Source organism: Carassius gibelio, chromosome A10 (genome assembly GCF_023724105.1).
Source record: "Carassius gibelio isolate Cgi1373 ecotype wild population from Czech Republic chromosome A10, carGib1.2-hapl.c, whole genome shotgun sequence".
Taxonomy (NCBI): Eukaryota; Metazoa; Chordata; class Actinopteri; order Cypriniformes; family Cyprinidae; genus Carassius; species Carassius gibelio.
The window spans coordinates 13,563,835-13,829,434 of record NC_068380.1 but is presented as its reverse complement, the minus strand read 5'-3'; the positions used below and the strand labels follow the sequence as shown (position 1 = coordinate 13,829,434).

The 265,600-nt window shown below is 38.4% G+C and overlaps 17 protein-coding genes, 1 long non-coding RNA gene and 4 other non-coding genes across 32 annotated transcripts; 12 read left to right on the top strand and 10 right to left on the bottom strand.

Annotated features, from left to right (window-relative positions):
* Window positions 1-15,258: 15,258 nt before the first annotated feature.
* Window positions 15,259-33,055, bottom strand: LOC128021256 (E3 ubiquitin-protein ligase listerin). The gene is made up of 30 exons (XM_052608325.1): window positions 32,944-33,055; window positions 32,318-32,524; window positions 31,756-31,854; window positions 31,227-31,457; window positions 31,057-31,109; window positions 30,722-30,902; window positions 30,378-30,551; window positions 29,822-30,012; window positions 29,270-29,417; window positions 28,460-29,194; window positions 28,008-28,049; window positions 27,697-27,886; window positions 26,734-26,973; window positions 26,438-26,591; window positions 26,156-26,303; window positions 25,783-25,990; window positions 25,187-25,346; window positions 24,723-24,827; window positions 24,471-24,613; window positions 24,226-24,361; window positions 22,285-22,429; window positions 21,816-22,029; window positions 20,453-20,690; window positions 19,270-19,350; window positions 18,778-18,964; window positions 18,359-18,530; window positions 17,562-17,782; window positions 17,278-17,472; window positions 16,760-16,927; window positions 15,259-16,271 (listed from the first exon to the last, which is right to left on the bottom strand). Exons 1-30 carry the CDS (start codon window positions 32,983-32,985, stop codon window positions 16,209-16,211), a joined length of 5,271 nt encoding a protein of 1,756 aa, XP_052464285.1. The 5' UTR covers window positions 32,986-33,055; the 3' UTR covers window positions 15,259-16,208.
* A 277-nt stretch (window positions 33,056-33,332) lies between these two features.
* LOC128021257 (notchless protein homolog 1) lies at window positions 33,333-39,934 on the top strand. Its single transcript, XM_052608326.1, has 12 exons — window positions 33,333-33,467; window positions 34,593-34,810; window positions 34,924-35,003; window positions 35,090-35,166; window positions 35,265-35,362; window positions 35,803-35,995; window positions 36,109-36,244; window positions 36,451-36,497; window positions 36,573-36,775; window positions 37,883-38,042; window positions 39,294-39,364; window positions 39,455-39,934. Exons 1-12 carry the CDS (start codon window positions 33,333-33,335, stop codon window positions 39,465-39,467), a joined length of 1,431 nt encoding a protein of 476 aa, XP_052464286.1. The 3' UTR covers window positions 39,468-39,934.
* A 154-nt stretch (window positions 39,935-40,088) lies between these two features.
* On the bottom strand, window positions 40,089-45,060 carry LOC128021258 (tricarboxylate transport protein A, mitochondrial). Its single transcript, XM_052608327.1, has 9 exons — window positions 44,697-45,060; window positions 44,122-44,229; window positions 42,831-42,930; window positions 42,612-42,750; window positions 42,404-42,488; window positions 42,158-42,262; window positions 41,952-42,067; window positions 41,757-41,830; window positions 40,089-40,959 (listed from the first exon to the last, which is right to left on the bottom strand). Exons 1-9 carry the CDS (start codon window positions 44,929-44,931, stop codon window positions 40,845-40,847), a joined length of 1,077 nt encoding a protein of 358 aa, XP_052464287.1. The 5' UTR covers window positions 44,932-45,060; the 3' UTR covers window positions 40,089-40,844.
* Window positions 45,061-55,555: 10,495 nt separating this feature from the next.
* On the bottom strand, window positions 55,556-66,975 carry LOC128021255 (trichohyalin-like). 3 transcript variants are annotated; one of them, XM_052608324.1, is made up of 3 exons: window positions 66,816-66,958; window positions 61,621-61,665; window positions 55,556-58,643 (listed from the first exon to the last, which is right to left on the bottom strand). In XM_052608324.1, exon 3 carries the CDS (start codon window positions 58,608-58,610, stop codon window positions 56,847-56,849), a length of 1,764 nt encoding a protein of 587 aa, XP_052464284.1. In that variant the 5' UTR covers window positions 58,611-58,643; window positions 61,621-61,665; window positions 66,816-66,958; the 3' UTR covers window positions 55,556-56,846. The 3 variants fall into 3 exon arrangements, with proteins under 3 accessions (XP_052464284.1, XP_052464282.1, XP_052464283.1); XM_052608322.1 differs by lacking the exon at window positions 61,621-61,665 and having other exon boundaries at window positions 66,816-66,975; XM_052608323.1 differs by lacking the exons at window positions 61,621-61,665; window positions 66,816-66,958 and adding an exon at window positions 59,682-59,846.
* A 28,918-nt stretch (window positions 66,976-95,893) lies between these two features.
* LOC128021254 (uncharacterized) lies at window positions 95,894-109,141 on the top strand. The gene is made up of 8 exons (XM_052608321.1): window positions 95,894-95,990; window positions 101,192-101,415; window positions 103,447-103,585; window positions 106,160-106,299; window positions 106,592-106,644; window positions 106,793-106,917; window positions 108,257-108,574; window positions 108,667-109,141. The coding sequence occupies exons 2-8, from the start codon at window positions 101,201-101,203 to the stop codon at window positions 109,018-109,020; spliced, it is 1,344 nt and encodes a 447-aa protein (XP_052464281.1). The 5' UTR covers window positions 95,894-95,990; window positions 101,192-101,200; the 3' UTR covers window positions 109,021-109,141.
* Window positions 109,142-112,476: 3,335 nt separating this feature from the next.
* LOC128021252 (schwannomin-interacting protein 1-like) lies at window positions 112,477-116,461 on the top strand. Of its 4 annotated transcripts, XM_052608317.1 has the most exons (8): window positions 112,484-113,053; window positions 114,130-114,343; window positions 114,435-114,568; window positions 114,654-114,741; window positions 114,813-114,926; window positions 115,135-115,161; window positions 115,581-115,698; window positions 115,856-116,461. In XM_052608317.1, the coding sequence occupies exons 2-8, from the start codon at window positions 114,146-114,148 to the stop codon at window positions 115,954-115,956; spliced, it is 780 nt and encodes a 259-aa protein (XP_052464277.1). In that variant the 5' UTR covers window positions 112,484-113,053; window positions 114,130-114,145; the 3' UTR covers window positions 115,957-116,461. The 4 variants fall into 4 exon arrangements, with proteins under 4 accessions (XP_052464280.1, XP_052464277.1, XP_052464278.1 ...); XM_052608318.1 differs by lacking the exon at window positions 115,135-115,161 and having other exon boundaries at window positions 112,493-113,053; XM_052608319.1 differs by lacking the exon at window positions 112,484-113,053 and having other exon boundaries at window positions 114,210-114,343; window positions 114,418-114,568.
* A 3,503-nt stretch (window positions 116,462-119,964) lies between these two features.
* Window positions 119,965-125,875, top strand: LOC128021247 (P2R1A-PPP2R2A-interacting phosphatase regulator 1-like). Its single transcript, XM_052608313.1, has 9 exons — window positions 119,965-120,897; window positions 121,054-121,138; window positions 121,223-121,279; window positions 121,568-121,614; window positions 121,719-121,776; window positions 121,872-121,939; window positions 122,092-122,147; window positions 123,122-123,206; window positions 123,304-125,875. Exons 1-9 carry the CDS (start codon window positions 120,812-120,814, stop codon window positions 123,419-123,421), a joined length of 660 nt encoding a protein of 219 aa, XP_052464273.1. The 5' UTR covers window positions 119,965-120,811; the 3' UTR covers window positions 123,422-125,875.
* Window positions 125,739-129,337, bottom strand: LOC128021248 (chromatin complexes subunit BAP18). The gene is made up of 6 exons (XM_052608314.1): window positions 129,090-129,337; window positions 128,908-129,002; window positions 128,695-128,796; window positions 127,537-127,766; window positions 127,330-127,431; window positions 125,739-126,528 (listed from the first exon to the last, which is right to left on the bottom strand). Exons 1-6 carry the CDS (start codon window positions 129,108-129,110, stop codon window positions 126,464-126,466), a joined length of 615 nt encoding a protein of 204 aa, XP_052464274.1. The 5' UTR covers window positions 129,111-129,337; the 3' UTR covers window positions 125,739-126,463.
* A 61-nt stretch (window positions 129,338-129,398) lies between these two features.
* Window positions 129,399-131,689, top strand: LOC128021250 (ribonuclease kappa-B). Its single transcript, XM_052608316.1, has 3 exons — window positions 129,399-129,624; window positions 130,047-130,129; window positions 131,034-131,689. The coding sequence occupies exons 1-3, from the start codon at window positions 129,547-129,549 to the stop codon at window positions 131,176-131,178; spliced, it is 306 nt and encodes a 101-aa protein (XP_052464276.1). The 5' UTR covers window positions 129,399-129,546; the 3' UTR covers window positions 131,179-131,689.
* On the bottom strand, window positions 131,674-133,398 carry LOC128021249 (mediator of RNA polymerase II transcription subunit 11). Its single transcript, XM_052608315.1, has 4 exons — window positions 133,334-133,398; window positions 133,084-133,168; window positions 132,353-132,483; window positions 131,674-132,072 (listed from the first exon to the last, which is right to left on the bottom strand). Exons 2-4 carry the CDS (start codon window positions 133,151-133,153, stop codon window positions 131,929-131,931), a joined length of 345 nt encoding a protein of 114 aa, XP_052464275.1. The 5' UTR covers window positions 133,154-133,168; window positions 133,334-133,398; the 3' UTR covers window positions 131,674-131,928.
* Window positions 133,399-133,652: 254 nt separating this feature from the next.
* On the top strand, window positions 133,653-135,800 carry LOC128021251 (uncharacterized). The gene is made up of 4 exons (XR_008185498.1): window positions 133,653-133,786; window positions 133,916-133,995; window positions 135,275-135,489; window positions 135,576-135,800. It is a non-coding gene; the product is annotated as an uncharacterized LOC128021251 (long non-coding RNA).
* Window positions 135,801-135,837: 37 nt separating this feature from the next.
* LOC128021245 (arrestin red cell-like) lies at window positions 135,838-143,340 on the bottom strand. Of its 2 annotated transcripts, XM_052608310.1 has the most exons (16): window positions 143,178-143,340; window positions 142,601-142,631; window positions 142,470-142,530; window positions 142,324-142,368; window positions 141,591-141,787; window positions 140,371-140,430; window positions 140,161-140,228; window positions 139,920-140,055; window positions 139,280-139,364; window positions 139,090-139,162; window positions 138,781-138,918; window positions 138,435-138,518; window positions 138,016-138,039; window positions 136,813-136,889; window positions 136,655-136,709; window positions 135,838-136,558 (listed from the first exon to the last, which is right to left on the bottom strand). In XM_052608310.1, exons 1-16 carry the CDS (start codon window positions 143,198-143,200, stop codon window positions 136,471-136,473), a joined length of 1,245 nt encoding a protein of 414 aa, XP_052464270.1. In that variant the 5' UTR covers window positions 143,201-143,340; the 3' UTR covers window positions 135,838-136,470. The 2 variants fall into 2 exon arrangements, with proteins under 2 accessions (XP_052464270.1, XP_052464271.1); XM_052608311.1 differs by lacking the exon at window positions 138,016-138,039 and having other exon boundaries at window positions 143,178-143,337.
* Window positions 143,341-149,087: 5,747 nt separating this feature from the next.
* LOC128021246 (uncharacterized) lies at window positions 149,088-152,239 on the top strand. The gene is made up of 5 exons (XM_052608312.1): window positions 149,088-149,152; window positions 149,571-149,625; window positions 149,713-149,754; window positions 149,907-150,061; window positions 151,308-152,239. Exons 1-5 carry the CDS (start codon window positions 149,141-149,143, stop codon window positions 151,932-151,934), a joined length of 891 nt encoding a protein of 296 aa, XP_052464272.1. The 5' UTR covers window positions 149,088-149,140; the 3' UTR covers window positions 151,935-152,239.
* A 137-nt stretch (window positions 152,240-152,376) lies between these two features.
* On the top strand, window positions 152,377-152,458 carry trnal-uag (transfer RNA leucine (anticodon UAG)). The gene has a single exon. It is a non-coding gene; the product is annotated as a tRNA-Leu (tRNA).
* Window positions 152,459-152,700: 242 nt separating this feature from the next.
* Window positions 152,701-152,774, bottom strand: trnat-agu (transfer RNA threonine (anticodon AGU)). The gene has a single exon. It is a non-coding gene; the product is annotated as a tRNA-Thr (tRNA).
* Window positions 152,775-153,116: 342 nt separating this feature from the next.
* LOC128021859 (U8 small nucleolar RNA) lies at window positions 153,117-153,249 on the bottom strand. Its single transcript, XR_008185783.1, has one exon. It is a non-coding gene; the product is annotated as a U8 small nucleolar RNA (small nucleolar RNA).
* A 749-nt stretch (window positions 153,250-153,998) lies between these two features.
* trnal-aag (transfer RNA leucine (anticodon AAG)) lies at window positions 153,999-154,080 on the top strand. Its single transcript has one exon. It is a non-coding gene; the product is annotated as a tRNA-Leu (tRNA).
* Window positions 154,081-155,231: 1,151 nt separating this feature from the next.
* Window positions 155,232-163,777, top strand: LOC128021243 (vesicle-associated membrane protein 2-like). The gene is made up of 5 exons (XM_052608308.1): window positions 155,232-155,789; window positions 158,352-158,460; window positions 158,571-158,729; window positions 159,015-159,066; window positions 159,938-163,777. Coding segments are annotated over exons 1-5 (339 nt in total). The 5' UTR covers window positions 155,232-155,787; the 3' UTR covers window positions 159,955-163,777.
* Window positions 163,778-166,194: 2,417 nt separating this feature from the next.
* On the top strand, window positions 166,195-178,008 carry LOC128021242 (period circadian protein homolog 1). The gene is made up of 21 exons (XM_052608307.1): window positions 166,195-166,310; window positions 166,477-166,802; window positions 168,093-168,562; window positions 169,633-169,856; window positions 169,942-170,063; window positions 170,155-170,356; window positions 170,573-170,764; window positions 171,292-171,370; window positions 171,461-171,567; window positions 171,653-171,806; window positions 172,062-172,305; window positions 172,414-172,522; window positions 172,630-172,771; window positions 172,963-173,081; window positions 173,276-173,452; window positions 173,559-173,876; window positions 173,966-174,912; window positions 174,992-175,169; window positions 175,368-175,551; window positions 175,903-176,053; window positions 176,190-178,008. Exons 3-21 carry the CDS (start codon window positions 168,258-168,260, stop codon window positions 176,391-176,393), a joined length of 4,158 nt encoding a protein of 1,385 aa, XP_052464267.1. The 5' UTR covers window positions 166,195-166,310; window positions 166,477-166,802; window positions 168,093-168,257; the 3' UTR covers window positions 176,394-178,008.
* Window positions 178,009-181,120: 3,112 nt separating this feature from the next.
* LOC128021241 (procollagen C-endopeptidase enhancer 2) lies at window positions 181,121-188,063 on the top strand. Its single transcript, XM_052608306.1, has 9 exons — window positions 181,121-181,288; window positions 184,075-184,183; window positions 184,273-184,531; window positions 184,728-184,852; window positions 185,448-185,584; window positions 185,708-186,048; window positions 186,142-186,222; window positions 187,357-187,527; window positions 187,645-188,063. The coding sequence occupies exons 1-9, from the start codon at window positions 181,176-181,178 to the stop codon at window positions 187,773-187,775; spliced, it is 1,467 nt and encodes a 488-aa protein (XP_052464266.1). The 5' UTR covers window positions 181,121-181,175; the 3' UTR covers window positions 187,776-188,063.
* A 1,384-nt stretch (window positions 188,064-189,447) lies between these two features.
* On the bottom strand, window positions 189,448-197,977 carry LOC128021240 (transmembrane protein 88). Of its 2 annotated transcripts, none has more exons than XM_052608305.1 (5): window positions 197,653-197,977; window positions 195,450-195,859; window positions 192,104-194,524; window positions 190,326-190,430; window positions 189,448-190,207 (listed from the first exon to the last, which is right to left on the bottom strand). In XM_052608305.1, the coding sequence occupies exons 2-3, from the start codon at window positions 195,828-195,830 to the stop codon at window positions 194,243-194,245; spliced, it is 663 nt and encodes a 220-aa protein (XP_052464265.1). In that variant the 5' UTR covers window positions 195,831-195,859; window positions 197,653-197,977; the 3' UTR covers window positions 189,448-190,207; window positions 190,326-190,430; window positions 192,104-194,242. The 2 variants fall into 2 exon arrangements, with proteins under 2 accessions (XP_052464265.1, XP_052464264.1); XM_052608304.1 differs by having other exon boundaries at window positions 192,115-194,524.
* Window positions 197,978-199,292: 1,315 nt separating this feature from the next.
* Window positions 199,293-221,727, bottom strand: LOC128021239 (lysine-specific demethylase 6B). Of its 4 annotated transcripts, none has more exons than XM_052608301.1 (21): window positions 221,559-221,727; window positions 211,316-211,398; window positions 211,088-211,211; window positions 210,910-210,990; window positions 210,326-210,521; window positions 210,010-210,222; window positions 209,688-209,816; window positions 208,675-209,004; window positions 205,923-208,390; window positions 205,609-205,735; window positions 205,300-205,405; window positions 204,779-204,984; window positions 204,355-204,461; window positions 204,159-204,227; window positions 203,895-204,043; window positions 202,987-203,101; window positions 202,707-202,894; window positions 202,464-202,605; window positions 202,251-202,377; window positions 201,967-202,137; window positions 199,293-201,042 (listed from the first exon to the last, which is right to left on the bottom strand). In XM_052608301.1, the coding sequence occupies exons 3-21, from the start codon at window positions 211,204-211,206 to the stop codon at window positions 201,019-201,021; spliced, it is 5,067 nt and encodes a 1,688-aa protein (XP_052464261.1). In that variant the 5' UTR covers window positions 211,207-211,211; window positions 211,316-211,398; window positions 221,559-221,727; the 3' UTR covers window positions 199,293-201,018. The 4 variants fall into 4 exon arrangements, with proteins under 4 accessions (XP_052464261.1, XP_052464262.1, XP_052464263.1 ...); XM_052608302.1 differs by lacking the exon at window positions 221,559-221,727 and adding an exon at window positions 217,078-217,229; XM_052608303.1 differs by lacking the exon at window positions 221,559-221,727 and adding an exon at window positions 217,082-217,229.
* Window positions 221,728-265,600: the final 43,873 nt, after the last annotated feature.

Genomic DNA, 265,600 nt, shown 5'->3' with positions numbered 1-265,600 from the left:
TGAGAAGGCAACTGAAATTACACAAGCACACGGTGTGATCGATCCTCCTCTTGATTTTCCATTTCTTACTCATGGTGTCAACAAGATGAAGAACTTCCATTCCCTCATCTCTATATTTAAACTCTTCTCTAGTTCTCCCTAATTCATCATGCACTTGCTGCTTCCTCATTGGGAACTAATGGCTTTGTGTAAAGAGCATGTTAGCTCATTTCAGACCACCATGTGTGTTAGTTCAGCCTGGTATAAATTAATGTTATAAATTAACATGTTTTTTGTTGCTAGAGTAGCACATGGTATTAACCCTTCAATAAATCATTATTTATACAAACACTTCAATATTTAGACAAAAATCCAGAAGTTGGACACTTAAATGATAATTAAAATGTATAAAAGTAACTGCATCATCTAATTAATATCAAAACAAATATATATATATATGAGAAAAAGAAAGTCAAACATTTTAAGATTCTTGGGTCACTGAAATTGTGAATACTGTTTCCAGGTTAACAACATCATATTCTGCATGAATCAAGTCATTTGAAAGGGGAAAGACCCTTTTCCCTCTTGCATGTAATTACATTACTTGTAGCACTAAATGAGGGCTTTCTGAATTCTCAGTGCAATGCATGGTAGGTTGGGACTGCAATTTTAGAAGAAATAATTGACAAATTTGACATAACAGATCTTTTTGCACAAACCATTAGGGAGTGTCTCCTTTTTTGCAGGTCAGCACAAGCTCGTGGGAAGGTACTGCCATCTATAGTCTGAAAGGCTCTTTTCAATCATTTTCTTTTATTCAGTAATACATGGATTGATCACATCTTGTAAATTATTTAGAGAAAGACTGGTGAAGGTATGATATTCATGCTTTAAAAAGATGCAATATAGATGCACACTTTAAATCTAAAAGACAGAATATTCAATAGAAACCATAATTTTGCCCCACATCTATACAGTAGATTCCATAGAAGAGATATAGTGTTGCACTAGTGAGTCGATTCTAAAAAGAACCATAAAGTTGCATCATATTTATAAAGCAGAATCTAAAGAGAATGTCATAAAGATGTTGTATCACACCTTTATAGTAGATGTTAAAAAGAAACCTTAATGTTACAATGCATCCAACCAGTAGATTCTATAGAGAATACATAATGTTACACCACATCTACGCAGTAGACTCTATAGAGAAACCATAATATTACACCACATCTACGCAGAAGATTTTATAGAGAAACCATAATATTACACCACATCTACGCAGTAGATTCTATAGAGAAACCATAATATTACACCACATCTACGCAGTAGATTCTATAGAGAAACCATAATATTATACCACATCTACGCAGTAGATTCTATAGAGAAACCATAATGTTACACCACATCTACGCAGTAGATTCTATAGAGAAACCATAATGTTACACCACATCTACGCAGTAGACTCTATGGAGAAACCATAATGTTACACCACATCTACGCAGTAGACTCTATAGAGAAACCATAATGTTACACCACATCTACGCAGTAGATTCTATAGAGAAACCATAATGTTACACCACATCTACGCAGTAGATTCTATAGAGAAACCATAATGTTACACCAGATCTACGCAGTAGACTCTATAGAGAAACCATAATGTTACACCAGATCTACGCAGTAGACTCTATAGAGAAATCATAATGTTACACCAGATCTACGCAGTAGACTCTATAGAGAAACCATAATGTTACACCACATCTACGCAGTAGACTCTATAGAGAAACCATAATGTTACACCACATCTACTCAGTAGACTCTATAGAGAAACCATAATGTCACACCACATCTACGCAGTAGACTCTATGGAGAAACCATAATGTTACACCACATCTACGCAGTAGATTCTATGGAGAATCCATAATGTCACACCACATCTACGCAGTAGACTCTATGGAGAAACCATAATGTCACACCACATCTACGCAGTAGACTCTATGGAGAAACCATAATGTCACACCACATCTACGCAGTAGACTCTATGGAGAAACCATAATGTCACACCACATCTACGCAGTAGATTCTATAGAGAAACCATAATGTCACACCAGATCTACGCAGTAGACTCTATAGAGAAACCATAATGTTACACCACATCTACGCAGTAGATTCTATAGAGAAACCATAATGTTACACCAGATCTACGCAGTAGACTCTATAGAGAAACCATAATGTTACACCAGATCTACTCAGTAGACTCTATAGAGAAACCATAATGTTACACCACATCTACGCAGTAGACTCTATAGAGAAACCATAATGTTACACCACATCTACTCAGTAGACTCTATAGAGAAACCATAATGTTACACCACATCTACTCAGTAGACTCTATAGAGAAACCATAATGTCACACCACATCTACGCAGTAGATTGTATAGAGAAGCCATAATGTCACACCAGATCTACGCAGTAGACTCTATAGAGAAACCATAATGTTACACCACATCTACGCAGTAGACTCTATAGAGAAACCATAATGTTACACCACATCTACACAGTAGACTCTACAGAAAAACCATAATGTTACACCACATCTTTGCAGTAGATTCTACAGAGAAACCATAATGTTACATACGGAGCCCCGCACATGACATACAAGAAAAAATAAATAAATTGTGCACATGATTTACTAATTCGTTCCCCTCGAAGTACTAAAACGTCTCACAATTGCTATTGTGTACCCTCGATTTGCTAAATCAATTAGGAAATTGTGCACACAATTTATAAATCGAGGGAACAAAATAGTAAATCGAGGAAACAATATTAATCGTGTGCACATTTTATAACATTGAGGGAACGAATTACTAAGTCAAGCACACAATTTAGCCTAATATTTTTTCCTGCATGTCATGTGTGGGGCTCCATAGTTACACCACATCCATGCAGTAGTTTCTATAGAGAAACCATAATGTTGCATCACATTCTAAATCTAGGCCAGTCTTTTGTAGGTTTTGTCATATTTCCCACATTCTCAAATGTCTGCAACAGTTATCAGTTTTAGAATGATTGGCACACAATTGAGATCTGCACTGTTCTAAATTCTCTATGTCCACCTGCCTAATTTCAGAGGTAGGGGTATCTATCACACTCTGATAGCATCTACATCCAGCAGGCATTTATTCTGTCACTACCACTCTGCAAGCTAATGAATCAGGGGTGGACCAAACTCTACAAAGAGATCCTATCAGGGCCTGCCACACTGAACACAAGAAAAATGTATGCAGCCTTTTATTGTGAGACACCCCATCGGGGTGATGGATGGCCCAAATTTAGCCTCAGCAAACTTCACTGAGCTTCTGTTGGTACTGGCTGATTAATGACTGTGTGATCTATTCAACAAAGGGAGGAAGGTGGAGGAAGAGGAGGAGAGATGAGAATGAAGGAAATGTCTCAGATATTAAGTTTTATTGACTGAACCGCACTGCTCCACAAAAGGTCTGGAATGCAAACGAGTTGGCTGCTTAGTTAAAATAATTCACCATTGACATCTATTGTGTTGCGTGAAGTATGAAGCCTGTCCAGGAAAACGGGCAATGATTCTCCAAATGATGCATTTGGAGCAGGAGCAGAGATTTAAAGATCTCCCGTGGAAGTGGTCATCTGGAAACTTAAAAAAAAAACGCTTGGTTGCCCACATCAATCCAAAGAGGCCTATAATACCTGAAGAAAGTCATCCATTAGCATTCCCATTCATCTCAATGGCAGTCATTTGGCTGGCATTTGCAGCCCTGCAGGAATCTTTGTTCATGGGGACTAAGTGCTAAAATAAAATATGATTTATATGTTTGGGACCACATAAAGGGTTAGTTATGGAATCTACCAGCAAAGGGTGACCAGCCAAACAAAAAATCAATCATGTCGTCACGCTAACATGCACTGACCAACAAATGTCTTTTTTTTTTTCACGGTCTACTTACTATACAGATCCATATCAAGAGGGATTTTCAAAGGGCACTGAAGTCATGCGAAGGTAATGTTTCGGTAATAGCCTCCCAATGGCCTTTGTAAATATTTATAGAATATGTCCTTTTAAGATCATGTATGGACCTAGGCCCAGATAATCTGTAAACAGCTCTTGTTTAACCTCAGTAATTTGGTTTCAAATGGAAATCCCAAGAGGCTGAAGCAAAACTAGTCAACCTGAGATCTGGTGCACAAATCTCTTCATGGACCAGTCAATTCTGTTTCATTACATCTGATCCAATCAAAATCTAGATTATTTTCCCTAAAGTACCCCATGAAATATCAGATGATGGATTTTTTTTTTTCTTTTTTTAAAGAGTCAGAGGAGCTTATTCAAACTTCAAAGTTCATAATTGAAAAGCACTGAATCTTTTACAGTTTGATTGTCATGCTGATGCTCTCCATCGTGCCAAGTTTGAAATCATCATCTTTCAACATTACATTCCCATCACCCCCATGTCTCTGATTTATTGCCACGGATTTATTAATTTCAAGTGCCACCGAACTTCCTGAATGCTGATGGACATTCTTGATGCAATGTTTTGATCTGCCCAGAGCTCAAAGACAAAATTGGGCTCTTGGAAGTCTAGCAAAGATTGAAAAAATGAATGCCACCAATCTTCTCATCTGTTAATAATATTTAATAATAGCATTAAAAAGGACTGGACTGGAGATGGAGATGTCTTTTTATTCTGCTCATCTTCTTGTAAACAAATCGCAATATTATAAGTTCAAATGATGATTGTTTAGAATGTGATGCTGCAAAATAAATTAAGAAATAAGTATATCTGTATAGAATCATGTGAACCTGCTCTTACAGCATACAGCTCTTCACTTACACCCTGCTTGTGCATGCAGTGAGAATGAATATAGAAATAAATCATAAAAATACCACTTTTGTCATTTTTTGGCTTCCAAGCAAAGCACATATTTTAAAAGCTTCCTTATAAAGCATGGAGAGGCAGATATGAAAAATAGCCTACAAATGGGTAAAAATCTGATGGAAGCAGCATTAGACTTTTTCTTTTTTTACAAAATCATCACTTTAAAAGCTTAAGAAGGAGTCAAATAAGTTCAAAATCAGAAGAAAGTATAAAAATCAACTCTCGCAGTTAAGCTGTCAAGTAAGTTCTAGCACTGCTCTCTGAACATGCACCACTCAGCTTTCACAAAGTCTGTTCTCAACCCTGTCCCCATTTTGAGCCGGATGGGCGAACAGATTTGACTTAACCACCGAGGCCGTCACCGCCGTGACAAGTACAATAACCAGGTCTTCCGCCGACTGTCGACAATTTTCTCGAACAATTAATGCACTCTCTGTGATTCATGTTCTCTTTTCCGGGTTACTGAGCAGGTTGTTGCTACTGAAGCCTCTCCCTCCAGGTGTGCTCAAACCTGCCAAGGAGCATGTCAGGGAAAGGAAGCCCATGGGAGACCATTAAGCTGCAGCCTTTCTCCCCACCGAGTGTAACAGCAGGTGGGGGTAAAAATAGTCCACCATCTGTTAAAGAAAGAGAGTCTGAATATCTTTTCAGAGACTCAGCAGGGACTCAATTAAAATGTGCATTTTCCACAGTGGCTAAGGGGAGAAGAGTGGCCACCCTGGTTCATGCAGGCGCAAGTATGGCTAAAGGCCCCCCAGGCGGAGCGGGGTCCACATTTACAGAACCACAGAGAACTAGGCCGTTTGCTCCTTCTAGCCATTGTATTTCTGTTTGACTTCCCAGTCCTTCAGACCTTGAAAAAAGAGAAGGCTTTTGTTAAATGGTTAAGTGAAAATGTTTTAAGGTTCATGACACCTGCAGTTTATACTCATCTGCATTCAAACTTTGTTCCAACTGCCTCAGGAAATCAAATTCCATAACTGCTTGGAGTATCTGCAAAATGGCATTTGGGCGGCCTAGTTTGCCATGGATTCATCATAATATGGTTAATCACATCTGCATATGTTGGGAGAATAACACTCAGTGGGAATTGTAGCAGGTGCGGACTGCTGGTCTGCACATGTGCATTCACCGTCGCTCCACAAGGGTCTAACCATTACCCACTCCAAATACTGAGCCAAATTAGTATGACTGTTCTGGGTACAGGCACAAGAACCACCTGGCATATGGAACAATCAAAGTAGTTAAGATCTTTAGTCAAGAGACCACCTGCCAGCAAACCATTTCCAAACTCAATTCTTCTTCAACTTTGTTGTCAAATAATCAAACTTCATTGACCTGAAACAAGAGCTGGAGCAGAAGTTCAAAATCACAGTCATCACAGCCATCACTGTCATGAATGAAGACCACTGATGGTTCATGTTGATGTTAAATGATGGTAAAGTGATCCTTCTTGTGAGCTCTGGAAATGAAACTGGCCTCAAACTGAGATAAATTATATAAATAAATATATAATATTTGATATTATATATATATATATATATATATATATATATATATATATATATATATATATATATATATATATATATCAAATATTATATATTTATTGTATATTATTATAAAATATATCAATTATAATAAATAATATTTAATAAAACTAAATCAAATAATTTTAAAATAATAAGCAGTTTTGTGAGAATTAAGCATTTTTTTCTTCCGAGTTAACTAAATTTATTATTATTATTGTTATTATTATTACTAATATTATAATAATTGTAGTAATTATTAATTATTATTAATTATTAATAATAATGTCAGTGAATCAACCTGTCTACATTAGGTTACACCAACAAAAGTACATGTTATATGTCAGATGAGAAAGATTTAAGTTATGACACTGTCAGATTCCTTTCCACATATTTCTTTGTCAAAAGTTCCATAAATTAAATCAAATCAAATTAAATTAACGCATTTAGCAGATGCTTTTCAGGCAATCAATTTTTACCTATCATGTGTTTCTGGAGAATCAAACCCCCAACCCAGCGCTTGATAACGCAATGCTCTACCAATTGAGCTACAGGAACACTAAGAAACTGAAGTTGTTAAGACCAATCTGAATTGGTACCAGAATTGTTCAACTCCTTGCACTTCTCATCTTTATCAATAACACTTTCCGGCTCATTCTAAATTCTGTAATCTATGGTGCACAGAGACCTTTTATTTCTGTGTAACACAGCAGGACATGATGGCTTACACTTCAGTGCTGTGTTTATGCACTTGTGAAGCTGAGAGCCTCTGACTATTCCTGAGCCACTGTTAAAGCAGAATACATAAACACAGCGGCGGCGGCTGCTATCTGTGTCCGGCAGCTGAATATGTGTCCTTACTTAATCCTGCTTTCTGGAAAAAGTCTCCGTAAATCACCTGTCAACGGTAGCATTATAGGGCTTCACAGAACAGGAACTCAAACGGTGCAGGATAGCTCAGGAAAACGGTTGGACTTTTATTAAAAACATCTTTCACTCAAATATAAATGAGATCACCACTGGGGCAGGACAAAAATACTGTTTTGCTACAAAAATAAATAACTGCCTTTGTGAAATGTGCCGAAAATAAAAGATCAAAAAGTTGTTCACCTGACACAACTATCAAATTAAACATTGCTTTCATTTGTTAGTTAATTGTTAGCCAACCAGCTTAGCATATTAGCTCTGTTTAAGACAAACCTTTGATTAGTTTGGACAATATATCACAATAATGTGCTATATTTTTAATAAGGTGTTGAGGAAGGAGGATATAATTGCATACAAATAGAGATTCATTCATCACACGGGAAATATAAGGTCAGGTTGAACACACTGCATTGTGGGATTCAGTAATTATGAATGCTGCATCTGTACCTAATTCCCTAGTATAGTAGGCAAAAACAGTATGCAAAAATAAAAATAAAAATAGTATGTTCAGTCAGGGCCTACACTCCAGAACTGGATTTGTGAATGACAGAGACACGACACAACTGAATGTTATTGTCTGGATTACATACATACTACACACATCCATGTGCAATTTTGAACACAGCCAGACTACTGCTGAAAGAGTATGAGCAGTATTTTATGGAACGCAGCTACCTTCTCTTTTAGTGTCATAGCAGCAGAAATAAACTGGCTGGGATTGGTCTGGCCACCAATGAAAGAACCAATCAACACATCACTTCACAGTGTGTTGTTCATTGTTTCAGTTCCCCTTCTGGCTTTAGCAATTAAGTGTCAGATGTGGAGTTAGCACATTATGTTTTGCTCAATAACTCCAAACAATTCTGAAAGGCGACAGCAATACCTGTTCAACCCTGTGCTCAGGCTTCCATAACAACAGATTGCTCCGATGATACTTTTTCACTCCACTGAGCAAATTATTTACTGCGTTCACACCATATGGGCTGCAGATTTAAGGCCCAGTCCCTGAGGTTTATAGACTTTAGATGCCTGACAGCACAGCCACGTGAGAACCATGTCTGCCATTACCATCAAACAACTAAAGATTGAACAATGAACTTACTGCAGTCAAATGGTTCAAGACCTTGGCCATGGGAGAAGTGAAATATTAGCTGGAAAGCCATGAATTCGCCCTGCAAGACTGGAAGTGACTAGAGCGGATTTGCTGATGTTGACTGTAAATCAATGCAAAAGAGCAACTCCCTTTTCAATAATGGTCACCAATAAACAGGCTGACTGACACTTTCTCATTCGGTTGAGTCCTGTGCCTGTCTGGCTCCTATCAATCTCGAAGTAACCACTTCGTCCTCCATCTGATCCTTTTCTCTGAAAACAGCCGGGTTTGCTAAACTGGGGGCCATTACAGATAGTAACATCAGACTGGCTATAAAAGTGAGGCTTTTATGGACCGGCTTCTCTTTCATGAAGTGACTTGTGACTACGCCAACTTCACAAATTTTTGTGTCACTCTGGCTTTCGTGGTGAAAGCAATAGCCAGCTACCTGGGGATTTAATTACTGTTTTTCAATTAGTGAGTGATTCCAACCACCTGCAGGTGTGTCCATGCTGCCATGTCATAACGGCTTTCCGTTAAAACTGATTAGGACCTGGAGAGAGGGACGGGCAAGGAAACAGTTGAGACATCATGTTCAGGTGTGTGTAATTTATTTGTTCTCTCTAATTACTATATTTCATCTTTAAAAAGTTCCTTTCTAAAATAACCTACCGCTTATATACATTCAGAAAGTCTTCTTGTTTTGTGGACATTCACACAGAGAACAGTCACTGGTCAGGTGGCTGGAATTACACAGAAAACTGGCCCAACACAATATTTGACCACTAATTTTTTATTTTAAGCAGTGTATTCTCAACATTTGAACACATACATTTTAATTTTCACTCAGTAGGTTAACCATGTATTACTATGTATTTGGAAGGCTTTTGTCTTTCAAACACATTCAAATGCACAAATTCATGTTATTTTTCATTTACATGAAATGCAGTCATTACCAAACATGTTTTGTCAAGCCAGATCTCTTTCACTTAACATATATTTATCTGAAGCCTGTGTGTGTGTGTGTGTGTGTGTGTGTGTGTGTGTGTGTGTAGATATAGATAGATAGAAAAACGTATATATACATTGATTTTTTTTTTTTTCATTTTATATTATTGCTTAATTTATTATAAAATTTAAATCCATCAACGTATGTGTGTGTTTTTTAGATAAATATAATTTTTGTATGATTCAGAATTTATTATTATTATTATTTATAATAATCATATTATTATGCAGCTTACAACAATATCAACACTAATCTACCCAGATCCCGAATCAGCTTTAAAAAAATTTATTGTTAAGTGATGAAAAGATGCATAAAGACTTTAAGAGAGAAAAAGTGTTGGATATCTTACAGCTTGAAGGTTGTTTCTGAGCCAGTCATGTATCAGAAGAATGAGTTGGCCTGTGACAGAGCTCAGAGCACCTTGGATTTCAACCCAGCGATGGGCGTCCAGATTTCCTGGGCTGCTCGTACACTAAGCATTCCAACAGGAAGATGAGAAATGTTGTTTGCTTCAGGCCACAGTATATCACTCCCCAGCCTTGCCACTTGTTGACAGCTGTGACCTTGTTCAAATATACAAGTGAGACATCCACTTTCAAGTCGTAAAAATTGCAATGCCTTATTACATTTTTCCCCACTAGTTCCAACCTTGAAGATATATATATATATATATATATATATATATATATATATATATATATATATATATATATATATAGAAAAATGAAACCAAGCTCAAGTTATCATCATAGAAGAGGACTTTTTTGTTATTGTTTTTCTTCCTCTTTTAATGATTACAATAGAATTATAAAGGATTCACCTGAAGTTCAAAGATCTTCGTCACAAGTTCACACTTGAGTCTGGCACTTCAATTTTCAAATTGTTCTGTGTGAAATTTAATTAGTGTTAAACAAGGAAGTTGCATGTGCCACTTCAGAGCCTTGACATTAGAATTAGGTTCCAAATAATTCATTTTTTTTCCACAGTGTGTATTTCCCATAGAATAACCATTTTAGGATCCCCAAAGAACCTTTCAGTGAACAGATCCTAAAAAGAAAAAGAATAATGTCGTTTAAAAAAATGTAATGATCTAAAAATATTATTCAAATATAAAGAACCTTTTATGCAGTGGAAAAGTTCAATGGATGTTAAAGGTTCTTCATGGAACCAAAAGATCCCAATAAGAAACCTTTATTTTGTGTGTAAACTAAGATCTTCTCTGCTTAATGCATCCACACCAAAACACAGCATCTACCATTATATCATATTTCTTGGTGCTTAACACCAACCAAAAAAAATAAATAAATAAAAATTACCAATCCAAAATGACAGCTCATTCTATTTTTAAGAAAGCAATTACCATCTTCAATTACCAATGCACCATTAAATGAACTCTTGAGGAGCATTTTAGATTATAAATCAAAGGTAATTGGCAATTAGGATTTGCTTAATGTTACAGAACAAAAAACAAAGTTATTTAGATTACCCTAATAATTCTCATTTCAGAATAAAAAAAAGCATGCATTTCACCCCAGCAGTTTCACTGACTTTGACTAGCATCTCATAAGTATTTCAGCCGTATTGACAGCAAACAGCCTTTCTGCCACCGAGCATGTCATAAACAGGGCCTTATAAAAATAGTTTTCAGCATTACTGTCATGTAAGACACTCTCTCCCTTCAGCTCCCCGTGAGGCGGCCGCCTCGGGCTCCTGCTCCTCGCTGAGCCTCTCTGATCTCAAGACCTAGAGGCTATGACCGCATTAGCATACTACCATAAACAGACTACGCTTCCCGTAAACAACAGCCTCGCTCGGCGCAAACAACGGATGATGTGGGCAGAGGTCATCTTCACCCACTGAACAGCGAGCTGCGAGAGATTAAGCTCGTAATGAATAGGGTTTCGATTTAGGGGACTGCGGACGGTTCTCTAGTCTGGAGTTGGTTCTCGGTTTACAAATCCGCTAGGGTAAGCAGCGGCACATTTGCCTTGGATGCATTGTTACAGCCATATCCTCTCCCGCCCGTGGCTGTTCCTTTACCTGGCGGGCCTTGTAGCAGAGGACTGGCATTAATGGCCCCTCTCTTAAAAGGCTCTTAGCTGAGTCGCAGTCCTACGCTTCTCCCTGGGCTCTCCATTTGTTCTACCTCTGCAACCCAGTCATGGCAAATAAACAACCTGAAGCATGGAGAATGGCAGCTCCGCTCTCCTCTCCTCTCCTCTCTAATTTAGATATCCCAGCTTCACCGCTGAGGGAGATTAAAGAGTGTGGCACATGGGAGTCGGCCTACAGCCACAGAGAGAAGCTATCTGGGTACACATCACAGCCTCTCCACCCTGCTTTCTCCCACCCTCCAACCAGAAGAAAGGAGACAAGGGATGAGTTTGGTAGAATGCATGCAAGATTTTTAGACAACTCTAATAAAGCAATAAGACATGGTGTGCATTATCACAGTCAAGGGGGTTTGGAAGACACGATGGATATTCAGCAGCTCAACATAAAACTCAACATGACTCATTCGGAAAATCTGCATTTACCTACAATTTGGCAAAACTCCAATAACATGCCTATACACATTCAACTCACTGCAGTTGAGCACTAGGTCACACTAAAACACCAACTTTAAGTCCTTTTCCCACAAAATATGACTAAAGGGGCAGATTATTGATTAATAATGAATTGACTTCAAAACAGGTATCATAGCCCCATTTGTGAAGTCTGTATAACATAACCAGCTCCATTTAAATGGCTTTCTGATGTAGTAAACCTGCTCCATAGCTCACCCGGTACATCCCTGCACTCGGGTATGGGTCCTGTGAAACAAGCGTCACTAAATAACCTCAGAGACTTGTACAAGGAAAGCTAAATTTCCAAGGGATTTGGTGCCTCCATCAATTTCTTCATCCGGCAATTAAAATTGATCTTCTGATCATTTAAACATGTAGCACACCCTAGTAAGTTGGAAGATCTAGAGGTAGGAGAAGCCACATGGCAAGGTTTAAAAATGTATATTTTGAACAAAAAGTGATTTAAATACATGCCGGAATTACTGCAATTACAAGACTTTGACTTGTAAAAAGCATTCATGTCCTTGTAGAACTCATAATTACACCTTGGGGCTCCAAATTATACCACCGGACCACTGCAACATCACACTGAAACATTCAAATGACAGCTGCTTCATCAGGTTATTTTATTTAAGCAGTTTTTTTTTATTTTTGTTTAATAATTCCTACAATTGACTACTGTTAATGTATTAATAATGAAAGACACGTAGATCTGCTAAAACTACAATTTTTGTTACGCAATAAAAATCAAGTAAGAGCAACTAAAAGTGAATTTTAGTTGAATTTTAATTTAGTGAATTTTAATTCAAGACAAACTGACTGTTTTCCAACTGATTAATTCCTGTCCAGACAAATAGCCAAACTCCTAAATTAAACTGGATAAATCCTAATTTTTCTTCTGCCAGTGGGTAGAAAAAGAAAAGAAAAAAGAAACTGTGAGAGCAGAGAAGTGGCCTCCTCGTCAAACAAGGAAATTATTGCCAAGTGTAGAACTAAACACATACACAAAAAAATAAAAAAATTAAAAGGCAGAAATTAAAGGCAGAACAGCAGAGCTGGCCTCCACTAGGGGTCAGCCAAACCACTGGCCATGCAAATTGGCTACTTTAATAGTAATAATGAAAGTGGAAAGAAGGCGGAGGCGAGCTGGCCTGGTTTCATTGTGTTGGCAGAGCAGCAGTGACATGCTGCTATTTAGAGAGCTGAAAAGAAGCCTACAGCACTGAACTGAGGCATGACAACTCAGGAAGTACCAGCAGTCCTCAAATGGGTCAGGATGGACTGAATATTAACTAGGCCCTGCACGCAGCAGCATTATGCTGAAAACTGAACACGCAGCTCTGGCCCTGCCTACGCTTTCTGTAACACACACACATTCTGAAATGGCAGGAAGAACACATTGCATTAAGATGAAAAAAAATTCCTGTAAGACAGAGAGAATGTTCAGAGACTTTGCAGTTTTAAAAAAGTGAGTTTGTTGACGTAATATTGCTACATAACATTAACTTAGGTGTCTATTTATCTATCCATCTTCATTCGTTCCATTGTTCTGTCATTCTATTCATCCACCCATCTACCTAACCATCCATCCGACTATCTATGAGTGCCTATTTTAAACAGAGAATACAGAAGAATAAAATTTTCTGATGATTTGGTTTGATACTTTTTAAGAGCAATAAACCTCCCTTGACACGGAGCGAATTGAATAAAACATCTCTGGAAAAGGTTTTTTTAAAAAAAAGCATCAAATCCCATGTCAAACATGCACCGACACCATCCAATGCTGCCACCAAGTGGTTCACATTAATCTGTAGCTTGTGGAAATGTCAGCCATGCGATCAACGCTTGAAGCTTATGAACACTGATGGGCCAGTTTTTAAGGTATCGAGATTCCCTGCATTGGCTCAGACCACGCCAGTACATTCATTTGTCATGTTTAATTACCTAATGACTTCCAAACAAGCGTGTAATGAAAACAAAGCCTCCATTACAACAATAAAAGACTCAAAGCCAGTGAGACAGACCTGAGAACCACTGCTATTTTGGTGCCAGCAGCCGCCGTCTAATTGGTACTGCTTCCAAGAACTAGCAGCTACAGAGTTAGCGTTTTACAAGAACACTGAAATTGCTATTGGCATCCTGGGCATAATAAATCTGATAAAAGGCTTTTGCTAGAGAAATTCGGGGGAGGTTGTTATGACAGTGCTCATTATATGTGTGAACTCTGCAAAACTTTTCCTTCAAATTCTAGAATGTTGACCTTTTCATTCCCTCTTTTTTTCCTGCTGACTTCTCTCTGACACATCATTAACTATTAAGGTAGTCCTATTAGCACAAGAAAGAGACGAAAGCGTATGTGTTTCCTCACGGAATATCTCCTGAGCTTTCCGACAATACAGTCTCATTGTAGTCTTTACCGCTATTGATTTTTCTCATAGATAAGACGGCTAAATATCCTCAAGAGTTCTAAATGCTTCCTCTGCATTCAACAGAAGATGATCTTTTCTTCCTGGTTTTGGGGATCTTCTACTCCATGCTCTCTCAGGAGATAAGCCTCGGTCACACCGTATAGGGCAACAGATATAAGCAACACTACAGAAATATCTTCTAAATCACTGTTACAATGTAATAACTGCGTAATTACATTAATATATGTATATTACAATGTAATAACTGCATAATTACATAATAAATGTATATTACAATGTAATAAATGTGTAATTACATTGTAACACGCGTGTCAAGTCTGTTTGTCAAAATACACTAGTAAAACCATTTGAAAATAATGTGTTCAACCACTTGGTCACACTGGTTGTGTAGAGGAAACCCACAGCCATATGGGACCGAAGATCAAAGGCATTTCCTATCTCACTACTTACAAAAGCTTCAATAACATGAACGAGTTTAAAATTTAAACATGGCTAGAGGAGAGACATGGTTTTGTTCACATTTGTTTCAGGTAGTGTTCTGCATCATGCAATACATGTGGCTCTTCAATGGGAACGTCTATTAAATATTAATAGCCGAGCAACTGACTGAATTAGATGTGCTTTCATCACCAAGCTTTTTTTGCCTCTGAAATTATTCTTCAATGATTGTCTTCCACGCGTAAATGCAAACGGCAGCTTACCTTGCAGCTTCAACAGATAAGATACAGTGACTCTGAGGAACAGACACAAATGCACAGATAGTGTGACACACTGTGATTGACGGAAGCTGATTACGTAAAATGACATATGATAAACAGTGAGGCTGAAAGTATGATCTGTATTTCAGGACCACAAATTGTGTCATGTTACACAATCCATGACAACCAAAGATCAAGGCAAACAGAAATCTCTGCAGCATACAGTATTCGGTGTCATTATACAAAATATCATCAAGCGGAGATAAAAAGCCAAAACTCTGTAGATTATTTTCTATACAGGTCATCCATATGGTCCCACGTTTATCAGAACATCAATAGAAGCTATGAACACTTTGATTTCACCAGAAGATCTACCTACGAATTTCAAATTTATGTAACCTTACATATGATGAACCATCTTGCCACATTGGACATTTTTTTTTTTAAAGAAACACAAAAAAAAAAAAAAAAATCATATCTTGTGATTATTTACCCATGTCATCCTAAACCTATTTGCAGCTACATTTGATTAAAACAAGAAGAGTACAACATCCTATGTTTTATGCCATTCACTAAGCTACAATATGACTTCTATTTACAGCATCTTGTACTATACTTAGTTTTTTATTTATACTCTCTTCTTATTGGGGGCTAGACAGATGTGTTGAGAAAAAGAAAAAAAAAAGTGTCTGTGTTCTCTGTTCCACACAAAAATAACATGAAAAAAGTTTGGAATGACATGAGTGCAAATAAGGACAAAATGTTGATTTTTGGTGAACTATTCCTTTAAGGCCATGAAATCTCCCGCTTGTTAAGCCTTCATTGTCCTGTCAAGCCGTCTTCAATCCAATCCGGGTACTTTGTTCTGTGGGATTCCGACTGTTTGTTCTTTCTATTGTTTGTGACGGGTGTTGTTGGATGCATTTTCAGAGTCAGAATCTAAAAAGCCATGGTAATTTGCAGCACTGCAAAAATCGAATGTACAAACAAACGAACAGAACATTTCTTTCTGAGTCAGCTGTTTGCCGAGGATGTCATTCACCTATTATTTGTGTCCATGGAGGTAGGGCTTAGAAGAAAGTCTCCCGGCACAGAGGACATGTGGATTTGTTGCTAGATGTGAACCATTTATACTGTGGAATGAAAGGAAATGGAAACAACCGGTCAGTGAGGGACCAGAAGCATTCGAGATCATTCACGGTTGCACATTTTGCTGATTCTGAAAAATCTGCAGAATTGAGGTAATAAATGGTGACAGATTGAGGACTTCACTGCGGATGAGAAATTATTCAGTTTCAAGTGCACTGGTGACCTTTTACAGAATTTGAAACCTATGATTTGAAAGGGATTCAGTCATAGTGCCAATAAGAACATTAAAACTCAACACAAAATCAAAATTGAGCTCATTTACTTTCTGAAAATCATTGAATATCTTGTTTCACACAAACACGTCAGATTACAGAATTCAAATGGGTGCCATGTAAACTTTAAACTGCAGATATTTTAGTTCTCTAAATTCATAAAATACCAAATGCTCATAACTACACTTACTATGTTTTAAAAGCGTTCATCTAAAAATAACCATGATGGAAGAGTAAAAGATGCTGTATGTGGCACTCACCAGACAGGCGGAGTGGAACTTCTTTTTGCAGGTACGGCAGGCTTTCTTTGGCAGCGAGTAATTGGATCCGTGAATGACAGAGAAGCAGATCATACAGTCCTCCACCCCCTCAAAACGCTTGTCAACATTGTTCTTCCACAGCGACAGACCTTCCAGAATACTGCCATTCTACCAAACACAAACACATCATCTAAATTAGTCGGGGCATTTTCAGTTATTCAAAATAAATCACTCCGGGCATTTAACTGTTACTTTAATAAACCAGTTCAACTGGGCTAAACCCAAACTAAACATGCAACATTAACAGCAGCCCCCAAAAGTATTCAAATCTAAAAAGAAAAGGGGGGGAGGGGGATGTACAAATACTACTGCATTAGATAAAGAGCCAACCTTTTAAAGCAACAATGGCCCAAAAAATATTTCCTTTTTTTTTTTTTGACAAGCTAGTTGTATTAAGCTAAATGTTACTGCATATATCTTAAAAGGTTTAAACGGAGAACATTTTGTACTCCCTGTACCTGGTGTGTGAGGTACGTGTTGAGCTGAAGCATCCAATTGCGCCACTGCTGAACGGCCACACCCACTCTCCGCCCACTCTCCACTAAGATAGAGCCGAGCGGATAATTCTGAGGCAGCTGAATCACCAGCTCTATGAAGATATCGTCGACAGAGTAAGTCGCGATCACCTCCCGCGTGGCAGACCGTGCTTTCACCTGAGAATGCCAATCACATCAGATCACAATGCCTAATTTAACTTAAGCACCCATTATTTTCATACACTTAAATTTCCACCACAGCTCACCATCATGTTCTCAAAGGTCTGGGTGCTGGACTGCACAGAAGCAATCTCCTGCGCAGACAGAACGCTGCTGACGTACTTGCTGGTGAATTTATCCACCGTGCTGAAGACCCGTTTCTCTTGGCTGTTCCACCACAGACGCACCATTGCAGGCAAGTCTTTCAGCGCACCATAGTATACGGAGCAGGCCAGATGGGGAACCTCAAACTGCAGGCCTTCAGTTTCTAGAAAACACACACACTTATTGAGATAACCTCAGATCCGGGAGATATACATTAATGTTAGAAATAATTGGTGGTCAACTGATGGGCTGCAGGTTTATTCTGATCAGGTCACAGTTAGCAGACTGTGTTGGTACCGATGACTAAATCTAACGATTAAAACTCTGTAATTTCCATAAAGTTTCAGTAATTAAAATGAAGCTGAAATATAATGTAAATATAGATGAAAAACACGCTTAAAAAAAACAAAACAATTAGGAATGTTGCCTTGACTACTAATTGAAACGAGTTGAAGTTAAACAGACTAAAATTTAAATAAAATAAAAGCTTTTTTAAATAATATAAATAACCAAAACATAACAAAATTGCTAAAAATGTAAAATGAAAACAAAATAAAATAAAACTGAATGAAAAATGAAACTAAATAAAAAGTATTACTTTTTTTCATTACTAATAATATCCCATATTTAATGCTTGGTTTTATCAACATTTTTATATACAATAAATCATTTTGGTAGTGTGTTGAATCCTGTGGTTAAACCAGCTGAGAATTACGGTTATAAATGATCTATAACATACTCCGGGGTGAGAGAGACAAACTCTCAGTGAAGAAGGTTTTGGGTTCTTTGCTGGAGGGTTCTGCTGGCTGCCCAGGCACTGATGGGATCTCTGGCATCAGACGGAACAGGTGAAGGAGGAGTTTATGAAGAGAGCGAGTCTTCTTCAAATGCAGAGAGTACTGAGCTCGGAGCTGACAAACAAAAACAGACATTTTCACTACGTGAAAGATTCTGCAGCCTTTTTTCACTTTCACTCAAAATCATAAAGAGCTGGGGAGATGAAAGCTGTGACATTATCTCTCAATTCTTCGGTCACAATGAGACGGACACATCTGACAGATCAGTTAACCTCTAGAACGTCTCTGTTAAAAGTTTATTAAAAAGGATGAGACCATGACTGACATCTTTCCAGAGCCATATGACTTACTAAAGACTTACATGAGATGAAGAAGCCTTGAAGAAGGTGAGGAGGAGTTTCCAGGCCAGAAGATATCCCAGAATGCAGCAGTGCTCCATACTGAGGGGCTGCACTACTGCAAACTCGCCGACTTGCACACCACCTAGAATACTCTCCAAGAGCTCTTCTGTGGCAGACAGGATGCTCATTAACGCTGCTGGAGGAGACCTAGAGGAAGTGCACACAGTAAGTTGCCAGGATACCATTTAACTTGTGGGTGGCCAAAAAATAAAATAATAATAGCATAATTAAAAATAAAGCAAATATTAAACATTTTTAAATAATAAAATATCTTAAATAATAAACAAATAAGGGTTAAAAATGCAATTCAATAATAAAAAAAAACATTTATATAATGTTACTGCATTTCTTTAATTATTTTACCCTGTAGTAATTTTAAAATCTACAGGATCTATTCTGCATTACATATCCAAAGCCTTTTAAGAGCCGGTGTGTGTCTTTGTGTGTCTTACAAGCATGGTTCTTCTCCATCTTCGTCATCAGATTTAGCGCTGGCACTCTCGCTGTCGCTCTCTGGCAACAAAGGCATCACCCTGTAAGACACGAACACATCACTCACATTTCTCCTGAGACGATTCAACGCCAGCACTGAGCCTCATTCAAAGCCTTGTAATGGACATAGCATTACAGCAACAGCACAGAGGAGATCTCAGCTAACCCCGTGGAATATAAAACCGTTTCTCTCCCAGAGGCTTGTGCTCTCAATGAAGCATATTTAATTAAACCCAAAGCGGAACGCATTGTGGATTAAACTTCTTCCGTACAATATGACCTTAAGGCGATGCAAAAAGTTGCCGTCCCTTGGAGTATTTATTTCAATTACATATACAATTATGTTCTAGACAGATACTTTCCTACCAAAGCAACTTACAGGAAAGTCCATTATAGCGTTTCTGCAGACGCTGCAGAACAGGTAGATAACCTTAAGGTGGTATTCTAAACTTTGCATTTTACTTTTCCCCACAAGTCCAATTATTATGTTAAACAATTTTTCTTGCACCAAAAACAGTTGTAATTTGGTTTAACATGACCATTTTCTGCCCTTTCAGTTTTTAGTACAGGTTGTTTTTGCTACTGTTCCTTTAAAACTTTGTTTATACGCTAATGTGCCTATGGTTGCTGATCATGGGAAAGGGCATTTAAAATATATCTACATTTTGCTGGAATTCGAGAAAAAAAAGATTACCCCCAAAAATCTAAATTTGCTGAAAATGTATTAACCCTTAGGCCATCCAAGATGTATAAAAATGTATTTCTTCATCGCAACAAACTTGGAAAAATGTACAATTACATCACTTGCTTGCCATTAGTCCAGTAGACTTAATGGGTGCCATTAGAAAGAAAGTCCAAACAGCTAATAAAAGCATCACAATAATCCATAAGTAATCCACACGACTCCAGTCCATGAATGCCTTGTGAAGTGAAAAGCTGCAAGTTTTAAGGGAAAAAATCTTCATAAAGCTGTTTTTAACTTCAAATAATTGCATCCATTGGCGAGCAAGTGGTGTAATGCTAAAAATTAATTAAAACAAATAAAATTTTCAAATTGTTTTGGGTAACCATTCCTTGATCAAAAGTAAGTTTTCCATGATATGACACAGTTAAATGAGTTAAAGGTGGTAACAGAGTCTGTACTTGTGAAGGATGTGGTAGACTGCGAGCTGTAACGGCCGGGCTTTGAAGAGCAGGAGGGGTGAGAGGGTATTCAACAGGGTTTGGAGGGGCTCTGGCAGACTGCTCCTCTGGTCAGCTACAAACCGAGGAGGGAGTTTATTCTGTGTGAGCAGCTCCACGGGGATGTAGGTAAGAGCCTCCCCCACTGCCCTCAACACCGCCAGGGGGAACAAAGGATCATCTGGCTCTGTAAAGTCCGCTGAGACAAAAGTTTGACATTTTACCCACCAGACATCATGTTTCCATTAAATATCAAAATTATAAATGATACAAGTATAAAAATGAATTCTAGGTTAATACTAGAGATGAGTCACCATGCCATTTGGGCAAACAGATGATTACGAAGTTTAAATAGTTTTTTTGCTTGTTTTGTTTAGTGGCTGAGCTTTAATTTATACTATACATTTTTTTTTTTTTTGCAATTTATGCAATTGTAGAAACTATAAATACAATACAATTTATGGTCAAAACAGTAGAACATTTCCAATAGTCGCCACATGACATTATGTATAATTATATAGTTAATCTTATATACATAATTTTTGTTATCATTAAGGTATTTTGTTATTTAGCTAACATTTGCTGCATTTAGTACTGTTGCCGTTTTGTTTTTGTTTATGGCCTTTTTCACCATCTATATTTGAGTACCGCCCATGTTTTATTGGACAGCCTGTCTTTCTATTTTACCGCCAGTATTATTATGGTGGTTATCAGCATGTTTTAAGGTAAAGGGGAGATTTCAGTAGTTCAGGTGGAGTGGTATGTAAATATCATATGATTTAATAAAAAAATACTGTTAAAAGTTATAAAAATATATAGGCACCAATATGCCATCCTGTAATACTTGAAACATTGTAACAGTAATTTTCTAATATGAATTTCTCTCTTTTTTTTTTTTTTAGTTCAAACCTTCTTATATAAGTTGTGTTTTTAAATGCATCCCATTTAAAGCACTAGCACAACAGCCAAACACTTTTTTTAAGATGGCATATTTTGAAACATTTACATATACACTATTGTTCAAAGGTTTATGGTTGGTAAGATTTTTTTTTAAATGTCAAGATTTAGACTAAAATATTAAGTAGCAATGACTGTTTTTAACATTGATAAGAAATCAGCATATTACAGTGATTTCTGAAGTATGAAATTCAGCTTTACTATCGCATTAATAAATTACATTTTAAGACTTCTTTCAAAAACATGAAACTACTTACTGACCCCCAACTTTACAGTAGTGTCGATATAATTTTTTAATTTACTTATTTTATTTTTTTAATCATTCAACCACAAACTAAACATGAAGGTTCTTGTTAAGTCGACTCACCAGGGATTTTAATAAGCATTGGGAGCAGAAGGTTGTGAATTCCCTCCAAAAAGAACTCCTTCCACTCAGATTTCAACTCTGGAGGAAGCTGTTCCTCCACACCAGCAGGGGGCGATGTGAAAAACTCACTCAGCCTCACAATCAGCTCACAGTTTGCACACACAAACAGCTGTACCCAAGGATTCCAGAACATGCTGGTGTTCTCACGGGCAGTCTGTGAAAACAACGCAATTACATGTTGCGCTGATTAAAAATGACATATGCATGAATGTCGCCTATATGCAACACGGTTCTAGTAAGTGTGATTATTTATAAGATCAGCCATATGTGTAAAGCATTTCAGATCTGATTTACATCTGGTATTAAAATAAAATCTTTTCAAAATGCAGATTTTATTGTGCAGGGGAAGTGTCTCTGTGAGCCTGTCTACTGCATACAAACAGTGTGAATAAAGAGGGAGAAATCTCACCTCAAGCCATGCCAGCATGGAGCAGAGCAGGAGATCCCAATGAGTGTTTCCCAAGACTGTAGGAGAATTATCCACCACCCAGGACAGGAAACGCATTATTTCTACAGCCAATAAGAGCCATGAAGCTGAAACTTTTCCAAGGTCACTGAAAAAGGACAGATTGCTTGTTATGATAACTATAATAGGGAGTCATGATAACCGCAATATCGCAATACCGCGCTATTGACGAGCCAACCGCAGAGGAATGCAAGAACAGCAGCAACAGAGCGATTTACATTTTCTTCTTTGTAAGGTTACACCCTTCTCGTTTTACACTTTGTGCATGTGTACTGAATATTAAATTAAAGTTGGTAATGATAACACAATGTACACCATACTGATTTGTACAAAAATAATTTCGACAGTGTTGTTCATTACATGTCTCTTTGAATGAATCAATGTTTTTGAACATGCAGTTGAATGAACTGTTTAAAGACTCACTCAAAGACAGTCAGTCCCTTGCCATGTGGTGTAAAAATTGAATTTCATTGACTGACAGCCAATCTAGAAGATGGCTAGAACTCCAGCTCTTTATGCATTGTGTTGCCACTCCTTCTTGAGCATCAGTAAATGTTTTATTGTAATAGTTATATACGAGTCCCTCAACAGTCCTCAGCTTTAAAAGATGATCTCAAAATCATACAGTCACTGTTGGAAAGGGTTCAGATATGCAGAAGATGATGAAAAAACCAAAGAATGTGGAGGATTTTTCAGAAGAACAGCAGGCAGTTAAACTGCTCAGAATAAACAAGGGACTCATGAACAACTATCACAAAACATAAAAACAATCATGAATGATCCAAGAAATGACACACAGTATTAAGATTTAAGGGTATGTAAAATTTTGTCTTGTGGAGTAGATATAAACATAAGTTATGTGAAATAGTTTATTCAAGACAGTACTCAATAAAAAAAAACAACAACATGCAATTTTCATGATCCCTCTTTTTGTTAAAATTATGAACATTTTGGATATTCTGCAAGGGGTATGTAAACTTAAGAGGATATATATACACACAGTGCACATATATCCTCTTATTTTCACTGTTGTCTTTAACAGTTCTGTCTAATACGAATAGAAGTATGTCTAATAATCCGATAGAATGGTTAAACAAAGGAATTAATGTATACAGAAAGGATTATAATGATTGCTTTTATATTAGGCCTATTAGTAATAGAAAGGCAAACATTATTATACTTTCTCGTTTGCCGCCAGCATTAAACAAATATGCATTTGAATAAGTTAAATAAGTCTTTGAATGACTAATGAACATTTAATTTCACAAACCTTGCAACTTAGTCGAATCCAGCTGTGAGATCCTCTGAAGTGTGTATGTGTATCCAGCATGATCACGTGTGTGACGGTCGGTCCGTGTGAAATGAATGCTTTAAACTTTAAACTCGTGATTTCAAATTAAACTGCGCTTTATGCATTTGCCCGCCGTCATATTCATGTCATTTTCACTGTGTACTGTATGTAAAATGAAGGCTACCCTGGCTTTATTTGAAAAATATTATTCCCAGTGCACAAAAACTTCCAAAAATACTGAGTGCCCTGCTGGTTGCAGCCTTTACTTTCTTTTTAAGTATATTTTATTAAATATTTATTTATTTGGGGAAAATACTCTCATCTAAATTATAAGCATGGTTAATTTACATATATATATATATTTTTTATCCATTGTCAAATGATTTCCAATTTCTTAAATATTAATAATAATAAAAAAAATCATATGGACTTTATCCAAGATATCGGCATTGGCTGTCAAAAAACTGACTTGTGGTCAACCACTATATTGCAACACCCACTTTAGCATCTTGGCCACAGCTCTGACAGTGAACACTACTGCCATTGCCGTCTTCCTCATTACAGAGGTGCACACGGCTGAGGCAATGTCTCACCTGTTGAAGAGGAACCATTCTTCCCTACTGTTCCTCCATTCAGCAATCGTGGCTACGACAGCCAACAAAATCTCATCCTCCACAGCCGTGTCGGCCTGAAGACAGCAGAGCAGCACAGCCAGACAGCCCCACACACCTACACACACACAACATTACTTTTTCACATCACTGAAGTGAGTGAGATCGATGTTGCTCAGCCTACACGACTCATCATGTGCGGTGTGTGTATATGGTTTGAATCTCACCATCAGTGCAGTCCTGCTCTCGGTCCTGCCAGTTAAGGAGCTCTGCGACACACAAGGCGATGAGGGATTCTCTCTCTTCACTGGCTAGAAATGGACATAGCACTTGCACTGTGCTTACACTGTGTTCTGAGAGAGGAAAGAAACTGACACACACAAGAGCCGCAGAATTAGAAGTTTCCTCCAGGTCATGAGGAGGGTCACATCCACATCAGCATGTGCTGTTTAACACATTAAGTATTGGGGATGTCTCACCTTTCTACATTGTCATATAAGGCCTTAATGTGGCTTGGTTCGGTTTTGCTGTTCTGCATGTATTTTGCCAGAGCTAGTGACCAGAGGGAGCCCTCTTCTTGTGACCTGTGATTTAAAAGGATAAAAGGGTCTATAAATGATGCTTATGAAAAACAAAATAAAATACATATATTCTATACATGGGCTAGACCAGTTGTTCTCAACTCTTTCCTGCAGAGTTTAGCTCAAACCCAAATCAAACACACCTGAACAAGCTAATCGATGTCTTCAGAGTGACTCGGGCTAAAGGCAGGTGAGGTTTACTAGAAAGTTACTGGTAGGAGAGTTTGATCAAGGCTGCAGCTAAACTCTGCAGGAAAGTAGATCTTAGTGGTCGGAGTCGAGATCCCCAGCTGAGCTAGATCCTTAATAATGAAAAAGCATATTTTGGAGGAAAAAAAAAAAACACACATGAATGAGCTAACCTTATGAAAAGTGTGTCTAAGAGAGTGGTTTTGATCAGGCTGCTGTTGTGGATTCTCTGCTCTAAACTCCAGGACTGCAGCAGTTTGTGATATTCACACACCATGAGTGGTGACAGCTCCATTTCTTCACACCACTGAAGTCCATAGAAAATCTCTGAAACTACATTAAAAACAATATTGGTGACACTTTATTATAACTCTATAAAGCCTATTCTAACAAATTTGATACACATTTGATAAGGCCTCTAAATCAAACGATCTTCAACAACTCTTTGATTGAGAGTTTACACTTTTATTAGCAAATAAAAGCCATCTTACTATCATTTTAACAATGACAATACGTTTAAATAAGACACCGACTGAATTAATTATTTACATTACAAGCTATCAGAACTGACCCGACTTTTTGGCATCTGCACCAAATTGAATGTTTTGCTCAGTTTGAGTCTATGAATACAATTCAGGCGTTTTCCCTCCTTAAATGTTTTAGCTGAAACACTCAATTATCGTTTTAGAGCTTGTAATACATGAGCAACAATGATTATTATTTTAAAAGATCACTGCTACCATAATCTATATGAATGAACGAGTCTCACCTATGTGTTTGAGATCAGGAATTTCAGAGAAGTCTGCCTCCACCTGCTGGTCATCAGGTGAAGCTGCAGTGAAGATGATTCTGCCCAGTAATGCACTCACACACAGGTGTGCCGGCAGCCGGTTCGTTTCCCTGATCCTCCAGACGTCCATGCTGGGGTATTCACCAGTGACTCTGAGACGACCACACAGTAGAGGGTGTTTCACCCACTGCCGACATGCACAAAGAGAATTCATTAGAATGGAATATTTTGTTCATACGAGTACATTCTAAATACAATTTTATGAAAATATTGAAGATATTGAACTTCCTCTCAAAATCTGCTGCCGGCTTGTTTGGCCTGTGTGAATGTCATTTTTTGACCGGCTGAGTACCTGAGGCAGCAGGGCTCGTCTAATGCGACTCCATTCCTCTTCAGTAGGATTAAGACAGCAGATAAACTGAGACAGGAGACAGCTGCTCTTCTGGGCCGAGGCGATGGTCTGAGCCAGACTTTCCACAGCCTGCACCAGGAGCTGCAGACTGACATTAACAGAGGAGATTGAGACAGGTTCTTAAACAATTCTTTCAGCCATCCAAACTTAAAAAAATAAAAATAAACAGCATTTGGAGAAAGCACATTTATCTAAAGGCCATAAGATGAGTCCTTATAAGACCTTTTGACTGTCAGCGGTGTGGTGAGCAGCTGACTTTTAACCCAGAGTGCAATGTTGTGGAGGAGGGTGCCCTCCGTGACCCCTGCGCCCAGGTTAGTGATCAATGATTGAATGCCAACAGTGTAGGCGTGCTGCAGGTTCAGCAGAAGAGCATCTGCCGAGAAACATAAGACATGCATTTAAAAGCAATACACATAATTGAGAAGAAATTGTTTGTTGCTGTGTAACAGTTGAGAAATAGAGAACGACATTCTACATAGACAAATGTTTGAACTTCTGGATTGTTTGGAGTCTACCTGAGAGGTGAGTGATGGTTTGGTCCTGTGCACAAAGCTGGAAAACAGTCATAAGCAACTCCTCAGCAGACGCCAGCAGCAGGCAGCTCGTAACCGAAGAAAAGAAGGTGGCAGCCACGTCAGAGATGAAAGTGACTAGCGGCTCCATGTTCCCAGCGTCTGACATGCCCTTTGCTTCTGACAGGGTGGCGTGAAGCTTGTCAATGATCTGCTCGACATGCACCTTACCAATGAGAGGCCCTGTAGAGAGAAGAAAGGGTGAAACAGCATTATTTTCTTTGAAGAGAACCACTCTTTTGCAACTTAATATACTACCATTCAAAATGTTGGGGTCAGTAAGATTTTTTATTTATTTATTTTGTTGGAAGAAATTCATAGTTTTTCAGCAAGAATGCTTTTTATATACATCTAGATTTATATTTCAAATGGACGCTGTTCTTTTGTACTTTCTATTCATACTGAAAAAATATTAATACAAGTATTTTCAACATTGATAATAAAAAGAAATGTTTACACAGCGTCAAAACAGCCAATTATAATGATTTCTGAAGGATCACATGACATTGACGACTGGAGTAATGGCTGCTGAAAATTCAGCTTTTCATCACAGGGATAAGTGACATTTTTAAATAAATTAAAATAGAAAACAGCTATTTTAAATTGTATAATATATATTGTAGTATAATATAATTGTAAATATTTCACAATATTACTGTATTGTTGATCAAATAAATGCAACCTTGGTGAAAGACTTCCAAAAAATGCCAGTACTCAACTGTCACTCATATTTATTTTTGTGAACACATTTTCTACCAAGGACTTCAATGACTCTGGTATTTTAATTCTTCGTATCTGTGATCCAGGGACTTGTATAAAGAAAGTAAACAAGGTCAGTTTTGTCTTAACTGCTATATGTGAGAGATCAGGTTGTAGTTTCTGAGTAGCGATGAGATGCAGACTTACCATTATTGTGCTGCTGTGACAGAGCGAGGCTGATGAGAGGCCAGCCGTGTGCATGATGGGATGATGAAGAAGGGGATCCACGCAGACCCATCACACACAGCTCTCCTGCCAGACCCACCAACCTCTCCCCTAACACAGGACCCCTTAGCCAGCCAATAAACACCTCCAAACGGACAGGATCTGCACAGGCCTGGTGTCATGAAAGTGACCAGAGAAAATTTAGTTCATTTATATTTCTTCAATGCAAAACACTTTAAAATGTAAGGCTAAATATAACTTAACTGAAAAGATCGCTTAATAAAAACAGGTACCTTTTCAATAAGTTGAAGAATCACACTCCAATTCAAATCCCTCTGTTTTAAAGAGACAAATAACTGATTATTGATTTCACATGTTCGTAAATAAGAAACAAAATGTCTGTTGATTCAGGGTTAGTAAGTTTGTTTTTGAAAGAAATCCATCATGCTCACCAAGATCAAAAATACTACGAAAACAGTAATGTGAAATATTATTACAATTTAAAATAACTGTTTTCTAATATATTATATAAGGCTTTATTATAAGGCTTTTGTGAAAATATAATAATTATTCTTTGTAATAAATACAATGCTTTACTGAAGACCAGTGTCTGTTATTATACTGGTGTTGTAACTTTATCATGCTTAATGATACCCCTTGTGCGTGGTAAATTCACTGAAATACAGCATCTTATGGTTTATTGTTTTAATATATCCCAGTCCCCTCGAACCATCGAGTCTCTTACACTGATGTGGTTGAGGATCAATGTCTTGTCATCACTGGAGCAGCAGCACTGCAGGGAACTGAAAACCATGTCCACCAGGAAGTCTGTATCCTTCCGGTTGTCTTGTTTTAACCATACAGTCACTCTTTGCAGGAGAAAGTGGACAGCTGCATTCTCAGCGAGCGGCCGGAGCTCCGGCCCCATTTCAGGTTTCATTTCCTCCGGCTTCAGCAGCACTTGGAACACCTTAGGACTCGGGAACGCCCTGAGAAGCTGAGACAAGAAGCGCAGGTGCCTTTCCGACTCACAGTCGCTCACGTACACCATGTTGAGCTCCGCCAGCTGGCACACCAAATCCAGCAGGTGTCCATTTCTCAAGGGACAGTGCTGCTCCTCCACCGCTGGAGTTTGCTTGGGAGGTTCCTCTCCTTGGCCTCTTTCTTCTCTGTCAGTGAAGCAAATTTTCACCGTTTTTTTCTTCTTAGTTTGTTTACTGGCACTTTTCGGGTTATGCATAATCTGCAGGAGCAATGCAATGCCCTCTAGGGGAGTTTGCTCGGCTTCTACACAGTCCACATATGTTGTGCACAAGCGTCCCAGACCCTCCCAGAAGTCTGACAACAATCTTTGAAAGGTGGGAGCCTCTTTCCCAACTGCCCGCTTTTCCCAGGACAGAAGCATATCTGAGACCTGAGGGAACAGAGGACCTGTCTGCAGCGATGGGTTTCCCAGAGCCCTGTCGATCAATGGCAGGAGCTGTGAAGAGAGAGAGATCAATGCATGAGACATTAGCAGATTTCGAGAGAGACCTTTTCCTTGTGATCTACAGACCTGTTCTGAGATCAGCATGTTCTGGATGATTCTCTGCTCCTGCTCGTCTCCGATGTTCTGCAGGATGATAAACCGAAGGCACTCCATTGTGGCAAAAATTATGGCTGCACTCTCTGAGGGACTGGACTTAGTACGATCGCTCGCCAGCCTGGACCAAACATACCAGAATAAAGGAAAACATCAATTAAAAAGTGCAAAAATACACAACTAGTCAAAAGTTTGGAATAATTATGATTTTATTGTCATGCATATATATATATATATATATATATATACACATATATATATATATATATATATATATATATATACACATATATATATATATATATATATATATATATATATATATATATATATAATTAAGCTAAATGTTTTCTCTTATATATATATATATATATATATATATATATATATATATATATATATATATATATATACATACACATATACACAATTATTGATGGAAAAATATATTAAATTAGTAGAATATAACAAATGTAAAAATGAACATGACTATAGGATGAATGACTCTATGAAGATGACATTTACCCCTGTATGACAGATGTGAGGAATGTCCTAGAGAACTCAAGGTTGGGCTGTGTGACCTCTGCTGGCAGCTTGCTTATAAACGGGAGCAGGTTTGGATGCAGAGATGTTGCAAGACCTCGACCTCCTTCTTTAAGAAGCACCCATAGCTTTGGCATCACGCCTTTCCTGGCACTGACATGCGTCCAGCAGTTCTGCACAGAGTTTATGTGACCATTATGAATCACAGCGGACAACAGACAACATTAAGGTGCACTAACATTTCAATAAGATTAATCAAGATTCGTTTTGGAATGAATTCGGTTTATGCAAGAGCTAGAAAATATGATATTTTTGTTGTTTATTATGTAAAATAAAGATTTATATAATTATTCATTTAAATTACTATTTAGGTTTGGGGTTAGTAAGATTTGTTGATGAAAATTAAGCATAATTTCTCCATTCTTCAGTGTCACATGATCCTTCAGAAATCATTCTAATATGCTGATTTGCTCCAAACCATTAAACGGTAACATATTTGTCAGTATATCGGTGTAAAAAAAATAAAAATCAGTCTCACATCAACACAGGACAGAATATGGAGGACTGCCTCCCACAGAGGGGGCAAGACCACCGGGTCTGTGTCGTCGATTGACAGCAGCACAGAAGAACACACTCGGGCCGCTTCTGCCTGAATCAGCTGGGGTGTGTGCTCACACATGGTGACAATCAGCTCAAAAAACGCCCCTCGAATCTAGCAAATAAAAAAAGACAACTCTGAATCATATTAACACACATAATAATCAAGAAATCATCTAACAAATAGTACCATACAAAGAGATTTTAATGTGGATGTAAAGTATCATAAATAAAAACTTGCAGAGTTGCTAGTCATGGTCACGTTTGGTTAGGATCCCAGCTCACCTGTGGGGTCTTGTGTTTACTGTACTTCCAGAATTTGACCTGTGTGAAGAGTTGTGTCAGTCGCTCCTTTAGAAGCTCTCTGTCCTGCTCGGGTAAAATGCTCAGCAGTCTCTTCAGAGCTAGCAAAGAGCTGGTCAACAGACGGATGAACTTAGCCTCACGTTCCTCTTCTGGCACACTCCTGCACAAAAATGAACAAAATAAATCAAATGTAATATATTCTACACATAAACTACTACTATTATTATTAATAAGGAACACACTGCATTTTTCTTTAAATATAACAATGTCACCAAGCAAAACTTATGTCACTATCATTGTACATATACACTTACTGAGGGTCACTGAGAGTGTCAGCGGTTTCTTTCAGCAAATTGTCTTGGAGAACCTGAAAATCACAGAGAATATTTAGATATATTTAACTTCAGCTGAGCAATGACAACATGCATCAAAAATTCTGCAGTTTGTCATTTTTTCCGTCACTATGAGCATAAGATAAGCTTACATTCAGGATTTCATCTTTACAGAAGCTGATGGCCTCTGGTTGTTTATTCAGGGGAAATGCGGCCTGGAAGGCAGCGCTGGCAGCCGAGGCAGCAGGAGAGTATGTGTCACACTGAGAGATGAGCCAGTGACCCATGATGCTCTTCAGGTAGGGGGCCAGATTCCTCTTGACTTTTAAAATCAGCTGCTCAAAGGCCTGCTGGGTGGCCTCTCGCACACGGCGATCATGGTCCTGATGAAAACATTAAATAAACTTGTTCAGCAAACCTTCAACTAAATTAATCATTTAAATCTTCTTGCTGACTCTCTATATAAAGTGTGGTTCTCTGAGACCACTAGATAAATATTAGAAACATGCAAAACTAAGTTAACACAAAATCTTTCATTTAAAATTGTTTAACCATTATTACTATTTGAATAATGTTAAATTGAACATTTTTCATTTAAGCAAATATAAAAATTAAATACAATCATAAACATATAAATAAAATAATATACAAATAATGATAGGGTTGTGATTCTTCTCTTACCACTGATATTCGGCAGTAGATCCGAGGCCAGTATGGGAGGACACCTTTTACAACATCAGGCTGTCGCTCTTGACACATCACTCCAAACTCTTGTACTGCCTGAAATAAACATCAACCAGTATTTATGAGCCATTCAATTACAGAGTCATTCAAATGAAATGGTTTATAGAAATTTATCTGTTTTTTTTTTTTTTTTTTTTACATATGCAACAGGATAGCAATATATGGTTAATTTACTGAAATTACGGTTCTAATAAATTATTACATTTACAATATACCTTACATACAGTAGTTGCATTGCTATCTATGCAGGGTCAGAAAGCTCTCGGATTTCATCAAAAATATCTTCATTTGTGTTCAAAAGATGAATGAAGGTCTTACAGGTTTAGAACAACATGAGGGTGAGTAATTAATGAAAGAGTTTTCATTTTGGGGTGAGCTAACCCTTTAAGAAAATGCGTGTGGAGATCAAGAATGACCGTGATAGTGCTTAGTGATCCACATTTTTACATTTTACACATCATCCCTTTTGAAACATTTGCCCACTAGACAACAGTGATACCTTCAATTTTGTGACTGCATCTCTCTTGGACAGCTTCCGAAGAACCATGCGGAAGTCTGCATCAACCTGATTGTCTATCTCCTCTGCCCCCTGTACTGCAGGTACATATCCTGGATCACTGGAGGTGGAGACACCGAATCCAACAAACCCGGGTACAACGCCACTCTCCCTGGCCAACAGATCAGCAGCTCTTCCACTGCTAGACGGCTGAAAGGCAGAACACACAGGGCTGCCATTACATATTCATCACCATTTCATAGCTAGTTAATTACAGTCCTATGGCAGTTGGTCAGAGTGTCCCAGCCGCATCACAATCATCATATATGATTGCTCAACTCATGCACTTTCAGTCCGATTACACTACAAACACGTGACGTCGGGTGGTTTACATAACGATACACGATAAAAAGAACCGCTGTTTCATAAACACTTTACTTTCATACAATAGGTGACGGGAAGTACATAAATGTACATCATTTGTTGTACCGAGCTATCATGTGGTTTACATACGTTAGTTTATCAAACTGACCAGTTAGGGTCAACTACAATGGCTCCTTGCTATTATTTCACAGATTTGGCTTGTAGCTGGAAAATGTTACAAATCGAATAACTTTAATTCTTCTTACCCGAACATTTCCTTTCGTTCTCTGTTTATTTTTGCCACCCATTTTTATTTGTCGGCTGAGCGTCTGCTTCCTTTCCGACTTGAGTACAGTCACAGTAGGCGCGCGGTTATGATGTCACGCACACGCGATTTGCGTGCGTCTAAAATACTTTACGTCGCACGCGTGGAGTGTGCTGTGATCAATATCGACAGGTATCTCGGTTTTTTTACTATGTGGACATTCTCGCATTCTCTATACATATGGAATTCTTGTTTATTTCTTTAATTTATAAAATGATACTGATATTATTTATCTTACTGTTACTGATGTTTAATAAATAGCTTGTTCTATACTTTCGAGCCTCATGTGCTGATAGTATACTTCAGTGCGTTTCTCGTTTAAAGGGAAGGATGAGCGTGGACGTGGAGCGTGTGTTGATCCAGCTCCAGGATGAGACCGGAGAGGTGCTCGGATCCCCCTTCGATGTGCCGCTGGACATCAGTCCGGAGAAACTGCAGTTGGTCTGCAACGCACTGTTACAGAAGGTAGGACTTATGTGCTCCATCCAGCTGTCAGACAGCCTGCCCATGATGTGCTGGACTACAGTACCTTACCTTATCTATTCCGTTAAAACCCTTTTAATATATTTTTATGATAGATCTGAAACACTGTGTTAGAGATATGTACCGTTCAAAGGTTTGGGGTCGATTCGAAGTCTCTTTGTGCTCACCAAGACTTCGTTTAGTTGATAATTAATACAGTAAAACAGTGATATTGTGAAATGTTATTAACATTTTAGAAATACCTGTTTTCTATTTGAATATATTTTAAAAATGTAATTTATTCCTGTGATACAAGTCTGTATTTTCAGCATCATTACTCCATTCTTCAGAGTCACATGATCCTTCAGAAATCATTCTAATATGATGATTTGCTGCTCAAGAAACATTTCTTACTATTTTCAATGTTGGAAACAGTTCTGATACAATTTGTCAGGACTCTTACATTTCTACATTACATGTATTAACAATATTACATTTATCTGAATTCAGAATATTCTGTCTTTACTGTCAGTTTTGATCTGTAATACACCTGTTCTGAATAAAAGCATTACATTCTTTAAAACAAACCCCAAACCATAATGTATATTTAGTTTATTGCAATCTTTTAAGTATAAAATCACTTAAATATCCTCATGTGTTATAAAGTTTGTGTTCATTTAGAATATATATCTGGGTCATTGACATAACATGAAAGCAGTGATATACTATATCTAAAACTTTTTGTGTACTTGAGTAATACTTTTAATTGTTTTATTACATATTGTTCAAAACATTTAGTTTTAATATATTAATGGGTTACTCGGAATATAGTTTCTTAGAACTATTTGAGTGAAATGAAATTATGATCAGCACATAATATGCAATTTACTATTTTTTCCAATCTTCAACCTATAGTCTAGATGTTGAAAAAATCTGATGTCCTTGTTGATTGTCAATTACACATTACATCAGCAAGCCTTGTTCAATAACATGTATACTGTACAATAGCTATGCTTGAAAAATTAATACATTACTTTGGATAAGTAAAGGCTGGTTTTGAATGATGCCGGTTATGATTTACTGCAGGTTTTATTGCTTCATAACCCCAATCTTTTTGTCTTTCTACAGGAGGAGCCTGTGCCGTACCTGTTCTTTGTGAAAGATGCAGAGGTGGTGTCGTCCCTGGGCTCCTGTGTTCAGGACCTGGGCCTGGAGACTGAGCAGGTGCTGCCGGTTGTGTACCAGCCGCAGGCCGTGTTTCGTGTCCGGGCCGTGGCTCGATGCACCAGCTCTCTGGAGGGCCACACAGAGGCTGTCATCTCTGTGGCTTTTAGCCCTACAGGAAAGTAAGTGGATTAAACCGTAGCTTTACTTTATATTAACACATGTTAATGTCTACCATATCAGACTGTATGCATCCAAATAAAGCTTTTTTTTTATTTTTGGGGATGCTCCTCAGATATCTGGCCAGTGGATCTGGGGACACCACCGTGAGGTTCTGGGATCTGAGCACAGAAACACCACACCACACTGCTAGGGGTCAGTTTTTCACTCAATTTTATAAAATGCAGTGCATCTGTAAGTTAAACCAAGGATCTGACATTTTGTCCATCATGTTTTATAAGGACACACACATTGGGTTCTGTCCATCGCCTGGTCTCCAGATGGCAAGAAATTAGCATCAGGGTGCAAAAACAGTCAGGTGAGCAAATCACGTTTATTATAAATCACTGATATTGCAGTTTACAAAATGTTCTTTAGGTCTAATATAATGATTTACATCTGCTGTGATCTTTGCAGATCTTCTTGTGGGATCCAATCACAGGAAGTCAGATCGGAAAGACCTTGACGGGACATACGAAGTGGATCACCTGGCTGTGTTGGGAACCCCTCCACCTGTGAGTTTTAACAAATCAATTTGGCCTTGTAATCAAAGTATGTTTCATATCGCTTTATTTACATGTGTTAATTTAGTTATTTTAGCTCTACAGGAAATTCATGAGAATTTATTTGAAATAATTTAACTTGTATTTTACTGTAATAATTAAAATAATTAATAAAATTGTATTGTTTATTATTTAACAATTGTTTTATTTGGTAACAAACTAAAATCAATAAGCTCCCATTAGTAATTGTTAGCTAATGCATTAAACAAAACTAACTAACAACAAGCAGTTCTCTTAGTATAATATGTATTAATCTTTGGTAATGTTTGTTAAAAATTAATAAATGCTTTAGAATAATTTTTTAATTTGTTAGTTCATGTTTACGAATGTTGTAAAATGGAAAGTTATATTTCTTAAAAAGGTATAATGAAGCTATTTTCACCCCACCACAGGAACCCAGAGTGTCGATATTTGGCTAGCACCAGTAAAGACTGTTCGATTCGGATCTGGGATACGGTTTTGGGCCGCTGTGATAAGATCCTGACCGGCCACACACAGTCAGTGACGTGTGTAAAATGGGGAGGTGACGGTCTCCTGTACACTTCATCTCAGGACAGAACCATTAAAGTCTGGAGAGCCAAAGACGTAAGTTGTTTCCACTCATGATGGATCAAATATAACTTGAAACAATATTAACTTTTTGACTGATTGGCGTTTGACTGAATTGTGGTGTGAATGTGTTCTCGTCTGTGCCATAGGGGGTTCAGTGTCGTACATTGCAAGGTCACGCTCACTGGGTCAACACGCTGGCCCTCAGCACCGACTACGTTCTGCGCACAGGAGCATTTGAGCCGGCTACTGCAACCATAAACCCTCAGGATCTCTCTGGATCATGTATGTTTCAACTCCTGCACATGATTAATTAACACACACTACTGTTCAAGTGTTTGGGGTCGCAAAGGCTGCATTTATTTGATCAAAAATACAGTCATATTGTGAAATATTATTACAATTTAAAAATAATGGTTTTTTATTTATTTAATATATTTCAGAATGTATCTTATCTGTTTAATTTATCTTAATGTTTCTGTTTTCCGCAGTGGAAGAGATCAAGGAAAAGGCTTTGAAGCGCTACAACAGTGTCAGAGTGAGTGCGACCAGTCTATATACACTATACGAGAGAAGGGATTTATTATAAACCTGAGCATTTTGTGTTCTTAAGGGTGAAGGCCATGAGAGGCTGGTGTCAGGATCTGATGACTTCACAATGTTCTTATGGAACCCAGCAGAGGAGAAGAAGCCAGTGGCTCGATTGACGGGACACCAAGCACTGGTCAATGAGGTGCTGTTCTCACCGGACACACGGCTGATCGCCAGCGCTTCCTTCGATAAGTCTATAAAGATCTGGGACGGAAAGACGGGAAAGTAAGTAGGGTGGTCATAGATCCTTGATTGATTTGGCCGTGTGCGGATTAGCATACTGCCATATATCTGACATATGTGTGCAGTATTATATTTCAACATTATTAGTAGTATACAGCATGTAAAATGTGTGCACAGTATGCAGATATTCTATATGCAATGAATGCTCAGATTCATATCAATGTCCAGAGTGTTAGTATTTAGTATTAAGTATTATTATTTAGTTTCTTATTATTTTTCAATTAGATTTTTTACTTTTATTTAATTGTTTTAAGTTGAATTGTATGTGCTTTATTCATTTTTACTAATAATTCAATATACCTTAAATTAGTAACAATTTAATTATTATGTAATAATTATTTTAGTTTTAGAAATAATTTAGTTAGCATGGTAAAATAAGTTTCTCTTCTAAAATAAATGTCTTTGTTTTTATGTGTGGCCCTGGACCACAAAACCATTCTTAAGTCGCTGGGGTATGTTTTTAGCAAAAGCCAAAAAATCATTGTATGAGTCAAAATTATATATATATTTTTTTTTTATGCCAAAAATCTTTAAGATATTAAATAAAGATCATGTTCCGACTTCCATGAGGATATTTTGTGAATTTCTTACAATAAATATATTAAAGCCTAATTTTTTATTATTAATAAGCATTGCTAAGAGCTTCATTTAGACAACTTTAAAGGTGATTTCCCCAGTATTTAGATTTATTTGCACCCTCAGATTCTCCTCAGATAGTTCTATCCCAAACAAATATTGTTCTATCCTAACAAACCATACATCAATCGCAATCTTATTTATTCAGCTTTTAGATTATGTATAAATCTTAATTTCGAGAAATTGACACTTAAGACTGGTTTTGTGGTCCAGGGTCACATATCAGCTTTATATCAGATGTTGTTGAATTCAACAGTTATGAAAAAAAGAACTTCCAGTAGTGTACACTAGAGGGCAATATCACATTATCACTGGCATATTTACCTGCACATGGCAACAACCAAGAATGTTCCTTGAAATACAACATTAAACATGTCTATATGTTTTCTCTGACCTCATGAAAGTGATTTTAAAGGGCTGTAAGGTTAGGTTATTTCTTACTGTTTTTCACAGGTACTTGAGTTCACTTCGCGGTCACGTGGGCTCGGTGTACCAGGTGGCATGGTCCGCAGACAGCCGTCTGTTGGTCAGTGGCAGCAGTGACAGCACTCTGAAGGTGTGGGACATCAAGAAGGGCAAACTGACCGCAGATCTGCCTGGACACGCTGATGAGGTGACACACTGAATGGATTTAGTTCAGGGCTTGGAGTCTTACACGAGAGCCAGAACTTCAGAATGACTTGCATGAGTTATTTTATTAGCATTTATATATTATAATAATATTTTGAATTATTTTATATTTTTTTAGTTTTAGTAATTTTTAGCTTTTGCATTTTTATTTATATATATATATATATATATATATATTCTACATAGTGTAATTTTTTTAGTTTTAGGAATTGTAGTACTTAAATCTATTTACTATGTGTGTTCACGCTGTGTGTGCACTCGGATGGGTTAAATGCAGAGCACCAGATCCGAGTATGGGCTACCATTTCTTGATAAATGTCACGACTTTCACAAATCTGCAATTTATTTCTCATCCGCCTTATTTCAATTTAATTTAGAAGTTTTCGTTTTTATATAGCTTTAATTTATATTTTAGTTTTAGGAATTTTAGTACTTTAATTTTGTATATTTCATTTAGTTGCCTAGGCAACATTTCTAACTTTTTTTGTAATCCATTTAAAATTAATGTTATATTGGCTTTAATTTAAATATCAGTTTAGGTTTTAATATTTTTGTTTTGGCATTTAGCATTATGGCATTATGACATTTAGTATATATATATATATATATATATATATATATATATATATATATATATTTATTTATTTATTTATTTATATAGGTTTAATTTTAGTAGCTTATCTTAAAGGGTTAGTTCACCAAAATAAAAATAAAAAATGATGTCATTAATAACTCACCCTCATGTTGTTCCAAACCAGTAAGACCTCCATTTATCTTCGGAACACAGTTTAAGATATTTTAGATTTAGTCCGAGAGCTTTCTGTTCCTCCATTGAAACTGTGTGTACGGTTTACTGTCCATGTCCAGAAAGTAATAAAAACATCATCAAAGTAGTCCATGTGACATGAGAGGGTCAGTTAGAATTTTTTGAAGCATCGAAAATACATTTTGGTCCAAAAATAACACAAAATACGAGGATATTCAGCATTGTCTTCTCTTCCATGTCTGTTGTGAGCGCGTTCACAAAACTGCAGTGATGCTGCTGGCGTGTTATCTTTGTTATTGAGCGCACCAGAAAACACGTCAGCAGTCGCACTCATTGCGACTGTCCCATATATTTTAAAATCTGGAGATGACCTTTAACAGGCCGCTAAGCACTCCAAAATATATAATAACAGCATAAGTGTTTTTTTGCATGGACAAACACCTAAATTAGTTTGCTCTCATTGCTCAGGTTTTTGCAGTTGACTGGAGTCCTGACGGACAGAGAGTGGCCAGTGGTGGAAAAGACAAGTGTTTAAGAATGTAAGTGACCCTACATTATTTGTTTCCACACACAAACTCAATACCATCTGCTAGGAACACTTGACATGTCTTGTATTCTTTTCCCCTTAGATGGAGGAAGTAACCCGGAGAAACCTGTGACCTCTGGCTCTGCACACAACAGCCAATCAGGCGTCTCGATTCATCACCCCAACAGGAGGTGGACAGCAGTGTCGGAGCATTAAGCCTTAGCCTATTTGTCAAACAAAACCGCTTCGACAGCATCACAGTAGCTGACATATAATGCTCTCTGATGGTGTCAGGCCAGATAACAGGAAGATAAAACGCTGCCTTATTTTTTTTTTTTTTGCCTGACCCCCCAATCAAATGAGCAGTTGCCCTGTGGAAGTGCAGGTGAATTGACCCAGTCTAATCTGTGTAATCTTTCTCACACACATTCTTTGTCATTAACTTAATCCCTAATGCTGTGATATAGCAGCATTAACTGGGTCTGTTCCAGGGGCAAGAGATAACCAGTGTCGTCACAATGGACCGTACTACGTCAGCAGAGACGTTTTCTCATTTAACAGCAATAAAAGGATTTTTATTGGACCTGTGTTGTGAGTGTGTGGCTTTCTTATCTTGAATAACCAACTGTAAAGCATCAAAAGCAGTGTGTTGTTATCTCACAGCACATATATGACGTGAAGAGTCTTAAGATGGAATTCAAAGAGTTTGGATCGATTAATCAATATTGGCTACTCAGTAAGGTCAAACAAGGAAACTGAACCTGGTTGGTTTATTGAATCTGTGTGAAGTATTCAGAATTGGTTTTGAAGAAGCACTGCGTTATATAGCAGACACAAACATACAATTGGCGTAACTAGTACAGAATAATCAGCCTTTGTGGGAAATGCTTAATGACAAAAAGCGTTAAGTTAAATAGTGCAAATAAAAAAAGCTGCCATTTACATTATAAAAACACAAAACATCAAGCTTGAGTGCCCAGGTCTTGATGACGCCACTCACCATGCTAGTTTTATATTGAGTATCATGAACATCCGAGCCCCTACCAGTTCTGAGACTTACGACAAAATCAAGATACATTTGACTTCTTATAAAAGCACATTTTCGGTGTACCTCAGAGCTTTGCATGTAAACTATGACAAAAGAACTTGTGCATTACATACTTGGTTGTGCGTTTAGGTTTCATGCCACGTAAGTAGACTGTCTCAAGACAACCTCTTTAAATGCATGTTGGTGGGAAGACACTTGCACAATTTTACTGAAGTGAACGGTGCAAACTGATGAAATGCTTGCTCATTAATCAATATTTTTGTGCATCGATAAATACCGTAAGCTACAGGTTCCTTCACATGGCTCAAGCCCCTGGCTTCAACTATACAGACACAGATGGATGGTTAAAATCCTCCAGGCCAGTGGTCACGGTTCAAATCTGACGTGGCAAACTGTGTTTGGATAGTTCAGTCCATCTCAATTTTGTTTTTCCCCCGATCCATCCTCAGTCGGTTCTCCAGACATTGTTCAGTAGCTTTACAACCTCCTCGTAGAGAACAAAGACAATGGCCACGTCTAGACACACTCTGCCCAGTCGTGGGACCGTGCCTTTGTAGAACCTGTGATGCAAAGTGTAAAGGTGAGAACACGTTTAACATTGTTCAGCAAATTTTCACAGTCATTTTAGGAGTTCACATGATCAGGAAGTTCATGTGAGGGCGAAAGGTTTTGCATCAGGTTCAGTTATTCTCACTGTATTGACCACCAGAAGGCTACTTGGTTTGAAAGTGAAAGTGAAAGTGAAGTGACATTCAGCCAAGTATGGTGACCCATACTCAGAATTTGTGCTCTGCATTTAACCCATCCGAAATGCACACACACAGAGCAGTGAACACACACACACTGTGAGCACACACCCGGAGCAGTGGGCAGCCATTTATGCTGCGGCGCCCGGGGAGCAGTTGGGGGTTCGATGCCTTGCTCAAGGGCACCTAAGTCGTGGTATTGAAGGTGGAGAGAGAACTGTACATGCACTCCCCCCACCCACAATTCCGTCCAGCCCGAGACTAGAACCCACAACCCTTCGATTGGGAGTCCAACCCTCTAACCATTAGGCCACGACTTCCCAGTCGGGACTTCCCAGAAAGGGACTTCTGTGGGAGCTGTAATTCACCCAAAAATGAAAATTGTCATAATTTACTTCGTTTCAAGTTGAAGAAGATATTTTGGAAAATGTGGGAAACCAGACAGTTGTTGGTCCCCATTTTACTGTATGCAAGTCAGTGGAGACCAGAAACCCATTGGTTAGAAATTACAACATATTTGTTACGAATTGGGGGTGAGTGAATAATGGCAGAATTTATTTTTTGGGTGAACTAGGAATTCATGATTTTGAAGGGAAAAAAAAAAAACATACGCTTGAGGGCCTTCATTCTTCAAAATTTGGAATGCACAATCTAATGTGCTCTTGTAGCGATGAGCCTCCAAACCCTAAAATAAGATTATAAAATAAATCAGTGAATGGTATTCAAAAACATTTTCTTTTAAAAAGGATAAATATATTCATTTGAATTAAAGATTTAATCAATAATAAGCATCAGTCTCTGCTAACCTGCATTCGGGTCTTCACCACATCAAGTGGTGTGTTTCCAAATACGCTCGCCGCCCCGGCTGTTGCTCCGAACATCGCTGTAACCAGCGGATGCATGTCACGACTTGGGTCATCGCCTGATGGAGAAGCCGAGATGATCATTTTTGTTGAATGGCAATAGTGAAAAGTTACAGTGAATATTGTTAGGGCAGTGATCTCATCCTCACCTTTGTACCAGTTGCGCAACAAGTTCATAACATAAAAGCGTATAGCCTGGTTGCTGCCCTGCTTCAGAAGTGTAGCAGTCAGTCCTTGATACGTCCCTCGAACACCTATAAACATAGAAAGATTTGTTTTAGATTTTATAAAAACTACTATTTTATTTATCTATCTATATTTGTCTATGAGCGGTCTGACTCCTTCTACTTTACTGTCTCTATGCAAAATTAATTTAGATCTTATTCATTCGGTACCTTGATCTCTGATGATCTCCCTCACACCATGGAAGAACCCTCGGTAGCGTGGCCTCAGGGAGCACTGGTCATGAATGAACTTCACCTGAAAATAATACAGACATGAGATATTCGGAGTAAAATATGAATCAAAATGTGCATCACAGAGAACAAGTTAAGGTGGTATATTATAGTAATTTAGAACCAAAACAACTGGTACCAGTCCTACCTTGACTGTCTCCATTGGACAGACTATCAACACTGCCTCTGCAATTCCTGCTCCAAGCCCACACAGCAAACTTCCTTTATTGTCAAGCCGGCCCGTGGCATCCCTCATTGGGTTACTAAGAACCTCGAAGGTTCCAAAACTGCCATAATGTCAAAAAGACAAGCGTCAGCAAAAGAGACCATATGTAAGCTTTAACACACAAATACCAATGCTTCTTACCGTACTGCAGATTTCGGGATGGATCCATAAAGCAGTGAACTAAGCCCTCTGTATAGACCTCTCAACCCATGATCCTGCACCGTCAGCTTAACACAGTCGCCTGCACAAAATAATCCAGGTTATACTTTTTTTTTTTTTTTTTTTAAACATTCACACATTTCATTCATTCATATAGTTCACCCAAATATAAAAAAAATGCTGATACTCTAAGATGTAGATGAGATTTTTTCTTGGAACGGATTAGAGAATTAAAGCTGCAGTAGGTAACTTTTGTAAAAATATATTTTTTACATATTTGTTAAACCTGTCATTATGTCCTGACAGTAGAATATGAGAAAGATAATCTGTGAAAAAATCAAGCTCCTCTGGCTCCTCCCAGTGCTACTATTGCCATTTGCAGAAAATACATCGCTCCTGTTAAGAAACAACTAATCAGAGCTGCGGTCCGTAACTTTGTTTGTGTTCAAAATGTAGAAAAATGTATATAATAAGAGAGTACACCATGAATCCATTTTCCAAACCGTGTTTTTAGCTTGTCCTGAATCACTAGGGTGCACCTATAATAAGTGTTTATATTCTGACTATTTTAGATTGCTTCGGGGGTACTGTGGCAGAGTAACCCAGTACCTTTGTGATTCTTCATAGACATAAACAGAGAGAAGTAGTTCCGGCTACGATGTTCTTCCACAAGACGCAAGCAGTTCTGTTTATTAACCGCTAGAGCGTCAAAAGTTACCGACTGCAGCTTTAAGCAGCACATCACTTGCTCACCAATGGATGTTCTGCAGTGATTGGGTGCCGTCAGAATGAGAGTCCAAACAGCTGATAAAAAATTAACAATAATCCACACCACTCCTATCAATTTATGTCTTGTGAAGTCAAAAGCTGCGTATTTGTGAGAAACAAATCCATCAAGGCATTTTATTTTTAAACCATTGCTACTGGACAAAATATCAGTCCATAATCTATGACACTTCCTCCGGTGAAAGTCCCATTGTTTTCTCAAACAAAACCCACTTATACATTTTTTAAGAACTGTTTTCACTTGTAAACAGTGCTTGATCTGTGCATATATCTGATACAATTTTTTCACTGGTGTAAGTGGATAAGATACATAGAGGAATTTAAGTTAAAAGTTAAAAACATCTTAGTGATTGATTTGCTTTTTATACAATTCTGTTCCGACAAAGAAATAATCTCATCGTCATCCTGAACAGCCTGAGAGTGAGTACATTTTCAGAAAATGTTCATTTTTGCGTGAACTATTCCTTTAACAACAGCCGTCCTTCACCTATGCCTCGGTAGCGTGGAGGATTTGCTCTTTCGTCTAACTGTAGCTGGGTCTTCACGTACTCTGTTGGAAATGTGATGCAGATCTCAATGCCTCCTGCAATGCCACCTGGGTAAAAATAACATCATCAATAAATAAAGTGCGTATAAATTACATTCAGTGAGATCAGAGGCAATCTATGTGATTCATTTGAATTTACAGATTTTTAATTTCCTTTAAGGACAAGACAGTTTCATACAAGGCCATTTTGTTTTAGTTGTACTTTGTTGTTTAATACAGTTGTATGAACAATGCAACCAAACGTGTTTTTTGTTAAATTAACAATGGTGGGATATGATTAAGAATTAAATTGACATTTTTTTTAGTAAAACACACTATTTTTAGTGTCCAACCCTGTATAAATTGATATCAGCTAAGTCAACACCATAGACTGTATAGGTCAACACATGAGATTTCTGGAAGTTGCCATTTGGTTACATGACTGTTGTTGTGGGCTCGCGCATTATAGGGTATCACGTGATCCACCAAAACATTGGCGCTTGTCGGCTTCTAACACAGACACAATACGCACTTACCTGCAAGAATAGCCTTCCACGGATGAGTGATTTTTCTTCCTCCGATTGCAGCGGCCGCTAGATTCCTCTGGCCTGGGTACATGTTAAAAATTGGGGTAAAAGTGCGAGTCGGCGCGTCGGCGGAGGGAATCCGGGTCATCGCGGCAGGATGCTGTAGCGGCGTGCGACCTCGCCTCACTATCGCATCTTTGCACGGCCCTTCCGAGACAGAAAACGGTTTATACAGAGACGACATATTTAATGATATTTTATGAGTAAAGTCAAAATCTGCGATGTGTGACGACGCGCAAGTTGCGTCTGCCCAATAGGACAGAGACAACACAATCACAGGAAGACCACTGCGGAGGCGTGGCCGCGAGGAGCTCATGAATATTAATATTGAGGTCATGCACCGAGCTCAATCATTGGTCTGTTTTAAATATTTGAGTCATTATGACTCATCTTAGATTCTTATGTAATATTAATCAGGTACATTCGCCCAATTGTACCCCACGACCACACCCACATTCTAGGGTTCATGTTAAAAATACAAGAAATGTTTGATCAGAGAAGGTTTGAGTTTAATGTATCAAAGACATCCAGTGACCAGTGTAGATATGTTTGATAAACTGTTATCTAAGGTTCTTGGTTTTCTAAATCAAAATTAAAATCGTACAATATTGAATTCCTATAAATTCATTGTATAACATATTTTAAATGCGTTACTAATTTTAATAACAAAATGTTCGTCAAACTCGGCCATATGCAAAAGAAAATTGCATAATCATGTAAGCAAGCTTGAAAATCTACATTTTCTGAAAATAAGAGAACCTCTCTTCACTGACCATTTGGTAAATACATGAAATACATTTGTAACAGTTTCAGACCCTGTTTTATACCCTATTATATACATGTATAGATATATATTACATGACAAGTGGTATTTTGTGTGAATGTGTTTTTTGTATAGCAGCTGGGTTTAATCTTTGTGAATTGCTCACTCAAATGCAAGCTTTTTTCAGGTTTTGTTACACACACACAATACTTACTCACAGTTTAGTATATTCAATGAAGACGCTGTTAAATGACATGCAGAGCCTGGACCAGGGCTGGAGATAACAGCACTAGCATGACAATAACTGCACCGCACTCCAGTAAATCTTTCTACTAGTGTATTTTAGAACTTGAAAGAAACCTTAAATCAGCAAGAAAAAAGGGGAACTAACAATTGTACTTGTCCAGTCAATTTAAACATCCTAATTTAAAGGTGATTTTCTTCAAAATCCTGTTGTAAAAAGCACATAAATGCAAACCCACTGAACAATTTCAGTTATCTTCAAAGGTTTTTCTATCCACAATTCCATGTAATTTTCTGGATTTTGGAATCATTTTCATACTCCAAACAATAATCTAACCTAAAGACAGAGATGTCCCCAGACTCCCCATAATGCACATTTGAGTGAGACTCAAGGGCGCCATAAAGATCCTGTTTTAAGGGAGGTATGAAAGACAGAAATTTGGTATGAAAGATATTGAAATTTTCTTTCTTTCTTTTGACGCTTAATAAGAGATTAAAAGAAATTAGCTAATTAAATTGTCAGACTGCCCGAATCCTGCATCTTTTTTCTCTATCTTGCTTCCCCATTCCACAGCTGCTGTTACAGCTATTAAAATATTGCCATACATTTTTTTAATGGCAAAGTGGTTATATTTATTTTCCATTCTTTATTAAGTTAATTGAGAAATATGTTTGGAACATTTTATGTTTGTTAAAATCAAGTTTTTGTTTGTTTAAAGTAGTGACCAAGCAGCCAGCGTCAGCTAATGTGTTAATAAATTTTGAACAATTGAACTTTCTTAAATCATCACAAAATGCCTAAAATAATATCTGTAGATATAAAACACTTCAAGCATATTAATGCCAAAAATGTTGTACTTATTCAAGCATCTGTAAGGAAAGTGGGTGCTAAAGCAGGCTTTGCAGGACACTGAGACACAGGCACGTTCACATACATTTTATTTTGAATAACAGAAACAACTGAACACCGTCATTTTTGCTCATAAAGATATGAATAATGCATCATTTGGAATTGTAAACAGTCTATCTCTTATTTGTGTCTAATTTTATTCTGCCTGAAAGAATAAAAAGACAGAGCTGAAGGTGGAGCGATTCGACCAATCAGATGAAAGCAGCGATTCAGCTCCGCCCACAAGTGCGAATTAAATATTGAAGCCATAAACCGAAATGATCGAAACGTACACGGGCCAACTGTCTTGTCCATGTTCTCTCACTTGAATCTTCTGAGGTTTGAGTCTCTTGACCTTCTGCAAGCCCCAACTTGGTGGGAGAGGGTGGACACGTGATCGGCTCAAAATGCATTTTCAATGTGCACATTGAATTTTGCTACATTCATTGCGGGACATTGAATGAAAATGCAATCATAAGTGTCTTGACTGTGAGTGTTAATGCATTTAAGAAAAATAGCATTTAAATAATCATTTAGCCACAGTTTTTGCTTGAACGTGTTAGGCATACCTAATCATTTCTGTAATACATTTTCATTTTAATTTTGCAACTTATAAAGCGTTAAAATTATTATTCATTTTACATATTAAAACTGGTGTATGAATTGGTAAATGAAAATTATGTAATATAATTTTCATTTTCATTTTGCACCAAACGTTGCACAAATGTATTGGAAAATGTAAATGTAAATACAGAAATGCATTGTAATTTTACATATTGCATTGTCATTTTGCATATTATATCCCAAATTGAATATTGCTACCCATATGCTTCCATAGAAATAGGCTAGCCTAAATATTAAAGGCTCATTGTGGTTTAGAATTTAAGAAATGAATCTCTGGTCAGGTCAGCCCTCGTTTAAAGCCAGTCTTCATCTCTTCCGGTGGCGATGAAAGCACACTCGCAGCTGCTGCTGGCGTGGACACTACACACTGTGTAAGCTGGTCTTGACACTCGAGGTAGCATGGTTAGTCATGTTGTTTCCACCACATGGCAAATCTTTTTCATCACCATAATTGATAGATGTCTAAAATTAAAGAGAAAAAAAAGCCTAAAACAAGCCTAAAACAAGCACAATACCCGCCCGCGTCTGAGCTATGACGCCCGTCGGGCTCTGGCTGAAATGCAGGGCTCTAGATGTCAGAGACAGGGCTGTCTGAGTAACACCACACTGAATGGTGTTGTTACTTGTGTATCCTTGTGCCTGAATGCAGTAAAATCACTTAAATGGTCAAATTGGCAAGGTGTATGTCCATTTAAGCGCTTTAAAAAAAATCAAAAATTGTGATTTGGGGACCTCTAGCTTCCTAGGCTCATATGCCTGACATAATCTGCACACCCATAACAGCACCCCTGGGGAGACTTTACTGTTGCACCCTTGTAGAGGCTACTGGATCATTTGTGCTCAGTATTAGTCATTTGACAGTCTGATTGTTGAGAACTTTGTCATGCTGTTCAATCTTTTTTGGTTCATCTATATTGAACATCACGGTATCAAATGTGCATCTGTTTTAAGTTGAATATTCTATGCACCATTGCAATATTGGTATATGAATTTTTGTTATAATGTCATTAACACAAATAACAGATATAATCTGTTTGTTAACTTTTTACTGATACCAGACAAAGAGATACTTTTTGTATATATCATGTGTATTAATATAAATATATACATTTACATATATGGCAAATCAAAATGTTCATATTAATAAAATAATACACTGCAGGTCTGTTTCTATTGGTAAATGGAGCTGTGTCCCCGTTCTAAATTAGAAAACCAGTGAAAATCATTTTGGCATCCTGTCTTGCCCCATAAGCCAATGGTCTATGGACACTTCTGGCTTTAGGATGTTGCTAGACTCGACCATGTTGACAGTTTACTCCATGTGTGAACTTTCAGCTTGAGGCAACTTTGAGTCACCCAGACTTTGGCTGCCTCAGATAACACCTGAAATGTGAGGTTTGAGCTTGAGAAATCAACCTCTCAGCCTCTGCTCATTCCTCCATGCAATCAAACACAAGGGTTTAACACTGATATAACTAACCACAAGGCCATAGACATTTTAATTTAAACAATTTTAATGTATACATGTACTACACAGCTTTAACAATGACGTTTGTCATATTGCTAGCAAACTTTGGGCAATTCAATACATTTTTGACATTCCTGATTCATCCTTAGTAAGTGTTATTTGACAACATTGCACATAATGCATTAGCATCATTTCAAGCATATAATAGTATAATTAAAATGAGCACCGCAGTGAATAGTAAAGACAAGAAATCCATGACTCTTGAAAGGTTCAATTTCCTCATTGTGATAAATGAAAAAGCATGTAATGTAATGCTAAAATAAAGAATTGGATTTCACTTAGAAACACTGAAGCAGTTGAGTGCAGTTCTTGACCTCAGAGAATATAATACTGTATTATTAAAAGGCAATTCTATTATTTCTGACAGTCCAACTCCTAAATTGCTTACAATATGTTTCTGAACAAATATATTAAAACTTATAAACAGATAAAACAGGACTAAACTAAATTATCAACCGATTCATAGCTTATTTTAGGTAGCCATCAACAGACAGGTTTTATTAAGACGAATCGTTTCTCTGTCCATCAAATAACATACACTTTTCCTGCACAGAAAGACAGAAATAAAAACAGTGAAAGCAAAGCCAGAGAAATGTACCATTGTTAGGTAAATCAATTTATTTTAAATATCATACTGTTTTATGTTGTCTCTAATAATCAACATGCACATAAAAATCTTATTATTTATTTATTATTATCAATATAATATAATAATAATAATAATAATATCAATAATTACATTAATAATATAATACATTAATTTATTTTATTATAATATTTATGCTATTATTGTTCATTTATGATTATGAACGTGGTATGACTTTTTTCAGTACATGAAAAATGAACTTAAGAAAGGAATTATGATATAGTATTATATTTTATATCATTAAGGAATAATTATTATATTAAATGTATGTGTGTGTGTGTGTGTAAAATAAATACACAGGCATTACACAATGTATAACATACATATAGAGTATAAATATGATTTAAGTTTATTTATTTAATTTTTGGCAATACACAATGTAGTAGTATATACTAGTAGTATATACAACTTTTGGCATGTCTACTAACCTCATGCCAGTTTAGTGTATCACGTGGCAGCCCAAGATGGCAGTGAGGACAACAGCTGACAGATTCCACGGCCTCCTCCTCCTCCTCTCCCCTCTTCATCTCCCTCGGCCTATCACTGTCCCACAAGGGGAAAGACACAGAGCGAGAGGAGTGGGCTACTCCAAAATGAGGTCTGGGGTCTCGCTGGTAGTGCAAACGCTCACCACTGGGGGGCAGTGTTAGATCTTCACTTTCCGCCTGCAACTGAAACAAAACCTTTACTGAGCTCCTCCATCTAGGACACATGCGGAAATGACACGTTATATTTTTCAACGCTAACTCTGCTACATAATTTACAACCAGCTGAAATGGTTGCAACAAGATACTGAATGCATGCCACATCAATGAAATCCAACCCCAGAGTCTATCGAGAGTTATAAAGGCAGACAAACCAGATAATAAATCTATTAATGCATGCCCTTTATTTGATATAGACGCATATTAAAGACAAACATGAGTTTCTCACTGTACCTGAGATATGTTGTGGTCTTCGATGGGGAGAGATTTCAAGCAGTACCAGCAGAGTTCAAGGGCGACTCCTATAGCTATTGAAGAGCATGCTCATTATAAATTAATTACTTCACATACTCCACCTACAAGATCTGTGAGCACTATCAGTCTTATTTTCACTCTATATAGCCTAATGCCATTTCTACCATGTTTTATTTATTTATTTTTACCACAGAACAAACCGCCCCAAATATCCAAGAGCAGGCCTGTGTGCTGGCCATTTCCCATCATCCACCTGAGTACACAGCATCAGCATTTCAGCGCCGAACATTTGCACAAAGACAAACTGTTCAGCTTTTTTAGTGTACCTTTTCCATAGCATTTATCAGCTGGTTAACAGTGACAGGTTCAGACGTACTGTGTGTGTGTACTGGAGTCGCTGCCAAGGCCTGTGCGATGTTTGGGGTCTGGCCGGATTCAGATTCCTCCTGTGTAACACAACAGCTCCCTTCCTCGCATGAAACGGCCTGTGAAACAACCCATAATGAAATATAGTACAAGAGAATGAGTCACAGTTTTGTTATGGACGGTTTACACAGAGGACATTTATGCATTCACTAGCACTGCTTTTTAAGCGTTTTTTTAAATGCAAACAGGGCGTGCTGTGTCTTGTTGCTTTTTCGGATGTTTTTATGATTTTACATAAACTGATTGGTCCATTGAAAATAAAGAAAAAACTCTGACCTGTTCCTGTCGGTCCTGTGGAGAGTTTTGCCCCTTGTCACTTTGGTCAGTCGTACTCATTCTGTATTTTTAAAAGAAAGAGTGAGTAAAGAGTAAAAATAAATAAATAAAACATGTTTATAATGTTTTTGTAATAAAATCCCTGACACATGGCTGGACTTTTCCAGACAGTGCCTTGACAGTCAGTCTCAATTACTGCTGTTTACCCCTCAGCGGCGGGAGGTTATCAATTAATCCATCCGCCTACGAGTTACACTCAGAGGCTTGAGGTTTCCCAGCCAAGACCTTTTAACTCACCCTGACACTAGCAAAACATCAACAGTTAAGTGTTGTATTCATGGAGGGCTCACTTACCCCACTTGGGCCACTTGGCTGTTGTTAACCGTCCCTGCCATCTCACTGACCTCCTGTTCCCGTGACAGCAACCTCTTTTTGTTTATCTGCTCTCTCATTCTCTCTCTCTCTCTCTCTCTCTAACCCCTTCTTCTCACGAAACGGAAAACTGTGGCCATTCAATATTTGATGAATCTCAATGGCTCACAAGCAGATTTGCTGTAAAGAGTGACAGCAGTGGAGCTCAGGTGTCAGGCCTCGTCTGCCTCGGTCAGTCAGCAGTCTGGACTCCCCAGCTGAGGATAAACACCCCTGAGGGACATTTTACCCCATCTGCCACAATAGCACTTGATGTAAACAATCAAATGGATTACGCCCTCGAGACAAGAGGGCTGTTTGCACACACAGTGTAGACCTAATAAAGTAGAGTGAGTGTGAGTGCATGGGGAGCAATATCAGCGAGTGTGTGTTCACGTGTTGTCCCCGTGGGCTTTTAGTAAATAGACTCTCTTAAAACCCACTTTTAATGCTCTCATGTAATTTGTCTGCTGACAATATCCAACAGTATATGCACACATTATCAAATGACTTTGTTCTGCATTGTCATTGTCATCACAGCTTACATGCTTACACATATTTTAATAAAAATATTTAATAAACAGGCAACAATATTTTACAGTGTCCTTTTCACATATATACACGCACTTAGTAATAACAGTACATTTTGCATAATCACATCCATTAACCAAACGCTAATCTTAACCCTAACCCTGTTAAGTACACATGGTTAATTCATTTTACTCAGAACTTAAATATATAATTACAATGTACACCTTAAAATCAATTGTAACCACTAAAACATTGAAAACATATTTAAAATGTTTCCACCACAGAATTTTATTACACAATCCATTTTTGTTTAATAACATTCTGTGATTGAAATGATATTTTAAATGTTTAATTAAATGTTTAATTGGTCAGCCTGGGGGCTGTTATAAATGCGCTATACAAATAAAATTGAAATGATTTATAAAATGAATTATAACAATTTCTTAACCAAAACAGCTTAACCAAAAGCTATGTGACATAATGTTTCTTCTCTCATCATGTCTCATATTTCATATCTAGCTCTTAACAGACAATAAAAGAGAATTAGAGAGCCTTTAAAGAACTATACAGGGACTTAATGGGTTTTTTGTATGGCAGTGGTGCTATAAAGCACCTCAAACACCCCAAAAAATATATATATAGCTGTACCAAAAATATGATAAAGGCATGGCAAAAAAAGAGCCTACATCAAAAAGAATAGCATTGGAATCTATTTGAAATCCATTACCTTTAATAACATAAATAAATAAATAAAAATCGACCCCTGGGACAAAGAAGAGCCCACAGTTGCCAGAACATCCATGAATATGAGAGTGTTCAGTGCTAGAGAAGCCTGCAGGCAATGAGCTTGTTACTGTGAAGGTGGTCCGCCACTTTACCGAGCTGCTGGATAAGTACTTATAGAGAGTGAGTCACTCAGACCTCCACCTTTATTCTCTCGGTTTCATCTGACTCCATCAGCTCCTCAACCCTCTTCACCTCCTCCTTTTCTTTTATAAATGCGGCACCGACCCAACCGGCAGATGAATAAAATGTTAATGTTGTTTTTCCACTCGCCGTTAACCTTCTGCAGGTGTTTCTGCGGTGCTGATCGTGAGCAACACTTTTTTGGCTTGAGTGTCATAACACAGTTTCTATCCTTCCATTTACATCAATACACTTCAATAAAGATAGCAAGCCACATTAATCAGACTTCGTAACGTGATAGATGGCATTCCTTTTGTTTTGCTGTCAGAGCACACAAAGCTGTTTAATGGAAACATGACTGCTGGTGCATGCTGGGAGCCGAGAGCCTGACGCCTGCCTCCCCTGCCAGTGCTGTCAAAGATCATTCTCCCCCCGGCGGGTGAAATGGAACATTTTGAATGGATTCCGAAAGAAAATCATTTCACACAGTCTTTAAAATGAAACCTCTAGTACGTGACATATTAAAGCTGTATCCACCGCCATATATTACAACATGACAGTGCACGTATATTTGTTTGATGCCAAAAAAAAGGCATAAATGCACATCCTGTGAGACACAATGGCAGACTCTGGCAATCAGCTATTAACGGACACACTGACAGCTCTTACGGCGAGAGCAGAGGGTATAATTGAATGGTAATTACAAGGTAATTATCATCATGCATAAAGGTTGGGCATACAGAGAAGGATTGGGGGAAGAGGAATTTTTTATTTTATCTTTTCTTTTAACAACCTCTCCGAGATTTAAAGGATTCTGTTCAATTACGGCTAATCACTGAAATCCAGGAAGGACGTAAATGGGGGTTGTCTATCTACAAAGGCAGCAGAGAGCTTCAAGGCACTTTGAAGCACCTTAGAGAAAGTTTCATCCCAGAGTGTTTTTTCCCGTGCTGTGTTGGTCGGTCGGCTCGGCAGAATGCATCATTAGAGCATCTGTCTGAGTCACACAGTCATTATCAGCCACTTTTTTACCTCTGAAGTACTGGCTCCACTGCCATCAGGCTGTGTTTATGCCTAATTTTTGCATGTTCATGTATGTGTGTGAGCGATCACGTGCCTGAGCAACAGATGGAGCCGCAGCATACATTTAATGACTCATTTCGTGTGTGAAGGTTTTGAAGAGTCAGGCGTCCATTTACAGTAATTACCGCTGTAACTTAACAGACTCTTTGCATATTTCAGCAAAACTGCTTCAGGATGGAGGCTGAGGCAGAACGTAAGTGGCCATGACTCACCAGCCTCCGACAGCAGCGCCATGAGTCTCCGCCACACTTATGCTCATTCATGGCCCTCTGTGTTTTGACACAAAAGCTGAAAGAAAAGGAATGAGAGAAACACATCAGAGGCTTATAACCAACTGTCCCCCATCGCCGCTGCACTCTGGTCACTAATGGAACATTTTCAAGCGACCGTCTACCGCCGCAATGGTTAATTTGCAGCCAGATCGACCACTAAGGGCTGCTAGATGGGAAGCCGTAGATGTTTAGAGTGCATCAGGACGATAATGAACATCTATTTGGGGTTAAATCCCACTATTATCGGTCGCCAAGAGGTCTTAGTGGTGTTTAACCAAATGCTGTGTGGTTTGAATTAGACCGCAAGGCCTTCTGGTAATGGGTGTGTTTGAGTCTTGCCTAATGCAGGTGTTTTTAAGCATAATTGAGTTCTGCATTGTGTCCAAAGTCAGTGTGTGGGGGAGTGGGCTGGTGGTTGTGCCTGTGTGTATGAGAGAGAGAGAGAGAGAGAGAGAGAGAGAGGGTGTAAGTGCTTGAGGTTCTGCAGTGGTGCATGGCAGTAGATGACTCACCCGTCAATCATGTGACTCATTAATCACTGCAGCTTTCTCTCTCCCCACCCCTCTCTTTCATTTGGTCTCAGTGTGTCTCTATGTCTATTCCCTTCACATTACTCGCCTTTTATTATTCAAAGTTCTTTTTATTAGCGAATGACTTTAATCTTGTGGTGTCTTATTGAACAGCATCATTGAAAACATTTTTTGCTAGTTAAAGCCTGCATTCAGATGCTCTTACATCTTCTTTCATGTAATTATGTACATGTGTTGCTCTGATGCTTGTTAAACATGTTCAATTTTAATAATCACAACAAGTTCCAATGAATGTTTGTTGGGGAACAGGATGCCACGAGTCATGATTGCATTACTCGTGGCATCCTGTTCCGCAACAAACATTCATCCATAAAGGTTTTTAAGAAACATAGAGCTGCATATCTATGTGACTCATTAGAGATCTTCTCAGACACACATAGGTACGTGAGATTAAATTCACTCTGTAGTCTGTCAGTTTGTGTTTTCAGTGTTCTGCTGTAATATGGCATGACAAAATGCTTGTGGAAAATACAGAAAAAATTCAAAGATGTACTGGGCATGCTGGTTCAAACTGTGTGTTGTCAAAGGCAATTTCTGCTACAGGTGAGATAAGACACGTCATATATAGTCCTTGCAAGAACCCTCTGTCATACAGAAATTAATTAATTTCTGCTCAGGATATGATCGAAGAAGTTCCAATAAGAGATCTGTTAAAAAAAACTGACTTTAATAAAATAATTGCTTTTATTTTTCGTCATATAGCAAAACTAGTAATCAACATGCTGTTATTTACACATTGCACACACACTTGTTTATTTGACACTGTACAACTTACAATTGGGAAGTTGACAACAACATATTCCTTTCACAAGACAATTCACTGATGAAAACACTTGCTATAGTAATTAGAGTTGTTTTTCTTTGTTTTTTGTTTTTTTTTTATAAATGTTTTTTAAATAATCACAGTTTGATCAAGGAAATTTTCCCCAAATTTGTCTTTTTTTAATTTTTATTTTTTTGCTTTGTTTTTTTTTAAGATGCAAATACAGATAGACGTGCAAACTGTTCACCCTTAGAGTATTCCTCACAAACTTCAGACATTTTCAAACTTATTTTTAGGAACAAACTTTACTATACAGCATTTTGTTGGCTCTCAAGGACATCGGAGGTAACTCATCGCAACAGGGGCATTTTTCAAATTTGTTCAAAATTTTGGCAAGATGTTAAGTTTACTGTAAATCACATGTGTACAGGTATTCCACCAAGCAGATTGACAGGGCACCAACCTAGCAAAGATATTGACCATTTTTCATTTCTGTGAATAAAATGGAAGATTTAGTTTCAAGCATTGTTTACAGTGTGTGTGACAGATTTTTTTTTCTAAAGTGGTGCAAGACCTGCATGCACATGGATGAGCTAAAACAGTGATCAGTATTAAGGCAATAGGAACATTGATCAAAACAAACCAAACAGACCCTCAGGAAAAGCCTGTAATAATTTGACAGTTACTTGTTTGTGTAACTAGTGCCATAGCAATTATTACTGTGCCCTGCAGTGTCAAGAATGCAACCCCAAGCTTTGCTTTTCAATCAATCAAGTGTTTCCTAAAGAAAATAAATCTTTATATAAACAATGGTCTCTTACAATTGGCACCAAAATGTTTTCTTTGACCATTTTGTCTGCTTGTTTTTGTATTTGATTGTTATTTTTTTCCCATGTGCAAGAGAATCAAAAACACACCTAAATTAAACCTCACAAATTCATCTGTGTATTCTCTCACCAAATTAAAATGTAAACTGCGAGAGAAACCAAATGAGTACACGCAGAGAGGCTCTGGTATAGCATCACCATCTCTTCCGTTCCTGATTTGGAATGTATCAAAACACAAGAGTGGAGAAGAAACACCTAACTGTCTTTTCCCAACCCTGTCGCTCAAACTCCCTGTCAGCTTTTTCTCCTCACTCTTTCATCGCTTGTTTCATCGCTTTAGAATATCCTGAACTCCCTGCTGACTAAAATAACCTACGGTTGTAATAAATCTTCTCTATGAAGTTCTCCAGTTCTTCATCACCCTCCTGTGGAGACTCCGGCTCATCGTACACATAGTCTGGTGGGTAGATGTAAGAAGGTACTCTCCCGCTTGGAGGAGAACGTGGTTTGGGCATGGGGAGAGCCTGGTAAGTTCGGGGATGGGGGAGAATGTAATTAGATATGACAGTGTCCGGTTGCGGGTAGGGGCTCTGGGAGCGTTGCGGGGCTTGTGCCCATTTCCAGTCTCTGTTCTTAGGCCTGTCTCTGTTCCTACGGTTTGGAGGCTTCAGACCATACCCCATGGAGTCCCCAAAGTTGTAGTCAAATGAAAGAGCAGGATTTTTATAGAACCGTGGCTTGGGGGGTGGGAAGAAGACCGGGTAATAGGCTCGATATGGCTTCTGATAATAGGGGAATGAAGGATAGGCCAGAAACTGTTTCTGCGGCTTAAACCAGTAGTCCTGCTTGCGGGGCTTGCCTTTGTTTTTCTCCTTGTACCATTTCTTATTTGGATCGACTGTATAAGAGGATTTCTTAGGTGGCTTGGGATATTGATATGCCTGAGGCCTCGGCTTGGCTTTGAGAGGAACTAGAGGGCGAAAACGAGGAGTGTTGCTCGGGGGTAAATCCTTCCTCTTTTTCTTCTTCTCCTGAACATCGCTGATTATTTCGACCACATCGTCAGCAGGCAAGTGCAGCTTGCTGGAAATCTCTATCAATTTGTCGATTGTCTGGGGATCCATCTCATCATCGTCGTCGTTATCCTCCACCTCGTTTGAACGCTTGTCCTCAGCCACGTTGTTTAGAAGAGCTGCCTCCTTCATGTCTCTCATGTAGGATGATGCTTTCTGCTTCCTGCCCATGTACTCCAGAAGCATGTCAGAGGCGATGTCTGCCAATCTCTGCTCCTCGTCACGCGCCTCCTGTGCCTCTGCCTCCTGCCGCCTCACCTCCTCCTGCTCTTCCCGTGCCCGTGCCTCCTCCTCCTTGCGTGTCAGAATCTCCTCCTCCTCTTCCACAAAATCAAAATCATCCATGAAGTTTCTGTCAAGCTGGGATGGGTTTCTCGTTTGCTCCTCCTGCCACTTAAGCTTCTTGGTTGCCTGGGCAAGTTGCTGGTTATAGGCTTTATAGCCTTTTAGAGGTGGGAGGATCTCATTGTCTTGCAGTCCGAGGTCAATATTTTGGAAATAGCCCCTGGTTTTGCGTTGAATGGGGTTGGCAATGTTAGACTGATTCCGTCCATCCATTCCTCCAACCGGATTCACTTTGTCCTCCTTCACACTCTCACTTTCATCCTTTGGCTTTTCTTGTCCCCAGTTTTCCTCCCCTTGCTGTAATACCTCTGACAATTTCTCTTTGTTCTGCTCAAGGTCTCCCTGATTCATTGTTGCCTCTATCACAAGTTCTTCTTCAGATTCCCCCTGGGTCATCTTCTCTCTAACCGGGTGGTCAAGAGCCTCAAGCAAAACCGAGGCTAGAGAACTGGCAGAATCCATATCTGGGACATGTTCCTGTCCCGAGGGTTTCTGGAGCAGGCTGTCCACTTTCCTATGAGTCCAAGCAGGTCCTTCTGCTGCCCCCAGGTCCTCTTTTGCCAAGTTGAGAGCCTCATCGGTGCTGCTGCTGACTGGAGATCTCTCCTGAAGTGCAGGGGCAGCCAGGGCCAGCAGTGGGGTGAGGCTGAGGAGGACTAACAGGAGAGCTGAGGTGCTGGAGGGGTAGCAACAGCAGAACATGACCATGCAGAGAAGACAGGATGGGGAAGAGGGGAGCACCTTACAAAGACAAAAGAAAAAATGGTGATTGGTCTGTGTTTTTCATTTTTCTGAGCATTAACAAGACTATACATTTTATTGACGCTTATATTTTAACAGCTTTATCAACAGCAGTACGTGTGAGAGCTGAAATCTGTTTAACTAAATTAGTACGGTAGAATAATACAACGTGCGCTTGTTTTACAGCAGTACGCCATTAACACAATATATTATCCCTTTTAAAATCCAATTATTTGTTATGCTTTAATTAAAGTGAGCCCACACGAAAACATATAAGGGTAATACCGAGCGAATTCCCTAGTTGCCACTTCACCTATCACTTCTGGAGTCGGATTAGCAAAACGCCACAGCAAGGCGACATATGGTCAATGAAGCTATATTTAGTGTAAATCGTCTTTCTTGGCTCACAAGGGAATTGAAAGCATGCATAAAAGAAACCTTATAAGTTCGCATGTGCTTTCTCTCACTCTCTACAAAAATGCAAACTATCATGTAATATAATTATATAAAAGTAATATCCGTTGTCAGCGTTTATTTACATGCACATCTGTACATCTCCCCTTCTTTCGATTTTCAAACAATGAACTTCCTGCGAACTCTTTAGAGTCCTTCTTCAAAAAAAAAAAAAAAGGAAAAGGAAATCATCATTCTGAGGCAGACATTCCAAAAATAAAATATATTATAAATATAAATAAAAGCTATTTTTATAAATATTGGATTGATTTAGCAAAGATGAAACATAGAGAACACATATCAAGATTACCTTGTCGGGAAAATACCGATGCGGATTGTAAAAAAAGAAAAAGAAAAAAAAAAGAAGAAGAAGAAGTGGGGGAAAGACGTTTAGAAATTTATGAATGAAACGCTTGTTGATCGGTCGACCGGCATCTCCTTGAATGACTTGCACTGAGATTCAACATCATCTCAAGGTAAGTATCAGCGGAAAACGTATTAATTATTCCTTCGTAGCCTCTCTTTGTTTTTATATGGAACTATAAACTATTTATCGAATGCGTGTAGGAATGTCAGTGCACTTACCTGATTTCCCGAAACAAATTAGCTGGAACTCAAAACCGTGTGCTTCTCGGACGAGGTTTAGAAATAACCGCTATCCTTAAGTTCATTTAAAACTTGAGTTAAAGAAAGTTTGCTTCCCACAGGAATGATTTCAAATACAGTTCGATCTGTCTTGTTGAGAGATGATTGCGGAGCGTGATTTTTTTCAGTACCACGGACAGCGCAACTCCCATTTGTATAGACGCGTCTGGACACGTGATCCTCGTCATCCCGCCGCTGTTGACGTCAGACTCTCCATTGATAAGAATTTCGTGTCTCGTTTGAACTCAGAGGGTACGCTACGGTGCTCTGATGAATGAACAGAGATTGTATGAATGAAATAGTCTCTCCATTAAGAACGGAGCGCTGTTGTACACAGTGAAAGCACCACTGCTATATTAACTCACACAGAAATTAAATCTAATTGTGGCTGAGTTGATTTGCTTTTTTGAACATTAGCTATACATTCAGGTTTAAATATCCGTTTATTCGAAATACGTAGGATGTATTTATGGATTATACCATGCACCTAGCATAAACTGACACTGTCACTAGTAGACCCCTTTGGCCTGTTGATTGTTTTCGAGGTGGCCTTAATCAGAGCTGGATCGAGAGACCGAACGGCTGCACCCACCGTGACGCAGGCGGTTCAGCTTCACTGCTCTACTTCCGCTCAATTTCCCAAGCTCGTTCAATTTTCCGCTCTTTGTCTCCTGCCGCCCCTGACTTTTATCCATCTGTTTCTAACGTCATTCTCATGTAATGTTTTCAAATTAAAGTTTTTATTTATTTATTAATTATGTGCATGTACAGGTAGCTTCAGTTGATTCAATTGACCTACAAATGATCCAGAAATAGTCCAGACGTTTAATGACGAGTGTAACCATACTCTAGCATTCTCTTACTTGCAATTACGCTTTTCGAGATAAGAATTCAGTCTGATGTGGTTTAGAACCTTTTTATGAATACTGTAGGTTTTGGGAATAGGCCTAATTGGAAAACGCTGGCGTGGCATTAGAGCCAACAGCAATCCCGCCAATCACAGTTTATGATTCGTGTAATTGGATTAGTTGCAGTGCGGATATTGAAGTCCCACGAGCCACACTCGAAATGGCAGCATCAAAGCTGTCTCATTATAGAGTGGGAACCTTATTTCAATATTTTCAAAGGTTGCATCCAATAGACTCGTGCTCTTGAATTGGCATGAAACTTTAAGACCCGTCCTAACCCTATTATGGTGTATGTTTGCTTTTATTTGTTTTTATTGTTATTTCCAGGTGGCCTACTTAATCAGGTTGATGGAAATTGGTTCGAATTAGAACCTAAAGGGTTTTGCAGCCTGATGTCACTGCCAAACAGTTTTAAGAACCTTTGTAGCCCATGGGCACATGGTGCTTTATGAACCCATAAACCGATACGCTTATCTAAACAATCTAACGAAACATTGAAAGGTAAAAGAAAAACACATTTAAAACAAACAAGCAAATAAATAAAATCAATTCATTTCTAAAGAACCACCAGTTCAAGAACCATATACAGTCAGCTTCACTGCAAAACCATTAATTTTAAGGGTGGCAATTAAAAATGCTGCATTTTACGCTCCAGATAGTATAATTACAATACCTGATTGTATCAATATTTTCCAACAGATTCGATGCCAATAATTATTTTATGTTATTTAAGTTGGCGGGGTTAATTACCTTTTATTCTGAGGACTAGAGAAAATGCGGCATGCAACAAAGCATTCACAGGAAAGCGTGTATATCTGAGTGTGAATGCGTGTCCTTTTCTACCTTGGTGGCGAATAATTTAAGAGCTCCAAGGGCCAGATTCTGATACGGCTTGGCATTATCTACTGCCACTCAGCATTAGCACAGTTGCGACCCTTAACCAGCGCTCTCCATCCCCCGCGCTGACTCACCTCCTAACTGCCCATGTACTTCACGCAGGACCCAAAATGCCCACTCTAGAAGAGAATGAATACATTATATGTTAAAAACTGAGGTAAATCAACGAGAAAAGGGCAAAATAGCAGATAAAACGCTTTTAAAGTTTTTTCCTGGGTGTATGGGGTGATGAGAGTTATTGTTCACACCTACACAAGGAAAAGATTCGCCAAGTTTTTGAGGGCTCTGTAGACATATTGGCTGCAATTATGAAAATGTATGCTCAGATACACTCAAAAATGTCCACCGCCTAATGTAAGTGACATAACACACTGATGAATAAGAGAATTCCTACTCCCACCAGACTGAAAAAAGCATCGTCCTGGGATCGATTAATTCTCCCATTTCACATTTTACTCAGCTGCGGCTCGAGTTTAATGGTGTGTAGCCCAAGCCTCGCGCCCACACACGAGCACCGCATCTGTTTGAATGGCAAATTCTCGTAAGCGATCTGCTCTCCTGAGGCGACAGGCTCTGATTTGTCGAAAATGTCTGACTGAAAGGTGCCCCAGTACGGAATGAGCCCCGTGACACATTCAGTCACTTGAAGCTGACGATTTAAACCGACTTATGAGAGCTAATTTCCACGTAAATATTGACAAAGAAGCACCGTCCCCATCGCAGACAGTTAATCGCTCTTTGACCGTTGCCACTGGACTAACTTGAGGCTAGCAGTGATCCGTCTGTTTATGTATTATGCACGATGTCACAATTTCAATGATGTCGACCCAGGGGAGTGTTTGACCTCGGAATATCTCAGTATTTACAGTGTGCACAGTTCGTTAAACTGCGAATGAAGCGTAGTCTGTCCTCGCGCGCCCGTCGTCATTCATACAGCTGCTCTGCGCGCGTCATTCACCAAAAGTGCTTACTACCAGTATTGTCGCGTTTTAATTGATGACCTTTGTCAGCTAAAATATTTTTTGGGATAAATGCACAGATGATAACACCAACATGTTCCTTATGTTCTGTCGCAGAAAACGACAGTTTGCGCTGTATAGGCTAATATACAGCCGATTGGAATCAGTTGTGCTGTAAAAATACAGTTGTTGGAAAGATAATGATTATCGTAAAATAAATTTTGTTTCCAAATATATTTACGTTTAGCATCTCTTGTATGGAGTGAGTTTTGGTTCTTTATTACATGCGAGAAAATAAAAGATCTGAGAGAAAAAAAAAAGTTTGAGAGAAAAAGTTATCACACTGATAGCAAAAAAAAACATTTCATGAGAGAAAAAAGAATATTTGAGAGAAAAAGTTTTCATGCCAATAGCAAAAAATAATAATATTTGAGACTAAAAAAAAGTTTTGAGAGAAAATATTTTCTCATAGAACATAAAAAAATATGCATTTGAATTTTTTTAAATTATTTCTGAGAAAAAAAATCTCTCTCAAAATACTTTGAAAAAAAATCTCAAATATATATTTTTTGCTATCAGTGTGAAAATATTTTCTCTAAAAAAAAAGTGTTTCTCTCGAAACGCTTTTCTTTGCTCTTGATGCAATTTCTTGCTCTCGTGTCAGGATTTTGCTTTCACTGTGAGAATTGTGTCATGGGCGGGGCCACGTTCCTATTGGCCAGTCGGGTGAGCATCGTCTTGTCTTGGGAGTCGAACTGAATCATTACTCTATTGTTCGGTTCACCTGCATAGATGCCGCCTCTGCCTTATGGCTAGTTAAGTTGAGCAGTGAGCACGGACACTCAAATGTTTGGGTAAGATGATGACACACAGCTGGCTGAGCAAGTTCAGTATCACTGAAGATTAAACATTAAAAAATAGCACTCATATTCATGAATGAATGTGTATTATATTATTTGCTTGCTAATCGCTAGTAAAGCTAACCAGCCATCATGCTAGGTAAACTTGGAAACTCACCTGGTTTATACTGTTTAAATCAAATGCCAAATTAATGTTTTGATTTAGATAGTTTCACGCCTTATTTAGTGAGTAGTGAGCAGTGATTGATAAACCGTTTTAAAGTGTCCCACCTAGTTTTGTTTAAAATAGTCTTTGTATGGTTGTTGCACTACATGTTTAGCTACACTGCATGTATAGTTCACAAACTCAGCTACACGGGGGTTATTCTAAATATTTTTTACCATCTAGCTGAGGTCTAAAGCTGACAAGGTAAATTGCAAGTCTAGGACTAACTCTTACATTAGCAACCCACAAATATGTTTGTGCCTGTACTGTCATGGTAATTATTTTTTCTTTTAAATCTTTCAAACGGTATGTCAATCATTGTCTAACAGCTAGTTGTAGGGTTGCCACCTTCTATGCATACTAACGTTAGTTGAAAGTTGTACGGGAGGTTGTAAGAACAAGCAGTTACTCTTCAGGTTCTTTGAGGCTAGCAAGTGCAAAGGTAGAAACTAGTTCACTACTCACTAAATAAGGCGTGAAACTATCTAAATCAAAACATTAATTTGGCATTTGATTTAAACATAGTATAAACCAGGTGAGTTTGCAAGTTTACCTAGCATGATGGCTGGTTAGCTTTACTAGCGATTAGCAAGCAAATAATATAATATAATTCATTCATGAATATGAGTGCTATTTTTTAATGTTTAATCTTCAGTGATACTGAACTTGCTCAGCCAGCTGTGTGTCATCATCTTACCCAAACATTTGAGTGTCCGTGCTCACAACTTAACTAGCCATAAGGCAGAGGCGGCATCTATGCAGGTGAACCGAACAATAGTGTAATGATTCAGTTCGACTCCCAAGACAAGACGATGCTCACCCGACTGGCCAATAGGAACGTGGCCCCGCCCATGACACAATTCTCACAGTGAAAGCAAAATCCTGACACGAGAGCAAGAAATTGCATCAAGAGCAAAGAAAAGCGTTTCGAGAGAAACACTTTTTTTTTAGAGAAAATATTTTCACACTGATAGCAAAAAATATATATTTGAGATTTTTTTTCAAAGTATTTTGAGAGAGATTTTTTTTCTCAGAAATAATTAAAAAAATGTCAAATGTATAATTTTTTATGTTCTATGAGAAAATACTTTCTCTCAAACCTTTTTTTAGTCTCAAATAAAATTAATTTTTGCTATTGGCATGAAAACTTTTTCTCTCAAATATTCTTTTTTCTCTCATGAAATGTTTTTTTGCTATCAGTGTGATAACTTTTTCTCTCAAACTTTTTTTTTTCTCTCAGATCTTTTATTTTCTCGCATGTAATAAAGAACCAAAACTCACTCCATACTCTTGCGTTTTTGTTTAGAGAACCGACCAAAGCGCATTTTCGCCGAGTTATGCGATGAAACCTTTTGGTCAATGACATATTACGTCGGAGGTTGGCTTCGTATTTGGAGTTAATGAGCCGATTGATATCAGCCAGAGTCATCGGTTCCCTGCCATCAATCTCTCTTTCTTTCTCGGGGAGAAACGATGGATCAGCTCGCACATAACATTCTGACTTGGTGCGATGGTGAGATGTTCAGATAAAACACGCATTTAGCCTACATTTGTTCAGTAAATACGATTTTGAAAAAAAAAAAAAAAATAGTGATGTATCGAGATTTTTAGAGACAAAGGGGTCAAGACAACGCATTTAAATATTATACGTATTTTGTGCTTTCACCCCTTACAAATTGTTGTAAATACGTTAACCGGTCCTATTAATAATATGTTGTGGATATTTGTGCAGACTTGAATTTCGACAGAAATAAACATGCATATATTGTTATGATACGTTAAGTTTTAAGATTTCGGCATGATTTTTAATTCACAAAACAAATTCCGCCATATGCAGGCTAACAGATAATATAGAATCTAGTATCACAAAATGTAAGAAGATCAGCTTATAAAGGAATGCTAAAATAAATTGGAAATTAGTTTTAAACATAGGCTATATTAGTTACAATCTCAAATATGTTTTATAAGTAGTATTTATAAATAAGTGGCCAAGAAACAATCACATGGAGTCGGAATGACAGGCTATATACAAATCTTATGTTTTGACAAATTTACTCTAATGCAAAATACGTGTTAGGGCATAGCCTATATTTTGTCATACATTGGCCTAAAATCCAATTTATTCATTTATTCTTAGACAAATTATTATTTTATTTTTTAATGAAAGGTTACAATAAAATGTATTGCTAGCCTACATGTGGAAATATACAGATATCATTCTAATTTTTACATGCATTTTAATATGGGTATTTTCAAGACTTTATTAAAGACTTAATTATAATGTCAATAATGTATGATAAAGAGAGTTTAATATACTGCTTTGTCTGAGTGTGTATATATCTTGGAAATAATTCCAGGAGAGGGCGCTATCATTACGCGTTTCCAAACGTTGTGACTTATGGTTCCTCTCTGATGTTGTCCATTTCACATTTAAAATTGGCATCAAGGCAAACACTGGGGTGGGGTGGGGGGCTATTAATTTAATCGCTGACAGAGATTTTAAAAAGATATGGGCTATGCGTCTGAAAAGCCTTTTGAAGATTAAATTCGATGGAATGCACAAACGAGTAAGTATCAAAAAAGTTTTAGAAGATGAAACAAAAGAAGATAAACTGCAGAATAAAACGTAAATAACAAAAATGGTGGCCATTCAAGAGTTAACAGCCCGAAAAATTAAAACGAATTATAAAAAAATTGTCACCTTCGATTGTTATAGACTCGACAGTGTCATTTCAATCCATTTATGAACCTGCAGATCAGGGGATCGTCTTCATCATTTTTGTTTTCAGCCACATGACTGTCTGTCGGTGTTTACCGAGCTCGCGACGCGCGCAGGCGCACCTCTGCACAACACACATACACAGTTACGCGCCATAAACACGCGCGTCCGACAACACCAGCGCACAAGTGTCCTCCAAATCTCCTTGTATGAACGAAAACTGTTATCGGTTATCAGCACTACCCGACTGGATGGGAAGTAATTTGAAAGATGCTTTAAACTGGGTAAATTGCTGATATGACTCATCCAAGACACCCACAAGCCTCTGATCAATCGACAGGGAGGGAGGGGAACGAATGTGTGTGTGTGTGTGTGTGTGTGTGTGTGTGTGTGTGTGTGTGTGTGTGTAAAAGAGAGGGAGCCATGGAGGGAGAGGCAGAAAACGCAAAAAGATGAATGGAGGCACACCATCAGCGTAGATTTCCCTAGCCAAGAAAGAAAAAGAGAGAGAAACAAATGTTTATACCTGCTTGAAATGTAGAGTCACGTTTTCTCAAAATTCCCTGAGAGGAAAGAAGAGCTAGATAGACGCCAAAGACTACAAAATACCAGATAAGACGTGTGTTTCATATATTTTTGAAAGAGGAAAAATATACAGCGCCTAATATGTCTAACCTCTCAATCGAGGGAAGCCCCGCCTTCTGAATAAAAGAGCTAATCACTAATTGGTAAAGTACACAGCCATTGATAAATTATGAGACCGTTGTTGTCCAATAGGCTATGTCATTGGTGATTTCAAATATGCAATTTTATCTTAAGCTTGGTGAACAGTTTTAGAGAATTTGTTGTAGGAGCTGCACTTACATGTCGGAGAGGCCTTTCAATGACTGCCGCCAAATGAAATGACATGCCTTAAAGGGACTTTGACAGATGAACAACAAATGCATTTACGTTGTGGCAAAGTCAGTGCCACGTTCCATTTATACCATGACAACGTCGCGGTCTATGACGTGCTCGCGACTTTGTAGCAATGTAGAATTGTAAGGGCTGGAGCAATGTCCTGACCACATTTGTTCATTTCTTATGCCAGATAACAACCATTGCTCTTTATGCGTGTAGTTATATTTTGTGGTTAAAAACAGCTATGCAACTTGTTTATATTGTAAATCATCAATCTTTTTTTAATGCTAACAGTAAATTAATCAATTAAAATCAACACCTGCCAACAGGGGCGTTGGACTGGGGTAAAACCAGTACTGATTACCAGGGCCCCAAAGGAAGAGAGGGCCCTTGAAAAGTCTGGAATATATATTTTCAATGGGTGGCATTAGGACTGCCTATGCATAGGGCCCGGGATCCGGGATCTTGTGCAGCACCCCTGCCTGCCAACGTAAACTGAAGATTTTAAAAATATTTATTCAATATAGGGTTGTATAATTTAACTTTATTAAAACATTGTGTGCAAATAATAGTATTTGACACATTTGTAGAATAATTTAATAAGGTATTTTTACTCTAAATATATTAACTTAAAAGTAAATTGCTTCATAAGCTTACATTTGAGAATGTCAGAACTTAAAGACCGAAATCTGGACAGCTGAAAAAGATATCCATTACATTAGTGTTATAGCATTAAAAGATTTGTTCTGATTAATTCACTGATACATTAAGTGACAATTTCTGCTGATTACATCTTTATGCCAGTATGTTGTGGTAAATTAATAAATTTTATGTTTTTTTAATGAGTTATTGAATCATTGAATCAATTAAGGCCTTCAATTGGACCCTGCAGAAATTACACAATTGAACAAGTTTAATTTACTCATTATCTTTGACTCACTATTATTACATGCTTGAAATTGAAATTTGACAAAATGCATACCTTTTTATTTGAACACAGTCTTCAACATTCTGCTTTCAGTATTTTAGTTTGGATTAATATATGTATATCAACAATTACAAATATTAACTTGTACTTTTACTTTAAAACATTAGATAACTTTATGGACAACATTGTGGACACTAGAATTATATTTCCCACAAAGCATCCATAATATACCTCAACAATCCCACGAAGGGTCTAAAATGGCATGTTTAGTAGTCAAATCATATACTACGTTGTCCATATATAAGTCTTTCTCCATATATAAGAATCTCTGGCTTTCACCATCCATACTGGTAAACCCGGGCTATGATTAAAGTTGATTAAATGATTGATGGTTGTTCAGGTCTAAGCAATTTCACATATTGCTATAACTTGGGATTTCACATTTTCACTCTTCTAAACTCATTCTTTCCTCCCTTTCTCTCTTTCTGCAACTTGTGTGAATGTGGGAGTGCATGTGTTTTTGTGTTAGGTTTGTTTATATGTCTTATATTTGTCCAATATAACTTATTAATATTGAAAAGGGAAAGTATATTGTGTTTTGTGCTCACAAGTTAATGTCTTAAACTGCCGATCTTGTTACTGTGCTAATAATTAGTGTTTTCACCATATTTACATCCATTGTTTCAGTTGATCAGCCTTAAAACAGTGATTCTGTCCAAATTCCCTATAAAAATCATAATTCCCTTTGTCGTGAATTTACCTGTTTCCCTAACAAACCATATTTCATCATCTAACATTAACAGGACACATGAATGCCACCCTAGACACTTCAGTAGGTTTTGTTTTAATATTTACGTGTCTCGTTTAGCTGAGAGAAATGAAAAGCAATACTACTCGCTCGATGAAGAATGAGACAAGGCACAACGGTCAGTTGAAATTTATAAAATGTTGATATTCGACACTGAATGGTGGTTAAATGGCAGCATTTTGACAACGCAACAACAACCTTCAATACTCAACACAACACAACATAGAACAATCAGCCTTTTAGCAATGAAGGTACAACGTTGAAGGTTGGCTGTGTTGAGGCAACAATCTGTGTTTGTTGGGTGTTTCCCCTCAGTTCTCATCATCCTGACATCCTCAACACCCCAAATGTCTGATAATTCAGATGTCTGTAGGCCCTGTTGTGACATGTGGACATGACACACTGGTTTCACTAAACATGTCAAACATCTCTCTACTTACAGTCAACCTTGAAAATTAGTAATGTAGCACTTCGTATTTTACATTTGGTCACTGAATGTATTCTTACTGATCACTACTGATAGCTCCAAAACTATGAGTACCCTCTGTTAGGCTACATATCCATGCGTATATAATGCAGGAATTGTTTAAATCATTTACTTTGTCAAAAAAATTATGTGACCAATTTTATATACTGATACAACTGCTTCATAAAAATTATTTAATGCAACGTTATGACCAACCCGAAGCCTTGATGAAGACTTGTTGGTCGAAACTATTTTTTTTTTGGAGCAGTTATATCAGTGTTGTGGACATTATGTTTATGTTATGTTATGTTTTTTGCCTCAGTTTGTCTCTGTCATACACCTGAGCCCTGTTTGGGTTTGTGGGATGTGCGCCCCAATGGATCCTCAGCAGTGAATGGGTGCCATCAGAATGAGAGTCCAAACAGTTGATAAAAACCTCACAGTAATATCAACTCCCAGTTTATCAATTGATGTCTTGTAAAGTGAAAAACGGAACATTTGTAAGAAACAAATCCATCATTAAAGAGCCAGTAAGATTCTAAGCTTCCTATCACTGTTTATAAATCCTGTACAACATGTTTAAATCCATCCAAGGTTAAAAAACATTGTCATTTTGTCAAAATATAATTTTAAAATTACCTCAATTCCCCAAACGGTTAGCGCAAAGCTGTTCAAAAGATTCAGTTTCCTTAAACCCCACCTTTCGGTAGCATACTGTGTTCTGATTGGTCAACTAACATAGTCAGGTTTGATTGGTTGTTCCGCACACACCTTCATGGTAAACAATGCGTTAGCATCTTTTTGGGGTGAATTATGTCTTATACCTCTCATCGCGAAGCAAACAGTAAAATAAAAAACTTGAACAGTCTCGCTGCTTTTTCTTCTGTGTGGGTGTATTCAAGCTGCGCGCTTCAGTTTAAATCTGAATAGCGCGTTCAGCGCAGGGGCGTGGTCACATTAGATATAATGAAGGGAGACGTGAAAGATTGGACATCACATTGTTTTCATATGGATTACTTTATCAAAGAAAATATCTGTTTTCAGCAGCACTTGTTTTAGTTTTAAAGCAGACATGTCAAGCTTTCTATAGATATCTCTCTCATGTCTCTTAGTTGAGTATTCACTGAGTTACACTTCATTTTAATGACGTGTTTGTAAATGAAGATCAGCACAGACTTTTTCGGGGTTATCAGGGGAAAATGACTCATAATGCGTATCCGCGTTAATCGACTCCAGAGGGTTTTAACATATAACTATTAGTGCTAGCACGACATACTGATAAGACGCTTGGGAGAAAACAAACACATAACTTCATAATCATACTTCGCGTTGTGATTCGGAGATGCTTGTTGGTCTAAATAAAGTTGGTAATGAACCCTCTTTTATGGCCAAACGCTTCGAAAATCCCGCCTTGAACTCACCGAGATTAGAAAAGCAGTCATCAGTGAAATGCCATTGGTTCTTCTGATCTTCATTCTTTGGCAGTGAAAATAAAACAAACTTGCCTTTACAATTAAAAACACACTGTCTCCTCGACATGATGCTCTCACACCAACCAGAGCGTCTGTGTGGGGGATGGGGCAGGTCAGAGTTCTGTTTCTCTCAAGACGGTAGGCGGAGATTATTATGCAAAGTGTTCCTAGTGACGTACATAGAGATGGGCAAAAGATTTTAAATCTATAACGACTCGTTTCAGCGATTCAGAGTCGACTCCTTACTTTAGAAGCCAATAACTTTATAAACTGTGTACTTTTTGGTTTAATTACTTTGCACATTGTTTACACTGATGGACAGCTACATCATACACTGTAATACAGGTAATTTTTGATTTCCCATCTGTGTGGCTCTTTAAGGTCGCTTCTGGTTGCAATAACAGTCCATAATCGAATCTATCTCAAACTCTCCTCAGAGAATAAGTCCATCTCCTGTTGCCCTTTAACATCAGCTCCACTGTCAAGTTTAGAACTGGTTTTGCTTTTCAGAAAAAAGGACATTTTCATTGGAAAAAAACAACACTGCAAAAATAATATACAGGTACCTTTCTGCCAGGATATTGTCCCTTATTTTTAAGGATATTTCTGTTCACCCTTAAACACAGTGCAATAAAGTGCAAGAATCAAAATACAGGTAAAACACCTGTAAGAAATCAATACAGAAAATTTCCTCACATTAATGCAGTACATTGTGCTCTATTTTTTACTGCTTTTTTAGAGTGAATAGTAGACTCAAATTGTAGCTAGGAGGCAATGGTTTGAAGTTAAAAGTCACTTAATGACAGATTTATTTTTATTGTTTTATTTTTTTACAAATATGCAGCTTTTCTCTTCACAAAATGTTAATTGATGTACTGGAATAATGTGAATTATTGTGATTTTATTTCATTCATTTATTTATTTTAAGCAGCTGTTTGAACTTATTCTGATGGCACCCATTCACTGCAGATAATCCATTGGTGAGCAAGGAAAATGTTTGTTACTTTTAGACTTTGTGAAACAACATACGGAGATGACGTGATCAGATAATGAGGACAGCACCACATTAACATCACCATTATCTGTTTTTGTGTCATTTAACATTGGTATGGCATATGAACGTACGCTAGCGAGCCTCCGCACCAAACGCTGATTGCGTGTCTTGTCTACAGGCGAGGAGAACGATAACATCTGTGTAATTTCAACACGATGACGGGCCCCACTGGAGCCAGCGCAGGAGATGATCTGAGTTGAGCTAAGTACTATTAATCGTTTAATTACCACTGGCTGATTCAGTCCATCAAAGCCCTCTCCGCATCGCCTCATACAAATTCATCCATTATGAGGTCATTCATGCCCTCGTCAATCAAATCGCACCACCCCCAACCAGCCGTCATACCAGCTTGTGTTTTTACAGTGTGCAACGATAGGTGACATGAAAGGAACAGTATCTCTTGTCCTATTCAGTGCTGCACTCGGTGAACCAGACGGCCGTGTTGGTTAAGAGCAATATGTTTAATAATGAGGCCTATTATGACTGGAGATTAGCGCATAAGCCTCGGTACAATGACAGAAGATTCATTGAGGATATTTGGATGAAACAGATGGAGGCCAGCGTCTGTGAGGATGAAAGAATGTAGTTGTTGTCGCCTTTGTGTCTCATCTGTTGACTGAATATCACCCATCACTGTGCAAGAGCTGCATACCAAAACACAATATTCCATCTGCATTCAGTGTAGCAATATTGCCTCTCAGTTTATAATGGCTTTATTCTCCACACTCCAAAGGTATTATAATCTCTTTCATTTTATGTGAATAGGAAAGCATTCGCTCTTAGGATTTGTAAACATATGTCCAGAATAATGCTTTCTTTGCTTCACTTGCTTCTCCTCGAGTGTTGTTCAGTCTGCAGATCATTGACTTCTTAACTTTCTTTGTACTGTAGGTTCCCCGGATATGATTCATAACTGTATCCATCCCTCTCGTTTTCATTTACAGCAAAATAAATATGGCCGTTTAATTTTTTTTATATATATATGGTGCATTAAAAATGAACAATTAAAAAGTTTTGGGACAGAAAGTTTTTTTTTTATTATTATTATTAATAAATAATATCATACATATTCATTTTATTATATTCATTTATTTAGCAAGGATACTTTTAAAAAATGACTCTAAGGACATTTATGATGTTACAAAAGATTTCAAATAATTGTTGTTCTTTTAAACTTTCTAATCATCAAAGAATCACTGTTTCCACAAAAAAATTAAGCAGCACAACTGCTTAACATTTATGAGAAACATTTATTAAGAACAAAATCATAATATTACAATGATTTCTGAAGGATCATGTGACACTGAAGACTAAAGTAATCATGCTGAAAATTCAGCTTTGCATCACAGGAATAAATTACATTTTAAAATGTATTCAAATAGAAAACATTCTAAATTGTAATAATATTTCACAATACTGTGTTTTTTTATCATATTAATGTAGCCTTGATGAACATAAGAGACTTATTTCATACGTTTGAACGGTATTATGTACACACACACATACACGTTGACACATAATGCATTTGTATTCTCTTACAGTTCGAATATGATAATTTTTTTAAGCTGTATCTTGGTGGGTGGTTTTTAACAGTGTTTTCCAAGTACAGAAAGGTGTCAGGTGTCCACTGGCGTGCAACGACCTTGCTGTCCCAGATAATGTTTTGATAAGGACATACAGTACCTGCTCCACTACAGTCCCCCATCGCCCACTCATTCACCCACACTGCCTCTTCTCTGAACCGCTCTTAAGGGTAAGATTTCAAAACCACACAATATTTAAATTAACATTGTAGGCTATACCTCGCCAGCATGTCCTAATTAAATATTTTCTGCAAATAAATATATAAAATAGCTGCTATGTTTTAATAATGAATAACTATAATATTAAAAACTGTGTATACTTTTGTACCTTCACTAAACAATAAAACTGCTATGAAAAAAGCACTATTTACAGCTACATGGTTCTACCCTTATGAAACAAAAATATATTGCAGTATATTGGAAAATATCATGTAATATATTAGGCATATATTCTTATATATATTAATTTTTTCCAATATATTGCAATATATTGAAAGTGGCAATCATTTGTATATTTTGCAATATATTATATAATATATGTATCATTAATATATTATTAAATGTATTCAAATATATAATATATTAGAAAATAAAAAGGGAAAATAATATATTACAATATATGACAATTGGCCATTCAGTTTCCTTAGGAACTTGTCATTAGACAAATTTTGCGATCCTTCCTTGAGTTTGGAACGACATGAGGGTGAGTAATTAATGAATTAATAATTTAAATTTTGGGGTGAACTATCCCTTCAATGCACACAAACTGAAACATATGAAACAATGCAAAAACGAACTGATATGCATTACTGAGAGTAGAGACAATTTGAGAAGTCTAAAGTTTTTATTGTGACTCTTTAGCTAGTCATGGCACAGCTGCAATGGCTGAGCAAACTGAATGAGTCATAGCTGCAACCGCTTTAAGAAATTCGAAAAAGTTACATTTCCGATTTCTTTTCATTTACATGGATAGCCAGCTCCCCACTCAGCCATTATTCTATACAGCCACTTTCATTTTAATAAAAGAATAGATTCCATTTGATTGTGTTTCAGCAGAAGTCTTTGAGAGCGTTTAAATGGTGACATCAGTTTGTTGCTCCCCATGCGTATCCGTGTTTTAGATGAAGCTAATTGGATAACCACGGCAAGTTAGGTGCTAAATTGTTTCTTCTTTTCAGGCGATGAACAATTATTATTATTATTATTTTTTTTTTTTTTTTGGTCAAAGCCAACCAGAGCAGTGCTCACAATTACATGACTCACGGATGTGATCTGCATTCTTCCCACTTCTCCCCAAAAATCTTGAAGGACAGAATAGAAGCATATGGCATCAAGATCCTCAAAATATTGCAATTAAAGCAGTGTTTAAGCATTAAACATCATTTCTGATCGATTTATTTTCACTATGTGAAAATTTCTATTTATGCAACTGCAATTACTTGTAATTACTTTCCTATACTGCTCCTTGCTTGTTTTGGTTGCAACTGTCAACTTTGGAAAACACAGTGATTAAAAATGAGTCATATTCTGAGTCAGAAATTGCGTAGCTTTCATCGTAAATCAGGTGACTTGCCAGCATACATGAACACGTGTATATGGTTTCTTGTTGTGACGCATCTTTTACGTGTAACGTACAAGACAAACATTCACTTTCCTCCTTTTTCATTTTTGATACTTTCTGCCATCTGAACTTTTTCATCTAACGCATACATTTTTATTGATTTGATACAAATGGAAAAAAATATGGCAAAATATAATAGAGACTGCGAGAATGATAAAAGTGAATGAAAAGGACAGAAGATGAGAATAGTGATAAAGTAACAAGTTTGTGGGATAGAGACAAAAAGACAAATACAGATAGATTCAAATACTGGAGGGAAACGGTCAATAAGTGAAAAAAGATGAGCCAGAAAAATCAGGGGACAGTGGGGAAAGGAGACGAGGGATGGAGTGGCAGGGACTGAATGGAGGAGGGTAAGACTGGGGAAGAGGGGGGTATAGAAATAGAGGGAGGGCTGGTGATCCTCAGGGCTGGATGACTCACTTTGCTGCAGCCGTTTGTGCGTCACTGGCGCAGGGCTGGAGGAGGAGATAGTAGAGAGGTCTGCACATTTAATTACAACCTGCCAATTTATATACAGTGTACACACACATATTCTCTCTCTCTCGCTCTCTCTCTCCCGCTCTCTACCCTCGCTGTCCCCCCTATAATGCCAACATATGATAACATGAACGTTCAAAGACCCCCACATCTATACACATGACAGCATTTCAGGCCACAGAATCTCTACACTTAGACTGATGTGGACTTAAAACCACTCATCAATGCAAATGTAGAGTTCCGGCAGCTTGGCATCATGTCAAAGGCGATGCAGAGAGAGAGAGTGTTTGCAAGGATGTAAACCTTCACAATTCCAGGTGTCACATGATAAATTAAACGAAACGGATGGAAAAAGCCAGGCAAACAGATCCCAGCTCTAGCTTTAAAGGCAAATGTATCTTGCCAGATAGTACAAAACAACATCTGACAAAAGTCGTATTTCAAGTGGAATGAAACCTCAAAGATCATCATCATTGCATTAACAGATAACGTCTTTTAAAAATCATGATGGCTCCGGGGCTCTGAGGGAGTAGACTATTCTCTGAACATTTCCGACTCGCTGACATTGCCTTCAAGCAAGGCAAAGACACATATCAGAGATAGGGACTTCAGGTTACAAGCGTTGTCTTGACACACAATAGACTGGTATAAAAGCCATTACAGTTGTTTTTGTGCATTTCCCACTTGTCCTTAACAGAGTGTCTTTGGTGAAACAATGGAAGTGTATTTAATACAGCTTAGTTTGAGAGTCCCTCTGGGGTTTTTTTTTTTACTAACAAGAGAGCGTTGTTGAGAAAATGCTCATAAATTATAAATCGAAAACCTTTCGTTGGGTCCGTCCTCATCCGCCTTCCAAATACACAACACACTTGCTCTCACACACATTCGGTCTCTCCCTTTGGAACACACCTTAGCCTCCTAGAGCGGTAATTACCCCGTGAGTGCCCATGAGCCACACTAGCTAGACAATAGCCGCAATCAGCCGCCCTTTCTTGAGCGACGTACTCTGTTCCGGTTTTCTTGTTCAAGAAGAGAGCAATTTAAGCAAACAACAGCATTCCAAGGAAATCATAAAGACGGAAGAGACTGCACGCTGCTCCGATGATTGGCCAATGCGGCAGCATGCTCTCAAAGAACACAAGAGGAAAACATAACACACCACCATTTCATTTCTGCTCTAATGTGGCAGCTGCTGATTGGATTGAAGGGATCATCGTGTTTTAGTATAAATACCCCAATGGAGCGACCTCAGAAAGCGAGACATTGTTCAATCAGAAATGGGTGAGCCGAGTGTGAAGCCATTGGCCCCGTCACTCAAAACATGGTGAACAAATGTCAGGCAGATTTCGCGATGAATTGTTCACTATGATCTCAAAAGAGATCTGCGCTAGCAGGCGACATGCAATTTCAGAAAATACAGAATAGGAACCTACAGAATGAGTCAGGCTTTAGGTGACATCATAAACAGCTTGCCATTTCCACGCTTGAGCTGCACTTATTTTCAGTCAAATGGCTTTGAAACGCTTCAGCAATCACCCCTGGCTGTGAAATAAAGGCATTTTCTGTCCTTTTAAAATAAATTTCAATAGACCACCGAAAGGGCGAGTAGCACACAAGTATAATAAAGCTGATTACAGACCCCGTTGCAGCAGCTCTGGGACAGCTCTTACTCGTCTGACAGTTTTATTCCCATGTAGTGTGTGGTGTTTATGATGCATGTTTTTTATTTTTCACTACCACTTCCAAGCGGTTTCAGGCACCAGTGTTTTCATGAAACGAAATGGCACAGCAAGCTGTTGCAAGCCTGAGGTGTTTTAATACTGTCAGAGAGCAAATGAACAATAACAATCATGTAGACGTGATAAATGGAAAAGGGAGAATGAACAGACTGATAAAGCGAGAAGAAATCGCAATGGAGAAGACATGAGATGGATGGGGGAAGAGGACAGTGATGATTGATGCCAATGTGACGTTAAATGGGAAAAAAGGGCGGAGTGGGAAAATAAATAAAAAAAGACAACTGGGCGACACTCACAATAAATCTCAGATTTGAGCTGATGCTCCGCACTGCCGCGTGCCCACACTCGCTTCGCAACACACTTACACGCTCTACACACCCTGTGACATCATGATGACAGAGCGAGTGGTCATGTGTATTGTCCAGTGATTGGATGGTGGGTAATTCCAATGCTAAACACGCATGTGAAATTGTGTCTTTTCACATTTGTAAAGTGACCTATTGGGGGCGGGCTCTCATTTTACATTTAGAGAGAGTGAGAGAGAAACAGACAGACAAAACGGATACAGAAAAAGAGAGACGGGGACACAAAGAGACAAAGAAATATGCATGAAGCAGGTGAGTCACCATCAAACAACGGTCAAAAACAACAAAGTGGGAATTCATTTTTTTGATGATAAACATTCATTGTCATCCTTTCGGTTGTTGTTCAACAGTACTAAGACACTTTGAAGTGGAGGTTAACAGATCTAAAAAAAATTATCTTTCACGATTAGTTCATAAACAAACACACATTTGTATATATACACAAACACACACACACACACACACACAAATAAATAAATTTTCACACAGGCAGGCATTTTCTCTTTCATCTGAGCTTATTTGATATAAGGGATCAATAATATGGAGGTTAAACAGGTGCAGAGAATAAAAAGAGTTGAGAATGAGCAACTTAGCATCTTACTCCTGCACACACACAAACTGTTTATATATTTGGTCTATCATCCTAAGCTTTGAGGTATAGCTTCAGAACAAGGATTAAAGCACACAAAACCATTACTATTGCACAAACACACACAGGCCTCTGTGAGGAAAACACACACACACACACACACACACACACACAGTCCTTTCACACAGAGCACATAAAAGGGACAGATGTCAAAGGGGTGTGATGGGAGAAAATTGTCTACCAGAAAGACCACAATAAAGAGATAATTGTACACCGCAATCTAACCATCATGGGCCGAAAGATAATGTAAACTGACATAAAATCATGAAAAATAAGAGAAATTTCTGTTAGAGTTCAGATCAAACTATAAACTAAGACATACACACGTAAGAGGTTGGCTATTTGGCAAATCCCGGTATTCACAAAGGTTTTATTCTCTCCTCTCCCCCTCGGTGAATGGCTAATGTGTGGTGTGCATGGTGGCGTGACACAGCTGCAGTGTGCTGGTCTGTCATCTCTGCTGGTTATTGTGTCTGAGATTAGCCTCTCCCATTCTCTCTAAAACCCTAAGGGCACTAGAGCCGAGACGATGGCCGTTATCACAGCGCACACAGTCTTTATCTGGAAACCAGAGATGACGAGCGAGTGCTGTCACATGCGTGTTTGGCTGCTCAGGTGCCCATCTGTGACAAGCCCATGTAAGAAGCATGTGTGCTCATATGTGAAAAAGTGCTGTTTAGGATTTAAGTATGAGGCTTGTTTATTTGTATTAATTTGGATTATTAAACTTTTCATTTATAATATTATGTTTAAATAAATAAATATATTGAGATGTTTAGTGTATTTTTGTTTTTGTTGTAATTTTAATCACATTTTTATTTCAATCATAAATTTAAGTATAATAATAAGTATAATAATAATAATATTTTTAATAAGATATAACAATCATATATTAATTATATTACAGAATTATTTCAAGTATTTAATAGGGTCATGAGGCTCTTTTCATATTTTTAAATAAAGAATATTTTTTATTTTAATTATTATTATTAATGTTATTGTAGTGTTCATTTTTTTGTTTTAATATTGCAAATTATTAATAATAATAATAATAATAATAATAACAACAACAATAATAATAATAATACCATAAAAATTATTATTAAGTTCCATGGCCCTTATTAAATTGTTTTTTAAATTGTTTGTCCATTATAATTGATAAGATAAGTTTTTTTTTTAAGTATTAAAATGTACCATGAATTATTTTATAAATGAGTCCTATGACTTGGTTTTGGGAGTCTGTTACAATGAATTTTACTGTAATGTTCTGATAAAATCATCTGTGGTTTTATTAGTCGGAGTATAGGGTGTGCATAATCCTCCAGCAATTTCAAAAATAGCACAGGAAAGCAATAATCCTTCAGAACAAAGGTGCGTAAATTAGAATTGTCCCACTGAGCAGATGTTTATCATTAGACGGGCAATGTGACTCTGTCAAGGCAGGCCTATAATGAAACACTGTTTAAAGATGCTTAAAGGCAGCTGAAAGCAGGGCAGTCATGATAAACATCTTTAATTTACAGAACATCTAATTCCTAAATGTTTGACTCATACACTTAATTTGGCTGTGGATTCATTATTCACCATTTCCAAACCAATGGAGACCCCCCCCCCCCCCAGCCCCCATCTACAGCCCAACTTTCTCTCCTACTCCCCCTCTCTCTGTCTTCCCATTTCCCTCTCCATCACAGACAGCCCTTACTGAAAATTAGCCCAATTTAGCCCACCATTAATAGCCCCATGCCCGCCGCCCTAAAACTAATGGCACTGGGTCTTTTCCTTCATTTATGACCAGTAATTAAATCTCTGTTGTTTCAAGGCAGATTTGCACACTAAGAGCCCCAATTTTTTACAATTAATTCTGTCGTGCTCATACGACGTGGCTTTTAATTACTGTATAAAAAAAGCAAGCACCTGGGACTGCAGCCTCTTGAGTGAATCATGATTATGTGGAGATAGATTCGGAAATATTTGGCAATATACTTGCATCTTTTGAACTCATGTTGTTTTTTTTCTAGCTGTTAAATTAAAAATGCAAACAAACATCTTATATCCTAATATTAACGTTAGGATTATTTGTCAGAGTAGATGGTTTCGTTTGAAGTGATTTAGTGTTGCAGCAGCAGTCCCCATGGAGGAACTGGAGGTTAAATGCTTTTATGATACAATTATCCTCTTGAGACCCAGCAATTTATTTTTATGTCTACTATAGAGCACTTTTTATATATAATGTATCTGAGACTATTCTTGACAGTTTTACATCCAATATAATAATTAAAATCATAAAATAAACATTTCCATTACTTGAAATAAACTAAATTTAAAAATAAAACACTTTTTGCAAAGACAATGTTTCTCATTTTAATTTAGTATATCTAAAATTACTAAAACTAAAATAAAAATTTGAAAATTCCAAAGACATATATAAACATACAACACAATTACAAAAACTATAACTAGGCCTATATAATGACTAAAACCTTAATGATTAAAAATATAAAAAAAACTTAATATAATGTTGATGATACTAAAATAATTCTAAATTATAACAATATAATGTAATGACCAATGACTGTAAATAATCCCACTATTTACATAACAAATGGACACGGTGTAATAATTTGAGTGTAATATATTTTTCATTTCATTTAAACACTTTTTGTAAACCTACAAATGCAGAATTTTTTTTTTTGTTGTTGAGCCTCAGTGAGAGATATAATAGAGCTGGATTCAGATCAAATTAAGTCTCCAATTTCTGGATTACACCTGTTTGGGAATCTTGGCAGCTAACTACTAACTAAAAGTAACATCTGCTTATTTACATATTCAAAGAAAGCTAATTACGAAAGCAAGAGCTATCCTCAACCAAAATGCCAACAAGCAACGTGCGTTCACATGTCGTTTCCCCAGCAGCACTTTTAGACACTATTCTTAGAATTCAATAGAAGCTTAACTACCAGCTAATTGACTTAATTGCTTATCCTCGTACCTCAAAATTAGTATGATCTCAGACCAGAAGTCCTTTCTGTGCATTTGTGCGAGTACAAATCGAGTATGTCATTTTTAGTTACTGAGTCAGAGCGTCATAGTCATCAGCATATGAGACATGACAGGAATACCTGCAAATGTGTAGCGAGGCAAAAGTGTATCCATGAGTCAGACTCTAAGCACAAAGCATACAGCTGCTATGACAACAATTAGTTTGAACAACTTGTGTTGTATTAAATCACAGCAGAAATTGTTTTACCATGAAAATACATGTACTCTTTAAAAAAAAAATAAATAAAAAAAAATAGTTGATCTTTTATTCCAAGAAGATTTTTTTAAATCCATGAAAACTTTCCATTACACAAAAGGTTATTTTATAGTGGAAAAAGTTTCTTTTTATTTATTTATTTATTTTATTGATCATCACACTAAGATCAAAAATATATACCGTATTTTTCGGACTATAAGTCACACCTGAGTATAAGTCGCATCAGTCCAAAAATACGTCATGATGAGGAAAAAAACATATATAAGTCGCACTGGAGTATAAGTCGCATACATTTAGAACCAAGAACGAAGAGAAAACATTACCGTCTACAGCCGCGAGATGGCGCTCTATGTCTTCAGTGTAGACTACAGGAGCACTGAGCAGCATAGAGCGCCCTCTCGCGTCTGGAGACAGTAATGTTTTCTCTTAGTTCATTTCTCTTAGTTCATTTCTCTTGGTTCATGGTAAATTAATTTTGATTAAATAAGTCGCACCTGACTATAAGTCGCAGGACCAGCCAAACTATGAAAAAAAGTGCGACTTATAGTCCGTAAAATACGGTAGTTCAGTCATGAAACTCTAGATGGCGCAGGTAAGTAAGTAAAGTAAGTAAAATTTATTTATATAGCGCTTTCACAGATAAAAATCACAAAGTGCTTCACAATAAGGTGTAACACAATAACAATATAAAAAAACAAATTAAAAAAAACAAACATGAAACACAACAAACAACAATAAAAAAAAACCTCAACTAACCAAAAGTCTGCTTGAAGAGAAGAGTCTACAGTTGTTTTTTAAAAGAAGCAATAGAGTTTGCACAACGCAAAGAAAGAGGCAAAGCATTCCACAGCCTAGGAGAGACTGCCTGGAATGACTGGTCCCCTTTAGTTTTAAAATGAGTACGGGGAACGACTAATAACCTTTGGTCAAATGACCTGAGACTCCCGGTAGGAGTATGAAGCTGTATCAGGTCAGTGATGTATGTGGGGGCTTGGCCATGCAAGGCTCTAAAAGTAGGGACCAGGATTTTAAAATGAATTCTATACTGGACCAGTGAAGTGCTACTAAAACCGGCGTGATTGTTCTCTTTTCTTAATGTGAGTTAAAAGCCTTGCAGCAGAGTTCTGGACAGCCTGGAGACGATAAAGCTCCTTCTTATTCAAACAGGTAAAAAGGCTGTTACAGTAGTCTAATCGAGAGGAGATGAATGCATGAATGATCATCTCCAACTCACCCTTGGTCACAAATGATTGTAATTTGGAAATGTTCCTCAGTTGAAAGAAACAGTTTCTAACTAATTGTTTAGAATGCAGCTCCAAGGTCATAGCTGACTCGAAAACAACACCTAAGCTCCTGAGGCTCGGTTGAACAGACGAGCCCAAATCACCAATATGTTTTATTATCTTAGGGATTTTACTTTCAGGAGCAATAATTAGTGTTTCTGTTTTGTCAGAATTCAGGAGCAAACAGTTCTCACACAACCACTGTTTGATACTAGTCAGGCAGTTGGTTAAAGAAGACAATTTAAAGAACTCAGTTTCCTTAAAGGAACAATACAGTTGAATGTCATACGCATACAGATGGTAAGATATGTCACTAAACTGGCTAATTATCTGACCAAGAGGAAATATGTACAAGAGGAACAAAATAGGTCCCAAGACAGAACCCTGGGGAACCCCACATGACAACTCAGCAGTTTCAGACATAATCTGATTCACATAAACACTAAAGCTTGTTAATGTAACTAATGATATTCAGAGAGTTAAACAACTTGGCACAAGCTGATTGGTTCATGCTGCATATGCAGCAAATGAGCTTACTGCCTTGCATTTATATGGCTGGCTAACATTCACTAGATATTCCTGCAGCGCGCTTTCAGGGTTTCTCTGAACCCTCCACCTTCCCCAGCTCCACCTGGTTAGATCTGCTACGAGTTATTTTATATGCTATTTGTTCAGCAGCATTATGTCTTAAATACTTAAGGCACTGATAGCCGTATGCATTGGCAGTAACAAGTTCATGTACTTGCTTGCAGCAGCAGCAATAACCTAAAACTAAACCAATAACCACAGCAGCAATTCAGCAGCAAAGTAGCAGATCTATTCCACCAAGACCAAATACATCAACATTGTCATATCCATCTGAGTGTTCTTGAGTGAAATGGTTCTTTTGGGGCTTTTGCACTGGTTGCTTTTTAGGAACTAAGTTATAGGAACTAGACACCAAGGCAGTCCCTGAAGATTAAAATTTTCTCCTAGGGCCCACTTTTTCCTGGTTGCAATTGCATCATCACCAGAAATTTGTGAGTGACGTAAGCCAGCGTAAAGTGACGCCATTCAACAATGTCAGCAGCTGGAGGAGAGAGAAATTCCTGGACTTCAGCATTGGTCAATCTATCATGGTTTTCTGTGTTCGTGGAATTAGCTCATGGAGTAAGTATACGTAAAGTGTGTTTATAAAACTTTTAAAACATGACAGGTGCTGGGTTTTTACATGGCATGTAGCCTATCAACAGTTAATTTTATGCTGGGTAAACCCTACAACGAAGGAGCAAATTTTTCCCCCCTAAAATGCATTTCCTATAATTAAAATCAAGTTCTGGCATGCAAACAAGTCAAATAAGTGGGAACATATTGCATATGGAACATCGGCACCCACCATTTTTAATGGAGAATGGAACATGGAAAATAGGAATAGATGGATCAACAGCAAAGTCCAGGTACTTCTCCCCCAAGTTGCTGACTGAAGCGCTTAAATCATGTCATATTGTCGTTGTCGGAGTTCTGGTGGTGCCAATGCAACCAGAAAAATGGCCCTAGGGGAAAATTTTGTTTTTAGGGGAGCTCGCTGGTGGCTAGTTCCTATAACCAAACTCGTATTACTACCTGAAAGCCCCTAGTCAAAAGATCTTAAAAAAACCATGTTGTTTTTAGGTTGAAGAACACTTTAATCTAAACAACCTTTTTCACTCTAAAGAACAATGAAAGGTTCCAGTGTTCCAAGGTTACAATGTTGAAGGTTCCAACATTGCCAATAAGGAACACAACTGCGAAAAAACAATTTTAGAACCTTTATTTTTTAAAGTGTTTATGAGTTTATGTTCAGTTACTTGGTCAAGTGTACAAGTAGAGATCTTCTTGCATGTTCCTATCATAAATTCAGTTTAGCTATATCAAACAATGAACAATGAATCAACGGTCCTAAATCTCCATTAGATGCACATGTCCAATAGAGGGGGCTCTAAAGGTGAAAAGGGCAAGTTGGTGACTGCCTACACCTGAGCACCATCAGAACAGGACTTACAGCTGAATGGTACACCAACCTTAGGCAAGAGTGTAATTGGCAGGAAATAGAGGCAAGGGGGACAGATTTGAGGGCGTCACCATGTAAACACACACACACACACACATGCACATATGCACAAACACACAGAAACACGCACACGTTCGAGCCCCAGGGTACCGCAGCATCTCCACTTTAGTGTGTCAGAGCGACTGATAATCCTTACACGTAAGCAGCTGGCAGAACGAGAGCGACATGGGAAGTTGGTTATTACTGTTATCATCATAACTATTATCATTATCAGCTCGAGCAGCAGCAGGTCTATGGAAGCATATGGGTAGCATTATTCAATTTGGGATGTAATATGCAAAATGACAATGCAATATGTAAAATGGCAATGCATTTCTGTATTTACATTTACATTTTCCAATACATTTGAGCAACGTTTGGTGCAAAATGAAAATGAAAATGAAATTACATAAGGTTAATTTGCCATTTCATACACCAGTTTTAACATGTAAAATGAATATTAATTTTAACGCTTTATAAGTTGCAAAATTAAAATGAAAATGTATTACAGAAATGATTAGATATGTCTAACATGTTCAAGCAAAAACTGTGGCAAAATAATCATTTAAATGCTATTTTTCTTAAATGCATTAACACTCACAGTCAAGACACTTACGATTGCATTTTCATTCAATGTCCCGCAATGAATGTAGCAAAATTCAAAGTGCACATTGAAAATGCATTCCGAGCCGATCACGTGTCCGCCCCCTCCCGCCCTGTCAATCACTGCGTGAACAAGGCGGGGCTTACAGAAGGTCAAGAGACTCAAGTGAGAGAAAATGGACAAGACAGATGGTCCGTGTACGTTTTGATCATTTCAGTTTATGGCTTCAATATTTCATTCACACTTGTGGGCGGAGCTGAAACGTTGCTTTCATCTGATTGGTCGAATCGCTCCGCTTTCAGCTCTGTCTTTTTATTCTTTCAGGCAGAATACGAGTCAGTACGAGTGAAGCACTGTAATGTCTGAAACTACACTCACTGTAAATTAGCGTAATATTTGAATCAGATGTAGCTGGGCACATAACTTGTGCTGCTGAGACCTGCAAGAGACCCCGTTAAATTATTGTATGAATATTGTCCCACGCAAATAGTTCTGTCTCCTTGGATAACAGTGAAGTGGAAATAAATATAGTTAAATTTATGAAATAAAATTAAATAGGATTTTTTGGGAAGGTAAGTCTGGCCAGTTATACAAGCAACACTAGTCAGATGAGTCTGAAGATCTGAGCTAAATTGGGTGAAACATTTAAGTTCTAGTCTGTGTCAATTACTCTCATAATAAATAATAATAATAATGTTAACTGTATTTTTCGGTATAAGTTGCATCAGTCCAAAAATACGTCATGACGAGGAAAAAAACATATATAAGTCGCATTTATTCAGGACCAAGAGAAAACATTACCGTCTACAGCCGCGAGAGGGCGCTCTGAGGTAGGCTACAGGAGCACTGAGCAGCATAGAGCTAATTTTACTATTTTTATTTAGAAATTTAACTATATTAATTTTTACAATTATTTATTAATGTCACACACACACATACCTAGTGCCTTATGACTTAAAAGTTGAGAGTGGTAAATGTTACAGACATGGAACTGTTCAGTCTATTATTGATTTTTATTTCCACTTCACTTTTATCCAAAGAGAGAGAACTATTTGCACTGTATTTATCAGTGGGACAATATTCATACAATACTACAACCTAGAAATAATTTGCAGGTCTCGACAGCACGAATTATGTGCCCAGCTACATCTGATTCAAACATTATGCTAATTAACAGTGAGCGGTGGTTTCAGACATTACAGTGCTTCACTCGTACTGACTCGTATTCTGCCTGAAAGAATAAAAAGACCGAGCTGAAGGCGGAGCTATTCGACCAATCAGATGAAAGCAGCGTTTCAGCTCCGCCCACAAGTGTGAATGAAATATTGAAGCCATAAACTGAAATGATCAAAACGTATACGGACCATCTGTCTTGTCCATGTTCTCTCACTTGAATCCTCTTCTTGAGATTTGAGTCTCTTGACCTTCTGTAAGCCCCGCCTTGTTCACGCAGTGATTGACAGGGCGGGAGGGGGCGGACACGTGATCGGCTCGGAATGCATTTTCAATGTGCACTTTGAATTTTGCTACATTCATTGCGGGACATTGAATGAAAATGCAATCGTAAGTGTCTTGACTGTGAGTGTTAATGCATTTAAGAAAAATAGCATTTAAATGATCTTTTTGCAACAGTTTTTGCTTAAACATGTTAGACATATCTAATAATTTCTGTAATACATTTTCATTTTAATTTTGCAACTTATAAAGCGTTAAAATTAATATTCATTTTACATATTAAAACTGGTGTAGGAAACGCCAAATTAAAATTATGTAATTTAATTTTCATTTTAATTTTGCACCAAACGTTGCACAAATGTATTGGAAAATGTAAATGTAAATACAGAAATGCATTGCCATTTTACATATTGCATTGTCATTTTGCATATTACATCCCAAATTGAATAATGCTACCCATATGCTTCCATAGCAGGTCCCCTTCATCTAGAAGCGTTGCGTCATACGGCTGGGTCGAAAGACTAGAAACCATGAAGTGCCAGGAAGCGACCTGTGCTGAATGTAAAATACAAAGACTGGGAGAAAAATGGGTTGATTCACTTCATTCTTTCGATTTCTCTGCCTCTCCCTATTTCGGTCTCCCTCACCCCCTCGCCGCTCTTGCCCTTCTTTTCAATTTTATGTTTTTCTTGAACAAGCAGAGATCCATTTCTCTGCTTTTTAAGGATTTGCACTATGTCTCCTATACTGTACTGGACACAGTGATATAATGAATGCACCTATATGCCCTCATGTTCATTTATTTTCTTTGACGCTCACATGCTCGCGCTACGGTAACGCCACACCATTGTATGCTGGTGGGCTAAAAGCTCATGCTTGTCAGAACCACCAGTTGACTTGTCTCTCTCAAACACTGTCTTTCCCCCCACAAGAGAGTTTATTCGCGTTCTTCTGAGACTAGTATCTTTCCTCTTATCTCCAATTGGCACATATCGCAGGGTGAAAGGAATCATCATATTTATTTATTTTTTGAACGTCTCCCACTCCGACAACCCACAGCCTGCGACTGCAAACACAGAACATAATGTCCGTCATCATGTTTTAAGGCGCCAAATCAGAGAGGGTGACTTACTGCTGCCATCAAGTGGCCTTCGGGGAATCTGCAACCTGTTGCTCATAAATATTCCCAATAAACCCGTAGTGTATGTATAGGTCCAAACCTGCAGAAACCGAAAATAAATAAATGTAATGATAAAAAAAAAAAAAAAAAAAAAAAAAAAAAAAAAAAAAATTCAAACAATTAAATTTTGTTTACATTTTGTAACTTAATTTAAAGTCATTGTAAAATTAAACTAATTTTTATACATCACATAATCACTTTCTCACATAATTACCTTAAGGGTGTATACGTTTTTTTGTAAAGCATCTGGTTTCAGGCATCTGAGCACTGTCACTAGCTAAAAATAAAAAAAGTAAAAAATGTTGTCAATAACCTGTGTCTTACAGGGTTTTGTGTAAACGCGCTTTCCAACAGTATGTTAGGCTGTCTGTAAATAACATTAATGATTATGGATGTCGAGTACATAATTGACTGAGGAGGTGGATGCAGGAGGTTTGTCTTTCCCGGTAGGGTTAATCAGGTTAAATACAATGTTGTCATGTGTGCGTAATGCTAATTCTGCCTAATCTAAGGACATTATCTTTATAAATATATGAAAGATTAATGCTTCAGAAACAAAATGCAAACCAGTAATATGACAAGAATGTTATCTGGTTTAAAACTCATTTTATTTTCCCATCCCACGTGCCTGTGGGACAGGACTCCTCATCTTCCTGAGGGTTTTTTATACTCCATCGGATGTGACTGATCAACAACCCTTTGAACAAAAGCTCTGAGACGAATGCAAATTTCATGGCATCTTCTAAAATAAACATGTTATAAATAAATATATGTGTATGGACATTTTTTATTTGTGGTGACTGAATGGTTAAGGATGTGGGCTGCTGACACAAGTATGGAAGGATAATTCTGTACAGTAGTACAGTAGGAGTGATCCATGAACTGGTGACAACAAGCCTTCTGCATTAATACTGACACAATATTAAGAAGTTATAGTGATAAATAATGTACTAATCACACATAAGATCCCTTTAGGTCTTTGGCATAAGGCCCACAAAATAACTTATCCTGGGCTAACAATTCCCACTTGGAATGGAAGAGATGTCTAAAGTGGGCAAACAGAGTTTAATTGTTTTTATGTGATATAGGAGCTCAGTTATTGGAACTAGCCACCAGGTCGATCCCCTGATATCTAAATTTTCCACTAGAGCCATTATCCTGGTTTCTGTCCATGTCCAGAAACATAAGAAAAACATCACCAAAGTAGTCCATGTGACATCAGAGGGTCAGTTAGAATTTTTTGAAGCATCGAAAATACATTTTGGTTCAAAAATAGCAAAAACTACGACTTTATTCAGAATTGTCTTCTCTTCCATGTCTGTTGTGAGAGAGTTCAAAACAAAGCAGTTTGTGATATCCGGATCGCAAACGAATCATTCGATGTAACCGGATCTTTTTTAACCAGTTCACCAAATCGAACTGAATCGTTTTAAACAGTTCGCGTTTCCAATACGCATTAAGCTGTTAACTTTTTTAATGTGGCTGACACTCCCTCTGAGTTAAAACAAACCAATATCCCGGAGTAATTCATGTACTCAAACAGTTCACTGACTGAACTGCTGTGAAGAGAGAACTGAAGATGAACACCGAGCTGAGCCAGATAATAACTTGTTCACGAGTCAAGAACCGGTTGCATCGGTGTTCGGATCACCAGTAGTTCTTTCGGACATTTCAATTCAATAAACCGGTTGAAGAAAACGGTTCACCGATTCTTTTGCGCTTGACGTAATGGCGTCATTGGCGATGATTGCCCTTCATTCAAGCCTTCGGTTTAAGTAGATCATTAATTTGCCAATTATTTACAATTAGCAGATGATTTTATTACTAATGAGATCAATAAAAGTAGTCAAAACTGACAAAAGAGCAATAAAATGCAAATGCTATGACAAGTCTTGGTTAGTCCAACGCTGCAAGTTTTTTTTTTTTTTAATTATAAATAAATGTGGGTGTGTATATATATATCAGTCAACATTTGTGGATCAAAAAGTTCATCAAAATTGTCCTAAGACAATGTCGCATTTTGGAAGGCACAACTAGCTTTACTCCATTGTTACCAGGTTATGAAGTAGACAGTCTGCTACAGTGATCTGGTGACGAGCATGAATTTGCATCAGACATCATAAGGAGAGAGAATAAGGATCTCCTCATAGCCCTGCAGATGATACAGCAGGAAAGAAACACATTTCAGAACGCAAAGGACCAACAGGGTAAAGGAGCTTTCTCAGCTCAAGCAACAGATGAAGCAGCTACAAATTCAGATGGATCATCAATGCTCAGGAAATCAGCCACCTTAACCTGTTGCCCTTCCAAGCCAGCATAGCTCCAGTCGCCCTATAACTGCACCATGTATCCAGCCACAGGCACGTTCTGTAGAAATGAGTAGCAAACCTGTACCAGCTCAGACTACAAATTGAGCATCAGACTGAGAACAAGTTTCGAAGCCCAACTCCAGTATCCACCCCCCTTACCAAACAGAGCGCCTCCTTCCATTATATGCCACAAACGGGTCAGAAATCCGATGTGCAATATTCCCATAGACAGGAACCTTCCAATTCTCCATATAGGGACTCTCAAGACACTGCCAGGCTTCCACAAATACCATGCTGGTCACCACCTCTGCCTGAGCTGTCGGGTCTCGGGGCTAATCACCTGCCTTTTTGGTGTGTGTTTGTGTGTGTGTTTGGATCGCTTGTCAGCTCACCGCGTCTACCTATTTGAGTTTTCCCCGCCCTCCTTGTTTCTGTGTTGTGAACCTTAATTGCTCGCCACCTGTTCCCTATGTTCTTCTAATTTTTTCCCTTTATCATTCCCTGTGTTTCTCTGTCTATTGTCAGACTGTTGTTACTCGTATCAATAGCTCCGATCTTCTAGCTGTTCTTGGCACTCACCTTGTCATGTCTTGTCCTTAGGCTCCAGTGTGTTTAGCTGATTTCTCTGCCCCCTGTTCTTACAAAACGCAGAGCTCTTGGTAGCTTCCAGTCCTCATCACTCCGGTCTCAGCGGTCACACGAATTACTGTGGAACGTTACTCATCGGCTTTGATTCATATGCTTCGACTATTCATCCAGTCACTATGAGTAATCCAGTGAATGTGACTCATCTGCTCTGCCTCCTCTGCTTTAAATAAAGCCTTGTGTAAACCCGCATTTGAATCCTGCCCATTTCTCCTGACATGAGCAAGAACTAATGTATCGAGGGTCCAACTTCTACGAACTCTGAATTCATAAAACCCAACCCAAGAGAGTTCTCGCAGCTGAAAATTGCTCTGGAGAATGTCCTCCTAGCTAATACAATGGAAAGGTTAAAATTTCAGATACTGATGGACTATCTGAAATTAGAGGAGGCTTTACTAATTGCTGACTCATACTGCCATTTTCAACATCCTTACACAAGGACAATGGCTGCTTTAGACCAACAGTATGACCAGCCACATCAACTGGCTCAACTGGCGCATTGCAGAGTTAATGGATGGCCCAAGCATAGCTAGTGGAAACCAGAAGGCCTTTCGATTTTTTGCACTTAAAGTCCATTCACTGGTTGGCATGCTGGAGCAGTTAGGCAGGAAGGGCACTCACAAGTTACAATGTGGTTATCATTTCTCTCAGCTGCTTGGGATGCTTCCCCATGACCTGAGATCCAGGTTTCGGAGGTTTGCACATCCATATGGTGTACCCATCCCTAATCTTCTGGATCTTGCAGAATGGCTGGAGTTTGAAATTGAAGTTCAAGAGGACACTACAAGGTTTGTAAGCAATCAGTGCAGAGGACCCTCAACATGAACAAGAGAGACTTTCAGAGGGTCTAAGCCAGCCACTAAAAGCACCACAATTTTACTGGGTACTGAGAAGGTGATAACTGAGTCTACACTGTCTACTCCACCATCTACCAGTTCTCTGAGACCCTACTGCCCCTACTGTGACAACAGTAAGGTCTCCCTCAACAACTGTAGCAACTTCAAACAGCTTACTAAAGGCAAAAACAAAGGTGGGTCAAAGACAATAATAGATGCTGGCGTTGAGATAAAACTCATAAGTCTGCAGAATGTAACCTGAAGATGCGCTGCAGACAGTGCAGCAATCGACACCTTATGGCTCTGCATGACATCAGTGCTGGGAAGCCAGAGAATCCAAAGCTTGTTAAAGATGAAACTGTTGATACCAACAGCTGCCTATTCAATTCCATTAATGAGATTCTCCTGATTCATAAACCGCCTACCAGCAGGAAGGTTCCACTTAAAATCAGCAAAGTGATTCTCAGAAATTGCAAGAGAAGGTTGAATGCATACGCAATCCAGGATGATGGATAGGAGAGAACTATCCTCCTCCACAGTACAGCTCAGCAGGACCAAGAGGCAGTGGATCTTCTGGAATAGAAGACAATAAGGGTTGAAGTGGAGGGTGTCAAATGATATGCAACCCCTCTCCTGCATGTAAAGAACATACCCAAACTCAAAGCACCTAAAGAAGCCGTCTTATTGCAGCCGAGGGCCACTGAAAGGAGACTGGCCAGAAATTCACAGCAAGCAGCCGCTTGTACCAAAGAGATTGCAAAACTGCTACAAGCAGGATATGTTAACAATTTACCTCAAGATTTTGTAACAGACACGTCTGGCTCTTGGTACATCCCACATCACATGGTGCAGCACAATGGGAAAAACAGGATAGTTTTCAACTGCTCATTCCAATATCATGGACAAAACCTGAATGAGCTTCTGCTCCCAGGACCAGTGTTGGGGCCATCTCTATATGCTGTGCTACTCAGATTCAGGGAACATTCAGTGGCAGTCAGCAGCGAGATCAAGGGGATGTTCCACCAAGTTAGACTGCTCCCAGAAGACAAACCACTCCTGTGTTTCCTCAGGAGAGATCTAAACACACAGGAACTACCCAGTGTGTACGAATGGCAGGTCCCTCCTTTCAGCACCACCTGCAGCCCCTGCTGCGCCGTCTTTGCACTCCAGAAACATGCCCTTGTTCATAGCCAGCCCGGAGATGATGTCCGTAATTCTGTGCTGAAATCCTTTTATGTAGATAACTGCTTACAAAGCTTCAATTCAGCAGAAGAGGCAAAGTGCTTTGTCGACAGAATCAGAAACCTGCTGGCCCTCCACAATTCCAAATCAGACAGTGCGGAACTCTGGATTGCGCAAGGCCGAAAAGACATCCATGAATCAACATTGGGGATCCTCTGGAACCATCAGTCTGACACAATCTCCTACAAATACCGTGCTAAGGACAGTTGTGAGACCACCATGCGCAGCATATATAGAGTGTACGTAGAGTACGACCTGTTAGGTTACCTCATCCCGTATACCACTCACACCAAGATCATTGTACAACATCTGTGGAATAACAAACAGGATTGGGATGATCCACACTTGCCTGCAGATCTGTTACAAACCTGGACTAAGTGGGAGGAGGAGTTACCAGCCCTACAAAATCATTCTTCCTATGTGTTACTATAGCCGCATCAAAGACACAGCAATGAGCCTAAGAGACATTCATGTTTTCTGTGATGCCTCCGAACGTGCATATGGCTCCGTGGCATATCTTTGAACAGAGGACCAACATGGGCAAACAGAGTTGGCTTTCCTAACAGCCAGATCCCATGTAGAACCAAGAAAATAACAATCTGTTCCACGACTGGAATTATGCGCTGCACTGACTGGAGATCAACTTGCCAAAGTACTCCAAACCAAGTTAAACCTAACCATACACCAAACGATCTTGTGGACTAGAGCTGTAATCAGGCCTTAAAAGTTAGGCCTAACAGGACCCGAGCCCAACAGGTTTCGGCCTGAGCCTGACAAGTAAAGTTTGATTAACAGCTTTTTAAGAGCCCAAACCCGTTTACATACCGACATTATTCAAATGTGTGCACGTACACAGCTCTTTTTCCTTGTGTCAAGAATGAGTAATTTACATATTTTAACAACTTATTCATAACTAACGACTTGACTAGGCCACTTGGAAGTTGGAATAAAGAAACAAAATAAGTCCTCTGTAACATTAGTATTTGTGGGGACTCGGTCGCAGAGATCCAGGATCTCACAGAGAAACACAGCTAGAAATATGTACCCCAATCCAGCTGATTACATGACTCGGAGAAGGAGTCTTTGAGAGCTTGGCCCGGAAAGTCACTGGTACCAAGGACCACTCTTCCTGAAAGATCCACCCAATCTGTGGCCTGAATGCCCCAGTTCAAATGAACTAGACAATAATGAACTTGGTATCTGTAAGGTTGGTACCTGCTCTCTTGTATGCTTTACATATTCTGATTTCAGTCAGTTTAAGACTCTAGAAGAGCTAATTGAGTCCACAGCTCTTCAAGGGTCTACTGATAGTAATCCCACAGCCAGTGACTACAGAAGAGCTGAGATTAGTGTTTTGCAGCAAGCACAGCAGGAATGTTTGACCAGACTTAGAGCAACTGAGGACTGGTAAACCACTTGTGTGCAACAGCAGACTAAGAGCACTAGCCCCAGAACTTGATGGCGAATCCCAATTAATCTGAGTCGGTGGACGTTTACAACATAGTCTCTACTTGGAGCCCAATAACATGCACCCTATTGTACTGGATCCAAGACACCCCATCACAAAACTTATCATCCAAAGTTGTGATTCTCAACTTTGTCATCCAGGTCCTGAGAGGGTGTTTGCTGAACTCTGCGGTACAAAACTGGGTTCTGCGTGGAAGAGAGGCCATCAAGCATTTTCAACGAGAGTGTGTGAAGTGTCAGAGATGGATAAAGAAACCAAAGGTGCCTAAAATGGTGGACCTTCCCCTCTTCTTTTCAAACCTGCCTTTTTCTCCACTGGCGTGGACTGCTTCAGTCATTATACTATCAGAACAGGTCAGCATAGTGAGAAGAAATGGGGAATAATATTCAAATGCCTCACTACAAGAACAGTATATATCGACATCCTCCACAGTCTGGAAACTGACTCCAGGCGGTTCACGACTAGACGGGGAAAACACCATTAACTTTTGTCAGACCAAGACACAAACTCAGCACAAAAAGGCACTTGAACTCCAAACTACTGGAATATGCGTCATGTTATGCTTCCGATCCTTACCCTATTACTCCAAATTATCTCCTAATGGGGCGGCCGGATGCATCACTCCCCCTGACAGTATACCCGCAATTGGAACTGATCAGTCAGCGTCGATGGCGCCACAGCCAAATCCTTGCGGACCAATTTTGGAGACATTGTCAAATTCCACCTCCCTGGTCTCCTAGGTCATCAAAAATGGCAAAAGGATACTTCACACATCCAGGTTCGCACTACGGTGCTGATCAACGATCCACAGCTACCCAGAGCTCTCTGGCCCGTGGGGAAAGTGTCGGAATTATAACCTGGAGCTGACACCAGAGTGAGGACAGGCAAAGTTCAGGTGGGAGAAAAGGCTTACACTAGACAGGTCACATGCCTTATACAATTACCTGCTATTTCTAATTAAAGTAATTGTAAATTCAACCATTAAAATAAGCCTTTTTGTATAAGTACATATTACCTTATGGAAATCTGGGGGTGGCTATAAAAAGGCTATGGGTTTCTATTATTCTAACTCTATTTTAAATCTCTCCTTCTACATGTTGAGACAAGTACATACACAGACCATTTCACCTGAGCGAATCAGCGTCCAGAAACCTTGACCATGTGATTCCCCCCACCCTCCCAGAGACTAAAGTTCAGTGCAGCGGGATACGGGTGGATGCTTAAGTTTCTGCAACATTATTGTTTGACATAGATCACCTTTTGGACAAAGTGTTGTGCGTGAATGCAAAAGTAAGTTTGAATCGCTAATTATATAGTCGATGAGAGACTTATTCACCTTTGTATACAAGTTATAATGTCCATGAGGTAACAATATCTATATATGTATGCGTGCATTCATAATTAGTGTATTACATTGTAAACATTGTAACCCTGTTGTTTATATGCTTATATACATATCTGGTGAGTGCTTGAGTAACATTTGTTGTTATTAGTACAAGGTAAGTTCCCGTTTGAAACAGGGTCCGCTGCATTTCTTTAAATAAAATGGTTAAACTATTATAAACATAAGGTGTCAAGTTACAGCTGTGCGCTGCTTATAATATAAAAATTACAGCCTGCCTTGTATTCTACATATCTTTTGCAAATAATGTTCATATTAATGTTTAATTATCAAGTTCAATTTATTGTCCTGTGTTGTTGCCAGTTTGTTGTGGTTAATTTTTACTGTTATCATGTATATTATGTATATTCATGTTCATGCCTGTGTTTTATTTTTTTGTGGAAAACCCACAGCCACGACACAACAGTCTGTTGAGTGGTGACAATAAATGGGTTAGTCTTATAAACCTAGTGCATCTTCGTTTCATCTCTAATCGGACAGTCTTTGGTGGGTCAGTACCCTGAGCAAGTAAATAGTTCTATTTGGTGAAGAGCTACAGAAGTAAACCAACTATTTTTATAATCTCATTTTGTCATTACATATTTTTGTGTTAAAATGATGTATAAAACATTAAATCTATTTTCATTACACAGTTGTAATTGCTATGTAAAAGCATGTACACAGGCCTACATCTAAAAGCAACTTCAGATACAGTTTCTATCTCTGAAAGCTTGATTAATACTGATTTAATTGGTAACAGCCTATTGTCATATTACATGTATTCTAATTTAACAGTAACATTTAATAATTTAACATTAAGGTTGACATACATATTTAGGCCTAATATGAAATTCTGTTTAAATCGTTAATAAAAATCAGTTGCACCTAATGGGAAAGTAAATTTAGATAAAATCATAAAGATAGAATCATCTCTGGTTTATTTCCAGTTAGTGAGTGCAGGTATGACATAACTTCATGAGATAAATGGATATTTCAATATTAAATAAAAAAATCGATTAGGATGAAACACTTTATATGCTGATTCATCACAAAGACAACATTCTTCTTTAGCCTATTCATTTATTTTATGTGAGGATTAAGAATCAAAAAATCTGCTGGGATAATTTGGAAGAATATAAATTATTAAAGAACTTATTTCAAAAATCTGCAATTAAAGTTATTTTCCTATAAACACATAGTTGCTGAATATAATTTTTATCTTGCTGCTGTCACACCTGGACTCATTTAGTGTGTTTTTGCCCGTGACCCAGTTTCTGTCTTTCCGTGTTTTGGTTTGATTAGTTCCCAGGTGTGTCTATTCTCTTCCTCATGTGTGTTAATTTAGTGATTCCATCCACCTGTGTTTCCCCATTATCCCCTGTACATAAGCCTTGTCCTTTCAGTTCTGTTTTGTCGAGTCTCCTCACTTGTGACTAACTTGCTACTTACGTGTGTCTACCTCTGTGCTCCATGTTGGATATCCCCTGTGTTGGATATATTAAAAGCCTTATTCCGTTTATCCTCCACTCCGTATTCCTTCAGGCAGCGTAAAACTGTGACAGAAGACCCGACCATAAAAAAAGAAAATAGAAAACTGCGTGTTTTTTCCCTCCGTTTTGTTTTTGTGTTTTCACAGTCTTTTATTTTCTTAGTTTCTATGGATCCCCTCTATCGTCCCGAATTCCTCATCCTCCTGCTGAAGCAGGAAGGACGTTCTCTCGAGGACCATACCAGACAGTTTCTTCTATTAGCTAATGCCACCAGCTACCCGGATGACGCGCTCTGCACCTTCTACAACACCAGCCTGAACTCCAAGTGCAGAGCGTTGTCGCCCGAAGATGGTCCTCGGGAGGATTTCGCCACATTCGTGGAGTGGACTCTGGCGAGAAATGGCTCACCTTTCACCGTCTGCCCGATAGTGGATCTCGCCAGTCCCACTCCCGACCCAGAGACCAGCCAGCCACCATCACGCCGCACGGAGCCAGCCCAGCCCTGAGTTTTCTGTCTCTCCGCTGGTTCCGCCCAGCCCTGAGTTTTCTGTTTCTCCGCTGGTTCCGCCCAGCCCTGAGTTCTCTGTCTCTCCGCTGGTTCCGCCCAGCCCTGAATCTTCTGTCTCTCCGCTGGTTCCGCCCAGCCCTGAATCTTCTGTCTCTCCGCTGGTTCTGCCCAGCCCTGAATCTTCTGTCTCTCCGCTGGTTCCGCCCAGCCCTGAATCTTCTGTGTGTCCGCTGGTTCCGCCCAGCTCTGAATCTTCTGTATCTCCTGTGTTCCCTCCCGGCCTCCCTCTCCCACCTCCTCCAGGACCTGCTGGTCCCTCTGCTCCACTTTCGCTGGTTCCGTCCAGTCCTGATCCTCCTGTCCTTCCTCCCATCCTTCTCCTCCTCCTAGACCAGCCAGTTCCTCGTCATCCCTGCTGGTGCCAGTCAGTCCCGCAGCTCACCCTCAGTCCGCGCCATCAGGGCGCGGTGGTTCGCCGCTGGACTGCCAGTCTCCAGCTCCGCCTTGGCGCGTTAAGGTCCTGTCTCCGCCTCCAGCCTCCGAGCCCTGGACTCCTCCTCGGTCCTTCGACCCAGCGGCTCCGCCTTGGCTCTTAGCTCCCTCGTCTTCACCGTGGCCTGTCATCCCACCTGCTCCACCGGGTTCCCTCGTCCCTCCGGCTCCACCTTGGTCAGTCGTCGACCATCCGCCGCCTCGGGACTCCTCTCCTCTGGTTCCACCTCGTCACTCCATCCCTCCGGCTCTGTCAGGCTCCTCCTTCCCTCCAGTTCCACCTCCATCCTCGGTCACTCCGGCTCCACAGCGGTCTGCCAGGACCCCGCCTCCGCCTTGGTCGCCTGAGCCTTCAGCTCCACCTAGGCCCTCCGGATCCTCGACGTCACCCTGGCTCTGCGGCTGTGCTGCTCCATCTTGGGCTCCTCACCCACCGGTGCAGTCTCCGCCTGTCGGCCCCCTGGTGTCATCGACCCTTCCTTCACCATGGCTCCTCCCGCAGTCGACCCCACCTTGGATCTCCGTCCTGGCTGGTCTCTGGTGGACCATCTGGCTCCTCCTGCTCCTGGCTCCTCCCTCCGTCGTCTCCTCCCTGGCTCCTCCTTCTGTGGTCCCTGTCTGCTGGCCCCCTCCTGGGAGTCCGGCCTCCACCGGAACCTCCTCCCAAGTTCCCACCCACGCCTCCCTCGGTTGTTTCTACGGTGCGAGGACGCACCTACCGGGAGGGGGGAGTACTGTCACACCTGGACTCATTTAGTGTGTTTTTGCCCGTGACCCAGTTTCTGTCTTTCCGTGTTTTGGTTTGATTAGTTCCCAGGTGTGTCTATTCTCTTCCTCATGTGTGTTAATTTAGTGATTCCATCCACCTGTGTTTCCCCATTATCCCCTGTACATAAGCCTTGTCCTTTCAGTTCTGTTTTGTCGGGTCTCCTCACTTGTGACTAACTTGCTACTTACGTGTGTCTACCTCTGTGCTCCATGTTGGATATCCCCTGTGTTGGATATATTAAAAGCCTTATTCCGTTTATCCTCCACTCCGTATTCCTTCAGGCAGCGTAAAACTGTGACAGCTGCCTTTCCAACCTAAAGAAATAGGCAGCTGAATTCTGCTCACCCTCCTCTAGCCAATTCAGGCAATATCTGATAAAGCCATGCTAAGGATTAGACAAAACACAAGGAATAAATTAATATTAATAAATGTAACTGTAAAAATAATGTAAATGTAATTTCATAGTTCTGTACATATTTGTTGACATGCCCTAGAACTGTTTGTATTGCAAAAAGATCTTACATTTTAAAGTATAGCTGTGCAATAAAGCTGATCTATTCTATAAATTCAGTATAGTGAAAGTGTGCAATATATTTGACTAATTGTCAGGTAAAATACAATTACAGACATTACAGTTTTTCCACCATTGCCTTTTTAATTGCATTGTTACCTTTAAAATTGTTATATTGCAAACATATTCCATCTTTATTTGACCGTCGAACTCTAGCACTCTCTATTCTATTCTATTCTTAGATATTTTATCGATTTTAATTTATTTATTTTAAAAAAAGAAAACACTGATGACCTAATGTAAATGTATTTAATTAATGATCTACTTAAAGTGGTTAGCGTTATTTCAAAGAACATTTAAACCATCTCTGATTTTTCTTATATCGTGTTTGAGCTCTGCTTTAACACTGGGTTTTGTTATAGACCTAAACCATAAATATTCGACTGAAACTTGTCTATTAATATCTGTTTGCATGAACTTTAACTTTGAACCTTTAACTTTGAAACTTTTAACTGTTACCCCGCCTTCTACTCCTCAAACCAAGTACTTTCTATGGTGTCATTCGGCGAAAACACGAAAGAACATTCTGCTTTGCGAGTTACCCATCGCGTGTTGGTAGTGGCGTACACGTGTGCCACAGTTTGCTTTGCCGATTGCAAAACAGGATGGGTAAACAGTTTGCCAGAATATACCCTGACCCATCCGCCCCCTTCACAGCCATTCAGATCATTTCTTAGGAAAAGAAACAAGGGAAATGTGTTGGTATCATGAAACTTTGAAAGAATTGGCAGTGGCGTATACAGTGAGAGTGTGTGTCTCGTTACTGATAAGAACTGACAGTTTCAGCCAATACTGATAGTTCTTATCAGAACTGACAGTTTCAGCCAATACAGCCGTCCCACAGCAAACAACAGAGGAGAAATCCATATTGATTCGAGGCAGCTGACTCAAAGACATGACCGAAGTTCATATTAGTGACACATTATTCAACTGTTTTGGTGACCAAGCATTTATTTTCGAAAGGCCTTCAAAATGGGGGATTATGCTCGCTAAATCTCCGCAGTAAACAGCTTTGTGTGTAGTGTGTGTGAGTGATTACCGGCAGTGAGTTTTCCGATCCAGAACACGTAATTGCTTCTGACTCATATGAAACCTGCAAGTGTGCTGATAAAGACAATCAGTGTGCATGTTTGTCAAGGGGGGGGGGGGGGGTCATTCTTTATTTAGCTACATAAATTACAAGGAATTATGAAATCGGAATGGAATTTTTGCTTTGTCATTCTGAAACTTTATTTATCGTTCTCTGTTTTTTCTGTATCGGGTTCGTTTTTTTCTTGTAGCTCTGGAGCATGGAGCAGAGGAGTAAAGCTCATGTAGCGGTGATAGGAGGCGGGCCAGCGGGCCTTTGTGCTGCTCGACATATCCTGTCTAGGCCCGAGGCCTTTGATACACCCGTGGTGTATGAAATGACCGATCATTTGGGTGGGACGTGGTTATATGAGGAACGAATGGGTACATATGACAATGGATATCCCATCCACAGCAGTATGTATAGAGATCTCAGGTAAAGAGCCAAAAGTTGTTCCTATCCCTGCCGAAAATAGACCCCTTAATCACCTGCGTCACTGTGACATCACCGCTCTAGCTGGAGGCAAAACATTAGGCAGAACTCATAGCAGGTGCGCTAAAAGTTTGAGGTTTTGACTTTAAAATGTCTTCTTGTTGTGTTTTTGGCTGCCAGAATAGAAGGAACAGCACTTTTGTTTCAAAACTAAAGTTTTACTGGATCCCGGCAGACATTCCTTCACAGAAATCAAGAAGAAAATTGTGGTTGAATGCAATACAGACTGGACGGAGATGATCATAAATAATGCTCGTGTTTGCAGTGCACACTTCATATCAGGTAAAATAATCTATGCATATGAAGTGGTGTGTTGGTTTTATCTAGTAAATCAGCAAGTTTCAGTTTTATTGAGAGTGAGGAGTCAAGTGCCGATTTGGGTTGATTTGGGAGGGGTCTGAGCCGGTCGGCCATGACGGTAGGACACGCTATCTGTTGCCAGGGTCAACGCCTTCAGAACTGCACAGAGGTGCCACTAAACATTTCAGAGCGCTTTCGTTTTTGCGCATTATGTAGGCGGAACAGAGACGGATCTACGAATACGAGAAAGAAAAGGGAGAAAGTAAAGCAATGCAAAAAGATAAGGCGAAAGAAAGGGGACCTTACAGGAACAAGCTCACACCAATCGCAAAACAGCGGTATTTGGAGGAGCTCTCAGGCATCCAAAATATCGACCCATACGAGCTCCCTGCAGCGGCACAGAGACCAGGACCATTTACCTCCATGCTCACATATGGACATTGTGAATTATATTGTTTACGATGTAAGTCACCTTGCATTCACACTGTTACTGGCTTGCAATCACATCTTACATCTTGCAATCACACATTTAACTAGCCAACCCAGAACTGGTTTGTCCACTTTGCAGCCCCCAACACAAAAACCTGGTACAATATGTGTCATTGGGCTAAAATCAAATTATAACTAAACATACACAGCATTAGCCTACATCAAAACATGTTGAAAACGTTTGTGTACATTGAACATCTCCTTACAATCTAGTGTTTACGAAACAGTCGCAGTTATTTAAGTTGCTTTGTCATTTTGGTCTAGAAGTGCCTGCTAAATGCAATGTGTAATTACAACACGCTAAAACGCATGTGAATAAACTTACTTTATTCACAACGACCATATATGTGCGTGGAGGTAAATGGGATGCTCGTACGGGTCTATAGTCCGCCATTTTGCGTTTGGTGTAACCTAAAAAAAAATGTATTCCATTGTTCCTATGTGTTCCAAATGCCATGTGAGGTACTGGAGCAGTGTTTAACGCAGCAGTAACTTACAGGCATGGTAAAACAGTGCAGAATTGCGAGAACCTCCTCTACTACCGAGTTAAAAACACACGTAATGTTTCGGCGCCAGTGTCGCCAACCTTCAGCGCACTAGCTAGTTTAAATGTTAAACAAACATACAGCGATAGATGTGTGCGCCATCCTTTGAATGGTCTCTTAAAATAACACACATTGCTAAACATAGTTAGCCCAGCGATAGGTTACATTAGAAAATAAGCCTTGACAAAATTCCCCAAACCACCCAAAAGTAATTCATATGGCCGTATGGCATAGGAGTCACGTTGCCTGCTTCCATCCATGAGAGTTAATTTACAAAAATAGCTGTCACGGTCCCGCAGAGTCAGGGACTGTACATATTCGGACAGTTCTGAACCTTCTTCTGCATCCATGTTTAATAAATCCCTCCTAAAACGTGCTAGTTTACGCATGTCAACATTGCGTCTGTGCCTCTTTTTGCCTCCAGCTAAGCCCCGCCCACACGGACACGTTGCAATGTTTACAAACTTTTAAGGGGTCTATAAAAACAACTTATTAAACGTGCCTTTAAGATGTTTTTGTGACTTTCAAGCTGGATGTTTAAGTTGTTTGTTTTTGTTGTTTTTGAGTAGGGGATTTATGTATGTAAATTTGTATACATTTTATAACTTTATGTACTATAAAAACTCATATCTGTTTCAAGAACCAATTTGCCTAAGGAGATTATGATGTTCCCTGATTTTCCCTTTGATGACCACCTTCCTTCTTTTTTGCACCATACGTCAGTTCAGCAGTATTTGGAAAAATACTGTGAGAGACATGACATTGCTCGTCATATCAAGGTATATATGTCTGTCTTAATTCTAAATTCTGTGTTTGGAATAAACTAGAACATTTGAAAAATTGAAAAAATGAAAAATTGCTGAACAAGTTTGGAGGAATGTAGCATTAAATAATATCTTATCAGTGGATATGACTGCCCACTGCTCCGAGCATGTGTTCACTACTGTGTGGGTGCACTTTGGATGGGTTAAATGCAGAGCACGAATTCTGAATATTGATCACCATACTTGGCTGTATGTCACATCACTTCATGAGAGTCATCACAAAATAATACATAAAAGCATCACAAAAGTAATCGACACGACTCCAGTTCATCGTTAAACTATTGTTAAAAACCAGCCCATCACTATCTCTGTGACTGTAAATTCTGCAAAACCAAATGTCTTTAGATATTTGAGGATTGGAACAGAAAAAAAAATCATAATAATGAGAGAAACTGATAGAATTGGAAATTGTGCATGTATGAGAGGTAGTATAAAAATATACAGTCTTGTTCAAAATAATAGCAGTACAATGTGACTAACCAGAATAATCAAGGTTTTTAGTATATTTTTTATTGCTACGTGGCAAACAAGTTACCAGTAGGTTCAGTAGATTCTCAGAAAACAAATGAGACCCAGCATTCATGATATGCACGCTCTTAAGGCTGTGCAATTGGGCAATTAGTTGAATTAGTTGAAAGGGGTGTGTTCAAAAAAATAGCAGTGTGGCATTCAATCACTGAGGTCATCAATTTTGTGAAGAAACAGGTGTGAATCAGGTGGCCCCTATTTAAGGATGAAGCCAACACTTGTTGAACATGCATTTGAAAGCTGAGGAAAATGGGTCGTTCAAGACATTGTTCAGAAGAACAGCGTACTTTGATTAAAAAGTTGATTAGAGAGGGGAAAACCTATAAAGAGGTGCAAAAAATGATAGGCTGTTCAGCTAAAATGATCTCCAATGCCTTAAAATGGAGAGCAAAACCAGAGAGACGTGGAAGAAAACGGAAGACAACCATCAAAATGGATAGAAGAATAACCAGAATGGCAAAGGCTCAGCCAATGATCACCTCCAGGATGATCAAAGACAGTCTGGAGTTACCTGTAAGTACTGTGACAGTTAGAAGACGTCTGTGTGAAGCTAATCTATTTTCAAGAATCCCCCGCAAAGTCCCTCTGTTAAAAAAAAGGCATGTGCAGAAGAGGTTACAATTTGCCAAAGAACACATCAACTGGCCTAAAGAGAAATGGAGGAACATTTTGTGGACTGATGAGAGTAAAATTGTTCTTTTTGGGTCCAAGGGCCACAGGCAGTTTGTGAGACGACCCCCAAACTCTGAATTCAAGCCACAGTACACAGTGAAGACAGTGAAGCATGGAGGTGCAAGCATCATGATATGGGCATGTTTCTCCTACTATGGTGTTGGGCCTATTTATCGCATACCAGGGATCATGGATCAGTTTGCATATGTTAAAATACTTGAAGAGGTCATGTTGCCCTATGCTGAAGAGGACATGCCCTTGAAATGGTTGTTTCAACAAGACAATGACCCAAAACACACTAGTAAACGGGCAAAGTCTTGGTTCCAAACCAACAAAATTAATGTTATGGAGTGGCCAGCCCAATCTCCAGACCTTAATCCAATTGAGAACTTGTGGGGTGATATCAAAAATGCTGTTTCTGAAGCAAAACCAAGAAATGTGAATGAATTGTGGAATGTTGTTAAAGAATCATGGAGTGGAATAACAGCTGAGAGGTGCCACAAGTTGGTTGACTCCATGCCACACAGATGTCAAGCAGTTTTAAAAAACTGTGGTCATACAACTAAATATTAGTTTAGTGATTCACAGGATTGCTAAATCCCAGAAAAAAAAAAATGTTTGTACAAAATAGTTTTGAGTTTGTACAGTCAAAGGTAGACACTGCTATTTTTTTGAACACACCCCTTTCAACTAATTGCCCAATTGCACAGCCTTAAGAGCGTGCATATCATGAATGCTGGGTCTTGTTTGTTTTCTGACAATCTACTGAACCTACTGGTAACTTGTTTGCCACGTAGCAATAAAAAATATACTAAAAACCTTGATTATTCTGGTTAGTCACATTGTACTGCTATTATTTTGAACAAGACTGTATATATTGACTTGATTTCACACATTATATTATATTATCATTGTCTTTGAAATTGAGGGTAAATCATCATGTTACAAATGCTATTTGGCATGTGTCCTATTAATTTAAATCTGAGAAACCAACGCATCACTCAGTAAATCTGTAATTTACTGACATCTCTTATTCCACCACCTATATAAAACTTTAAATAAACCGTATTAGTCAAATAAAAATGGCTATTGGGGGAATATTGTTATAGAACCGCTTGTGGCCAAAAAAATGTAGATAATTATGGATTGTCTCTTTGATAGGGTATCTAGGGGTCACTGACATCACTGGCATCAATGTCAGTACAAAATCCAAGGACCCATCAAGTGTGTTTCAAGACCACAGTAGAAACATTCTCAGTGTTACTAAGTATTTTTCTTACCAACGGAAGCAAGAATATTGCTTATGACAGACTGCTTTGTCCCTCACAGTTCAACACCGTGGTGGAAAAGGTGAAGCCCATCTCCATGGAGACGGAGACGGGGGGAGCTGTGACGTGGGAGGTAATTTCACGCAGCACATGTGGAGACCAGAACAAGAAGACATTCGACTCGGTGTTTGTCTGTAACGGGTGAGGGATGCCATCTTAAAGAGTCCTTTTATCTCCCAGACATGCTCAAATGGACATAACAGCATCTAATCTCTGCGTTGATGTTCTAAATGCATAGCATTATTCAAATAGTGGCATGTTCATTTGCCCCATAATATACCCAGAGGCTTTTATCTGGCTGAATTCTCGCTGAGGTGATGTGAATGGGTATTATGTTATGCATTCATGTGGCATTTCTGTGAGGGAATTCAGAAGACTACAGGAGCCCTTTAGCGTCTCAGCGCTGACTCATATTTCCTTGCTCTTTCTGCAGGCATTACTCCGACCCCCACCTGCCCTACATTCCTGGAATAGAGCATTTTAAAGGTACAACAAATGATCACTGATCACAACAAATGCATAACCTTGAAAGCCCCAACCATTAGTCTCATTACATCCCTACATCTCCCCTTTTATCTCTCTGTCTCTCATCTTCTTACATTTATCTTTACCTTCTTCCACTGCTGCTTTGCAGGGAAAGTCTTACACAGCCACTGGTACCGCTATCCAGAGCCCTTCGCCAACAAGTCCGTTGTGGTGTTGGGGGCCAGAGCATCCGGTGTGGATATTTCCATTGAGATAGCCCAAGTTAATGCTCAGGTTTGTGGCTTAGCTTCCTTTTTTACAATGTCACATACTACTTTAAGTGCATGCCACAGCTTTATTTGGTTGTAAATTAAAGGGTTGGTCACCTGAAAACGAACATCTATCATTATTTACTCACCCTTCATGTTGTTCCAGAGCCAAATGACTTTCATTCCTCTGTGGAACACAAAAGAGCACATTAAAGTGATGTGCAATATTCAAAACAGTGAAGTTTTAGTATTCTTCATATGCTATTATAGGTTTTATTAATATTTTATTAATTTGGTTAGATTTTAATATTTCCCTTTTTTTCTATAGCTACTATATATTGTATTTTACTGTACATATGTATTTTATTACTTATTGCTTTAGAAAATAAGCATGGATGAAAATACTTTTTTATTTTAAATAAATATGAATGATATGTTGCATTAGCAAATAGCTGAAATAAAACAAGTTTAAGTTTATATATATATATATATATATATATATATATATATATATATATATATATATATATATATATATATATATATATATATATATATTATAATTATTTTTATTTTTATTTTTATTTTATTTTATTATTTATTTAATTTTGTCTTTTTAAGTTGACGCTTTTATATAATATATATATATATATATATATATATATATATATATATATATATATATATATATATATATATATATATATATATATATATATATATATATATAAAATATATATATAAAAATCACAGGTATAATTTATTTAACAATAATAACACTGATTCAAGGACTTCTGAAGCCATAAAAGTATAACAGTCCCATATTTAAAGTTGACATGGAGTGAAAATTCACCCTATTCTATTTTATAATGCATATTATAGATCCAATAATTGAATCTGCTTAAATACCACGCCTGCAAGCTCACGTTCATCTGCCTCCACTTTTGAGTGCAACATGAATCTCTGAAACAACCAATGGACAAAACCAAATCTACACCCTACTTTTTTTTCTTTTCTTTTTTCTCCATATCTTGTTTCACTCGGATGAACAATATGGAAGAAAAGATCTGTCACTACTTCCATCTCATTGTGACACTAAACCTTCCCACCAATCCATTTTTATTGTCTCAAAAAGTTATATGAATATTCTCCTTTTGGGTTTCGCAAAAGAAAGTCGTCATGACTTTGGATTAATTCTATCCTTCTATCCATCTCAGTGGTAAAAATTTAAATTCTTAATCACTTCCGATTAGTCTCTAGTATCTGAGTGGAGTGAAAAGTGATGCTTGGCCTCACTGATAAGTGACTGAGATTGAGTTAATGTTTTCTCTATTTCTCATCCACAAATGTTTTTCTCAATCTAGGTGATTCTAAGTCATTGCACACCACCCATGTCCTTACCTCCACATCTGGGTATCCAGCAGGCTAGTGCTGTCATTGGGGTTTCAGAGGATGGATCTTTACAGTTCCAGGACGGATCAGTGACCCAGGCTGATATTCTTCTGTTCTGTACAGGATACAAACTTAACTTCCATTTCCTTTGTCCATCAGACCTAGGACTGGATGTACAGGATTTTTTTGTGACTCCACTGTACAAGTACTTGCTGCCCCCTGGTTTCCCTTCAATTTTCTTTATAGGCATTTGCAAACTTATTTGCCCTTTCATACATTTTGACTGTCAGGTGAGCAGAGATTAATCACGGTAAGGTTTGAATACAGTTTGAATACTGATTGTGATTTATTCTCACTTTAATGTTCCTGTTTTTATCAATAGGTTAAGTTCGCTCTTGCTGTCCTGGAGGGCTCAGTCGAGCTGCCCACCCAGGAAGAGATGGAGAAGGAGGTGCAGAGAGAGATGCAACGAAAACAAGACACAGGTGTGCAGGTGAAGCACCTGCTCAATTTGGACAAAGATCAGTGGGATTATTACAAGGATCTGGCCAAGGTGGGCCGATTCACACCTCCTCAGCCAGTATTTCAGAGTCTCTATGAAGAGGTGCGCAGACAGAGGCAGAAAGACCCACAGAAATACAGACAGATCAACTATAAGCTCATTGATGCCACACAGTGGGAGATTTTGGAAGCTCCACCAGAACAGACTGGTGTTACAGTCCAGAACAGAGTTTAGCAACAGTCTTGAGGCTAAATGAATGATATTTACACTGTTTTGATTTATTTTTCTAGGGACAAAAATCTGTAGAAATGTGGAAGAAAGAAAATAAAAACTCTTACAACTCTTACAAAAATTACATTTTAGAATTACTGTTGTCTGATTTTGCTCTATTTCATCAGCAAAAATAGTTCCAAAGTAACAGCTAAACTGCTGCGCATCTCCATTCAAACACAGAAGTGTTTGGTTTATGGATCAGTCTGCACTTTTGAACGAATCTAGTGAGTAAATGATTCAGTCACTCATTCACACGCTTGGATATGTATACGTAGGTGCCTCATTAGCAACTGTTTCTATAACCCACTATATGTAAGCTGTCCGGCACCATATTGGAAGGGTCAACTTGACATTATTCACCATAATGATCAATCAATATTCTAAGATGCCACAATCCTTACATATCTATGGTTCCGCTGTCCTGACATGTTATCCTACTCGTCAGATTTTCCTACCAGGGACTGCACATGCGCACATCAATATTGCGTCCTTTTTCTCATGCTGAACAACAATATTTAATATATCTGCATTATTGTAAGGGTATGTTTAGGGTTGGGGCAGGTGTAGACATTAATAAACTTAATCTAATAGATAGGAAAAAATTATTTATTGTTGGTTTCCTGTAGCTGTATCAGTTCTAGCTACGACCACGAATATAACACATAATTACTGTATTTGCATTACTGTTAGGGTAGGTTTAGGGTTGTGGTAGGTGTAGACGTTAATAAACCATAACTTTACAGGTTTTTTTGTTGTTGTCGAAATATACTACCCACTGTTTTAATGGGAGGTAGCAAAATCTGACAGGGTAGGACAAATAAACAGAACACCGTCTCTCTCTCGTATTCTCACCTGTGAAAGGTTATCCTTTTTCTTCAGGATTTTAATCCCAGAGGTTTTTACAACCACTGGCAGGGCAGGAATGTGGAAAATCATTAAATATTAATTGATTATTGTGGTGAATGACATCAAGTTGACCACTGCAAGATTAGTGGTCGCGTCTACGTGCTTAGAGCTGTTAAATGATCTACCTATACATATCTGTGTTCACAAGGACAGCCACTTTCTTAGTTTCTGAATGAATCGATTGAATAAATGATTCTGTGACAAAAACAGTGACCTGCCGCCACCTACTGGCCCTTTTATTTTCATTTAGGTATCATTTCAGTACTCCAAATCGTTTAATATTTCTGTATTCAAATTTAAAATGTTTCTATTTAATCTTTATATTTAAAGCATTAATCTCATAACACTGCTATGGATTGAAATGCATTCATGCCACTTCTGAGCCTCTTAAACAATTTATTGTCTTCAATAAAAAGTATATACTGTATGAATATAAATGTATGAATTTGACATAAAAGATGACACATTCAATAAGGTAAGAAAAAAAATTAATTTGCCCCTGCAAATAAAGAAGTCAAATATCTCCTAATAATGTGAAGGTACATTTTTGTCATTGATCAGAAGGTGCTTCTTAATTTTTTTTAATTTTGTTTTTGAATAATTCTCTATTTTTATTCAACACAAGGGCTTATTATTAATGCTTACATTATTAGCCCACCTCCGTACCCTTAGAGTCCTCCAATTTGAATTTTGGTCATTTCCACCTCTTGTAATCACTTGATTTTAGAGATCAAAGCTTTATTTTTTTATTTATTTCATAGGTGTATGTAGACCTTTATTGTTGTCTATAGATGTACAGTTATACTCAAAATTATTCATACCCTTGGCAAATATAATCAAAAAAGGCTGTGTGGATCATTGTCCTGTTGGAAGATACAGCCATGGCCCATTATAAGATTTCTAGCATGGACAGTCAGTTTTACATTTTTTATACATTGGTATTTTATAGAATCCATTGAGCCATCTATCTGAACAAGATATCCAGGATCTCCAGCAGAAAAATGGACCCACAACACTAAAGATCCAGCAGTATATTTGCAGTATTGGCAGCTTTGGTCTAATGGTTAGAGAGTCGGACTTGTAACCCGCAGGTTGCAGATTTGAGTCTCGTTGTCGGAAGGAGTTGTAGGTGGGGGCAGTGAATGAACAGTGCTCTCTTACACTTGAGCAAGGGCACTGAACCCCCAATTGTTCCCCGGGTGCTGGAGCAAATGGCTGCCCACTGATCCGGGTGTGTGTTCTTGGTGTGTGTGTGCACTTGGATGGGTTAAATGCAGAGTACCAATTCCGAGTATGGGTTATACCATACTTGGTAAATGTCATGACTTTCTTTTTCATTTCATTGTACACATGGGGTATATTTTATTCCTGTGTGCACCAATCCCATCTTGAGTATTTGCTGCTAACAAGCAAGTTTTTTTCATCTGACCATTGAACCCAGTCCCGTTTAAAGTGCCAGTCATGTCTAGCAAATAAATATGCTTGAGTTTATTGTATGAAAGCATTTTCTTTTCTAGTCCTTTCCCTCCCAAACAACAGTAATTTTTTTTTTTGGCTTTCTGACCCCAAGACTTAACTATTTCCTGCAGTTCTCCAGCTGTGATCCTTGGAGTCTTTGGCCACTCAAACACTCCTCCTCACCATGCAAACACTCCCCAAACAATCCCCAAGCACTGAACAAAATTCTAAACACAATCACTTTAGTTTTTGCCCACATTTTTCATGAACTGAACTCAAAGATCTAAGACTTTTTGAATGTACACAAAAGGCATATTTTGTGACAGCCCCTCCCCCCCTCCCCCACCTTGATTTTCGGAGCACCCCAATACAGTAAAACTGAGGCCTTTTATAGTGGCCAGCCTAAAGCACATCTGTGCAATAATCATGTTGTCTAATCAGCATCTTGATATGCCTCATCCCGTGAGGTGGATGGATTATCTCGGCAAAAGAGTGGTGCTCACTAACAAAGATTTAGACAGATTTGTGAACAATATTTGAGAGAAATAGACCTTTTGTGTACATAGAAAAAGTCTTAGATCTTTGAGTTCAGCTCATGAAATATGGGGAGAAAAACAAAAGTGTTGCGTTTCTAATTTTATTCAGTGTGCTTATCAAGGGTATGAATCATTTTGAGCACAACTGTGTCAAGATTTGCATTTTAATACATTTAAAAAAATAATAATCATTAGCATAACAAAAATTAAATATTACAATGTAGTTGTTTAATTAAAAAAATAATGACTGCAATTTTGATTTAAACATTTACATGATTGACAAAATATTTTACTATTAGTTATGTTCTTAGAATATAATGCTATTTATATTTATTTAATAGATCTACAACTTGACATTTTGTAGTCATTCAACCTCATTTTAAAGATGGTTTAATATCCCATTGAATTTTATTATTTTCTTATACTGTATGATCCTGCAAAACTAATGTATTTCTTTTTCCAAACGTTTTCCGTCTTCATTTTAGTGATTAATTGTGTTGATAAACATTTTCAATACTTTGGTGCACTTTCAAATTTCATCTGAACTCAAGGCAGCTCGGCAACCTCGAGCTCCTGCAGAAATATTCAAATATTTACACAGAGATGCGATGTGAAGTTTATGTCAGGGTTGAAGGAGATGCGATTTTCTACATTAGTGAAGCATTGCATCACATCTTTCATCAGCAGTGAGAACAACACGCCACAGTCCCGCAGACTTTCCCATCTGCTCGCAGTCCTCATCTCCCAACATGTGAAACCGGACACCCACTTTCTCAGCCCGTCTCAAACAGTCTTATCTGCACTTCCAGCTGTCACTATAACACAATACAAAACATTCACGCGCAATTCAAACTTTAACAGCAGCAACTGACTCCACAAGTTCAGAAGATCAACATCGATAAAAGTCTCCGTTTAAGAAAACACACGAGAAGAAACTCGGACGGGAGGGCGGGAGGAAAGGGAAAGCCAGAGGGGTGTTTTCTCTCCACGAGAGGAAGGATTAAAGTAGAAAGAAATACTTCATTAAACGGCGTGAAATAAATACAGACTTTTAGCTTCGGGTCGCGATGTCGACATCAGTTTTGCGATAAAAGGTGAGTGAATTCATGTCATGTAGACGACTACTAGAAAGGAAAACAGGAACCGAAAGGGGCTCAGTCAGTGACGATACGATTAAACTTTGTCACTTCTAAAATTGAGTAAAAAGTTAAGTTGACAAACAATAGAGAGGAAAAACATTTTGGTTGTTACTTTTTAAAGATTCGTATATAAGTCATACGTCATGAAGCAAACAGAAACGCTCCTTCATTTTAATGTGACTTGAGTGTGCTGGACTTGTTTTCTCTGAAAACAGGAATTTTAATGTAGCATGGATTTCCTTAAAGGTCTGGAAAGAAATCAGATGCCCTTGTGTATTATCTGAAGTGTCATTTAATTTCATATTGTCCCCAACAGCACAAAACAGATAGCAGTTTTCACTCAGGCATATTCTTATGTAGCTTCTTCATTCTTTATGTTTCGGTAAATAGAAACACAAATGTGGTGAATGTATTGTTCCTCCATGAGAATGTCTTTTGGCCTGTTCTCAGCCATGTTTCCCAATTCTCCTAAGTGTGTTACGAAATATGCACATTATGATTGTGTTAAACTGTTAAAATATATATATATAAAAAACTTGTTATAAATTGTTATAATGTTTCACAATATGTTGAAAATGTTTACTGCATTTTGATCTGCAGACTTGGTGAGCATAAAATATTTAAACAAGTCTTACCAACCCCCAAATTTTGAATGATAGTAAGTTACATTTCAAAATTATTTTGATTGCCCCAAAACATTTTATTATCACTTAAATACATTCTAATAGAATCAAAAAAAAAATTTGCTCAAAATAATCACTTTCTCAGACTAGAAATCACTCATTTTCTTGAGTCACCCTGGATTTTATACGTGTATACACACACACACACACACACACACACACACATATATATATATATATATATATATATATATATATATATATATATATATATATATATATATATATATATATATATCATATAATGAAAGGTTTTAAAAGTTGTTTAAAGTCTTTATATATTTTATAAATACTTAACATGTTTTGGCTTCTGGCTTAAATGGTTGTGGCCTGTCTATGCTGGACTAGCATCACTCTCCAACGGATGGAGGAGAATCCAGACAGCGACAGGCATTATGATGGGACCACTGATGACCCCTCACCCTCTGGCCTGGGGACCAAACAGCAGAGTGAGGAGTCCCCCCTGGGCGATCACAACCTACCCATCATGCAATGGGAAGATTTAAGTTTGCGAATTGCAGAGTTAGAAAGGCAGGAAGAGGAAAGAAGGAAGAAAGCAGAGGTAACATTTTATCAAGACTTTATATACATGTATTTATTAAAAAATACATTTTAAATATTCAAAATGCAGTAAAGACCTCCTTATGTTTCAGAGGCTGGGTTTATCAGAGCGAGACCGAATACTTGACAGATGCTGGACAGAGTCAAAACACCATTCACTTCGCCGGGCTCCAGGGGCGGATGAGGATGACTACGGTCCCTGCCGTGTCCCTGTCATAACGTCACGGTATTCTGCATGTGCAGGTTCATAATTTTTAGCTACTTTGTTCTGATGTTGTTTTTTATGTGTGCTGTGTGTTTCCATCCTTCAGGTTTAATAGTCCTAAAAATCTTCAGCTGTGTTTCATCAACAACAGCGAAAGTGAGGATGAGGATGACGAAGGAGCATCTAGCAAAGAGGTGGGCGCAGTTGTATCTCAGGTCATGATTTATGTGGTTGCAAAAGGCATTAGGTTTTTCGTCATCCTCAGAGCTCATGTGAGGCAGAGGTACGTGGAAGTTGCTCTCGGGGGCTAAAACAGGAAGTAAAAGCAGCACTCAGGGCTCTCAGAGACAAGCTATGGGCCGAACAGAAGGAGAAAGAGGTGAGCGGTTTCAAAGACATAGTTCACTCAGCAGTCTTTCTTCTCTGGACCACAAAAGGAGAATGCATTTGGTGCTGGTCTATACATGCAATTTACAAAAAAAACCCGAATTGGAGCTTGTAATGGGGACTGAAGCTTTCAGGTTTCAAAATGGATTATAAAACACCATGGAAGTGTAATTCAAGATATCTACTTTTGTGTTCCACAGAATGAAGTTAGACAAGATCATATAAGGGTGAGTAAATGATGACAGAAAAGTGGACTTGTTTCCGGTACTTTTCCCTTTCATTTTCTCCTCAGGGATTTAAAAAGATTCTTCACTGAAAAGTTCAACCAACTTCTGGGATGATTCACAACATTACAAACTTTAGTTTAAAGTATAAAATAACATATCTATAATATGTAAAATAATTATATTATGCTCATCAAGGCTGGGTTCGTTTGATCAAAATTACAGTAAAAACTAATATTGTTAAATATTACAATTTCAAAGGGAGTTTTACTTCTGGAATGTTAGTGATGTACTCTGTGCCTTTAAGGCAAAGGAGTGTAAGATTTCAGCGTTATCTGAATGTAATCCCATATGTGTGTGTGACTCTCGTGGTGGTCATTTCTCTGGTATTTATTTTTTGCATATTTTTATTTTATTTTCAGCAAGCCCCCCACAGTAACATGAGCATAAGGAGAAAGATTCTTAGCCTCAATGATCTGCAGACATGCTCTCTACTGCAGCTGAGAGCGCTCAGGGCCTCACTGAATGAAGACATTCAAGGTATCTCTTTCCTCAGTGATACAATTTGCAGCCACTGAACTGCAGCAACCATGTTTTCAATAAGTAATACAACTCGCTAATGTCTTGCAATTTTCATGCTTTAAACGGTTTTCCAAAAAATGTTTTACTCATGTACTAATTCGATTCATGCTTTTAGATTTGAGCTCAGAGCTGGTGAAACATCTCGTCGTACGGGACCACCTTCAGACTAAGCAAGATGCTTTGCTCCTGGATGTACAGGATATGACATCACTATGAACGATTTTTGTTTTGAACACTGCAGTTTAACGTTGGCACTTTCTGAAAGCAGTAATTTACTGTTACTCATCCTGTGGACTAACAAAGGCCAGAATGTCCTGTTTATTCTTGAAGAAATGTAGCCCTCTCAGAAACTTTTGTTAAAATGTGAGTCACATTGATTATAGTCACAAGTTTTATTGTGGAAAAAGTGCCTTATAATGAACCCTAATGGCTCTGATTCATATGTCACTTAAGGTTTAATTTTACTTTCGTAAATAGAGAATATATTAAGCTGCTGTCAAAGCCATATGTGATATAACTGTGATGTATTAATCATCATTTAGGCTACTTTAAGCATTCCATTGAAATACATTATATGTAATCGTCATGAAAATGTAAACATGTGCATTCTTATGAATGTGCCTTACAACGTTCCTGTGTATCAAACTTAAACATGCGACTGAAGTATATCTCAGTGCTAAATATTCACAATGATTTAATAAATCATTTATTTTCTATCTTATACACAGTCATTAGCCTTTTTGTGGAACTGGAAAAGCAGTTATGGCATACTCTGCATTAAAAGATACTTAAGCTTTTGTGTTTCCTTGGACTGCTAGACACCCTCTTGAAGGTGCCTCAAATATCCCAGAAAGGAATTCTAGATTAAAGCCATAATTAATGTTGTGGTTTTTCTTTTTAAAGAAATAATAAATAAGATATAATGCACATTGTATATTATGTGTATTGTATATATTATATGTTATGCATTTTTATGAATGACACTTAGCAGAATAAATGTGTAATTTGCTGACTTTCTTTAATTATATTACAGGAATAGTTCACCCAATAATGTTAATTTACTGAAAATGTACTCGCCCTCAGGCCGTCGTTTCTTCATCTGAACACATTTGGAGATTTTAGCAACACATTACTTGCTCACTAATGGAACCTCTGCAGTGAATGGGTGCCGTCAGAATGAGCGTTGAAACAGCTGATAAAAGCATCACAATAATCCACACAAAATTCACACTGTTGCTTCCAGCTAAAATACTAATTCCATAATATTGCTTTCTTCAATGAAAACATTTTCTTGTATGAATCAGAAGAGAAAAATGCACAGATCAAGCCCGGTTTATAAAACAAATATGTTGATGAATTTGGATGTATGAGGACAACATAGGATGATCTTTTATATTTGGAGAAGTGTCATTATGGATTTACTGAGTATTGCTGGTAAGGGTAATGCATAGTGAACGGCGAGGGAGTGAAAGAGGACACAGAGACCAGAGAGAAAAGAAGAAACCACAAAGAATTACTGATTGAGAACTGATTAGTAAAACCAAACAGATCTGGATACCGAACTAAAAAAGTAATTTGTAAACAGAGACTGTAGTTCAAGAAGTGCAGCAAAAAGTACCCGGCACTGACCTTTTCAACCTGACCTTTTATCAAATGCGTGAAGAAATGAATCCATTTTGGCTGCACATTGAAGTTACATTTTTTCTTGGCCTTTAAGCAGGTAAGATATTTCATTTAGATCTATTTTCAGTGGATTTATCAGAACAAACCTTGCTTTAATACTATAAAAAATTGCTTAAAATAAAGATGACCTATACATACTTTTTCGAGTAATACTATCACACTTTTTGAAGCACAAACTTTTTCCAAATGAAACTCAGAAACACACACACTTTCAGCTCATTGTAAATGATCATGCTTTATTTATGCTTGAATTGTAATTCCTAAGCATTCCCTAATTCAGAAGCAACACCAGACATTTGTTTTTATAAATATTGTTCAAACTGATAGAATTAACTTTATCAATAACTTAATTGTATTTTGTTTAAATTGTTTACCTTGTTAAACATGGTTTTGGAAGTAATAAACACACACACACGTTCAGACTACCTCTGAGGTCATGCTTGGATATACAGGTGCTGGTCATATAATTAGAATATCATCAAAAAGTTTATTTCACTAATTCCATTCAAAAAGTGAAACTTGTATATTATATTCATTCATTACACACAGACTGATATATTTCAGATGTTTATTTCTTTTAATTTTCATGATTATAACTGACAACTAAGGAATATCCCAAATTCATTATCTCAAAAAATGTGAATATTGTGAAAAGGTTCAATATTGAAGACACCTGGTGCAAAGCTTTTAAATGGTCTCTCAGTCTAGTTTTGTTGGCTACACAATCATGGGGAAGACTGCTGACTTGACAGTTGTCCAAAAGACGACCATTGACACCTTACACAGGGAGGGCAAGACACAAAAGGTCATTTCAAAAGAGGCTGGCTGTTCACAGAGCTCTGTGTCCAAGCACATTAATAGAGAGGGAAAGGGAAGGAAAGGATGTGGTAGAAAAAAAGTGTATAAGCCGTAGAGATAACCGCACCCTGGAGATGATTGTGAAAAAAAAAAACATTCAAAAATGTGGGGGAGATTCACAAAGAGTGGAGCTGCAGCTGGAGTCAGTGCTTCAAGAACCACCATGAACAGACGTATGCAAGACATGGGTTTCAGCTGTCGCATTCCTTGTGTCAAGCCACTCTTGAACAACAGACAGCGTCAGAAGTGTCTCGCCTGGGCTAAAGACACAAAGGACTGGACTGCTGAGTGGTCCAAAGTTATCTTTTCTGATGAAAGTCAATTTTGCATTTTCTTTGGAAATCAGGGTCCCCGAGTCTGGAGGTAGAGAGGAGAGGCACACAATCCACAGTAAGTGATGGTTTTGGGTGCCATGTCATCTGCTGGTGTTGGTCCACTGTGTTTTCTGAGGTCCAAGGTCAACGCAGCCGTACCAGGAAGTTTTATAACACTTCATGCTTCCTGCTGCTGACCAACTTTATGACATGTCACCTGCACGCAGTGCCAAAGCTACCAGTACCTGGTTTAAGGTGTCCCTCTTCTTAATTGGCCAGGGGTATTGGTAAGAGGAAGATGTGATATGCCAGACCCTAGAATGCAGAAGAGCTGAAGGCCACTATCAGAGCAACCTGGGCTCTCATAACACCTGAGCAGTGCCACAGACTGATCGACTCCATGCCACGCCACATTGCTGCAGTAATTCAGGAAAAAGGAGCCCCAACTAAGTATTGAGTGCTGTACATGCTCATACTTTTCAGTTGTTTAAGATTTATAAAAATCCTTTCTTTGTATTGGTCTTAAGTAATATTCAAATTTTCTGAGATACTGAATTTGGGATTTTCCTTAGTTGTCAGTTATAATCATCCAAATGAAAAGAAAAAATGTTTGAAATATATCAGTCTGTGTGTAATGAATGAATATAATATCCAAGTTTAACTTTTTGAATGTAATTAGAGAAATAAATCAACTTTTTGATGATATTCTAATTATATGACCAGCACCTGTATAAGAGATTAAAATTCGAGAGAAATGACGAATTCATAAACAGCTGTAGATATTTGTTTAATGAATGCTATAATAGAATTAACTTACCTTTTTAATTTTTTGTTAAATGTTTACCTTAAATATATACACAGTTATAGATACGACTGGTAAATGTTTAATCTTGAATATGTAATGGTGTAACATTTATACAAATTCAGAATTCAAGCAAAATCTGTTCAATGTATTTGTTATATGAATGTAATTTGCATTGACATAGTTTATTTGGCAGCACAATTGTTTTTAAGTTTTTTTTTTTTTTTTTTTTACATCTTATACATTTACAATTTGTTATAATACATTTACTTTGATCAAACACAGTTTCGTAGTGCATTGATGATGTATGATGGTTTAGTATTAGTATGAGTCATCATCCCAAGGTGACTCTTGAATTAATCCTCAATGAAAATAAACCTAAATATTTACCCTTTTTATTTCATTGATCGTATTACGTCCTTTTAATCAGATTAAACTGAAAAGCAAACTTTATATATCCTGCAATAATGCCAGAGTAATTGGGAGAAGAATAAGCAGTAAATACTGGAGCTGTACGCCACATATTCACGTCTCTTGAGCACTGTGCTTTATCTCTGCGTGCAGTTCTCTTGTCTACCAGAACGAGGCGCTGTTGTACAAGGGGATGCATACTCTATTTGGTTGCGGGAAATATGTTTTATTTTCTAAATTAAGAAATGACCGAAAACTTTTAATGTATCCCGTGTTTCAGACTGTATCAGCAGACACTTTTAAATGAAGATGTTTTCGCCGACAGAGCCGACGATCATATGTTTGATCGGGATGGTGTTATGTCATTTTTCCGACTGCTTTACAAACTAGCAGGTAAACTTGAAAAAAATATATATAATAAGCCGTGGCAGAAAGCTTCACTTTTATCACGACATTTGACCGAAAATCCGAAAGCGTATTTTATGAACAATTTTATTCGTATTTATTGGCTTATGTGCTGTTTTTGCTTTTCGATGTTTTATTTGCTCTGTTTGGATAAATTGGATTGGATTAAAAAGCCAAAGGACCTTGTCAAGTTGGTGGCTTTGCTTTGGAAATTGTGCTGACTAAACATAACTTGTGCTCTGAAAACGAAAAATATGTTTAATGCTCAGAAATAACTGTATTTGCTTCCTGTTTACGCCGACGAAAGCAACCTGAGGAGTTTATATTAAGTTTGTGTGCGATCCGATAAACCAGCTGTAGCTCGAGCTCACAGCTGTTAATTAAATAAGTGTATCAAGCTGACACTGTTTCGCTTAGAAAATTGAACAAAATGCGATAGACACGAGAAAACGGTTCATTCTGTTAAATTGGACCGGGTATTTTGGCGTTAGGCCTGCTGGTCGGGCTTTTGCCGGGTGAGATTTGGGGGTAAGGCCGCGTCAGGTCGCCTTCAGGCCGGCCGTGAGTGACGCGCAGTCTCGCTGCCAGAAGAAGAGCTATGGAGCGGATGGAGGTGGACCAGTGCGCAGGCGCAGGAGGAGCCCTCCGAAGGTCGAACAGCGCCCCCATGATCACGAACGTCAGGTGAGAGAACTGCACTCTGCTGAGTGACTGGAACGGAATACTACCTTGTGGATTCATTTAAAACAGTGATATATACACTAAAAAATCAAATAGATTAATGATTTTAATACCAGAATATTATTTTAAACTCCCAACTGTTGATTGCTGGCACTGCAGCGACGGGACGACAGTATTCAGCCCTAATAGTTCGGCTCGGTATCGTCGAAGCAGCGTTTCTGTAAACCCGAGCTGTCCCTCACGGGTGAGTGTTTGTTCAGAGGGCCTGTGAATATCAGTTTTGGACGTTTAGTGTTCCAAAATCTGAAGCAATTTGTTTGTGTTACAGATCCTTCCTCTGTCCCCGTTCTCCCTGCCATGTGAAAGATCCGAACACAAGAGACAAGTGAGAACTAAAGAATCGATTCAGTGATGCTTCTGAACTTCAGCGAAGGAGTTCTCAAACGTGTTGAGCACTTGTGGCCTTTGACTTCAAAATTAGAAGAGATAGATAAGCCATTGTAGTTTTGCCAATACGTTTATTAGTAGGCACAATTTATATATCAAAATTATAAGACATAGAGAAGCCATTGTACTTCTAGCAAGAGATTTAATTTTAGGCACAATTCATATTTCTAGTTCAAAACATTGATTCAGTCAAGTGATGTTTTATTGTACAATGTTTGTCTTCCAGGTTGAGAATATGGAGCTCACCTTGAGGGGGAGCTTGCAGAGACTAAGGTAACCTGATACAGAATTATGCATAAATGAAAGGTATATGTTATCAAAATATTAACTTATTTTAACTTAATTTTCTGGGCTGTTTTTTTTCACTTTAATTTAAGCGCCTCGCCTGCTGTTCCCTTCCCTCCTGCGAGTCATTGGCATGACCATCTGTCTCCAGTGAGTAGGCTATCATTCTCTGTTCATGTTTCAGGTCATCAGTTTCAATCCATTTTCTTTCTTGTTATTCACCCTTGTCTGCACGTCCCATGCAGGGATTCCATTCCCAGGACAGCGGTGTCACTCCTAATTCCTCACCCAGTCCAATTCGAAGGTTTCGAGGGTAAGTTCATGAATAAAACTACAGTATTTGAATGTATATCCTTCAAATGTGGATAGTAGCAGGAATTTGGTCTAATATTTAGTTGTTTCAAAATACAAGAGATACAAATATCTATTCTGAACGAAGCTTTTGGTGTGGTTTTGACTGAACAGAGGATCTGTGAGCTCTGGAGTGAGATGGCCATCAGTTGCACCTTTGAAAAGGAAAGGTAATGATACTCTGGTTCGTTATTCTAAATGCTTTTGCAAAATAATACTAGAAAATTATCAGAAAGTTTAGGAATCCTAATGAATACAATGAAAGAATTATTATTACTAGCAGGTTTTAATATTTTATTGGTAGCATCTTTTTTTTTGTATGTTGTAAAAATACACTGCCATTCAAACATTTGGGCTGGTAAGAATTTTAAACAGCACTGGGGGGAAAAACATATGCTTATCGAGTATGTTTCTGTATTTATTTGATTAAAAACAGTAAAACTGTAACATTTTGAAATATAACACTTTAAAATAAAATGTAATTTATTCATGTGATGGCGAAGCTGAATTAACTGAAGTCTTCAGTGTCGCATGGTCCCCCAGAAACCATTCTTATATGAAAATATGCATTGTAATTTGGTGCAAAGAAACATTTATTATTAGCTATGTTAAAAAACAAATGTTTTTGTGGAAACAGTGACAAGTGTTTTTTAGGACTCTTCCATGAATAGAAAGCTGGAATGAACAGCAATTATTTAAAATAGAAATCTTTTGTAAAAATGTAAAAAAAAATGTTTTATCAATTTAATGCATTCTTGCTGAATAAAAGTATTGAATTGTTTAAAATGAATCTTACCTCAAACTTAAATGTTAGTGTATGTAATTATAATATTTAGCTTTCTATATATATGTTTCTATATTATTATAATTTTTAAGCAATATATTACATAGTAAAAGTTCTTGGTAAATTTTTTAGTAACATGGTGAAAATATGTAAGAGTCATTGGAAACTTGGGTGAGTCATTTTGACTGATTTATTCAAAAGAATCAACTAGTTTGTGAATCGAGCTTAACTGTTGATGCTGTTTGTTTGTTGCACGCAGCGTACTTCAGTTCCAATATTAAAATGTTCATCTTTTAATCAGTTTCTCCTGTGACTTTGTTGTCATATAATTTTGTCTTTCTTCCCATCTTCTCCAATCAGGTGGAGTGGAATCGGACGGTCCTCCCAAAAAGCTCTTTGTTGCTGGAGTCACAGACCCTGCTCACATAACCAGTTACACAGTCAGGTGAGTCCTATAATGATGCTTAAATAATGAACTCAACAGAATCTCATGCCGCATTAGGATCTTGTTAAGAGCTTAATGAATCTCTTCATACATACAGTGTTTCCCAGTCAGTGGACTCTTCCTCTGGGACTGCTCCTGTCGATTCAATCCCCCAGGCCACCCCCCTGTGCCTCTCCTCTCCGTCCCCCTTCACCTCTCACCACCCCAGCCTCTAAACCCCAGTATTCATCACCTTGAAGAGCTTCGGACTCAAGGTGTTGTAAAATGAAGACCAATCTTCGACCTAAACTCGGTTCTGTCCCTGTTTGTTTGCCTGTTTTTAATTTGGTGCTTTGAATAGAGTATTTCAGCTCTATCACTTCTGAAGGAAATTCGACCTAGTTGCGACTTTGATCTCAAAGAAAAAATCAAGATGCAATAGAAGAAGACAAAATGTTCTGGATGTATCTGACATGACAACATGGACGCTGCCGGCTATCATGTGATGTGTGAATAAATATGGATCTTGAGTGCCTATGGAATAGTGTGTTATAGATATGAAACAATATCTGCAATAGCACATTGCAATGAAAGTGTTCAGGTTATTGAAACCTGGCGAATATTGACACAAAGACTCTTTCCTCATTGTACAGAAGTGTTCAAGAGAAAGACCAGTTTTGCTCTTCTTTGTTTTCCTCAACTTTTGTATTTTGGCACATCTTCAGCTTCCATTAACAGGGTCCAACGGTCTAGGTATTAATCCTGTTTTTTTCTTGCGTTTATCAGAGGATTCTGATGTTTGTAAATATGTTTATTTTTCCATATAACTTGGAAGTTTGGACTGAACCTTTTGAGTTTGAAAAATATTACTTAAATCATTGGAAAGGCTACCAGCGAATTCAGGCAACGCCCACATTTTGATCCCCTTGTCACTTACTTGAAGGAATAGTCCACCCAAAAATGTAAATTTGCTGACAATTTATCTACCCTAAAGGAATGCAAGATGTAGATGAGTTTGTTTCTCATTCTGGCGGCACCCATTCACTGCAGAGGATCCATTGGTGAGTAAGTGATCTAAAGCTAAATGTAATGCCATATCTATTCTAATGAAGAAAAACTCATCTACATCTTGGATGGGCTGAGAGTGAGTACATTTCCAGCAAATGTTATTTTTGAGTGAACTATTCCTTTAAAACAAGTACTGTAAAGACTAGATGTCCCACCTGACCTCTACAATCCAATGTTGGAGTATACACAAAGCACTTTCAGTGAAATGTCCATATCAAAAACTGACCTAGAGCCTTACAATGTATCCCGTCTGAGGCAAGAAGATGCTTTTGAGTAACGCCGCAGGGTGAAAAATCATTAGTCAAACTGTTTTTCCTTCCTAATGAAACCCTAAACAAGACTTTTATATTGTGAACTATGTACAGAAATTGAGGAGTTAAAATACTTGCAAGGGATGAGCTGTTGCATTACAAAACAAGATAAACGTTTCTACAATCACCGTTTCAGCAGATGTCATACTCCTCCTCTTGTACTATTTGCACAGTGTTAGATGTCAATGTTGCGGTAACATGAGTGTGATCATATTTACTTTTACTTTACATATTTACTCTGGATTGCGGCTATAATTGTGGCGTCTGAGCTGGATGGATTTTATGAAGCTCATTGAAAATGTATTATCCAAAAAGTGACATGCTGCAGTTAACTGAACTGGAAGCCCTTCTAAAGTAAATTTACCATTATACATCACAGCATTATGCAAATTATTAGATTGTGGCGCATTTTGCATTGTTATTTATGAATGTGTAAAAGCTCTGGTTGCCGTATGTACTTCAGTGTCAATGTTAAAATATATCACAATTCTTGATTCCCAAAATCTTTATTGAATCCCCACCGGCAGCTTGTCGGTCTCTAAAGTTGCACAACAGACATTTGAAGCCGTTCCTCTGTTTCCATATTCATGTATCTGAAGGAATACAGCTCATTCTTCGTTTATTGAAATTATCATTTCGTTTTAAACTCAATGATAATGCTTTACAGGTTTTGAGTCTTGAAGTTTTCATTCCAAAGTTACTTTGCAGTGTCATCTGCGATTTCCAGTTATTGGGGTCCTTTGGATTTCAAAGATGGATACCAATGTTTATGGGTCTTTAAAAGTGATTACAAATGTGCAATATGCATTAAAGTTGCTGGAATTAGTATGTCAAGTTCATCTGGATAATCAGTTCATATCAATGGGATACCAGGTATTTATTAAGAACCTGAACGGAAGACTTGTCTGCTGTTTGTCCTGAATCATTTGTATAAACTAGATGTCATTTATTTTTCAGATTTGCCATATGCTTACTATGACGGGATCTGTTGTATCTGTGTGTCAGACACAGAATCATGATTTGTCCCTTGTTCTCCTTAAATGACTGAGTGGTGTTGTGAAGAAACTAAATGGGTTGTGAGCATACGAAAAACATTGTAAAGAAATGCCAAAGCCGTTGTTCATAAATTGTAAATATATTCTGGAATCCAGAAAAATTAAGGGAAAGACGGATATTGTTTTGAAATTGGTAGCAAAGTACATTTATTCCCTCTCAGTTGCTCAAGATGAATGTCCAATTATCCGAGAAAAAAAGTATATTATACCATATATTCTTTTGAAAAAAGTCATAATTAAAAACTCATTTCATTGATCTGTATGCTGTCTTTTTATGCAGAGCAAAGAAATTGCATGACGAAAGCTTTTGTTCATATAAAATTCAAGCAGGCATGACTGAAATGACCTGTTTAAGTATTCTGTAATGGTAAAAAATGATATCTATGTACATACAATAGAAGCTGCACCTAACATACAGTGGCAGTGAAAGAAAATGGTTTTCTCAAACTATTTTTGATATTGTGCTGCCACATTTTCATTACAAGCATCTTACTTCACAAAGCTTTACTTCGGCCAAAAGGGCCTAATAATAATATTAATAATAATAATAATAAAGGAAGTACAGTTTGACTCTTGCAACACAGTCCTGTAAACCCCTTTTCAGCTGTGGGCAACACAACGTGAACTACTAAAAAAGTGATTTGATTCCATTATTGATTTTTGCTGCATTTCAAGAGGCAAGGATGCAGTTATTTTTCATGGAGTACTTCATCTACACTGACATGGGTAGAAAATGGATGGTTTTATCTGGTGCTGCTTGAACCCACAGTGGGAAAAGTATAAGGGGTTACAGCAATGATCAAACTGCAGACCCCTGAATAACACTTTGACTGACAAGAGAAGATCAGCGGGACAGCAGAGGCAGATCACTGGAGTTCATTATAAGACTGGAGTCCAGATTCAAGCTCTCTGCAAGAGAAAACGCACAAGAAAATTCAACCCACTTTTTCTATATGGATTAATTTACACAAAAATGAAAATTCTGTCATGTCATTTGTGATATCACAGTCTGTAGAACAATTCTGAATAATACACTAATACAATAACTTCTACTGCACCTTCTGATCATAAAAAGGGATGTTATTCCTCAGTATGGTCGTCTTTTTTTTTTTTTTTTTTTTGAGCAAATATACAAAGATTCTTAAATCAACATACACTGAAAAGCAATATCACATAAGATAGGAAGTCTTGTTTTCTGTGAAATCGATCAACGTGAATTGAGTTTATGATTAAAACAAACACAAATACTTGCCAATGGGCTCAGATAAAAAAAAAAAAAAAACACTAAATTTAAAGGGAAAACACATTTTCTGATCCCAATGACATGTTTGTTCTTGTTTTCAGAATAAATTCAATTAATGTTCACATTTTCAGAAAACAAAACTTCAGCTATCTTCATTTTGCATATAAAGTAAATATGTCTTGCTTTCTGGATGTTTAGATAATTGTATTGGAAAACAACACAAAATACAGAGGAAATTATTCCCATGCATGATTTGATGCCATTTCTTTATGAATTTAAGACTTTCTGTTCCAATTTAAGAACTTTAAGTCCTAAATTTATGAAAGGATGCATTTATACTTTTTAAGACCTGCAGAAACCCTGTTTTCTAACTTCAGAATAAAAATAAATGACACAAGGGTAAATGATGACAGAATTCTCAATTTTGGGTCAATTAAATGCCTCACTTCATTTAAAATGTGACTCACCTTGGTCAAAGTTGGGTTTTTTAGTGGAACTCTCTCCAAGCCCCTCAATATCCACCAAATCACTGTTCACATCAGAGTCATTCAGAGCACTCAGAGTCACATCTAATAATAGACAGCCAAACTGTGTAAGTGTGCTGAAAGACCACTTGTATACTAATATTGCTCTTTTGTTTCATTTTTTATCAATTTTCATTCAAACGGAGTCACCTGCTGGTTTAGGGTTCTTTATTGCTGGTTGTAAAGATGATGAACTCTGCAATCCAGTTGTCACGACAACCTGAGAGGTCGGCACAGTGATAACGGTGGGGGCGACTGATGCAGGAGGGGGCGGTAACGCCACTGTGGTTTTCTTCATCATTTTTTTAGGTGACTCTGCGGTGAGAGGAACCCTGCTGTCCTCATACAGCTTCCTTTTCACTGTGGTCTTAATCTGGGCACTACAAGATGATGAGGAAACAGATTTGTGGTGCATTAGGGTTAGATAAGAGAAGATGCACTCGTTAAGAACATAGCAAAAGTGCATTTGCTTTTAATTCATAACATATTTAGATAGTTTAGCATGTGATGATGCATCATAGACGTTATCATAGAAAATAAACGGAAACATTAGCTAATATAGTTATTAGAGCACAAAATGTCCCACTACTGTGGTAAATTGGCCCCATACCTGGGGAAAGAAGTCCCGACTTTTACAGAATGTATAAATGACTTCTGATTTCATTTTTATTCATTTTATATATGGTTCAAAAGACACAAAGGACTATTTGGGGTCCACATTAAATTAAATGTATAATATACATAGAAGAAAGCATATTAAATGCAAATAAAGTGTCTAGTTCAATATTTCAAATAACTTTTGTGAAAATAAAATTTCAAAATGCGTCAAATAATGTTCCATGGCCATTCATTGTAAAATTGAAACACTTATTCTAAACTGTATTTAATAAAATGTATAAAATAAAAAATTATCATATAAAACTGTACTATATATTAAATGATTAAAAGCTTCTTGCTGATAAACCTAGCGATTTGAAGGACAGTGGCAAAGATTGGTAAATATTTAAAATTACAATTAATTAGCTCTCAAACTGTGATCCTTAAATAATGTCATCTTATTCTAAACATGCTGGCAAGATTTTTTGGGATATAAACTATTGTTACAATGAATGACAATGTAAAATATCAATGCTTAAACTGATCCTGTCACACACACACACACAAAACAATTTAAAACAGCATTTTATAATCCACAAAATTAGGTTACAATAATCTAATATTAGAGAATTTTGGTATTTTTGTTTGAAAACAAAAAGCTGACAATTATCCAGCTATACCTAGCACACCAACAGCTTCATAAACACTTACACCGTTCGCTCCTTTATGACGGAGCTGATGCTGTTCAAATCTTCACCGAAGCGACGAACTGCAGAGCGCAGCATCTCGATCTCCGTGTCGGTCCATTTGGCACTGAGAGAGGCAGTGAGAGTCAGTTATAAAACATCCACTGCACTTGAACAAGACCAGTTCATCTGGAATACTGCAGAGACGCAGTTTCAGCAGGAAGGAGGTCTCACTCACCCCGCAGGAGAGGAGTCCGCCACGGGATGCAGCTGCATGGTCAGTTCTCCCAGTTTAGAGAAAGCAGCGCCTGCAGCCGAGAAGATCTCGCCCACCTGATTGACATTTATACGTGTGCTTTTTTTATTTACCAATTACTTAAAAATATTTATAATGCAAAAAAACTAAATTCCAATGTTTACCTTCGTGGAAGCTGAAGTCATCCTGGAGTGATGAGCTGACCTTACACGAACACAGAAATAACCCAGTCGAGTATCAGTCAACAATCCGGTTTAAAATTACGGTTGCAGTCATTCAGTGACCTTTTGTATGAAAATATCTTTATCTGTGTTATTTTTTAATAGTAAGTCTCTATAAACAACATGAACTAAAAATTCCCAGAGTACAATGCGCTTCGAAACTGAAGCATGTGGTTGGTCAGTGAATAGCCAATCAAATGACATTACACGATCTGCGCAACATCCATACGAAAATAGCCGAGCGCTGTCGAATGGGCTTACGGAACTAGTCGAACAAACCCGAGTACTGCCGATATACATCTCGACTCGTCGATTGGGTCGAGAGAAAGCTAGAGGCAGGCTGTCATACGGACTGGATGTAGAATCATTTCCCCAGTTTTGAGAGGAAGAATCGGATAAAATGCCGTCGCTTTTATTCTGTGGGCCAAAATTGGCCGCATGTGGAATCGTGTTAAGCATCTGGGGTGTCATTATGCTGGTAAGGATTTGAGTCTTCGTGACATTGCTTGCTAGCTGTAGCTAATGGAATTCACCCCAAACGATAGGAATATTTTACCGATATAATAATTGTAAATATTGCAGTTTTTTTGGTCTTCACTGTTAGAAAATGCATCTATTTATAATAAATGTGCATAAATAGATCTGTTCAGTCACCTATTTATATATATATATCAGCTGAATATAGAAGGAACTTTAAATGAGGTATAAAACAGCAGGTGTTAGGGTAACGGTAATGGGATGTTAATGCCACATAGCTATTCTTTACAATTCAAAAGTTTTTAAGTAACGTTACTTTTCTTTTCTTTGTGTGTGTGTTCATATACTGTATGTGTTTTGAGCTTCTATCCATATTTAATTCCACCTAATGTCTTAATACGATTTTATTATTGTTATTTTCAGTCAATGCTAGGAATTTTCTTCAGTGCAAAATCTGCTGTGCTGATCGAAGATGTTCCATTTACTGAGGAAGACATCCGTGATGAGTGAGTTCATCTGATCAAATATTTTAAGATAATTTACCTTTTTGGGGTCAGTAAGGTTCTCTCTCTCTCTCTCTCAGTAAGGAAACATTCAATTAACGTTTTAACGTGACTGTAAAGGCATTTATAATGTTTAAACAAATGTTTTAAATAAACGCCATATTAATGAGCTTGATTGGCCAGCCAACTCACCTGACCTGAACCTCACAGAGAATCTATGGGGTATTGTGAAGTAACATCTTACAAACAATACAGAAGAGCTGAAGGCTGCTATCAAAGCAACCTGGGCTTCAGTAACACCTCAGCAGTGCCACAGGTTGATCACCTTCATGCCATGATGCACTGAAGCAGTAATTTGTGCAAAAGGAGCCAAAACCAAATACTGAGTGCATAATTAAACCTGCTTTGGACATCTTGAACATTTCTGTTTTGTAAATCTTTTATTGATTGATCTTTGAGAATTTTTTTTTTTTTTTTTTAAATTTGATACTGATTTTTAAAAGCCATCAGACCTTCAGAATTGTAACAAAAAACTCTTGAAATATTTCAGTTTGTGTGCAACGAATCTAGAATATAAGTAGCTTTTTTTGAAGAAGTTTTCCATGATATTCTAATTTTTGAGATGCACTTGTACTTTTGAAATGCATTCAAATGGAAAACAATTGTAATATTTCACAATATTGCTGTTTTACCGTATTTTTTTGCTATAAATGCAACCTTTGTAATCCCAAGATACTTATTTAAAAAAAAACATTTAAACCATTTTACCAAACCCAACTTTTAAATGGTAGTGAATATTTATTTGTATTAATTGAAGTATAATGAAGTCTCCTATTTTGAATAGACATGGCAGGTATGACATTTCTATGTGCAAATATTTAATGGTTAATTTTCTTATCTTCAACAGCAAGAATCCACCGCAGACCATTCACGGACTCTACAACCAAGTTGGCATCAACTGCTTCATTGCTGCTGCCATCTATGTAGGTGTCGGCGCAGTGTCTCTCTGTCAGGTTCGCCTTAACAAGCGCCAGGAGTACATGGTCACGTAAACCCAAACAATTTCATATTCAACCGCAATTAGTCAGAATTATTTATTTCTAAAAGACTTCTCCATGATTTATGCAGATTGTCTGAATTGGATATATTTGGTAGTTCATCTTCGGGTCAAAATCTAAACAATATAGTATGAATAAAAAGTGAAAATCGTGAAAATCAATATATATATATGCACATAGACACACGATGTGCATATATATGCATGCTATGTATTATATTTTCCACAAATATTCAGCTGTCTTCTGATGAACCTAAAAGACACTATTAAACACTATGAGTCCATATGATAGTAGCTGGTGTTCATGTAGAATGTGACTGTTTGACTTTTTTTTTTTTTTTTTCATTGTTTAAATGTTTGTTTGGTAAAATAAATGTCTGTTGTTTTATTGAAGTACATCCTGCAACCCTTGTGCTGTACACTTGATATTATCACAACTGTGATGAACAAGATATGTGAATGGAGAAGTCTTACATTTCCTTCAATAAAATACTAGTGACAAAATATTTTATTGTTCTTAAGTCATAACTATAAAAAAAGTGATTACAGAAAATAAGAAAACGTAACAATTCTTAATAAGACAAAAGCTTTGGTGATATTGTAAGCGAAATCACTAGTTTTGTGTATAATAATAATAATAAAAAAAGTTTTGTTGGCTTGTAGACAGTATTCAAAAAGCTTTTGATGCATGTTCATACTTATGAAATCAGCTGGCAGATATTGCAACGGTCCATTTAATGTGTCTTTACGTCTGCGGATCAAGCATTATCTCACAGGTGCGTCCCAGCTCTCCCAGTTTGACGCGGGCATACTCTGAACGGTTTAGGGCCATCTGACAATCCTTTCTGGCAGAGTATGTCGATCCCTCATGAGGCTGACCTGTTGCTACCTTTACTCAAAACAAAGGATGAGAGAAAGAAAAAAGAAAGTTAGTGCATCACACCATAGATGTATAATCAAAGGTTTCCCCCAATTCTATGTTTTATACATATATACCACATAGATAGATAGATTGATAAAATGATCAACAGATTGAATGACAGAACAATATATATAATGACAGATAGATAGATAGATAGATAGATAGATAGATAGATAGATAGATAGATAGATAGATAGATAGATAGATAGATAGATAGATAGATAGATAGATGTGAACACATACAGACCTGTGTCAGATATCGGATCTGTGAACTCAGTTCACTCTCCACTCTGTTGATGGAGGTCTGGAACTGGTTCAGCTGTCGGTCTAATAAACTGGCATTGGCCTTTTCTTTAGAAAGCTCCAGCACGATCGTTCCTGAAAGACGTATTGTTACTATTCAATTTGTCTACTTGAATACTTGTAGATTAGATACATTTAAATAAGCATGTTTTGTAATGTCAAAACATACAAAACCCTTAATTTTAAATAAAACAACATCATTAAGCTGGTCTCCCGGTCTGGCCCAGATGGTCTGTTTACTGCAGGGGCCACCAAACTCAGTCCTGGAGGGCCTTAGCTCCAACTTACCTCAACACACCTGACCGGAAGCTTCAAGTATCCCTAGTAAGAGCTTGATTAGTTTATTCAGGTGTCTTTGATTAGAGCTGGAGCTAAACTCTGCAGGATCCCTCCAGGTTCGAGTCTGGTGACCCCTGGTTTACTGGCTTTTCCTTGTAAGACCAGCTTACCGTATACAAGTTTGGCCATAAACAACAGGACATAAGCAACAAACTATCTTAAGCTGGTTTAAGCTTCTTTTTGTCGGCAGGGACGTCAGTTCTATACGTTTTATCATATTGCGAATGCGATTATGTCAGGATTTCTAAGCTAACGCATTCAGAATCCACATCCCAGTGTCTGAATTAATATTAAGCATTACTGAAATTAAACCCATGTACACATTTAGTGACAAACCGGCGCTCTGCAGCACTAAAGCAATCTCCTTCTCCACATCTTCTAACGCTCTCAGCCTGTCATTCGCCATTCAGAACACAGCCTACTGAAAAAAAGAGAGAAGACGAAAGACGAGACGAAGAGAATGAGCAACAACAGAAAAAAACAAACAAACACACACGCTAGCTAAACAACGAACGTCGATTTGTTAAAATATTAATAATGCAACCCAGAAATCCATGTTTAATAGTTAATTTTTAAGGCTACTTACGTTCGTTCACTGTAGGGTAAACTTGACGAGATGCTCAATGTAACCTAGTAAGCGCTCTCAGTGTGTAGCTAACTACGGAAGCCGCAGCGGAACAAATTAATAGAACGCGACCCCGCTGACTACATTAGTGGAAACAAATCATGGGTTATGGATAACTTGAAATTAATGCCATTTGCGCCACATCTGGACAGAAATGAGTTCTCTGGGACCGCCCGTGATATTAATTGTGAAGAGGTGGTGAATTGTCACCACAGAACATGGAATTATGGAAGAGTCACGTGCTGGCAGAGACGTTTCTCAGAGACTGTAGGAGAGATTCTTTCATTACAAATGTACAGAGAGACACAAGCTATCAGAATTGTTTCAGTAATGGCTGGATGCTCTGACGATGTCCAGGCTAGAGGAGATGCTAGCCTTTCACATGAAACTCTGGTAAGACATGGACACATGAAGGTAAGACAAACAGAACTTGACATCTATTCTAGTACTGATTTGATTTCTTGATTTCATGGTATATGTACTTGCTATACATTTCAATTTAAGTGTGCTTTGTTTTGTGTCATATTTTACTCCATTCCAAAGATAATGGAAGCTCCAGAAGCCCGGATGAAGGTGCCACCCTTTCTTTAAGAGTCAATGAGCTGCAATTTCTTAATCAACAGGTGAGAGTAATATTTAGAACAACATAAGGAATCAAATGCCTTATTGCAAAAACTAACATTTTATTTGCATCCAGGTCTTGGAATTTTGTGCATAACGTTGTCATTTGTACATTTAATAAAGGTTTTGTTATGCTTAATTTATATGAAATTAGATTTTACTTAATAAATAAGTTTTTTAATGTTTTTGAAAGAAGTCTTTAATGATTATGATCAACCCTACTGGCAGATAGGTCCTTCAAAGTATCTTGGAGAGGTGAGGCATCCAAGTCGCAACATTTATCTACTGTGGTGCCTTAGGGCTCAGTTCTTGGACCAATTCTCTTCTCTGTTTTCATGGCATCATTAGGTTCTGTCATTCAGAAACATGGCTTTTCATAACACTGCTATGTTGAGGACAGGCAACTCTACCTCTCATTCCATCCTGACGATCCGAGAGTAGCTGCTCGCATCTCAACTTGTCTAACAGACATTTCTTGCTGGATGAAAGACCATCACCTTCAGCTCAACCTTGGCAAGACAGAACTGCTTGTGGTTTCATCAAAACCATTGTTTCATCACAATTTCACCATCCAGTTAGGCACATCAACCATAACTCTTCCAAAAACAGCCAGAACCTTGGAGTTGTGATTGATGATCAGCTGACTTTCTCAGACCGCACTGCTAAAACTGTCCGATCCTGCAGATTTGTCATTAAACAAGAAGATCAGGCCCTTTCTTTCGGAACATGCTGCACAGCTCCTTGTTCAAGCTCTTGTTCTGTCCAGGCTGGACTATTGCAGTGCTTTCTTGGCAGGTCTTACAGCCAGTAATCCTGCAGAATTAATTCAAATTTTCTGCTCTGTAAAAATGTATTTTCTTATCAAAGTTGGAAAATGGTTGGTTTGCCTAATATTTTTTTTGGGGGGGGGGGGGGGGAATGTTTAAAAATAATACTTTTATTCTGCAAGGATGCATTAAATTGATCGAAACTGTCAGTAAAGACATTTATAGGGTGACAAAATACCTCTATTTTCAAATAAATTCTGTTCTTTTGAACATTATTCACCACAGAATCCTGAAACAATGTATAACAGTTCTCATAGTCTATCACAACTATTAACAATGGATTATCCTTCCTCTTCTATTTTTTTCTAGCTCAAACTAAAAATCTCATATCTGACCAGCAGTATATACCTGAAGGAGGCGAGTTACTATAGTGTCACTCACAGTAGGTCAAACAGCAGCTACATCATCATAAGGGCAAGCAGTTCTAATAGGCCACTGTGTCTTCCTGCTATAGAGTTGCCCGCTACTGGACCGAAGTGAAGTGGAGGAACACGAGCATCAGCTTGAGTGTCAATCAAGGAACTGACAGCACTGAGACTGGAGCACAGCTCACTCAGATAGGATCTGACTGCCGCAAACCTTCAGAATGAGCGGCTCCTCGACCGCTGGTTAGAGAAGAAAAAAAGAGGAGGCTGAGAGTTTTAATAAATACAATGCAATACAAGAAAGGTGAATGTAATTCTATTAATATTTTATTACAGTTTCTTCAATGACTTTGCACATCAATGATTTTCAATTAATTTATCGTCCACTAGGTGGCAATGTTTGGCTGGTCGCCTGAAGACGCGGTCTCGTGTCAGATCTCGTGCACATAGACAGCAGCTCAGTCAGAAATCAAGCCCACAGAACGCACTTCTTAAGACTTGCTTATCTACGAATGTCAATTAAGTTGTAGGCAATTTTACTCCGCTTTTGGAGATAATTTTACAAAAAAAATAAAGCTTATTCTTAATACCGATGTTTAATAACACGGTAACACAGCCATGTTTCTATTCGTTTTATTTTTTAAAAATTAAATAAAAATTCAGTTTTAAAAGAAAAAATACAATGGCAAACAGTGTAACCTGTATTTATGGAAACTGTAATAACACAACAAATGTCCTTTCTCTTGAAGGATGATTTTAAATATCTATACATTTACTTCTCTCTTTTTGAACCAATGCAGCAGTCAGACAAATTAAAAGCAGCAATTTAATATATTAAGATCCTGTGCTAAATCACACATGATCCTCACAGCAGCACTGAGAAACATGCACAGCCTGTGTCAATGAAACCATCCAGCTGTCCATACTGTATATAGATCACATGAAAATTCATGACCATCTTCCTAAAGGAATAAATATGGAGCAAACCTCACCATCTTTACAGACTGGCTTGCTGTTCATAACACAAGAGACGGCACAATTTCAAAGAAAGATATAATTTTACATGACTATGCAAAAACATGAAACTTCCTGGAATCCCCACCTTCATAGCTTTTTTCATATGTATATTAATTAGTCTTTTACGTTTCTCCAGGTTCCAGTAAAATATCCCAATACTGCTTCTTTCGTAATGAGATGAGAATTGAGTCACTGTTACATCCTTGACGAGATGAGATGCAGAATGTAATGAGGAGCACTTCTGTTCATGATGAATGAGATGATAAATTCAGCAGTCCTCTTCCTTGTCGATTATTCCTTTTAACCGCAAGCGAGCAAAGTCCTCGAATACAATGTCGTCATCTGGGGTCAAACCACTGTTAGAAAGAATAACAGAAAGAAACTAAGCTTAAAACAAAACCGATATATGATCATTATGCTTAATGATTTTATATATATAAACTATCACTTACTTTGTGTCAAACTCTATCAAGTTGGTGTCAATTGGTGGATCCAACACTGGAGCAGCTGTTGAACACAAAAGTAACAAGTCCTGTTACAGTTCCATATAGCCTATTTAGTGCAATTAATAAGGTGTTCTGTGAGATATTAATAAGATCTCAGCACAAACCTGAGGTTGAATGTGAAAGGGTGGAATCTGTGGGTTTTGGATGCATTAAGACAAAAGGCAGTTCTACGGAGACGTCCCTGAATGAAAGAGAAAATAAAAAAGCAAAACCAACACTGCCATCATTTGAAATACCGGAGGTGTGCAAGAGCTTATAAGAGGATGAATCTCTCACGAACGGATTAGCCCATATTTAAAAATTAAAACAATATGGCTTTTCTTTTGAACTTTCTTTTAATCACAGAATAAGCAAATCAGCATATAAAAATGATTTCTGAAGGATCATGTGACACTGAAGTAATGGCTGCTGATTATTCAGCCAAATATATAAAAATAGAAAACAGTTATTTTAAATAGTATTTCAGTAATATTTCACTAATTAATATATATATATATATATATATATTTCCTCTGACATGTATAAATGCAGCCTTGGTAAGCATAAGAGCCTTCATTAAAGACATCCAAAAACATTACTACCCCCCCCCCCCCCCCCCCCCATTGTACTTTACAATAAGGTTCATTAGTTAACATGAACTTAGAATGAAAAATGCTTCTACAGCATTTATTAATCTTAGTTAATGTTCATTTCAAAAAATTTTAATGCATTATTAAAATCAAAAGTTGTACTTGTGAACATTAGTTAAATGCACTGTGAATTAACACAAACTTTTTTTTTAAATATTACTGAAAATAAAATCTCATTTTTAACATAATACTAATTAAAAGTCTTATGTCATATGTATAAAATGCCATAATAAATATATATATATATATATATATATATATATATATATATATATATATATATATATATATATATATATATATATAATTTGCAAAGCTTAATGATTCAGCTGGTTTCATCATGTGAAAGTTTTTTTTTTTTATATATAAATTTAAGTACAACTGAAAGTGTACATCATTCTAGTAGTATTTGTTTGACATTAATCATTTTAATATATATTTTCCCAGTGGGCCAATACATTCTCTACATTATAAAATGTCTTTCTTTGGATTTAGAGATACAAATATGAACTAGACATTTCTTAGTGAGATTCATCCATACATGCGGCTTCATGTGTGTTAAGGTTAGTGCTCCAACTGGGTAAAGCTGAGCAGAGCTTTCAAAAGCATGCAGATCTCCTTTTCATGTCAGACCTAGAGACACTACGGCAAAACAGCATGCACAATGGATGTATTTACCTCTCCAGCAAGCTGCTTAAAAGCCTGACGCAACAGACAGATGGAGGGGAAGGAAACAGATAGAGAGAGAGGCATAAAACAATGGGAGGATGACAAAATCATCTGATAAGCAGAACGAAGCAGCACAATTCAGGGAGGGAGTATAAAACACTCAGGCTCACAGCATCCTGCAAAAGTTTTAAAAGCTAAAGCACAGCACGCTAACTAAAGCACCAGCACTGAAAATATCAAACCGAAAAAAAAAGAGATCGAATAAGGCCAACCTCACAAACAGACTACTTCACTATAGTTAATATCCACAGAGAATTGAATCATACCATCAATCTTGTGCACACACACACACAATATGGAACAATCAAAACTGTTCCCCAGTGAGTGACTGTAGAGAGGAAGCAGGTGGGACAGAACACATGACTTACCCTCCACGGGAGACCACCAGTTTGACTTTAACCCGATATGACACCAGGACACCCAGAACTTCCTTATTAGTCACATCCTTCACGCTGCAGACAAACACACAAACAGAATCAAGCAACTGGCTCTTTAGCTTCAAAAAATTTAACTTCTGCAATGTGTCACAGTGTAAAATAAGGAAGTCAACTGCTTTTGGCACCAATGGCAAACCATTGACCGATGAATCCTTTTAGATTGTACACTACCATTCAAAAGTTTATATTACTATTTTATAAGAAAATAAATAGTTGTTTTTTCATGGTAACCACTGAGCATATGGGTAAAATGTGCAAAAAAGTACGGCTTACTCACATAGTACTGGACGCCAGGTTGGTGTCCTCATGTTTGAGTTTTCCATCCAGCGCCAGTCCTCTCTTCTCTCGATTGTTGTTGAGAGTGGGTGTGAGTGTGTACACTTTACAAAAAGTAGAGCTGGATGCCACCTGATCGCTGCAGGACACAGAGACGGAAAAGACGCACATTGTTAACAAAAGACGACATGTTGTTCGTGTCATTTTTTTGGGCAGGTTTGTTTTCTCAATGACATCTCAATGATAAATCTTGAATAGAAGACAACTAGAAGTTCAGAGACAGAAGGATTGCTATAAATAAAACACTTACTCTGCCTCTATCTGAGCCACTGGACATTTGTACTGTGCTGTACTGAAGAGACAGATATCAGCATACTGTCGTACTGCAGAGACACAGATGGAAACAGTGCAGAGGTTATACCAGATCATAGAGGATGAGAGCGATAGGAAAATGTGTCAATCTACAAACAGCAATAGAAGAACTGTTGGCTTTGACTCACCTGATATTTTAACCCTTTTCACAGTCTTGGTTGAGTTATTGGTGACATGGACATTAACACTGATGGGCTCCCCATGGTAGTAGAGCTGGGTGAGAAAATCAAGGTCAATTATTTATTACTAGCACTGATCTGGGTTAAATCTCGTGATGCATTCAAATCTGTATATATTTTTCATTTGGACTCGAAGAATCGTTGAACAGTCACAGTTGCCATAATTGTATCTGATCAGCAACTTCTCTTTGAGAAGTGAATGTGAGAAATATTTGTATATATATATTCATTAATACATGTATACAGAGAGAGAGAGAGAAATGTTATATACATACAGTTTTTAGATGTTATGTACCTCTTAATTGAAATACTTTAATGCAGTAAACTCTTATTTTGTGAAAACTTTGATTGCTTAACTAGATGTTTGCATATGTGCCTATGTGTGTTAATTTCTACAATATGTTTTTTTTCATGGTAAATAAGTAAATAAATAAATAAATGTGTACTTTTAGAGTCTTGAAGCACATGCAAAGTTTCATTCCCTTATTAAATTCAATGATGTTTTTAGAAATGTTTATATCTCTCTGTATTGATCCCTTTCAGGTCAATACACACCCGAATGCATTATGAGGGTTAAACCGTATGATACCTCTTTATCTAGTGAAGCCTCCAGGTGCAATGACCGATCTGACATGAGGAAACTCCTCGTCATCTCCACCATCGGCTGTGGGCCGGGTTTCTCAGGAGCATACTGGACTTTACGTATCACTAGTCGCACTGAATTCCTGTGGAGCAAGAAAAAGACTTCAAATAAGATCTAAACTCTCTTTTCTAAACTCTTTTACACTGAAAAAAAATGATTACGGACAGGAAATTGTAAATAATCAAACCTTTTGCAGTTCTTCTCTTCCACCGTTTTGGCACAGAAAGCCCTGATCTCAAAATCCACACCACAGGCCTGGGGTGAGAACGACGGAGATGAACAACGGACAAATAAAACTGAGCTTCACAAACAGGGTGTGTGCAAAATAGGGTGACAAATCTGAAGGGGTTAGATGGAGTTTGTAGTGTTAAAATGAGCCACATAAGAGTGATAATACCTTTCCTGTGTCCTCAGGCCCGGGCTGCAGAGTAACAGAGCATGGCAAGTTTTGTGGTATCTGAAAAACAGAAGAATATTTCAACTTAAGTATCTGATCAAGTTCTTCCCATTTAAAAGATAAAGGTACATTAAAAAGTTAACGTCTGATTCCAAACTGATCATTTACCCATGTTATGCACTGTTTTCGTTCAAATCAAAGCGTAAATACACATAGAAAACATATCCTTGTGGCGTGGCTGACACAGAAGAGCAAACACTGCCTGCGTTCAGCTCATATTCACCTAAATGGCGCTACGGTGATGTGGAGTGACACAGAGGAGACAAATTTTAGAATAAAGTCGTTATTTTTGCTTTCTTCGCATACAAAAAGTATTCTTGTGGCTTCATAACGTTCTGGTTGAACCACTGATGGCAGATGGACAATTCTCACAATATCTTTCATACTTTTCTGGACCTTGATAGTGTAACTTACTAGGGGACAGTCTATGGGACAGTCCCAAGCCTCCCAGTTTTTATCCAAAATATCTTAAATTGTGTTCCAAAGACAAACTAAGTTTATATGGGTTTGGAATGGCATGGGGGTAAGAGATTAATGACAAAATTTTCATTTTGGGGTGAAGTATACCTTTAATAAATAACAAAAATAATAATAAAACAATAAATACATAAAATAATAATTAAAAACAAATACTAAACAATAATTTAAATGCAATTTAAAGTGAATTTAAGCATTATAACAATCATTTGTGACCCTGAAAGTCTTAAATCAATGGGGTATATTTATAGCAACAGCCAAAAAAAAAAAAAAAAAAACATTGTATGGGTCAAAATTATAGATTTTTCTTTTATGCCAAAAATCATTAAGATATTAAGTAAACATCATGTTCCATTAAGAAATTTGGTAAATTTCATACTGTAAATATATAAAAACTAATTTTTTAATTAGTAATATCCATTGCTTAGAACTTCATTTGGACAACTTTAAAGGGTGATTTTCTCAATATTTAGAGTTGTTTTGCACCCTCAGATTCCAGTTTTCAAATAGTTGTATCTCAGCCAAATATTGTCTTATTTGAACAAACCATACATCAATGGAAAGTTTATTTATTCAGCTTTGAGATGGTGTATAAAGCTCCATTTAAAAAAATGTACCCTTATGTCTGGTTTTGTGGTCCAAGGTCACAATTAAAACGAGGGAGAAAAAAGGGAGAAACTCACAGTGAAATGAAAAGGATAAGCATTCTGGCCCATTTTCTTCAAAAGCCTCTCCTGCAGATGACTGTGGGGCTTGGATTCCTCTGGAATGGGAGGATAGGCCTGAAAAGTGTAGATGTAAAGATCTTTTCGGAAAGAAAGCCCTAGAACATCAAGGTCTTCGCGGCCATACCGGAACGCACAGGTTAAGGTCACAAACACTGGAGGATAAAGTGAGACATCATTTGCATATGATATTAAATAAGTTGTCATAAAACATGGGAAAACTTTCTATTTGAGATAAGCTTTCCAAATTCATCAACTGTTAAAAACCCAAACATTAGTGATGCTCGATATATTGGTATCATATACTTTAATTGGCCATGCTCATTTTCTTGTATTTACATTTAGATTACCTTTGCAATCATCTAATGCTCACTTGAATCTTTAAAAAATAATAATTTAATAACACCATTGTAATTTTTAGACAAAAAATATAAAAATAAATATCTATTACTTTATAATTTTGAAATGCAGAAATTCTTGCTTCTAATTTAATGAATTCCATTTATTGTGTTTTTTTTTTTTTTTTTTTTTTTTTTTTTTTTAGACAAAACAATTTGCAATTATAGTATCTGCAGTTTACTGGTTACCAGCCATTATATGAAATTAATTATTGACTTTGGCATTGATGTATTATCCAGAATTGTAATTTCAATGCATTCATACCAAATAACAAAGATGCTTTCAAGCTCACCTTTTCTATCTTTGAGATATTCTGGGTCGAACAGAATCACACCATCTGTAGCAGAAGTATAATATGATTTATGTCAGTGAATATAACTAGTAGACTTTCACTTCTCCATTAAAATTCAATTGAACTGTTTATCTGAAACCACTGACCAACGGGGTCCACGTGATCTAGATGGTCCACAAAATCTCTTTTCCCCAAATATACTGTAAGCTGTGGAAAGAGACAGGGTTGTAACTACAACTTGTGGAAACTAAAAAACTGTGATATATAAAAATCTTACCTTGCAATTCGGACTGGACTTCTTGAATACCCTTTAGAATAAAAGAAATGAGCGCGTGATTAATCACAGTCATTATCAAAGCAAAGCTGATCGATTGTTGCAAGGTGAGAACATTTTAAAATGAAGCTAATGCCAAGATTAAACAAATGGTGGAGAGCAGCAAATTGCATGCTGGAGAACTAATTTGCTTGCAAAGCCTATTATTATTACATTCATGCTGACAACATTAATAATGCTAAGTTTAATTAAATAAGCAACAAGAGCAGTATGACGATGTGGGTTAGCTGCCAAGCTGTTGTTAGCTGCCAAGCTATGCGACATGAATGCTAAAGGATGAACGGACTTCTAAAAAAGCCTTTGGAAACGTCTAATACACATTTCTAACAAAATGATACAGACAAAACATTTTTCATATAACAAACGTGCTGCTTCTCCAACACGCTCAGTCTGGTTCTCCATCCACGTCCATTACAATCCAGCTAGTATTAGCTTTCCGACTGTTCGCTTTATAATTTCAACAATAATGATACCAAACAAAATTAATTAGAAGTGTTAAGCTTTAAAAACAAATACTCACCGGGTGCCTGCCTTGTCTCCCATAATGAGGGAGAATTTGGCCGTGGGAATTTGTGGGGGGAAACGGCTACTGCACAGAGTGTAAACAGCAGCAGCTCCTGTTGGTGTTCACTGGTGGCTGGCGGTGGGCGGAGCTACGGTTGGGTCACGCGGCAGCACTACTACAACAAACCAAATAAATGCATTATTTTATTTTATTTACTTTTAATATATATTTAATAACACTGAATAATCGCATCTATTTATTTTGTATTTATTATATGAAGTGTTTTATCCGTGTATTAATTACATTATACTATTAATTATATTTACTATGCACTAATTAGTATAATACAATATAATAATAGTATCTACTATATATTATACAAGTCACACAATAACACAGTAAAAAAATAACCGTAACAAAAAAGACAAAGGGGAAAAATAAAAGGAAATAAGAGGGCATTACACAAATTTATATATAAAAAATTACATATTAAATACAGTAAAGAGTGTGTAGGCTGTGTAAACTGTACATGTTTACAGGGTTTTTTTGTTAAGTGAGAGTGAAATTGTAGGTAAATAGTGTTTTATCTCTTGAAATAACACTACAAATGCTACAAATATAGGTTTACAGTTCGAAAATCTACTTAGAAAGATAATTATGTTTAAAATAAAGCAGGCATTTGAATCCTATGAATCCCCATACCCCCATCTAAAAATTACTATGGAAGTCAATGGCAACCACCAACTATTTGATTACCAGCAATCTTCAAAATATTTTATTTTATGTTCAACATAAGAAAGCAACTCAAGTCAGGAACGAAATGAGGGTGAGACAATTCTTTTCTTTTTTTGGTGAACTAACCCTTTCAGTATTAAAAGCATTTCCAGGTATCTGTACTTTACTGGAGTAGTTTATTTTAAGTAACTTTTACTTTTACTTTTACTTAACTACATTCCAAAGCATAAGATTGTACTTTTTACTTAGCTCCACTTCATCGTTACTCCTTATCACGTGCTCCGACACGCAGAAGCGGTGTCTGAATCAAGAACGAACTTCTTCCGTTAACCTTCTAAATCGGTTCGCAAATCGCACCAAACGATCCATTCGCGAATTAGAATGATCCAATTGCAGCTGTTCTCAAGTCGACAACTCACTGATTGAAATGAACCGTTTAGTGCGAGTCTCCAGTGAACTGAATTCACAAGTAAGAACCGGGAGATCTTGTGAGCGCGCGCGCGACTGATGCTGCCAAAACGTGCCAAAAGTAAGTTACTAATGTTTCTATGTTTTAGGTAACGTTAAAATAAAAAATAAACCCGAACCATTAAAATAACCTAGATTAAATAAAATAACTCATGCACGATCAAATTCCCCGCTGCCATAATGTAATTTATTATATTAAAATGGTACGCATTTAGCCCTATGTTACCTTTTACAGTAACGTTATTTGTTTTTATATTGTTTGGATTCATTAGCCGAGTAGACGGATATGAATGTTTATACATAACCATACTGAAAATAAGTAAATGTTGCTAGCTGATGCTAACTGTCTAGCTAAAAGGCTTGCTGGTGCTAAGTTGATGTTTTTCTTTCTTTTTTTTTTTTTTATAAAATCTAAATATTTTTATTTAACCACCTAGATAGATTACATCTGGGGGGAAATTAAGGGATGATGTTCAGAACATGGTAACTGGAGTTACCTTAATTATCAAATTCTTATGGTAACCATTATATAGTGTATAGGAAAATCCCAGGTAACTTTTGAGCAGTAGGATTATAAAAAATATGTGCTAATATAAAATTAAGTAGGCTATACAAAATTGGAAAATAAATCTATAATTACTTTTTTTTTTACTTAAGTACATAAAAAATAGAGTACTTTTGTACTTTTACTTGAGTAAAATTTAAAAAGGAGTAACGTACTTTTACTGAAGTAATATTTTATTAAACGTATCTGTACTTTTACTCAAGTACTTGATTTGTGTACTTCGTCCACTCTTATAACTGCTTGCCTGCATTTACATGAAGTTTAACAGAAGATATGACAAAAAAACAAATCATTATTTATGCATATTTGATATTTATACAACACTGGGCTTATTTTATTTTAAATAAAGGAACACTATTTGACAGGCATACAGGACAATACAGCATACAGCACACAATATTGTTATATATCCAAAAAATCTCTAGACTCAGTCTCTGTCAAAGAGAGAGGAAAGAAAAATGAAAGGAGCAAAACTGCAAAACTTCCCAACAAAATGTAAAAAATAAATAGATAAAAAATCTTGTGGCTGGAAGAGGCACAGAGCAGTTTGTTTACTGTTCTTTCCATCTGGTTAGGTCAGATCCGTATGGTGTAGGAGTCAGACTGAGTGACATATCGAACACAACGTTGTGACAGTCCTGTCTGAGCTGGGGAGAGCCGGAGGAAGCGGATCTGAAGGCAGGTTTGTTTGGGCAGTTCGAATGACATACTGACAGGGCCGACCTCCAGCAAAGAGGCGGAGCTTAGACCAGGAACATCCACCTGTGGGATCAGATTATACATCATCAATGACTGATGACAATTTGTGTCAAGCAGATGACCATATATTAACATCACCTTGAACAGTGCTGACAACTGCGCTCCTCCTGGGAAACGTAGGATCTCCCAGAGCAGGCTGCAGTTCAGCGGTCTGCTCAGGACTACTGAGCTCCTCAGACATACTGTACAGAACAGAGGGATGCAGGGGTTATAGATGGTCCATAAGACTAAATATCTCTAATATTCATGCTGTTGCATAAAGTCTGACCTCACGGAGCCTTTTGGAACAGGAACAGTGATGGAAACATTAAGAACCGTACTGCCGGAAAAAATAAGAACAATAGTTGTGATGTAACGATGCACTCATATTGACACATTTTTTGATTATGTCATTTTTTGTTAGTAGTCAATTAATGGGGAGATAATCGAAATCGAATCGGTCTGAAAAAATGAATTGTTAGATTAATCGATGCATCGAAAAAATAATTGCTAGATTAATCGTTTAATATTTTTTTTATCCCAGCCCTATCAGTGTTGCATACTCAACCTTTCAGCTGGGACTTTCCAATAATGAGCTCTTCATTCAGTCTTATCCGCATCTCTACAGGATGAGCAAAAGAATATACAACCATAAAATATATGCATATACAGTCTGTGTTAATTTGGGATGCTAGATGAAGCCAACATAACATTTTATTCTGATCTCTCCGTGAATATCAGATTTCATTAAAACTCCCTTAAAAGTAGAATAACATGTAAATGAATAGCAATTAGCAGTTTTATTTCAAAACATGATTCACCTTGGAGCTAATAACCACAGACAGTCTTTCTATCACATCCACAAAAATCTCATTCTTTCCACCCTGCAACCAGAGAGAAAAAAACAATAATTCATACATGACATGTAACACTGAATAATCCTAGTAAACCCACCTGCTCTCCTCGACTGGACACTATAGGACGACTGCCTGCAATTGTAAAGGGCTACTCTGCTGTGTCTTTAGTTTAAATTGAAATGTTTAAACTTATCATTAAGATTTAAAATGAGTTATACAGTTAATCTGGTTGATTCTCAATCAGGGGGCCAGGACTCAATAGGGGGTCTCAGCACACTTCCAAGGGGGCCGCAAAATGGCTTAAAATGATTTAATATAAGACAAAACCAGATTTACAATTGTTGTAAGCTACAACAGCAATTTGCTGATTTGATGTGATTTTATAGTTCTCATTTGAATATGTTAACAACTATACCTTTGAATTAAAAACAAGATTTCTTATTGATATACATGACAGATTTTTTTAATTATTTTAATTATTTTATTATTATTTTTTTTAAATATCGCCACTAACAGTTTTTAAATAAAAGTAGGTAAATAGAAAGTTTGAAAATTATCAGCTTTGTCATCATAGCTAAATTATCATAAATATCTCAGGAGACTTTCAAATATTTAAATATTCAAATATCTTTGAAATGGTAAGCCTTGGAGTCAAAAAGTTTGAGTACTGCTGCTTTAAAGTAAAATCAACTATTATAATGCAGACCACAGCTTTCTATTTGTCAAACTAAAAACAATATACATAGAAATAAACCATGTGGAGACTGTAAACAGCCGTGTGGTCTATAACTCCTCCCCGCTGCTCTGTATCTTGCTCTCTCATTGGCTATCGGTCATCGCCGATGTATTTTTCAGTCTGAACACTTTTCACACAGCAGGATTTTGAATCGGCGACAGGCCCAGATATTTAGCATGACAAATATCTTACGGGCATCGGCGACTCATCGACGATTCTCTCAGATTGCGTCTTTGCTCATTCACACTGCGTGATTGTCATTCGCGTGAACGAGCACCGATTTGCCTGTGATTTCGGGCATTTGTCTGCGATTTCTCAAAACCTGTCAGCGAGCCAAAAACTCGGCTAAAATTGTGCAGTCTGAACTGAAGACATTATGCACACTAATAGCAAATAAATTTAAAGTACGATTTTAAAAACTTCACATTTCATTATAATAACTATGTTCCTTCCTAGTTTTGTCTTATCAGTAAATTAATGTTTTGTTACATTAATGTTTATTGCATTATATTAGTGTTTACTTGTATAACCATGATGGTGTTTTATTCGTGTGTATGACACCTTCTATTTATATCAGCATGTGGAAAAAGCTATTTCTGACTAATTCTAGTTCCTGGTATGGGTTTTTGTGTACCATCTGTGTTGTTAAGTGGTTGTAGCCTATTATAAATTTAAAAAACAAATTTTAGTGTTTAGTATTAACACTAGATTTTATTACTGTAAGAGTAACTTTAATTAGTAAAACTTTGTTCATACTGTAGAGGTCTGGCAACCATAGCTGTGTGTGTGTGTGTGTGTGTGTGTGTGTGTGTGTGTGTTTGAGAGAGAGAGAGAGAGAGAGAGAGAGAGAGAGAGAGAGAGAGAGTTTTCACAATAGGGTGTAGTTATGACGGTATCATTTTTCATGATTTATTGCGAAGATGAGAGTGTACAGAGGCTGAATGGGACCTGTGCAGTAACTCCTTAATGTTTAGTGCTTCTGTTATTTACCTTCTGTTTTCCTACATATCTCAGATTCCAGCTCTGCTCCATCACACCTGTTTAACCAACTGCTCACTCCACCTAAAAGTATTCTGATCCTTCCGCCTTCATGCCACCACATGTGCAACATAATATGCAAAAAAAAAAAAAAAAAAATGAATTGTCTCATATAGCCACTGTCTTTAATTAACTTTTTTTTGTTTGCTTTGAATGTTTAAATCAAAACAAAAGTTCAGAAGATTTGGTCCAAGAGGTATGTTTTGTGCTCGAGTCCAAAATTAGAGCTCCAGCTGTTTCTAAAGGAGTAAAGGTTTAATTTTGTGTGGCGCCTCTAAAGACAGGGGTGCTTATGCTATCATCTCCTGAACACACACATCTGAGCAATTTTTCAAACCAGACAGCGGAGATGTTGAAATTATGTAGAGCTGAAGCAATGACTTCTCGACCCTGTACCAAAAACATGCCTGAGGGATCAGATTTACAACATGTCACATACATAATAGATCCCTTAATGGTGTGATTTATGCCATAAGATCAATCAAATGAAAGTTGTAAAAGTTCTGACTAGTTTTCATAATAGCCTACTTGTAAAATCTATGTAGGTCACTGAGACAAAATAATGAAAAATGCTAGTCAGTCCTTAGGGAACACATTAATAATGCATAAGTGTACGTATACATTTTGCAAGTTTTTAAACTCAAGATTTTCAGACAAGGCCCACAAAATAGGTGACGTTGTTTTGAGTAATTAAAAAATGTCTGTAAAAATGAATGGGAGTACAAGGAGGAGGAGGGAGCGTCTTGATCTTCACAACCAATCAAATGTAAGCATGCAGTTGCTAGCACTGAGTCCAGTATTTAAATGTTTTACCATTCTCCTGTCTGAAGAGAGACCAAAGATGAGACAGAAGGTGAGTGATTTTGACTTTCAGTTCTCAAAGTTAATATATCTCAGAATTTTGTTAAACATTTAATGTTAAAATATTAGATATTTGACACTTCTTGTTGTGTCTTTTTATATATATATATATATATAGAGAGAGAGAGAGAGAGAGAGAGAGAGCGAGAGAAACTTAATTATATATTACTTATATATAAAGACCTTCATTCACATGCAGTTGTTGCCATTAATATATCAGTACCTCATATGTACTTAATGTTTTTTATATCAACATTGATGACTAATACATTTAAATTAATGGACTAAAACAAATCAGACTAATCAATGTTGCATGAGCTCTGTGTCAAATATTTTTAAGGTAAAATATTAGGATGTAGTATGTAGTACATTAGGATGTTAATGTAGTACAAACACAAATCTTTTTTCAGGTGACGTCTGTGCTGTGCATTTATGGGGCTCTGCACTGCTTGGTAGTTCTACCAGGTATGATTATTTACATTCAGAACTTTTTCAACATGAAATCAATATTCAGCTGAATATTTCTTTGCTGTTTTCATTTTTTGTTTGCAGTGTCGCAGGCCACATCCCTAGCAAAAGTTTCCAAAGACAAAGGTAAGATTGAAATATTTCAAAAGCAATAATGCATGACAAAACCTTTAGTTCCTTTATTTTTGCCAGTGCAACACCATACACATATTTGTCTTTTAGACTTTTCCATCAAAAATGCAAATTTACTTATGCTTTACTACTAATTTCTCTCGCAGCATCTAATCCAGCTGTCAGCATTGACTCTGAACAGGCCCATGATTTTCTGGCACATGCACGCCCAAGGAGAACAGCTAACCCCAACTGGTATCACAAAAATCCAGACTTTCAGTCCTACTATCGTTATTACAGCAGTATTGGGCACATTGAAGGGGTAAGAAAAACAATATATGTTTTATTTTTGTTTTTTGTTTTCAATCCTTTTATTGATAAAACTTTTTTTTCCACCAGTAAACAGCATAAATGTAGCTGTTTTTGAACAAATTAATAATAAATATTATGTAATGAATTGGTCTAAGTCTAATCAATAAATGCTAACATTGTTTTAAGTTGATTTTTTAAGTTAATGAAGGAAAAGTTCACCCAAAATTCTTTTTTTTGCGATCATTTACTCATCCTCAAAGTAAGACATTGGTTAAAGACAGGGTAGGTGATTTGGGTAAAAAAAATTGTTTTGTTATGCCGGTTAAAAGTCTTGTCACATCCCAATAGCAATCACTATGTTCGGTGGCCTAAATGTATTTAAAAGTATTTACATACACATAACATGTTTGTCCAATCACATCTCTCGGTCCTACATGCCTGTCAATATATGTATTTGCATACCTGCATGCACCCTGTTTGTGCAGATATGATACATCATCATTGCGTCCCATGACGTTTCTGCAGACTGAGCGAGAATGGAAGGTGTAATTATTGCAATATTTTGCGCTTTGTGTTGTGATGTTTCCTCACCGGTAAATGAGACATGAGGTTATCTGATAGAGTTGGATTCAACCCTTGCCGTTTCTCTTCGTGTTGCTGTTTAGCCTCTGCTCTGCCTGTGCTCGTTCATGTGTTTTTGGAGGAGGCATGGCTTTAGAGAGTTAGCAAGAGCTAACTTGCTATTGCTATCCTCTCCAAAATCACCTACCCTAGTTTTAATCTTCGAAACACAAATTAAGATTTTCAAATGAAATCTGGGATATTTTAATTCCTCCATTGAAAGTCCAGGTAATCCAAAATGGTCATAAAGACATCTTAAAATGAATCCATATCAATTGAATGGCAAACCAGTATGGTTTAAAAGGCAAAATTTAATCTGCTGATCAATATAAAGCGATGCTATCGCTTCATGAGGCTTGGATTAAACCGCTCAATTTATGTGGATTTGTTCGACAACACCTTTATTGGATCTTTTGAATTTTTAAAGATTAAATAAATATTATGGGTTTGGAGCAACATAAGGGTGAGTGATAAATTATGACAGAATTTTCATTTTTTGGGTGTATCGTCCCTTAAAGTTATTTATTCGGCCAGCAATATACTGTAAAAATAAAATAAAGTGTTTTTTTTTTTTTTTATAAAATGCACAAAGAGCTGTTTTATCTCTGGTTCAACTATCTCTGTTTCTCTTCTAGCTCTATGAGATAGACAGAATTCGAATGCTTTACCAGCAGATGCGGCATCTGGAGCTCACGTATGGCCCTGATGCATCCAAATTCCAGAATGCACTCGGTCTTCAACTAAAATCGACACCTCCACCCACAACCCAGCCTCCACCTCCTACTTTACCACCTGTCTCCAAGATGGAAGTTATGCACCTGTGTAATTTAAAAGACCCCCAATGCAAGCCACATATCGTTTACCTGCCCACTGGTGGCGTACCTGTACTTTGTGATCCACGTTACCACCCAAACTGTAAACTAAGCTCTGTCCAGGAGTCTCCCCCTGTAACTGCCTCAGAGCCAGTGACGTCTGCTCCTCCACCACCTCCACAAAAATCTACTCTTCCACCACCCCCTCCTTCAATGATCATGAAAGAAATGGAGTATGACTGTGATCCTTACTGGGACCCTGACTGCCTAATAGACAATCCTCCCAGGCCAGTTACGATACTCAAACCATCACCAGCATTTGCTGCTGAGAAGGTGAAAAAGGAAACGGGGAACAAAGTAACCCTAGACGCTCCGGTTCCAACATATGACCCATATGACTTCAATCAAGATCTATATGATCCCTTCCGCCATGCAGCTCCGGCTCCCTGATTTAAAATTAAGTCAAATCAGTCAAAAAATATTAATCTTAATAATTTACCCCTACATTGATGGTTTCTTATCTAATTGATGTAAAAAATAAATTATAAGATAAAGTTCATATTTTACATTAAATACATTAAACCATGGCCTTGTGTATAATATGTAGCTAGATATGTATTTAAACAAATATTGAGGCCAGAATAAAGAATATGGACATATGAAAACTACTTTTGTTTGTTTATATGATTCATCTTTTGGTTTCATATGTATTTCAGCTTAGATGAAAGTATGTGAGCACACTGACCCCTTCAGGTCATAGAAAGAAAACGTTTTTTGAAAAGCAAAATATTTTTCCCGTCAATACAAGAGGCTAATCTTTTTTGTTCAGTTATGGTTAATTACGTGGAGCAATGACCAGAACAAAAAATACGTTTTCTAGCTGGCTTCATAGGGTAGCGTGGCCGAGCGGTCTAAGGCGCTGGATTTAGGCTCCAGTCTCTCTGGAGGCGTGGGTTCGAATCCCACCGCTGCCATTAATATTTTCAAATTGTTCCTAAATTAGGAAACATTTTTTCTCCTGGATTTATCAGTTAGCCCAGATTTCTACTTTGCAGCTGTCTTTAAAATTGTCTTTAGACATATGAATTCCAACTTGTAACTTGCAGCTGGTCATCCTTTTCACACACACACAGAGAAAAAAGGTTTATTGAGCTCTCTTTCTATTGTCTTATCATTTAAACTTATACAAGAAACAACACGATTTACGAATTTCAAAAGGCACCGCTGGGATTCGAACCCAGGATCTCCTGTTTACTAGACAGGCGCTTTAACCAACTAAGCCACGGCGCCGGCGAGCACTCTGTAATATATAAAATTTATGATCACCTGGGTAATGCTCCTCATTATTAAATTAGAAAAGCCTACAAACACAACAAGGTTATGGGAAGACCATTAGCATTTTTGAGAGATCGTCCATCCTTTATACATTTTGTGGCAGTAGGACAAAAACCTTGAATACAACAGATAGCTGGAAGACATTTTAACCCACTGCACTTCAAATTACCTGTCAAAATTTACATGAAGCAAAAACGACAACGAGAACTCACGTGGGTTAACAATGCTAATTTCATTGGTACAATCAGTTTTAATCATAGTCTCGCATGTTTCTATTTTTTAACATATTTCTAAAGTATCAGACAGGATTCGTTAGGATGTTGCATTTCCTAAGCGAACACGGAAAATAATCACGTATTCATCAAATCCAATCATCATGTTCTGAAACCTTATTTCTAAGGTAACAGGTAAGGATATACCTCACTGACGTGCCATTGAATCGGTCTCGGAGAGACTTTGTAAATCGCGCGTGTATTTTCAATGACGGTAGTGATTCTAACTTATTTAAATAATTTGAAGTATAAATCACGTGTTCGGTTATAGATTTAAAGACTTGTACAAGGTAAGCTTTTTAAAGTTTTTTTTTTGTTTTTATTTTGAATTCGATTTCTTTTAGCTCTCATATTAACATGTTGGTGCTTCCTGCGATTCCATTGGTGGATTTTGAAAGCGATTGCCTTTTCTCAATTTATTCGCCTTTAGTTTCGTTTAACCATACATTTAATATATACATACATCCCGTTTCTGGTTTTTATCAAAAGTATTTTATTAAAAAGAATTAAAACGTTTATTTATTAAAAAAGTCCGGCTGATATGAGTCAGGAGGCGGGGTCATTGAAGTTGCACACAGGCGGAAGCTGAGTAAATCTCTCTTACTAGCAAAAATTTTAATGACGTATATTCATATTGAATTGTTAACAATGAAAGTTTAATTCCATTTAGACAAATGTAAAAATACTGTATTGCAAAAACTCATATGAAGACAGATCAGTACATATTAACATAAAATGTGTGATTAATAAAACTTCAGTAGATTAATAAATAATACAATAAAATACCGTTTTTTATAGATGATATACAAACATAAATATAGACATAATGGCCCGAATTTATACGTGAAAAAATACGAGCTACACAACCCAACTTTTTCTGATTCCTAGCAAAACGATGGAGTTCAACGGTAGCGTGGCCGAGCGGTCTAAGGCGCTGGATTAAGGCTCCAGTCTCTTCGGGGGCGTGGGTTCGAATCCCACCGCTGCCAATAGCTTTTTCCCTAAGTACAGTTGCCTTTTGATGTTTTTAGGCTATATCTCAGGGTTCCTCAAATCTGGCCAACGAGATCCACATTCCTGCAGAGTTTAGCTCTAACGGTAATCAAACACACCTGAGAATGCTAATCAATGTCTTCAGGATCGTTAGAAAATCACAGGTAACGTTAGGTGAGTTTGATTAAGGTTGGAGTTAAACTATGCAGCGAATTGGCCCTCCAGGGCAAGATAAACGCAATATTTACATATATCTACTAATTTAAGTGCTTAAAGTATTGTGAAATAATATTGGCGGCACCTCTGGTATCAGGATGCATCACAATACTAAAAATAAACTCATCCAGAAATCTAAAAGTTTCCATGTTTTCCAGTAAGGCAACTAGCAAGTGAGCATACACCGACTGGGAAGCACAGTAGCTGTGTCCAAATTCAGGGTCTGCATCCTCCTTAGGATCCTTCCTACCCGGTTGAAGGAGGATGGGTCCTCCGACGACCGCAAAAACCGGAAGTCGGTGTTTGTGAATTTGGACAGCCTACCCTTCTTTCAGTTCCCTCCCTTAACCGTTGCTCATATCCTGTCGCCTAGCAACCGTGACAGCGCCAAGCAAGACGCCGGTGAAGAGCTCATCGTTCTCTCCCTGGAGCTTTATAAACACTTCTGTCTGCTCTTTCGTCCTTAGAAGCGTTAAAACAGCTTCAATCACTAACAAATAAGCTGTGTGTAAGGGGATATTCACACAGGCAGTAAGGAAGAAGCTAGTTTACAAAAGTAAACGTTTTTTTTTTTTTTACATATACACGTACACATGTAAAAAAAATGCTTAACGCTAAAACAAAATGCCTAACTAGAAAACCACTGAAAATATATCTTTTTGAAAAGCCAGTTTTTAAAAAAACATCGAAAATAATACTCCTCCCCCACTCCGCTAGCGCTCGCTTCGTCCTGCCGAAAAGAATTATGGGATAGGTAGGACGCGAAAGGATCCATCACACCCATCCTTCGAATTCGGGGAAAAGGAGGAGGCATTTGTGGGCCGCATTTGAAGGATCCTACGAATTTGGACAGCCTTCGTCGCGGCGCTGTGACGTAACATCCTTCAAATGCGTCCTCCGAAGGATGTAGACCCTGAATTTGGACACAGCATCATCCCTTCATAGACCGCCATTTTGTTTTTTCAGCAATCCTTACTCATAAATAAATTAACCACAAGCCGTGTTGCGCTAATACAACCCATATACACATCCCACGACCTCTTACATATACTGCTGAAAGTGTTCCGAACGGATAGCCTAAATGTGCCCTTGTCCCGTCTCGTCATACTGTCAACAAGCACAGCATCCATCCTCCATCTCCTGTCCCTCACGGTCAACGACACCTGCAGCTTCCCGGATGACGAGTGACGTCAACGAGCCATCTTTGTTCGCCTAATCCGAGCATCTATTTTCTATGTGTACATAGTGACAGAAGAGAGTAGCGGTAGAGCGCCCTTATTATAAAGAAAATAACAGCGAGGCGCGGCACACCGCTGCAAATACATAAATACAAACCCTCAAAGAAACAGAACAAAAAACAAGGAATAATACCGCTTTACTAGAATAACCTGGAGAGTGCATTATTTATCCCGGAGACGGGGAGAAACGCCTGAAGCAGCGCGTCCATCCACACACGTCTTCTAGACGCACAGAAACCCCGGTTCACAATGTGAGTAGCTACGATTTCATTTCAATTAAGGTTTTTAATCTGGTTTTGAGTGTGGTTTTATTTGCTCCGTTATTATTATTATGCTGTCACTTGTTAATATAACGTTGTATATAAATATTAATATGTATGCACAAAATAATCAGGTTTCCATATTATGGTAGGTTTATATTTTATTGTATACAACGTTACGCATAATTCCACATCTGTTGCGTATCTCACGAGACCCAGTGGATTCTGACGAGCGCACTTGCTGTATTATATAGTCTATAAATTGGCAAAAATGTTTTTTTCCATTTCAGATGACGCCGTACTAGATTTGCATCTATACAGTAAACGGCTGTCAAGAAACTAAAATATTTATAATGTAGAGGTTTTTCGCGTTATTCTGCTGTTTGGAGCGAGCGACAGCGATATAATCACGCCTTGACACCGGACTGGACTGGTTTGGTTCGGTCGCGCGCTTTTAGAATGAAAATAATAAGTGAATCGACATCACGTATTGCAGTTAATATATCTGTCCACCCAAAATCTCTGTCTTGATGATTATTTCGACGTTGATGTCAAAAGCCCACTGGGATGTGTCCCAAATAGCCCAAGGCCCACTGTATTTCAAACCTGGCTTGATATCAGTTTTAACAAATTACATTTAAGTAATGATAATAAGAATAAATATACCTCATATTTTATATAAAAAAATACACTGTAAGCTAGAGGCGTGATATTCCACGGGGGTAGGTGAACTGAGGGTCATATGTTCGGAACGATGCAGTTTTTTACGTTTTCGAATTATATTATTCTCAAACCCATTCAACGTGTTTCTATGGAAGCAGGCCTCGATATTCATTGATATTTGGTTAGACTGAAGCCAAATGGCTGGCACAAAGGGTGCAGGTGTTCCTCTGTAGGAGAGATGGCCTTGTACTCTAGGATTCTCTAGACATGCTGGTCTAACTGGTTTAAATAATCCAGTCTCTAAATGGCGCTTAATAATAATTCAGTAATATGTTCATATTACCAATCACAAGAATACCCTTAAAAATGACTTTGGTATTACCTCCCCTCTACTGTTATCACTTGGTGTGGAATTTGATATTTTGATATGACCATGCATACTGTTTTTATACGGTTCTACCTTTTGCTTTCAGTACATAAAAATAGATAAATTAGTATCACTTAGTAACATCTGGTCCAGCTATTTGAGAAAATGTAAGTTGATTGTGACGCAACAATGACAGGGACTCCTGACACATGAAGGCCTTGTGTGGGGGTGGGGATGTTGTCCCTATCATTCATATGACCCTTCCTTTACCAATCCTGTGTAAAGGACAGTACAGGAACAACATATTAATGTAAAATACAGTAAATGTACAATGCTGTTTCATTCGTTTATTTGGAATTTGTCAATGAGCATAAAGAAAATTAGCCTTGCATAACCAGGCTGTAAGAGCACTGGACAAATGTTTGGTTTGTCATTTGATCAAATTCATTTTTATGAAATTATACACATTATGCTTTAAATGCGAATTTTGTTGCGTCAGCAAAAGGTAATTTAGCATTGAATCGTGCTCACAGACTATTTCCTCTGTAAGCCTGTGTCTGCTTCTTATGCTTCCATGATTTATAGATATATAAACACTTCACTTACTTAACACTGAATACAAATACATTTCAATTTACAAAAAACGATCTTTTCTGTTTATAGTTTAGTTTATTATAGTCAAATTGTAGGCCAAGAATTATGAATAGTTTAAATGTATTTTAGACATGAAAGTAAAAACCTTGAGTTGCAAGAATGTTACTGTTATGTTCTGATTGTAAGAACCATTAAACTGACACACATCAGTAAAAGTGAAGTGCTATAACATCGTTTTCATGTCAGTGAAGGTGAGAGGAGCCAAGACGTAATGTCTTAATATAGGTTGTTATTGTAAATCCGAAGAAGCGGAAGCAATTGAGAATGACAAAAAATATTGTGAGCTTTACTCCCGGCTCATTTACTCCTGTCATACATGAAAAAAAAAAAAAAAAAGATCCCAGTAAGAAAAAGTCTTAGGGGACTAAACAGGGATTATATCCAGGGATCCTTCAGAGGTGACCTTTATACAGATTTTTGTCTTCCTCTGGTGGCTGAGATTGGCATTAGCAAGGAGACTTTTTCAGAAATCCCTGTTCAGCTACTTATGAGTTCTGTCAGTTACAGTAATACACGCTGAATTTTGTTACACACCAGTCTTTACAGAAGAAAAAACTAGTGAGGAGCTGCAGTACTTTTAACTAATCAGTTTCTTTTCATGCAACAGAGATGGCACTAGCAACATGTGATTGTATGTAACCTTGCTGGTATGATGAATATGACACATCAAGTCGATATTTATTGTGACTAATTTAGAAATGAATCTGAATTGCAATTAAATTTGGAAAACAAATACTGTTCTTATAAGAAATGCAAGCAAAACCACTATTTTTAGTAATTTAGGATAATACTAATAAATATTCTTCATATTCCTAATAAGTAGATCCTCTAAATCATTGTACTAATAATACACCCCTGCTGGTGTGCAGGTCTGCCCCAGGCCCAGCAGGTGCCCCCGCCCCAGAAGGAGGTAGCCAGGGTCCCCCTAACCTCACCAGCAACCGTCGCTTACAGCAGACACAGGCTCAGGTGGATGAGGTGAGTGAACCCCATCTCTTTCTTCTTTAATATACAAGTGCATTTTCAGAACATATATATATATATAGGGATGACACAGTTTACTAAGAGTCACCTTCATCGTTTCCCAGGTGGTGGACATTATGCGTGTGAACGTAGACAAGGTTCTGGAGAGGGACCAGAAGCTGTCAGAGCTGGATGATCGGGCTGATGCCCTGCAGGCTGGAGCCTCACAATTCGAGACCAGCGCTGCCAAGCTCAAGAATAAATACTGGTGGAAGAATGCCAAGGTAAACAACACATAAAGTGCCTCGAGTAAGGCTGAAAAAGGCAATTGACTTTCAGAACAACACATCTAAATCAAGCAAATAGCTAACAATAAACCTCAAATCAGAACACCTCTTTGAAATGAAAGTCGTTTATCATTCTAACATATTTAGCTTTCAGTATAAGTACGCTGTGTTATTTCAGTACCTCAAAACAAAAAGTAATCAAATGTTTGAATGTTGCGTCTTTATAGTCAACTCTTTACTGCTTTTCAACCTATTCTCCTTCTTTTTACCTCTTTTCTTTAGATGATGATTATCCTGGGGGTGATATGCGTGATTGTCCTCATTATAATCATTGGTAAGTTATGAGTTATAAGGTATTCCATAGTAATTCCATAGATTTAATTTTTAAAGGGGTACATGCCAATGGCAAGATAAAACTTAACTTTCTATGCAATGGAAACAGGGTGACCATACGGGCCATTTATACAGGACTCACCCTTGCCAGGATTTCTATATGGCCTAAAATATCCAGGTTTTGACTGTTTGCACTGTGCAGATTGATTGTTGTATGCCATTATTTCACAAGAGCTATAGAGAGCAGAGTAGACAGCTCTTTGTTGTTTTTAAATCGCTCTTGTGGTACTTTGGTGTCATACAATGATCGGTGTGCAACTTTAAGTGGAACGAACAAACAAACACATGCAGATATGTGTACCGCCTTGGTCGTTAAGATCTGAGTGCAGGTAGCATGAAGAAACAGTATGCATTGTTTATTTGCATATACCACTGACATTGTAAAAATAGAAAGCTGGCTGAAAATCTGCGAACTTGTCCTTTAAGCACTCTTTACAGTCAACTTGGTATTTGTGTTTATTTTCACAAACAGGTAAAATATTCTGAGCGAAAATTGTGTTTTGAATATAGAATATACCTTTAAAACTAAAACCGCCTTTCCACTATCTCTGACATTTTCATACGATTGTCACATTTTGCCTTCGTAGCAGTCACATGGAATGTCTTATTCGCCATTATGAAATGAATAAATAAATCACATGCGAAAATTCAGCATAAGACCAAACTCCACTCCACTACTCTCCATTAGAAATGAATGACTTCTGGTCTGTATTTTGTCAGTGATAGTGAAAAGGTGGCTTATAGAATTATATTTCTTCTTACATACTGTTTCTCAGGTGTTGACGATAAATCTGATCTGCTTCTCTTCACAGTGTACTTCAGCACCTAAAGTGCGATGTTCCTACCCCACTCTGAGCTCATGAACGCCCAATCCTAAGCCACAGTAAAATCCCTCCCAAAAAAGATGAGAAAAACGACTTCTCACAACAATCAATTTATTTGCCCCTTCCTGAGCCCCACTGCCTCGCACCTGGGCCCCTGTCACTCGTTCGTCCTGTCCGTGAGTGTGTGGCCATGTCTCTTCTGTAAATACCTCCGGCTTTTCTGAAATACTGTTCATACTCCAAACTCCTGATTACTTGTGACAACCGATAAAAAAAAAAGAGAAATCACAGCCCTTAGAATGCGATTATACAGTATATATTCCAAATGTTCTTTGTAGAGTTTTATTCTGATATAATGGTTTTTGTAGTTTGTGTGTGAGTGTGCATTTGTATATTTTTTAAGTTTTGTAAAACTTATTTTGCTTCAGGTTTAAACTACTGCCTCTTAATCTGGGTGTTTGTATCTTGCACGCTCTGTTTCACTCTTTCTTGCTCACTGAGTATCTGGTGTATTTTTGCACAAGCGATCGACTCCCTTAACTGAGGTACTGAATCAATATCCCCAGTTTGTTCTTTGTCACATGCACCCTATCTCAGACCTACACATTGCCCGCTCAACCCCCTTTCTCCTTCTTTCTCTTTCTTTCTTTTTCTCACCAATAGTACTTACTTTCTTAGTGAACTGCCACAACAGACCAATGACTGTAGATGTTTATCTTAATTTAATGTCTTCAGTGTCTTATCTCTTAAACATTCCTTAATAGCGGTGTCGAATTATGCTGTCTATCAAACATAGTAAGCGTATTTATCTTAAAGGATTCCAAAACAGGTCTTAAACTACCTTGAGTAACTGTAACGCAGTCAAACTAGGTTTTGACAGGGATGTCGAAGCTAATAATCGCACAGGGGTCGATTGCGCAGTACATGGAAAGATTTCAGAGTGTTAGTGCTTTTCGAATGGCTCAGGATCAGAATTCCCCGATTCATTCTCCTGGTAAAGATTTCGAAGCCCAGAGAGATTCAAGGCTAGAGACCGAACAAAAATTGGAAGTAGTATCATGCACAGAAAGCTTGTTTTCGAAGGCGCCTTTTAACTGGTTAGACTGCAGGTGCGAATGAGAGCGAACCACGCGCTGTGTTACTCCCTCACAGCAGAACTACTGCCAAACTGATTCATTCGTCTGAAAGCACACAGGTTGATATTAATACTTCAACATGAGGTAGGCCTAGTTTCCACAGCTGTGGTTCTCTCTTAAATCTAGATACTGCCTTTAATTTAGTCTTTCTTTTGATTTTAGGTATAGATTGTATTATAATTTTGTGTGTGAAGCAGGCAGGAAAGGGACTACTTAGTTTCAGGACTTGGCTTTGCTGCCATGTGCTCAGCGAGCACCTTTGTGTCCCTCACTATTCTCCACCTCTCTGCGTGCCTGTTTGTCAAGTTCAGCTGTAGTTTACACACTGCCAAGCACCTGAGGGGACTTTTTTTTTCTTGTTTTTTCTTCCTGGTTTGCTTCCGTGAATATATATTTATACATATGCCTCCATCAGCATCACTTTTCAGTCTCATCCGTCCAATCTGCCAACAAGAAGCGAGCCAGGCGTGAAGTGTGCATCTGCACGTGAACACCACCACCCTTCCCATTCATGTTTCTAAGTTAGCGTCATTAGCATTTCTTCTTTCACACATGATTCGGTTTAGCTGCTAGTTGCAGTCTGTGTGAGTATTTCGGCTCCATCGTAATTTTTTAGGCTGCTTAGACCTCGGCAGGTAAAGAAAGGCTGTTCCCGTGGCAACCTGCTTGCATAAACAGGGGGAGGGTGTAGATTAGCTGATTGATTGTGACAGGAGGCGGGGCTGTTAAGGGGCGGAGCTAGAGGCATTATTCCACTGGTGTGTTTTTACATTCAATAACAATCATCCGTATGGAAAAGCCTGGTGTTTGGAGCAGAATGAACTGTAATCTTTTGTATTTATGGTTTCTGACAAGCAAACTACTTTTAATTTCATTCATTTACTCATTTTCATTTCATTTTTCTTCTTTAAAAGGAGATGGCCTTAGTTCATTTCATTTTTTTTTCTATCCCTGCATGCTCATTCACTCCTTTGTCCCACTCATGTTGAGCTATTTAAAAAAAAAAATGACCAAAGACCATATAATATCTTGCTCAAACTGCCAATTGCCATCAAAAACAGGTTAAGGGACAACATTTCCCCAAATCTCTGGTTTTTAAAAGCTCTCATCCAGCATAAGGAAACGAATTAGCCCATCTCTCTGCATTTTTTAGGTCTAAGTTTATTTTACTTGAATATTTAGGAACCACAATCCAACGTACGGACCCCAGACATAATATCTATAACAATGATAGCACAACTTCTCCTTAAGGTCTGTGTCTGTAATGCTGAATATAAAACATGAAACTATTTCTTTGTAGCTATTTAAAGAAGAAAAAAGAAAAACTAAATCTGTATTGTACTGTTTGTAGTGTGGGCTTCATCTGGGGGAAGGGGCTTCTTTTTTTTAGATTTTACATTTAAGGCATAAACAATCTGGAATTAGAATACGATCATATTAAAATAGATATACTATATATTATATCAGGCTCCCGGGGGTTGTCAACATTTTAAGGAGGTCTATAACTGATAGACAATATGCATTGGGGTAGGACTCAAATATGACAAGTGAATCAAAGTGTTTAAAACGCTTCACAAATCAAAAGGATTCAAATAGGGGGCTACAAACAATGTATGTGCTTTTCTGTTTTTCTCTGTGTGAGTGTATGAATACATTTTCTTTTCTCTTGGCACTAATGTATGTTTTGTTCAAAACCGTGTGGGTTGAAAGGGACGGTGGGAGTAGTTTTGTCACGCCAGCCTGTTAAAGATGCTGCGTCTTCTTTATTGGGAGGGAACCAATGAAGACAGAACAAAGCCACAGTGGTTACTCTATTACTCATGTCATACAGTTATTTAGTCCTCAGTTGTTTAAGCAGAAATTAGCTAAGGCTTCACAGTGGTGCTCTGTGGCACAGCATCATTGTGCTTAGTCAGAAGAGGGTGTTTTTTTTTTTTTTTCTATAATTTAAGTAATACTGGAAAATGAACCCTGCCTTGCTAAAGGTTAGCGTGTCAAGAGTTTTTTCAGAAAGCTTGTACAGACTGGGATATCTACTTCTCTGAACTAATTGCAAGCAGTTGATGTTTTGAATGAAAAATTAAGGTATTTTTCACATGTTTGATTCTTTGAAGGTTTTTGGGACTGAATTAAAGAGTATAAAAATTGGAATATCCCATAGAGCTTCATGGAGGTCTAGAAACACATCGAACCAAGAGCCAAGTTGCTGTATTAATAACACTTTTTGTTTCATTTGTTTATTTATTTGATTTATGGAAGTTGGTTTGGGGAGGAAAGGTTGAAGATTAGCATTACCCCTGTTCCTCTGGCGTCTTTGGAGGGACTAGGCTGGAGGATCATGGGTAATGTGGTCTTCACAGTTTTATTTTGTTGTTGTTACTTTATTTTAAATTGTTTTTATTTATTTGTGTCATAGTAGTGGACTACATATTTAACAGAACGAAGTACATTGTAACAGGAAACCTTTTGGCAACCAGACATCAATTGTAGAGTAAATCTGTCAATGTCTATTATATTGATGAACATCTTGGGAAATATATATATATTTAAATATACATATATATATATATTGCAAAAAAAAAAAAAGTTATGATGACCTGTGTTTATTGTTCCAAGTTAGAAATTAAAATGTGTGTGTGTGTGTGTTTGAAAACAATGACAACGTAAAAAAATAAATATATAATAAAATGGGTATGTGTGTTTTTTTTTAAGAACTCTTTGATATAAAGTATCAAAAATATTATTGAATTATGATTATGTATTTGGGAACATTTAAGCTGTGTTTTTTTGTAATTTCCAAGGCTATAAAACATGGCCAGCTTCAGCATTTGGAGAGGATTTTTACACTATCACAGAATGATAAGGTAAAACATTTATAAAATACAAGTTACTATTCACTACTGCGTCACTCTTGAATAAAATATTAATTAAACAAAGTTATCGAGTGCAATGACTTGCGGACACGGAACAACAGAAATACATGGTTATCTGGTCATGTTCTGCGGTGGAAGTACATTGAGTTACATGCATTCAGAACAGTATTAATCATGGTTCAATAACAAATAATTTAATATTGAACATGAACTTACCTTCATTTTGTACAGGCAAATCATAATTATGATATTAAAAGTCAAAGTTATGATATGGGAAAGTCAAAAATAAAACAAAATCTAAATTATTTTATAGTATAACATATTTGAAACTGACATAATTTTGACACAAATGCTGATTTATTTTGAAAGAAATTTAATAATTATGTATAAAAAGTTGAAAGCAGGCAAATAATACAAATAATACAAAAGTAAAAAAAACAATCGTTGAAATTATGAGACAACAATTATGACTTAATGCATGTCTTAAAGGGTTAGTTCATTGAAAAACCAAAATTATGTTATTAATAACTCATTAAATAAGTTAACAGCTCAAGTCATTTGTGGATTAATGCGTATTGGAAACGCGAACTGTTTAAAACGATTCAGTTAGATTTGGTGAACTAGTTCAAAAAAATCCGGTTACATCAAATGATTCGTTCGCAAACCAGATATCACAAACTGCTTTGTTTTGAACTCTCTCACAACAGACACGGAAGAGAAGACAATGATGAATAAAGTCATATGCTGAGTCCCAATTCGCCTACTTATACTACGACCTAAAAGTATGTACTTTTTTTGTGAGGAAAAAGTACATACTTTTGAGTGTGTAGCAAAAGAGTATGCACGCTCTGGGACATACTTCGATGACGTCATGCAACGTGAACGACAACGTGGTTGCCTAGTTACGCACACCACAACTGTTAACGTTTCATTCATTCTTTATGTCCAATAAAATTGTATTTACTATTCCCATCTTTTTTATAATATTTCTATAACAAATCAGAGGGATAGACATTGGGACAGACTTTTCCTACATCCGATGGATAATTTTTTTTTACACAATATAACAGCAAATATATAAGCCCATGACACATAACAAATAAAGTAAAATACCAATTACTACAGCATCTACAAAAGCATACAAATGTCAATGACCGCTACTTACTCAAAACCTTTGATTGCCGCATTTCTTTTTCCTGTGAAAAGGGCATAATTTGGCAATGCGCCAGTTAATGAGGCGCTCGGTATCTTCATCGGACCCTACAAGATAAACACAGTACTTTTTTAGCACAACATAAACCCAATAATATTATGAGACAATAAAATATAACTTTAATTAGGGTTAAACATTTGAATTCTTACACTTAAAAGCTGAGGGCGCATCTCCGCTGCTGCATCCGGCTGCCATATTTACATCACCGCAAAGCCATCGCAAAGCTCCTCTCTCCCGCACGCAATGGGTTGTGGGCAATATTAGCACTTAGAGTGTGCATTGATCTGCACTTCGAATTCTAACCGGAAATAGTAGACCATCCGGGTATCTTTGGAATACTCTTTTCAACATATACGATTTGGGACGTACTAATTCTAGTTTTGCATACTATTTAGGACGGCGAATTGGGACTCAGCTATAGTTTTTTGCTATTTTTGGACCACAATGTATTTTCAATGCTTCAACAAATTCTAACTGACCCTCTGATGTCACATGGACTACTTTGATGATGTTTTTATTAGTTTTCTGGACATGGACAGTAGACCATACACACAGTTTCAATGGAGGGACTGTCACTGAGAGCTCTCGGACTAAATCTAAAATATCTTAAACAATGTTCCAAAGGTCAACGGAGGTCTCACTGATTTGGAACAACATGAGGGTGAGTTATTAATAACATATATATATATTTTTTTTTTTTTTGATGAACTAACCCTTTAATACAGCAAGCGTTTATGACTGGCTGACTGACTGTATTATCACGTGATATTTCATTACCATATGATACATGATGTCATAGTCAACCTAAACACTGACCAAATGTGAAATGAATTGCAAATAATAATGAACTCTTCAAAATAATAGCATCCTGTCAAGGTTGCATTTAACACATCATCCACAAATGTGTCGAGGTGTGATCAACTTCCACCGCGTATTTGAGCAGCAAACTCAGGGAGTCGCCTACAGTCATGAGCCATGGTCCTTACACGCCCTCCTCGTGTGTCCGCGGCAGGTGGACGGACACGCTCGGTACACTCCAACACGAGGAACGAAGCATACCACTCCCAGCGAGTGCGCTGAAGTTGCAACCACCAAAAAAGACGCGCACTTACAAACGGTGGCATTTCATCGTCGCATAGGTAATTATTCACACTCACAGAATCATTTATTTGACTTACATTTAAAAAAATGACAGTGTATTAGTCTTATCTAGTATAAGCAAAAAGCCCTTATGCGCCTCTACAGCAGTTAGTACGGTTTTGAAAAGGGCAAATTAGGTTTTACTGTTGTTCCTCACGTCAACAGATGTAGGCTTTGCTACAACGTGACATTCACAGCCCTGCCCACATGGCCAATAGCAGCGCGAGTTTCTCTTTGAGGGGCGGGGTTCAATTCTTTGCAGTCGGGGTAATGGCAGGTTAGGAGCCAATGCGAGTTGGTTTCGGGAGTCGCTCGTTACACGTGAAATTTGTTCCCAAACAAGAATGATGATGGTGTGCGTGCACGGGTTAACGTCAGACAAGACCAGAGTTACAGTAATGAGCTACACTGTTGGACATGCGTCTATTCGTGTACAAGCTCTGAAAACCAGCCTAAACTTCACTTTGGAGCAACCGAAATACTTTTATGAGGTAAGAAAAGCTGCGTTTGTTGTAATAGTTGTGTCGTTGTCATAGTCTTGCATCGTATGCACATTTGAATCTGTATTTGTCAAAGAAACTGCGTTAAAAATGTAACTTTTAGTCTTTGTTGTTATTTCTTGATGGCACCACGGATGTCTGATCACCAGTAAAACATCTGATTGTAATTTTGGGATGTGCTGAATGACCTTAATGTATAAGGCAATTTGCATGGTCCTTTGACTGTACTATATATATATATATATATATATATATATATATATATATATATAGTGTATTTTTGACAATAACTTGTAATTTGCAGGTCTGTATCAAAATGCTTTTAATTTTCAATGTTTGCATGATGTCAGTAATTCCACAGCTCTACTGATAGAGGGCTGGCGTTCATCTAAAACCCCTAGATTGAGGTGTATTTAAGTTTATTACAGTCAGATCATAGGTAAAGGACTTGACTAGAGAATCTCAAAACTAATGAGATTATTTCAATAAAATAAAAGGATTTATAAATTGATTTTTTTATATAAATGTGTGGTGTTATTCTAAAAAGCTTGCTTCATGCAAGATACACAGAGGTGGTATGTGCACTGAAAACTGAAACTTGGCAGGGTCAGCGAAACAGGTGAAAACAGAAAACAACAACAACATCAAGAGGGGAAACCTACTAATATTTCCGTTCCATAAAACGTTGAAAACATCTTAGTCAAATGCATCTTTCCACACACATATAGTGTTTTTAGGTTACCCATGAAAGCATGTGTGTACTTTAGGTTTTTATCTTTCTTTTGTGCCATACAGATGCTTCATGGTTTTAGATACTTCAGGACTATTGATTAAAATTATTATCTACAATAATGTTGCCATAGTTGCTGGGTCACTGTTAAAAAAAAACACAAGTGATGTATTTATTATTTTAGGAATGAGCAATTAGGTAGTTCAATATTTCCTTTGTTCTAATGGAGAGATTTAATGTGAAATGCGAAATAATGTCACAATATAGTACTTTTTTTTTTTCATTGACCCTCCCACTTTAAAATGTGTTAAGTTCATGGCTCTGAAATTCAAAAATAATTATTTTAAGGAAAATACATCAGAATGAGTAAAAATCTGTGTGGTTTTTTAATGTCATTATAGGCCAGGATTAAAATGCAACACTCAACATTTACACAAAGTGTGACAGAACTCACTATTCTCTGTGTGCATCTTGAATTTTTTTTCATTTCTCTTCATATCTTCACGTGTGCAATTGTTGATTATCCTGTTTTTATCATTATTTCCCACCAGATGGTTTGTAATTTTAAAGACGATTAAGCAGATACATCTAGGACAAAGGGACGAAGAAAAGTTTCTCGACCGTACCTATGTTTTAGTTCCCGTGCCCTGCTCTGTCAGAAGGTCCCTTACAGATGCACAAGACAGATGTAATATTTACAGTTATTCTGCTTCATTATGAGTAATGACAACTTTCAAGCACCAGTGACCTATGGCTCTCGTAGAGGGAAGGGAACAACAAATAAGAATGAAGGGGAAACCCACAGCAATGCTTCTCCCGGAATGACCAACAGCCAATCCATTTGTCCCGGGCTGGACATTTCGACAGCGCCCCAGCTGACACACTCAGATGACACAGATGCCCACTCCAGTGGGAATGACTCGGCCGAGAGGGAGAGTGAGGGACACATGGGACGAGAAACATCCACCTGCAGCTCTCACAACGGAAAGGGTTCAACCACCGAGACTACGGAAAGCAAGAGGTATGTGCCATTTAAACTGAGATCTGTTTGACATGACTTGATGTGGTAGGAAAATTGTTAAATTAATGTTAGAAGTAGTTTTTCCCAGTGTCTTTTGGTGCAGTATTTACTGCCGTTTAAAAGTTTGAATCAAGAATTGATACTTTTATTCAGCAAAGACACATTAAGTTGATTTCTACTGTAAATAAATGATGTTCTTTTGAACTTTCCATTCCCCAAAGAATTCTGAATATCATGTATCTTGGTTTCTATAAAAAAAAAAAATAATAATAATATTTAAAACTGTTTTCAATAATAATAAGAAGAAATGTTTCTTGAGCACAAATCAGCATATTAGAATGATTTCTGACGGATCATGTGACACTGAACACTGGATTAATGCCTGGAATAATAATTCAGCTTTGGATCACGGGAATAAATGATATTTTAAAGTGTAATGATATTTAGCAGTTTTTGATCAAATAAACGTAGCCATGGTGAACATAAAAGGCTTTTTTCTTTTTTTTTAAACCCATCTTCCCAGCCCGTTACATTTGAACTTGAATGCCATTGCAGGTTCATCATGGATACAAATCTTAGTCAAATGTATGAGTGTAAACCTATGTTGCTTGTCTGTAAACCACTTTAATCAGCAAAGAGATGTGTATGCCTGAGGAGCTCTGACCTAAATATAGCTCACACATTTAGTTCAATAAACCAATTACAGCAGTTTGGTTTAGCTTGGTACAGTTTGTTCCCGAAAAACCTTTTCTTTTGGAACTGGTTGAGGCAATGGCATGATGACGCTACTATTTGGGCAGATTAGAATTACATAGTACATGCAGTAATTTTTAGGAACAAGACTATTATTCGGTCAGGTTCATTTTGAGATTATTGGACAATTACTGTGCCAGACTGGCTGATTGACAGAAGTGCCCAGAAGTAGTATCAGCTCCAAAATCATATATTTTAGAACTTGCCATTGCTGAACTGATTAAATTTTTACATTTGAAATGTGAAATCCTGTATTCTGTTAATAAATTGTATTAGAAATAATGGCTAATTTCACCCATTAAAATGTCTCTCCTCAGCTCAAATGGAAACAGTCCCTCCCCTCCTAGCAGCTCGGTTTCGTACAGTCTTTTGAGTGGCAGCTCGGAGCAGGATCAGCCGACCCGGCTGGAGACCCAGAGAGAGCTGCTGAAAGCCCTGCGTGAGCTAAAGATCCGCGTGCCGGCAGAATGGCACAGGAAGGGCCGATCAAGCACCCTAGCCTCCTTGCAGTACGCACTTAACTGTGTCAAACAAGTCCGGGGTGAGTAGAAAACCGAAACTTAAATGGCATTTCCTTGTCCCAGCATGTGTGTGCCAATGAAAGGGTGTGTTGTGTTCATCTGTAGCTAATCAAGAGTACTACCATCAGTGGAGTGTGGAAGAGAGTCACGGGTGCTGTTTGGACTTGTCATCGTTTACTATTGAAGAGTTAGACAACGTTACATCAGAGTACACCCTTCAAAACACGGTACGACTAGACAGGTTACCTAGTCATACAGATCAGGTTGTGAGTCTTCAGAAGAATCTAATGCATGGATTCTTTCTCTGTTCTATCTCAGGACACGTTCTCTGTGGCAGTGTCGTTCCTCTCTGGTAAAGTGGTGTACATCTCGTCCCAGGCGGCCTCTCTGCTGCGCTGTAAACCCGAGAGGCTGCAGGGAGCCGTTTTTTCAGAGCTGCTCGCACCTCAGGACGTCAGCACGTTTTACAGCAGCACGGCTCCCTGTCGTCTGCCGCCGTGGTCCTCCTGCGCAGGCACTAGTATGTGGAAGTTTATTGACTGTGTGAATATAGCAACAAAGCAGAGATCACAGAACATTTTGAAAATCAGTTACAGATTCGCCATAGACTGTTATAAAGCTGCCAGGCACATGTTTTTGTGGCACACTGCAAGACATTTTGATGGGGGTGTATTTTTGAGGCATATAGTTTTATGTGTATAGTATGAGTATTTATTAAAGCCTCATTTGTGTACAGCCTCGCAGGCGGACTGTACCGAGGAAAAGTCGATGTTTTGTCGGATCAGCAGAGGTAGGGACAGCAATGGAGAAGTGAAGTATTACCCCTTCCGTCTCACGCCCTATCAGCTGACCCTGAGGGACTCCGACACGTCCCACCCTGAGCCCTGCTGCCTCCTCATCGCTGAGAGAGTCCACTCCGGCTACGAGGGTAAAACAAGACCGTGTCGATGTCAAATACTTCACAATTCTAAGGTTTGGGGTCAGTAGGATTTTCGATTTAATGCTTTTTTTTTCAGCAAGGACTAGTAAACACATTTTATATAAATGCTGCTTTCATAAAACTATTTAGCAACATCAAATAAACGCAGCCATGATGAGAATTAGGCTTCTAACAAAAACATTTAAAGAAATCTTACCGACCCCAAACTTTTGATTTGAAGTGTACTTGGTGTGTTAGAAATCTGAAACTGTCTCACTGTTATGAAAGTATAATCTTAACACTTAAATATTATGCATGTTGACAATAGGTTTCATCTAATAGATTATAATTGTTTTAAACATTCTTAATTTGTCTTTTTAATTACCGAAAGCTCTGTAATTACGACTAAACATGCATGTATCTGAAAAATCACCCTTATATAAGTGTAATATGACACTTAATTAAGCATTCTTCTATTCTTCTTTCTGTTTTTTTTTGTTTCTGTTCTAATGTATTTCTGTATTTTTACCTAACAGCACCTCGGATCCCAGCAGACAAGAGAATTTTTACAACCAGTCACACCCCAAACTGTCTGTTCCAAGAGATTGATGAAAGGTTTGCATTTTTACCTAGAGCTGTCCCACATGTTTACTCTCTATGTCTCTTTTGAACAGTTGCATAAACCTTCTTTGGTCTCATTTGCAGGGCAGTGCCATTATTAGGTTACTTGCCTCAGGACCTGGTTGGGAAGCCAGTGCTTATTTACCTGCATCCAGAAGACAGACTCCTTATGGTGGCCATCCACAAAAAAAGTGAGTCGCTCAATCTGGAAACAGGCACGATTCACTGGTAAATATGTGTGCAGGAGAATTCATTGATGTAGTTTCCCTTCATCAGTTCTCCAGTTTGCAGGGCAGCCATTTGACCATTCGCCCCTGCGCATGCGTGCACAAAGTGGGGAGTATTTGACCCTCGACACCAGCTGGTCATCCTTTATCAACCCCTGGAGCAGGAAGGTGGCTTTCATAGTGGGACGCCACAAAGTTCGAACGTAAGTGCTTGCATGTGCAGCAGTGCGCACAGAATACAGCACACAAGTAGCTAATCAAGTTCTCTTTCACTTCTGCTTGTGCTGGAATGGTTTAAAATCGCTTGAGTGTGTAAACACGTTTCACTCTACTATGGTGAAATTTTGCAGTTATAATCCATGGATCGCATGTGTGCTGAACCGTACGGATCAACCATGATCCATTAAGCCCATAAAGTGGTCCCACAAATCCTGTCTACCATCACTTCCCTTCTGTAGGAGTCCATTGAATGAGGATGTGTTCACTCCCCTGGAGGACGGGGAGGTGAGAATCATGTCCCCAGATGTGCCACAGCTGAATGAGCTGATCCACAGGGTCCTGGTGCAGCCTGTTCATGCCGGCAGCTCACAGGGGTACGGCAGCCTGGGCAGCAGTGGCTCGCACGAGCACCAGCACAGCGCCAATTCCTCATCTGAGAGTAACGGACATGCTTCCGAGGACCAGATCAAGCCCAGGAAACCAGTGAGGGACTTTCTCTTTTTTTCAGTCAAGATGTACACATAACAGTATTGAACACCAACTTACACTAATATGCAACGTGTCGACCTTTATTTCCTCATTTCTTTCTAGATGACGTTTGAGCAGATTTGTCAAGACATGCACATGGTAAAGGCCAACGGACAGCAGGTCTTCATTGACTCCCGAAACCGGCCACCAGCTCTCAAACAGAGTAGCTTAGGTAAACATAGTTGATTTGTCAATAACAAAGACCTGACTTTATCTATTCAGCCTGAGGTCACACTTGCTTATCACATTTGAAGTGACATGATTCCTGTCATATATTAGAAGCTCTGGCGAATGCAGCAGATACAGCAGAGGCCTCTGCTAGAGAAGGTCTGGCAAGTTTAGCGCTGTCCAGTCCACCCAGGAAGGAGCTGCCCTCCGTCTACTCATACCAGCAGATCAACTGTTTGGACAACATCGTAAGGTGAGTCTGTGTGTCCGCCGGTACCAGTTAAAAAAGATTTTTGTGTGCTTTTATTTTTGTTTCTCCAATTCCATCTTATTTTAAGAGAGAAATAAAAACAGGTGAAGTTTGAATAATAATTAATCGGTATAGTATTTGAGGTATGTGTATTGGATATATGGTATATCATTCTTTCACTTTTTTTCCTTCAGATATCTGGAGAGCTTTAATGTCCCTGGCACAGTTAAGAGGAAGTGTGGTTCATCTTCCTGTACAACGTCTTCTACCTCTGATGATGATAAACAAAGAGAAGGAGCTGGAGCAACTGAAGGTGAGTAAAGGATTGCTAAAGGATAATGGGATTTTCACCCAGCACGTCTTATAAGTATTCAGAAAGTCAGAGACAAAGAAGCTGATACAAACCCATACAACCAACCACCATTGGTATTCTTTCATTATCAGCTAGTGACTGTGTATGTTGTGTGTGTAAATGTATGAAATTAAAGTTCACTCTCTTCCATTTAGACATAGCAGAGACTCTTGTGGTGACCGAGGGTTCGAAGGTTGTCCCTGCAGCACCAGCACACACCCTAACCCCGCTGGCTCTGCACTGCAAGGCTGAAAGTGTTTTCTCAGCCACTTCCCTATGTAGTTTTAGCAGCACCATCGTCCATGTTGGTGACAAGAAGCCACCTGAATCAGGTCTGAACACTTTTTCAATTATATACATTGTTTGTCTTATATTCCATTAAATGAATGACTTTGCAATCTCAAAGCAAACAATCGAATTTATTTGATCTATATCCAGACATTGTTATGATGGAGGAGCCACCAAACACCCCAACACCTTCTACATCAGTCCCACCCACCTCTGTCACCTCTCCCATGCCCACGAACCTCCAACAGGCCGTGTCCCCCACTGCTGCTGTTCTTGAAAAAGAAAAGGAGAGGGAGAGAAGAGGTGGAGGTAATACAGGGAAGGGCCTCACAAAGGCAGTGTTATCTGCACATACCCAGCAAGAAGAGCAAGCTTTCCTCAGTCGTTTCAGAGACATCAGCCATCTGCGGATGGTTCAACCCAGCGGGTCACCACAGAACAGACACATGTCTACACCTGGGGCAAAAGGTAACACCATTGTAGAGTTGTTCATAGGTTGAATTTGTCTATCTGACTTTCTATACCGTCGCCTTTAATATTTGGCTTGTGCCATCTAGGAGTGAACAGCTCCCAGAACTATCCTTCTGTGGGCAACAGCAGCAGTCGTCGGTATGGTAGAGGTGGGAAAAGACAGAAACACCAAGTAGATGGCAACACATCAGACAGTCCCTCCCCCTCTGGATCTAGTCTCTACAGAGGATCCAATCCTGGAGCAATAAAACCCAATCTCCCCTCAGTCCAGCAATCTTCCACTTCTTGGCCACCATCTGCAACATCCCTGACTAGCGGTACTCCCATGATGACCTCCTTTCCCCCAAGCTACATGCCTATGTTCCCCATTTCATCACCTTTCTCAATGCCCCAAATGGGAACAGATCCTTCCCTACAAGAGGGAGTCCCTAGATTCCCCATGCAAGGCTTTCCTCCAGTGATGCCACCAGTCATGACCTTCATGATGCCCAACTATATGTTTCCACAACTCTGTAATCCAGGACCACTGTTAAACCCAGCCAACTCGCAGTTTGTTGGTCAACTGCCTGCCCAAATGAACCCCTTGGGCCAGTTCCCTTCCTCTATTGTTGGTTTACCATCGTTCAATCCTGCAATGGGACAGTTCAATCCATTGGGCTCCCAAATGTATCCCGCCATGCCTACAATGATTCCCCAGCAATTCTACAACCCAAATCCCCTGTTCACTTACCCCAACTCTTCATCAGTGCCAGCAGTAAATACCAATACTGCACCACATGTGCAGTCTCGCTCCAGCACACCCCAGTCCACTGGGCAACTGGCTGGCGAGAGGGAAGGGTCTGGATCTCCTCTGTTTCAATCCCGATGCTCCTCCCCACTCAATCTTTTACAACTTGAGGAATTGCAAAGCAACAGAACGGACACTATGCAACAGACTCCACCCCCAGGGTGTGGAGGAACACAAGGGGACGGGACTGTGGTACAAAATTCCAGCAATCGCAGCAACACCAAAGATGGCAAACTCAATGACAATGTAAGAATTAAGAACCTTTTAAAACTCATTTGTTTTTCATTACCTTGCTTCTTTGCTGACTTTGAGTTAACCTCCTTAGTCTGAAGTCAATGAGTCCAACCAGGATGCCATGTCGACCTCCAGTGACATGCTGGACCTACTGCTGCAAGAGGATTCCCGCTCAGGCACTGGCTCTGCTGCCTCAGGTTCTGGGTCATCAGGGTCAGGGTCATTCGGATCTGGATCAAATGGATGTAGCACATCTGGAAGTGGCACTAGTGAGTACTTTTTACTCATGAATGCTTTATTCTTAAAGTTATAGATCACACAAATATCACACTCATACTTATATCATTGAAACCTGTATGACTTTAGTTCTGTGGGGGAATATAAATGGAGAAATTCTAAAGAATTGAACTAGTTGTTTTTAAACATGCCTGTTTTTTTTTGTTTTTTTTTTTACTTTTTGATCTCAGGGAGCAGTAATACTAGCAAGTACTTTGGAAGCATTGACTCATCAGAGAATGATCACAATCATAAACCAAAATCTAAAGATATTGGAGGGGAACAGTTCATAAAGTTTGTCCTACAGGACCCTATCTGGCTCCTCATGGCGAACACAGATGACAAAATCATGATGACTTACCAGATTCCCGTCAAGTAAGGCCATTTTACCAGATTGCTTAGTAGCCCAATCACATTCTAGCCTAACCTAAATGAATATCGGCTTTGTTTTGACCAACTCCTGGAAATCTATCGAAGCAAACTTCCTTTGCCTTTTATTTACAATTTGAAAAAATCATGTCCAAAGACCTTGATTAGTTGGTTCTGGTCCTTAATTATGAGTTTGGATATCATAATTAAAATGTGATGTTGGTGGGAATTTTAAATGACTCACTGGACAAATTTGTATACTTAATAGAAGTAGATTTAAGTGTAGCACAAACTATGCCAGAAGAGGACATTCATTTGTATTTGTGTGTGTGTGTGTGTGTGTGTGTGTGTGTACAGAGACAGAGAATCAGTACTTAAAGAAGACAGAGATGCACTAAAAGCTGTTCAGAAGCATCAGCCTCATTTTACTGAGGAGCAGAAGCAAGAGTTAACTCAGGTCCACTCTTGGTTTCAAACCGGCTGCCTACCTAAGGCCATCAATGTTACGGTAAGTAGCTCTGAGAAAAAAAAAAAAAAATTCTAGATTTGTATGCCATCTGGAGTATTGGTAGCTTAGCAGCATGCTAGCATGCAGTAGTGCTATTTTATGTATCTTATGTGCATGTTATTTTATTTCTTCACAGTCTTGCACAGGATGTGTATCTCCCCCAGATTCCTCGTTTCTTACTCCATTCGATTTGGACTTCCATGAGTTGGATCTCAGCATGGTTTTGAGAGAAGAGGCCAAACAACAAGAAAAACTTATCACAGCCGAGACAGCCTTACCCTTGAGCCCAACTTCATCTGATAATGAACAGAGAGACAGTCAGACCAGCACAATCACTTAGAAGTGGGCCGTGGAGGAGCTGGAAGTGACATCATCAGTGAAGGTGAAGCGGGATTGCAGACTGCTGGACAGTGATTGGTTGTGTTCCTGCTTCATAGACTTTTGGGACCAAGTTCAATTTGGAACATGCTGAAAGGGTAGACGGTTTATAATCAGAATGTATGGCTTATTTTTACATAATTCTTTATAACTACAAATAATTTGTAGCTTTATAACCAGGTCTCTGAATAATAAAAGGACGAAGGGAACAAAAAACTTTCATAGCATATAGGAGCAAATTTTAAATGTAAATCAATTGCACATGGTAAATGTTGTTGTTGTTGCACTATGTTCTGCTTTCAGGTTATTCATGAGTCTGCATGGTATTATCTATCCTATGACATGCACTGTTTTATAATTAAACTGGATGTGAAATTTATGTTTGAATTTCACATAAGTTTTAAGTTAGATGTAGTCTGAAATTTGCCTCTTTTCTTTTACTTGCACTGTTGCAGTATGGGTTTCCAGTCTGTGTCAGTTCTTGAGCCCTTTCACATGGTTGCCAGAAATTGTGGATAGGGAAAATAGGTTCCAGTCTGACCCTAACAGCTTGCTGGTCTGTAACCAGGAACCCGGGATTAGGGAAATGTTGACGTCTTTGACAGTCTTATTGAGCAATGTAATAATGTTGGCTTCCAGTTGGTTAATTTGGAATTTATTTTTCCTGGCCAAGAACTGGGTTTGCCACCAGAATGCAAAGTATTTTGGTGGAAAAGAAGCATGATAGGCCAGAAATATTTTCTTGACAAACTGCCAATACATTGCGTCTGACTTGTACATACTTTTACTTTTTATTTTTATTTTGCGTTACTGTGAAAGTAACTAACCTCAGTTTTCATGGGGGTAACTTGCCTTCAAATGTGTTTTTTTTTTATGTTGTGGTTTTGAATTGTTGCCTTAGACATTTAAAATGCAATGACGCTCAAAATTATGATTGTGTGCTAAAAGTATTTGCGTTTATTTTGCACTTATGTTTCTTCAGTCCATGGTGTCAGAATCACAAACCCCATTCTTTTTTTAAGTAGCCTTAAAATATGTATTTATTTGTCAATATCAGAATAACAGGATATGATTTTAAAAGAACATGTAAAATATATATTTTTGATTATTTAAAAATATAAATGCACACATTTTAAGAAGCTTTAGAAGTCCATAAAATGGAAATAATTGTCTGGCAGAGAATTTTGCTCTGTTGTGACAGTTCATTTGCCATTATTTTCAAGAGCGATACAATTATATTTTAAAACCTCTCAGCTGAGCTAGTGTCTTGTTTAGTGTAAATAAAAAAAATCAACAACAAGACGACTACTTCCCTTTTTTCCTGTTGCCCTCAGATTTATTTGCGAGGGTTTTACAAAAGCTTTTCTGTGAAAGCAGACTGGCCCAATCAGTTTACATGCAGTACTGTTCTGTTTAAAAAACTGTTGAATGTGCATCGATTGTAAATTATTATTTATTTTTACAATTGCTGGACCTTGAGTCATTTTTTTTTTTTTTACTTAAACATGCTTGTAAGTTTTTATTGTAAAATTTTATTTTTTGCTTTGAACATAAATAAAGAAATATGTTTTTAGCAATCTGTTTTGGCAACTGGTGAGTTTTTCTTCATTAACTTGACTGAATTGATTGTCTTAGCCACTAGAGGGTGTAGTAACATATCTAGCAACATCCACAATTGTTTTCACATTACTTGAATTATCTTCACCCAAAACAAATATTTCCAAGGTTTTGACTCCTCTGTCATTTTCAGAAAGAACACTATTTTCACAGCCCAGGTTGTTGATATCAATGTGTGTATTTCTGTATGAGCAAGGCGACTAAAGGAGAAAGGGAGCATTCCACTTTCTCTGTCAGCTTTCCTAAACTCAAATCTGTTGTTTTCCTCCTCAGTTCAAGAATGCAGTTCAGAGTGTCTCATGACTCTCGTCTCCATATCTCAAACTGTCCAGAGTAGCAAAACTGTCAGGTTTCTTTAAACACTTCTAGTTAATCTCTGTGAATATTTACATAGACATCTTTGAAAAAACTTAGATAGAGAAAAAGAAGCAAGGAACTGTATGTTGTCGACATTGTGTGATAGAGGTTTTCTTATTCAAACCATAATGAGAGAGGAGATTACTGTAGTGGCATGTTTCATCCATAGACTGTATAAAAACATCATCTTAACAAACTGTTTGCATAATATGTTCTGCATGGCAGTTCACTTTTCATTTATATCAACAGACTTTTAAACACTTTGAGAGAGATTTTCCTTTTTTTCCTCTCCCTTGTGTCATTCCAGACCTCCCTTCTTCCACTGAGCACAAAAGGAAACACTTGGAAGAATGTTCATACTGCTCTTTTCCCTACAGTGACAGTGAAAGTTTACTAGGAGCTGTCAAGCTCCAAAAAGCACCTTAAAAATCAATATATTGTGCCATATTTGACACCAATAACACTAAACATCAACGATACCTGAATCTGGTATCTAGACAGTTAGTTAAAGACATCAGTTTGACATTTCTGAAGAGCTCATAAAATAAAATAAAAATTTGGTAAAATTTTAAGTGAATATTAATTACTTATCTATGTTCTTCAGACAAAGCAATTTTACAGTATAAAAAAAATTATCAGAATTATTTTTTTTTATTATTATTATAAGAGTAAATTTCGTTGTACAGTGAAAAACTACAATGGTACAATTTTTATTATTTGAAATAGAGTAGCATGAACATTCTTTAAAACCTCTCATTTTGTATTGAACAGAAGGCATACAGGTTTGGAATGACATTAATGATGGATAAATAATGACAGACTTATAATTCTTTAAAAAGTCTTCTTGTAGCCTTGTTTTATATGTCAGGCCATAATAATTCACAACTCATAAATGTTTCATACTTAATGTTCATACTTAACTCTTTTCAAATACATAAATTCATGTTCTGCTGCTAAATGTGATGATGAAATATCAGAATTGCAAAACCTCCCCCCAAAAACTTAAATAAAAATGCCCCCCCCCCCACTTCAAGACCTCCGTGTATAAATAAAACATCCCCCACCTTAGGATAGAATTATAGACTTGGTGGGCCATTTCTCATCGGGTCTCTAATTCTGTCCTATCCCTTTGCCAAGAATACACTGATGGATTGTTTTTGCAGTTATACTCGAACCCTTGACCTTCCTCCAGGTCATTGTTGGCTCAACACCACTCCCCTCCTCCCTCCATAGGCTTCACGTTCCATCCACCCCCAGCAAAGTCCCACACCACCACATTCTTGTGCTGTTGCCTTTCATCACAACTCCAATCACATCCCAGAGAGCACAAACACAACCGGAGGCCAAGCACAACACATTAGCAGCATCTAGAGTCGATTCACATGATACAGTTTAAATGTGTTTTCATTATTGTGCAAGCCTTGCTGTGTACTTTCCTAACGATGCTTATGTTTACTGTAGATCCTTTCTTTGTTCATTCATTAAACTATGGTGACTATGTCCTCATCCTTGGAGAACTGCTGATCTGCTGTGATCTATCATGAGATTTATATTTCTGAAGGTTGAATGTGAATGACGATTGAAAGGCCAGAGCTACACCAGAAAACCATAAAGGGTAAATTCTTCAAACAACATGACTCATTTCCTTTACTTTGACCAAACACAGATAGAGAGCATGAATGTGTTCACAAGACTGAGCTCGCTTATCCCAATTACAAGCAGAAGTGCCTTTTAATCTTAAAGGAATGTTCTGGGTCAGTGTGAGTCAAGCTCTATGGACAGCATCTATTGATTTACAACAGAATTATTCAACTAATCTTTTGTGACTCGAACATACAGTCAGTGTTGCAATTGTTAAATACAATGAAAACGATTCAATAATTGAAATAAATATGAATTACATATTAAATATATATATATAAATAGAAGATGAAAAACTTAATTTACCTTAAAATTATAAAATTATATAGTAAAAATGTTTTACCATTACTAAAACGTAAACTGAAAATATAAAAGCTCCAAAAAGTAACAAATATTATAATTGTATATGAATAAATTCTAATAAGTTCAAAAATCCCCCCTTTTTATTTTCTTAATGCACATTGCTCGCCTTATTGTGCATAATTCATGTTTATGTCCTATAAGATTGTTGCTGCCTTTGAGTAAATAAAATTTATGAAATACAAGGTTGCAATTACCTTTCTTTTTTTTATTTCTTTTTTTTTATATATAATTTGAGGTGGAAACAGATTTGTGTCCTTTCAAATGTTCTCCAGAATGAGAATATCAGATGCTCCCCATAATAACACTTACAGCTAACAAGTGACATTTGTGATTCTCTAGTTGCTGTTATTAGCATTTTACTAGTCGAGGTAATAAAATATACAGCACTTCCTCAGGCTCTTCCTGATAGCAGATGGAGCAGCCTGCAGATCACACCTAAAACCTGACAACCTGAGCAGCACGGAGAGCTTCTCTTGAAAGACCTAATCAAGTAGAATGGCTTTCATTTCCAATGGCTCCCACACACAGAGTTTGTGTTGCATTTGTTTCTTTCCCCTTCCTGCTTTTGTTGATGCAGCATTTCTCCCTTTGGCCTAAGTCAATGAGGCTGTTATTCAATCCAAGGTGAACATCTGGCTCCGATTAAAGCCTCTCTTTGCTAGTCCCCCCATAGCGTCACTTTCCCACTCCCTCTACTCTTTCCTCAGCATCCCGCCTCCAAACCTCCGCCTCCTCTCTGTGTCATGTGTCCTGTTGCTGCATCTGTATGTGGATCTCAGTGCTGAGGAATATGGAGCGTCTGACTGCTGTGTGGAGTTTGGGGCTTCTTCTGTCTCTGAGTTTTGGAGGGGTCTTGTGTCAAACCACCAATGACACCAGGTGTGTGTGGTAGGGCTGTGAACGAGGATGAGCTAAGCATGCAAGTCAAAACAGCTCTTTTTACAAACCCTCAACTGTTTTTACTGCAGAAGCTGTTTAAACTTTCTAGCTTGGACTTTTACATCTTTTTAAGTGTTTATTTATGGTAGTTAATGCAATTTTTGACTCATTAAACACATGGAGAGTGTGTACTGTATGTATTTTCTGGAATATTGATTATAGGCTGATACTTTGTTGGGAGTACTTTGGGTTAGTGTGTTTTCAGGGTGAATCAGGTTGATTTACCCTGTATCATGTCTGCTGAGAGTGTCATAGCTTTTACTGAAGAAAACAGATGAATCATTTGTAAAAAAAAAAAATGACTAGACTGAGTGCTCTGGAAAACATCCTTTTTGGGCAGAAATTCTGGAAAATGTTTTATGCTATTTAGGCTGTTGTGGTTGCAGAAATAGCTGAGTCAAAAATGAAATTTCGGTTCACATGATGTTGTCTTTGTAGAATGTTTGTGCTGCACTTTTCCTTAAAATGAAAGCACCCAACGTAGCCTAAAAGTAAATAAAATAAATAATAAATAAATAAAATATAAAAATAAAATAAATAAATAAAAAATAAATAAATTGCATAGTTTAAGATTTTAGGTGTACTGTCACTTTAAATGTGTTTAAATGTGTTTTTTATTTAAAAAACTGAAATATGTTAATGCATAACTTATTTCTAATTGGTTGTGACATTTGTAAGAAGCTCTAATTTTCTATTTATGGCAAATCAGTTTTATCTACTCTCATTTTTATTACCACAATAAATATTTGAAAGGTCCCTGAAATTATAGCATGCAGTAAACATCCCCATTTCTGAGTGCAGAGAATCTCTGTCTCTGTCTCAGATGGGGTCTGTGGGAGCGACTGCAAATTTTCTGGCCCTGCACCATTACATCACAACAGAGCTCTGTTTAATTTTACAATGTCATAGAGTTTATGTTTATGTTGCTGTAGACTTCTGTGAATATTATAAAAATAAAACATTGCAGGACATTCAAAAGGAGTTTTGAGTTCTCAGTGATCTCAGAAACACTGCTGGTGAAGGTCTAAGTGTCTGCCTCTGTGAAACAGCTTTGAAAATGTAGCCAGCCAGCCTCATTATTTAAAGGGTTACTCCACCCCAAAATAAAGATTTGGTCCTTAATCACATACCTCCATGTCGTTCTAAACCCATAAAAGCGCCGTTCATCTTCGGAACACAATTGAAGATATTTTTGATAAAAACCTGGGGGCTTGAGGCTGTCCCATAGACTGTCAAGTAAATAACAGTGTCAAAGTCCATAAAAGATATGAAAATCATCATCAGAATACTCCATTTGCCATCAGATGTGCAATCTAGGTTAAATGAAGTGACTGGAACACTTTTAGTAAGCGAAGAAAACAAAAATAATGACTTTATTGAATCATTCCTGTGTCAACGGCCTCCTTTGTGTCAATCCATATCACCGTGCTGCGTGTGCTCTTCTGTGTCATCCGCACTGTTTCTACGTTTATTTCGCTTTGATTTAAAATTACAGCACATCCTTGTGGTGCGGAGGAAACAGAAGAGCACACGCATGTCTGATGACAATGATATTTTCATACCTTTTATGGACCTTCAGAGTATAGAGTTCAGAGAATCTTTATTGTCTATCAGCAATGATATAAATTTTTCTTTGGTTAAAAGGCTCTCATACAATACAACATAACAATACATACAATCCACAATACACAGTTAATTTTAAAACAAACATGAACACATTAACATCTTAATTTGGGTGACAACATTAAACATTGTATATTTACACTAAATGATATATCTTTTTTTAATAATTGATTCAATTTAGTAATATAAAATGTACTAATGAATATTTAGTTATTACGATGAAGTAATACACAAAAATCCAGTTTATAAAATGTATAGTTCCGGTCCTTGATTCTGATTGGTTGAGCCACATTCAAAGCTGTTGTAAAATATAATTACACTACAAACATACTTTGTTAACTTCTCTGTGGAATACTGTTTTTATTTATATCATTACATTTTATTTGCTCTGTTTTATCCTGTGAAACCTTAACAATGTATATGGAATAACCATTTTATAAAAGCAATAAGCCCCGAGAAACCGTGGTTTACAGTGAATTTATAACCGCTAAAGGGGTTTTAGGCTTGACACGAAGTGGACAATGACCCTTAGCTGTTAGATTCATTATAAACCACGGCTTCTTAAGGCTTATTGCTTTAGTTTAATAATGCAGTGTTGAGTTGAAACTGAACGTCTGTCCTATAAATAGCAATATGATTGAGCCTTTGTTTAGCTAAATTATATTATTACGGTCATTTTAAAAGCCTTCCAACTTTTAAAACTGGTCAAATTTTTATTTATAGAATTTTGAATGTACTTTCTTTTTGATTTTATAAATGTTTCTGTCATTCATCTAGGTTAACTGCATTTCGACCCACTGGAATGCTCTACATGACATACATTTTTTTATCTTTAAACACAGACATTTTATTTATACAGTGAATAATTTACATTGTAAAACATGTATCTTTAATAGTTTTTGGTCCTCAGCCTAGGTGCCCCCCTTAATTCAGTTTTGGAGTTGTTGTTCCGTGCATCTGTTTGTACTTGTGAAAGTATGTCTCCTGCAAACTATGTCTTGGTCAAGCTTTAGACTCACCTCTCAAAAGCTGTGTTTATTGTGCAATATAAACACATTCCGTATTTCCTCATAGTCACCAGAAATCCTTCCTCACTCTCCCAGGCCTGTGTTTAACTGTGGCGGTGATCTGGTTGGAGACTCAGGTTTTGTGGGCAGTGAAGGATTCCCATCGTTTTATAAACCCAACAGCAAATGTACCTGGTACATCACAGTGAGTTCACTTTGAGTTCACACTCCACACGCTCGGGATGTCGTATCCCGGAATAAAAGCCTTTAAGTATCTCTGTCTCTTTCTATTAGGTTCCAGAGGGCAATGTGATCATGCTGTCCTTCAGGATGTTTGACCTGGAGGCTGATCATCTCTGCCGCTACGACTATGTGGATGTGTATAACGGACACTCTAACATGGTACAGAAGCTCGGGCGTTTCTGTGGAACGTTCCGGCCTGGAGCTCTCATTTCCACATCCAACACCATGATGGTAGAGATGGTATCAGATTCAGGAACGGGAGGAAGAGGGTTCCTGGCTAGCTTCAGTGGAGGAAAGCCACATGTGGATGGTGAAATCAACTATTAAACATCAAACGTGTTGTGATTGACTCTGGTTCATTTAGCATTTTCAGTGTGAACAGAAAAAATACTTGATTCTGGAAACTTCTTGTTTTGACTTCTCTTGAGCTTATGGATATTAGAAAGTGAATATATGTAGCCACGATCGTCTTTCTTTTCTCTGAAATGATTTTTTCTTTCTTACAGAGCACCAGTTTTGTGGCGGGAAGCTCACAAAGTCTCAGGGCACGATAAAAACTCCCAATTGGCCGGAGAAAAATTATCCAGCGGGCATCAGCTGTTCTTGGCTTATAACGGTGGAGCCGGAAATGGTCAGGAAAAAACATAACCCTACAGTTCAGATCGTTTTCAGTTAATATTTCAACACTGCACAAGGTGGCGGCACGCCAGACATTTTTTGCAGCCCGTCCATTAAATGATAAGAAACAAGCCTGTTGGGAAACATGGCTTTTGAACGAACTTAATTTGGGTGACAACAATAAACTATATACATATTTATATATAATTTATGTAACTTAGATTTATAAAATGTACTAATGATTATTTTGCTATTAAAATTCAGTATAATCCAGTCTTTAATTCTGCAGTGTTGAGCTGAAATTGAACGTCTGTCCTGTGATGTAGGCTATGTTTAGCTAAATTACAATATTATGTTCATTTTAAAAGCCAAATTTTAAAACCGGTCAGATTTGTTCCTTATGGAATTCTAAATGCACTTTCTTGTTGATTTTCTAAATGTTTATGACTATAAACGATAAATGTGTATATCTATTTATCTAGTCTATAAATAATACGAAACAAGACTTTCAGGAATATGTTGAACTTTGTGCCCCCCTCCCCTTTTTTTTTCTTTAGGAAGAAAAAAAAAACGGATTAAATTTGAGATTTCGGAGTTTTGTGTTTTAGGTGATTGAGGTGAAGTTTGATAAGTTTGATGTGGAGTCTGACACATACTGCCGCTTCGACTATGTGGCGTTCTTTAACGGAGGAGACAAAGACGATTCAAGACGCATCGGAAAATACTGCGGAGACACTGCGCCTCAGTCAGTGGTCACATTCATCTCTTGACTGCCATTTTATTATTAATATCATATGTTTAAACTAAACCAACAATGTTTTACAGTTGCATTAGTTACTGTTTTTTTGTGTGTGTGTGCCATCTGCAGGAACATTATTACCAATAGCAATGTGCTGTTGGTGCAGTTTGTTTCTGACCTTAGCGTGACTTCAGACGGATTCATGGCGTCGTACACTAGCATCCCACGTGGCCTCCGTACTCCGACTACAGGTGGCGATGTTGTGTCAGGACCCAGAGTGTCATCCACGGCCACGAAACCCCGTGTCACCCCGGGCAAACCGGTGAAACCTGTGGTCTTCACAACAGAAGCAACAACTATAACTACGACCACTACCACTGAACAGCCAATGGCACGACCCAAACCGGCAAGACCCTTTAGACCTGCGAGACGCCCATCCAGGAAACCAGAGCCAGGGGTATCCAGTCCAGGTGAGGAAGAGATACGAGTAACACATGATGCTGTTATGATCTATGGTTATGATTTATGATAACTTGTTACACATTGTTGAATGTCTTTTTCAGCCACAGACACAAACCCACTGTGCCCAGAAACATGTAAAAGAGATGGAACCTTCAAGACTAGTTTCTGTGCTAGTGAATTTGGTAAGTAATTACCCACACTGACAATTTGATGTAGAAGCAATTTTTACTCAAAAACTAATTTTCAAAATATTTTATAGTTAATTACAAAGAAACAACAACTACATATTTAATTAAATAATAAATTTCTTGGTAGAAAGATTTAAATAGTATTTTCATGTTAACTTACTGACCCCAAATTTCTGAGTGTAAAACTCTTTTAAATTCTGCCATTATTTACTCACTTTATTTCAGTTTGTTTTGATCGACATGTGCTGTCATATAATTAGAATATCATGAAAAAGTTGATTTATTTCACCAATTCCATTCAAAAATTGAAACTTGTGTATTATATCAATTCATTACACACAGACTGATATATTTAAAATGTTTATTTTATTTTAATTGTGATGTTTATAACTAACAACTAATGAAAATCCCAAATTCAGTATCTCAGAAAATTAGAATAGTGTGAAATGATTCAATATTGAAGATAATCATATAGTCAGCCAGTTAACTCAAAACACCTGCAAAGCCTTTAAATGGTCTCTCGGTCTAGTTCTGTGGGCTACACAATCATGGGGAAGACTGCTGACTTGACAGTTGTCCAAAAGACGATCATTGACACCTTGAACAAGGAGGGCAAGACACAAAAGGTCATTGCAAAAAAGGCTGGCTCATCACAGAGGTCTGTGTCCAAGCACATTAATAGAGAGGCGAAGGGAAGGAAAGGATGCGATATGCCAGACCCAAGAATGCGTACATGCTCATACTTTTCATTTTTATACTTTTTAGTTGGCCAAGATTTCTAAAAATCCTTTCTTTGTATTGGTCTTAAGTTATATTCTGATTGTCTGAGATACTGAATTTGGGATTTTCCTTAGTTGTCAGTTATAAACATCAAAATGAAAAGAAATAAACATTTGAAATATATCAGTCTGTGTGTAATGAATGAATATAATATACAAGTTTCACTTTTTGAATGATGATATTCTAACTATATGACCAGCACCTGTATATAATATAATGTAACTTAACATAATGTAATATAATATAATACAGAATAACAATAGGCTATAATCTCATTTTAAAGGGGTGAACTATAAGCGTGAATTATTTCAGTTTGTTTCAATGCCTCTCTTTCTCTCTCATTCTCAGTTATCACTGGTAAGCTGACAGCATTGAGTCCTGGACCTAATGGAAGTATGCAGGCCACAGTGTCTTTAATTAAGGCCTACAAGGCTGGTAGTCTTACCATCACCCAAGCTGGAGAAACCATGTCTGTCAAACTTTCGATAACCTGCAAGAGATGTCCATTTCTGCGCAGAGGTATATGGCTACATATGCACAGAAATACAGTACAAACCTGTGTCAGATTCCTTGTTCACTATTCCATAATAATTTCTCACAAATCAGCCAGTTACTGATTTATTGTCTCTTCATTAGGTCAAAACTATATCCTGATGGGTAATGTGGATGAGGAAGGCCGTGGTGTTCTCATTCCTGGTAGTTTCACTGCACTGTACAAAGCCCCACACCACAGGATACTGAGCAACATCAACAAGCAGCCGTGCTGATCTGAGCACTCACAGGGCCATGTTAGCACCATCAACCTTCAGAGCTCAGACACTAGATGAAAGCAATGGACAGTGATTAGACAAGAGCCCAAAAATTTCCAGTGCTTTGATTAGCTATAGTGTATTTCAAAATTGTCTACTCAGAACTGAATTTTGGTGAAGAATTTTAAAGTGAAGATATCTTTCATTCAAGTTAACATATACACACACTGAGATGTCATAAAATATATTTGTAATTTATGATGATGTAATGTATACAGGATTTATAAAACACATTATTGCGTTGAACTTTATTCTGTGTTGTTTTATTGGGATTGGCCTTTTCCTTTCATTGAAAGCTGGTTTTGAGTTTCAAAACGATTTATTTTTAAACCATTCTTCTAAATCATTTCTGCTATTGAATTAAAGCTGAAATGAAATAAATGAATAATGTAAATATGAGATAATTATTACATTTATTAATCGATTGATAAAAATAAAAAAATTGAATAATATATATTATTACTGTATAAATACTAACTTTTATGTTAATATTAAAATACAAATTTGATAAATCTAACTGAAATAAATAATATACTTGAATTAAAATTGCACCCATTTAATTTTCTTTCTTTCTTTCATTTTAATTCTCTTTTATCAATAGACTATCGACAGTTGCTATTCTTTCCATTGAAAATACACAAAGCCTTAAATTAATCACCAAAGACATTGTAGATTAATTAAATTAAATTAATTACAACTAAAATGAGTGAGTAGTTTTTTCTTTTTACATTTTGGGCCACTGTGCCAAGAGTGTGTTTGCATTAAGTAATTTAGTAAATATGGCAGATTTGAAGTGCCATAATATATTTTAGAATAAGCTCAAAATGAGTAAAGTTATTATGACTATTCACAAGCGGTTTTATTGACGATTTTCCAAACACTGATTGATCGAGTACACTAAGTTCTTTCAACATGTCTTCTTTTATTCATTCATTTTTATATTCTGAAACTAGAAAAGAGGAAAAGATGATTGATTCTCATGCTGCTTGGCGTACAAGCTTGCTTTTTTGCGTATGGGCCCGGGACTGTTTGAAACTAAAATCATGGGTTTAGTGTCATCTAGTGGCTGACGTTTTTACAGACACTGCTCAAAAAGAGCAATTCATTACTGCAGTTCCCTAAAAAAATAAAAACCTCTGTAACATGTCAGCTTTATAAATGCATCATGTAAATATCCAATCATAAGAAACATTAGCTCTTATAGGCCTATATCATCACGATATTAGATGCTTTAGAGACATCCATCAATGTCACTTAGGCCTACTTAAAGCGGATAATGACTTGCAAAGGCACAATGAAGCTAATACTTGTCCTGTGTCTGGTAACCAGGGAATTTCCTGTCTGTCCTCTGTGATGACAATGGGCCACTTTGCCATCTCTTATCTGAAGTCTGGATAATGGGTTTGTGTTTACACTGTGAAATTAAATTGCACAATGTCGGATGACAGTAATAATACACAGCCAGCCAAGCTAGAACATTTTAGAGTTGTAAAGTGGCAAAACATCCACAACATCTGTAGATTACATTATAAAGGATGAGACCAACAGTGAAGTGTTTTAACTTCATATTGCATTTTCATATACAGTGGGGTGCAATATTACAAACAATTAATTAATCAACTTCAAAATATTGTATTATCATGTATTTATTTTTTTTCTGTTTCATTTCATCACATTTAAATGAGACAAAGATTAAAAATACAAATGTTTATATATTTAAACTAAATTTTATTCAATACTCAAACTGTTTTGACACATTCATAGAATAAGAAAAAAATGATATCACGATAATTACTAAATGTACATACATTTTATATCAAAATTCCAGTGATAAGTACAAAATGTTTTCTTTTGCCTGAAATGCATTCATAAACCTCTAAAAAACCAACCGTGGTTTGTCATCTGAAAAACAACAGGCAATCATACATCCAGGATCAGATTTGCACAACAAAACACATAACCATTACATTTGTATTTAAAAAATCCAGCTCTCTTCCTGTTTTTCCATTCCATGTGGCCTGCACACTCTGTCTCCCTTGAAACATTATATTATATTTCAACACAGTAAGAACAAGACCAGTGAACCAGTGAAAACACTGACATCTTTACTAAATACTAAATATTTAGTTTAATTACAAATGATGGAACAGTCTAGTAGGCTCCTACAACGCTCCTCTACGCTGGACATCTACAGCCAGGTACAAGGCCAGGGATTCTGGGAAAGAAGCCCAAAGGTCAGCAGGTGGCGTCAATAATATTTCCTTCCATCTGGTGGCGATAAACTACTCGTGCTTTATGGGAAAAATAGACAGGGCGTGTGGTGCTTTCCTCTCCGTCGTAACCCCAGGAGACTGTCGGAGAGAAGCAAGGTTGCACCTCAACAGATGGCACTGTGAATGCAAAGAGAGAGAGGAAATAAATGTTTGATGATGGGTACTGAAAAATGGTTTGATTTATTACTTAATTAGCAACATATCAGGACAAAATCTGGTAAACAAGGCGACTTACCAGGCGGAGGAGGGCACAGCCTGCTTTTACCCAGGTCTTTACAGCGTTTGTACCAAGGAAAACACTGCAAGACTTTCTTACCCATGGCTTACCCAATCTAGAAGACTGGAGAGAGATCATAAAGTGTAAGATCTACTGATTGATTAACGTGGACTTTTAGTGCCATTGTGTGTGTGTGTGTGTGTGTGTGTGTGTGTTTCAAGCTTATCTCACTTCTCCGACTGGAACGTTTGCTGATAGGTGAAAGCGGGAGATTGCTAATAATGGCTCAAAGAAACAAAGAGCTCATTCATCCTTTTAGGATTAATCCTCAGTCGTGTCTGAGGCTTGTTACGGTGCTCTATCACTTGATCTGGACACATAGCTGTGTTCCCTGACCCACTTCAGAGGCCTGGACAACAGCCCGAGAACAACCAGCTCTGTCTCCATGATCAGTCACAAAGTCAGTGTTTATGAATCTTACTTACAAGGGATCTGCTATATAACAGAACACTTCTGTTAAGTAAATAATGAGCAGGACCACCCATGTATTTAGTAGGATGGGACAATGATTTAATTTGTCATCTATAAATCATTCAAATGTGCTGCAAATGTATTTCTGGTTTATTCATCTGCTAAACTTACCAACCAGAGATAGAATATTTTTCAAAATAAGAAAATTTCAATTAATATATTTTTTTAATTAAATAAAGATTAATGAACAAACAAATCAATATTCTTTATACAATTGAGAAGTTTACAATATTCTATTTGTTATTTACATTCCTTATTAAGCAGACACTGTTAAGCAAACAAATAAAGAATACTATTAGAAAATTGTTATAAATGTAAAGTTATATTTTGAAATGGAATATATATATATATATATATATATATATATATATATATATATATATATATATATATATATAATAGAGGGGTTTACAGAAATGCAGGCTGTGGACAATTTGAATAAATTGAATGAATGATTGAATAAATAAATAAATAAATATTATATAAATTTTATTTATTTATCTATCAATTTATTTATTTAAATGTGCTATAGTTTAGAATTGTCAAAATAACATGCTTTAGTACAGTGGCAATATAAAAAAAATATTTGAATTTAGTTACTTTATGTTGTACTATCAATCTTAACTTATATAACTTCTATAACTCAAATTATTGATTGGTGGGCTTTATAAACCAAAATACAAATGCTACAAATTCGCAAGGAGCTGATAATATTTTGGGGTCATTTACATCAACAAACTTGACCCCTGTCACCCCTGTCACCGCTCACTGATCCCTTGATTGAGCACCGAACCTAGCCGATAGATGCGAGAAAGAAGCTTTGTCATTCTATGAAAAGTATCTTACATAAAACTCAACCGAAGGGAGGTTAATCCTTCATTTAAGAAAATCAGAATAGAGCGATTTGGCGCGCGCTGCACACACGAACACGTCACAGATCAAATGAGCGCGAACCCAGACAAACATGAGCCCAGCATCAGCAATCTGACACAGACATTGTTTATAGCCAACAAGTCACAAAAATTTAATTCTAAACTCTTAAAATTCAGAGTAGAACTGCTTTATAACTTATAGTTCAAGTAGCAGGAAATATTATAAAAATTCACGTTAACAATATTATAGGCATAAAAGAGTATATGTAGCTATTATGTCAAGCTCACTAAACATTTATGCATGATGCATATATATTAAAAAGTTGTTTTGCCCAAGCTATAACATAATCTTTGCCTACGACACACACGACCACGACCATGTTATTCACCAACTTGTTTCAAACCTGTAGAGAAACGAAGAAACGCTGCGTGTCTTATCCAGTGATCTGTTGCATCTGCTGCGTTTGAAACTCTGGCTCCATGAGAGTGTGCTCGTGCTGGTCCCTATAGAGGTCGTCTTATGGCAGTGATCAGGACGCATTCCCGGCGGATAGGCTACTGATGCTCTATCTGCCCCTCTGTTCCGTTACCTCGGTTGCGTATTAAAGCTTTGACAGAGCGTGCGCGGAACGCCATGGGAAATTTCCACAGACTGAGGCTTTAAATAACTAATCCTGCAAGCCACAACAAAAGCTCCTGACCTCAGGAGTGGCTGAGTACATTTCAGGGACGGAACTAGAACATTATTTTTCGGGTGGCAACACCAAAGCAAACAACATTAAATCATACGTAATCTAGGCTATAGTAGGCTATTATCTAGGCCTACAAGTAGGCTATTTAATTAAAAATAAATTATGGCCACAAGTAGCAATAGTCGGGGTCCAAAAACCAATGGCCCATGATTAGAGATTAACGGAAATGAACCTCATGATGCGCTTTTAAAAGGAAAGCTTACTTGATTCTTTAGGCTACTGAAACTTCGGGTTTGATGAAACCAGTTACAGCAAAACACAAGTGTCAAAAAGCGCAACAGACTTTAAAAAGAAATCACTCTTTCTTACTGTTTAAAGGAGAGGTCAAAATATTCCTTTTAAATGTTTACCGTCATAACTCATGAGGCATGTGATCATAATATATTTGATGTAAGTGTGAACGTATTCAACATTAAATCTTTATCTGAAGCATTTTTCTCAAGGCTCTTTTATTTTATTTTTTTCTATAATTATGTGTAGCCATAATTTTATTTTTTATTCATACCTCAATAGTAAAATATGGGTAATTTTATAAATCTTTTATTTAAATATATAAACTTGGAAAAGACAAATAAATGGTCTCATAATTTTAAATGCATTTTAAATCCATGGATATAGCCTGGCTACTTAAAAATGTTTTAGTGGGACTATAAAAATTAAATAAACATTTAAAGATCTAAAAAAAAAAAATCTATAAAAATGTAAATGTACAAAAAAAAAAAAAAAAAAAAAATGCTTACATTTATATTTTTTACTGGGATAAATCTTTTTTTTTTTTTTTTTTTACCCCTGGTACATTTTGTCCCCTTTCATCAGAAGTTGTCTTAGCAGACCTTCTTAATAAATTGCACTCAATAAATGAATGAATCACGTTAATGCCAATTAAAGCTGCTATAAAGGATGTTTTTGCCTGTAGCCTAGTGTCTGACAGATATCACTGATGTATGAAAAATTAAACTACTCGCTGTTGATATTTCATACATTTGTGGTGAAAATGTTTTATTTATTTTATAAGTTGTAAAAGGTGTTTGTACAGCAATAATAATTTTTTTTTTTTTTTTTTACAAATACTTTATCGTTATTCTTCATGTTAAATGTACAAAAAAATCACTAAAATACTAAAAACATGTTACAAAGGAACAGCATAAAAATATCTTTATTTGATTTTTAAAAATAGTTCCACCTTTTTTCACCATATGACAGACTTTAGGCTAGGAGCCATATTGAATTTAACACATGAAAACAAGGCTGTGAGGGATAGACTTAGGCTGATGATATGAGCAATGTTGCTGTCAACGGTTGAACGCATGAGACACGGGGCCCACGACAGATCTAAAATATCCAGATAAACTTATGTTGCCTGTTCTCAATGGGAAAGTGACCAAGCAACATTGCCTGGCAACACTGCTCAAAAAAGTTACCCCATGCATCCTAAGCCTTATTTACAATGCCACAGACTCAATAAAGATAGATCATGTCATTTTCACAACTTTAAAAACGTTTGTCTCTTTAGAAAATATGTTTTGACAGCTGAAAAATCCACTGAACGCAATGCACTTCAATCCCTCACAGCCTTGTTTTCATTCCTGTCAAAAATGAAATGGTGTTACCCTTAGCTCTATAGGTTGATCCAGTTAAAAAGGACTGAAAAACATCACTGCAAAAGCATGGCTAAAAAGAGTCTGGCAATGAATTAATTCCACAATTGTAAAAATTCTGTTTAACAAAACTAGTAAGAACATGGCACTGCTTTTATTGACATATTGGCACTCTTTAGTGCTCAAACCCACACGCTACCCTTTCCCTCGCTCTCTCCTGCTCCCTGCTGGCCACAGCAGCCCCCCAGGCCTCGATGATGTGATGCAGGCAGGTTCTTGTAGACAGCACGGCTGTAGGGGATGAAGCACAGGCCCAGCTGGAGATGGCGTGCCATCCTGCAGTAAGCGGCCAGAGCCAGAACCAGGAGCGGAGCCAGCAGCAGGAACCCCACCACCAGTAAAGCCACACAGCCTCCATCGTCCAAGAGATCTGAACAGTAGACTGAAGTACCGTGGTGCTGAACCTTTGGAACATACCGGGAGGAGTGCAAGAAAAGGGTTTAGTTAGGAAGATTTCACAAGAGAGGGAGGGAGGGGACTGATATATGTGCCTGATATATACTGTATATTCTCAGATCAGATAAGAGCATGATTACATTTACCAGCGATGAGAAAATGAATGAAAACATCCACATATGGTGAAGAAGTGGGAGTTGACAGCTCAGTTAGAGACGATTAACTTATCACTGTCGCAGTGAAATGATAAAGAGAGGATTACGTGTCAGAGTTGATTTCTTCTGCTCATCCAGGTGTTTTGTGTTAGTTTGACTGAACTCTAAGAAGTTTAGTCATCACACTAGGGCAATCTGAGCTGTCTTCATTTCTTTCGGAGGAAGAAAGATGCAATTTGGGGCTGGATAATAACAAATGCATCATACTACCTTTCAAAGCTGGGGTCATTTGGGGTCAGGACTCATTAAATTGATCAAAATTTACAGTAAAGACAAAGACATGCATAATGTTACAGTATATATATATATATATATATATATATATATATATATATATATATATATATATAAATGCAGTCCATATGAACTTCCTGTTCATCAAACAATGCTGAAAAATGTATCGCGGTTTCCACAAAAAAAAAAAAAAGAAGTGGCAAAGTAGCATATTAGAATGGGTTTTTGAAGGATCACGTGATACTGAAAAATTCTACTGAAATAGACAACAGTTATTTACATTTTTAATAATATTTCACAATATTACCGTTGTTCAAGTATTTTTTTTATCAAATAAATGCAGACTAGGTCAGCACTTCTTTAAAAAAATTAGAACGGTAATCGGTCAAGTAAATTTGGTCATTTTGGACTGGATATTAACTTTAAATTAACGTTGTCTTATTTATTTACTTAAGTTTCGTAACTCATTAGAAACCTCACTCACCGTTGAGTGGCAGAGGAAGCCAAACACGACCATGACGAGCGAAGGCAAGAGGATGAGGCCGAAGATCAGCGCCGCCAGACCCGCATTGAGCGCGGTGATGATCAGATTCTGTGCTGTGACCAGAACAGAGCAGGCCCAACAGTCCAGAGAGCCCCTCAGCTCCAGGGAAGACTCGTTCTCCGCACTGCCTGCTATCGAGTACGGAGGAGGAACCACCACACATGAGCTGGACACGTTTACCGGAGTACTCGAGGAGATGGAGCCGGTGTGATGGAGGCGCGGGTGAGGTGTGTTGGGCTCTCCTCGGTCCGTGGAGGTCTGCAGGGACGCGGGTTTCTCCAAGGTACCGTTACGGGAAACACTCATCCTGCCGTTCATCATGCTTTCAGGTATGAAAGTCTAGTGTTTGGCTGCAAATAAATAAATAAATAAATAATCAAACTAATAAATTAGCAACTGTAAATTGTCCAAAATACAGCAATAAATAGCTTTTTAAGTCATGCTATCAGCAATAAAATGACTATTAAAGGAATATTCCAGGATCAGAATAAGTTTAAGCTCAGTGGACACAGTAGATGTTTGTGTAATTATATTGATTACCATCAAACAAGTTCTTAGAATAAAGCAAAAGATTGAGACACTTTTGGGGCACATTGTTTGAAGGATGTAAAAATGAAGCTTAATTTTGTAAAAACACTGACATCAATTCCTGCTTTAAAACTAGTGTATTATTCGGACTATAAGGCTGTTCAACGTTTATGAATGTAGCACAGTTCACTTTAATTGTAAGTGCCTCGCTGTAACCCAAACTTTTGCTTTTTTTTTTTTTTTTAAGTGAAAAATAATTGTTTTGTTCATCAGCGTTGTGGCACAAATGCTGTTGACTGAGCTTAACTTGCTTTAAAAAAGAATATTCATTTAAAAGAAAAACAACTGTTGCTGGAAACTCAAAAGTGTGGACTGTATACCTACAAAAAGGTCTGGGAAAATGTAGAGAAAGCAAACGGTGATAACTAACACTGAAGATCAGGAAATGAAGACGCTGACCCCACCCCGATCTCCAGGATGACCAAAAAAATACTAAACAATAACTCTGGAACAGCTCATCAGGAAACGCTGACTGCTGACCAGACCACGAATACTATAAAACAGCGGAACCCCAAAAGAGCAACATCCTAAAGAAAGAGTCATAAATAGCCCTTTAACAGCTTGTTACAGATTCACAATAATAATTTGAGTGAATGCCAGGAAAATATTAATTATCCTCTAATTTATGCAGTTTAGTGCCTTTGATCAGTAATACACATTGAGTAGTATGGCACTGAGGACAGATGTTAGAGCACAGATCATCATGTTCTCTGTCAGTCGAAATGTTTTAGATTGTGACTTCTTATTCTTTCTGTAAGTCTTCTGCTTAATCTTGTTTATTTGGAGTGGGCCCAGTGAATACAAGTATGCCACCATGACTATATCTTACATTCTGATTCAAGATACATAATATCAGACAACATATCTAAAAAAATATAAATGGGGTTTTGACAGGACATAGACATAGTCTTAAGGAAACCAAAGTCAGTATATGGCAGAAAACTGAAACTGAACTGAGCACAAACTGATGAGACAAGTTCAAACAACTGTTTATCACTGGTGTATTGAAAACTATTTTTAGATTAAGAATATATTTAATCTGAATCCAAGGTACCAGGTCTTAATGTTTCTTACTGATCAAACAATTTACTCAAAGCCTGAATGATTTAAAGGCCACATATCAGCATATTTAAATATGTATACATACAAATGTAATTCATACACTGCTTGTCAAAAGTTTGGAATAACTGGGATTTTTTAAATATTAAATTCTAACCAAGACTGCATTTATTTGATAACAAATACAGCATTGTGAAATATTTTTACAATTGGAAATAACCGTTTTCTATTTGATAATATTTTAAAATGTAATTCGTTCCTGTGATAGCAAAGCTGAATTTTCAACATGGTTACTCCTGTTTTCAGTGTCATACGATCTTTCAGAAATCATTCTAATATGATTTAAAAAATCTACACCAAAATCAAATATTACTGACGTCATTTTTCAGGGTCAGCACGATATAAAGTAAAACCCTAAAACACATTTACATCATGAAACAGGGCTGTTTATATAAGTCAAAAACACAATCCAAAGACTAAAATTTTCTAGACTTACGTTAGAGTAATAAAGTTGGTCGCCCGTTCTCTCACAGACCACCTTTCTTCCTGCAGAGAAATGTCCTTTTCTTGTTATATAATTTCCTATCCCCAGTGAATCCTCCACACTGGCTGAGACGATTATTTCAGTCTGTTATATATGTACGTCTTATTCATCTACGTTTCATGTCCACTGGCTCTGGGTAAAACTGTTTCAGCCTGTTCTCTTCCTCCTTTCCTGCTCCTCTCTTTCCTTCCTTTGACGAAGATGTCCTGCCTTGGTAACTCTGTAATATCTCTCCGCTCCCACTTCTCTTTCTGGCCTCCCCCTGCATTAGCTGGGGCATTTAGGATTGTGGGGTTTTGGGTAGTGGGGGGCGTAGTCTTATCCAGGAGATTTTTTTGCCCAATAAGATGGATGTCCTCGACTCCCTTTATAGCTACACACTGTTTTGCACATTGCACTGAATAAATTTGGAGTAGGATTTACCTTTTTCACTCAGAAATAGTAAGTTGGTTTCATTTCTTCCAAAGAAACGGCAAGTAACATTGAATTAAAATAGAAAGCATTGAATTAAAATGTTGTGCATGTTATGACGGTATGTTTTTTTCTGATGCTATTACATTTTTATTTTGTGCATGTGAGACCATTGAATAGATCTTTACATGCACGTTATACAAAACTGACATTTTATAAAAGCAAACCTGATTGTGACTGAATCGGCCATTGCATAACCCTGGTCACAACCTCTGTATTTTAATCGCAGTGGTAGAAAAGAACCATGACTCTGATCTAAAATCTCAATCACTATAGAAATACTCAGATGTCCTAAGGAAAATATATATTAAGATCAAAGATATAAAAAAACTGTGAAATTTAAAGGAGATTGCCAAAACTCCAAGTGGCACAGAAAGAGATCAAGAAGGCTTTCTCTCCTGAGTTACAACAGTATGTGAAATACTGTGTATAAGAGTTAAAGTCTTAAACGCATGTCTGAATCACTCTCTAAATCATGGCTCTTTGTGTGATGGTTCCCTTTAGTTCGGCTGCAGCTACAGCAGGGGGAGTCCATGTCTGTTTAATATCTCTCAGGATGTGTCCGAGCTGTCAGGACACAGGGGGTGTGGGGATGTTTTTCGGAGATTTCAGCAGACGGGATGTAGATTGGCTGTTTTTGAGTGAGATACTGGAGGCTTTTGCTATTATATTATATCTTCATTTTCCATTTGCATTTAGCATAGTTTTGTTCGCAGCTCTGTGATTTTATCAGAACAGAAAAACATTTTCAGATCACGACCCACCAGTTGAGAACTGTGACGGAGTGGACTGGATAAGTTAACAGGGGTGAAAACAGGATATCTTAATACATTTACAGTTGTTTATTTATTTATTCATTCATTCACGGTAGGGAGATAAAAAGGGTTGCTGGTCAAATACACAAGTTAAGTGTGGAGGGATGGTGAAAAACGAGATATATCCTGACAGTCTTCCTGTCCTTGGAGCCAGGATTTCCGCAGTAAAGTCCGGAGAGAGCGCGCTGAGGTGTCAGCGAAACATTACTCCTGTCCCATGACCTCTGCAGGCCTCCGCTTCCACTTCCACACACACACACACACACACACACACACAATCCAGAATAACACGCAAACACATGCAAATGTATCAGAATGTTTTATTTTTATAGTTAGAATTATATCAGGTATAACACACAAAATTCACAAAATGTTTTAGACAAGTCTGGCTCAGTTCCTTAATGTTTTCCTTTTCTTTTTTTAATTTCATCTTTTCTTTTTTAGTACAGTAAAACGAATAAACAAACCAAAAAAAAAAAAAACGGACCTGAAAACAAACTCCGAGAGGTATCAATGGAACCCAAATTTGAAAACGCGCAATAATCTGCAATTCATCAAGAACGATACAAATTAGAACGGGTCATAATTATCATAACAGCTAGGATGACTGGAATCATACACGTGTCACAATATCATGTAAAGCAAACAGATTGAATGTGTTAAATATACAGTACAAAGACATTCAGTTCAGAAAAGTGTACTGACTCTGTTCTAAGCACCAACTTGTGAGATTAAATTCATGTTTTCAAACCTACAGATCATTTATACAGACAGAGAGAGACCAGGGAGGGAGGGAGGGAGGGAGGGAGGGGGATCAGCACCATTTGGAATCAGACGTTCCCCCGTAAGCCTCACCACATCAGCACAACAGAAAGATCGACAAAATATGCATGTCTCAGAAAAGAGAAGCATCACAGAACGGTCAATAAATACAAAAGGTAAATAAATAAAAATAAGCAAAACCAGCAAAGAATAATGATTCAAAACTTAAGAAAATCTAATTAAAGGAGTCAATCAGATTGAGAAATGCATCAAAAAGTTCGCAGGAATGTTTTTTTTTTCCTCTCCTTTTTTTTTTTCAGTTGTACAAAAAAGTTTCACATAACACGCACAAGGTTTTCCAGACAAATGCAATCAAATAAGTTTTGGATTAAACCCGTATTTTTTTTTATTTTTATTTTTTTTTGTGGGGTTGGGGGAATAACTGTTACATATACTGTACCTCACGTGATATTTTAATGCTCTAAGAAAATTTTATATTATCTATTTAATCAAATACAATGAAATCAGCTTTTGTCTAAATGCATACCACAAGGCCCAAATGGTGTTAGTCTAGACTGTTAAAAAAGTTTTTTTTTTTCTTTCCGAAAACCCTTGACAACTTAAAAAAATAGCACCCAGTCAAATATGCAAATACCATTTACAAAGGTCAGACATGTAGTAAATGTGACATGACCGAAACAACAGAAAAACAGAACGCAATGCCACTGCAATGGTCATCAGCTCCAAGGGAAATCAATCCCCTGCTGTTATATACTGTATGTTGTATCAAAGCACCACTCATTCAGAGACACAGAATAACTGGACTGGTGAAATCGTCTTCCATTTGCATAAAAAAGTAAACTACATCAGTACCTGAATTAATGCACATGCTAGGCAAGTTGACAATTTTTTAAAAAGGAATCACAGCAGTTATCCATTGTAGATGAGTGACCTGATAGCCAAGTTACACCTTATTGTTAAAGTCCATTGATGTAGCACCACTCTAGTCATTCTATAACCAGGAGCATGAGAACTATCAGATGTCCCGTCAGTAGCTGGTTGAGGGGAAGACGACTGCGCTGGAGAGACATCTGCTGATAGTATTGTAAACAATGTGAAGTAAACAGCGATTTGACTGGCTGTTCCACAAGCCTGCAGTAGTGGTTTTGGTAATAAAAATAAAAATAAGGAGAACGTAAAGTTTGTGCCACTGATTTGAGGCAGAAGGGTGGGAGATTTGGTTATGGCTGTGTAGTCTCAGACATCAAGTTCATCTACTGCACGGGACTGGAGCCTAGGAAGAGAAAACTCATGCATTACTATTGCTGTGAAAATAATTCCAATGTAATTGTTTGGTCAATGACGATGCCGTTGATGGATTATTTTATTTTTAAGTACTGTATATCCGGGTAACATTTCTTATTGTTAATTATATAATGCATACTGGAAACGAAGCCTATTTTATAAAAATGGCATTACATATTGACATTTTATTTTAAACACAGTTCACATTTCACAAAAATGTTGCAAATTCTATTTTGCATACTGAAAATGAAGCTTCTTTTTTCAATTAAAATAAAATAAAAAAACATCATTACATGGTGATTTTTTTTAAACGTGTCCTGTATTTCACAAAAATATTATGCATTCTATTTTGAATACTGAAAATTGTCAATTTTCAAAAAATAAAAATACTTCATTTAAAAAATGTCACTTTACTTATTTAGTTTAGTTTATTGTGATTGTATTATATTATTGTAAACAGTATTATTTTGAAACACATCAGGATCACATTTTACAAATTCAATTTAGCATAATGAAAATTAGGCCTACTTAAAATGATACATATATAAATTAGCATATTTTACTTTAAACATGTCCATGTCACTTTCCACAAAAATATTGTAATAATTATTTGCATTCTGAAAATGAAGATTATTTAAAAAATAAAAACAACAAAATAAAATAATCATGTAATTTTATATGTTTTTATTTTATTTTATTTCATTTTACATAAGTTATACACATTTTATCATTACATTTTATTTTACTCTTATTTTTTATATATATGTTCTGGTCACATTTCACAAAATAATTATAAATTCTAGTATACTGAAAATGAAGATTTAAAAAAAAAAAAAAAAAAAAAGAAAAGTACAATAAAATATTATCACATGTTACACTAGTTCATTAGTGTGTATGGGAGTGTTTGTCTTACTAGGGTGAAGTTATCATATGTGTTCATGAGCTCATTGATGCGGTACTGCTCCAGCACCACCACCCCGCTCAGACTGGGGCTGTGCTCCCGAGCGCAGTCCTCACAGTGAACCATGTACGTCTTCCTACTGCTGCTCTCACTGGTCACAAACAGGAGGTTAAACACCTCCACCTGTTCACACACACACACACACACACACACACAGTCACGTACATCAACAAGATACTACGACCTATGACAGAATATTATTTTTCATCAATGTATTGAGTGCTGGTGGTCCTCACGTCGCACTCGTTGCAGTAGTACGCTGGCTCATCCTTCACCCTGCTCTGATAGGAGATCTTCTTCCCTGCAGACACCAGCTGGTCCCTCAAAATCTGAATATGTTTGATGGATTGGAGTAGACAATGTCTGAAAGACAAGACAAGAAGGAGGTGGAACTATAAAACGATTGAATGTAGGTTTTAATGACACAAATAATGCAACGCCGCACTCACTTGATCATCTTAAATGTGTTTGGGTCTGTGATCTTGATTGTGCGGGCGACGTTCCAGGACACGTGAATCATGGGGACGATTGATTTGACTTTCTTGAACTCGTTCCACTCAAAACGTTCAAGAGCCAGCTGGTATTGATAGGCTGGAAAGACAAAGGGCATGATACAGCAAGAGCCGAAAGTATATGCATTATATGTTTGGCGAATGTTTATGGCGCCCCCTATCGTCTCACTATAGACTCACCATTTAAAGGGCCCACGTTCCAGGCAATGTTGTTGCACCAGCCCACGGCTTGGACCCAGTGCACAGTGCCAGCGTTGATCCACACGAGGTCACCAGGTCTCTGAATGAAGCGGTACACTGGGATGTTTGAACAGTACAGATCCTCCAGAACCGGCCACCACGAGCCTGTCAGATAGTCCACACCATGCCTAACACACAAGACATATTGCTTTATATTTAATCGTATTTGTCATTGTGCTAAGCCATAAAAAATAACTGCCGTGTGTGATCCAAAACGTACTTTTCGCATAAGTCACTGATGGCTTTCCAGTAGTGTTCATGGACGGCAAACCACTCACAGTCTCCAGGGCCAATATTGATGTTCACTGAACAGAAGTTATTATTTTCCTGATGTCCTAGAGAGAGGAAAATCAGACTTTCAGTTTTTACAGAAGTTTTGTTTTGTTGTTTTATTTTAAACACATTCAAGTCTCATTTAACAAAGTCTATGCAATATAATAAAAATAAAGTTTTGCTTCGGCTAAAATAAAAATAAAATATCATCTGATAATGATATCTTAATTCGAATTTTATTTTGAACAAGACAAATTTAAATGAAATATATTTCACAAAAAATAAAAACACAAAATCTAATTTTGTCTATTTTAATAAATAAAAAAACATATTTAGATTTTTTTTATTATTAACATCTGAAGGTATTGTTTTACAAAAATATTATAATTATAAATTCTATTTATCATAATGAAAAATGAAGCCTTTTTTAAACAAATGTAAGTAAATAAAGGCAAATTAAAAAAAATGTCTTGAGAAGATGTCAAGACTTCAGGTTTGTGACCATGTTTTGTTTTGCTTTATTTTAAATATATCCAGGCCATATAAAAAAAAAGAGGAATTTTGTATGATGATGATGCAGCATATTTAAAATAAAATAAAAATAAAATTCAACTGTATGATATTAGTGTGCATTTGAAAGAGTGTAAAAAGGTTTTGTTATTCTCAAGGAGACCAAACTTGTGAACGGTAGGCTAGTAAAACCTGACAAAAAAATAAAAAATAAAAAATAAAGAAAAATAACAGCTTGGTAAATAAATTCAGTAATGTCTTATTTCAGAAATAACTTAGTGAGGGTGAGAGAAATCCCAAATGCACAAGTACCTTGTGTGTATGTGTGTGTGTGTGTACACTTACCTGGTGTGCGGCTGCCAGGGACCTTCATATAAAGTTGGACTGTGTTCATGCCCAGAATAGTGTGGCCAACGTGACTCAGCATGTTCGCGCTGGAGGACACACGCATGAACGCAGGCAACTTCAACAGCTCCTGCAGCTGCAGCTTCCACCTGAAGACAAGTACGTACAGATGTTTTATAGAATATAATTATATTGCGCATAATCCCCATAGTCTCCCTGCCCAACATTATTTTATGAAATTCTGTCAAAGTGAACATCTCTCACCGTTTTGGGTCTGATAAGTCAATGTTGGTTCCAAATTTGATGATTTTTCCAATGGCCTTCTGCTCTGGGCTGTTAAAACAATTTTTTTCAGAGACAGCGTTAAAAAAATACAAAATAAAATTCAACCTGGCTCTTATAATAGCAATCTATTTCGTTTTATGATAGTTTAACCATTAAATGTTAGTTTTGACTTTACCTGGTTGTGGGGATAGAAGTCCCAGTATTTCCTTGGGGGTTGGATTTTTTCACATTTTCTTCCTCTGATTTGTCTTCTTCATCCTCATCTTCACTATCTTTCTCTTCCTAAAAATAGAGATAACTGTCACTTTCTTAAAATTGATTTTGAGTGTGTGTGTGCCTCTGTACCTAGAACTTCCAGGCGATTGCCTGGAGCCTCAGCATCATCAAACTGCATTACCCTTGCCCTGAGAGGGACGAAAAGGGACATTTCACGTAATCATTTGTCATTTCACTTAATATGACTTTACTAGGTGAGGCAGACTGTTATGCTGTCACCAGTGCTGTTTTCCCGTTGAGACTTAGATGACTTTGACTCCAGTTAAGCGTGAGATCGAGTTGATTTCTGATCCCACTGAGGCGCTCATGGTAACAATATCTACCTGTAAGCTCTCCTGGAAACTGGATGCTTGGTACTGTGCATATTTAGCGATGGTGGTGTGAGATCTGCTGCTTTCGCATGGCCAGGTCTGGGCGGATCCTGAATGGTTCCAGTTCTCGTCTGCCGGCTGCTGCACCTGAGTCCTCACCTCCACTGCATGCTCGGAGTTGGCCTCCACCAGGGATTTAGTGGAGAACAGACCCAGGTCTACCAGAAAGACAAGAATGTTATAGGCTACACTTGAAAACCATCTTTTTTTCGATGTTTTTGACTTTTATCCATCCTGATCTTTTTGAAAACAATGTTTAGTCATGTCACACATTGAAGCAATGGATATCTATGTTTATACCTGTATGTGCCTGTTATATGGTATTCACTTGTAAAGTGTTGCTAACCTTAGACTATTTGTTACTTTGTACAATCTTTGCTCATATTACATTCTAGCAAATATTCAAAAATGTACTCGCAATTGTTGTCCTGTGGAGTGCGTGTGTGTTTGTGATATATATTGTATTTTCTCACTGAGACGGAGAGATCCAGCCAGCCCTCTGATGACAGTAACAGCATTTTTAGGGTCTGTGCAGAATTGCAGCAGCACCGGAGAAAAAGCATCTCTTTTACTCTCAAGCTAAAGATACAAAAACATAAATACAGAGTCAGAATAACAGACATCAAACAGACAAGTTATACGGTTATTGTTTTTCGTTATAACAACAATAAAGACCTCTAATGTATCCATATAAACTAATGTCTGACAGAGCATATGATTAATAAATAATAATAAATTACAGTACTTTAATAAACCTTATGAACTGATTGGCTTCAACTCACATAAATGCTCGGTGTTGGAGGGTTCAGTTTGTTTCTGGGAATAGGAGTGTCGTTGGACAGGACAGGTTTCATTGAAAATGCTGGAAGCAGGTATGACTCCCGAAACTTGCTGTTGATATTTGCCCCTCTGTCACAGAAACAGAAAGGGTGTATGTGTAAATGCACAGAAAGAAAACAGAAAAAAAAATGGAACGAAGCGACATGGTTCATATTCCCGATCAAAGTCATAATAATAAGTTTAGAGTTTTATTAATAGGTGCTAGGGTGGTGCCATGTGGTTTCTAAGTGGTTCTTTTAGCACATTTGTAACTTACTTGCAGGCGCGTATGACCTCAGTTGCGTTATTTTTTATGTTGATGGTATTGAGTGGCATGGTCTTCTGCTCGATCTCTGAGACGATGAAAGTCTGCCGACCTTCGCTCTCAATCTTGACCAAACGGATCCTCAGTTCTTTCAAGGGAATTTTAGACAACTCCTGCAGATTAAGGAGATTGACCCGTTCCAGCAGCAGAGGTCTGCTGGAGGGTGTCACAGTAAGAGAGGTTTGTGTGTTGGTTGGAGCAGATGTAGATGATGCCGTAGCAGATGTATCAGCCTTTAGTGTGTCTTCTTTCATGGCCTCTTTTTTAACGTCGGTCTCTTTTCCTCTCTCGACTTCTTTAGATTCTTTCAAGTAAATAATTTGGTTTTCTGGGACAACCTGTTTGTTCTTGACTTCCACCAAGTGCTCATTTAAACCTTCAAAGGATGAATCCTTTCTCTCTGTCTCGTCCTTCACTGTTTCCTTTTTATTCTCTCCACCATTGGTCTTTTGGTTATCTTCTCCTTTTGCGTTCCTACCAGCTTTTTTTGGAGACTTCACTTGTTCTTTCTGTCTGGCCCTGTCTTGTTCCTTTTCTCTCTCAATAGATGTGGGCCCGCTGACTTTCATTGCCTTTGACACAGGGCTGGAGTTTTGATTGAGCAGAAGCTCGCAGCTCTGTACTAGTTTGGCCTGCAGGGTGGCGGGAGACATTAGAGGTTCCTTATCCTCCAGTGAAGTGCAGGCTGGGTCTTTAGCTACTTTGATCTCCACTTGTTCATCCATCTTCTGCACTTCAGTTTCCTTCTTTTCTTCTTCCTTTGCACTGTTTTCCATTCTTTCTTCCTCGGTTTTACTCTCTTTGTCTTTTTCCGCAGGCTGGATCAGGGGTGGTGAGACCTTATCTGGGATTTCTGTGGTTGGAGATGTGGCAGGTGGACTATGCTGGTCTGGAGGGCGGATCTCAGGACCCAAGGACAGAGATGATGAGTATTTCACCCCAACCAGGGCACCAGGGGGTGGCCGACCAAATGGCCCACCCCTGTAAGTGTACCTATGGCTGCCCATCGCTGAGGTTGCTGATTTGAATGCGTCCATTTGATGCAAGTGTGGTTTGTTGGGCTCAGAGCTGCTTGCTGCATCAGGACTACTATCTCTCTGCTCTCCTTCTCTCTTTTCTTCATCCTCTTCCTCAGTGTCCATTGCTTTAGAACACTCAGGAAGGCCGTACAGTTTGGCCAGGTCACTGTGGCAATAGTCAACTCCAGTGTTGATCTCCACTGGGTCTCTGAATGGAGATGAGTGTGTTGGACTAGGTTGTAGTACTGGCCTCCTCAGTACTCGTACCATTTCTCCCTCTTTCCCTTCCTCATCATCATCATCACCTAAGTCTGACACCGGAGAGCCCTGCCAGCTCAGAACAGGTGGGCTTGTTGGTGGGTCCAGCTTTAGGAGTTCTTCACTATAGGTGCAGTGAGCCGGTAAGAGGTCTGGGGCACTATGCAACCCTAAGACACCCTCCTTGGTTCTGATGGGTTCTTTTTCACAAACCTTCTGCTTATTGGGAAGAATACGTTTGGAGCTGCCAACATCATGGGCCTCTACACAGTCTTCATCACTAGTGTCTACATGGTCAGGCTCAGAAAATTCTGATTGGTCGTCAACCTCTAAGGCTTTAGAATTGGCTCTGTGGGTTGACTGGCATGGAGAACAATGGTTATTACTGACAGGAGGAGATGTGGAAGGTGGGATGAACCCTGAGGTGTGTCTAGAGAACTCTTCCTCTCTGTTATTGAGATGAAGCGGCTCAGACAGTAGGTCATCCAGGAGAGGTTCAGAATCACTGGTATACAATGTTCCTAAATTGGGAGATGCTGATTTCGTAGTTGGCATCTCACTCTTCCTGTCTTCATGCATTCCCTTTTTCCTCTCCTCCTTTGCTCTTCTAGTTATCTGTCCCAACTTTCGGCCATTTAGATGTATGTTCTTCTTATCATGCCCCTTTCTTCCATCCCTCATCTTTTTCTTTTTCCTGTCCTCCATTTTTTTCTCCATCCGTTCTCTTGTGTCTAACAGCTCTCCTTCCTTCTTTTTATCCTTCCTCCTTAATTGCTCCTTGTGCCTCCTCTTGGCATTAATATGTTTTAAGAGTTCAGTGTCCAGCTTGCTGAGGGAGCTCTCTTGGGTGGATTTAAATCCAGTCTGATGTTTAGAGTGCCTGCTCTTCTTCATTTCTGACTTCTGTGCCCTCATACCTCTGTCTGAGGTTTGAGTGCTGTGTTCAGAAGGGGAGTCTGAGTCTCTCTGATTGTATTTCTCTGGAGTCCTCCATTCTGAACAATCTGTGACTCTACCCTCTGCATTGCTGTATGGCTGAAAGGGACTCCGTTGGCGGTTAATGTGTTTAGATGTGCTTGGCCGTTTTCTGTCCCCACTCACAGACTCTTTAGACTCCAGGCCAGAGGTGGTACGCCCAATCTCCTGTAAAGACACAAATGACCAAACAATTCACAAATCTATACTAATACATAAGAGTAGCTCAATATATTTGAATTACTTTTTAATATGTAATCGTTTTGGCTTTTATGGACTTGACATTTAATTGATAGCCTTGCATTGTCAGAATTCTGACTACTGATATTAAGTCTTGGAGCTTATTCTGGCCAAGAACTCCCACTTATACAGTCTGTGGGTGTGTTGTCTGAGGCTGAGACGAGTTCTTTATAGTTGACCCAGAAATGAAAATTCTTCCTTTATTTACTCACACTGCTGCCATGTTTTCCAGAGCGGCTCTGTGTTTTCCAGGCAGGCTGTGCTGTGTTGAATCTGGGCTGAGGTACTGAGGTGGCTGGGCTGCTGAAGGGGCCGGTGTGCCTCTGTGGTGGAGGGAGCTGGTGATGCTGACTGTAAGGCACACTGGTGAGGTTTGCTGGTGATGGGCAATCCCAGCCCCCTTTGGCCCCACGGGGATGGGGGCCTAGATGATCTCGGACCGGATTATGGGGTTGCCCCTGTTTGGTGGGTTTCTTGCTATGGAGGCCCTGGCTTGGGGCACTGTTCGGTCTGTGATCTCTCATGACTGTATGACTGGACTCCTTTTAAATAAGTGAAATAAGGATGAACATGAGCAGCACAAAGTATATAATTGTAAATATAAAGAAAAGAAGTATGTGATTAGACTTGTTAATGTGTATTGAAGTTATAAAGTGTATAGAGTTATAAACCTTCCTTAAAGGGATAGTTCACCCAAAAATGAAAATTTGCCATGATTTACTCACCCTCAGGGCATCCTAGGCATATCTGACATTCCTCGCAATCGCAGTTATATTTAAAAATTTTTACAGGCTCTTCCAAGCTGTATAATGACAGTGAATAATGCCCTCATATGACTGGAAACTGGAGATTACTGTTTATACATTTGTAAAAATCTACATTTTTTTACACTAATGCATCATTTCGCTTCAGAATGCATTTATTAAAACCCCCGGAGCCATGTGGAGTAGTTTTATGATGGATGGATGCACTTTTTTTCGGCTTCAAAAACAGGGGCACCATTCACTGTCATTATAAAGCTTGGAAGAGCCAGGACAATTTTTAAAAACTCTGATTGGATTCATCTGAAAGATGAATGTCAGATACGCCTAAGATGCCCTGATGGTGAGTAAATCATGGGCTAATTTTTGTTTTTGGGTGAACTATGCCTTTAAACTGCTGCTGTCTTTCAGGGATATATAGAAAATCAGTTGTACAAAAACCACAGCTGGGACCACAGGTCTACCTGAAAATGAGAGGGACTCTTCTCAGACAGGCTCCAGGGCATTGAGCTTTTGTATGCTGGGCTCCATGGCCGAGGTGGATGTGATGGAGGTGGACGGTTGATGAAATATTTTTCTCTTGGGTGGAAATTCTGCAGAATTTATCAAAGGCTCATGTATTATCACTGAAGGATGTTCTCATTCTGACCAGCAGATGGTGCTTACTGCCTCTTTATAACCAAAACGTTAGACTGACATATCACTTTATACCCAAAAACTAACTGTAAATGTAAATAGTAGCTGTCTTTGCACATTAATTTTAACAAGAAAAATAACATGACTGACCTGATGAGAGCTTATGCTCTTGTTCCTCTTGCTGGGACAGTCGTCTCGTGAAGGGGATGGGTTCCGGAGTGGTGGTGAGATATTGGGAGGAGGTGCTGGACGTTTGAGAGAGGGCCCTTGTAAAGTCCTGGACTGAGTCGACTGTGTCCATTTCTCTCCTTGGGTCTGTGGGGCACACCCAGTGGAACGCTGCTGCTGATGCGGACCCCCATACTGAAACAGGAAATAGCATCAAGTCAGTCAGGAAATGAAGAGTTCTTTTGTGTTTTGCTCATCTTTGATAGCACTGTAGCTCTATAAATGTGTACGTCCTCACCCTGTGTGGCTGGCTGCTGTGATTGTTGCTGCTAGAGAGGTGTCCTCCACACCCTGAGCTGTAGTTTAGGGTGGAGCGTCCTTGATTGTGATGATGGCTCTGTGTTGGACCGCAGCCCCTAGGGACCCTCTGCTCCTTTCCAATGCCTCTGTCTCTGGGGTGCATGTGGGGCCTGTCCCTGCTGAACCCCGGAGGTCTGTTTGTGAATAAAGAGGAATGCTATGTATGAATGTCACACAGTGTTACCAATGTGTTAGCATGACAAAGTTGCATATTATCTAAGTAAGACTGTGCGTGTCCAATCACAGCACATTGAAACTTACATTAAACACCTGAATGGTACGCTAGTAACATAATAACAACATAAAGAGTAACATAAGTAGAGGTATAAAAAGTGGCACATTGATTCAATAAATTTCAATAAATTGTATGTGTCAAAAATACACATTAAATAAGGGGACAAGTGCTGCAGTTGCAATAAAGGAGTGACTTTTTTGACTATTATCAGTATAGTACATGTATAGGAAGCAAATTGGGATTTAGCCAAAAAGTCAGAACTATTAGAGCACAAAAGAATGACTGACCTGTTGTTATATGCCTTATTTGGGTAGCTTCGTCCTGCTATGTAGTTTTGGGATGGGGATTGATAGTTCCCTCCACTGCACCTGAAAAGAGAAGAACTGATGATTTCAAAACTGTCATATATACACAATAAAACAGTGTTCAAATAATGGATGCAAATGCGAGTGGAGGATAGATGACCTGGATGGAGGGGACCAGTGCCGGTTGCTGCCTGGGGCCCATGGTGCTCGACTCGGCCCAGAAGAGGGGAAGGAGTCCCACGAGTTACGTCCAGAATACTGCTCTGCTATGTGATACATTCAGCCTGAGGTGAGACAAACACACACACACACACAAGTAAATAACTGCAGCTGTTCACTCATGATGCACCTTGTTCTGGAGAGAAGAAAGTGTCCTTTGAATACTCACCGCACTGATGAGTCTGAGAAACCCTCCACTGCAGATCTCAACAGAGATCACTACACCTAATCTCGCTGTCAATTTGGGCTTTTCTGAATGAAAGAGAGAAAAATAAATACCAAGGATGAATAATACTGGAAGCATCAATTCATAATATCACTTGATAACAGTAATGCCTTGTTTAGAGGAATATTATTAGTGTGGATTTTTCACCCATTTGAACTCTTATATCATTCAACGATATAACGATGCAGGACCAGTTACTGGTTCAATTATTAAACTTAGGGTTAGGGACCTGACATAACTTTAGTATAAGCAATATCAACAGTAATGTGTGTTATCGTACAGTACACCGGAAGTTAGAGACGTAAAGACAGATGGAAAGCGAAGGAGGGGACAGCAGAAAGGAAATCTTCAGGATGTGCTCTTGTGAATGATGGTTAATATCAGTTTTCTGAGAGAAAAGACAACATGGCTCCATGGTAGTCATAAGCATCTATACACTATATCATATTTGTGGCTACCATGTATAATGTGCTGCACAACACAATGTCCTTAACTGTCAAATAAATAAATCTCATTGTGATCTTCATGTCGCCCACACATCTAAAACACCTTTGAAGATTTTCTAGCACCTGACTGACACTTCCTCTACATTTGATCGAGGCAACAGATCAAACGTGTAACGCTGGAACAAGTTCAACCTGAAGCATCTGCAGCAATCCACAGGCTCCTGTTCGCCCCATTCCGCTGCCCCCCACGCTCCAACCCCCCACACCAACTGTCCTTTATCATCGGAAGAAGCGTAACAAGTGTGCGAGGTTAAAGGAGGGCATTTGTGTTCTTCTTAGTCCATTAATAGCTCAGCTTTCATACTGTAAAACCCCAGTTGTGCATTCTGGTTCAGATCAGGACAGATCAACTGCAGGGCCTTTGTTTGTTAATGGGTGTTTCACCTCTTTTCTGCATCTCATAATAGCACAATTAAAACATACTCAGTTGAACACACACGCTTGAACTTGGACACATTTGCTAGATGTATAATACATGGTAAGCATTTGTCTGTTTCTTTCTCTCTCTCTCTCTCTTTATCACACACACACACACACTGCTGTAGCACATAAAAAACAACATCTATTATGTTGAGAGCTCTTGTTTCTCATGAACAAATGGAGATCAAATGGAGAAAACATGGAGACTAGAAATGTCATATGCATCTCCTCTAGAATTTCAGAAGCGACCTGAACAATAGGCATGTTTCAATCCATATAATTGAATGCACATTATGCAATATTGGCAAGTTGTGAACAATATTTCCAAAAAGGGCAAAAAAACATATATGCTCACTTAAGGTCATTTCTTCCCTTGATAAGAAAACATTCACACAAACTACGATGGAAACACATTTACTGAATACATTCCAAGAAGTATATCAAAAACGTCACATGACTGCATCATGAGGAAGTCATGTGATCAGATGTATCTGTCGATGTATATGCTGAACTTCTCCAATCATTTAGTCCACTTAAACCCCATTCCTTTCTTACAATCGTCATTCTATTCAGATCTTACTCCATCCACTCAACAACCAATGAACTGGACGGAAGTCTCCTTTTTTTTCACTTTAATGTACGTCACAATAAGGAAAAAAATATCTGCCGGTACTTCTGTTTCATCGTGACTTTAAACTACGATTGGAAACAGTAGCTAAATAAGAAAATGATTTCAATATAAATCCAAACACTTCTTATCAAACTCTTCAAAGACCTATTCTATCTTCATTAATTTTTTTTAGCTCAATCTTAACTAGAGCCAAGTCTTCTGACCTTCGAAAAACACCTCTGTGAAAATTCCTTTTTATTCGCCAATGTTCATGTGAGCGACTGTCCCATTGTAATCAAATTTTAAAGCAGACCAACAATGCTCTGTCTAACAGGTTGAGTTATATCAGATTACACAAACCTATCCAAGTACATCGCACCTGTTCAGTCCAAACCAGACTCTCACAGCGTATTTCACCAGTGAGGATACAAAACACAATAATGCAAGACTGACATGCACAAGTGGGTTGTGTATACCAATGTTTTTATGACATTTTGCTAAAGTAGGTAGCCATAGAAACCCAGCAAACTGTTCCGTTGGAAAGGAAGTGGTTCTAACTTCCTGTAAAAATGTGACGCTGTCGTGCAGTTGTGGTCATGACCTCACATAAACACACTGCTGGAAAATAAGTTTTACAAATATGTCTGAAACGTCTTCCCTACATACTTTTATTCAAGTGGTTCAGTTGTGATTGTGGTTGTTATCAGGTCTCATTGGGATGCATGAGCTTAGAGTCTCACATCTGATGGATGAATACAGCTTCTTTGCATCACATACAAATGAGGTGTGATGCAGACTGACAGTTGGAGAATCACCCGAAGAGCTTCCACTCGCGCATCTTCCTCTTACTATAAGCTTTTTATGAGTCTCTCCAGTTTCAAACACATGCACTTCAATTAAGAAGGAATTACATTAGAAAATAATGGGCCAAAGGCTGTCCAGCACTGTACGTCCATTTCTTGCTCTCCTTAATTTAATCGAGTCCATATTGGCAACCACAGTAATTCTGATTTGTATCATAGTTCTACAGGGGTCATATCATATTTTTTTTTTCTCTGAGGCATATGTAAAATGTTAATCAAGGTTTTTTTGCACTAAAAACACTCATAATTTTAGTATATGCACTCTGTCTGAATTAAACAGGCAATTTTTGCTGTTGTGACTGCCTTTAAGCCTCGTATGTAAACTGACTTTTTGCATATGAAATGAGTAATAGCAGGTATGCTGTGAAATGTAATTTAGTTAGCGCTTCCATGTTTCTTAATAACAGCCTGCATTACATTGTAATGTATACTAAACATACAGATACTGAATTTGCTACATGAACTGTGAAAATCAGGCGGAAATGTTACAAATTAACTTTTGAATGGTTGGTTTTTGGACCTGTTTAACTTACAAAGTTCCAGGAAATTGGATGATATGACTTATTAAAAACCCCCAAATAGAGTTTGATACTCCATTGAAAGCCACAGTCTTGAATCCACATTGATTTCACTGACGAGAACTCTTCACAAAACTCAACAGTAAAGCAAGGAAACCAGTCGATAACAGCGTCTACGGTGACTGTCCATCGGAGACAGATATCTCATGAGATCAGAGGGGAACCACAGCAGGAATCAAACAGCTGGAAAGTGAGAGGAAGAGTGGGAAGTGCAAGATAGGGGCGCCACTGCTGTCGGGGCAGCTAGATTGTGTTACTGGCTGATATATGAGAGAAATTCAGACTCAATGTTCAGTGAAAAAACCCACGCACACTGCAGACGTAAACAAAAGCAGCTAGGCCAAACTATCTGGGGTTTCCTGTTTAATCAACTAAATTAGATGTGCAGTCTCACGTTATCGAAAGCAAATGGTGTTACAGACACAAACATAGACAACAAACTAAAATGGCACATATCATGTGAGAATTTGAGGTTTTGTTAATCAGTTTCAGTTTCAGACACAGAACGACAACCAGTTTCAAACCCAGAATCAGTAAGACGTCTTTTATTGTTGTATTTCACGTCAAGCTGGACTTTGTTGTGGAGAAAACGGTATTGTAAAACAGATGCTGATGTGGGACCATCGGTGTAACCGATGTAGAGAACATGATTCTCTACTACGCTGTCAAAAAATCAACCACATTTTCTGAGAGAGTAATTCTCACAGGATTTCTGTCTCGGTGTCTTGTTCTCACATCCAGCTTTCACTCTTAAGTTGTGGTGCCATTGACACTTACAAGTCGTTGAAAAATGTATGTGCTATTGCAGCTGTTGGGGTCACAGTTAGTGGGTTTATGAGTTGATATCCAATCTAAGAGGCAAATATTGACATGTACACATATCTCATATTACTTTAAATAAACAGAGACAGAGACTCACTCTCACATATGAGGTTTATATCAGATCAACAGTGTGTGTTGTAACAGGCTGGATGCTTTTGCTAGTTTTAGGTCATTAAACATAGGGCATCTAGGGACTATTTTGATAGAAAATACCTTTGATGTAAGGTAAGCCTGTGAGAAAATAAAGACATACAAACTCTCATAGAAGTCTTCTTTTGAAACACACTCACACATATGCATGCACACACTTTCTACTCCTGCCTGATAAAGGAACAGTGGACCCAAAAATGAAAATTGGTTGCAATGAAATGCACTAAGTTTGAATATGCACGAGTGCAAATTATGTTTGAGTAAGATCATGAAAGTGTTCCATACGGCTTTTGCACTATATTACAAGTCTCCTGAAGGCAAATTAATCACTTCTGTGATTTGGTAAGAAGTCATTATTCACTGTTGTAGAACTCAAATATCATTCACCCTTGATGGATTAATGGATTTTGGTGTAACTGACAACAATTCTGGCTCAATGCTTCTTTACAAGACATTTACACAAGTGCAAATGAGATTTGAGAGATCAAGAGTGGTATTTTCATCATTTCATCATACTCTATGCTTTCAGAAGACGTATTAGCCACATGTACAACTTACAGTACTTTTATGACCCTTTTTTGTCACTTTCAGAACTCCCCTTGTCAAAGGAAAGCTTTCAATATTTGGAAAAGAACAATGTGATTCATCAAAATATACTCTTTTGTGTTCCACAGAGAACTGAAAACAATTCCAGTTTCAGTGAATTTCGGCTGAATTTTCTCTTTAAATGCGAAGAGAAACATAAACTCTCTGTAACACAGGTGAAGGTTGCAGGAAATCCCAATGTTAAGCAGATATTTAAATTAGTCATTCATCTATTTTCAATTCTGTTGGGGATATGCCAATGCGTCTGTCTCTGTTTCTCTTCTCTCTTATCATTTCATCTTCATTTGCAAGTGCGGCTAATGAATTGGCCGCACAGGGAAGACAGGTGACCATTGGACTCCGCAGTAGGGTAACATAATGCATGCATGTGGGTGTCCTTTGGCAGAAAACAAACAGGAAATTTCTCTTGTACAAAGTTATGGATGATACTGTGCGTGGGGAGGTTGTCTGAGAAAGCTCACTGCAGACAAACAAACACACACACACACACACACACTCACCAAGGCGGTGTCTTTTATTAGATCTGTGTTGAGCCATAATGGCTGAGATCAAGATCGCCAGCTATAATAACCCTTACTTCCTGTACAATAGTATTCAGCAGAGACCGGCTTGCTATTATATCTCACACACACACACACACACACACAAACATATACACAACTGCATTATGTGCCGAAGGATCTCCTCTGCAGCTAACTTCTTAATTCACTTTGAGTTGTAGATACTTGCACATGATTCATTGCAAAACATTCAAAGTCATATTACTGCACAAAGCAAAGGAAAAGAAACAGTAATAAAAAAGAAAAAAAGAAATAATGAGCCAGAGGGGCTGGTTTTTAGGCATGGAGAGGAGAGATGAGTGTTTCTATCCTGGGACACACAAGCGTTCTTACCTTGCAGGTCAGTGAGGAAGAGAAAGGCACTGCTTCCTGTTTGCCCTCTGCTCGGACGCAGTGTACCTTTAAATGTTTCACCCTTTACCTTTAAAGGTACCGGATGACAACTCTGACAAACTGTGTACACACTCTGCCCCTCTCTCTCTCTCTCTCTCTCTCTCTCTCTCTCTCTCTCTCTCTCTCTCTCTCTCACACACACACACACACACACACACACACACACACACAGACAGACAAACAGTGATAGGACTTACTTACGAAATGCCACCGAGAGACAGGAAGTGAGCTTCTATTGTCAAAAAGGCGAGTGTGCCTGATCCATACTGTCTTGTCCTTTCTTACCTCTCTCTCTCTCAACACACTCTCTTGTTTCTCTCACATTTGCACCCTCTTCTTCTGCCTTCTCCTTCATTAGACAAAGAAAGGGAAGGAATGGTATGAGAAAGCAGAAAGAGAGAGAGAAATCGGGGGAGAGACAGCAAAAGAGGTAGAGAGAGTGGTGTTGAGAGATGATAGCCCGACCCCCTTCTACCAGCCAGTCTGCTTTCATTTCTCTTCCTTTTTTTTCCTTTTCCCTTTACAGCACCTCCCCCACCTCTCTCTCCTTCACTCTATCCTCATTTTCTCTCTCTCTCTCTTCACACCTAAAGAGTACAGTATGTGTTTCCAAGGAAACCAATCATAAACTCTTTTCACCGCACATCAGCTACAGAAGATGTTCTGAGCTCAAAACAAGGATTTCACCTGAGAAGAAAAACACATGCAAACATGGAATGCATGAGAGTTCTGAGGGAGATTAAGTGCAATTGAGAAATTTGCATGGTGGCTTATAAAGATTTACCTGTCTGGACCGCATTGTCGGATTTATTTTCTTATTTTTTCACAGACTTAATATATGAGGAAGCATACAAACCTTGAAGAGTAAATAAGATTTTGTCCACCTGGAAAAAATTACAGTCATCTGACTGGTATCAAAAGATTCTTACTATTATTGACGAGTGTAAAGAAATGTGTTCTAATCATAATACACGGTAATCTTGATAATTGTATGCCCAAAGACCTACTGTGAATTCCTTAATGCTCCAGAACTCAATTCAGAATGCATCACAAATTTTAACATTCCTTGAGGAATTCTCATTATTGCTACAAGGCACCTCTACAGTCAGTCTTCTTTTTTAGTTAAGCTGATATGGCTAAGATGTTTTAAAGGGGTGGTTGATTGCGATTTCACTTTTTTAACATTAGTTTGTAATGTTGATGATTGAGCATAAACAATATCTGCAGAGTTGCAGAGCTGATAGTTCAATGCAAACAAAAATATTGTCTTTTGAAATTCTGCCAGTTTAATGCCTACAAAAATGGATGGTAATGGACTACAACAAGCTTCTTCCCAGGTCCGTTACATCACACATAAACCCCTCCCTTGGGAACACACAACAAAGGGGCGAGGCAATGCTGTGCTGCTTTAGAGAAGAGGAAGAGAAAACTAGGGGTGCACGTAAAAAATGTGCATATATGAATCGCAATTCTGTCTTCTAATGATTCTAATGGACTCACAAGTTTCAAAACCAATGTTGCTGTGCTGTATTAAAGCTTTAATCAGAATAAAACCATAATTTAAAAGCTAACAGAAGCAGTATCATTTACAAACAAAAGCGTATCTAAAAGTATGAGACAACCACAAACACACATACCATTAAGAGCTGAGCCGTCTCAATCAGGCTCAAATTGATGAGCAATATAGAGGACAATTACAATCGAAGCACATTCTGAGCATGAGAGGGGCGGGTTGTTCAGCTGTGCTAGAGGCGGTTTAGCAAAACGCAACACACTGAGCCAACTGACCAATCTTTATGCTGTGTTCACACCAAACGCGAATAGAGCGTCTGGCACGAATGATTTTAATGTTAAGTCAATGCAAAGGTGCGTTTACGTGTGTCTGGAGTTTTCGCAGCGCGAATGAGACATTTAGCACGGAAGACTCGAATTCACCTCGTTCGCGCGAATTACGCGAATTGAGCGTCTGCCGCGAATGGTGCTTTTGTGCATTTATGTGTTTGACGCAAAATCGCATCTGTCACCCGAGTTGAAAAATTTGAACTTTGGCGTCAATTCGTGCCACGTTAACCAATCAGGAGCCTATTCAGGAGTCACTCATTCAACATGGAGGAATGACTGATGTTGTCAGTGAGCAGTCAACTGGAGCTTTATGACACAAGTTCATATTTCAAGAATAAAAAGGACCTCGCTTGGAAGAATGTGTTGTAAATACACATTTTACTTTTGAGTCACGTACATGTTTATCGACCCGCGGCCTTCCCGCTGTTTTTTCCAACTATTTTCCCCCTAACATAGCATACAGCTACTTTTCGCTAACAAGATAATACATTTATTCAGTGGACGTGTGCAGGAAAAAGTGGAAAAGACCCGAGTGCTCGATCCACATCAGCCATCTTGCAAACAGACAACCGCTAACACTTGCCCCTTCCACAAGAAGCGGATTTCAAATGCATTCAAAATGTTCAAGCGGCAAACTAGATGCGGTAGACGTGAATTTGACGCTCTATTCACGTTTGGTTTGAACACAGCATCAGACCATCACTTATTTCGGAGGGAGGGGCTTCATAACAACAGGAAATAAATGGAGGTGTTTGTCAGAAAAGGGACAGATCAGTGTGGAATAAATGTAAATTATGTGAAAAATTATGAAAAAACAACAACAACAAAAACACGTTAGACTGCACCCCATAAACACAATCAAGCCTAGAAAAAAACAGTAAACCACCCCTTTAAGAGACTCTTTCTGAGTAAGTTAGTTTAAGAGGTATTTTAGTATTTTTTTTTATAAAATCCAGTTTAATGGCACAGACATTTGAGGGAAACTCCTTTAGTACAAGTATAAAAACATCTTAAGGAACTGTAATCTTGCAGTGGGTTGGAAAAGCGTTTTCTGCAATTGAGTACTTTACAGAATTTCATTTGTTTCTAGCCAAGTTCTTGTAATTTACCTTTTTTTTCCTCTCTCTAAATTGCCAGTTTGAATAATTTGTTAAAATTGGAATTGGATTTCACCTTGTCCTGTTATGTTAACAATTTGACTTTGACAATGTTGAAATCATAGTGTGTAAATCTGAAGTTTCAGATAAGACGTTGGAAATCAATTGTCAAGAAGCTTGATATCAGACCGATGAAATCAGAGGCATTTGCATGCAGACAAAAAAGTTCAGAAATTTGAGATCTGCTGTTAGAAAGTGAAGATCAGCTGAAAGAACTTGGAGTTACTTGGCAGCCTGACAGTAAACCAGTCCAGGCAGATATGATGTGTGAAGCAGATACAACACAGGTAGAACTACTGTACATAGCAAGCTGACGAGCTCCAAAACGATGGTGGTCCAGTAATGTCAGTTTCCTCAGAACCACAGATTCCCATATGAGGTTGGGAAGTGCTTGAATTGGCAAAACTTTAAGATGTTAGGATGTTTCCAAAACCAAGTTTCCTTCATTCCTAAACCATAATAACCACCACCACTGCGACTCACACAGCTGGACCACCGTGGTCCAAACCAGAACCAAGCATAATGTTTCAATTTACTGCCGAGCTGTAAAAGGTGCTCACTATGCATGAGAAATTTAAAAGGGTGGTTTGAGTTCAATTCCAGAGTGCTATAATTACATATTTAGGGTGTTTTAGCTTAGAGTTAACACTAGACAACAATCTTCGAGTAACTTAGTAAATTTCTTCTTTCTAAGGTTTCAGCAGACACTTAGTAACTATGTGAGGAAAAACAATTACAAAAAAAACAAGCACATACAAACTCGGTCTATAAAAACACAGCTATCGCAAATATCTAAGCTGTCCTCACAAACGATTAATTCTACAGTTACAGAATTCCTATTTCTGTGTTTGAACCCTGTTCTGGGTTTCAGTTCAGGAAGGTTCATTTTAGTCTACAAGGTTACAAAGCACAGCAGATTTAACAGACATCATGGTTTCATTCATTACAGCTCGAGCAAATGACTCGGATTAAGCATCTATTTTTAGAAGGATATTTTAGCAGCTCACGGTTGCTTGTGGTAAAGCTCCAGTGAATGTAGGTCAGTATGTGGAGATAACCACGGCATGTGTGCCATTAAGCCCCCTGCAGGGCTGTGCAAACAATAGCCTTCAAATGTTATTTTTCCCCCCCTGGAAACATTTACAGTATACAGTGGATTGATTTTAAGTAAACACAATAATTTTCAGAAACATATTTCCTCTATGAGTTGACATTATGCCATTTTCTAAATACCAGTGCCTTTCGAAGAAACATTTATTTGCATGACAGTATTCTTACAATATGAAAACTAGCATGCCGTGGGGATTGTAAGCTCATGGTGGCATTTATTTAATCACATGAAACCAGAGAGACAGTGTAAGCGATACTGGTAACTATGGTTGCCGGCGATGATGTGAGGCAATGCATCTGTAATGCTTTCACACACACACACACACACACACACACACACACACACACACACACACACACACACACACAAACACACACACTGCTGTGAGAATAATGAATGACTGCTTTAGTGCTGATCAGTGTGCACCTAATGCACACATACACAACATTTAGGTATATGAAACACATGCCCATGCTAATTTGCACATAAAATCCCTTGCATGTACCTCTAACTATTATGAGATGTTCAGAATAAAGAGATGCTCTTTACTTTCAAATCTTTGTCTTACCTCCTTTTTTCTTTCACCTCCTCTTTTTCTCCTCACTTTCTCCCTTTTTTCCTCCCTTTATGTCCTTCAAAGCAAATCCAAACCTTTCCTCTTTCTCTCCTTCCCAAGTCAATCCTGTCGCCTATGTTCCCCAATTCTCTCCTCCCTCTTTCCCCTCTCCTCTCCTCTCTCTGATTCTCACAGCAGATTCATCCACGTGCACAGCCTGGGGGCGGAGCCACTGCTTGCTGTTCCTGTACTCTGCTCAGTTGTCAATCATCTCACTTCAGCCAATCAGAAAAGAGCAGCCCGTGTCAGTCAAGGGATACCAGCGAATATGAGCTTTGTAGGTGGGGACAAAAAGTGGGAGAGAGAGAGTGTGTCTGCCTGTATGTGTGTGTTTTGGAACCAGGCCAACACACTATGTGTGCTATTTTTAAACCTCACTGTAGGGTGGCAAAAGACTCCATTTTCTGAAAGAACTGGGTATGTTTCAAAACCATAAAAATATATATATGCTCAATTAAATCTGTTTTGACTGAAGAAATATGAAACTGTGAAATTCTTCATGGGATAATTATGGTCTGTAATGGTATTTTGATGTAACTGTCTCTCAGTGTAGCAACAGATGTGGTTGCTACAGTTGCTACAGAGGTTTGAATGGATTAAAAGTTGCAGCACTGATAACATATGAACAATTCTGAGTTTAGCTAGATTATATTGATAAATATAACAACATCAGGGTGTTGCTATGCGGTTGTTTGGGTGTTGTAGGTGTTTGCTTACTAAACTCAAATCAAGAAAGCTCACCTGCAAGTTTTTAATTAAGTCTATGCCATGAGAATTATAAATAAGAACCTGACATGACCTGATATGAAAAAAATTACTAATCTCGAATCATTAGAGGTGATAGGAGATGATAGGGACTAATTATAGCGGGCCATTTTATCTTAAAATATTCCCAGCATTACTCATCGTAATTGCATTTTTACTAGTAACAGTTCCAATTAGAGAGCTTTCTAGTTTAATTCTTATGGTAAAAATGCAAATACCGAGCTCTATGATTCAGTTTTTACTAGTAAAAAAACACACATTTAAGATATCTGTAATTGCTGAGCTCTGTAATGGAATTAAAGAGATCTCTAATTCAGTTGTTACTAGTCAAAATAATTCAGAAAGCTCTCTAATCTGGCATTGTTACCAATTAGAATTTAATTGTTGAATTGAATTATTACTAGTAAAACATCTCTAGGTTACGAATGTAACCCTAGTTCCTCGAAGGAACGAGATGCTGCATCAAGCGCTTTGGGGAAACGCCTTTGGCAAGATCAACTCTGATTATTGTGTGCAATCTGTTCAATGCAAGGGCGTGACGTCACGGGTGGGGTGACGTAGCGACCAGGAAGCTATAAAGGCACCTGCTACGCAGCTGACTTCAGCTTCGAGTAGGGAAGCAAGTGCCGGCAGGGATGCCAGGAGTATGGCTCTGCGATGCAGCGTCTCGTTCCTTCGAGGAACTAGGGTTACATTCGTAATCTAGAGACGTTCCTCTTCAGGAACTCGAGCTGCGTCAAGCGCTTTGGGGAACGATGTGCCAACGCTGCCAGACTACCAATCCCCTGCCTAGTGTGTATCTAAAGAGTACAGCTAAGGAAAGAGGAAAGAAGAGCCTGGAGCGGCTCACATATCAAGATTGTAAAATCTGGCAAATATAGAGGGCGTTGTAAAATCTGGCAAATATAGAGGGCAAATATCAGATTTCCTTCACAGGGCAGCTCTGTGGACGTGCTCGAACTGGACACATACAATTTAGCTTCTCCTGGACTAGCTCCCAAAAGGGAGGAGGGCAGAAGGCCTGCAGTACTATAGGTTGTGGAATAACAGAGGGAACTTTAGGAACATAACCCGCTCGAGGGTATAAGAATGCCTTGGCCATATCAGGGGCAAAGCCTAAGTAGGTAGGGGCCACCGAGGGTGCCTGAAGATCTCCAACTCTCTTTAGAGAAGTAATATCCAGTAACAGGGCAGTCTTAAGGGTTAGATGTCTATCTGAGATATCTTGTATTGGCTCAAATGGAGCCTTACAAAGAGCCTCTAACACCACAACCAAGTCCCACGGGGTAATACGGGACCGTACTGGAGGTCTCAGCCTCAGTGTACCATGGAGGAAACGTGTAACTAGGGGGTGTCTACCCACTGACTGATCGTTGAAAGGGACATGGTAAGCAGCTATGGCTGCCACGTACCCCTTTAAGGTGGAGTGAGTTAACCCCGCAGAGAGCCTAGCTTGTAGAAACTCCCGAACTGTACAGTTAACAGGGTCAAGCTGGCGGTCTCTACACCATGAGGAGAAGAGTTTCAACCAGAGGGCGTACAGCTTCCTCATAGAGGGAGCTCTGGATTGGAGGGGGGGGGGGGGGGGGCGGGGTCTCAACAACCTTGGTTGAGAGACCGGAAGCTATGAGTTGTGCCCCCTCAGGGGCCACACCCACAACTTCCACAACTCCGGGCGAGGGTGAATTATTTTGCCCTGCACCTGAGAGAGTAGATCTGTCCTGATCGGAATCTCACTTGGTGAGCCGTCAAGGTACAGAGATCAGATTTTCGAGCCATACTGCGTCCGGCCAGAATGGTTCTACTAATAGAAGACGGACCCGTCCCGGCGTACTCTCGTCAGAACTCCCGGGAGCAGAGGGATAGGGGGAAAGGCGTACAGATGAAGCCTCAGCCTGGTCTGTACCATAGCATCCAGTCCCAGAGGAGCTGGATGAACTTAGAGAGAAACAGAGGGGACATTGCGATATCTCTTGAGTCGCAAAGAGGTCCAAAAACTCTCCATATCTACTTAACCACCTTGGGGTGAAGCCCCCCGGGCCTCGGCCCCTGTCTCAACAGTAGGTCTGCTCCCACAGTCAATCTCCCAGGAATATACAAATTCCTGGGACCACAGAAGGATCTGGTGTGCCAGCTTGTACAAGGGGCGCGAATGTAGATCTCTCTGGTGACTGATATAAGAGATCGCCAATGTGTTGTTGGTGCGCACCAACACATGGTGATCTCTCTGGTCTGGGAGGAAATATTTCAATGCTCGATGCACAGCTAGCATCTCTAGACAACTGGTATGCCATGTCAGATGGCGACCACTCCACAGACCGCGTGCAGGGTGGCCACTCATGATCGCACCCCAACCGGTGAGGGACGCGTCTGTCGCTAGCGTTACACGGTGACCAAGAGCTCCAAGCACCAGCCCCTGATTCAATAACCAAGGTTTCTTCCACACGTCTAGGGCACAAAGGCACGCATGACCTTGGTAGTTTGTAATGGATTCCCCCTCGGGGAAAATCCCTTGGTCTTGAGCCACCACTGTAGGGGTCTCATGTGCAGGATGCCAAAAGGTATCACGTTGGACACAGCTGCCATAAGCCCTAACAGTCTCTGAAAATGTTTGACAGTGAATGACTGGCCTTCTCTGACTCTCTTGACTGAGGTAGGGGTTGATTCGATCTGAGCAGGAGACATACGTGCCTGCATCGTGGTCGAATCCCACACTACGCCTAGATAGGTGGTTCTCTGAACCGGAGAAAGTACACTCTTCTTGGCATTCAGTCTCAAACCCAGCTCCCCCATATGTGCAAGAACGACATCTCGATGTCAAACTGCCATCTGCTCTGATTGAGCTAAATCAACCAATCGTCGATATAATTCAGAATGCGGATGCCCTGCATATGGAAGGGGAACCAGAGTTGCATCTACACATTTCATGAACGTGCGGGGTGAGAGTGCAAGGCCGAAGGGAAGTACTCAATATTGGTGGGCTTTGTCCCTGAAAGCGAACCTCAGAAGCTTCCTGTGTTGTGGAAGGATGGATATATGGAAGTATGTGTCTTTGAGATCTATTGTGACAAACCAGTCCTCTGATCTGATTTGAGCTACAACCTGTTTGACAGTGAGCATTTTGAACTTCAGTGACCTTACTGAGAGGTTTAGATGATGTAAGTCTAAGATCGGACTCAACCCCCCATCCTTCTTTGGAACTATGAAATACCGGCTGTAAAACCCGGACTCCCTTTCTAGAGGAGGGACCACCTCGATGGCCACCTTCCTTAATAGGGTATTCACTTCTTGTTCCATCACCAGAGCCTGCTGGGGGCCTATTACTGTCGGTGTAACCCCATTGAATGTTGGCGGTGGATGGCCGATGATAGCCTCTTTCTATTGTGCGCAGGACCCATTGATATACATTTGGCAGTAGTTTCCACGCTACTAACTAATGTGTTAAGGGAATCAGTCTCTAGAAAATAACTGAAATAACTGAGAGCATTGCTCGCTGGAAGCCGCTGCGCCCTGAAACTCTGGCAGGGTTGGCAGACCCACCTCCCGAGGGCACTGAGGTGAGATGGGCACCGTGTAATGAGGTGGACACTGCTCTACCCCAGTAGGGGCTGCCCTTTGTAGTCTTGACCGAAATGCGTAATGACTTCTTGGCCGTGGACCTCCCAGCCTGAAGTACGACTCTGATTAGGCTGGGAAGTCGCTGGCACAGAGCGTTGCTTCCCCCTCTGGTCCCGAAGTGGGGAACACAGAATTTAATGCAATCCAACAATCAGACAAGTAAACACGGTCTGGATTGTGATAAAGTACACATTGAAGTGATAGAACAAACTCCTTATTAAATGGAGGGAAGTCGTGGCCTAATGGTTAGAGAGTCGGACTCCCAATCGAAGGGTTGTGAATTCGGGTTGTGAATTCGAGTCGGGCCGGCAGGAATTGTGGGTGGGGGGAGTGCATGTACAGTTTCTCTCCACCTTCAATACCACGACTTAGGTGCCCTTGAGCAAGGCATCGAACCCCCAACTGCTCCCCGGGCGCCACAGCATAAATGGCTGCCCACTGCTCCGGGTGTGTGTTCACAGTGTGTGTGTGTGTGTGTGTTCACTGCTCTGTGTGTGTGCACTTCGGATGGGTTAAATGCAGAGCACGAATTCTGAGTATGGGTCACCAAACTTGGCTGAATGTCACGTCACTTTAAACAACCAGTGGTCTGGTAATGAAAATACAAGCGTTGCCTCGACAGCGCGTGAATAGCTTAGTCAAGTTTAGACAAACAATATTAATCCCCTTGGAGATTAAATAGCTGCTCATTAACGCTGCCCGTATAATGTTAGGCATAACACTGTTTATTGTATACTTTTGCTTATACAACTATATGTTTGTGCAACTACAAGCTTGCCGACGCCCTCCGTGTCAATCTCCTCGGAGAAAGAAAGGCAGAGCGTCAAGCCCGATGCTCGGGGGGAAGAACCCAGGAATTGGGCAGATCTGATGGGTAAGGTAGGAGATAAGGATGTGCCCGTCTCCATTCCCTCCATCAGATTGATCTGCGAACCCAACGAATACCGGCGCCACTCTGCCTCAGCGAAATGAGTAATGTTTAGCTTTGTTGAGCAAGGAGGAACACACAATCTGAAACGTGGGCTGGATTCACCCTTCAGATGCCTAGTCTTAGCTTTGCTCTTTGACATACTAAAGCTTAAAGAAACTCTATGGTCATTTTTGAACGAGGTGCTTACAGTCTAATCAGATTCAATGATCTACGCTAAGCTAAAAGCAAAAATAGTGGAGTGTCCCTTTGAAGGATTGCTAGGCTGCATTAATTAGATCAACTGGAACCGGGAACACTTCCAATAACACACAGAGTTCTTGTTACATTGTAAGAAGAATGGCATCTACTCTAATATTAGCCTCTTTCTTATTCCGAGGTCACCGTAGCCACCAGATCCGATCCATATCCAGCCAAGATGGTGGATCAGCACCTAGAGACGACCTCTGCAGAACTGAATTTTAGTGGAGTCAAGGACAACCACTGGAGCCCCAGAGACAGATCCCCGGGGAAGACCTTGTCTCCTAGATGGCCATCGGGACAAAACCACAGAACCAGAAGACCCTTTAACTTTGCTGCAGCATGGATCAGCCTGCTGGAGAACTGGCCCCACCAACTGAGCTTGGTTTCTTACAAGGTTTTTTCTCCATTCTGTCACCAAAGGAGTTTTGGTTCCTTGCTGCTGTCACCTCTGGCTTGCTTAGTTGGGGGCACTTCATTTCCAGCGATATCATCTACTTGATTGCACATATACTATTAAAACTGATCTGAGCTGGACAATGACATCACTGAATTCAATGATGAACTGCCATTGACACACTATTTTCCTATTTTGATACTGTAAAGCTGCTTTGACAATATGTATTGTTAAAAGTGCTATATAAATAAAGGCGGCTTGACAGCTTAGTAGACCCACAGCTTCTGACTGAGACTGAGGCACTTAGACTGAGCTATGAAGCAGTGAGGCAGCGGGTGAAAGGAGGAGGGGGTCTTGCCTACGTGACTTTCTGTGCATAGCACCCACGTACCCCATCTGTCCTGTCGCCGTCCTATCAAATAAGGAGAGAAGACAGTGTTCAGGGTGTGTGCAAACCAAAATTTGATAAACACAGAGAGACGGTGCACACAGATCATAAAAAACACACAGACCATAAGAAATGAGACAGATTCCTGTCTGACTTCCCATAGCAACAGCTCCAGCGCTGCACGGTCTCCATTGGGCGAGTCAGTCGGCTGCATGATATACCAATGTCGGCATGCCAGCCAATCAGATGCTCTGTCTGGCTGAGCTGGATTCCATGCTCACCATGGTAACAGAACTACATACTTCAGTCAGTCAGACATGGAGTTCTAACATCCATGATCCACATGTGACCGCTGACTCCATGCAAAGAGAGAAACCAGAAGATGTCATAAATCAATACTGTTCATGTGTTCGCAGTAGCATAAGGACATACAGAAGACAGACTCACACTGTGAACAGTGATGCATGAAATAGCTTATTAGAATTCCTCTGGTGCTACAGATCCATAAAAGATGCATCTAGTTTTGAGTGGCGGTGTGGTATGCATCATATCTGTGGCTCTGAATTATAATTCCAACTAGATTTTGTACAAAGGTTGAAGCCACTATATTACAGGGAGCTGCTAGGCTATTGTGGATGATTTTTAGGGTGTTACAGGTAATTCTGGTCTCTAGATATAATAGTAGCAGTATATTACCTTTTATTGGAGATTTGCTTTTATTTGGATGGACCATGAAAAATAACCCATATTTTAGTTACATGAAATGCATTAAATGATTCTAACCATTTGTGTGCGCATCATAAATCAAAAATTATATAAAAACTAGATGAAAATCCATATATGTTAACCAGCTGTGCTTTGGAACAGATACACAAATGAAATATGATGCTCAGTCAGTGCCATCATATTTTAACCCTGATGAACCCATGATTATTGGTCAGGGGGGAAGTTAAAAGTCAGTTGTGGCCTAATGGATAGAGAGTTGGACCAAGTGTGTGTGTGTACACTTGGATGGGTTAAATGCAGAGCACAAATTCCTAGTATGGGTAACCATACTTGGCCACACATCACTTCCCTTTTTTTATCACTTAAAAGACCCACCTCTTCTCCATGATGATTGGTTCTCCCAGCTGTTCATCTTCCTGAGCTCAATCAGGAAGAAGCTCTTCACAAATCGGTACCAATGGCACTTTTCTACTAGCTGCAGAAGCATCAGCATCAGTGACATCATTTTCCATCCCACTGCAGGGATGAAGGAGAAATCCCAGCTGCTGGACAGCTGTGCAGTTGACAAGAAAGAAAGAAAGTGTGTGTGTGTGTGTGTGTGTGTGTGTGTGTGTGTGTGTGAGAGAGAGAGAGAGAGAGAGAGAGAGAGAGAGAGAGAGAATAAGTTTCATAGTGTTTTGTTTCTGTAAAGGTGACCAGATGTTGTGAGGTATGTTAGATTATTAAAACATAGTTGCTAACGCTAATTCTAGATAGATACAACATAAAGTAAGTCTAAATAATTCAACAAATTAACAAACGATATTAGAATTTGTGTAAATAAATACACAAATAAATATTGAAAGAACGTTGACAAAAAATAAACAACCTTAAATATCTTAGACATTCCTGCTTTCAAATAGTGCCATCTAGTGGAAAAGAGACGCACAAGTAACTGACATCTTTAAAACAGTTTTTAGTGAGTGTAACTGTAAAGCAGGACATATCTATAATATCTACTAATTAACTTAAAATATTAGTTTGAAACCCAGATATATTTAAATATATTCATCACCTTACCTGCATCTTTTCGCGTGAATGAGCTAATGAGGAAGAATTGGGCAGTTTAAATTCCTTTAAGGAATTTAAAGGACTGCTCCATAGAGCCCAAAAATGAAAATTATGTCATTAATAACTCATGTCGTTCCAAACCCGTAAGACCTCCGTTCATCTTTGGAACACAGTTTAAGATATTTTAGATTCATGTTCATTAATTACATAATTTTTATTTTTCGAAAACCCTTTAACTACTGATGAGCCGAGACTAGAGGAGCTGCTTTGACTCGCAGCCGCGTTAAGTTGGATGAGTGGTTGAGTCAGTGACGTAAGTGCGATTCTTCCCTCGCGCTGGAGTGTCACTTAGGTTCACGAGCTCGTGCACTACATAGTACAGTTTGTTTTTATTTTTATTTTATTTATTTAAATAGATTATATTAAGTTTGTTTGTGCACTTCAACGCCCTGTTTCAAATCTGAATATGATTTTTTGTTATGAAACGGGGCGTCTTTTCCATACATCTTCTGTAGAGGGCGTTTGGGGTCAATAGGGAAATAAATTATAGATCAATATTCCTATGAAATATGAGATATTTTTATGAAAATGTTCCAAACTCATTGCTCCCATTATAACACTCCCATAATTGTTTTTGCCCCAAGAACACATTTACATGCACATTAGATGCAATGTAGCTATGAGAACACCAACTTATGAAAATTTCAAGCACATATTTCATAAAGTAAAATAGAATATCAAATCATTCTGTTATATCTTTCCTAACATAGTTGAGAATCATCTTCGTACAAAGTTTGGTTAAAAATAGACTGAAACCTAAAAACTAAAAACCTAAAAAGAAAGCTTTGTTTTAGCCTATAATTTTCCTTTTAATGTCTTTTCTTTTTCTTGTCTTTTTTAATTTATATTTGAGTGATTTAGTCCTGGGGCAAGTTCAAGCTCACACCGGTGCACAATGATTTGCTACAGTTTCCGGTTTGAACTACATGTTTCCTGGAAACGGTGTGCAACAGGGTTTGAGATAGGTTTTTCTCTTGTTTGGTGATTGTGTCAAAAATGTCAGCCAAATCAGCAGCAACATGTTTATAAACTACACAGTATTAAAGAGACAGCTGCACAATGTAATTAACATCAAAATAAATTCACAAGAGCAAGTATATTGTTTGCACATTTATTTACATTAAAGACAAGATGACTGAAATAATAAGAGCACAAGTATGGACCTGGAACTTCTTTAAGTCTGTCTAAATATCATTTAGTAATTTCAATGTCTTCTGGTCCATATCCTTTCCATAGAAAGGTGTGCTAGACACCGATTAATGAAACATAAAAATGCTATACATATTTATATATTTTGCTATTGTATTGCAAAGTGACACTTTCATAAACTTTGATTATGTAATGGTAAATATTACAATAACATAGCACAACAACAGTGATCAGCAATAATACTAAGCCTAATACTCACAATAAAATAATAAGGTAATATACTGTAGATCATAACATAGTCTCGGAGGTAAGAAGTGGATTTTCCTTCACCTGAAATGCTTGTCTTTTCATCCTGAAATGCGAGGCAAATGTTGGATCACAGTAATTAGGAACCACAGTATCCACAAGTCCCTTCACTCGATTGGGATGTTCTCTTTTATTCTGGATTGCAAGGGCAGTGTCTGTAACAATGAACATTTTTTTTCAGGATTAAACATGTATTTATACTGATTTCATTAGGATCTGAAAATTCAAAAGGAACACAAAGAATGGCCTTCTCAGCTGCCGTAGTTGCAACTCTAGTGCCATCAGAACAGAGTGTTCAATGCACCACCGTTTCCGTTTTAAAAGAGTTTTGTTGGGTCTGAAGCCAGCCCTGGTGTCCTCCACAAAGGGCATACAATAATATATTAATAAAATATCAATTTTTTTTTTTTTTTTTTCTCAATTTGTTTCTTATGCTCCAACCAATGTAATGACATAAAAAAAATCACAATACTATTTTTATGGTTCCCAGCAGGATTAATGTTTTATGGAATTTATTTAGGGTTAGTTCAGGATAAGAGGTCCAGTTTTCTCAATAGAAAAAAAAGTCCCAATTTACCTGAATTCACTCTACTACTTATTTATTGCTAAAACCGAACCCCCCATTTTTCTGTAATATATTTTTACGACAAACAATTTGAAAATTAGTTCGATTTCAGTGATGATTACAAAACAGTATCAGTATCAAAGTTCTATGCCTGGGTCTCAGGGGGAATAAAACTTTCATTTACAGCTAGAACATTTTCTGTATTTATTGGCTTAAAGGAACAGTGCACCCAAAAATAAAAATTTGCTGAAAATATATTTATCCTCAAGTCATCCAAGATGTAGATGAAGTTGTTTCTTCATCAGTGCAGATTTGGAGAAATGTATGTATAAATAAAAAAATGCATAAATTATAATTAATTTATTAATAAACATACAATATAAAAAACTAATGTCTCTTTGTTTCTTAAGTTTAAAATAAAATAATAACATCAAATTAAAATATATTTAAAATATAAAAATACAATAAAATACAGAATATATTATATACAAGAGGATCAAATCTAAGTGGTACTACTTAATGACAATTTTTATGTTAATTTGACAAGTAATACAGTATTTAGTGCAGTGTTTATGGGTGCTACAATCAAGCTGTTGCAGGCCAATCCTCATTGCTTGTTGAGACGCTGTTGTCATGGTATAACATGAAGAGAGTGAAGAAGAAAAGTACAAGTGCTTCACAAAAAGAGAAAGAACCTCTTCAAAAGACATTCAAGCTCTTGACCTTCAGAACCAATGAGAGCAATCGAACACACATATACACAAACATAAACTCACACAACATCCCTAGTAATGAATCAAACACTTGATTTAATAGCCCTGCTCTTATATCTGCTAGCTACACCATTCAAATCTATAGGCTAAATGGGAAGTATTATTTACACATAGAGAATCCATAAATTCAATTTAAAAACGGTCAATGAACATCAGTCACTAGGGGGTGCTATGACTCTTTGCTGGTTGTAGTCTATCACTGTCTTCCATTTAATTCCACTGAAAGCTGATTCCACTTATACAAATACAATTGTAAAATGAACACATTTCAGTTCGCTCTGACCCTGCTGGGGTTGCAAATTGCTTATTTGTTTATTTCAACATGTTCCAAATGCAGACTCGCATCAAAATATTGAGCTATATTTTCAGCTCATCAACTTCAGACTAATGTACATTAAAATAAAACAGAAATGTGTTTTGATTGTTTCAAAGCATACAGAGGGGACAACAGAACATTTTGTGTTTATGGCTCGGCCCTAAATCCCAAATTACTGGCGTCAACAGGAAACACATGATTATTATAGTTCACTTAGACCCGGTGTAATGCCATCCATCAATCAAATCTGAAGTCAGTTATAGACTGAAAATAAGAACAGACCAGTGAGGATACGTTTATTTCACTGGACATCATCCATAGCCCTGCATTAATGTTTCATTATGGCTTTATTGCAAATGTATTACTGTGCATTATGTATTTTATAATGACTTTATTACAGAAAGACTTTATTACTTAAGAGCCACTGTATTATATAAGCTATTTTATGTTCCAATACTTTCTGAGTCACATTTTGCACTTATATGCATTTTAAAATATTGGTGACTCATTCTGAACGATAAACATTTTTATCCAATCAGATGATCTCTAGAATGAGAATGCCCCACCCACTAATGATATCAGAATTAAAAAAGGGAAATGGGACTTGAGATAAATCTCTCTCAAACTTTCAGTTTAAGGAAATATATCAAGAAAGTCATAAATTCAGGCCATAATGTGACGAGTTGTCATATGTGATGTTTCATATCATATCGGTGTTACTATATAGTATTTTATTAATATTCAGTTTTAAATTTTATATTTACTTTATACATAAATATTAAAGTTTCAGTAATTTTGTGTGTTTTTATCATTTTTAGTAGTTAATACATATGTGTAGTTTAATTAATTTGACTTCAGTCTTTAATATCATATCATATATCATTAGATTTATGGTGCATCATTTAGAATTTCACTTTTGAATTCATTTTGAATTAACTTCTTTGACACAATTTGTTATTAAAAGCCTAATTTCTCACCCTTATTAAAATCTCAGTAAACACTCTTAGCCTCTATAAATACAATAAGGCTGTCACAATGAATGTCTGAAAATATCGGAGTCTGTGTCGCATGATAGAACATGAAAAAACAGAACAGGTTCTGTTTCTAAATGTTTGACAGGAGCACCATATGTTTGTTCATTATGAAGCTGTTATGAAAGCACATCAGCTTTGCTTTTCTCTGCTGCTGGTCATATGGCTCACATCAGCTTTTTGGGCACAGCTGGCTGAGGTCAAACTCTTTCCTTGTTTTGCAACATGCTGACAGAAAGTTTCTGAGCCTGACTAGATGTGAACCAAACAAGACATCTTACTGACATCTGAGGGTCATGATGTTGAGGGGAATATGTGGCAAGATGTGGCAATAGTGTATCACTTGTTTCGAGCAGCTTCTGCCGCAACATTATTGGACATTGGTCGCTAGACACACAGAGAACTCACAGATTTAATTCATACACAATTTGAGAACCTATCAATCATAAAATAATGCAGATCTGGTGCTTCCCACTGTATGCGATTATGAAATATTTTAAATTAATTCAGCAATGCTTTGACCTACTAATAAGAGTGCAGTAGGAAACTCTCAGCTATATTTAAGTCATTATATGTTTAAATCCATTCCACAGATTTTGCCACAAAAATGGGTCAATGACACAAAAGTTATTTTTCAGATCTATTAAGTTAACCCTATAAATACATTTTTAAGGCCTCTTAATTATCAGCGTGGTCAAAACTTTTCTGAAAAACCTGTTGTACACAACCTAATACTGTCTGATTGATAGTTTATTGATTGTTTAGTTTATTGATAATAAAACATTTAAATATAATCTTCCTTAAGACATATTATTGGGAGATAAAGAGTGACAACTGCTATTCATATGTATTTTATGTAATTTATAAAGATCTTATTGATTTTACTTTTTGACCTCAGGCTTTAAAGGGCTAAATTCAAAACTACAAAAATCAAATCAGTTTGAGATTTGTTCTATATTAAAAAAAAAAAGATGGTAAAAAAGATGCACAAATTAAATTTGCATAAGTAGTTTGCATAATAATATTATTTTGAAAAATAAGTAGAGAAGCAATATATTTTTTTTAATAAAATAAAAAATGTCTCATATGATATGATAATATTATAATATATTATTACTTAATGGTTACATGTTTTGTTTAATGTGTAAATTTGAAATAAATGCTTTTAAAATAGAAAACAAGCATGAAAGCAAAGGGTATATAACTTACATCTTAAACGAGAGTTTTCATGTTAAACTAAATTTCTTCTTGGATCCATATTCATTATGAAGCCAATTGCCTGAAAAATTTCAGATTCAGATCAGATTCAGATTTTGTCTGGGCCTGGTGATTCTACCTGTCTTTATGCCATAATAATGATGGCCCCACAGCTAGAGTAAGCACAAAGATGAATGATGATAACTAGCAATTCCACTGACAGATACGTAAAAATTAGACATTAAACTTTGTGCATCATACAGGTCATCTGCAACCTGCCACCCTGAGTCTCCAACCTTGAGAGCTGTGTTTTTAAAGCACGCTCTTGAGGGAAGCAGAAGGCGGTATGTCAACCATCACTCCTCATTAGAGGCCAAATAACCACAGCATGTCGCACGGCGCAGTCCCTCAGCCAATTTCTCTGTCCCTCCAAAAGCGTATCGCCCTTTTAGTGTGTCCTGCTGGTGTCTGGCTCAGCAGTTTGAGCAGAACTCGTCCCTGCATGCGATTGTGAGCCAAACTCTTTCTACAACTATTTGAGGTGCTCATTGTCTGCATTCCACACAGAGAGGAGCCATTTGGATCTGACTGACTTATTTAATCCCTCTTAAATACAGGCCTGAAGATTTCAGAAAGGACCTGTTACACACGGGGAATGTCTGACAGATCCCTGCGTGTGTGTGTGTGTGTGTGTGGCCGTTGCTTTGGAAATGCTGTCTTCAAGGAGTCTGACAAATCCGTATTATTGAAAGCTCAGCAAATTGAAACCCTCTTGCTGAAAAGAGGAGGACGGGATGGACTAGCAGTGTTGTCTGAGACGATGGTCGTCTTGGAAGGATCTCACAGGCAGACATGCTGAGATGTAGCAAACAAACACAGAGATAAACAGAAAACAGTGGATGGATGAAGAGATGAGGAGAGGGAGGAGGGAGATTTATACACACTGACAGCACTAGTATCGATTTTCACCTCAGAACTGAATTCGCAGGAATCTCTGGGATATTTTGGAGGCAGACGTGAGTCACGGAGACAGAAGCTTTCTCTGCCTAGCAGCTGCAGGATCCTTTCGTGTTTTGTATCAGATTAGCACATGTGCTTGTTCATGAAGAGACTACGTGTGCGATTATTTTGAGGCGTTAATATGAACATTTTGATGTTGTGTTAAAGTGTACGATGATACAGTCTGAATACCGAAGTATACGTGACTTCTGAGGTTGATTTCTTGTGGCATGTCATCTGAGATCTTCTTGAGCTGTCGTCTCTTGAGAGATTTGTTGCTCGCTCTGTTTGCTTAGATATGGCAGCCGAAGCACCTGTTGACCCACCCTGCTTGAAAGGCAAAAATGACTGTGCTAATCTGTCCTAGCGTATATGGGTTCAGGGTTTGCTTACATTTTGTGGACCAAATGTCCCGTGGAATCACCTCCATCATTGGGATCAGCTGGCTTTATAAACGTTCCAAATACTGAAAGGTTTCTGATGGGGACAGGTTTATAAATACTGAAATGTAAAAAGATCAAAGTGTTCATAAAGAATATTGATCAGTAATAACTGAACATATAATTGCGCTAGTTTAATGACTTTTGTATCACTTTAGCAAATTGTAGCAAATTATATCTTCTCCCAAAATAAAACAAATAAGCTATAATAACTGAAATTTCTGAAAAATTGCAACATTCGGATTTCAATTGCTCTTAATACCTGTCAAATTGTGTATTGATATAATATAATATAATATAATATAATATAATATAATATAATATAATATAATATAATATAATATAATATAATATAATATAATATAATATGCATTTGCATAAAAAAAACTGAATTAAATTAATTTATTAAAAAAATGTGGCATTTTGCAATCATTAGGGTGACAGCACAATTGTATAAATAAATATTATGTAATATAATATATATAATAATAATATAATATAATAACACATTTTTAAAGACAGAAGTGATTAAGTATTAGGAGAGAAAGAGAAGGGAAAATATGGAGATATACAGGTACAAATAAAGAGAAAACTGACATAGAAGCAGAGACCTTCAGTGTCTATAAAACGGTCGATAAAAAAAAAAGGTCAACAGCTGCATCATCTATCTCGTTCAGCAGAATAAAATATGAATGATAGAGGAATGGACCAGAAAATGAATAGATATGTAGGGCACCTGAAAGATGAGTGAGGCTTATCTGCATAGTTAAACAAGGATGAGTTTGTAGTTTAGAGCAAGACAGCGCCTGTCATCAAATTAAGTTTGGGAAGGTCCAAACAATTGGCTTTTTACTTTCTTTTGTTTTTCTAATGTAAATTTAATTTAGCGAAAATGTTGATTTAATCTCTGCTTAGTACAGCACGGCCGAGCAATGATGAAACAATCAAATAAAGAAAGGGACTTGAAAAGAAATGAAGGCACTTTATAAATGCTTATCTAAACACATAATTATAGGTTATAGCAGACGTTCATAAAACGTTTTCTTTTAAATTGCACTCTTTCAGAATTCCTACCTCTAGACTCAGAGATAATCACATAATTAGAGAAAATTTCTGTTTACAAGCTAATTCTATCACACCAGAAGAATTTGGGTCACCTTTCTCAACACACCCTCACAGTTGTTCCTGTGTGAGAGGAAGAAGCGGTTCGCTTCGACCATCACATGTGTCCTCAGCTCTGAGGAGCATACGGTCTCTTAGGACCCGAAGCTCAAACATCAAGAAAGTGTTGAGTTGCTGAAGTCTGATTTGTACTGGACAATTTAGACTGCTGTTCCACTTTTTATCATTTCTGCACTCCTAGCAACACCAAAATAACTAGAGTTGTACTGTTTTCTGAGGAAAGTGTGAGTGTCTTGACAATGCAAAGCTTGCCTCAACAATGCTAGGGTCAGTATTGTCATTAATGACAACTAAATGAACATTTTGTCAGCTGAAATAAAAAGAAAAACTGATGTAAATAACTGAAGCTCAACTAAAATAATTAATAAAAAAATAATTTCCGGGATCTCAGAAGTGGACGTCATCATAGTTAGGTAAACGTTTATATTATAAAAAATATAAATTTTGCATTCTTATTTGCTGACCTTACAATAGAGGATAAAAAATGTAGAGAGAGAGAAGATGTTGAACTTGCTGCCACTCCCTCAGAAACACTTCCACAACAGGGTCAACTAGTTTTCTGCAATTTATTAACACGTATATGAACATAAAAATTATATAAGAATTATAATTTTAATAACTGTGGATATGAATCTTCAGAGTCTGTGAAAGGAGTCCATCATCTTTTCTATGGTAACCTATTCCATAGATATTACTAATGAGAACCACTAATGATTATTTCCAAACAGGTTTCCAAATACCATTACAGCCCCACACCCCAAAAAGTAGCCCTACTCCAAACTCAGGCTATTGATTAATCCAGAACATGTTGGATAGAAAAACGTCTCCACCATAGAGCCGCAGTGTTTGCAGTTTATTTGTTGTACGTTTATTTTTAGACCCAGTCTAAAACCAATGAGAAAAAGAATGACACGCCTCAGACACATGACACTAGCTCATCTATTACAGCCAATTCACCCCAATTCAATTTCTGAATCTCACTCAATTCGCCACACATGGACATGCTGTTTTTGCCAAGACATGTTATCCAATTATCAAGTGGAGGTCGGCTGGCAAGTCAGAAATCTTGCTTCCAGAACATCAGAGATGGTAACCTTGCCTTTTCAGGTTTTGCAACCCTGTGAGATTCAAGTTCACTAGGACATACCAAATGATGCATTTTGAGTCTCTGGAGCTACAGTGTTCCAAATCTCTCCAATGCAGTTGCAAATAAATAAATAAAGACACATTTTATCCAGTTGTTGGGGAGCTCTATCGAACACTCTACGGACTAACACAACACAGTACATTTGTGAGTGTTTTTACGGTCTCAAACCAGGCAATAAAACAACAAGTGCTGCTGAAGAGCCCTTCCATGACAGTGCAGGATGGACAGAAAGTGATTTCAGAAATCATGTGGCAGCTGAGACCATTGATTGAGACGGTTAGCTGATTAAAAACGCCTGAGCTCCACCACCCAACCTCACAACGTGTAACTTCATCAATTACAGGATTTTCCAGCACTGCAGAGATTACATCGATCCAGCGCGTTCAGTCAAATGCATTTACAGCAGGATGTTTTCACGGCCTTCTCCCGTTCAGAAGCCAGCTGTGGGATGGATATAACACCCTCATAATGGCTGTGTGTGACAACATTCTCTTTCAGTCATGTAGCATTTTAATTAATCTTGACTGTCACAGGTAAACAGAGGACGAGAGGGAAATATGTTTATTAGACAGTTATATTTGGAAAAGTTGCCTTGTTCTTTCTGGATTGAATTAAATCGCTGCAAACACAAATATCAGGGTGAATAGCGAATGAGAAAATCATTTTAGATCTTCTCTATTATGTGAACTTGGCTTCTCTCTCGTTTTCCTTTTGCTCTACAGGATTTGTCAGGAGACAAACTCATCCATCTTTTCAATTTTCACTTTGGCTGGCCATGAGAGCTGATATAATTATTTCTCAGGTCTTTTTTTTTATTTACTAACGAATTTCTCTCATTGTTCAGCAGAAGGTCAAGTCCTTGTGTCTCTGCTGCCATACGGGCCCAGAGCAGTCAGAGGGCAGCTCAGTGTCCCCCCACTGAGGCGCTCGGAGGGCGAGCAGGTGCCCCTTTAATATGCCAACTGCAGGCTCTTTAGTCATAATGGGTGTACAATAGTCATATTGGAAGAAGAGACTATTAGAGCAGGGATGTTGCACATGTGACCTGATATCCATGAAAAATGAACCATCTGCTGCACTTCAAGACAAGACCGAAGGAATGGGATACTGGAGAGAGGAACACACAAGATGTCCTTCATAGTATTTGTTCTCCTTCCGTCTCATTTCCACATTCTCACATTCTTAAATACAGCAAATTGTGACGTATTCATGATAGTCTTTTCATTTATCACTTTAAAGAATAATGAGAATATTTTCATGGAAATGATGCACAATGTTATCAAAAATGACCATACTGTCACGACACAACTATATACATATATTATGCCAAATCCACTACTTTTGTGTCATGGAATGCAGTTTTAAGAGTTTTTTTTTAGGCGAACGTACTTGTTTAGACTTGTTTAGATATGTGGTTTGTTAATAAAGAATAAAGTTGTTAATCTATGAAAATAATGAAAATAACAGCGTTTCCATGACATGGCGACCAACACAAACGCAACTCTTCCTCTTCTCCGTCGGAGCGCAACAAGGCCACGGCCCCTTTTTGTGTATTCATGTGGGTGGAGGTTAGAAAAAAAAAACTGTTTTAGTGACGTCATTACTAAAGGAACTAGAGGGATGTAGTCCAAATGGGTCGTTCTTTGTAGGAGAATTCTGTTAAATAAAATATCTCGCTTGGCATTGAACTTTGAGCTTTAGAATTTTACAGATATTATTTATACACTAAAGTTTAAAACATGGGATCACGAAGAACGGGACCTTTAAATAAAACATACTCCCCAAGTGAAAATCATTCACTCTGAACACAACATGTCTTTGCTTTAGTAATATATATATTATTAAAGCAAAGTAATATATACATTACTAAAGCAAAGTAATATATACAACAAATATATATATATATATATAGGCCTATATTGTACATTAACAATATCACATGCATTCGTTTCCCACTGCGGCATATTTCATATGTAAACATGAAATGTCAGGGGTAAGAACAGGTAATGGCATTTCTGACATCATTAGCCCTGTTTTCACTCCAAGTTTAGGTTATTAACATTTTAGTAAAAACAGAGAAGGAGGGCACTGAAAGAAAGACGAGAGCGCAGCAGGGAGGGAATGGGAGTGAGTGCTCTGTATTTAATTGCTTTTATTCAGGTCATCAGATGGGTGAACTACGTGACAACTGTACAGTAGATGTGTAATTAGATAGGAGGAGCAGAGGAGGAGAGGAGCATAGAGAAGGGACAGCGACAGACGGAGAGGTCACACAAAGGTTACTGAAGAACAGTGAACAATCCCACCCCCCCCCCCCCCCCCCACACACACACACACACACACCAGAACCGCAGGCTCCAGCAGCATTAGCAGTGCAGATGCACATCAAACGGACTTTGATTCATTAAGGTGGTGATTAGAATCAGGAGATGACCGTGTCTGATTTTCCAATGAACCAATGACTGACCACATTGAAATCGCATTTTCTTTCTCTCACAGTTTCTCTCTTGAATTAGATGCATGTTGTGTCGAATCTCTAATCCGTTCCCCAGCTACTCCTAGATTCAATGTTGTGTGTTCTGCTTACTGCACAGTGTATAGTATATACTGCTTACTATTTGTAAAATATTAAGTGCAACAGTATTTTCTTTTTGATTTATGGCATATGTGACCTGGACATGCTTTTATGAGATTCACCTTTATGATATTAGAGCATTTATAGTGAATACAATGATGAAACATCAGCGCAGCTAGAAGGAAATAATATTTTTTTATGTTATAATACAATTACCTTGGTATGGTAGGACTATTTAGTTTGGTCAATATGACTTTACACATGTGTCTTATTTTGGAAACAGAAACAAAGTGTGCTAACTATTTAAAATGTTCATGAAACAGCATGCATTACACTACAAAACTGTTTTTGAACAGTACTGTACCAAATTTTTACTGCATTTCAAAATAGCAGCATGGCTGTGTGATATTAGGAAATACAGAATGATTGCTTAAACATTGACTGTTTACATTACTATTAAAGTAAAATCTTCATCGATGTCAATAGCTATTTTCAAGCCATACGGCTTGAATGTACTGGAATGAAGGAAACGGAAATATCCAAAATGTATGTTTTAAAAATACACAACCATTTTTTTTTCAGTCATATAGAAAATTGCAAATAGCATGCATACTGCAAATATTTTTCTTCAAAAATACTATATAGTATGCTTTTCCGAACGTATGTGCTATCTGTTTGTTGTCAGCTTTGAGTAAACACAAATGCATCTGTTCCCCGAATGAATCTTGGCATGATCTGACATGGAAAAAAAACCTGAGAGGGTTCCGGGTATCATCACAGATGAGGGACTTCAATCATCATGCAAATGAATTTACCCACGATGCCGTGCAACTGCAGGATAAACCTTAGCGAGCCAAAGGAGATACACGGCTCAAACATACCGTGACATGTTTACATATTGCCAATTAATAATCCAAGAAGAGACTGCAGACACGTGTTTGCAGAATCCTCCGTGTTTGGTTTAGAGATACAAAAGATTAATAATGATGAAGTTTGGTGTCAAGAGACGACCGCAGAGAAATGTATGCATCTCCACTTGAGATGTGAGGAAAGAGAGGGAGGAAATGAAAAAGCAGATATCAGGCACAGAACGGCTGATCAGAACTGGAGACAAAACCGGCTTCAGAACTGCTGAAGTATCGCTGCCAAGAACAGCAGCAGATGCTTGTGAAAACCAGAGCGGTCTGGATGCTTGAACTCCATCTGACCTTGAACACACACCCTAGTCTCTGGACAGACACATAAAGACCGAGTGCTCCAGTTGACCACAAATCAACCCCGTGTGGAGGGAGGTCACAGTTGTGTGGTGAGAACTGTCAGTGAGTGGGGAGTCCCTGCTTGACTTTACAACCTTCTCTTTTCATGAAGTCACAAGTACCTTTAGTGCAGTAACTGTGCAGTCCTGCATCCAAGAGACAAAAATAACCATCCGTCCATTGCACGGTCTCTCTAAAATAATCAAAATGTTCATAAGAGAGCACTCCAAAAGGAAGCATAATTCAACCAAAACAATAAAGCACCACATTGGTCGGCAGATATGAGAGCTGCGCGTTTGTCTACGAGCGTTTTTGAAGTCTATTTCAATATCAACACTGCCTGAGGACGCATGCCAACATTTAGTTGGCCAAATGTATTTTCTGTCTGGATGAATCTCAGGAAGAAATGGCCGTTTTATATCACCCCAAAATCACAAACAAAACAACAACAAATTATGTTTTCAAAGTAGTTTATAAAAAAGAAAACGCAGATCGTTTTCAAGACCTTTAAGACTTCATGGTAAGGCTTTTTTTTTGTCACAGATTTTCATTGTAGCAGAAATTTGAATAGAATTTGAAAATATATAGTTTTTAAATTAAAATTCATGTTAAATTAATTATAATACTTGCACTAAATAATTAATAATTATCATTATCATTACACACACACACACACACGCACACGCTTGAGCAAGAAATATATTCTTTTGATTTTGGGGTGTAATATAACTTTGTGAGAAATTGTGAGAGATTTACCTGTCTAGATAGCCTAGAAGATTTTCCTAAAATAACATAAAAATACATAAAATATTTACCTAGAAAACTACACCACACTTAAGTTTTAGGAAGAACTATGAGACAGTTTTCTAGAGATGGACTGTCTGTTGTCTTGGTCAGGTGAGGTGATTAGCTGCCCTTTCATTCGCAAATACATTTCTAAAGTATGCGAAAGCTATCTGAGTTATTTACTTTAATTGTTATTTAAATCCCAGGGCTTTGGCCTCGTAGCCTCTTGACATAGCCTTGCTAACATTCTGTTAGTTATGACTTAAACACGCATGCCTTTGAGCCAACCGGATATTTGGGCATTAGCAAAGAATACACACTGCAAACTGAAGTGGAATTTCTTAAAGAGGGCCAGAAATGGAGTGAAAGAGTAGAAGCTCAGAAGCGTTTATCTGGCCATCCTGATTCTTTTATTTTGACTGCTGTTTACAGGACTGACACGAGTTCACTGTTGTAATCTGATGCAGCTTTCCAGCTGATTTCCATAGCTGATTTTCTGTTCTCCTGAGACCTTGCAAAAACTGTTTGGTGTGCAATGAACATTACACAGAACGTGTTTTTGAAATTTGTTCATATTTACTCATATTTTATAACATTGCTCTGCAACACTGTTTATATATATTTATTTTTCTTTTCCTCAATTAAGTGGGACTGAACTGTTTAAAGTCAACATGCCTGCCCATTAAGGGATAACAACAATAAAATAAATAGGATGGTATTTTTATTTATTCATTAGGATGTGACTGGATGAATGTGAGTTTGCTAAAGCTAAACAATGTCTAAATTGATATCTGGCTATTGGTTATCCAATAACCTGCATGGAAAAGTCATTTCAGAGGAAGAGCAAGTTATTACATTGTGATTGTCATGACAACAACAATGGCTTAAACATTATGTAATGCTTAAACAGTTTTATTTTATTTCCTTCTGGTATATTACATAACTACTGTATCATATATAGTGGGGATTGTAAAGTCTTAAAATTATAAATTATTAAAATATAAAATGTTAAGTATAATTTAACCCTTATTTTCTCATAATTTATCACTTTTACTGTTATAAAAAGTAAAATACAATAATATAATGTACAAATTATTTATGTTTCCTAAGTGAAATACATACATTTAAGCATACAGTGCCTATAAAATGTTTTCATACTACATTTAAAAAAAAACATTTTATGTCACAGCCTTTTTTCTCAACTGCTTTAAATAACTTTTCAGTCATTCTACACTCCATACACCTTAATGACGAAGCAAAAAAAAACAAAAAAACAGGTTTGTGACAACTTCAAAAACTGAAATAAGAACGTTGCATAAGTATTCATACCCTTAACTCAGCACTTAGTTGAAGCACCTTTACAGTCTCAAGTCTTTTTGGTATGATGCGACAAGCTTTGTACATCAGCATTTGGAAATTATCTGTCAGTCTTCTGTGAATCTCTTCACCTCTCAAGCTCTGTCAGGTTGGATGGAGGCAGATGCACATTTTCACTTTTCTCCAGAAATGTTGATTGGGTTTAAGCTCAGGCCGTGGATGGGCCACTCAAGTACATTCACAGAGATGTCTATAAGCCACTCTTGCTGTGTGCTTAGGGCCATTGTCCTGTTGGAAGGTGAACCTTCTGCCAGTCTGAGCTTCTGAATGCTCTAGCCAAGGTTTCCATTAAGGCTATCTCTATATTTTGGTGCAGTGAGCTTTTCTTCTACTCTGATGAGTCCCTCAGTCTCTGCAGCTGAAAACAGCCTCACAGCGTGCATGAAGCTGCTGCCAGCACACTTTACTTTTGGGATGCTACTCTACAGGTGATGAGCAGTGCCTGGTGTCCTCCAAACATCATTCATCAGACCAGAGAATCATTGTTTCTGAAAATCAGAGGGTCCTTTAGGTGCTTTGATCCAAAGACTTGCAAATTCCAAATGTGTTTTCACGTATCTTCACTGAAGAGAGGATTGTGGATTGATTGAAGACCAGATTGGTGGAGTGTTGCAGCGATGCTTGTCTTTCTTTAGGTTTCTCCAATCTGCACATATGATCATGGAGCTCAACTAGAATGACCATCAGGTTCTTGGTCACCACACTAACCAAAGCCCTTCTCCATCAATTGCTCAGTTTTGCCAGCTCTAGGAAGAAACCTAGTTTTTTCAAACAGCTACCATTAAGAGTAACGGAGACTACATTCTTCTGTGAACCTTCAATGCAGCAGAATTTTTTCTGAACTCTTCCCCATATGTGTGGCTTGATGCAATCCTGTCTCAGAGCTCTGCAGACAGTTGTTTTGACCTCAGGGCTTGGTTTTTGCTCTGATATGCATTTTCAGCTGTTAGACCTTTTATTGAGAGGTGTGTGCCTTTCCAAATCATATCAACTCAACTAAATTTGCTAAAGATTAACACCACTCAAAGTGTAGTAACATCTACAAGCGATATGAATGCTTCTGAGCTAAATTTCAACTGTCCCAGAAAAGGGTATGAATACTTATGCAATGGAATCATTTCAGTTTTTTATTTCTAATAAATTTGCTAAATTGTTACAAACTTGTTTTCTGCTTTGTCATTATGGTGTATGGAGTGTAGATTAATTTTGTAAAAAAGTTTAACAAAGCTGCAACATAACAAAATGTGAAAAAAGAAGGGGTATGAATACAGCACTTTTTATAGGCACTGTACATTTTCAAAACTAAAACTGAAAGTAAATAAAGTTAAATAGAAATATATATATCCTCCACAAAATTACTGAAACTAATAAAAGAAAAGCTTTTTTATTGAAATACTAGAATGGTATATAAATAATACTAAAATAACACTACCACAAATATTTGAAATAATTCTAAAAAAACAAAGATGTGCTTTTCAGGATGAACCAGGGCTGTACTGTACACCCCCCCAAAAATAAAAATAATTTTAAATGGAAAATGATACCCACCTCTGCGTATGTTTAGTAGTCTATGCGATGGCCCATTTCTAATGGACGGCTGGTGTTGGCCAGTCATCTCCTGCATTAGTCATCTGTTTCTCATTTTGCATCCTTTTCTTTTCTCATCCACTCTCTCATCTCTTACAGAGCCCAGTCAGAGCCCTTTTCTATTTCAAAGTCCATTTTTCAAACACTTCAGCTGCCTTTCATCTCGACGTTTCCACATACATAGAGCGAGAGACTGAGAGAGAGATGAGGAGCAGCTCATCTGGAGAAAGCAGAGAACAATCTCTTCATCTTCAAGAACCACCAGCCTCTGCATCTTTCCCACTCCAAGCCCTGGATCAGGTATGACATATCTCACTCTCACATTCTCTGTCTCGCTCCCTTCTTCTCTCTCGCTCTGTTCTAGAAGATGAAATGTTCATAGCTTTCATGAAGTGCTCGCGGTCCATACAGTTCTCAAACATCACCTTATGTCCTCCAAACACACATTCAACACACTTTACTTCACAATTCAGCCTGGTAGATGTTTGTAAGTTTATGTGAGTTGGTGTTAATTGATTGTGTTTCTATGTTGATCATTAAAGTGAGATGACACTGTTGTAACAGGGTGTCTAAATTCCTGTCATATAAAAGGACAGAGACTGACGAATGAGAAAATAACACTTACACTAGACTGAGGAGAGAGAAAGGTGTATTTACATGTGTTCTACTATTACCAGAAAGTCCTAGTCATTTCACTTAGCTGCCATCTTGAAAAACTTAGGAAGTAGGCATAAAAGTAAAGCTTCCTGAAATGCTCAAAACTGTTGGTCAAGACTACACTTCAGTACATTACATACGGTCTGGCAACAATGTTATCATATATTTTAATTCATGTCAAATCACGCTTTTTTTCATTGTGGCCATGTCTTGTGAAAAAGAAGCACACTCTATCATAGGCTAAGGTTAAAAAACATTCTTATTATGGAATATACTTGAATATGCAGTAATATTGGACAGTTAATTGCATGTCAATTGCAATTAAATGAAAATGAATTATAGTCATAATATATTATAGTCAGTAATGTAATGACAAGTGTTTATGGTGAACTAAAATATACTATAATGTTATTTCTATTAAAACAATATGCCATTTTTTTTTACATATATCAGTAATTACACACCTATTATATATTATATAAGCATTATATTTAAGATTGTTGAAATATATTGAATTGTAAGTTTATCATTGCAATGATATAAAAAGTTGCAATTTAGTGCAAAAAAATCTTAAAACTAATATTAAACATACTTCAGTAATCAAGTAGATAGTATGCTTATAGTATATTGGCCAAGTGTACTTCTGTAAAGCACAACAGGAGGTTATTAAAACAAAATTTACACTCTAGTAACATTTTATTGCATTATCTACACATACAGGATTTTTTAAAATAAACTTTTAAAGTTTGAAGTACACTACAAGTGCATATCCAATACAATTAAAAACACTTTTTTTTTCACAAGAACTGCTAACACATTCACACTCAGAAGTACACAAAGTTGATCATGTCTCAGGAGAACATGAGAACTACTCTTTCTGAATGCCTTCTGAGGTCAGGAGATACACTGTGCAGTGCAGAAGGGCCAAATTAACAGGGGATCAAGGGAAAATGCCACTGAAAAAGTTGAAGTAAATTTGTTTGTGACTTGAGACAATGGAGACACCCCAAATTTTCAACAACCACCACCATAGAGAGATTTGTGAACTGATAGAGTTAACATGTCTTATTAATATACCATGATGATTTTGTATAAAAACTGAGATTGCATCCATACAACATTAGTCAGAGCTATTTTAATCGCCTACTTTTCCTTTCTGTTCTCTCATACTGTTCTTCCACTCACCTGGTTTCTTTTGGAACACAACATTTGTTCACTTTGACAAGGTCTGTGTACACAATCAACTGCAGCTGGACCTATTGATGCTGGCAGACAGGCAGGTAGACAGGTTTGCGAAGCAGACAGGTGCACCGTTGTGATCAAACAATGTTTCTGTTTAGTTCTATTCAGCCGTATCTAAGCACTGAATTTGGAAACTGATTCAACAAGCATTTTCTTGTATAACGACGGCTTGACACATTGTCATTGTGATTTTAAATGGCATAAATTGCCAGAACAAACAATCATCACAATGCCAGTTTTGTCTGCTCTCAGAGGGGGGGAGGCGACAGCGGTGTCACCGGGTTTTCACTGCAGTTCAACCCAAGCAATCTGTCTTGCATCAAGCCTACCTAACATTGACAAGATGACAAGCTGACAAATCCTTAATCCAATCTAAGCGATGAATCCGCATGAAAATGATCTTAATGTTTCCATCCCACCAACAGACCCTGGAGAAAAAAATACATTTCTGCAGCCAAACCAAGACTTGGTGTGATGAGCTTGTTCACGTGTTGTACGCTCTGATATCTGTCAAACCCAAAGGTTAATTAATCGTGTCAAACATGAAGTAAATATGACGTCTCTTAACACAAAACCTTTTTTTTTTTTGTCCTACTGCTGCTTCCAGTAAAAACTCCACCAAGAAACCTGAATGAGAAAAATAACACATACACACACACACACACACACACACATTAATTAAAGACAGATAGAGAATCAGAAGTTCTCCATATTTCCACAACAAGCCTCTCCAAAGGTGTACATTATAAGCACAAATGGACCAAGGGTAGTTTAAGCTTCTGTTCCTTCCGATTAGGATTTGGGGTTTTGTGCCGTCTTAATAGTTTACTGCAAACTAATTAAAAACACAATCACTGCGGGAGCTGCCCTGGGCTCCTTTACAGACATAAATAAATAGAGTTGTGTTCGAGAAACTGTGCCTCCTGCCGTGTGCTAAAGGTGAAAGTGCTTTTGTGCGCAGCGATGTGTGTCGAGGAGATTCGCTTGAATAAGTGTTTTATTCCGGCAGATGAGATAACTGAGCAGTGAAGCAAGACTCCACAGTGTCTTCACTTATTTGTCTGACTTTTTTATTGTTGTTGTTGTTATAAACCATTGCATTTTTTAAAGCAAACATCAAAACACAATACATCTTGATAAATAAATGATAACTGCTGGAGAGGCCGATTTTGTTGTTTGACAGTGTACACCTTTATTCATTGAATGGAGCAGCATGAACATTCTGCCTAACATTTCTTTTTTGTTCCACAGAAGAAAGCAAGCGCTATGGGGTTGGAATCGATGGCGAAAAAACAGCTCACGACTGCCAGATTTGAAACACATATAGCACACGACTTCAAAAGTTTCACATTTGCTGCAATCCAGTTTTTACAGCAAAAACACATCTTCTACGGAATCTGTAAGTTCCTCTCATGGGTCTAGTTTTGTGGGTGTGTGTGTGATTGTGTGTATTTAAGCAGGCCCAGCAGGTTTTGTAGTTTATTGACCTGATCATTCTGCCAGGGAATTACTGTCTGATGTGCGAGTGTGTGCGCTGTTGTACGTGTGTGACGTACGGCAGAGCAAATATTGACATTCATCTCTCTTGCTACATTTTTCCCGGGTGCCACTTTAATTGGCCCGGAGAAAGTCACCACAAATAAATGAAAGGCGACTCTCTAAAAGCTTGCACTAAATGAAATATTTTTTTTTCTCCCTATTGTTCGCGCCACCTTCTCACGCCTCCCCGCCTCCCTCCATCCGTGAGAAATCTCAAGCCTTTTCCTCTGAGGTAAATAATGACTTAATACAACCAGATAAAGGCAGAGAAATAATTAAATAGCAAATTGCCATTTGTTTCTCTTTTATACGCCATTCTCTGTTTGACTTGAAGAGTTCAGGGGTGAGAGAGTTGCTAGCTGTTGCAGCAGAGTACACAGAACGAGTTTGTCCCTGTCAGTTTTATCACCGTTCTGACAGGAGTGACATTAGTAAAGACACAGACATGAATGTGTCGGAGTTTTACAACAAGGGCCGAGCAAAACTGACAGCTGGTAGCACAGTTACAGAAACAGATGCAAACTCTTCAGCTACAGAGCCTTGCAGAAAAGAAAAAAAAATAGCTTAAACCAGCCTGAGGTGGCTTTCCTAGTCTGGCCAAGTGGGTTAAGCTGGTCTGTTTTGACTGGAAGACCAGTTGGCAGAGCAACTAAACCTGATAAACACCAGGCTGGAAGACTAGTCCTGGATCTAAAGCCATTATGTCTTTACAAAAGCTTCACTTCACATAAACTGTCACTCATGCTGACATTTTTAAGCTCCTACTGCTCTGACTAAAGCACATCTAATCTCCTGAAGTTTCTTAAGGCTTTTTTTTTTTTAATACTGCTAACATATTTCTGACTTTCAAGTGTTTTTTTTAAATAATAATGTTTCAAGAACAAAGAGAGTTAAACGGACAGTCAGACTCTTCACAGAGAATGGAGAATCATGGATTTCATATAAAAATGGAGACGCATGATGAATGATTTGAATAGCATTTAGTAGTTCAGAGTCTATTGTGAACTCAAAGTTATTAAATATGCTTTAATCTTTCAAGTTAGGCAATTGAAATCCACATGTGATGTGAGAGCCCATAATAAACAAGCTTGCATGACTGACTGAAAGACTGATTTAAAGCAAGTGCATGTAGTCTTTAGGGTCAACTGTTATATTAAATAGCACATTTCATAATTTTAGGTTTTGAATAAAGGCCACTTATAATGTTAGTCAAGTCATATTTTAGCATTTGACCCACTTACACAATCAATTTCGTTAGCTGTGCCTTTAAGACTCTATTCAAATCCTCTCCTAACATGTCAATAGCATAGCGCTAAGTTTGCACTGCCCTTTCTTTCAATAACAATTGCAAATCCTTCATCATATTATGACAGGTTCACAAAACAATCCACACTGAAATGTCACACAGACTGAAATCTTGCCACTGGTTATTATTGGGATCATTCAGAAGCATATGCAGAGCTGCAGGTGCTACACAACAAGACTTTTCAGTCCCTAAACTGGGTAGCATGTTATAGTACATTTATCACATTTTTAGCATTTCCAAAGATTGTGTCCAATATTTAATTGTAATATGTTGTAATGTGTAGAGACATTGTTAAAAATAAACATCAGCAACTAGTATCGTCTCGGTTACGTATGGTAACCCTCGTTCCCTGAAGGAGGGAACGGAGACGCCACGTCGGATGACCGACGAATATGGGATATCGCTTCGATAGACCAATCTACTTCGAGTGTAAACTAAACGAGCCAATGCACATTGGCATGCAATTATTGCATCCAGCTGCCGCTGATCACTGCGTGAGTATAAGAGGGCAGCAGGTGCAATGCATACCAGTTTTTCGCTGAGGAGCCGAGCCGGGAACCCGGCAGCTCAGCGGCGGTACAGCAACCATGGCGACGGGACGTGGCGTCTCCGTTCCCTCCTTCAGGGAACGAGGGTTACCATACGTAACCGAGACGTTCCCTTTCAGTCGGTCACTCTCGACGCCACGTCGGATGACCGACGAATATGGGATCCCTATCAAAGCGCCATGGGTGCTGCCCCTTCCAGTGCCCTGTGTGAGCCGCCTGCGCCCCTATTAGGTGTAGGCCGGGGCTCAGAACAAGTAGCTCCACTCACCATTGTCAAAGCACTACCTCACTGGGTGAGATTGGATAACACTGGGAAAACGTACCCGGTCCGCTTGGAGCCGGGACGCTGCGGAAGCCCCATCCTTCCCGAAGGAGGTCTCGGAGGCAAATACACATATAGCATACGTTTAGGAGTATACGGAGAAATTTGAGGTGATTAAAACCCTCTTGGGAAGGCAGAAGTCTGCCGGGGAAACACGGGCTCTAAGGCTATACCGTGGACTATACACATACGAGTACCGCTTAGGTCTCAATATGGAGCCCAGCCTTCCATGGTTCTCACGGATTCATCATGAAGGCCTGGCGCCGGACGTTCCGCCGCGTCCAGCTGCCTAGGGTGATGGAGGAACTCAACAGGGTCTACAGTTCGGACACTCTGGAGCAGTTTTAGCAAGCCGACACTAACCGGGGCCTCTCAGTGCCACTACCCGTTTGAGGTGAGAACACAGGAGGATACCGGCTCTACACGAAGGCTATAGAACCTAGCGAACGTGTTAGGGGTCGCCCAGCCCGCAGCTCTACAAATATCTGTCAGCGAGGCGCCCCGAGCCAGCGCCCAGGAGGATGCAACACTTCTAGTTGAGTGAGCTCGAAGCCTGAACGGGCAGGGCACATCCTGAGCCTGATAAGCCAGGGTTATGGCATCCACAATCCAGTGGGCCATCCTCTGCTTAGAGACGGCATTCCCCTTCTGCCGGCCTCCGTAACAGACAAAGAGCTGGTCTGAGGTCCTGAAGCTTTGCGTCCGGTCCACGTAGCACCTTAATGCTCGAACAGGACAAAGCAAAGCCAGGGCTGGGTCTGCCTCCTCCAGGGGCAGCGCTTGCAGGTTCACCACTTGGTCTTTGAAGGGTGTAGTGGGAACCTTGGGCACGTAGCCAGGCCGGGGCCTCAGGATTACCTGGGAGTCAGCCGGCCCGAACTCTAGGCACGAATCGTTGACCGAAAATGCATGCAGGTCCCCTACCCTCTTGATGGAGGCCAGTGCAAGCAGGAGCACAGTTTTCAATGAAAGAAACTTTAGCTCAACTGAATGCAAAGGCTCGAATGGGCCCTGCTGTAGTGATTTAAGCACTAGAGACAGGTCCCAAGAGGGTATACAGGGGGGCCGGGATGGATTTAACCTCCTGGCCCCTCTAAGGAACCTGATGATGAGGTCATGCTTACCCAAAGACTTCCCATTTACAGGGTCATGGTACGCAGCAATAGCGGCAACCTGGACTTTGAGGGTGGAGGGAGACAGCCTTCGCTCCAACCCTTGCTGCAAAAAGGATAGCACGGCCGCAATCGGGCATCTTCGGGGGTCTTCTCGGCGAAAAGAACACCACTCAACGAACAGGTTCCACTTCAAGGCATAGGCGTGTCTCGTAGACGGTGCTCTTGCCGAAGTGATGGTGTTAACTACCTCTTGGGGTAGGTCACCTAGAACCTCCGCGTCCCGTCCAGGGACCAAACATGGAGTTTCCAAAGGTCTGGACGCGGGTGCCAAATGGTGCCCCGTCTCTGAGTCAGTAAATCCCTCCTCAGAGGAACCAGCCAAGGAGGGGCTGTCGAGAGTAGCACTAGTTCGGGGAACCAGGTCCGAGTAGGCCCATATGGCGCTACTAGTAAGACTCGCTCCTCGTCCTCCTGGACTTTGCACAACGTCTGTGCGAGAAGGCTCACTGGGGGAAACGCATACTTGCGTAGGTCCCGCGGCCAGCTGTGTGCCAGTGCGTCCGTGCCGAGAGTTCCCTCGGTCAGGGAGTAGAAAGCCTGGCAGTGAGAGGTCTCTGGAGCAGCAAACAGGTCTACCTGAGCGGCTCTGAACCGCCTCCAAATCAGCTGGACCGTCAGGGGATGGAGTCGCCATTCTCCCGGGAGCATTGCTCAAGACAGCTCGTCGGCTGTACGACTGAGCAGGCCTGGAATGTGAACAGCACGAAGTGACCTCAGAACCTTCTGACTCCAAAGGAGGAGGTGGCGGGCGAGTTGCAAGATGCGACGAGAGCGCAGACCACCTTGGTGGTTGATGTACGCAACAGTCGCAGTGTTGTCCAATCGGACCAGCACAGGCTTGCCTCGTAAGAGACCTTTGAGACGGTTCAAGGCAAGGTGCGTTGCTAACAACTCTAGGCAATTGATGTGCCACTGCAGCTGTGGGCCCGTCCAAACCCCTGAGACTGCATGCCCGTTGTACGTGGCCCCCCCGGCGGTAGTGGAGGCATGCGTGTAAACCACAGCATGCCTGGAGATCTGCTCTAGGGGCACCCCTGCCCATAGGAATGCCAGATCTGACCACGGAGTGAGGGTTTGGCGACAGGCCGGTGTAACTTGGACCCGGTGAGTGCCGCGCTTCCACGCCCACCTCGGGACTCGGCCATAAAGCCAGTGCCGGAGCGGTCTCATATGTGATAGGCCGAGCGGTGTAAGTGCCGCTGTGGCCACCATATGCCCCAGGAGCCTCCGAAAGAGTTTCAGTGGGACCGCCGTCCTGCTCTTGGACGTATTCAAGCAGGCTAGCACCGACCGCGCACGTTCCTCTGTGAGGCGTGCTGTCTGTTCGACCGAATCCAACTCCATACCGAGAAAAGAGATCCTCTGCAATGGTGAGAGTTTGCTCTTTTCCCAGCTGACCTGAAGGCCCAACAGGCTCAGGTGCCGGAGCACCACATCCCTGTGCTCGCACAACTGATCTCGAGACTGTGCTAGTATCAGCCAATTGAGAATGCGAACACTCTGCTCTCTGAGAGGAACGAGAGCTGCCTCCGTGACTTCCGTGAAGACACAGGGAGACTGGGACAGCCGGAAGGGCAGGACCTTGTACTGATATGCTAGTCCTTCGAACGCAAGCCGCAGAAAAGGTCTGTGGCGCGGAAGTATGGACACATGAAAGTACACGTCCTTCAGGTCGATCGCTGCAAACCAATCTTGGGGATGGACGCACCTGAAAATGCGTTTCTGTGTCAACATTTTGAACTGTAGCCGATAGAGGGCCCGATTCAAAACTCGCAGATCCAAGACCGGTCGTAACCCACCGCTTTTCTTGGGTACAATGAGGTACGGGCTGTAAAGCCCCTTCCTCATATCGGCTGGAGGGACCGGCTCTATCGCGGCCTTCGCCAGTAGGACTGCGATCTCTTTCCGCAAGACAGGGGCATCGGACGCTTCCACTGTAGTGAAGCGGACACCGCAGAGCTTGGGGGGAAGCCGGGCGATCTGAATCGCATAGCCGAGGCTGATGGTTCGCAGAAGCCAGCGAGACGGGCTGGGTAGCGCTGACCAGGCGCCTAAGAGCCGTACAAGCGGGACCAGCAGAACCACAGCCGTACCCGCAGTGGGGCAGCGAGGTGGAACACAGGGGCCCAACTCGGGCGGCTTGTGAGCAGGCCGGAGTGTGGTGCGAGTGTGGGGTGCAGGGCTCACCTGGTTCCACGGGTTGGCAGAGGGTGCGTGAGTAGGGCCTTTGTTGACGCTCTCGAACCGCCCGCAGCTGCCATCTGGCGAAGGAGGAGGATGAGTGAGGTCCGGTGCTTGGCCGTCCGCAACTCTCCATGCCCTCCTGGGACCCAGAGAGGGAGGAAACTACTCTCCTGTCGAGATTTCCAAATTCTCCGCCTGGCCCTCCTCCAGGGGAGGGAGAGGTGCCTACACCATCCCCCAGAAAGCAGCTACCTCTCTCTGGGTCACCCGTCCCAGGGCCTCTTGCTCTTCTGCTTACCGTCAGGTTTGACGGGGGCCAGGACGGGAGGGGCAGCCTGCCTGTGCCCAGCTCAACGGCACCACTTGGAGGCTGCTGCAGATGCGACGCGTGAGCATGCACTTCCGGAAAGAAAGGCACTGGGGTGGGGCGCTGAGAACCAGCGCGCACCACCCCGAGAAACCAATCATCCAGCCGTGAGGGCTCGGGATGCGGTGGGGGATTCCACTCGAGCCCTACCCTCTCAGCGGCCCGGGAAAGCATAGCTGCCACTTCGGGATCCGAATCAGGCTTTGTCACCATCCCAGAGGACGGTAGCGCAACCGAACCGTGATCCGACAGCTCTCCCTCCGATGCTGAGATCGACATCTGGTCGGGGGGAGTCCCACTGGATACCGCTGGTACGCTCCTTGAAGAGGGCCCAGCGCGTTCCGTGGGTTGCTCCACTGGATCGGAGGTGCTAGAGGAGTGATGGTCCCCAGAGGGTTGGTTCCCTGCGGGGTTTGCCACCACTGTGATCCTCAAACCACTCGCGCTACTGCCGGAAGTGGTTCTCGTCTGTCGGCCGCCAGAACGAGCCCCAGATCGCGGCCGCGGCAACGGGACTCCGCCCCCCTGAAGGTAGCGGAGCCTGGTTTGCAGCTCCGAGATGGTCATATTCCCGCAGTGAGAACATGACTCATCCACGAAAGCCACCTCAGCGTGCTCGACGCCCAGACACGTGAGGCAGCGATCGTGACCATCACCCGGTGCCAGGTAACGACCGCACCCAGAAACGCACGGGTGAAACGGCATCCTTATAAGGACGATCCGTCGTCTTTACAAAGACGCACCCGTGAAGCTCTTTTAGAGAGAATTTGCTCTTTTAGGAAATGCTCTTTCAGTGCTGAGGCGCACAGGGGGGATGGCCGCTTGCAACACGACAGGGGTAGTGCAACCTGAAGTGTGCAAATCCACTCGACACAGGAACGACCGCCGCTGAAGCGCCGTCTCGCCAACACACGAAGCTTCCGAGAGCGTGCTGAACCCGTAGTTCACAGCAGACACAGTTGAGCAGAGCGATACTAACGCTCGGCTCCGAAGCGAAAAGCTGGTATGCATTGCACCTGCTGCCCTCTTATATCCACGCAGTGATCAGCGGCAGCTGGATGCAATAATTGCATGCCAATGTGCATTGGCTCGTTTAGTTTACACTCGAAGTAGATTGGTCTATCGAAGCGATATCCCATATTCGTCGGTCATCCGACGTGGCGTCGAGAGTGACCGACTGAAAGGGAACTAACATTTCGTTTATACAGAAGGACATTCAGAGCCGTAGGAGCTACATGAGCCTCAACGGTTTTCAGTGCCCAAACTGGCCAGTATGTTTTCATAGAACATACTATAGACATTGATTTTCAAGGATGATGTAAAAATGTAATTTTATATTTCCATTTAATAGCTAACAGACTTTGTTGTACCATCTGAAGACACATGGGACTTTGTCTCAAGGACTGAAGTGAGGAAAATCAGTGAAGGACCTGCGCCAAAGTCTCTTGTTTGCTTTCTTTCCGTATCCTCTGAAACTAACCCTCTGCTCTTCATGATCTCATCCATCATCACAACATCTCCAAATACCACTCTGGTCAAATTTAAATGGCTTCTAGCTGTGAACTCACCAAATCTTTGTTTAGCTGGTCTTCTTGGTAAGATAATCTCTAATAAACTTAGAATTGTTCTCATGTTCTCTCAGGAGAACATGAGAACTCCTCTTTCTGAATGCCTTTTGAGGTCAGGAAATACACCGAGGTTTTACTGAGTGTGGCAGAGCCAAATCAACAGGAGATCAAGGGAAAATGCCACTAAAAATAAAACAAAATTCAGTTTGTTTGGGCTTTTTTTATTTATCATATCATATTAAGAGAATCATATCAACACAAAACAAAGTTTCTCATAAATAGGACAATCATGTTTCATGAATGAAAAGTGATTTATCGATTGTTTTATTCACCTGGTCAGCACATAAATTTGAGCCCAATGGTTTTGTTTATTCTAAAGACGAGAACAAAGCTGACAGTGGAAAAAATGATCTGATTTATTGTCTTGAAACACCCTAAAATGAAGTGGAACACGACTGTAGATTTGATTTGTTTATGACAAATCATGGCTCGTACAGCGCTTTAGTGAATGAGTTACAGTTTAGCCTGAGACTCTGGTATGATGAGACAACTGAGGAATGCAGACTGGAAATAAAGAGCTGTTTGCTTCGCAGGGACTCAAACATTGACTGAAACGATTCTGTAACTGTTCTCGTCTTTCTCTTCCCTTAATGGTCCTGATGAGCACACACACACTACCACAACTGACCAATGTTCTCTTTGGAGAGACAGACAGACAGACACATTTGGTCTCCAGGGTAACCTAGCTTTTGTCTATCTCGTTGCCAGGTGACTGGTTGTCATAGAATCCAGACATGCACATTTAGTATTTGATACGAATCTCCAGCTGTTCAACTGTACTTTTTCTCCATCAGTCTTTCTCCTTATTTATACTTCTGTCATATGATTCCTTCATTTTATCATTTTAATGTGTCCATTCTACATTTAGTCACTTTAAAAAACTAGATAGATAGAATGGATGGATGAAACACACAAGTCTGTAGAATCATTGTGACCCTGGAGTGTGTGTGTGATTGTGTGTTTGTGAAGGCATGTCTGCCCTTCAACTGACACAGTTTAGAGGGAGCTGAGAGAAGTTGGGTAAATTTGGCAAATTCTGCTGATGTGCCGGGGGAGAGAAACACACTCCAGCTGACTGAACTGGGTTAGAATTAAATGTAGGGCAAAGTTCCAAACCAAAACTACCACACTCACACACACACACACACACTCACTCACAGAGAAACACTTCTGTAAATACAAATGGCATCTGGTGCGCATTGGATACAAAGATGAAACAAAGCATCCATGCCACACACAATCTCACACAAACACACATTAACAATCCCATACACCAAGCTGGCATAAACATACACAAACACACAAGACATCTCGCACAAGTAAACTTTCTCGGGATCCATGTTCTGCTGATTGTCTGTTGTGTAAATATTTACCTTAACACTCTTCAAATTCCCTGGTCCCTTCATCTGGCCCTCCATTGCCCCTGCGTTCTTAATGTGGAAAGAGCTGAAATCAAACACACACAATGTGTTTACCTCATCTTCAAAATAAAATACACACTGCTAATGAGAGCGCGAGACAAGAGAGTGATGTACATAGACAAATTCACAAACACATGAACACACACACTGCAAACAGATCCATGAACAGGAATTATTAGCCCAACGCACACACACACACACACACACACACACACACACACGCAACACTCACGCAAGTCCATAGATACAAATGCGTTTGGACAAACTACTGAAGCAGCAACAGCAAACCGGATTCAGTGGGGAACACAGCTTACCTGACATAACACTTCTGCTCAAAGAACAGCAGCACAGAATTTCAGCTCACATCATTTATTGAAAATGGATTAATTTAAAAAGATTACAAATAAAACCTTAATTTATATCCCACATGCGATGATACTTTAAAGGTCTTTAAAGAATAACTGCTTTGATAAAGCCTCAAAATGGCCTTGAAATGATTCATAAATAAAGTTTTTTTTAAAAAATTTTTTACACACGTTGTAGGTTTTATATTATTTTTGATTTATCAGTGCCACTATTTTAAATTTAAAAGAAAAATGGTTTTATACATTTTCATAAACTACATATATTCTATTTGAAATAATACATGATATAAATAATGTTTCAAATATTATATGACAGCTAAAAACTAATGTAACTCTTTTAGAAGATGGCATACTGTGGTTTTCTAACTAATGCTTCCAAGAACAACAAGTCAGTTTTCACAAAACCTCGTTTACGTTTGTCAGCTAGTGGATAATTTAACTTGCCGATAAAATCAGAAGAATTCATAACCAAAAAGTTCACAGAAAACCAAATGTTTGAAAGAAAAAAATAATAATAATAAATATTAACACGTCAGATGTAGCTACTCACCCTTACCAAATGAAGTATACTTCAAGTTTATTTTATTAAGTATACTTAAGTAAAGTTCAAGTATATTTTTAAATATACTTTATGTAGTAAAGTAAGTATACAAATATCAGTGTAGTAGTATACTTGTAAGTATACTACTACTATTTCTACTATTTCAATACTCCTTGGGAATAAATTGGCCCACTTTCTAGTATATAAAAGTATACTTTAAGTATAACAGTAGTAAACTTTGAGTACACAACTAAATTACATATGTTTTTAGTTTGTACTGCAACTATACTAAAAGTGAACTTATAGATATACTGATAGTCCACTAATTTAACCCTTGTGCACTATTCGATTTCTGTGTACACCCTTCATGGAGTGGGTCAAATTGACCCTAATTGGATTCAATACAATTCTTCAAAAATCACTATCTATAGTACTTACTATCTGTGGCTGACAAAATATTTTTTCTGTATTGAAATAAGTGTGAAAATCCAAATTTTTTAGAGCGTTAAAATATGCGGGTCAAATTGACCCGTGAACATCACGATAGTAACAGTAATTTTGTTTGTATATGTCAAAAAACACCAGCATGTTGAAACTTTGCATGCATGTTCATGATGATAAATGAGAAAAAGTCACATAATATCAAGAAAAAAACATAGGTTAACCAGTATTTCCAACAACTAGAAAATCGAAACGGGTCAAATTGACCCGCAACATAACACAAGGGTTAATACTTGTAGCATTTCTAGTACACTCTGAAGTGTATTCTAATTAAACTACTGAGATATATACTTGTATACTCGTAAGTATACTAATACATTTTCTTTAAGTGAACTTTACATAATACGTTAAGTTTGCTACTTTGTCCCTATTTAGGTATTAATTTGTATATATTTTGTTATATGAATATTTGAACATACAAATCAAAAGAAAGAACAGGGTATTTGCTTATAAACAAAAACATTTTATTCTGGCTTCACGCCATGCTAGTTTCCTTTTTTTTATAAACACTTGAATGTGGGTAAGTTTCATACCAAAAAAAGAAAGGAAACATTTTGAACAAAATCTGAAAAAAAAAGACTATGAATTTGATTCAGAATGATAATCAAAATGTAGATGGAGTCGACCAACACACCAAAGTTTGCCAGTCATTACCTCTTCCTGGATCAACATTTTATTCCATAACGTTATACAGTTTTGATGCTGTTTTTATGTTTGATGATCATTAAACGTACATGTGGAAGCATCTATTATTTCGGTTTCTTCTTCGCTTGTGTTTCGGAAACTCTGTATAGGAGGTGTGTAATAGCACCCCCTACCATATAACAATGAAAACATGGATTCCTGCAGCACAAGTATAGCTCATATATATTTAATAGGGGTGGAATGATACATGTATTCGTACCAAACCGTCATGGTACGGACATCTCAGTGTGGTGCATGAGACCTTATAATTAATACAGGCAATTCATCCCCAGTACAGAAGGAGGCACCTGCATCAACGCAATGCTATTTGATAACTGTCTGCCAGCAGAAAAACAATGAATGCCATAAGTTGCGCACTTGAAAACAAAGCTCACTAGACAGTGACCATGTGCTGATTCTGAATGTATCTCTCACAGACGGAGTATACTTTAAAAGGGTTGTGTGAGCAACTGTTTGTAAAATGGCGTTTTGTGCTCGTGTATCCTACCTCTGTCATTCAGTACAAATCCAAATATTCCATAATATTTCCATATTGGTGATTTAATATATCTGAATGCTAAACTATTAATTATGTAAATTATAGGCTTTGTACTTCAGTGTCGTTCCAATGGTGACACAGAGTCGTGCATGCTAATGTTTGGTTCACTGAATATTATTTTGATAAAGTACCAACGCTGTCAAGTTAGCAATGCTGGAACTCATGTGTTTTTTTTGTGTGTGTGTACGTGCGCATACGCGATCACTTCAACTGTTTCCTTATACCAGCAGAATCAACTTTAAACACTTATTGTCTTAATTAATAATGCATCACTGTATAAAGATCTGCTTTTATTTGTGTACACTCAAAATGAAAACAAAACACTGTGCTTTTGTAAAATAAAGAAAACAAACAGGATGTCGCTTCTTGTCATTTGAGTTTCCTTTCTGTGAACAAATTAAGCAAGTCACAAAAATGAACTGAAACTCAGCGTATGGAGGCTGTTACGTGCCGCACTGCTTTTTCCCTTTTTTAATCTGTAAACTAAATCAAAGATATTTCAAGAACGCATTCATTGTATGTATATTTTTAAGTATAATTCAAGTATACTTAGAATTACACTTAAATGACATTTAAGCATAAAAGCCAATTTCATGAGAAAACCATAAAAAATATACTTAAGTTTACTTCTTATTAGTTTAAAAGTATACTTCTAGCCGACTTGACTAAACTTTTTTTTCATAAGGGGAGTCATGCATTGGGCAGTCATGATAGAGGTTATTGTGTAAAAGGTTTTACAGTAGTAGAACTTCTAAAAATAATACTTTATTTAGACATCAGTTCATGAGTTCAAATGTGACAACGTGTGCTTTACAGTATAGCACCTCTCATACCTTAAATAAGAAATAAGAATAGCTGCACTATGTGTGTGGAGGTGATGAACACACTGCAGAGAGGCACTTCGAACAAGGCTGTGAAAAACAGACCGAGCATGACGGGGAGACAGCGGACTGCAGAAAGACCGGGGAAACAGAGACACAGGAGACAACACAGAGATAGGGGACTCCAGAGAGACATTTCAGCCCTCTGGACCAATAATACATGCAGACAGGGTTAGTGTCACACGGGGCATGATTGGAACTCTGTGCTTATGGGAAACACTGACCTTTTAGAGAGAATGAGAGAAAGAAAATAGGGAAAGTGAGAGAGGGTGAGTGTGTTTGAAGCTGTAAAGTCAGTCAATGACAGATAGGGTTCCTTTGTACAGCTCAGATTCAAGAGTCAGCAAATATGTGAGTTTCTGTATGCAATGTATGTCTAGAGGGTCGAGTTACACCCCACATCTTCTGCTGGGGTGGGGAAGTGTGCATGTGCAGGGTATCTGCTAGGGTGCTGCTGCTGTTTGTGTCACATTGCAGACCTTCCAACCTTTAAATGAGAAGTTCACACTAAAATCTAACTTCTATTATCATGATGTGCCAAACCCAACAGATTCTTTGTTTCTCTGAACATATGATGAGAAGTTAGACAGAATGTTCATGTTGGGACATGCTATGGCTGTCAAAAATGTATGAAATGACATCTTTGTGTGATATTTTGCTACACTTAAAACCTAACCCACTCTTCAACTTCAGCTGCATTCAGTGAAATTTTATAATCCTAAGTTTATTTTACTATTTTACTAAGAAAACTCAGGGTGTGAGACACTAAGGAAGTACAAGTCTGTGCTTTTATGTGTGTGAGGAGAGAGTTATGCAAGTTCATTGGTCATTAACAGTTTCTTCACCTCCAAAAGCCTCTCTACACTTCCCCAAATCTTAACATGCACAACTATTACCTTCATAAATCCCTGCTTTTTCTGCCAGAAACTCCCCCTTTCAAAAACAAATGTTCTCTCTCACTGTCACACACACACACAGACATGGCCATGGTTCATTGGTTCTGTGCACAGCCTTCCCTGTATCTTTTTGTCTGAGGGCCACCAGGTTTTGTTTTGTGAGGAGAAATAACAAAAAGCAACCCCCTATTCCCTGACCTGCACCGCCTCCTCGCTGCTCTAAACCCCTCACACGCATTCCACACAGTGCCTGGGTCAAAGGCCACGCCAAGCACAATAACGAGTTAAAAAGGAAAGAGATGGACTGGGTGAAGTTCATTCACATCTTAAATCCAGCTCGGCAGAGAAAGTGGGAAATAGAGAGAGAGAGTTTGAGGAAAACATGTGCTTTGGGGACTGTATTCTTTGTCTAAATGAGCTGAGGGTTCTACAGAAATGTCTACAAAAACAGCATCAGCAGAAGTTGATTGTGAAGCTGACAGTATAGAATGTATACAGTATATAGCGGCCTGGTGCTGAATGTACTGTCTCAGTATATTCTCATTTATTCTGAACATTTAAAAAGCCTCGAAAAAAAAAATACTACCATCAAGATTCATTGTTTCATCCAAAGAAGTTTAAAGTGTGTGTGGGGGGGGTGGGTATACTCATTGTCATGTGACCAACCAGCATCAGTTATGTGGCATTGTGTCATTCACAGATCCTCATCCATGGCCGTATAGCATAGTAAAATATCAACTGGAAGTAGGAAGCTCATCTGGGTAATTTTTGCCTACTTTTTTTTTATTCCAGCAGAGAAGTGAGTGACCTGAGTTTTAAACAGCCCTTAAAACTATATAAGCATATGAGCAGAAGCATAAAATTGTCTAACAATCTCTCTGTGCTCACTGTAGGTCTGTCTTGAAAAGTTTTTACGCTAAATCAGTTTCTCTATGGAGACTTTAAATGGGATTTTTACTTCCGGAAGCAGTCTGGTGCGGTTTATTGTCTGTATTGTTTGTGAGGACACAATCATGAGGGCACTTGTGTGAAAGACAGTGTGTACTTGTTGAAATAAGTGTGTGGGAGAAAGTAAGATAATTAAAAGCTGTTGTGGTCTCTGCACAAAGCGTGTCTCTAGAGGAAGATGCTAATCTTTATGGTTGTGTGTGTGTGTGTGTGTGTGTGTGTGTGACCTGTGTCTCTTAGGGAGGATGGCTGTTCTGATGGAATGCTGACCTAGAAACCAGAGCATGGATAATCCTGACAAGATCACAAATCTCATTCTGTCACCAAAGGGATGATGTGTGTGAGTGTATTTGCAGTTGTGTAGGACGATAATGAAGATTACATTTTATTGCTCTGCTCCAAAACCTAGTGAACCATCTATGGAGACAGTATTTTTAAAGCACCAATGTTGCACTGCTGACAGGAATGTAGTTTTGCCATGAAGGTGATCCTAGAAATGCACTACAAGAAGTCAGCAGAAAAAAATTGTTTGTATTTCCATGCTTATGAATATTGTAATATTAGAATAACAACATAAGAATAACTGTTAGATTATTGCCTATGTAGGAAGTAGAGTTTTGTGTGTGTATGTCGCAAAATAACCCTCTTTTGTCATATTATGAACAATACTAAGTGTGTGTGCTAGGTTTGCAAGTATACTCTATGTGTGTATGTAATTCACTGATGGTACACAGATGGTGTGAAATCTGTTCATGTGGTTTAAAAAAGCAGAGATAATCCTGGTATGTGTCAGGATATAAAACTTTACAACAGTGTGTGCGTTGACAGTTATGCAAATTCTGAAAGGGAGCCTAATGTGTAACATTTAAGTTGGTGATTAATGTAAGACCAGCTCCAGCACATGTACATGTCAATAAACAGAAGAATTTGAAGGGTGCAAACCATACACACAAACGGAAAGATTCAGTGCTAACTCCTCGCCTCTAGCCAACCCCTCCAATTCACTGGCGGACTCGAAGCACACACAAACAGCTGAACGAAAACAAACACAGGCACACACAGTTTCGCTATCTATGAGGCCCAGATGGACCCTCTCCCTTCAGGCGGCCCACTGGCAGAGCGAAGGTGGGTTTCAGAGTAAGTGGAGTACACACCGTATGATACGACCTGTCAATCACACGCACTGCCTCAGAGGAGTATGGGAAAAATGTTCTGCATTTGAATTTGCCTATAATGTCATATTGTGCTGGAACCGCTTTAATAACGCCACGGTTTTGGGGAGTAGCGTCTGTCAGAGGAGAGGGTATAAATTCTGAATGAATAGTTGAATTGAAGGGATCTGTTTAATCTCCTGGTGAATGAACCGAAAGAA

Bases quoted from the DNA above. Each gene is read 5' to 3' on its own strand.
- LOC128021256 (XM_052608325.1), bottom strand. From the start codon at position 32,985: ATGGGTGGCAAAAATAAACAGAGAACGAAAGGAAATGTTCGG. The intron at 29,418-29,821 runs GTAAATGTCATC...TGTTTGGTCCAG, and splicing joins CTCACATCTGTCATACAGGG to GCTGGCGAGCGATCGTACTA. The intron at 24,614-24,722 runs GTGAGACATCCC...TGTGTGTGTCAG, and splicing joins TTATATGACAATGTAGAAAG to TTTCTTTCCTCTCTCAGAAC.
- LOC128021257 (XM_052608326.1), top strand. From the start codon at position 33,333: ATGAGCGTGGACGTGGAGCGTGTGTTGATCCAGCTCCAGGATGAGACC. The intron at 35,167-35,264 runs GTGAGCAAATCA...TGATCTTTGCAG, and splicing joins CAGGGTGCAAAAACAGTCAG to ATCTTCTTGTGGGATCCAAT. The intron at 36,245-36,450 runs GTATGTTTCAAC...TGTTTTCCGCAG, and splicing joins TCAGGATCTCTCTGGATCAT to TGGAAGAGATCAAGGAAAAG.
- LOC128021258 (XM_052608327.1), bottom strand. From the start codon at position 44,931: ATGTCGTCTCTGTATAAACCGTTTTCTGTCTCGGAAGGGCCGTGCAAA. The intron at 41,831-41,951 runs GTTAGCAGAGAC...ATCTTATTTTAG, and splicing joins TGGTGAAGACCCGAATGCAG to GGTTTGGAGGCTCATCGCTA. The intron at 40,960-41,756 runs GTATGTTTTTTT...TTTGCATCACAG, and splicing joins AAGAATGAAGGCCCTCAAGC to GTTCTACAAAGGCACGGTCC.
- LOC128021255 (XM_052608322.1), bottom strand. From the start codon at position 58,610: ATGGTCATGTTCTGCTGTTGCTACCCCTCCAGCACCTCAGCTCTCCTG.
- LOC128021254 (XM_052608321.1), top strand. From the start codon at position 101,201: ATGGAGCAGAGGAGTAAAGCTCATGTAGCGGTGATAGGAGGCGGGCCA. The intron at 106,645-106,792 runs GTACAACAAATG...GCTGCTTTGCAG, and splicing joins TGGAATAGAGCATTTTAAAG to GGAAAGTCTTACACAGCCAC. The intron at 108,575-108,666 runs GTGAGCAGAGAT...TTTTATCAATAG, and splicing joins TCATACATTTTGACTGTCAG to GTTAAGTTCGCTCTTGCTGT.
- LOC128021252 (XM_052608317.1), top strand. From the start codon at position 114,146: ATGGAGGAGAATCCAGACAGCGACAGGCATTATGATGGGACCACTGAT. The intron at 114,927-115,134 runs GTGAGCGGTTTC...TGTGTTCCACAG, and splicing joins CCGAACAGAAGGAGAAAGAG to AATGAAGTTAGACAAGATCA. The intron at 115,162-115,580 runs GTGAGTAAATGA...TTTTATTTTCAG, and splicing joins TTAGACAAGATCATATAAGG to CAAGCCCCCCACAGTAACAT.
- LOC128021247 (XM_052608313.1), top strand. From the start codon at position 120,812: ATGGAGCGGATGGAGGTGGACCAGTGCGCAGGCGCAGGAGGAGCCCTC. The intron at 121,139-121,222 runs GTGAGTGTTTGT...TTTGTGTTACAG, and splicing joins ACCCGAGCTGTCCCTCACGG to ATCCTTCCTCTGTCCCCGTT. The intron at 121,280-121,567 runs GTGAGAACTAAA...TTTGTCTTCCAG, and splicing joins GATCCGAACACAAGAGACAA to GTTGAGAATATGGAGCTCAC.
- LOC128021248 (XM_052608314.1), bottom strand. From the start codon at position 129,110: ATGACTTCAGCTTCCACGAAG. The intron at 129,003-129,089 runs GTAAACATTGGA...AATGTCAATCAG, and splicing joins TGACTTCAGCTTCCACGAAG to GTGGGCGAGATCTTCTCGGC. The intron at 127,767-128,694 runs GTAAGTGTTTAT...ATCATCTTGTAG, and splicing joins GTCATAAAGGAGCGAACGGT to TGCCCAGATTAAGACCACAG.
- LOC128021250 (XM_052608316.1), top strand. From the start codon at position 129,547: ATGCCGTCGCTTTTATTCTGTGGGCCAAAATTGGCCGCATGTGGAATC. The intron at 129,625-130,046 runs GTAAGGATTTGA...TGTTATTTTCAG, and splicing joins TCTGGGGTGTCATTATGCTG to TCAATGCTAGGAATTTTCTT. The intron at 130,130-131,033 runs GTGAGTTCATCT...TATCTTCAACAG, and splicing joins GAGGAAGACATCCGTGATGA to CAAGAATCCACCGCAGACCA.
- LOC128021249 (XM_052608315.1), bottom strand. From the start codon at position 133,153: ATGGCGAATGACAGGCTGAGAGCGTTAGAAGATGTGGAGAAGGAGATT. The intron at 132,484-133,083 runs GTTTGTCACTAA...TACGTCTTTCAG, and splicing joins TTTAGTGCTGCAGAGCGCCG to GAACGATCGTGCTGGAGCTT. The intron at 132,073-132,352 runs GTCTGTATGTGT...TTTTGAGTAAAG, and splicing joins AGATCCGATATCTGACACAG to GTAGCAACAGGTCAGCCTCA.
- LOC128021245 (XM_052608310.1), bottom strand. From the start codon at position 143,200: ATGGGAGACAAGGCAGGCACCCG. The intron at 142,531-142,600 runs GTAAGATTTTTA...CTCTTTCCACAG, and splicing joins AGTCCAGTCCGAATTGCAAG to CTTACAGTATATTTGGGGAA. The intron at 142,369-142,469 runs GTCAGTGGTTTC...CTTCTGCTACAG, and splicing joins AGATCACGTGGACCCCGTTG to ATGGTGTGATTCTGTTCGAC.
- LOC128021246 (XM_052608312.1), top strand. The intron at 149,755-149,906 runs GTAAGATTGAAA...TTTCTCTCGCAG, and splicing joins AAAAGTTTCCAAAGACAAAG to CATCTAATCCAGCTGTCAGC. The intron at 150,062-151,307 runs GTAAGAAAAACA...TTTCTCTTCTAG, and splicing joins GTATTGGGCACATTGAAGGG to CTCTATGAGATAGACAGAAT.
- LOC128021243 (XM_052608308.1), top strand. The intron at 158,461-158,570 runs GTGAGTGAACCC...ATCGTTTCCCAG, and splicing joins CACAGGCTCAGGTGGATGAG to GTGGTGGACATTATGCGTGT. The intron at 158,730-159,014 runs GTAAACAACACA...TCTTTTCTTTAG, and splicing joins ACTGGTGGAAGAATGCCAAG to ATGATGATTATCCTGGGGGT.
- LOC128021242 (XM_052608307.1), top strand. From the start codon at position 168,258: ATGAGTAATGACAACTTTCAAGCACCAGTGACCTATGGCTCTCGTAGA. The intron at 170,357-170,572 runs GTATGTGGAAGT...ATTTGTGTACAG, and splicing joins GTCCTCCTGCGCAGGCACTA to CCTCGCAGGCGGACTGTACC. The intron at 171,807-172,061 runs GTAAGTGCTTGC...TCCCTTCTGTAG, and splicing joins GGACGCCACAAAGTTCGAAC to GAGTCCATTGAATGAGGATG.
- LOC128021241 (XM_052608306.1), top strand. From the start codon at position 181,176: ATGTGGATCTCAGTGCTGAGGAATATGGAGCGTCTGACTGCTGTGTGG. The intron at 184,853-185,447 runs GTCAGGAAAAAA...TTTGTGTTTTAG, and splicing joins TAACGGTGGAGCCGGAAATG to GTGATTGAGGTGAAGTTTGA. The intron at 185,585-185,707 runs GTCAGTGGTCAC...TGCCATCTGCAG, and splicing joins TGCGGAGACACTGCGCCTCA to GAACATTATTACCAATAGCA.
- LOC128021240 (XM_052608305.1), bottom strand. From the start codon at position 195,830: ATGATGAACGGCAGGATGAGTGTTTCCCGTAACGGTACCTTGGAGAAA. The intron at 194,525-195,449 runs GTGAGTGAGGTT...TATGTTCCAAAG, and splicing joins GCTTCCTCTGCCACTCAACG to GTTCAGCACCACGGTACTTC.
- LOC128021239 (XM_052608301.1), bottom strand. From the start codon at position 211,206: ATGTATCACATAGCAGAGCAGTATTCTGGACGTAACTCGTGGGACTCC. The intron at 202,138-202,250 runs GTGAGGACCACC...GTGTGTGAACAG, and splicing joins ACTACTGCAACGAGTGCGAC to GTGGAGGTGTTTAACCTCCT. The intron at 201,043-201,966 runs GTAAGACAAACA...TTCTCTTCCTAG, and splicing joins CATATGATAACTTCACCCTA to GCTCCAGTCCCGTGCAGTAG.